The 288,358-nt window shown below is 38.9% G+C and overlaps 3 protein-coding genes and 1 long non-coding RNA gene across 4 annotated transcripts; 3 read left to right on the plus strand and 1 right to left on the minus strand.

Moving 5' to 3' along the window:
- Positions 1-16,459: 16,459 nt before the first annotated feature.
- LOC124170935 lies at positions 16,460-80,714 on the minus strand. Its single transcript, XM_046550046.1, has 6 exons — positions 80,378-80,714; positions 18,450-18,586; positions 18,051-18,330; positions 17,848-17,969; positions 16,663-16,855; positions 16,460-16,577 (listed from the first exon to the last, which is right to left on the minus strand). Exons 1-6 carry the CDS (start codon positions 80,712-80,714, stop codon positions 16,534-16,536), a joined length of 1,113 nt encoding a protein of 370 aa, XP_046406002.1. The 3' UTR covers positions 16,460-16,533.
- Positions 80,715-84,074: 3,360 nt separating this feature from the next.
- LOC124171006 lies at positions 84,075-126,790 on the plus strand. Its single transcript, XM_046550170.1, has 2 exons — positions 84,075-84,198; positions 123,987-126,790. Exons 1-2 carry the CDS (start codon positions 84,075-84,077, stop codon positions 126,788-126,790), a joined length of 2,928 nt encoding a protein of 975 aa, XP_046406126.1.
- A 45,739-nt stretch (positions 126,791-172,529) lies between these two features.
- Positions 172,530-176,712, plus strand: LOC124153866. The gene is made up of 2 exons (XM_046527249.1): positions 172,530-173,670; positions 175,863-176,712. The coding sequence occupies exons 1-2, from the start codon at positions 172,720-172,722 to the stop codon at positions 176,322-176,324; spliced, it is 1,413 nt and encodes a 470-aa protein (XP_046383205.1). The 5' UTR covers positions 172,530-172,719; the 3' UTR covers positions 176,325-176,712.
- A 69,059-nt stretch (positions 176,713-245,771) lies between these two features.
- Positions 245,772-251,081, plus strand: LOC124153875. Its single transcript, XR_006863778.1, has 3 exons — positions 245,772-245,897; positions 246,321-246,495; positions 250,597-251,081. It is a non-coding gene; the product is annotated as an uncharacterized LOC124153875 (long non-coding RNA).
- Positions 251,082-288,358: the final 37,277 nt, after the last annotated feature.

A 288,358-nucleotide genomic window follows, 5' to 3' on the forward strand; every position in this document is an offset into this window, starting at 1 on the left:
TTGTAAACTGGATACGCGACTTTCTCAGAGATCGTAAACAAAAAGTAGTTCTTGACGGAATTCGCTCTGATGTTGTAAAAGTTACATCAGGTGTTCCACAAGGAAGCGTAATCGGCCCCCTGTTGTTCATTATATACATTAACGATCTCTGCTCCCGCATTAGCAGTAAAATACGTTTATTTGCTGACGATGCTGTCATCTATCGCGAAATTAGTGATCACTCTGACTATGGAAATCTATCATCGGACTTAAACAACGTTCATTTGTGGAGTCAAGAGTGGGGACTCGAACTTAATCTGAGAAAATGCATGGCGGTACATTTTTTGCGGAATTCGTCCAACACTAACAATTTTTATGCAGTGGATGGCATTAACATAAAGGCAACAGACGAAGTGAAGTACCTGGGAGTTACGATAACCTCGAACCTCACGTGGGGAACACATATTAAGAATATTTGCGGCATAGCCCTGAAGAAATTAGGATTCGTCAAGCGTATTGTGGGAAGATTTTCGGATGAGAAAGTAAAAGAAAGGTGCTATTTCGCTCTCGTCCGACCGCACCTTGAATATGCTGCGAGTGTATGGGATCCAGTGCAGAAAGACTTAATCCGCGAACTGAATAAGATACAAAGGAAGGCTGCGCGTTTCGTCAAAAACGGCTACGGGCGTACAGACAGTGTTACCCAGATGTTAAGCGAATTAGGCTGGGAGCCGTTGGAGACTCAGAGGCTGCGCGCTAGGCTTAGATTGCTTGAACAATTAAAAATCGATATCTTTAAGAGCGACACAGAGAACATAATCTTAGAGCCACACTATATTTCCATGTCCGACAGAAGCGATAAATTAAGAGAGATTTTTTGCCGAACGGATAGATATGGGAATTCGTTTTTCCCCCGAACAATAAAGGACTTTAATAAACGCTTGTCCCAACCTCGTTAGAGCACTTCTTTTTTTTAATAGCTGTAAACGGCTGGTGTCCTTACACCCCCTGCCACACGCCTTTTAGGCGGCTTGCGGGGTATTATGTAGATGAACATAAGGTACATGGAAGAGTAAAAGTTGCCTTGAGGATTGCTATGGAACCACTTCAAATTTTGAGCATAAGATATAATATTGCAGGTGACGAAAAAGGAGAACTAATGACTGAAAACTAATGGAAAGTGAAGAGATGGATTGAATACCTAGAAGAATTGTGCAAAGCAGGGCGACTTAGTTCGAAAGCAATCGAAATGGATATCGAGTCATACTTTGACGTAGCAGTAGCGTGCATTGGAATTCAATGCTTAGAATCCTGAGAGAAGTCGGGTTCTTAACAATGGCAGGTGAATCATCCATAATTCGTTTAAAAAAACCAAGTAGGGGTGGTAAATTTAGTACCAAGCTATGAAGTATCAAGCATTAATAACGGACTGAGCCCAGGTAGTGATATTTCTCCCCTAAATTCGAAACTAAACAACTAAAATGGCGCCGTTTAAATCAAAAGGAAGCCGTCAGGTGTCTTCGTGGCATAAACATCCTTGCAGTGGCGCCGACTCCATGGGGTCTGAGACCCCTCAAAAATTCGTTATGGGTGTGAAGAAAAAATGTGTCGGACTTGCCGATTTTCCCCGGAGTGTCCAGATATCGAGATTCGAGTTATCAGGGTTCTAATATTGATCTTATGACTCCTCTAAAATGCTTAAAAAACTTAAAACTCACTACTCATAAAATTTCGCAGGGCAAGATCCCCGGTTTGGACCCCCCAATATTTTTTGCAAGTCGGCGTCCCTGCATCCATGAGCACATTGGCAGAAGCTTACAAATATTAAAAAGATTTTGGCAAAGTTAGGTAGGACAATCATTATTGCCATCTGAGAATCATCATCTAATATTAGAGTGTAGCAAACGACAGGTAAAAATAGCATATTTGGCATTCAACTAGGAAAACAGACATTGGAAGAGGTTGACCAGTTATAATAAATGGGAAGCTGAATAACCAGCGATGAAAGAAACAAGAAATTAATCATCAGTAGAATAGCCCAGGCGTAGAGAACTTATAAGATAAATGAAGGATATGCTCACTTGAAGAAGCAGATAATTTGAGCATAAAGTAAGGAAAAAATGCATTACAATTCACAATTTGAGCATACTAATCCATGGCAGTGATACATGGACAATTACAGAAGAGTAGAAACAGATGGTTATTCGGCCGTGTGGAAATTAAATGGATCGTCCGGTTGAGAAATGCTGAATTCCTCGGAAGAGTGGGAGAAGAATAGAAGCCTAGTGATAACTTGGTAGAGGACAGATTATTGTAACCGGACGTGTATTGAAGCATTTATCTTGGTGGTCTGATGAAGGCAATCCTCGACGGACAAGTGTATGACAAGAGCGGGAAAGTAAGGCCTCGGATATCGCATATACGGAACCAACAAATGAAGGCTATGAAAGAGAATTCGAGAGATTCCATTTGCCTCCGCCTGGCATAATTCAATATTAAAATGTAATCAGTCAACATATACACAAGCTGAGTAACCTAGTAAATTATTTATTTCCTCTTAGTTGCCTTCTTAAGTATCACAGTCACAAAGTATCACTCTAATTCACTCTAATAAAATAACAACTGGTATTGGTGGCTTAAATAACTATTGGAATATTAAAAAATGATGAAATACCGTATAAGAAGTTAATTTTTGCAAACTGTACAGCATTTAGTTCAGACGTAGCAAGTAAGAGACGAAAAGAGAAACAGAAGACATATGCACAGGAATATTTAAAGATCTATAAAATAATTTTCATAAGGTGAATGATGTTGACTCACCATACATCTCCAGTCTTCTTCTTCCTTGAAACTTCATCGCAATTCCCCCATTAAACCCCACCCGTTCCATGGAATTCACCCGCTATCCCTATATTATTCGTTCACCTAAAAAGAAAAATTTTCGCATTAAAGGCTGGCAATATTCGCGCACTAGAAGTTTACAGTTAACATAACTACAGCAAACTATCTTACTAACAACCTCCGCAATGGCGAAATGTGTAGAAAAAATAAAATGCCAAACCAATTTTGATCGCCAATATTCCCTTACTTTAGCTCCTCATAAAATGTAGATAACCAATAATTGCAGAGCGGTTTCGGAAAGGCAGTCAATTACCTTAACTCAATTAGTTGACTGCAATTTCGTGGACATGAATATCTAAATTCTTCAAAATACCTATTATAAGCTGTACAATAACTCACTATCCATGAGCAAATAAGAGAAAATTATAAAAAGGCGAATTAGGAGGAATATCTGGCAACTGAATTAATCACGGAGAGAAGCTCCATTTTGATATTTTAAGCTGTACGGCTGGCATGAAACACACAGTTCGACGTCTTCTGTTAATACCTCAGATTTACAGTCACAGCGATAAGATTCGTAAATTTGACATTCGTTAAAAAATAAAAGCCTTCGGAGTACTGGAAGTAAGCTACCGGATTTCTGTAAATTGACACGGTTATATTTTATGTTCTAAGAAACACAATGAATGTAAAGATAAAGTTTATCACTGGTTACTTGTTCATTTCATTTGTCGACACTCCAAACCGTAACTCGATTTTCATAAGTTTGGGATATTCCACACGTGAGCGACTACACGAACTTAAAGGGGGATCTAAAAAGTTGAACAATTCAGTATCTGTCTCATACAGATGCTTTGGCAGCGAATCAAGCATGGCGTTTCGTCCATTGCCGCAATGCTTTCCACCAAAAGAATTATTTCCAATTAAAAAACCACACGGTTGCACGTACGATTTAAATCGGAGAGGATGTTTCATTATCACTCGCGTTCCATAAAAAAATACTCTGAAACTCATTTTAACTTCACAACAAATTCCTCGGATGGCGTTAAAAGTTGGAACGTGAAGAAATTTGCGAAAGAACTTGGCGAAATAAAAATTGTTCACTCAAAATAATAGTCACAATGATCACGATTACTTAATAAATAAATGTGAATAAATATTATTTACGAATTATTCCTTCACTTGAGAGAATTGAAACTGCATTGAAGATAATACAAAGAAATTTTCACCTAAGGGATAGTTGATGTACTCACCTCTTAACCCCATGAGAGCTCGCCGCGAAGTGATGTCCAGGAGCAGAGGGAGGGAACTTCTGTCGGCCATGTGACGTATGCATGTGACGTCACGATAAAATTCTAACCGATTTCTTTTTAAAGATACGAATTAACAAACAAACTAATGAAGATCGTAGATGTTAGGTTATATGAAATTAATATGGTAAAATACATTAATAAAGACGTCGATATTCTACAATATTCATAATAAAATATATCGCGCGGAAAACCAATACAACGCTTAACCAATAAGATTTGTTCACAAGTTAGCACAAAAATAGCGCGGGATTTCCTTAAAAGGCAACGGTCGCTACACACGTGATTAATTTTCCAGAACGTTCTAGACTTCTACGAAGGTCAGTGGGTGCGTTTGCAGAACACGTAATCGCTCTACAAAAAACAATACATTAGACTGTCAACGATCTGCATTCAACTGTCGCTTCTAATCCAGCACTTCCCCTTCCCCCTATTCACGAAGAAAGAACAACACACCCCATTTCGTCACCAACCGTCCATGCAGAAGAATCATGTTTTTGCGAAATTAAAATTTATAAAGTTAATTTTCTAAACTATTTCAGCCGTTACTTCGTTCGTTGAAGTCACCGTCTCACTCCGGGGAAACGAAAATGGGGAGCGGTAACTATCAACAGAAATGAAAAGAAGAAATGCAGCGGTATTGATAAAGGTAAGTGAGAACAATTAATATTTTTGGTATGAGTTAACGGATATTGTATTTGTAATTTTAGTGTAATCAGGATAATAGTCACGCATAAGCATGTCACTCACATAGTTCATCATGTAAAATAATTGCATACGAAAGTGAGTGGCAGATATAAGCACTGTATTGACATTGCGGAGTTCATGAGCGAAAAAACATTTCTAATCCCACTTTGCGATATATTGCGGTATATTCCATCGATTTCCCAGATGCGAATGTACTATTCGATATTCTTAAAATTGGTGCCCTACGTTCAATCGCAGATAAAATTTCAAATGACATCCACAAATTATTTGTTGCCTCGTTAATTAATCAAGCATTAACAGTGAAATATATGCAGTGCCAAAACAGAACTTTTAATAGCAAACATGGCCTCCAATCTTCTAAAGACTGTATGCTATTACATTAAGTCAGAAATTTTCTTCCACCAAGTCACAGATTTCGCTAAATCTTTCTCAGCCTTTTTGCATTTGTTCATTTATAATACCGTTAGTTAGTACCTGGCACACTTTTCTTGCCCGCAAAGTAGTGTCGTTAAGACTGAATAATTATACCATAATTCTTTCATTCGATGCACATGTCGATAAAATGAAAAGCTCTGGATTGTAAGGTATGAATAACATAATAGCATTTATTTTTTCTTGTAATTCGCAGATTCCTTTCCCAGATAGTCATGCCCAACTCAAGCACTGCCTTGGTGGAATAACCTGATGCCGTCATCATTCCAAAAAAAGTATTGCTGAATGATTCATTGGGAGCAACACCGGAGTCTCTACAACTAACTAAAGATATAATATACTCGCGAAAGCTGCTGCTAAGGAAAATTTAAAGAGCTGATGGAATTGATTTCTTTCCATGAATACAGTCTAAAATCTTGGTCTTCGTCGTCGAAAATCACTGCTGGTAAGTCATATCGTTATCATTTTCATTATTAAGTTTGTCACCACAAAAATTAATTTTCGTTGATATAATCGACGTTTATATCAATTAATAGTATAAAAACTGGCATCTTGAGTATGTTTAAACATGTTTTAAATTATTAGAAAGTTTTGTTAATTTTTCTCCAAAGTATAACCTTTCTAATTTACAATTAATTGTTCACTTTAGGTGCCACTCAGAAGCATGGCTATTGGATATTTTAAGGTTATAGCTTCTAAGCGTAGGAGAGTCTATTGGCCATCAACAAAGCCCCATTTTTACAATAAAATGTTGCATACCGCAAGAATAAGCAATATGAAAATAATTCAGTACATGTCAGCTCACCAAGTTCATACTTCGCTAACCCCCACGATAGCGATTTTCAATTACCTACTACCTGCTGACTTAACGAGTAGATGGATTTTAATAAACACTTTTTGCGTGAGTAATTTTCAAGAATATTTCACCAGTAATTCGGACTGGACCTGTGAGGTTTGCTTATCAGTATAGTGTAAATCTATAATAAAGGTCGTAGTCAACTAAAATTGAAGAGACAGCCTTCGTCTGCCTGTGGACGTGAGTGAAGCTGACAAAACTTTCGTGAAATCAACGTGAATTTTTCAAGAATTCAACGTGAAAATCACGATGAATTTTAGGAATACTCTAGGAAAGTTGTCTCTGGTTTAACTTCTGCTCCCAAACTGTTTAAAAACTTCAAATTTCCATGGACTACGCGAAGAAGCACAAAAATGGTGAGGGGTTTAACTTTGATAAACACAGAAATGAAGCAAATATTTGGGCCGAGTCAGCAATAATGGCTTGTTTTGCGTTGAAGAATTGGACGGTATGAAAAGAATCTAGTGAAGGTATGTACCATCAAAATTGCAAAGGAATGTGTCAAGAAAAAGAGAACAAATATAACCAAAATTTATAAGGTGCATTCGGTCGAGCGGTTGTGGTAAGACCTTTGAAGTAATGTCATTCACGAGAGGGAAAAATCATCTTAAGCCAGAGAACATTATCCTGCCATCACCATAGGGGGTGAAATGGGAGAAAGACGCGGTCAAATACGGTCGTGCCCGCCGCGATCACTGCTTGACGTTGGTTTGCACGTTCATGGGTCAGGAGCGCAGTGGGAAGAGGGGAAGAATACTTCCCCCGACCAAAAACGACTCTCACTCTAACCCATGCGGTGATTCAGATGTTATTTTCTATCTTACCCTATTTTTGCTCGAATCGTTCTTCCTTGAGAATTTTGCATGCACGTAACTTCCACTTTAAGACACTTTAATGCAGTTTAAACTACTAGGACTGACACACGAGTGCAGTTAAATTTAAGTACTATAATATGAAGAAGTTTATTGTTCTTCCAATGAATTCGTAATTCAAGTAAGTCGAGGCTGTGAAATTCGATGGCCGGATTATACGATCATACAGCTATAATAATTGCATTTAACACCCATTGAATTTATCTGAAAATAATTTTTTTAGTGTACCCGTTACATTACAAAAACATTAGACCCAGAATTCAAAGAAAATTTTGCATTTTCAAAAAGACCCCCATTGTGTCAAAGAATTTTCATTTTCGTCAGAAAAAGTGGCTGCTAAAATGTTTGTTTTAATTAAATTTCTGCTAAAATTTTGAAGCTTCACATTGATTACGAGAGGAGAAGGCTCCCTACCTTTCAACCGATGAATAATCCATCGGCGGCAAAGCTCAGCTGTACATCGATGATTCCCAAAAATACACTTATTCACCAACACTTCACATTTAACAGACAACTGATGATGAATTTTTTAATGCACCCTTGGCACTTTCACTTCACTGAATAGCTAGATAATCACTCGTTCCTGCCCTTCAGTAACACTGCTGGTAGATTCACATCATTTCCATGAGATACGCACAGTGCTTACAGTATGACCAATGAGAATACTCCGAAGGGTTGAGCCTAAGGCTGCACAGGAATCGCTGAAAGCTTAATTCTAGGCTGGTACTCTCACTCAATGTATTCATTGAATAATTCACTCTACCTTTCGTAAAATCTGAAAAGAAGCATTAATTAGGCCATAAGCTATAACACAAAACATTTGTATTGATTGCACTATACCTCTAATCATATGGCAAGAAGAAATTGACAGCACAACTTGTAAGTGGTAATACATCGCTTAACTAGGCCTGGCTGTTGGAGCCAGATTTTGATAATAGTTTAAAAAAATATGAAAAGCCAAACCAAGAATGCGGGCGCAAAAAACACCATTAATTTTGACCAAATCGTATTGCCAAAGAATGTTAGCTTCTTGCACAAAAATTATGATACAATACGTAGAAACAGCATGGAATAATAGGTTTTTCACGAGCATGTGACTTACCAGTACTCTTCAGGGGCAGATCATCCACCTCTCGGCACTAACTGATCTGCTTTGAGACTCAAACTTCACTATGACAGAGTGAGGAGTAGGGAAAAACCAAGAGTGACGCGCACTGGTTCTAACTTACAGCCATGAGAGGTAACGGAGGTCGCGGAATTAGTAAGGATATCAAGGGAGGTTGCCTGGCGCAAATATCCCAGGGCTGAGTCAAAATTGTTGACCTTGATTTTGAGTGCATCACGAAGGCGGTGGGGAGAGGTTCTGTTTGCACGTCGTTGGGGGATTTGGTAGTTAGGGGGAGGCACCGAAGGAACGTAGGAAGAGTGGGGAGGGTGCATTTAGCGCGCCACCCTCAACGCAAAAAGACCCTCTCTCGTTATGTCACGTACGGTCACTTTCAAAATTTTAGGACAAAGTTGAGGCGCCTCTTCTGCTTCTCGAGAAATTTTAGCTTCCATTACATCTTGTTTTTCCTTGGTTAGTCAAATTGATCATTATTTTTCGATTTATGTCGGATTTAATGATTATTTCGTGTGCATTAATGTATTTGCACCGGTTTTCACTGATGGTTGGTATTGTACGTATATAAGACTTCCTCTGCTATCAGTTGCCTAGTATAGTTAACGTGCGATGGAGATGGCGGTGATTGCAAGTCGAATCCCCGACGTGGAAAATATTATTCAAAGTGTTTTTCAGGTCGATCGCCCCTTTTGTATTTCTTTATAGATTTTAAATTACCTTAAAACCGTTGCAACACTTTCACATACTTTTTTAGCGATAATGAATCACATAAAAGTTTGGAATTGGCTAGGATTAGGAGTGTAATTTCTATGAATAGTTAGTATATTTTGAAGGTTATGGCTTTCCAAAACAGGGTAACCTTAACCTGGTGGCAAAGAGCGCATAACAACCCTGCATAAGTGCTAACAAAATTGTTTAATACTGGCGAAAAAGGGTCATTATGTGAGCTGATTATTGAAAATTCATCAATTGGTTTTAATTGTTATTGGTTTTTAAGGTTTTCTGTAATGAACCACATGCTGATCACATTGGAGCGCATTGGTCTAGCCCGTATTAAAGATTGGATAATAACCTAACCTCGGCATTAACGTATTCTTGAAAGACCGGGGAGAAAGATTCAGTGTTTTCCTTTCATTATTAACCGCACTATGTTCTGGGTAACTTAAAAATAAGGCTTACTCTAATTTGTTTAAATTTCGTTGTTCCTCGTACATGAAGTTCAGTGAGTAATAATTTAACAATTAATGTGATAAAATGGTTTGATAATCTAAAATATGAAATATAATTCAATTTCCCTATCTATTCACCGTTCACCGGCTGTCAATCTCAAATATATCCCATGCGCTCTAATGCACCTCGTATCATAATTGATAAAAAAATTGACAAAATTATTATCAATTTACGAGATGAAGGAATTTGTATCATACAGTGTATTCCTCATATTCCACAATTATATTCTTCCTAGTTATATGCTGTGAAATTTTATCTCGTAAGCTAAAATGGTGAAGTCCAAATATGCGTATTGGTTAACTAAATTATCTCCATTGAGTAAAAGCGTTAAATGTTTTTGTCGGTCTGTTGAGAATGGCTTGAGGGCAGGTTTGTTATGTTGAACACCATGCTCCATCACCCGCCTTCTAGCTGTTGCGTAAATCCAAATAGCGCCTCCTTGGATAAGGCAACTACTCTATCGAGATAGAGAATTATTATTCACGATCAAATGGCGAATCCTGATGTCCTCGAATTGTGGGAGGCTTCAAGTCTGTCGCTCCTTCGCCTGTCTATCAGTGACTAGTCGCCTTCATTGATACGCCTTAACCAGTGATAAACAGTAATCCGGGACGAATTCACCAGCCCAGCTAGCAAATTTTATGCCGCACTCCACCATACCCATTATCTATTCGCATAAGTCTGGACTCAACCGCGTGCTCCTTTGCTCTTCCGTAGCTCATGAGTTCAAGACTGGTTCTGAAATATCGATGAAGTTGTTTGCAACACACATGCCTTTCTTTAGGTCGCTATTCCATTGTTTATGGTTTCCATGTCCTTTTCCCGTGATTACCACATCCAAACAATGGCAATCTTTAATTTTCACATTCTGGTAATTCGTGACATGGAGAAGTGGTAAGAGCGTTACATTTGTCTGATGAAGAATTAAGTTTTTTACTAATTTTTTTTCTCAAAAAATCTATGACTTCTATTTATTGAATATCATAATTATTATTCAGTACTTCCTCATAGTTTACAGAGATTTTAATTTCTTTTTAAACCAATATATGAATACAAGTTAAAACGAAAATTAAAATGAATATTATTATGTGCGTTTTAATACGCTTATCTTTAGCTCGCTTTGCTACAGTTTACGGTTCCACGATACACGTTTCCATAATTATCATAAGATAAATATTGTCTGATCATGCATAAGCGTTCACTTGAATTGACGTGGTGACATTGCATGCGCGTTGATTTACTGCCTATGGACTCCGGTCCTAATCCCAGGGTGCACAACATTTTTCATGAAACATTTCCCTAGGCGAGGAAAAGTTTTGGTTGCTAATGAGAATATTAAGAACTTTGCTTATTAATTTGCTTGTCGAAAAGAATAATTAGGATTATTTTACAAAGTGCATGCTAGCAACTTTGTCTAAAAACAATTTAGTACTCCTATAGGATTGAAATACTCAAAAATGCGCTCGACATAACGCAATGACGATGTAATGGTGAGTCACTACAATAAAAGGTGCCCCCTTCAGGCATTAACGCTGGACCTATCCGTTCTGAGAGATGAGCTGGATAGTTGCATTAATTGAGAAATAGAGAACAACGTGAAACCTTAAAGAAGTGGCATGTGAAGGCAATAATTTCTCAAATCTCACAGAACATCCGAGAAAGCCGAGGAGAGTTCGAAGTAAATGAATTCTAGCGAATAATTATGAGCAATAAAATCGGAAAAAATAATAAGTTTCTAGTAATGGAACAAAATGTGTTACTACTTGCACCAGTCTTTGAACAGTGGAATAACGCTAACGCCGGGTTTTTATTCGTCCTGTATCACCGGCTGGCCCTCATGCCCGAATCTCTTGTCTTTTAAATGTAGCCATTCTTAAAAAGGATAAGACCACACTTGCCTTATTCCTAACTATTGTGTGGCTCATTATAGTTTTTAAAAAACAGTATATGATTCTGTTGCTGCGAATTTAAAATTAATTGAACTGTGTAAAGAGATAAAAAACGAGTGAATGACCTAAAAAAAATCCAAGCAATTTTTCCACGTTGGGGATTCGATCTCATAATCACCACCATCTCCATAGCACCTTTACTTTCTTAGGCTACCGGAACTGCTTGATGAGAAAGTTTTATAATACGTACAATGCAAACCAACAGTGAAAACCGGGGCAAGTTCACAGCAAATGCACACGAAATTATGATTAAATCGAAACAATAATCAATTTGCAGGTAACATCTCCCTCCGAGTGCCACCACCCGCAAACCTAATATTTCCGGTGAGTAATCAAGGAAAACGAAAAGAGTGAGGGGAACTAAAATTTTTGGAGAAGCAGAAGTGGCACCAGAAATTTAGTCCTAAAACTTTTGGAAGTGACTGTACCTAGCATATTGGGTCTGTTTTACTGCTTACAGAAAATAGGGTGGTTTCCTATTATTTTTTTATTGCCTAAATCGAAAGAGTATTACTCCTGGAGTATGTATTTCGCGCTTTTAGATTTTTAAATGACGATATCTGTTTTTCGCGATTAAATGAAAAGTGAAAATTTTCAAGCGCGCGAAAGCGAGGCGGCTAAGTATGAATGATGGGAAAAGTCCGTGTCACGTATTTCTGGTTCCCCCTCCCGCCCTGCGAGGTGACCTTGAGGCGAGGCTTAGCGCTGATACGACGCAGGCTGCTAGCGGCTAGCCTAGTACCCTGCTGGCTGGTAGCGCTTGGCTTAAATAAGGATTATTAATAACTTATCAAACGAGGAAAACTTTCCGACCTTAGCCAGTTTTAATATGTGATTGTTAAGACATGTTTCCCTGAGCTCTGCGCCTCATGCATGCAATGGTAACCTCAGACGACGTATAACTCCTATCTTCTCGTATAGAAACTAGGTCCCTGTGACGTCACGTGGAGTGGCATCGCATGGGCGCCAATCTGGCCCTTTTCAAATGAGGATAAAAATGGACCATTGCCATTCGTCTAACCCGGTATTTCTAAAACAAAATAATTTTTATATTATGAATACACTAATGGTGGGTAACGAATCGCAATCAATGCCTTTCGTTTTCTTTGATGAAGGAAACCACCCTATTGGAGTGAGGGGATGATTATAGGTACGAACGTGCGTGCGGAGAAGAAATCCACGAGAGTGACTTTGATTACTGCGTGAATTTTAAAGCATAAGAACTATGAATGAAGTGTCAACATCTACATTAATCAGCAATCCGTAGATTGGCTCGATGCAGCTTTGTATTACGCGCTCTTATCAGCTATTCTGCCCATATTTACGTCCATCCAACTGATCTCCTGATGTAGGCATTGAGTGAGCAATGGCGTGGGTTATTATATTTTCGTTAACACCCTCAAACACATCGTTGCTAACGGCTTCCGGGTGCAGCTGCGTGTTGCGCTTTGTCGTGCAAGCTTTCGCGACCGTTGCAGGACGCATCATCAGGCGATGAATGAAATTACGGAAATTACTGAGTTTAACGCCGTCCACTCTGTTGAAATTTTGGGGGCATTTTTCAATTTCAATAGCCTCCCGAATTAGTCGTCGATGATAGAATTTGTGACGCGCCACAGAGCATTACAGAAGATGAGCGACTTGTTTCCATCTGCCAAGGACCGACTACATCCCCTCAACGTGGAAGGCGTTTATAGAATCCCGTGCTCATGTGGGAAATCTTACGTTGGGCAGACAGGGCGCTCCGTGACTTCTCGTCTCAAAGAACACAGCCGAGCGATATTACATCGTGACACGGAGAAGTCGGCGATAGCGGAGCATGCTTACTCGGAAGATGGACATCGAATTTTAATCGACGAGACGCAGGTGTTAGCCCAAGAAAAATTCTATCATCGACGACTAATTCGGGAGGCTATTGAAATTGAAAAATGGCCCAGAAAATTTCAACAGAGTGGACGGCGTTAAACTCAGTCAGACGTGGAAAACGATTTTCCGAAAGAGAAGACGACGAATATGTTACCAACAAGGTTATTCGCTAGATAAGAAGAGTCCGCTCGTCGCTCAAGGACAGGGGTGAGAGTTCTGCTGACGTCAACTCCGCCCTCCTCCCCCACTACTCCGGTGGATGGGGGAGGTGGACGAGTATATTAATTGACCACCAATTTCCGTAATTTCATTCATCGCCTGATGATGCGTCCTGCAACGGTCGCGAAAGCTTGCACGACAAAGCGCAACACGCAGCTGCACCCGGAAGCCGTTTTCAACGATGCCCCTCGCTGCGAAAACCTACGTTCAAAGCTACCCTCAAATATAGTTCTATGCAGGGGTGCAGCTGAGAATTAAGGCTAGGGGGTGGGGGGTTTAGGCACATGGAATACAGGGGGGTCTGAGGGATAATTGCGGGGGCTCTCCCCCAGAAAGTTTTTTAGGTAAATGGTTCAAAATGGTGAGTTTTACAGCTTTCCGAGAGATATTTTACTAATGCTTACACTATTCTACAAGAATTATTACTCCAATCAGGTAAAATGGATTTATCTTTTACAACATTTCAGAGCTCTGGTGGTGGGAAGTTTTACCCCCCCAACCTCCCCTCGCTGCGCCGTTGTTTTTATGCTCACGTCCCTGGTGAAAATAAAGTGTGCAAAAACCGTGCAGAAAGTGTTCATAGAAATGTGAAAAAAGTGTGCAAAAAGTGCGTATAATGCGCTTAAAGTGTGAAAAGAATGTGAGGAAAGCGTGCAAAAAGTGTGAGAAAAGAGTGCAGAAAGTGTGCATAGTATCCCAAAAGTGTGAGTAAAGCGTGAATTGGGACTACTGAAAATGCAAATAACGTGAAAAGAATGTGAAAAAAGTGTGCCAACAGTTTGAGGAAAGCGAGAATACTGTAGAAGCATGCAGAGGATATCTGAAATGAATGTGCTACAAATATGAGGGAACTCAGAATGCATGCAAAAGTGCTAGAAAAGCATACTGATCAATAACCATTGTCAGACTGAAAGAGAGAACATGTAAATTTTCACCTGGAATTTGACGAAACTTGGTGTCTCAAAACTAATTTCAATATGAAAAAGATTCATACCTTCACATTCCAATTTCTTGGACGGCTCCTAAAGGAAATGCACCATCATACTTGAAAATAAAACAAGTGTACTAACAGAATGTAGCCAGTGAAAAATAAAGAGGCTGATAGGAAATAGGTGCTTTAACCTGGATCCGCCCAAAATATTTTTTTTGAGATTAATAGTGCATATTCTAAGGGAATGGTTAGGGTCTCATTTTTACTACATTCTGAAAATATTACATTGATCGGTTGTGTAGTTTCCGAGATACATTAGCATCATAACATATTTCACTGTCTGCCTCTGTTGAAAATGAAGTAGTACGGCCGCTATAATTGGCTTTGCATCAATGTATGGTCAGTTATGTTTGCATTATTACACGCCTATCTCTAATTGTGACATGCAATGACCAGATTTCGCTCGTGAACAGATTGTGAACAGCTTAAGATTGTGAACAGCTACATCCAAAAGCCAAGGAAAAATATTCCACCACCACCACCAAAACTGATTGTCTTCCGCCGAATGAATTGCATGCAAGAATGGATACCAAAATACGCAATCATTCTCCAGCCTAAAGAGAATTTTCTCAGTGGGAAAAATTCCCCTGAAACGTTCTTTCAATGTAGTGATCTACAGCGAAGGTCCCAAAATTTGTCTATTATGTCGGGCATCGTATTGTCTGCACAGTGAAGGTATCTACTCATCACAAAGAAGCTATTCCTTCGCTAGGCTACGGTAACCATTGAGTAGTGAGCACCCCCAGAATCTTCCCAGGAGCATCGCTTGGATGGAAACCAGTTACAACCTCATAACAGTAAAATTCCAATGAAAATTTTCATCTCCTCTTTATTGATGCTAGAAGATGAAAAAACAGTAGAAGTAGTATAATAATCTAATTCTGCCATGAGAAAAAAGAATATCATCCGAAAAAACAATTTAAAAAATTTCTACACTTAATTTTTCCCTCTATTCAGGAAGATCTGTTTCGGGGAATAACCTATTTCTTACAAAATGACCTTCTTGTCGCAAATTGGCAGCTTCTCTTTTTACTTTTTTCTATTGGAGAAGTGATGTAAGCTTCGTTGACTTCGAATCCTTTTCCTTACATGTAACTGGTACCGAAATTCTTCCAGACTTCTCTTGAAATTCATTAGTATTATCATTATCAAGCTGCAAAACAAGCTCCACTCTTGCCCGAAGTTGTCTTCCCGTTAAATTTTCCACAAGTCCATCAGCCTGGTCATCTGCAATGTCCTAATCAGTGACGATTGCTGCTTCTGCTGGCTCATGGTATATTGTACTTCGTCAAAGTCTTCCTTTTCCAGAAGCTATTTGGCTTCACACAGTGCTGAGCTATCGATATCCCTAATATTAAAAATTTTAATTCAAAAGTAATTACCGGAATAAAAGTAAATAAATGCAAATTTATCTATTTATTAAAAAATAATAAATCTTTTGGCGGGAATACGAAGGAAAAAACGTTGAAAATGCAAAAAATTCTAACTAGAGCAAAAAATTCGAAACTTTGAAGATTCGCATAGGGATCCGCCCAATGTGACATTTATGTCACAGTAACATTTATCAGAGTATATTACAGAAATGGAAAGCAATACCAAACATATTAATGTATTATTAATAATTTTGTATCATTATGTTGATACATGCCAAAAATTGTCGCTGTAGCGCATTTAGTTAATGAAAAAATTAAATATTTACACAAAGCGAACGTCCATTTTTAGTGTCTAGCGAAGGCAGCTAAGTACCAGGGGTACTTAAAGGATAGGTTTTCACTCTTACTTGACAATTCTTACCTTGAATTGAAGCACTTAGCTTCCTCTTTCTTATAAGGTATAGAACACAACAATATACCGTGCCCGAACGATGCAAGAGCCATTGCAGTGGAGTGATACAGGGTGTGACATTTTTGTTACATTGGGCGGATCCAGGTTAAGAAATAACGACAAATATAGAGATATGAAATATATGTAGATATATATATTTCTAATAACCATTAAAAAATATTACACAAGTGAACAATGCAAAGAAATTAATATCATACATACAAATAATGGAAATTAATAATTTTCAATTAGTTAGCATTCCTTCTTCACCCTCCTGCCGTTCATGTGTCGCTCGGTCGGCCAACACCCCTGGTAATTTCTGAAGAGCCTTCTCTATGGTTGGTAGTTAATGTTCACCAGAAAACTCTTGAAATGTACTGAAAAATTAAAATATAATCTGGAAACTGCACCGTAAACTAGTACCAACATTCCAGAAACGCAAGAGAATCATGCAGTTCTTACCTTTCGCAACTTCTAGGAAAGCCTTTGGAAAAGGTCTTAAATTCTGGCTAGTTTTTCGTGGTTGCTCACGGTATAATTTGGCCTCCTCCCCAAAGACGCCATGCAAAATGGCCACACACCAGTCTGCTACACACTTTGACTCCATCGCTTTCCACGATGAGAGGAGGCATAAAATTCCTTCCCCTAATGAGACCTACAGAAATGTTAACAAAATTCAATTAAATGACCAAACAATTATTTTCTCTTGTTCAGATGCAAAACATTTATTTTATTTCCATTCCACCGAAAACAGCACAAATTGGCCTTTTACATCAGGGTGTGATAAACATTTCAACAATTGCCAGTGCACAAACAACCATGCCCTGGGTAAGGGAAACTTACCCATTCGGGACTCGAACCCGTGACCTCTTGTTTGGCAGGCGAGGACTTTACCCTGCTCCCACCACATACCAGAACATACTAGATAAACAACTCATCATAATGACTGAAGTCACTTCCTAAAGTTTTAGAGCAACATGGATGAATGTGTGATTCTCACCAGGTGAGCTGTTCTATAGGAGCCACGTATAATGGCTAAACCTGCCATCTTCCTCAGGACCTGGGTGGGAATCCTGCGAAACATTCATCCACATGGTTCGCCAAGAAAGCAGCAAGTTTTACTTTAGAACAGTTTATGGTGGCACTTCTGCTTCAAAAAATTGTGGATTTCCTTAATTCTTTTGTTGTGTTTGGCTATGCACCGTAAATATTTGGCTTGTCTATATAAATATTTGAGCTCAAAGGGAGAAGTTACTTTATTATGGCCAATTTCTTATTCTTTTTCAGTTTCAATTGGATTAAATTGTTATTCCATGTGAGGTCAAAATGTACAGTTGCCCCGGTTTTCACTGAGAATCATAAGTGCCATAGGCATAATTCAGCTTATTCCTAAAGGCCTGGTTACACAGTACATTAACACGTAAAAGTATACGTACGTTTGCATGCATTCGCTCAAGTTGGGTGCTTACACAGTGCATTTTGGCATTCGTTCTCGCGTTCATACATTTACTCATTAACTCGTACGTGTTAATGTATTCATTAATGTTATGTACTCATTCAATAGTTTATGTACTCATGATAACATTCGTATTCCCTTGTCTAAAAAGACAAAGATACCAATTCTCACTCCCATTCTCAGTGTCTTACCTTATCTTCAGTCACTCCCTGCGTTGAACTTTCAGTCACAACTTTCTGCACCGTTCCTGATGCAACCCCTTCTAAGTTGGGATCTGATCTCACAGGGGAGGCATTGTTTCTCCATTTTTCGTCTAAAAGAAAAATAAATAAATACAGGTGAACGAATTGAATTTATATTACCAAAAAATTGTATTCCGTAGCGTCGGACTCACCGGAAATGTTCCTTAATTTCTCCTCCACCAACTCCAACCTCATCGTCACCTCCGACAAAGCGGCTTGTGCCTTCAAGCACCCTTCCGCGGAAATCTGATGCCTCTTCTCTACCACCAATTCCCTCTCTAGCTTTAAAATCTTCTCTCTTAGCTCCTCCGTGGAACTACCACTATCAGGATGGGAAATATCACCATTGGTGCCCACTTTCAGCCTCCGATTGAAATTAAATGAGGCCCACTCCACATCAGCCTCTCTCCTCCTCCTTTCCTGACTATTTTTCTGCATCAAAGAGAAACGTGTTGTGCGTTACTGAGAAAATCCACCATTGACTACTACATTTTCACTCCAATTGATGCTAAGAATTAGCAGCTAACTCGGGACATTGATTCTACACTTACCGACTCCCTTTCTGCAGAGATGAAATCAACCCTGTCGGAGTCAGTGCTGCTGACTGGGCCATCCGTCAGATCGAATCTTGTCCTCGGCCTACAGGGCCTCTTCGATTCCAATGAAGCTATATGAGCCTCTTCACTTTCTATAAATATTCAAAATCATTACAAATTATACCGTACATAATCACATCGGTGCAAATAACACGCCACCTCTAATAAGCATTCTGTTAATAACACAGCTATCGTTTCAATAATATTCAACTTACCTGCCAAACGTTGTATAGAACCTAGATATTGGAGATTTTCCCCTTCACTCCACTTCAACGATTGGGTACCCCAAGTGTTCAATATCGCACTCTTCCACAGTCTTCTCAATCGGCACCACTCATTAATATTCCCTGACCTTATACGGGTGGCATTGGATGGATTACCGGAATTGTTTTTCCCCGTCCAGTCCATAACACTTTTATAAGTCTTTCTTCAACTTCTCGGATTACCTCCCTGTGTCTCAGCAAGATATTACCAACGTAAAAAATGTGATCAGTGTTGACATTTTATGGTACCATCATGTGGATAACGATAATACTGTAATACTTATACAGACTATCGCATTCATGCAATGAAAATCCTGTAATCCTACTCCTAAATACCTTTTTTTAATGTCTTTATCTTTTGTGTCATTTGTCAATAACACTGACCGGCAATTCATCGTGGTGTTCACCGGGGCCAGTGGCGCAGCGACAAGGAGGTCTTGGGGGATAAAACCCCCCCCCACAGCTCAGAGAAATCTTTAAGTTAAATCTATTTTACTTAATTGAATTAATATTGCTTATAGAATAGTGTGAGGATTAACAAATTATCCCTCAGAAGGCTGTAAAACTGAACATTTTGAACCATTTATCTTATTTTTTTCTGGAAGAGGGCACCCTCACCTACCGCTTACCCTGGTGGGTATACCACACCCCCAGGCACCCCAGTACTAGTTGCGCCTGAAACCCCCCCTAGCCTTAATTCCTAGCTGCCCCCCTGACCAGGGCTGCTGTCATGAATATGAGCATGAAGTGTGAAGTAATGTGGGGGTGGGCACCTGAAATGAATATGTCTGCGGAGCAGAAATACACCGGATACATCATTCACATTGTGACTATGTGAGTGAAGAAAATAGTTTTCATGTAAATTCAAGTAAAATTGTAAACTATATAGGAAGGTAATCCCTTCCATGGCTCTACAATGTCTCACCCTCCGTAAGCTGACAAAAATATCCTGCGAAAACAGATGAGACTAACATGGGGTTGTTAAGACATAATGACCCCCAAAATTCTATCAAAAAATTCAATTTTTATCAGTTGAATAGTTTTTGTAACCATTTAAAGAAGTAAAGGGAGTGTATATGCTAATGCGTGCCCTACTTTGAGGGAATTCCACACTCCCCGGACTTAGGTTATGACCCCCCCAACCCTAATTTGACACTAAATCCACCCCTGCCACTCAACTAAACCCCCACCCCTGTTAGTCCAGGGGCATAGCCAGGACGATATGTTGGGGGGGACACGGACCAAAGGGTCAGAGGGGTTGAACCACTGTCTGAGAGAAAATACAAATAATTTTATCCCAAGATATCACATTTTATTCTATTGTGGCACTTAAAATTAATCAATTGATGGGACACCGGAAAGCTTTTATGCTGGAACATATTTGTGGAGTAGAATAAATTTGATTCATAGGTTTATATTTTCTTGCTAAAATTAATCGATTTAGGGAGGAAGGGTACGTGCACCTTATGACCCCCTGGTTACTCCACAGCAAGTAACTTTGGATGCCTATTTCATGCGGCCTGCTATTTCTTACAGGCTTTCCACTCTGCACTCATCCTAAGTGGTATTTTTTGGTAGCATTTCACATTGTTGGGTGATTATCCTTTAACTTGTCAGATCTGCTAAATAGCTCAGGGGATGCGAGGAGGACAAGATGGTGAGAGAGTAGTAACAATATATGCACTATTTTGCCTGCAGAGGAAATCTCTCTTTACGTAAATTCACTATTTATGGCATTTTGCCTTGCTAGCTTTCACCGTTTCTCACATTAACACTGGGCCTGGGGTTGCAATATCGGCCTCTGGCCATGCTAATTGCGCATCTCTAGTGTGTGATGGAACGAAAAGACCAAAATTTTAATTATATTCATTTTGATGTACGTCCCCCGACAATTCAACCCATGGAAGTAAAAAGCAACTATCGGACTGATTATCTTCCCACAATTTTTGTTTATCCCTATGACGCAACACTGTATCTTCCTCAATTGTTAAAATATTACAAATCTAGAAGTGGAAGTAAACGATTTGGCCTAAATTAAAAGAGCTCGGATCGGACTCCCTACTTATTGATTACTCCTCGTACCATGTGTTCTGGGGGATTTCATCTCAAATCAGGCAGAGGGGTGTCAGATGACCATCACCGATTTCTATGAAAGTTATATATATGAAAGCAGTATCCTTATGATGAATAATGATCACTTATCTCAGCTCACAACTGAACTGTTACAAAGTTACCATTCTTTGAACATTGCCAAGTCAAACCTCATAGTAAAAATTTAAATATTCAAATAAATGCTGATTACTAAGGAACCATGACCAATAAAATACACATTCTCACATAACTTGAAAGTCATTTGAAGCAATAATAAGCAATTTGGACTTGTCAAAACAATAAAAATTAGTCATTATTTAAAATTTATCACAAAAAAAGACCACCTTTTATTTTATTTAAAATTTCTCAGAGGGTCTTTAAAATGTTCTGCGATCAATAAAAAAAAATAATAGTATGTTTATTCTTTTTATTTTAAGGCCTGTCAAAGTTAGGCATGTTTTCACCTCTTGTACTTCAAGATTGCATACATTCAATTCAATTTCATACATTCTACTTAGCATGCACAACGGATAAAAAGATCATATCTGAATGAATGGTTACAGCCATTGACTGGAAGCTAGTTCAATCCGTTTACTTCCGTGGCATCCAATGTGTGCAAACACCCACTGCTACTGACTGGAAATGGTGAATGAGTCACACTTTGTTGCAAAGAGAATTTTCCAATGGCAATTCACATAAGTGTTCTACTTTGGGCCATGTGGAATAATTCGATGGACCATGTGGATGCATAAACAAGACACTAATGTCATTCTCATTTTACACACTGCAGTGAGTTAGAAATCCACCAGGTTTTTCTGAAACACACAATGAAGACATTCATGGTGAGATCTTGAGTACCTACTACATGTATGTCTTTATATCTGAATTTTTAGTGTCGCAGCCTATTTGCATGTGTGGTTTGCAGAGCAAGCAACAGTTGTTCCATGTCTGTTAACGACTCAGACATGAAAATGTTGATGCCATTTACAGGTGCTCCTTTCACCCAATCATTTTTTTGTCTAAATTGTGCTTTCATTTTACTTGGATGATAACAAAGATTGTTGTTGTGTGTGTCCAAAACCAGGGGAATTTTGTTTAAAAACAGAGTGCCTATTGGTTCCAAGGTTCTTTAGGGGAACCCTGAGACAGGGTATCCCGGAGACATTTGGTGACCCAGAACTGTTTACTATTAGCCCGCCCTGCCTTAAGAATACTGACAATGAGAGCCTTTTTTTGGGCCCACCTATAATAATTGGAGGCCCCGGGTAAACTTCCCCCGTCATACCTTCACAGATCCCCAACAACATTCTCAGTATTATTAATAATATGGGGGAGGCATGGACAGAATTTAGGGGGGGAAGAAGCTTGCCCCCTCCAACTTAAATGGTAATTTTTCCAAAAAAAAGTACAGAACCTGTACATTCAAGTAAAATGAAAAAAAATAACATCCCCCCAAACATTAAACTCCAAACTCCGCCCATGGGATGGGAATGAATGTTGGGGATATAGTCCCAAGGAGAGCGAACGTCTCCGAGTGGCCCTACATGCGATTAATAGGAGTCCATGGCTATATAATTGGCAATCCCCAAACAAGACCATGAGAATCTTTCATGAATAAAGCCATATTTATTGCATGTCACCAGGCCTCATATCGTTTTTACATCCTCTATTTTGCTGCTCCACTGATATCATTTTTACATCAGACAAATATATGTATTCAATATCACTTTCAGATACTTGAAACGATATCACTTTTACATCAGGAAAAGATATCTAACATATGGCGTTTTTGCTTCGGCAAACTGATGTAAAAGTGATGTTGGTGGTATCAAAACGATATCAGAGTGATGTAAAACTGACTCTTGATGCTGCCTGGGAAGATAAGAAAATGGTTTTGTAACTAGTTTCAACCCTTTTATTATCTAAAAAACTTCATTTTTCAAAATGATCTTTTGCAAATTTAGGATTTTTCAAATAATTTTGTTTTCTTTCATGAAGCAAGAAATACATTCCAAGTAAATATGTTTTCATATTTTTGGGAGGGTGGTCCGGAGCCCCCTAGACCTCCCCCCCTTCCCTACGCCACTGCCATTAGATTACTTACCTGTAGTTTTTCTCTATTGTAGAGATTCAAAATTATGCTGCCCCTAGAATCGACACAGCAGTATAATAAGGTTAATCTTTTAGCAATCATTAATATTGAGAAGTGCTTGCACCTTAAAGATTTAAATTAATTTTTATTGGAATGTATTTCTTAGGACACTCGACATTTAGGATTCTAAAAATGCATAGGGAGAGGGTTACTGGTGTGTTTAAGCCATGGTATTACGCCCCTCCATTTCCGCTGCTGATCAGAGAGTTTTTCTCCATGTTACTCATCTAAAGTGAGGGACCTCTTTTTCAGGTTATTTGCAGTATTTTGTTGTCCGTGCTAGCTCCAGTCCATCAGGTGAATGATATAGAGTACATGTAATACATATTTTTAATTTAATTCAGAGTGTGTGACTATTTGCTTTGAGTTTGTGCATTGGAATGTCCATCAGCGAGCAAGCTTATAATTAATAGAGTGTCAAGTTTTCTTGTAATTGACTCATCATCATGCCCATAGCAAAGACCTTCATGACCAAAACTAAGTGCTATTTAAGTATATTACTTTTTATAGCGTATTTTTCAATTATTATTAATTCTTAGAGAAAATAGGTCATTAATAAATTTCACTTATATTATTGGCCAACTTTCATCATTTTAGTTTCTTGTACATTATGACAACGATGTTAAAATGGTATTTCAACCCAAGGTATGGATGCCACACTCTTCCTATTTATTAATCTTAAAAATGTGGCTGTAGCAATAATATTTCAAGGTACCAGGTAATGTCATTTCAAGGCTTATGTAATTGCACTTCTGAAACTTAAATTGTGAATACCTAATGGACTCTCCGATCCCCTTGGTGAATTTCATGCAAAGCACACGAAAATTGATTGCCAAAACACAGCTCCCCTCACCTCACAGAAAAATACTACTATGTATTGATGTTAACTACAATCTATGAAGATACATTACTATGTCAGCTTAATAATTTAAAGTTTTATATGTTTAATTAAGATATAATTTTAATCCCTTGAAAAAGTGACCAGCAGTTGGTCGCGAAACGTCGGGGCTATCTCCTTTACGACACGCGGCATACACCCGTATGTGACTTATTTTTAATCATCATGAGCCGCGAAAGCTTCAATCTAGGTATCTTTAATTCAGACATGCACAATTAATCATGGAATTCCTTAAATTTTCAATTTGAGAGCTTTCCATAAAAATATTTCCCTCAAATAAGGGGGCTAAATAAATGTTCAAGTATTGCTTAAGCCCTTAGAAATGCAATATGTACTAGCAGTGTGTGATTTTAACTATTGGGACAGCCTTTGTGTGTTTCAAGAGGGGAATGAATTGTATGGGGGTTTGACTTTGAGATTGAAAGATTATGTCATAAGAACTGCCATTTCAGGGGAAATCACGACACTTTAAACTCAAATTAACTTTGCATAGAACTAAAAAAATGAAATAACCAATTTAGATAATACAGTATGAAATATATTTTTTGTCAAGCTTCATTCTTCTATGAAAACATTTTTCCTTTATCTTTGTTTAGAGATGAAAAAAATAGATGTAAACTTATGTTCCCAAACAGAAAAATAAGCTTTGGCTCCTCAGGTGTGTAAGCTGCAGCCCAAAGTTGATATTCTAATGCATTTCAGACTAATGCAAGTTTATATTCAATTACCAGAATCATCCCAACTAGCACAGATTTTGCCTTATCCCTAAATACGAGGATATTATACATATATGCCGCGACGAAACCTATCTGAAAGCAGAGATAAAGTATGAATAATCCACGCCGTTTTTTGGGATAAATCGGAGATGCACTTCCGCATTTTTGGAGATATGCCTATCCTTACGCCGTATAATTGCCGCTAGGTGGCAGCTGTTTCGCGTACGATCGCTGCGCTGCCACGCGAGATTCATGAGAACTACGTGAAAATAATGTAATAACCGTAATAACATAAATTGGCTTTCGATGAGGAAAGATACAATGCATTATTTTTCATCATTGTATTTTATTATATTACGGTATCCCATATAGCATCAAATATACCAGAGACATCTCACGAGGCATATATGACCACTCTGTCTATGAGGTCTGTATGCCTATGAGATCATATCTCGTGAGATTCCTCTGAGATATTTGATGCTACATGGGATACTGCAATACAATACTGTATAATAACATACATGATGAAATATAATGCACTGAATCATTCACCATCGAAAGCCAATACCGCACTAGTCTCCACAATGAGGTTTTTTTCACTATGTTACACATTCACGCAAGTTTAGGAACATCCCAAAAAATCCGTTAGAAGAAGGTGGAAAATAAACAAAATTATTGCTCTAAAAACGATATATTTAATGAATGATTCATCTTGAAACGATATACAATACACTAGAACGCGGAGCAGTCTTTATACCTTCATCGGTAAACCATAAATCTTACTGTTCAATTCCGTACATCACATTATAGAGGAGACTGGTGAATTACCTTACGTATGGTTTCTAAAAGCACAAATTCGAAATCCATTACCGTTATACCCAAGAATTTGGCAATTACGATCACTAATACCTCGCATTTGTTAACAAATCACAGCACTGTCGATGATTCCTTCATTAATATCCACGGCAATCCGGGATGTTTTGATGTGTCGCCACAACTGTACGTACCGGCGTAGCCCACATCGAACTCAGGCACACAAAAACGATGCTTAGGTCGCATTATCACTTTAACTATTATTGTATACACAAAATAATCAACGATTTTTACTCACAAACACCACTATACACAACACCAAAAATGTAAACACGACGCCACTATAATGGCTTTAACGGTAATGGAGGACTTCAGCGCTACTCTGCGGCCAATTTTGGCAATATGGTACCATGACATCCCCTCCCCAAACGCTTGAAATCGTGGAAAAAAGGGATATTACATATGGAGGATAAGCTTATCCCCACAATATCTGATTTCTCCAAGGATAAGTTCAAATCTGTGCTGGCTGGGATGGAATATTTTTCAAAGCAAGCTATTATTACAGATTCCCTATTATTGTATTATATTGTTGTATTTTGACATTTGGAATGTTACGCAGACGGGGTGCCGACTTACAAAAAATATTGGGGGGGCCCAAACCGGGTACTTTGCCCCAGTAAATTTTATAAGCAGTGAATTTTGAGTTTTTTATTATTTTAGAAGAGTCACATGATCAACATTAGGACCCTAATCACTCGAATCTCGATACCTGGACACTCCGGGGAAAATCGACATGCCTGACATATTTTTTCCTCACATCTGTAACGAATTTTTGGGGGGGCCCGGGCCCCCTCAGGCCCCATGGAGTCGGTCCCACTGTATACAGAGGTAAGGCAGAAAGCTGTATACTATGGCTCATTAGAAAATATTTTGGGCAGATGCTTTGAAAGTAATTAAAATTGCAGGATACATACGTCCAGCAAGATTCTGGTCAACTAATTTTAATTTAGTGTTCATAATTTCTTTTATGCCTGCGCATAGTAAATTAATTGAATTAATGTTAATTATTAACTTCAAAAAACAATGACCAATGTCTTACAATTTCTATTAAAACTATTGGTGGTATGGTATTTGGAGGAGGCGACCGACAGCTGCAGCTCGATTCTGTAAATGTGATATGGCCGTCACAAGCGGATTTCGTCAATGTATTCACGGCTTTGACGCTGGAGCGATTCTGAAACTTTTTAGTGACGTCACTCTCACAGCCGCGTCCGTGAAAGTATTCACGCCCAAGAGGGCCCGTGGTAGCTTCGTCGCGGCAATGCGCTCTAATTTTTCATTATGAATTTACGCTGTGATTGATAATTAAAAGCACATTATTCATTAATTACGATGGTGGCTATTTCATATTGTCACTTCGCATAAGTAATATGTATTAAAAACAAATAAAGGAAATGCATAAAGTTAAATTTACATTCGCGTCCTATTTATATTGATTGGCGTTCATTGCGATTGAAGTTGGTGGGAAGTTAAACCTTGCGCTGAGGGTTTGACAATTATCTTATATTTGTGCATCTTCTAGAATGTACAATTAAAATACTGACAACTTAATTTTCATAATAATTTGGAGTAGAACCAACGGTAAAAGTATTGTGCGGTATTGAATGTTAACAGATTTATTTAATATTTATTTCGTAAGTTCAAGCCTTCGATTTGTTTTTATTAATGAGAATGGAGGCTCTTTACATACCTCCGCTACTTTTGCATGAGCATCAATGTCGACGGAGGCAATAGATGCACATACTTCGACGGCAGATACGCGATATCAACATTCCCTTCGAGACGCGAGATTGGCGATGGATCACTGAGTTCACACCACGATTAATTCGTATACGTTTAGATGGCTTGCCGGGGCATACTTTAGTACGTTAAGATAAACATTGATCATCTATTCCATGCATTATTGCTGCCGTTCAGTAACACGACCAACATGTTTCGTTTTTCTGTTGACATTATAGAAATACTAAGACATGTAAACATCTCGTCCTCTAGCAGAAACTGTTGATAATCTACTCGTATTCGCGCCAGAAACATTTTCATCAGTATAAATCGTGAATAGTGGCATGTGCTTGCATAATCAGACATATATGTATACGCACCACAGCGCATTTAAAATTATGTACTGAAATGATGAGAACAGCTCAAACACATACGAGAGTGAACCATTATTAAATAATAAAATAACACTTGTTCTCATTCCGCGTAAGCATTAGCTCCATATCATGAGGAAATTAGAGCTAATTGTGCAATTACTAGCCCGCTACGTGATAACTGACTTTGATACGCAGCACTTGACAACATATAAAAGAGGTAATATACAGTTTATAGCTATTAACTAATTAAGCAACCGTAACTTATCATTAATAGGCACTTTTAAAAGAAAAGACCTCACTCAAAATTGAGTAAAGAAGTATTATTTACTTTGGGAGTGAATATTCCACGGCATTGTATATGTTTCTCTATGGTAACTGAAGTTGCAGTTGGCCGCTGAAGTAAGTTTGTGTCGGAGATTCTGATTCGTTCCTTGCATCCACACAGCTACCAACATAAGAAACTGAAGTGATCGTTCGCAATCCGTCAAACATCTCACGACACAGGCTTACAGGATCGCTTGAACGTCTTTCACGGTGAGAGGCGTGAGAACTCCACTGTGGTTCGAAGCACGCGAAGCACAGATATCACATTTACAGAATCGAGCTGCTGAGGTCATTTGCACCATGAGGGAAGGAAGGGTGGAGAGAAACCCGGCGTCGGCGTTAGCCTGCTCTTAATGAAAGGCGCCAAAGAAGGAACCACGGCTTAACGTCCCATCCGACGGACGGAGTGTTGCACTTGAAACGTCCTCCACACAACATTCAAGCAGGAATCGGGCAGTCTATGAAAATTCTCTGCCACTGCCGGGATTTGAACCCGGGCCCACCGGGTGGGAAGCCAACACTCTAGCAACCACTTAAAACTATTGAAATTGCTGTTTTCTTTTCTATTGGAAATAATGTCATTAGTTCATTATTTGTCAATTTTTTGCAGCTAAGGATGTAGATACCTTGTACACAGTCTTTTTCCTGTTTTATGAAATAGGTTTTGCAAGTTAAATTTTTACAGAGGTAAGTAGAGATGATTATGATGAATAACAGAGTAAGTGATTGATATTTGGTATATGCTCTTCTCAGGAAAACCTAAAACACCATATCTTAGAGAAAGTTAACTTATGAATGGCACAATGTAAATGCCTTACTATATTTATTCACCATTAAAGTGATAATACCGATGTGTGCCGATTACTTACCCATACTATTACCCCCCCCACTCCATAAAAGGATAACATGGCAATCACCACAAATGAATTTCAGAGTGGATTTCAGAATGTGATGGTCTGAATACAATCACACAATTATTGGAATTGTTGAGTTAGACTTATTGTAATTGGTTCCCAGACCATAAGTAATTGGAATACAGGCACAGTTAGCGGAAGTATCAAAATAACATTTCCACAAATTGAACACGTGACCGATACACTGGAGACTATACTTACCAAAGTCATTCCCTACTGTAACTATGGTTATAGTAACAGTGATTTTCCCTGATGCGAACAGAATAACTATTCTTATTACTACCACATGGGATGTGTCTTCAGCCATTAAAAATGCAGGTGAGCCAGAGTAGAATGTTCTTTGACTACTGCACTTGCCAAACACAGCTGACGACCCTTCATTTGCTCTCAGGGATAGCCATCTCCCTCAATAAAAATGACATACTCCTCTTAGGAAGCCATGACCACCCAACTTGCACCGGACTATTGCATCTATTTGAAAAATGATTCTTGATACTTTATTTCCCTAAAAAATTATGCATACCTCAAAAATAAATTTAAAAAATAAAATAAAAAATAAAGAAAAGTGGTAAATCAAAATATCAATTTTTCACTACCTATACATATATTTTACATGAACTGTCGTCAAATAGAAGGCTTGAGAAGGTAAAGCTGATGAGAAATATCTACACTATGGGTCCCCTGGAGGGTGGGTGGTACCGTGGCTGTTATAGATTGGTAACTGTAAGGTTGGTACCCCTGACCGGAAGGCGGTCAGAGTGTGGTGTGAAAAACCAGTGTAATGATCTTGTGAGTTCCTTAGTTAATAAATGGAGTTTAATACAGTAGTAAATTATTTATTACTTGTGTGTATACTTACAAAGTATTAAGTATTACAAGAAGATAAAACAGTGGCACCCCCTTCCAAATACCCTGAGCAAGTTACGCCCACATGTGTTGGCGGCCCTGTACCACACTTGCTATGCTGTTATGGTATCACTCTAATGGATTCAACGGGATGATTGCGAGGGCCAAGTGGGCACCACAGTCTGACGTTATCTCCCAAGTTATATAGGAACTGGCTGTGGGTAAGTTAAGTGTATTGCTTAAGTACATTATTTAAAAAAATTAATGACTATGTAAATGAAAGACTAATGTCGACGAAGAATAGATTTTAAGTCTCACCAATCCCCTTCGTGAAAGACAACCCAAAAATTTTTATTTAACATCTCACGAATCCCCTCTAAATTAACTCTTTTCAGTGAAAAGGAAAATCACGAAAGTTACCGCCTGTTCCACACGAGATGACAACGTCAATGTACTTCCAAATCCTATTCTTGCGCGGGGAGAAATTCTCATTAGGGTAGAGAATTGCGCACATTAGTAAATCAGAACGAACCAAAGGACACCCATGCATAATACCTACCCGAAGGAGCAGCTGAGAAGCAGCATGTGATCGTGAGGTCACCAACTTACCTGCGAAAGGTTCTTGGTGTCGCCACGTATTCCTCGAGAAGAATGAGATGAATTGAAAATCTGGAAACAACAGATCTGTCACATTTTCGTCCTGAATGTCAATTGTAATTGAAGAAAAATTTTAACGAGCCCATGGCATTCCTCGAAGATATTAAGAATATTAACTATTTTTAACGAGAACAAAATGACGTACGTATAGCATATCGGAGCCCAGTTGCGAATCCAGAGATGGCAGAGGGGGCCACAGCCCACCTCCCTTGAGTATACAGTGAGTCCTCGTTCTACGTCACCCCGTTTAACGTCATTTCGCGATAAAGTCACGAAAATTTTGAGACCGTCATTCGTTTATCGCACCTTCGCTTCGCGATAACGTCAAGGCTTTTAAATTTCGCGCGAGAAAGAAACGCGAAGCGGCGGGCGTTGAAGGTTGTTCGTTTTGTGGGCGGTAATACAGTCAGTCTAAACGAAGTGTAAAACGGTGCGTTTACTGTTAATTGCGATTACGGTTTTAGCAAATTTTCTGCAAAATGAATTCTTAGGTAGGTGCACAAGGTTTTACTTGACATAATGGTTTTCAGGAACCTAAAAAGTTATTTCAAGGAATTTTTCCGTGTAGAACTATGAGTTTTAGTCGTCAATTTTTTCGCCGTGTTCACAATAATTTTGGTTCCTGTAACTGCGACGATGTTTCAGCAATGATGATGCCCAGGCGACGCTCGCTCGGGCGACCACCATAGCAAAGCCGAAGAGCAAATGCGGGAAGATACAAAAAATGGAGAAGTATTTACGTCAGTGCTGCTATTGTCGTCGGTGAAGACAGGAACTCGTATTTATGCCATAGTTTGGCATTCCCATCGTAAAAAATGCCCCAGATATGATACGCTAAAATTTTTTCGCGTAGGAATTGTGAGGTCTAGGAGCCGATATTCACTTTTTACATTGTTTCTTATGGGATATTATGTTTCTATTAACGTCATTTCGTTTATCGTCACATTTTTCAGGAACGGTAAGTGACGTTAAACGAGGACTCACTGTACAATAATAATAATAATATAATTTTATTTCTGTTGGTTACATTATGCAACATAGAAATCGTCAGGTATACATACATGCATAAATATATACAAGGCATAAAATAGAGGGCATAAAATAGAGGGTCACATCCCTGTCGATTTCTGAAACAACAATGCCTGTTCGCTGTCCGTTTGAAGTCTGTTGATAGCCTGTTGGAGATTAGTGAACAGAGTATAAACAGCCAACGAACAATCTCGGGTCACTCACAAGTAGGAACAACTTACGAACAGCCTACCAACAGTTTGTACTCTGTTTGCAGCTTGTTCCTTAACAGGCAGGCAACAAGCATTTCGGGAACAATAGTGAACAAGCTTTTAACAGGCAGGGGCCGGTTGGTAGTATGTTTCACCGAACAGGGAATGAACAGACAACAGTGAACAAACACTAAACACCCTATCGATTTACGTAAAAATGATGCCTGTTCGCTGTCAGTTTGGAACCTTTTGGAGATTTTGAGAACAAATTATGAACAGCGTACGAACAATTGTTTTAAGTTTCGGAATTTGGACAACAATTTGGATTAATCCAAATTTAATTGAGTACAAGGAAGTTTGTTTGAATCCAAAGAAAATATCATCTACTTAAACAGTAATTATATACGGTTGAATTCATTATCACGATTACCATCAACCACGGATGACGGTTATTGAAGTGAGCACGCAAATTATATTAGCTATCTGCTCGGCTTACGCACGTTAAATACTTTACTTCGCCAATTACAGGCAGGGGCCGTATGTTTCAGCCAAAGAGTATGTACTCTGTGGTTTCAGCGGACTGGGAACGAACAGACAACAGTGAACGGACAGTCAACAGGCAAGGGCCGGTTCATAGTCCGTTTCACGGTACAGGGTACGAACAGAAAATAGTGAACAGCTACTGAACAGGTTCTGAACAAGGACGGAAAGATAGCGTGGTGCTGCTACCTACCTATAGAAGATAGCAAACGCAAACAATGACGCTAATAACCGATACCGTTATCCGGACAGTTTACGAGCACATGGTCGACTGTGTTGTGCTGAAGTTGTTGGTTGCGGAGAAAACAGTTATTTATTTGATTATTATTTAACCTGTGCTAAATGCCCGCAGTGACGAATTAAGTAATTCGTGAATCCATTCAGTGATAGTGAAAGTCGTGAAGTGATATTTGTTCTTGAGTGTGTTTATTTAATACTATATTGTCTCTTAAGTTTTTGAGCAAGTACTGAGATTTGTATTGTATTTGTATTATACGTATGTGCGTTACGTCGCCAATAAGAACCAACAAACATTGTCAGAGGACTGTCTTTCTTGTAGGTTTGTTTGTGAGAAGTGAAATCATCGTGTTCATAAATATTCTTTAAAGGCGTGTTTCTCTTTTAAAATCATACGTATGATATTGACATAGTGCAGAATCCGAGTTGTATTAATTTAAGGAAGTACATATTTCTTTGATGAAGGCATGTGAAATATTTGTTGATGTAGTGGTTGTTCTGTTAATGATGACAAAGCTTGCTTTTCTGCAACTATTCAAGATTTTTATAACTAATGGAATATGTGGAAAAGCACAATAAAATTTTTTCTTACAATCATTCAAATGAATTTCAACTTTTAATTCTATTTTAACATAAATTATCTCTTGTCTATTATGTCCAACTTAGCAACAGCGAACAGTTAAGGAACAAAGTATGCGCATAGGGAGAGAACAGACAAATAACCATCTTCCCACATTGTCACAGACAAGGAACAGACAAGGCGTTCCAATTTACATTCTACGAACAGTCGCCTGCCTGTTCTCTCTTGGTCAAGGAACAGGGAACAAACAACCTAAGAAAACAGGCAATGAACTGACAGCGCACAGTCCCCTGCCTGTTCATTGTCTGTGGTCCAACAGGTAAGGAACAGAGAATGCCGCTTTCTTAACAGGGAGGGAACAGACAAGTAACCCTTTTCTCACAGACAAGGAACAGACAAGGCGTTCCAATTTACATTCTACGAACAGTCGCCTGCCTGTTCTCTCTTGGTCAGGGAACAGGGAACGAACAGCCAACTGACCGACAATGAACAGACTTTATTGTTACAGAAATCGACAGGGATTTTACAACAATCACAGTCAATATCAAAATATTCTGCTAAGGCGTAGTATGCTTTCTTAATTAGGAGCTCCTTTAGACATTTTTTAAAGTTGGATATGGATGTAATGGATTTTATGTTCGGTGGTAAGCTATTGTAGATGACTGAAGCTGAGTGAAGTGGACCGTGCTGAGATGAGGACAGAGAATAATGGGGCAGGTGAATGTTATTATGATTACGAGTGTGGTAGGAGTGTAATTTGTGGTGAGCTGGGAAATCTTCTGGGTTTTGCTTTACAAATAGGGCACAGTTTAGAATGTAGAGGGATGGAACAGTAAGAATTGACAGTTTTTTGAATAGGGGTCTGCCAGGGGTACGTGAGGGAAGGCGAAGCATAGCTTTTAGGGCTTGCTTTTGGAGAGAGAAGATCTTTCTGGATAGAGAGTCATTTCCCCAGAATAATATCCCATAAGTGATGTGGGATTGGATTTTACCATGAAAAAGTAATTTCAAGGTGCCTGAGGTGACGATTGGAGCTAATCTTCTAATGAGGAAGATGCCAACTGTTATTTTTTTGTAACATTATTTACATGGTGAGACCAATCCAGGTTTTCATTGATTGTTAACCCAAGAAACTTAATGGCTTGGGAACGAAGGATGGAGTTATCACTTACTCGGAGTAGGAGGCTGGAAGAGGGAGGACTTCTTTTGTGATGGAACTGAAGATGAAAGGATTTCAGGGAATTTATGGTGAGACCATTGGATCTGCACCACTCGTTCATATCAGAGACAGCGGTTCTGCAGAGGTATCCAAGTTCATTGGAGTTTTTTGATTGTAGCAGACATGACGTATCATCAGCATATTGGAGGAGTTTCCCAAGAGTAATTGAATTGGGAAGGTCATTTACAAATATTAGGAAGAACAGGGGTCCAAGTATTGAGCCTTGAGGCACACCTTGATGAACTTCTAGTGGCTCTGACAGGGTAATTTTGGGACCTTTCGCAGTTTGATAGTTATATTTGACTTGCTGCTGCCGGTTAGTAAGGAAGGATTTTATCCAGAGTAAGGCATTAACATTGATACCCAGCCTCGAGAGTTTAAAGTACAAAATTTCATGATCAATACTGTCAAAGGCTTTGCTAAGATCATAAAATATGCCAACAGTGGAATTTCTATTATCTAGAGCCTTGTGGATATAGTTTAGTAGTTGGAATATGGCAGTGATTGTTGATTTTTTGTTTCGGAAGCCATGTTGACTTTCATGAAGCAATTTTTGTTGTTCCAGAAAACCTACAAGACGATTATAGAAGATTTTTTCAAAAATTTTTGAGAAGCATGAGAGAATGGATATAGGCCGATAGTTGTATGGATCTGACCGGGAGCACTTTTATAATAAATAACAGTATTCGGTTCGGACCCCTTACCCCCTCTCTTTGTACCTATCCTGGATTTGATAGCTTAGGGGAGGGATGGAGGAAAGGAAAGGGGTCAGAGAAAGGGTATTTGCGAGGGTGTGGTTTAATAATAATTTTTTCTCGGTTTTGTCCCCTTACAAAATGCTTGAAATTATTACTCTCCACTGACGACTAGCAACTATGAATCCAATCATTTTAATATTAAAATATGGGCTTATAAGGCTCATGAAAATTAGCAGATATTAAAACTCAATCAATGACAATGCAATTCAAAGCACGTACAAGACGTAACAACAAATTACATTAAAGTCCCATATACCCCACCTTTCCTTCGAATGTTCAATGGTTCGCGAATTTAAATAGAACTCATGCGTGTGACTAATATCCGGGGAGGAGCAAATCAAGTCATTAAATAACCATTTGTGTTGTAATTCACTAATTGATAAGCTAGGCAATGACGTGATTTTGTCGTGCCATTTTTTAAAGCAGTTTCCCATAATGAAGGAAATTAACATGCATGCGAAATTCCCATCTAGTCCTAACAGCTACATACAACGAAGCTGAACAGGATTCAATATCATAGGCGGATCTAGGGGGAACACTAGGGGTGGGGGAGTACGTGGACACGCGCCCCCCAGGCCCTTTTACATGCAAGGTTTTCACTTCAGTCCCAATATCATTGCATTCGTTTTGTGTTACGAAGTATCCTTGCGCCCCCCACCCCAGAACAAATACTGGATACGGCCTTGCTTGTTCCCTCCCCGCCAGAACGAAATCCTGGATCCGCCCGTATTCAACATAAACCTAGATGAAAATGTTACAAGTTGAAAGAGATTTAAAAATTAACATTTACTTAAAAAATAAAAGCCCGCCATCATTACCCGTAGATATAAGTATGAAATATTAACGTAACATCCATGAAATTAACGAAATGAAATTTATCGAGGATAACATAAACATGCTTTCAAGTGAGACTGAAATGTATGCTTTGAAAAAATCTAAATGTTATGCAAGAAATGTAGTAGGCGAGTAGTCGAACGGTATAATTATGATTAGGAAGTATCAACAAAGAGCAAATGAAGGCATCAAAAACATATAGTTTATTTCATGAAAACAATGTTACGTCATTAACTAATGTTAAATGAACATTAGATAAAGGAGGCCAGACACAGACAGTATTTAAAGGTGGAGATGTTCTCCGTTACCAAGAGATGTTTCGTCCTCCAAAACACCCATAATTCTGCGAGTTTATTTGAAGAACAAAATCGTATACGTCTACATAAACTGTAGTTTTCCACCAAAAGTATGAGCCCGTGGCTACCAAGGAAAAAAATTCATGACGATGATCACCCAAATTCTCTGCCCCAACGGTAAGTAGTAACCAAGGGGACTTCATTATTGTAATATTCGTGGTTGTAACGGTTAAATGGTAAGTTACCAAATGGGGGAAGAAGGTAGGAAAATGGGATAGGTTGCATGGGTTTCCTGTTGCCACCCAAAGAGATACAGTCGCATTCAAAAGTATTGCAACAAATGGAGCGGCGCCACTTTCGCCGCAGTTTTGAAATCGAGTTTCGGTATTTCCTATTGCACCAGTGGGAGGGAAATTTGAACAACATTCCCACTTCCCGCAATATTTTTATAGCAACATCATTGAAGGGAAATGTATGCGGGATGTGTGCAGTGTTTAATACCACATAAATTGTGCAGCTCGTGCTAGATAATAAATCTACGTCCAGAACGTCACTTTACTTCCTCTCGTAAGTTGGCCGATTCGTCGAAGTATATTGTCTTACAAAACGCTGAAGCTTTTCGATCAGCGATAGCGAACAAAACATACACATGAAATATCACAGCAAATAATGTCACTGAGTGTTAAAATTCAGTTTGATTTAGTGACACTAGAAGACTGGTTCATTCGCTTTCCTGACAAAGCTTGTAATGAATCCCCTCCGGAGTCAACGAGTGAGATGGACTAGTGATTAAGGAGAAGACTTACTACGGTAGTATTCCGAAGTCGGTGTTACGAACCTCTCCGCAATAATTTTTTTTCAGTTACATGGTATGGCAGTAACAATTTTTAAAATCCACTTTAACGCATATTAACTCAATTAAACACTGCTGTCGTTATACAATTTTTAATGACGAATATTCTCTTTTTTGCTCTCCGCAGATATCATTTCCTATCTTTGGATTCATATTTGGACTCACCGTTTACCTCTTCCCTAAACGTGGCTCCGTAGCCGGGTGGGTCTATACTGTGCGCTGTAACTTCATGGGAATCTTGCGAGGGATCAAGTCCGAAGTGATCAATTTTTTAAATTTTTTAAACATAATATATGCAAGAGAATGCAATTGATTTTATCAACATAATAATGGTGGTGACTAAGAAAAATTCAATACTGAATTGTTTTGAGGAGTAAAGTTTTCTAAACTCCGAGGTAATCCACACATGCGTAAATCCTCACATCACATGAAGTAAATTTAGGAGCAGTAACACAGGGAAAAAACAAATATCCAAGACGCTTACTCCAGCGAAAGCTATTATATCTAAATTAATTAGCACATCATGGAGATACACTCATCTACCCATATGCCCAGCGAGGAAAAGAACCGACCGAAAGGTAATCTAAAAAATATGACGAAATAATATTATTTTCCAATTAGAAAATCAAATATCTGCATTTACTTTTTCAATCTTCCATCTATAAGTTTTGATTCTTACACTCTAAAACCTAAATCAAGGAATATATGAATCACCGACATCTTAGTAAACGCACTAGCAAATCACTGACTTGCACAAATAGTTGACAAGCTCGCAAGAGGGAATAAAAATTCCACCATTAATCAGTAAGCCATCCTAAGTTGATAAAACAAATTGATGTCATAGACGGTATATGTGATCACAAAGTAATTTTTGCGGCCTTAAAAATTGGAATAGAGCCATCTGTAAAACCAAAACGGAATATTTCATTTCGGGTAATTTTTGGGGTAAACATAAAGATAACAGATGAAGTGAAGTATCTAGGAGTTACGATGGCTTCGAACCTATTGCTGGGAACACACAAGAGCCCTGAAAAAGTTAGTATTCGTCAAGCGTATTGTGTATTTCGCAATTGTCCGACCATATCTTAGATATGCAACGAGGATATCGGATGCGGTGTAGAAAGACTTACTTGCTGAACTCAATAAAACACAAAGGAAAGCTGTGAAATTAGTCAAAAACTGCCACGGGTGTGCAGGAAGCTTAACATAAATGTTTAGCGCATTACGTTAGGAGCCGCTAGAAACCGAAGACTACGAGCCAAGCTTATATTGCTTGAGCAATTGAGAATGGATATCTTTAACAGTGACACGGAGAACATGATATTAGAACGCCACTACATTTCCGGGTGCGACAGAAACGACAAATTAAGAGAGATACTTTGCCGAACGGATAGGTGTGGAAACTCGTTTTTCAAGGACTCAAAAACAATATAAATATTGCTGTTTTATTTATTGAGGCCATCTTTCTTGTTTTAAAGCATCTCTTTTAAAGGCTTAAGGGGAGCCCCCCCCCCCCCCATGGCTACCAAACTGACAGGAGAGTTACAACATGCCAATTCCAAGACCGATTGGTGAAGACAATTAAATAAACATAACAAATTTATCATTACTTCCCTTTACCTTGAGGAAGGTCCAAAAAGATAATTTCAATCAACAATTTGGAATAAAAATAACGAGAGAGTTAATTTAATTTTATTTAAGAATTTTTGTAAAGTTTATTAAAGAATATTCATTAATTAAATTTAAGAAATTAATTAAACTTTCCATATTGGTTTTTCACCATGATAAAAATAAACTTCCTCATTGTGAGTAAAAAGAAAGGTAAATGAAGGGTAGTAGCCATCATGGTGGGTAGTTACCCTTGTTCAATCCACGCTCTACACTCCGTGGAGGGTAAGGGAAGGGAAGGACAAACCTTCTTCTACCCTTCCTTGGAACTCCTTTGCTTTCCATCCATCTACCCTGCATTAAGGGAAGGGTAGGCCTATACTTCTTGTATCCTTCCTGGGAACTACTTCGCTTACCATTCATCTATCCTTCATCCAACATCTGCAGAGTGTAAGGGAAGGGTATACACTTCCTTGGGACTCCTTCCCCTGCCATCCGACTGCCCTTCCTCTACACTCAATTAACGGTAAGGCAAGTGTAGGACTATCCTTCGTCCATCCTTCCTTCGAACCTCTTCTCTGTAAAATAACATAAGCAGCCTTTGATAGCAAAGCTAGACGGGATGCACAACAAATATTTAAAAGTCCTCTAAGGAAAATTAGTTGCTATAATTGTGTGAAAAGGACCTAATATTTCTACGTGGCTGTCAAGGAGACATCGCGAGAGTGATGTTCGGGATTTGAATCCCGATGTTATTTTCTGAAACAAATAAATATATAGGCAAGGCTACCTTGGCAGCCGTAGGTGTTAAGGTCTCACGGGGTGTGGGTCCCGGATTCAAGTCCACACGAAGGGTAATTTTTTTCTGTCTTCTAATTTTAGAAATCAGTGTTACAACTCATCCCCATTCGTTTAATTTAGTTGCGATTGTAAAAGATTAGCTGCGATAATTATGTTGCGACTTTTTTTTATTTTCATATTAGTTTATGGATTTTTAGTTTTCATATTAGTCCTACCCTTCCTTTACCCTTCATTGAGAATGGCCCAACCCTTCTTCTACCTTTAGCCTACACTCCAGGAAGGATAGGGCCTACCCGCCTATGTTCTAAAATATGCTCCGTCTATCCTTGCTAAAGGGTGTAGGAAGGGTAGTCCAAGGAAGGGTAGTTTAAAGAATCAGAAATAAAAAGATAACAGAGAGATTTATACGTATCTAGTGAGCCAGATATAATTGCAACAATAAAAAGCAATTTTTTAAGATGGATATCATCATCATCTGGAGTTTTGCCTGTTAGCAGGTCCCTTGCGCCCACGCTGTCTCCATTATTTCCTGTTTCTGGCCATTTCTTTTTAGTCGCTATATTTTCCCATCTTTAAATTGTCAACTAACAGCCGGTATGATAAAACAGCCTGTTAACTGTAGGCCAATTGATAAGACAAATGACTGACCAACACTGCGTTTGTGAGACCAAGCGCCGAAGGATATAAAGAGATGTTGACTGGAAATAGAAATGATAGAAGAGTGAATGCGGTTCGTTTGCGAGGCCAAAAACCATCATGGGTTCACATGGTCACACGAGTGAGTAAGTTATGTGGGAATCCAGAAGCTCCTCAGGCCAGCAATGGGAGGGAGAGATGGAAAAAGAAAGAGAAAATAACAGTTACATAAATACTTGTCAAAAGTAAGAAAAGCTTACTTTTTTGTTTTGTCTATTTAATGCATCTTACACTCCCAACAGGTACGAGGCCAGCAATTTTCTCCTGGGGAGCTTAGCAATTCCTACACGAGAAAATCGTACACATCATTAAACCAGCTACACATATTTTTCATTGGAATCTTGCTGAAAGTTAAATTCTAAATTTTTTTGCAGACATTAGATATGGAATATAACTAATGAGGCGATGGCATAACTACACATAGGCCTAGAGTCTACCGATACTGTGACAAACGGCAATGACTGAGTTTATGCCTAATAGCAAGTAGGCCAAAGTGTCAGAATTCTATATAGAGTTTAATTTCACCCATTTAATTTTATTTATCTCGCTTGTTATAAATTAATGACTTTCAACACTGTACAGTTATTGACTTTAAATAAAATATTGAATATTGTATGGATTTTGTTGTTTGTATTGTGTACTATACTTTAAAATGTGCACATGAAAGAATTATTATACTGTGCTTAGCACCTAAATATTAAAGAAAATAACTATACTGTAAATAAAGAAGTCATTTTCTTTGAAAATATTTTGTCTTAGAGCTGTTTGCATTAAGCAGATGTTTGGGTTGCATGTGTTTGTATAAGCTGGACTCCAATGTATTTGGAAATATGGAGTATTCGAGGATGGATTGCCCTGGGCTAGTGGTCTCCTCAACAGATGTATCAACAGCAGTTGCCGTAAAGGAAAAATTTTGGTGGAGAGTGAAACCCCCAATGCTCTTCCCTCGCCTGACATTCAGTTGCAAGAGTTAAGGCTACTCCATCTTCATCGCAAACTTCTCCAAAAAAAATCAGCTCATGTTCGATAGCTCGTGTTCATTTCCTATGGGGTCTTTCAGTCAGACCCAATATTGCAATTCTACCAGGTAATTCTGTAAGTGGATGGAAAAGATAAGTTCTGACAAAAAGGTATTTCTCATGCAATCATTTTCTCATAACTTTTAAGTGAAAAAATGCAAAATTTACCTCCTATTTTTCATGAGTTAGTGATGTTGTTAAGTTCTGGTTCATTAATTCATTTATATAAAGAGGTAGATTTAACTGTTCATTTTCATCCTTTTCAATAAAAAGAGCAATTCTTGATGAACCTTCCCAGCATATTACAGTTGAGGACCTCAAATCCGGAATCCAGAAATCCAGAACATTTGAAAATTCCTCTGCGTAGTGTTTTGACTTGCCACTCCAAGTGGCTTCACTTTAAGACCATCAAATGATTCTAATATTAATGACGTGGGTTTCAATTCCACCTTCATCAAATTATCACTTTTACAATTGTCCAGTATTCTGTAAGGCAGAACACTCAATCGAGCTCCGGTATCTAGTTTAAATTTGACGTTTACACCATTAGCATTAATAATCTCAGACCAGACATTCGAATCATCTGTATACTTAAACTGCTCACAACACTTTCAATTACAAAATCATTAAGATCGTGTTCAACACTTACGTCTTGGGCAGATAAGTCAACTGATTTTACTTTAGTATTATTATACAATTTTCTAACTTTACATGCGATTTCAAATAATTTTGCTTTCCACAATTATTGAAAATTTTACCAAATGCTCGACATTCTCCTTTTTTATGCTTATAATTGCACGTTTTACGCAAATTCACTACTGTCTTAGGTAGGTACTTATCAGTATGCCTCACTTAATCCTTCAGTGCTTTAGCTCTCGTTCTTTTCCTGCTGACTGCATCCACGGTTTTGGTTCCTTGCAGGGTCTCAGCCTGATGTTTACCCATCTCAGCTGCCTTTCAGATCTCTTTTATGCACCCTGAAAGTTCCAAATTGGTGCATGAGTTTAAAGCTAGTAATCCGTCACAAAAAAGACCGATTGAGCTCGAGGTATGCGTCCTCTTAAAAACTAACACTAAATATCAGCGCTGATGTTGGGCACAAAGTGATAGTTTTTGTATGAGCACATTTTTTTCGCATAATAAATCGAAGCGGTTAACTAGGGCTGGCTACTAATAAACAACGGAGCTGTGACAAGGCGACGTCACTGAAAATGAGTTCTAAGAGGTGTGTAAGGAGTTGTAGAAGACCGTAGCTGCTTTGCAAGAGTTAGGCAATGAAAACTATCCTATCTTGAGACAAAAGAAAAACCAAAGTTAAAAATATAGGATTTATTCAAAGATAAGATCCTAGCTTAGGCCGAGAAGTTCATTCCTTGTCTTGGTTTGTTTGTGCAGGCCGAAGCAAGGACAAAAGGTGGGAGCTTAAAGGTTAGGAGGTAGAATGGTAGGTATAGGGGGACTTTACTCGAGCAGAGAGGTTCAGATCCAGTTGAGTCTACCTGACTCGCCCCAAAAAGAAGTAATGCGAAGTTGGGTCTAACCGGTCATATAAACGTGTGGAAAATAGCTGGAGACTGATTGCGAATGGTAGATAGGTCTAACGCCTCAACAGATGAAAGTTAATAGGAAAAAAGTAACATTTATGCAAACCGGAGGTTTTTATTGAAGAAAATTGGCCACACCATTCCCCTGCAGTTAATTTTATGCCCTAGAGAAGCATTTCCGCCCCTCAGCATTTACAGAAATGGCAATTAATATGCCATGAATATTTCTCGGACTTCCGACATACTGTTAGTGAGACGCGTCCATCGAAACGTCGGCAGAAATTGGGGAACCTAACCCGGACGGAAACCCAGAGAGAAAAAGCCATCGCTGCAGCTCAACGGGAAAGCAGCAGCAGAAAAAAATACTTCTCAGGCACTATAAATTTCATCGTTTAGCCCAACTTGTTGAAATCGTTGCGGTCTCGAAAATATTCACACATGTGGCAGAAAATAATCATCAAGATGGACAGAGAATTTTGAATTATTTTTGGAATGTTATGTGACTTGGCACAGAAAATAGAGTCATTCGACACTTGAATAAACACTTGAAGAGGCATCGCATTGGTATTAGCCATGTGTGAGAGTGTTACTATATTACCTTTACCGTTATTCAAATCAAGGCCGCAGTCGTAACGTAGTGGGGATAGAACCACCCATGTAATTTCTGGGAAAATTGAAAATATTGCAATTGCTTTTAGGTGGCTTACCAATGAAAATTCTCGCTTGAACAGATTAATGAACAATGTTTTAAAATAATTTATGAAAACCACAAAGTCACTCGTCAACGTATATCAGGCTTCATACGTAATATCACTGACAGGTATTGCACACGACTAAGTCGGTATGGAAGTTAATGAACCCCCTAAACAACGATGTACAACGACTGCTACTGCCATACACATAAAATGTCCGGGTATGACGGGTTCATTATGAGGGATTTCGCATATGATCATTCTCTCTAGAATTTCGATGGGAAGAGGAATTGAGACCTCACTGACATTCCCACCGCTACCACGCCAATGACCTCAAGCTATTACCATTATTTCATTCAAAAAACATTACGAAAATACATGCTCGCAAATGCGGATGAGTTGATCTTTACCATTAAGTTCTTAATGTAGGTAATATGTGGAACTTTCGAAACCGTAAATATATGAAAAGTGATAAGCAACACAAAAACAACAATCCGATTGAATATTAACGAACAACACAACCACCCACTTAAAAGTGCAGCAAATTATCTCATGTAAATAATAATTTTGATGCTTTCAACACTGTCATGGAGATTAGTTAGCGACCGATGTTTGCGTCCTTTAATTGCACTGCCGTTTTGATGAAAAAAATCACATCTCAAATAGCGAGATTTTACAAATGCCTATTACTTTTTTTCGATTCTTCCCACCCTACAGATACAACCAGTAAAAAAAGTACGAACATCATCGTAAAAAGCCCACATGACTTTTACAAAGTAAGTTTATCCTATTAATTGTTCTACCGCCAATAAAACATTTTCGTACTCACGTAAATGGCCATCCGAAGAGTTTTTATGTTTCTTTCGTATTCTCCTTCGCACAGTCTTCTTACACCAACTCCGTAACTGCTGAGGAAGAAGGTGATCTTGACGAAGAGGGTTGGCTGGTTTATCAGCTGTCTAATCAAGAAACAAGTTGCTTGAAATGGCACCAAGGTTCGTGACGAGTAGACTAGAGGGGGGTTAGACATGATAGGAGGCGGGGTAGGGCAGTTACTGAGGCCGTCGAATTAAGGCAGGCTCGACATCAAATAGCCATGACTACTGCCCAATTTTACGTCGCGGAGCAGACTGTTACGAGAGGCAATGGAATAATGCAATACTCGCGTGAAATGATGATAATCTTGTGGATGACGTCTTAGAATGACCTTTGAAGCAGATTTTTCCCCTCCCACAATGGGATGATTTTTCTAGAAGGTCTACGCGCGAAAAAGGTTGAAAAATTGCATCGAGACCCTCGCGTAAGGATACTGTTTTCCGCTAAAGTTATTCCGCGAAGACTTAAAATTAAAATTCGTTCTTCCGCGTAACAAATCAATTTTCTAATCGCACCTAAACGTATTATTAAATTAATAAGGAACATCAAATATTAAAATTAATATTTTTAAATCTTTTATATATTATTTATTTTATGCTATCGCTTGCTTTGTACTGTTTTTTTTTAATTTATCGGAACTATATACCGTGGCGGTCAGTTGTCACGTGACCCTCGAAGAGGCCAACGATGCGTCTCCCGTAAATCTTTCATCAGTCTGGCGGCAACTTGCATTGAGCTAAGAGGTGAGTACGGGAGTGTTCCCAAAAAGATAACAGCTTGCATATTCTACATTCCTTTCCGGTGTATATGGTGTGTGATTTCGACTTTAGGCATGTGAAAATAATTGTTGTAGCGAGTGACTACGGAACCCGTAAAGTACATTAATTTTGCGGGAAATCGTGTTCAACGAAGTGCTGAGAACCAGTGACCCCGTATCTCCCCCAAGACCGTATACCCCGTGACCAAGCTTATCAAGTATTTCTCATATTTTAATCGATGTTTGAGGCTACGTAATGTAATCGTTATCGATGTGATGATCGTGAATATATTTTTCGGAGGGAAGTTTCCATCGTTCGTTTACATGAACCGTTCTCGTTTGGTAATGTTTTGGGACTTTCAAAATACTTGCAACGTATGAAATATCCATTTTTGTGTGTAGTGAATTTCTCTCGCCTCTCAAATTTTAAATTCACTATTTCTCGGCCAGCGTGAACCAAGGTCGTAAGACGTCCTCCAGAAATTTTTTGACCGGGGTTTCAATGTAAGCTTTTGAATCGGCGATTCTCGGGACTGTACATTGCTCTATACCGTCATAATCTGTTGGTACTTTCGTTGTCTTTTCAAGTGTTCACCGGTGTATTATATTGGTTGCGTCAAAAATTGTTAATCAAAGTATTCGTATATTCAAAACTGTGTAGTGATGTGAATCAGAATCTGTAACATCATATCTTTTGTCAATCTTCATTGGTATATTCCACCTTGCAGCCACTTATTCCACGGATTGGTCTAGGAAATGAGTACATCGATACATAATATGGAACGCTTCTTTGAAACTAAGGTTGGGCCATAATTCTGAGGGAGTTGGAAATAAGAATTAGAAATTAGACAACAAGAAGTTAGAAATTCTTTCCCTGCATGATTGGTTCCACCTGAACGGTTAAATTTACCGGAGATGTAATGGCGTCATCAACTCGTGAAATGTGGTCGTTACCTTCGCGTGTTTTTCATTTTAAACTGAGAATGGCAGAATGAAGATTATTTTTCCTCGTAACTAATACAATGTCCCCACTTCCATCTACCGGTTTCGGGTCTGAAAAATCTACCCTACTGTAGCATTTTGCCTCCTAAACACTGCAGCGATATACATGTTAGTGTGGGTGACTACTGGTGACTACTATTAGCGCTTGGTTCACTATTAGGTACGGAATTTTTAAAAATTCTCAGTCGGTAGGGATCGAATTCCAATAACTTTCTTTAATTTCGTTTATTTCTACTTGAAAAATGTATCAATATGGCTCACTCAGATATTCTCGCATATTTTGATTCTCTTTCCAGTGATAATACTTATAGTGTGACTAGAGGTTTACAAAGGATAGTAATCGTTTTAATCGAGCACTAAGTCGAGGCGAAATTAAATTTGTTATTTTTCTTTCTTTACAGCAATGCAAATCCGTTGTCGCTGTCGATTGCGTGAAGTGAAATCAGATTTTGCGGGAAATCCTTATAAGGTCACATGGGCGAGGTGTGCTGATTAAGATATGGTAAGTCAGTTAAATTTTCTTTCATTTTTATTTTATATATCCTTGGTGGTTCATTCTCTTCCTTTAGAAATTGATTAATGTATATTCTGCTTTTACTTCACATTGTCTCAATGCACTCGCAAAGTAGAACTATTTAATGACGTAGTGACCATTCATTTGGTGATTCACGGGCATTGTAAACTTTTTCTCGACGTAGATTTCTCTGTCTGCTTTGTTCCTCCGTGAGGGAGTCTCCCAGGAAAAAATATCCAAAATATACTCAACAATTTAATGCAATGAGGTGGCATTAGGCAGGGTCTTGTATCATGAGAACATTCAAGAAACCTTTTTAGAATTATGTTTCAATCATCAACGAATGAAACGTATGTTTCAGCTTCACAGTGATAAGTTAATAGTCGTCATGTTAATCCATTGCGAGGATTTACAGTTTTGTTCAGCTTCTTTCAGATATTAGGTTTACCTATAACCATGAATAATCATCATTATAACTTAATGTGAATTACTCGCGTACTACGATTTGCCCAGCTTACTTGTCCCCTTTGCCTCCTATGCACCATTCTTCCTTCGATCTATTTATTATCTCGAGTGATACGTCTTTATTAGAGCTCATACTTGTTTTTGACAAAATAGACCAGTTCAGGACTTTCTTTTATCGTCGATTATGATTATAGCACTGACACATTTTTCCGTTTACAACCCGTCGTCCACTTATCGAGCAATTCTCGGTGAAAAATCGAAGTTGTCAAGACTTTGGCAGAAAATTTGATACCGTCACAAATTAATGCGGAGCGAGTCACCGCCCCTAGTTACTCCCACGCGTAACAAGCGAAGTTAAATGCCGCTTGTTTTATTTATTTGTTCCGACGATAACACTTTTATTACTAGAATGAAAACAGTAGAAATATAGTGAGATGCGGATCAGCAGAGGCGGATCCAGAATATGGAAAAGAGGGGAGGCAAAGTGGGGCTTTGCCGACCAGCAGTAGTGGGGGTTCGAAAAAAATTACTATTCTATCTAGTGTGAATTGGACACCCAAGGAGTGGGCTATGGGGGGGCTCCCTTAGCCCCCCATAGATTCGCCACTGTGCGTACAATGAACAAATAACTGCTTACAAAATAAATACAACAATTATTAGCCTAAGAAGGTTAGGCTATTATTATAAGAGAGCAACTAGACGGCTCTCCAGTTAGAAATGCTTTCCCTCTCTCATCGGTTCTGATTTATCAGAGATGTAATGGCATCACCAACTCATGATATGTGGGCGGTACCTTCTCATATCCTTTCATTTTAAACAGAGAATGGCAGAATGAAGAAGGTCATTTTTCCTCGTAAGTAATCTTCCCACTCATCAATCTTCTCACTAATCAACCGAATTCTCATAATGAACTGCGGTTTTTTGTCTGTGTAATCGACCCTATTGTGAATTTTTGCCTTCTAAGGGCCGCAGCGAAATACTTAAAATAGCGGCGTGGGTGTCTAGTGCTTGGCTCACTGTTGGGCAGCCCAGGCTCTCATTTCACTTCGTGATAAATTTTTTTCAATTTCTCAGTCGGTAGGCATTAAAGTCAAATAACTGTCTTAAGAGCCGTTTATTTTTACTTGCCCAATGCATGATTTTAGCTTGCTTCGACTGACTTGCGCACTACGACCCGGTCTGTTCTCGTATTTCTCATCATGGCTAAAACTTACTTCCTTGTTATCATACACACGAGTAGGGTTCCTTTCCCCCAAATTAGGCGTGAAAATGCTTAAGAATTCTTATCTCTGCTGCCTAAGGGAATAGGAGTCAATCTATAAGTATATTTGTAAGAAAAGGAAATTCTTCATACTGATATAAATTCATTGATCTAGGACACGTCACAAAATACCAAGTGCACTTCTTCCACATTTATGCAAGGATGCACAATAGTTTCCACTCATTATTAGCATGTTTCAATCAATTACAGGTCAACATTGACTAATGATAATGACTCGTCATTTTAATTTGTTACAAAATATGATTTTGTTTAATTTTTGATTTCTCTTCTCTCGAATGTCTGAAATTATAACTACGCCGAACCAACCGCAACTCAAATTTCGTTCTTTCAATAAATGCTCGCATAACTTTAGTTTTGAAAGACAAATCAAATGAATGTCGTTTCAAAATCCTGAAGGGGAAGTTCCATGACTTATGGGATGTTATATGGAATGTGAGCTGAGGGTTGGTGGTGTGATGACAAGGGAGACCTAAGAGGTCAGGATTTGATCTTGTGAAACCAATCAGGAGTTTTCCGGTGAAAACATTTGTGGTGGTAAATCGGTAAATTTGCGATTTTTTTCTATTGACCTCCCACATAGGGTCTAGACTACGAGCAGACTTTTATGCACAATATATTGGGCGCAGCTTCCCCCTTTTACTTCTTCTCAGTACCTACTCTTCTACATCTGTATACTATGCAGCAAGCCGCGTCAATAATCGTGTGGCAGGAGGTGTTAGGACACCAACCGTTAACGAATAAAAAGAAAGGGTTGTAACGAAGTTCTACAAAGAATTTTTTAAATTCTTTTATCGTGCGAGAGGAAAAGATATTGAATTATTCATCCATTCGAAAAAATATCTATTATTATCGTTTCTGAGGGTTGGCTATTGTTATCTTTCCTCTTCTTGCCCTGCCTGTTTTCCAAAGCGGAAAAATGTCAAGCAAATTATGCCTACTATCTGTGGCCTTCGCAACTACACATTTACTTTTGAAGCCCATTGTACAGTAGTGAGTCGATTATTCAGTCATCTTTTTCTCCTACGGTTTTATTCATAGATGTAGCCATATTAATGCAAGCGTATAAAACCCAAATTTAAGTTTAAGTTTAAACTTAAGTTTCCCGTTGATTTTAACCATTGGCTTTGACTTGCAATGTTGAAATTCCTACCCTTTATTTTTATCATAAGTCCTCCATAAAAGTTGCATGCATTTCTCCTTAAACAATTTAAAAAGTTAAATATCATACATGAATAAATAATTTTGGAGCTATTGTTGACCTCAGAGTCTATTGTCTGTTGGAGGGATCACCTTCCGAAATACAATCGTAATTCTGTGCAAATTGCTGCGAAACAAGAAATGCCTTCCAGATGAACTTTTGATACATTAGAAACACACAATAAATATGAACTAAAAAGACTTAACAATAAAAAAGGAATATGGTTTGAAAATACTTCTATTAGATATTCCCTTTATTATTTTTTTAGTATACAGCCAGGTTCACTTCCTTAAGGATGGTATTTATGTTGTTACTCTCGTATTCGTATACATGTTGTTACTCTCTTTGATTGTTTTTCGCAAACTAGTGCAAATGTTTGATCCCAAGAGAAGAAAACTACCTTTAAAAAATAACATTTGGTTTAGGAAATATATATGAATTATTTGTTCGTAGATAGTATTATTGGGGCTTATGTAAGACTTTTGGACTACCTCCTGCACCACGAAGGTAGATAACCTTAGCACCGAATAGATTTATCAGTGTCTAAAGGGTAGTAGGTACCTGCAGTTTAAGAATATTAGGAAAAGATAGTGATAGGATAGATAGCTCCAGCAGCAGGAGCAATTGTGATTGCTCTTAGAGCTGTATAAGTACGTTTGAGCGAATTTTTAAATGCACTAGCCCAGCTCAACATACCATAATTTATCCCAGAATATACGATAGCATAATAAATATTGTAAATTACAGTTAAAGAACACTTATTGCGAATCAAGTAGTGTTTCATTCTACAATTTTTCAAACAATTTGCAATATTATTTGTATAATGCTTCCATTTGAGATGCTCATCATTTGCTAAACCATGGTATTTGTATTCCTCAACTCGAACCAGTGTGAAACTGTCAGCATGTCATTTTAGTACGCTTGGAAGAACGTTACACAAGATTAGTCAATGGGGAAGCTGATGTATAAATTTAAACATTATTTGTATTTACTCGCTTAATTTAAGTTTGTTCGATGCAAACCATTGGTTGATATCGTTTATATCACATTTTATGTTTTATTCTGCATCGATCCAGTTCACGCTTTTGTAAGACAGGACTAGGTTATCCGCAAAGGCGGTTAGTTTACCACTGAAATTTAGATTACTCAGATGATTGATTTAAAATAAAATCATATTGAACCTAACGCTGATCCTTGAGCCACTCCAGAACAAATATTTTCGCAACTTCTATGGCTATTGTAGTACCTTAAAACCTTTAAGCGCGCAGTTAGGAAACTTTCGGAATGACTTTTTAGAAATGCTACGAATTTCTGCCAGATGTGGTTTCTCCAAAAACATCTTGTATTTTTTGTATCAAAGGCTTTTTTATGACTATGCATACAGCAGCGGTTTATTTATTACATTTAATGGACTGGAAAATCGGGTTGATAAAGTTTTTCAAGCGTCCTGTGTACTTTTACCTATCCTAATACGAGGTTCGTCCTATAAGTCCTTAGAATTTCCGAAAAATTGCTCTCTTAGTTTCCAAAATCAATGTTAATCAGAAATTAGCACTTGTGACTCGTCAGCAGTTGAAGTTTGAGCTGTATCCATCCCATAGTTCTTTGTTGTTACCGATTGTAGAGAACAACTTTTGCTTGCAAACAAGTATAGAGCTGAAAGGAGATTAAAATCAACCATATATAATAATTGGTCCGATGCAATTTGTTTTTATACCTTTTTTTAAAGACATATGAACGACCCTCGTACTATTTTGACTGTGACAAAACTACTTCCTTTTCCGGAAAATTTGCCAGTATTCTTTTTACAAGATTTTCAAGTACGTTAGAATAAATTAAGAGCAAAGAAATCGGACGGTAAATGTGAATACCACGTAGTTCGAATTTTCGTGAACGGGAACAATAATTTCTTGCTTTAAGGATGCAGGGAACCTTAAATTTGGCTAGCTTTGATTGAAGAAATGGCAGAGTACATCTGCAATGTCTTATATGATAATTTTATCACACCAGCATTTATTTGATCCGGACGGGCAACTTTTTTAAAGATTGGCTGTTGGCAATTTTTAATTCATCAGGCGTGGTGACTGGTTCCAGAAAGGAGTTTAGGCTGTTAGATGATTTTTACGATTTGATGAATTATCAATCATTGAATTATTTTTTACAAATGGATACAATTTAGGAGACTCAAATGTGCTAGAGAACTCCTTCTTGAAGTCAATATCAATAATAACTGGATCATTTAAGGTCCGATTTCCTTGTATTAGTTTATGCATCCGAAGTTTGTTTCGCTCCCGTTAATTCCTCGAAGATACTCCACTGTTTCTTTTTATTTCGATTTACCTTGTCCAATTGTTCCATGTAATAGGAGTTAGCCGCATTACGGACACATATACACAGTTTTTTCTTATCTTTAAGTACTCTTTTCTCAAGCCGTTATTGTGCGGGTGATGCCGTAGATTTAAAAAAGATTTTTTTACGCGCAACTTTGCTCATCGAGGAGTCAGTGATCCAGGCCTTTAGTTTTACGGCACATTCATTCCTGACCATACTTAAGACTCATTTACACATGTTAACAGTATGTTTGAAAATGTAATAAAAGTTAGGGAAATTTCATGTTCTTCATACAATACTTCCCATGAATACAGTCGAACATTTTCATTTAATGATTTACGGCAGCAATACCATAGCAAAGTGACATTAGATGGTGTACTTTCGTTTTCTTCGCGAGCAGAAAGATTGGAGATTGGGTTGGACTCGAGAGTAATGCTTTATACCTAAATGCATAACCTTGGCTTGTAGGTCTACATTAAATGTGTTGAAGAACCGAGTGATTACCTGATCTGAACTGGTAGCTCATTGTATAGTAATTCTGGTTGCTTCATTGATTAAGGTAGTAAAGCCACATGATCTCATGAGATTTGTAAACTGCTTGAAATTGAAGCTGGGCATTACTAACTGAACATTCATATCACTGACCATTACTAATTTTTGAGATATGCCCCTTGATTAGGGTTCAAAATCTAAAACAAATTGATCAATAGAAATTTTTTGTCCCTGTAGGCGACAAAGAGTTCAAACATACAAAACTTGCATGAAACATTGATCAACAAGCAATCAGTAGGGCTTATATGACAAGGCCTCAGTACTGTTGTTATGTCATGTCTTATAAAAGCTACCACACCTCTTGCTCTTTCAGAAGTATTACAATTTCCTTAAGAATAGCACCTACCCACTCACAGTATATAAATTAATTTAATCAGATTGTATTCACATTTCATTCAAAGCTATAATATCGAATAATTGAACCATGCTATTTAAATGTGAAAGTAATAAATTAAAGTTGCGTCTAGCACTTCGGATATTTTGATGGACGATCAATAGGGAATTCATTCCATTAAAGGCATTTACAGTAATATTTATATCCATATCATTGGCCTATATTCTAGGTACTCGCTTTGCTCGCTGGGGGGGCTCTACCCCCCCTAGGCCCCCCCGAAAAAGGCCTGCGGCCTGTTATGCTCACTGTGGGAGGTCTTACACTTTTTGTTTGCTACTTATTACTTAAGGATCGTTTACTTTTATGCTGGCTAGCTTAGGTATAAGCAATATTTCCACTTTCACGTAAAACGAGCGCATGGTACGTAGGCTATAATATGAATGCAAATATTTATGAAGAGAAACGTTTTTCTGAGGTGCTAAAAAAGTAAAATAAATTTCTTCGAGTTTCTCTAACTTATTCAATTCAAATACAAAAAACTTTGAGACCACGTTCCACTGTAACACCCAATGCATACGTAATATCATAACATAACGACTTTACGTATTACAATGAAAAACACGTTTATTAATTATTTTCCACAAAACTCAACCAAATTCTTGATATACCAATAAGGTGTAACAGCTGTTCCCCTTCGTAAGAGAATTACGTAGGGACTGAATACCAATATCTAGAACAAATGCGCCTTAGCATGAATTGGGGCTAGTATGACGAATTACATCGAAATATAATTTATCCTGATCCCGAATGATTTCACTTCAGAAATACCTCTATTTAAAGTTTTAATGAATCGGGATACACAAATATCTCAGCTTTAATATCCAAAGCAATGCGCAATAAATCTGGTGAGTAACGGATCACAGCCTTTGGTGTACAAGACATTGTGAATGTCAAGATTTCGATAATTTTCACAGTTGAATAACTTAGTCACTCAAGGAAACGTGCTTTTCGCAAGACAAATAATTGAATAAGAAATACCTTTATTTGCACTTATCTTCCATATTATATTATTCACTGCCTATTCATTCCTGCAGCTCACCGATAACATTGTACATTAAAAAGGACATTAACGGAAAAAAGATCTTAAACAAAAATAAAAAGTTATCACTACTATCACAAAAAATGAAAATAAAATCATTTTTACCTACCTATATTATGTAAGACTTGTTTAAAAGTCTTTCTACTACAATCGTGTATCGCCAACAAGATACGAACTATAGTCAACAGCACGAATCATATTTCTAAATTGGCATTTAGTGCACTTGTTAACTTTGAAATTAATAACCACCACTTTTTCGATGTAATATATTAAAAACAACAACTGTTTCCTACCTTATATTTCTCCGCTTTTGATTTGAATGCGCTTTGATTTAAACAGATGTTTGTTCTTGCGGAAAGAAGACGCAAAGAAATAGACACTTCAAATGTTACTTTCTTAATTTCCTTCCTTATATTTATCAGTTTTTCGTTTTAATTCCTTTATCTTCTTTCCCAATTTAGCTCCTCTTGTTTGCATAAACAAATATGTTGCTATGATTGTTTGCTTGTATGACTGACTCGCCGCCACTGGAATTTGGTGGCCATTTTTTGAACTAATCCCAATGCTCATTTTCATATGAAAAGACAGAGAAATAATTGGAAATTTGTAGTTTTCATAATTTTTCCTGGGGTTTCAGACAATTTTAGAGGGGGTCTTCATAAGACTTTTTGTCGTATCTCGTCCCGTTCACCCCAAACATTTGTATGAGTGAGTGAGTGAATGAATGAATGAATGAATGAGTGGTCGTTAGGGGACTTTATAGAATATAGATACCTTCTATATCATTGAAGTATGAATCACAAAAGCAATTATCAAAGATTTTTTACATCATACATGATGCTAACTACAATTGCTGGCTCCTTTTCTACTTTTCTCAAATAAATGTTACCTCCACGAATCAAAAGATACTTATTCTTATGTGATATACTAAATTGATTATCATTCTGCGCCACCCCACCTTTCTACCAGCACCAAGGGTCTCATTAATGCAAACAAATATGATCGTTTTGTACAGTATGCAGACACTCATTAGTCCCATTTTATTGATGGGACCGTGTCGGTGACCACTTACAGGGTTGGCACTCAATGCAAGCTGCTTCATTTGCCTTTACGTCGCCGACGAGGTCGGACGCGGATGCAGCCTGGCTAGGGACATACTGTGATGTGACTCACTTGAGGGGGTGTATATCGGTCACACTGGGAGGAACTTCTTAACTCGTGTGTCCGAACGCAAAAAGGTGCTTGGAGAACCGTGACCCAACTTTTCAAAGCGCCCAATGGCACAAAAACATACATCAAATTTTCGATATTAAAATTATTCGGTTCCAAGTAAAAGGGCTTATTTTAAATGCGGCCGAAAAGTGGGAAATATTGAAAAAGAAAAGGAAGAAACTTGAATTACTGAACGGAAATGAGTGTTGTAGTCACTCCCCCATCTTATATGTACTCCCCTGACTGCTACCTAACCCCACTCCCTTCCCCAAAACCCTTTTTACCTCGTGACATAACGCAAGTCCGGAATTTAGGTTGACTGTATGATGAACTCTTCTTGACTTATCGTCTATGCCTCCTCCTACAACCCCTCCACCTACTTCCTCCTGATCTTCCCCCCTCACTATTTTTCAGTAACGGATATAGAAAAAATTCAAGGGGGAGCGCAACAGATATTTTGAGCTACCTATACTTTAATCGTAATGAAGAATAATCAAGTCACATGCAAAGATTAAGATAGTTTTATGCAAAATGATTATACGCATATACAACAAAATGCTATCTTATGATATAAAAAAGTTACAATTTAGGTTCTGAAATTAGGCGATGCGGGCGGTCCCGAAAGGGGGGGATGGCGCATAAGCATTCGTTACCGCTACTTTTGAAGATGTACATTTCTGTCCGAAATAGTAATTTGTTTGTACCCGATTATGACTGTAAAGGAATCGAAACTCGTGCTGTGAGGAGTGAAATGAAACTAGTGGGCAGAACGATATCTTTGCATCAATTCGATATTTTGTTCCGCGATATCTCCCCGGAAAAAGGTTGACTTCGCGGCATGGTATATCCTCTTTTCATATTCATACGTGACTCACCGTTTCTGACTTACGAATTTGTGGCTCTATAGCTCAGTAGGTTCATTACATGTGCGGTTGTTGCGGTGAAATGTGGGAGGGTTTAAAATCGAATTAATTATTCTCTTTTTCATTTTATGAAATAATACAGTATACAAGAGTCAATACTACATTTATAAAAATTATGGCTCAATCTACCTTAACAAATTTCTCTCTAAACAGATTAAATCACTGCGGTGAAATAATTCGGGGAAATGGCAGTGGTTGTATCATAATTTACTTGCAGCTAATTACTGTCAAATATCCGTTGAGTAAAATCCCAAATTATAGTATCGACATTACTCAATAACTAACCAGATACATTCGTAGTTGAAATCATTTTATAGCCCTAGGTTATGGAAATTATTTTAACTCACTAAAATGGGACACGTGGATGTCTACATATTATTGAAAAGGATTGTACATCACCAGGAGGTACGGATTACAAGGTCAAGAGTCGAATAGCAAAAAATTATTTTTACTTGGCACTTAGCTAACAGCTTATCATTTACGTGCTGATGCAGAAGTCGGAGTTGAATTTCTCCATTTTCCCAACTAGATTTCGTCTTAACCGGGAAGTAGTAGACAATTTGGCTATTATTTATTTCTACATCTTATGCAGCACAGATTTATTCACTACTACTTCCATATTTTCATCACATTGCCTGGGGATGCCATGAACTTCCGTATTAATACCTAACATGCGTTTCGTAAGGCCATCAGAACGGTTTAGTGCGTCAGAAAGTTGCGTCTCAAGCACCACATTTTCACTTTGCAATTTGGATATTTGATCTAAATATTTCTCTAATATTTTACCGTGGGATTCAATTAACTTTAACCTGTCTCCCAATTTATCGTATGGCTTATGAATAGTGTTCCTTAGTGTTTTTGATCCGATATCAATAGTTATTTTATAACCTCTATGAACAAATAAAATATTTCCTGAAGAGATTTACCTTCCGATATTCTTCTGTCCATCCGGGATGTCTTTCGAAAATGTTTGCAGTCCACACATTTCCAGGATTGTCCTCTTCATACAAGCCCTTCGATGTCAGCGACTCCTGTAAAGAAAATCCATGGAAGGTTTCACGGCAGGTGCTATTGATGGAAGTTGTATTCTGTGTAGATGTGTTACATTTTGCACATGAATTAACTCCAGAAAGATGTTGTAGGCCCGGCGGATATAACTCGATTTATATATATATAAGCTCGATTTAGCACACTTTTCTTTACACAAATAAGGCCTCCACTCAATGAAGGCAACTATTTTCACACATTTAGCCGGAAACTAAATGACTCGCAACCGGCGATGCGTCAAGCGTTGAGTCAACCATACAGAGTGAGACCACATCCATACCCGACGGGAGCGGAACACGAACTGAATGTAGCCAATCTTAGCACCGGACCTCGTTGCACTCACTGCCCTTTAGTTTACATCTACATACTACCCCGCAAGCCGCCTAAAAAGGCGTGCGGCAGGAGGTGTTAGAACACCAGCCGTTTACATATGAAAGAAAATGTTCTAGCGAAATAACGACTAGCATTTTTTAGTCCTTTATGGTTCGGGAGAAAAACGAATTCACACATCTATCCGTTCGGCAAAATATCTACCTTAATTTATTGCTTCTATCGGACCTGGAAATAAAGAGGGGCTCTAGTATTATGTTCTCAATGTCACTCTTAAAGATATCTATTGTCAATTGTTCAAACAATCTTAGCCTAGCGCGCAGCCACCGAGTCTCCGGTGGCTAATTCGCTGGGTAACGCTGTCTGTACGCCCGTAGCAGTTCTATTACGAATCTCGCAGCTTTTATTTGCACTTCGTTCAGCTCGCGGATTATGTCTTTCTGCACCGCATCCCATATGCTTGCTGCTTATTCAAGGTGTGGACAGGAAGAGCGTAAAAAAGCACCTCTCTTTCAGTTTTTTATCCGAAAATCTTCCCACAATACGCTTCACGAATCTTAACTTCTTTAGGGCTCTGCCAGAAATATTCCTTATATGTGTTCCCCACGATTGATTGTAAGTTATCATAACTCCCAGGTACTTCACTTCGCCCGTTGCTTTCATGTTAATACCACAGTTTAATCAAGCGAAGGGGCACCGCGAAGTTTTCAGACACGGAAATGAACCTTTGATTACCGGAGTAACTTAAACAGTCGAGCGTAATTAATTCCGTTACGCAGAATGAAGGGAGTCATATCAATATTAATTCGAGACTGTAGAATCTCACCTGGTTAAGAAGCTCGGCTGCACAAATGTAGTGGTACCAAAATGACAATCAGCGAAATGGAAAATGAAGGCAGGTCTCACCAGATGTCAAATATTTCATATTGCTCTTTGGTAATCAATCACCACCTCGGATGTCAGTGAAATTAACCCTCCACCACTTGCCCGTTATCGTATATATCCAATGGGCAGTGTTAGTAAAAGTGCTGAGAAAAAGAAACTGGGCTCAATTGCAGTTACTTTTTAAAAGGTAATTATTTACGGGTATAAATTACTGATTTTAAAAGTAATCAGTAAAATTAGATTTAATTCTTCTAAATTGTCCACTCTAAAGACCACTTGGCAATTAATGTCGAATATTGGAGTAAAAATATGGAAAACATGGATAATATTTTTAAAAAAATATGGAGTCAGAAATAGCTAAAATTGCACTTCAACTCGCGATACATACAATGATAACTATTGTTATTGATTACTATAACCACTAGTGTCGTATTTTGTACCCATTTGTGTTGTTGGCTACAACATAAGAGTGGCTGAACCTAAGCAAGGAAATTATGGCACTCAAGGATTAGAAGTTATACGTAGGTCTAGGCAAATCAGTAAAATCTATAATGTTAGCGTCGATTAGGAGCAATAAATGATTACATCGATAGTACCGATTCCTCTTCCAACGTAAGTAGTAAGTTACAAATAAAACTTGCATTTCGTAAAAAGTTATTGTTATTGTTACAAATACAAATTACTGCAAAAGTAATCGTTTCAAGAAATCCGATGAGTTTTACTCGATTACCAACCAAAAACTTCGATGAGGTTAACTTTGGTTATTATTCCATATTGGGTTATTCACTACCCAGGTGAGGCATCAAATGAGATATGACACGTTATGCTATGCCGCTCCAAGCACTCCAATACACAAAATTTTAGCGGTGAAACACAACAAAGTGCTCTGTTAACATTAAATAGATTAGCTTAGAGCCAGAGGTAGCACGCTGAATTATTTTTGAAGGCGTACGTGGAAATTCGCACACGACACACTCTCCTCTCGCACGCAACGGGCTGATAATGATTTTTCGGATGACGAGACATTCACACTGCGAATAGTCAAGTAGAAGAATGCTTGTGCCTCCATCCGTAATGGCCCACAAATATTTACAGAATATTAAATGCAATCTATAGAAATGCTGATATTTTTCAGAAATCCACCTTTTTTTAACAAAGTTCCATGGCAGACTATAAAAAAATGATTTTTTTAACGATAAAGGTATTTTAATTTTCTCTATTTCAATGGAAATAATTCTTTATGTAAAAACATTATTCCGTTATCCGAAATGTCACATTCGGGGACTTTCCTTGCCCTTCTTTCCTTCCACCTGTCCTTCTAAGATCGTTTTCATCAGATTATCATGGCTCATATTATTGCCAACTCAATTTTTCCGTCTTATGGTAAGGATTTTAGAATATTTCTCTTTTCTCTCACTTTTCTCGGCACCTCCTCATTATACTTACTCAGTCGATCCATTTCATGTTCATCATTAGTCTATAGCACCTATTCGCTTCATCAACTTTACCTTTATCATTCTCCGGTAGCACCACATTTCGAATGCTTCCACTCTTGACTTCTCTGCTGCTGTCAACGCCCAAGTCTCACAACACGCCATAACGACACGAATTTGAAATATTTCACGATTATTATCCATCAGCGATTGATAAATAGAATAGGTATTTACATCAGCGTCTACATGTGTGTAGATAAGCTGGATATATAAAATAGATATCACAACTATCATCACATATTAATAGATATATTTTTAATAAAATGAATTCTACAGTGAGAGTAATTAACGATTTTATTGATAATAGGAAGTTCTATCAACGCCGTCATATACGTAGCCAAGCCACAAAATTTCCAATACACTCGCGAAAAATCGTAAGATGGCCCTATACATTGCACAGAAAATGTAAGAGGTGGCTTACATTAGGACTCATTTGGTTATCGCGCGATTACTTCTCGGAAAGTTTTCCATTCTTCCCTCATACATAGAATGTAATTACTATCGTTTTCCAAAGTATGTAGACACTAAGTAGTCGTACTTAACTGATGGGGCCGGGTCAGTGGGAGGTTGGTACATAGGGCGACCTGCATCCCTCACGCGTAGGCAGCCAAGAGCCGACGAGGACGGAGGTGGATGCGACCTAGCCACCGAATCTGGAGTCAAACTCCATTGGCATAAGCCCAATCAGAAGTAAGAGTAGCGGATGGAATGTACTGAGGTAACCCACGTCCACACTCACGTTGGGCCGTCGCAGTGTTTTCTTTCGGGCTCCGTGGCGAGGTTTTGCCTATCTTTAGATTCACATTTGGACTCACCGTTTGTCTCTTACTACTACGTGGCTCCGTCGCCGAGTACGTCTATACTGTGCGCGGTTGTTGCGGAAAAGTTCTGGGAGTATAACTGAGCTCATCAGAGGCTCCGAAGTCTTGTACTGCAAAAGGTTTTCGGACTGGTTATTCTTCTGTTAACTTGAGTCGCGTTGAGAACTCGCAGCTGACAGCTGTTGTTGAGTTATAGTTTATAACCGATTATTTATACGGATATCAGTAATCCTTTTTAAAACCTTAGTTATGATTTACATGACAGTTGTTACGGTTTTTATAAGGTGTACAAGTGGGCGTGGAATGCTGATACACTGTTGTGAATATATTGTTGATGACTTAGTTTAATGCGAGTAATACTATCGTAATATTGACGGGCTGTAGGAACCCTATAACTATAAATGAAATACGGGAAGGACAGACAGGGGTATACGTCATAAGAAAACATATGAAGCGAAAATAAAATGTTTGTGGGAAATATTATAATTGTCGTAACTCTCGTTCAGGAAGCTTGAATAAACTTGAGGAGCCACCGTCAAAAAAATTGTCCTGAATCCCTTCAAGCAGGGATTTCGATTTAATCTATCCTTTTACCTTATTACTGAGAAAATGTTTTAAATATATACACGGCTACTGGAAACACAGCTCGCTCTCTTTCTTCACGATGTCCTTCAATCTGTCGAATCGATTAGACATGATTACAATTTATTCTTAGATTTTAAGAAAGCATTTGACACGGTACCTCACAATTTACTCATATACTATTTACAATCATACGGATTAGATGAAACAGTGGTAAACTGGATACGCGACTTTCTGAGCAATGTTAAGTAATAATTAGTTCAATACGGAATTAGCTCTGATGAAGTTGAAATGACATATGGTGCCCAACAAGGATGCGTAATGGGCCCACTTTTGTTCATTAGGCAATATACATAAATGACCTAGCATTAGCAGTAAAATACGCTTATTTGCTAACGACGCCGTCATCTATCGCGAAATTAGTGATTACTCTGACAATGAAATTCTCTAATCGAATTTAAACAACGTTCATTTGTGAAGCCAAGAGTGGGGACTCGAACTTAATTTGAGCAAATTCATGTCGTTGCATTTTTTGCAGATTTCGTCCAACTATAACCATGCTAATGCTGTGGGTGGTATTAACGTAAAGGCTACAGAGGAAGTGAAGATGGCAACGTCGCGACGTTGCCATTCATCCCGCCATATTAGTGATCACTCTGGCTTTTAAATTCCATCAAAGAATTTAAACAACGTCCATGTGTGGAGCCAAGAGTGGGGACCCGAACTTAATCTGATCAAATGCACGACGGTGAATTTTTCGCTAGGGTCGCCCTAATAACTCCGTGTATTTTCTGTGGATGTTTTCAACATTATGGCGACAGATGAAGTAAGGTGTCTGGGAGTTACCATAATCTCGACCTTATCTTGGGGAACGCATATAATGGCCTGTTTACGCGATACATTAACACGTACAAGTCAATGTCTGTTTCCACGAATGATTTTTGTGGATCGGAACGGAACACGTATGAATGCATGAACCAAATTAGAACAGGCTCTATTTTCTGTGCATGCATTCGCACAAGTTGGGTAGTTAAACGATGCATTTTGGCGTTTATTTTTCGCGTTCATACATTTAGACCCGTGCGTGTTAATGAACCGTGTAAACAGACCTTAAGAAATATTTTTATCAGAGCCCTGAAGAAGCTGAGATTCGTCAAGCGTTTAGTGGGTGGATTTTCGGATGAGAAAGGTGCTATTTCGCACTCGCCAGGCCACACCTTGAATGCACAGCGAGCGTATGGGATCCGGTGCAGGAAGACTTAATTCGTGAAATTAATACAATACAAAGGAAAGCTGCACCATTCGTAATAAACCCGCTTCGGGCGCACAGATGTTAAACAAATTAGGTTGGGAACCGCAGTAGATTCGGAGGCTGCGCGTTAGACTTGGAATGCTTGAGCAATTGACAATGGATATCTTTCGAAGCGAAAATGGAGAGCATCATATCAGAGCCCCACCACATTTCCAGGTCTGACCGAAACGATACATTGAGAGAGATATTTTGCTGAACGGATAGGTATGGGAATTAGTTTTTCCCCCGTCGACAATAAAGAACTTTACTAAATGCTGGGCGTTATTTCGTTAGAGCATATCCTTTTTATATGTAAACGGCAGGTGACCTAACACCCCCTGCCACACGCCTATTGAGGCGGCTTGTTGGTTAGTATGTAGATGTAGATTAGGTGATCAAAACAATTTTTAAATAATTTGAATTATGTTGTGGCTTAGTTCTGCAAAAGGTTAACGCACCGTCTAAATAACGCCCAGATGACGAGTAACGATTAGTTAATGATAAAATGCGTTAGTGTATAAGTTTTTACAAATGCGCTCATAAATATATTTTGTGCTTTCGAATTACTACTTTTCTTTACGCTGACAAGAACGCATGTAATCTTCCTTTTTCATTCCGTTAGAATTTTTCACCTGCCCTCTTGTCGAGAGTCAGAAATATTGAAACTTTTACTTTGCGGTGTCCGAAGTAGATGATATTAGTTCTAAAGAATTTCACAATACAGAGGAGAGTAATGGTTGCCGAAGAGAAGAAAGTTGGGTAAAATAACGTCATATGTTATGCACTGAGAACAATGATAGGAAAACTACATAGTAGTAGTGATTCTGTTTGATTAAAATTAGCTCTTCAATCATTATTTGTCCGTAGAAAACTGAAATATTAGTTTGTGCTGGTTGCTATGGAAAAAATGAAAAGGGCCTCCTTAGTTTAAAGCTGATACAACAACATAAATCTCTATCATTCGAATAATTTCATTGGGAATCGGGAAGTACTAATCATTGCCCATGAAAAATTGCTGGAATATTTGTTGGAACATTGCCACATGACAAAATTGATTTTAGTTCTTTGTATACCGCCAATGAATAAATTCAGATTAATTTTATAGTGTCCGTGAGGGATAAATCTTGCAAAGAAAGGAAGTTAGGACCCAAGGAACGCAGTAAATTATATGTTCGACGATAGTTTCATTTTAAATCACGGACCAAGCTCCTCTTCCATTAATATTATGTTTCGTAAACATTTATGGAAGGTAGCTTACATGCTTGTGATAAGCCAACCCTGCCAAACACCTTTCCAGTTTGCTGGCTGGAGAAGTGTTTCTTTTTTTATAAGTATACCGGGACTAGCCACGGTGGTAACTTTACGAGAGTCACCCACAATGCACAAATTGTGCTGAAGTCCACTGAGAAAAAAAATCATTTGGGGGGATCCGGGTTCGAATCCTGGCGAATGATTTGTTTCCCGTAGATTTTTCGAACAATGCTGGCTGGATATTATGCTGAGTTAGCATTTGACATCGGGATGCATGTCTCACTCTCGTTGGCGCTAATTTAATTAAACCTTCAAAAGGCCTCGGAATAAATGTCACATGAAGCATAAATAAGCTAAGAAGCTGATTAAGTGTAGAAATAGTCGCTCGCGTACAGACAGCTAGTACGTGATTAGATTCAGCGAACGAGGCTAATCATTTATGACTGAGTTACAGGATAAGACCGTGCTTTTTATTATTTTTCATTCATATACTTCACCACTGAAGTGAAAAGTTTGAAAAATAATAATGTATTTATTCAATATTTAGCATTTCATACTTTCAATTTCATATTTTTTTCGCAGATGGAGTTTTCACGCTTATCTTTTACGTGTCCGTACTAGACACTAAAGCCTTTATACAGGTGAAAAATAAGAGAGCCGAATATTGATTTCATATTTTTCTCAAAGTTCCTCGCATTATGAATTGATAGACCCTTTACTTTCCCCTTGACTTGTAGGCGCAATAGAGCCTTATTTTTCGGACGTTAATGTAAGATAATGCTTCGGTGGTTTACTACTCCACCTTCCTTATTTCCTGAAAGGATTTTATTTCCTTATTTTTTTCAACATTCAAGCAAAATATACCTCTTTCGTCTGTCAACTATTTATTCACTCTGTATCATACCAGCCAATTCTTACGAATATTACATCTTTGGGGGCATCCATTAACCCTTTCGACACAGTGGTGTTGTTTCCTTACCATGACTGAGCCCCAAGGGTCTCTTCCGTCCCCTCTGTACGGACCATTTTTGCAGGACATTGGTTAAGAAGGGTCTCACGGATAATCACACTCTCTCAGCGCCTTTCAACCCTTTTCGACTTTTCCTAGCAGGGACTACGCCTTAACTCGGACTCAAAGCATAGTTGGTCTTCCTCCTTTCCGGGTTGATAGCGCTAACTGCGGAATTGGTTCCGGGTCAGCTCATGATTAGTTCTTGTGAATTAGCTACATGGATAATTGTTGTTTGCCCGTATGTTGCAGACTTCGAATTCAATTCCTCGGTTTTTTTCTGTGCATTGCCAACTTTTGAACGGAGCTATACCGTCCTAATTAACGGATTTAATGCATCAACAATTTCTATGTTGACATTTATATTTAAATCGAGATGTAAGTTAATATTTATGTTAAAACTTCATTCAAAAATTGTAAACGCTCCTTAAAAGACAAAGAATTCAATTATTAGTTCATATTTTTTGAGAAAGAAAGAAATGCTTATTTCAAAAACTGACTGAATGACCACTATCCCTTACCACAAAAAGGGGTAATAGAAGACGAGGTGTCCGGGTACCTGCTCCCGGATCTCGAGGGTACGGCCTATGTCCCCGCTCTGTTGGGTCCCGATAAGACTTCGCGTAGCTTCGACCGGCATGAAAGGGCAACGAAACGGATATATAACGGATAACGGCATTCGTTCGCCTGCGTAGGAAAATATGAGACGGAAATTTGCTGCTTTCGTCTTCCGTGTCAAAAACCGTCCGGGCGAAATTTACTTTGTTAGTAGCGAAAGGGTTAATTAGATGTGGCGTTTAGGAGGGGGGTGGGGTTCAAGCCAATTCTCACCCAATCTCACGTGGGGGACCAGGTGGTCCTTGCAAGTATCACGTAATTTTTTACATAAGCAATGATAAAACATTGTTTTTTAGTAAATCTAACGAATGAAGGTTAGACCAACGTATTTACACTGAAAATACGCACTCAATTCTGTCGCGATAATAACGCATGGTTATGGGTCATTGTTTTAAGTTATTGATTTTTCATTTTACAACTAAGATAACCCGTGAAATTTAGAAATAAGGTTCACTTGACTGCCTCCTTTGTTTCCAGTATCAATTTCAACGATTTATGTGAAGAGAAAAGGAAGTTTTTACATAAATATGGGCTCTGATTATTGATTAACAATGATCCTCTGTACTAATTTATCCAAAATAAACGTATCCAAAATAAACTAGATAAAGTTAAATCGTGATCTCGGTGGAACAAAGGAACTTTGAATGCCAATTTGTACATATCCAATATAGTTAAATAATGATGCTCAACTTGTAATATACTAACATCGTGTGGTCAATAACTTCAATTTTTTGAGTTATATATTTAAATTTTGTTGCTTGCCTATTTTTTTAAACAAAATAGTTGATACGATGTAATTTCCCAAAACGCTTGTTTGCTATGTATTTCTTTGGTACTGCTTATTCTTCGATTTCCCTAGTGTTGCTATTATAATAATTAAAGTTTTATATTTCTAAGTCATTTTACATATTTATACAAATCATTCACTGCTAAATTCAAGTGAATATAAAGAATTCCACATTAGGTTACAATATTTTAACCTGTTTACGAGAGATTGTTATATACTTACCCTATTCAATATCATTTAAGCAAGCTCCCTAAAAGATAGCCTGTTGTTTAAAGGTCATTGAACAAATATGTGAATTTCTAGAGAATTTTTTGGGTGTCCTTTTTAAATAAACAGCCTTTCTTTTAGCATCCATTTACACGATTTTTAAAGACAGATGGGTATAATACTAATGATAGTAATATAATAATAATGAGTCATTCCACCTCAATCCAAAAAAAGCTTGTCCCGTAGGGTCTCAGATCTTTCTAAATATTTTACTCAGAGTGACTTTCGAAAGGAATTAGCTGTAAAAAAAAAAGCAGTAAATAATGGCACGACGACGATTTGATAGTAAAATTGTGGGATTTATATGATTTGTATGACCCAAATAATATAATTAATACTCTAACCCCCGAATTTAATTTAATTTTTTTCTCTCTCCCTAGGTGCAAGCCATCCCCGGATATGAGGGAAAGAATGAAGGATGGAGCTGGAAGAATGAAGAAGACGATGGCCTCGCGGGACATCCAATGCTAATTCCTTTTATGTTAATTGGAGAGATTTGGCTCGAATTTTAATCCACATTTTTGCTTTTTCAATTTCAGAGTGAATATTGAAGAATTAGAACACAATTCATCGACTTGAGTTGAATGCTGGGAAGAATGCAGTTTTCCTCGGACGCTATGCATTGCCGTATCAGGTTTTCATCAGGTTTACGTCAGGTTATCTTGAACGTGAAATGGTAAATTAGGGCTGACCTGAACCACACAACAGGAGTTATGAGAGACTCCTGGTGGAAAGTGAATTCACACTCTATTATCAAAGCACGATCTCTAGGTAACAACAGTACACGAAAGGTAACGGCTCGAAGGAGCGAGTTTAAAAAGGTTTCCAAACAGCGCTGAAACAAAGGTACCAAGTGCACTTTAAAGGTATTTACTACGAATGAGACCGGTCCTAGGAAACAAAAAATGCATTCTTAGGCAGGCAATCCATGTGGGTATTTTTGTGTTTGTAGTTTTTTAAAAAGTATTTGGGTGGGTTTTGTACTAACACCATTTATTGCAGGAGTGAAGAATGAAGAAAGAAGTCGTAGCTGAGGCCCCGAAGATTGAAGACATCGCAGGGGGCCTCGAAGAATGAAGAGTGAAGATAATGTATGTGTGTATGGGGAATGAGTGGGCATTGATAAGCCCTCGCCTGAACTGAGAGTGTTTTTTTGTACTTAATTGTAACATGTCTGTAACTCTTTCCCTTCCAGCCATGAAGATTGAAGACATCCAATTGATCTCGAAGAACGGCAAGAATCCGATTGCGTGTGTTTTTTTAATCTATCGTGTGATTTCGTGTGATATTTTTCCGCGTGTGATTATTTATATTTGCGTGTGCTGCGATTATTTTTCCGTTGCGTTGCGTTAGGGCTTGCATGTTAGCGTTATTTATTTATTTGTTTGTGCATGCACTAATCTTACCTCTTCACAGATTCAAGCCATCGCTGGACTTCAAGGAAGGAAGAGTGAAGACTGCACGAAGAAGAGGTGATTGAAGACGCAAGTATTCACAGAAGAAAGAAGAGGAGCATCGTAAGAAGACGTGTGCGATATTTGCGGCTTAGCTTTGGGCCCATCTGGCCAATGAACCAAAATTTGCGTAAGGCTAGGCGGTTTTTCCGTGCGTTAGTTTTAGTTGTTTTTTTTGTGCCGTGGTTTTGCATTACGGATTCCATTGCGTCATGCAGGAATGTGGCTGTGGCTAGGTAGGAAATGTGTGGTTTCCTATTGATGCCATTGTCACGTTCTTGCGTGCTGCTTTGGAGTGGTGCAAATCCTCGGAAGGGTTATTTATTTGTGTATGCACTAACCCGCTCTCTCCCTAGGTCCGCAAGCCATCGCTGGATGTGAAGAGAAGAATGAATATTCATCGGAGGAAGAGAAGACAGAAGAGGATGGCATCGCGGGACCAGAAGAAGACGACATCTTAGCTTTGGGCCCATCTGGCCGATGAACATAAATTTGCGTAAGGCTAGGCGTTTCTTCCGTGCGTTAGTTTTAGTTGTTTTTTTGTGCCGTGGTTTTGCATTACGGATTCCATCGCGTCATGCAGGAATGTGGCTGTGGCTAGGTAGGAAATGTGTGGTTTCCTATTGATGCCATTGTCACGTTCTTGCGTGCTGCTTTGGAGTGGTGCAAATCCTCGGAAGGGTTATTTATTTGTGTATGCACTAACCCGCTCTCTCCCTAGGTCCGCAAGCCATCGCTGGATGCAAAGAGAAGAATGAATATTCATCGGAAGAAGAGAAGACAGAAGAGGATGAGAAGACGACATCTTAGCTTTGGGCCCATCTGGCCGATGAACATAAATTTGCGTAAGGCTAGGCGTTTTTTTCGCGCGTTAGTTGTAGTTCTTTTTGTGCCGTGGTTTTGCATTACGGATTCCATTGCTTCATGCAGGAATGTGGCTGTTGCTAGGTAGGAAATTTATGATTTCCAATCGATGCCATTGTCACGTTCTTGTGTGCTGCTTTGGAGTGGTGCAAATCCTCGGAAGGGTTATTTATTTGTGTATGCACTAACCCGCTCTCTCCTTAGGTGCGATTCATCGCTGGACATGATGATAAGGAGAAAGAAGACACTTGGAAGAAGGTTGGATGGTGCACATTACCGAGCCGCATTCTTGCGGCTCTCCATGAGTTGCAGCAGATAAGGAGCGGTATGATCTCATAATATTCATTCAAATTTGGTTCATTTTTCCCATGCAAATTTTTAACGTAACGACTTGCTTGAGAATGTTCAATTTTGCATTCATTAACGGAACTCAAATGTGCTCATGCTTGTACTGAACTTCTAATTTACCCATAATGCTATCTAAATTAACAAATAAACTTAATATCCTCCTCAATTCAGTCATTGACTACTTAGTTTGAAAATTGTACTTGGTACTTAGCAACTGGAAGAGATATTTCATTGGCCTATTAACTTTGAATTGAATTGAAAAGTTATTAAAAAATATTGCAATGGGCAAAATATTTTTTAGTGCCAACATTTTCCTGGATGACTCATAATCACACATCAACGCATTTTCTTTACAAATGTTTTCGAGTCAAAACATCACTTCCCTTCACAGTCTCCGTTAAATATTTTCACATTATAAAGCAGTCCGAATAACTTACATTTGTAATTAGTTTCTAATTATTTGTTTATTCATTACAAATTTATTTTGATTTTTCATTCTGAATCAGAATTATTTAACAATTTTTTGTCCTGTGAAAGGTTACCCACTTCAAAATCAATCCTTAATTTTTTCCTATTTAAACAAAGATATAGTCCCATTTAATTGGAATTATTTTATTATAATAAGTATTGTTAATTAATTGAATATTATTTTAATTTCCTCTACAATACGGGAAATCATATTTTTCACTTTAAGTTTCTTAAATTTAATTAAAAGGTGAGCCTATTCACTCTGTAACGTCCATGCTCCATAAGAAAATTTATTGATATATTCGGTCATGAAGCCGATTTTCTAGGATATTGATTTGTCTCATTATGAGTGTTCGTTTTTTTTTAATTGCAGAGTTCGTTGGATCGTCTTGTGTGATTTGACTACTCGAGGCCTCGATAAAAGCAAGTGCAAAGAGATCGTAAGAATGCAGCTCGTTCCCGCAAGCAGACGGTAAGATTTCGTTTATTCGTCTTCCAAGTTTCAGTTCAAAAGCATTATTTAGTGATCACATAGGTACACTATAATTTTTTTCATTTAGGAACCTAAGTAATGATTTCGTGAGAAAATAAATATTTTCACTTTTCCAACGCGAAAATATTTGATTAAACCGCACTCAAAATTAAAATCTCGCACTTTTTTTGCAACACTCACAAAACTTAAGTCCCGCGGTGAATATCAAGGCATTGATTGATTGACGACGACGATAGCGTTTGCTTTCATATATTTCGGTTTGATACCTCATTTCCATTAAATTTAATAATTCGAATGAAGTAAAATTATGGGGATTTTCGTGAATCTATCATAAGTATTTACTTTTCTCTTTAATTTTTTCATTGTAATGTGGAGGTCGAGGTTTCCATATTGGCCTTGCTTTTGGTAACTCAGCAACCGTCATGCGCGCTCAAGTAATTACTTCCTCGGAGACCCTTCCCGAGGGAAACATGAGATTCCGGTAATATTTTCTACCTTTCTGAATTTTTCCGTCAATTTAATGAGCATAAGTGACATATTTCAAAAAAAGTCACAAAAATAATGTTACAATGACTGATACTCTTTTCTGTTTAATTTTGGGTACTTAATTTCCGGTGACGCGTTTTTCCTTGCTATTAAATATTTATTAAGCCAATGGTGTCGGAAAAATCAGTTTATATTTTTCATTTTTTTCGGCTGCTTTGTTTCTGAAGTGATACTTTGACCTCTGGTTCTTTGCATGATCTTGAGAATTAACTTATATTATTTCTTTCGTATCAGAAGACTTCATTATTAAATTACAACCTACAAGAAATTATTAAAATACATCCTCCTGGATAGGTGTGGTGTCCTTAATATGGATGCTATATTTGTAACTTCTGTTTGTTTTTAAATAATTGAATTTTATAATTTCATTACTGTTTTCCAATTCATATAATGGTACATATATTAAACGCAGATTGGTATATATTTGCTATCAATTTTTAGTAATGTCCATGAAGTCCAAGTAAGTCGTAAAAAAAAGTTATATAAATAACACACTCATCTCATGTAATGATTTCCGAGAAAATTTTAAATATTGCCCGATCATATCTTTGAAATGTTTAAAGAACAATGAAAATACATTGAAATATCGCCGATTGGATAAGCGTCAAATAATTTTGAATTACCCATTCTTGCATTTTTTTTAATGTTAAAAACTTCTTGACACTTAAAAAGTTAATATTTTCTCAACGTCTTCCTCAAAATGATATTTCTGAGCTGAGAGTTAACTTTTTAGGTCTCCCCTTCGTTGGATTATGAGAATTTTTTGTTATATTACCACAGGTCATGCTTGTGGACAACGACAGCGATTGCCTTTGGAGACAACTGTGGAGGTCCATGAAATGGACACCTGCAGGTTACTGCGCCGACAACTAGAGACTCGAGGATTTTATCGTGAAGAAAGAAAGAATGAAGATAGGAAGAAAGAAGACACCAAGCCTGAAGATATTTGTTTTTTTGCCTTTTTTGTTGCAATTATTGTACAGGGTGTTTGTATATTTTTTATTGATGCATGTATTTTTTCCACCTATAGTTAGGATTTGCGGCAGGAGAGTAGGGATTTTATATTGCGTCCTACCGTCGAGTAGAAATAACTCAGTTTAGGCAGGTCTTTGTATATCGTGGCCACGATTCCGTATTTAGGCGTTTCATTAATTTAGGCGTATAAAGCAGTATATAGGTAGGCAGGGCTGTATGAATGGATGAATGTGATTTTATGAATGAGTGAATCGAATGTGATTTTATGAATGAGTGAATCGAATGTGATTTGATGAATGAGTGAATGGAATGTGGTTTATGAATGAATGAATGATATTAGTAGTAGTAGTGCTTGATTGTTATGAATTGCTAATTTTTTTGTGTAGTTTTTTTATTCTTATTAATTTTGGTCGTAGTGTAGTGCATGCCCCCCTCAAATCCAAACTGTTCCCTCATCGTGGGGAGGGGGTGTAACAGGGATAAGTCATTAATTTGCACCAAATGCTTACAAAGTTGCACCCTTATTGGGAATGTGATGGAATATTTTTTCTTCCAAAGTTTGTGGTTTTTCCGCATGAGTTGCAAATTGTAAAGGTTATTGATAACATGCAAATATGACTTATCCCTGGCTAAAACAGTTGGTGCATTTGTGATTTGTATTTAAATATGTGAAACCATTGCATATAATATATTATATGTTGCTGTGATCTTTATTCCAGTACTTAGTACTATTTGCATTTCTGTGTTTGTGATGTTTTTCGATAATATTGTACAGAGCCTTTTTTATTTTTGTAACTTATACATGTATTTTTTCCAGCTATAGTTTAGACTTGGGGCAGGAGAGTAGGAATTTTATATTGCATCTTACAGTTGATAAGAAATGACTCAGAATAGGCAGGTCTTCGTATATTGCGACCATGAAAATATAATTAAGTAACACCCTGACCAGAATAAATTGTACCCATTGCTATGGTCGATTTGTATTATTGTTTTTGATATTTTGTCTCGATTTTTTAATGATATAATTTAATATAATTTGTAATTACTAATTTAATAATTTTAAATGCTATTAAATGGTGTGCATGTAATTTCTCCCGATTACTTTGTACAAGGCAATAAAACTATTTTCTATATACTTTTGACTATGTTACTACGGAGATGTTGTAAAAATAAAATATTTTAATATCTTTGTGATTGATGATATAAAATAAAACATTTTACATGTAATTTTTGTGAAAATTAAAGTGCTGGTACAAATCCAGTAAAATGGAATGTCGTTAAGGTATTGACAACCATTTATATTCGTCAGTTGACAATTTTACTAAATAAAGTGAACATATTCAGAAAGCATCCATTAAGGTGCAATTATATTGGGTATATATTGTGTGCATAACTATATTTTAATTCATCCAATTGTATGCAAATAGGCAATTTGTTAACATTGTTAATCCGTTTTTTGTAATGATAATAGGACATTGTTGCACAAAAAGATTAGGACAATATATTTTTCCGGCTACAGTTTAGATTTGGAACAGGAGAATATGGGTTATAAATTAATTATATAATGCTGTCGATTATAAATAACTCAGACTCGGCAGGCCTTCGGACATCGTGATAATGAGTCCATGTTATGGCGTTAGATATAGAGGCGTCTCATATTATTGCAGTTAGGTATACGAAAGATAAAATATATCCAGTATGGCGCAAGGAAATGTTATTTTTGATTCAGAAAATTGAATCCTCAGTCAGAACTTTTATATGTCGAACGCTGTAGAAAGAAAAATTTATATTAAATTTTTCTTTCGACTGCGTTGATTTTTGTATGCCATAAGAAACTGTAACTTTTATTCATTGAGCATTAAATTCTTTGGTTATTATGCAAAATGAGCTTAGTAAATAAGGAAGGAATGTTGCCTGACATAAATAATACGAACTTAAAAACATTGAGTGGGTGAGATCTACAGCATTAAGGTAGAAGATTACGAAGCAAAATAAAAATCTATGGAGGTTTTTTAGCTTTACAATAGATTTCTTTCACAAATTCCATTTCAGAATTTCTCGAAAGAAAATGGCTTAGAAAACGATTGAGATTTAATACCTAATGGAAGATATGTGGCAAAGACTGCCCAAAAAATATGACATGTTAAATATATATCTCAGAAAGAAATCATACCAAACAATGTCAAGTTCTTCTAATGGACATTACTGAATTAACTGCGATATAAGCTATATTCCCGCCAGTGAAGTGAAACTACGGTGAATTGCCCTGAATTAGCAATTCTATGGAAACGTGTGATTTTTCATGGATGTAATGAAATGGAAGAATGGAGGTAGTCCAGAAAATGTTTTTAACAGAAAATCAAGTGGCAATATACCCCATCAACTTATTTTTCAAGAACATTTGTTGACAACAAGCATAAAGAATGAGAAGTTATTCATTACTCCGAATATTTTATCGATTTTTCATAATTAGTAAAAATAAATTAAAAATAACCTATTATTAAAAAATTAAGTACTCTTAAATTTTTGGCAGGAATTCAATGTAGTATATAGTAGAAGTATATGTAGTATACAATATATATAGTAGAGTCTAGTCGATATAAAATGTGAAAAATGGATCAAATAATTATCGATCAACATTATTAACGTTATAACAATACAGAGAACTTTAAGTAAGCATTGGATAGGTTGACAATGAAGAGTCGCTACAATGCCCCGCAGTTGCTTTCCTGAAAATAGAAATCCGACCAGGCCGTGGTCTTTACGGGAGGGAGGGACTCACCCTGCCATGCTACACAAGTCTAAAAGGGGCTGCACGGGCATCGCCAATTACCGCTGCTGATGACACGAGGTGCGGGGCCGTATTGCTGCCTGCGGGCGGCGTCAGTGTTTAGCGGTCCCACTTTCCACGCACTCGGGTATCACATCCCCAGTGCAACGGTCCGTAGAGTGCCGATATCAGCCGTTGGAAGTCCCGGCGAAGTAAATTCGATGTTCGCCACACTCCCAAACCACACTCTCTGATTATCAGGCAGGTTTGGCTGTACGTCGAGTCATTAGGGAGGGTTGCGCCGGCAAGTATTTTGTGTTGTGTGTTCGTTAAGGTAGGTGGTATATGCTACCTATGGATGGATAGACATGGTAAAAAAACTTCTGATATCACTATGGTTCATCAATGAGCATTTCGAATCACTAGTAATTACGAATTTGAAGTCATCACTTTTAATTCAACATACCAAAAATATAGGGTGTGTATTTAGAAAATGTAATCATAAAATCGTAGTGTCGTTTGAGATGTTGGTTTTTGCTGGTAGATAGCGAGCATATAAAAGATCAATTAAATTTTGCTCAAAAACATTGGATGAGAGCGATAAACCAATCGTAAAGAACTTTAAGATGGCCATTAAAGTTAATACGAAAATGCAAGGTTGAATACATTTGCGGAATCTCTCTCAAATATGCTCAGAGTTAAAGGTGCATGGATGAAAGACTTAGCATTTTCTAAGAGATTTCCGTCATGCCACCATCACGTGCGCAGCGTTTGGTACAGCAATGCAATTCTTTTAAGCTTGAGGTATTTAGTGAAAGTAACTCAATTTTTATGCACTAATCAATAATTGCTGGGATAAATATTTTGTTCATATCGTGAAAATCATACGCGGGTGAAATTCTAGTAACGCCAGCCTCCCTCTGTCAGTTCTCTTTTCCCCTTCCCTCATCCCACACATTCTCCACGCATCCTCCCCTCCAAACGTCGAACCACTAATCCCTATAGCAACGGCGCGGCGGCTGTTCTCCGTCGCGGTTTCGAAGCCAACGATCCGGGGTGCGTCATTTCCACTGGCTGCGTTCCCGTTTCTAAAAACCCATTTTTTTGACGGCTAATTACAGATTCGATATCTAATGCCAGTGTGATACATTGGTAAATATGGCCATTAGGTACATGATTATACTTGTGCTCTTTCGCTTGGCCGTAATGTCATCCATGTTTGTGAGAAGTATTTAAGAGGTTTGAATAGCCACTGTCACTCCTTGCATTTTTCCAATGCATGTCATAAGCAGTGATAAGCCTTGATATCCTCAGGGAATTTATCAAAGCACTGCGATTTCGAAGATTATCAATAGCCTCGCCTCAAACAGCGAGCACAAAAGGTTTCCTATGCCGTGCCTCAAAAATTGGTATCAATGCAACTGGCACGGGAAATTAATTCGAACTTGTAATTTTGTAGAGTTAAATATAAGGAATATTTTATAAATTTAATGATGCGATTGCTAAATCTAAGAATATGTTTCGAAATCCTTTATCGCGTTGCATTTTCCACATTTATTGATGCGAATCACGTGATAAAACGTGCATCAATGTCACATTGGAATAAATGTAGTCACATATCATAACTATGTGCATGATTTTTTTTATTCATTTGAATAGAGAGCTATGGTATTTGTTTAATGTGGCTACTTATCGTACAAATGAGGTATTCTACTTAATAAAAGAAAGTGGTGAAGTGAGTTTTGAATGAAATCCATCGTCAAAAAATGTTTCCGGTTCCAAAAAATGAAACACCTAAAATTTTTTTCACCCCCTATTATATGTGTTTTATATTGGAAATTTAATGCACCATATAAAAATTATCAAACGCATTACTTCTTATATGATATTTGATATTTTAGGGTTGCTCATCCGTTATGCTTTCACATTTTTAAAAAAATCGTAAAATATTTTGAATACTTTGTCAAGAGGATAGAGTTTAATTATATATATCGAAGGAAAGTTGTGTTATTGCCTCTGGATGTTTGCCATTCCCCTTGCTTCCAGTAGAGTGAGCGTTGGTGCTTTCGGTGGTAACATCCATTTCATGAATACAATTTTCAGGGTCATAGTTTAATCAGTGCTCCTGATTACCCGAATGAAAAGAGATGCCTCGTACTCCCTCTGAAAGTAGCGTAGTTCCTATATCCTGTCGCTCCACCTTCATTCCATCAGAGCAGATGCGATGCAGTCACAAATTGGGGTGACCTGATTAAAGAGAGTCATCTGATTGGATCGAAGCGAATGCCATAAAAAAATTTTAGCGAATGGTGTTCCCGAAACCCGACGTGTTTCCACCCTCATTGGTAAACTACGCAGCTGCCCTTATTAAAGAGTGTGTACATGTTTATAGTTTATGAAAATGAAATTTTGACAAAATCTATGGTTCAAACAATGCCTATGAGTTAACAACAAAATTATAGTATAGACCACCCGCGTAACACTCCTCATTTTTGCCTATGTTTCTAAAATTTCATCGCAGTTAAAATAATATTTATTTCGATTGAATTTTAGTTTTTAGCAAATAAGTCATTATATGATAGTAAATAATCCCACAAAAAGTAATATTAAGGTAAATTATTTTAAATTCACAACAATCATATTGACGAATAACGTACCTGTGAAGCTATTTTCATAAGAAATTCAGCCAAGGCTGAGAAAGAACGGAACCTGAACACCAAACTTTTCACTAAGTAGATCTCTGCTACTTTCGTGAATAAACTACCCAGAAATTCCTTTCTGGGTAGTTTTCTTTCCGCTTTCCCACACAGGGCAAATTTGATCAAGAAAAAAAACTTTTTTCGGCCCACCCTAGTAGACGGGGCGAACAAGAGGAATCGGCGGTGAAAGGGTGTTCCGCGTAATAAGCCCACTGAAAGATTGAGGTCGAATTCAATTTTATTTTTACACGATTTTGTGGACATTATGGACGGAGAAAATGATGCAGGCTTAAGCAGCCTCTCCAGCGCACAACGACTTAAACTGACAAATGACGAGAGCGGGCGTCGTGCGAAATCACATCCTCCTCACTTCCGAGGTGCCGTATAGGTAAAAGGTAGGTATATATTACTTAACTTTCATATTTTTTTGGTATCTCTGGTTTCATACAGCCTGTGGTGAAAATAAAATTTCAGGAAACACAGAAAATTTATACATGAGCCGAGATACTTAGCCTATGTAATTTGCAACATAACTTTGCAAACATACACAAAAAGTTGACTATTATTTTGATAATAATTTTCCAGCAATCTCATAGGAGCCCTGAGTTAGTATCGGTCGTGTCATGCCCACGTAGCTCCATTTAGAGTAACTCATTTATTTTACTTCAACCAACCAGCTCTTTGACCCTCAGTTTTTGCTAAAAACGGTTTTTTGTTGTTCCCAGTCACTGTGCGATCCCACTGTTGTAGCCACTCTACGATCAAAATCTGTATTTTAGCGTTTTACATCTTCCTCCGAAAAAATAACCAGGCTGTGCTTTTCATGCTGGATTCAAATCGCCCCCAATCGAAGTATATTTGTAATTAACCTCCTTATGTAATTAACCTGCTGACTCAGTTCGGTAACGGATAGTCGTAATTCTTTCTATAAATATTAAAAATTTAAGGATGGCAGAATCCACACTTTGCCACAGTACCTTTGCTAAAGCCAGCCGCTGCGTAATTTGTCCACGTTAGGCCACTAACGGATGAAATGTACGGAAAATGACGGAGCTTTGTAATATTTTAACTGCCAACAGGAAATAAATAAGGTGAGCGAAGGCGTAAAATTATGGCTGGGTAAGATGGAAAATTATGTTAATTGCACGTGAGTAAAAATGCGTTATGCTCACATTGACTGGTAATAACCAATTAATTTCACATCAGATCGAATATTATTGTAAAATTGTTATTATATTCCAAAATAAATGAAATTCAAACAATGGATACATTGACATATCACAAACAAAGATAATGTGTTATGATGCGGTAGGCATTGAATACAACGAGGTATTTACATTGATCTCAAACTAGTTTGTAGCCTTCACTCCGGGAAGTGTGACCTATTTATTTGCAGCCTCATAGCTCGTTTGGGAAGTTGCGTCAAAAAAACTTTCCCTAACGCGTGAGGGTGGATTGTTGCCCCAAACTGAGGCGAACCCATGTGCATCGGACGCAATCACACGTTCTGCACGTAACTGCCATCCGCATTTTCCGCCATCATCCTTCCTATCACACTCCGTCCACCTTTAATGCCTGCATATCCCTGCATTCAATCGCAATTCCATTTCTCACCCGTCTCCCCCAAATAATCCCTTTCTCGTCGCCTCTCCTCTTATCTTTGAATTTATTCTCCCCACCGTCCTCCTCCTGACCGAATCATCTCCCCCATCGGTCCACCCACTGCCCTCCACCCCTTCCCTATCCACCCCCAACCACCCCCTCCCTTAAAGCCCTCCCACTCCTACCATCGTCATCCCCTCATACGCGTGCCTCGATTCCTCGCGAGCCTATCTCTCTCATCTTGCACCGCACTTGCTCTCCCCAAAATTAAACCCACTCCCAGAATTTCCCCCCACTCTACTGGTCTGACGACAGAAAGTAATGAATTGAACTAATACATTTACTGAAGGTGTTAACAAATTTTTAAACTGCAATGTAGATTCATTTCTTTCGAATTCATTGGATTAGCTTTCATTTCACAGGTATCCACAAGCATGGGATAAAGAATAGGTACCATCAAATTCTTTTAATTTATGTAGTAACTTGAATACTTGACCTTGACCTTGGATAGCCCTTTATCTAACGTTCTATCTTAAATATTCATCATACCTATGTTTACCTTGGGTAGCCATTTATCTAACGTTCCAACTATCTTAACTATTCATCATTAATTTTCACCCTGCATGTGCTTCCAAAAAATGATGTGTGAATAATTTGAAGAGCTTAACTTTGGTAGAAGAGTATTCTCTAGAAAGCGACTTATGGGATTGATAATAATGGAAGTAGAAGCATAGCCTAATTTGTTCATTACATCCTGGGTACTGAAAAAACAAAATCGTGCTTCATAAATCCAAAAATAATAATATTACACTGGTAATTTTTAAAATCAAGGGAGCGGGGGAAAATGGTTTTACTAACTGTGTAAGTACTTAGAATTTCAATTCACATGTATGCTTACGCGGTCGGTCGTTTGCTACTGGTATCCCTGGGAAATTATCATACATAATAATGATAATTCAAGCCTTCATATTGCATAAATATTATAAAAACATTGACTTTCCTTACTGCTTCAATAGCCATCAATCAAAATCTACCGATGAATCCTGATATATAGAGCACATATGTAGACACAATATGTAGAGAATTTTGGGAATATATTTAATAGATTTTCCCAGGTAGACCAGACCCGTTCTTAATTTTATTTTGATAACCACTCCCCATTTTTAGATTAAACACAGCTTGACAGAAGATTCCTACTACCATCCCTCGAGACGCGTTCATATTTGTATAATCTATCGCGGCTAGTGAAGTTAAACTGAAACGGGAGTAAAGCTAATGTAAGTCATTGCTATTTAATTAACTTCAAAGTATACTGCACGGCCTAAAACCGGCCTCATCAATGACACATAATAATTTCACCCGCCTTGAACGAGTCGTATTCTTGGAGAGGGATGATGCGCTTACCGGAAAGGAGAAATATCCATTTTCTCCATCCACTACTCCGTCGTCGCAAAGATGATTTACTCTAGCCTGAAGCCGTACTGTAATAAAAGCGATATCATAAAATGCTAACGAAATTAACGAATTCATAATACCTACAAATATTTCCGCGCTTTTTAACGAACAAAAAAATATTCGCGGCATATCCATTCAACTCAATCAATCACATTTCTTTCTCCTTTATTTCAATTTATCCTTTGAGGGCAATGATTTTCGTCTGGAAAATAAAATTCGCTAATTCAGTTGAATTTATTTCTCAAAACGATAATCGGACTTATTTCTTTCTAATATTTCCTTCAATTTTCCTGTCATCTCAAACAGTTTTCGCCCAAATCTAGCGAACTATTCTTTTCTATTTCCGAAAATAAACAACATTCGTTTGGCCATTTCCAGCGGTTAAGCTATAAACAATGGAACGGCGAAAAAACAAATCTCTATCCTATCATTGGCAACGTTGCCAGAAGTCTTCCAAAAGAGGTTTGTAGATACCGATGTCGAGAAGTCGTCAGGAAGCCTTCCGGATGGAAGACTTGTGGAAGCCTCCCATGGAAACGGCTATAAATACAGCCCTTACTCTCGCCTGAGGCCGCCAATCTACGAATCACATCTGAGCACGTGGTCTTGCCTTTCCGAGTCGTCTCTGGACGGGGAGGCGACACAGTCCCCAGGGGGAGACACCACGGGGTTGCATTTTCAATTAGGAGTGGCAAGTATCTCCGATCGCAATGGGAGGTAGCAGCAACGAACGTGGTTTGTCCTGACCTCTGGTGGTGGTGGGAGAAGGGATATTGCTCCCCCTGTGGACGACAAAGAGGGGACAAAAGGTAGGGCCTGAGGAAGGAATGGGTCATGTGAAGGTGGGGAGAAGAGGGGATGGAACGCATCTCCCATGCCAGCACCAAAATCTCCATTCTTGCGGAACGTTTTCAATTCCACATCGCCGTGTTTTAATTGTCATTTCGACCTGTTCAGCTCAAAATACGTTCCCGATAAGGGCTCTGGGAGCAGGACGTAACGTCTCTTAGGGTAGCACAAAGGGAAATTGTGTTACGTTTATCTCCGCTAAACTCTCTCCTCTAAATTCAATCGCCTCCTCTTGTCCCCGCCAGGTGCCTTTCTGTGCTTTCCCCATTAGCAAATACTGCTGCTACAAACCCAGATATGTATCTTCTTCCATATGTGCGAGTGATATGAAATTGTACGTAGTAGCGCATAATGGGTATGTTTGGGAGAGTATGAAAGGAAGTGAGTGGCCTTCGGAAGAGCCATACTGCTACTTGGGGCCCTAATGGCGGCCCTCTCGTGTATCCCTCGTCGCACTCCATTACACCATTTTCATTTAGGGAGTAAGGATAATCGATGACATGAATGGTTAGGATTCTTGGCTTCATGCGTGATTGGCACGCCAATAATCTATAAGGCATGGATTTGGTGGGCTATATTTTGGATAGCCAACCAAAAAGGGAATTATAATTGGAACATCCTAACGCAGACGTCCCCTGGGCACGAAACCAATGAGGAAAAGAGAAATTTGGAATGAATTGCTCAAATGATGCATAAAACCGTAATTGTATGCTTTCCGAAGCTTTTTTGAGTTTCGAACGTCGGAGAGAAGCATTCTGTCATCCTTTACGTTAATTAATCAAGGTTTTTGTTTTAATAAAGGAGAAAATATATAGACTTAAAATTTTTATGTGTCCTTAATGTTCAATATTTAGTTTTTTTACAGCTAGCTCCCCAATTGGCTGCCTGGGGCCTCCCTCTTTGCGATTGTGAGGGATCAAACACGTTGTTCGGAATCCTCTCTAATCTTCCTAGTCAGCACCCGCTACATACTCTTACTTGCATTATTTACTAGTAAACACTTTTAAATAAAATCCATCCCTATTTATTCCAAAATTTTTTTGCGAATGAATGATTCCCTTCTATTTAACGTCGAGTAGTTACCCGGAGACATTGTAACGATTGTTAAAGAATATAGGAAGGATATTCTAGAGAAACCAGAACGGTGACATGAATGGTTAGGATTCATGGCTTCATGCGTGATTGGCACGCCACAGGTTAGCTAATTTGTGTTAGTATGAATGTAGCTGTTGATTGTTCCTAAAATTCAATGGTTTTAAAACAGTTGCTTTATATAGCCGTAAAATACAAACACTGGGTTGGAGATGGTTTAATAATTATGATAGTAATGAAGATGGATGGCAGAATTAGTTACTTGATAGCTCTATTTGTGTCGAGGTTTAGATTTCCGCAGTGGTTAATATATTATGTACATAATTATATAGTTTTTACATGTATATCATATGTTTATAGGTAAACTTTTATAAAGCTGCAGCTACATTCGATTTCTCAAGTTCATTCATTCTTGTCTTGATGCAGTTTTGCCATGACTTCTGCTTCGGAGTGAAAAAAAAATATTTTTTTTAATCAAACACCTGCGCTAATGTAAATAAGGTATCAAATAATCAATTTATAGATGCTCAATTATGTATAAAGGCCTGGTTACAAGGTACATTAGAATTTACAAGAAAATATCTCGTAAAACTCAACATTTGTTGAATTATTTATCTTAAAATTCCGCAATTTATTAACCCGTCAGCGCCCAAAGTTATTTTAAATCACACTTATTTCACTTTTATAAAATATGATACATATGTGCTCAACATAATGAACACAATTCACACAAACTGAGTGAATAGTAGAGGAAGCCTTCTACTAAGTATGTGCATAGAAATGTACGCTAAAATTCATATATTAAATGCATTGCAGGAGTATTGGCTCGGCACTGCACTGGGTGCCATATGGCACTCGTGGGCGTTGACGAGTCTCGCACCTACCGCTTATCCTGGTGGGTATTCCATTCCCCCACACACCTTGGTATTAGTTGCACCTAATCCCCCCAGCCTTAATTCCTAGCTGCGCCCCTGCCCCAAGGACCATCTCATTCCACGCACACATCGTTGACACTGTGCATATATATGATGCCACTGTTTTGAGTTTTGGGCGCGTGCGCCGGGATGAAGGGGCGGGAGAGGAAGGGGAGAGAGGGGAAATGGACCGTCGGATGCCTTCTTCCCCCCTTCTCTTCGACTGCTCACTCGTTCAGTGTCGGCCGAGACGAGCGGCGGTTGTAAATGTGATTTAACGTGCATTTATCGAAGTCTTCCCGCGGCGCGGTACTCACGCGACTTAAGGCATGAAGAGACGACCCTCCCGCAAGCTGTGAAACACATACGCGTTGGGAATGGGGTTGGTTACCGCGGGGGACGATCAGTGCGACGGCAAGAGATCATCCCTGCCCCATCGCTTCGGATTATATTCACGCGATTATTGGTGTTTAAGTGCCACCGTGGCGAAAACAAAATTGCGACCGGTGTGGTGTCGAACTCTTAGGAGGCATACGGAAATCGCAACGTCCTTATTCTCATCTTCTTCCCGTTATTTTGTGGGAGATATTTTATCAGAGAGTGATTATTCTCTTTTTTGGAACAACTTCATCTCTCTACAGTTTCCTTCCATCCTTCATTCTTCAAGACACCACTACACCAGTCTGATGAAAGATGAGAATGCTCGATGTGCACTGGCTGCCAAGCATGAAAGGGAACAACGAATTTGTGCCAACGATGTAAAAATAAGAGTGAATGCGAGAGAAAAAAGTAATTTTGGACGACAGGCGGGTGACGGGAAATTGTATGCGTTGTATCACCATGACATACAATGAAATTGATCGCGGCTTTTTGTTTTAAACGAGGTTTCGCGAGAACAATGCAAGAGTAAACAGGCGAAAACTGGGGAGAGGAGGACCAATACTTTAGTGAGGCACTCTTTCGCACCCAACCTGTCAAGCACCCGTGACCTTTATCTGTCGCCATCGCGTTTGCAATCGTGTGAAAGGGTTTTCTCCAGCATCGCCAGTTAAGTGTGCAGATATCTCGCCAGTTTCGCGTCGTCCTCCGCCAAATGAGTATCAGTATTGAAGAAGAGGATGAGAAGGAGAAAGAGATGGCGGGGGATGGAAGGAAGGAACGGGGAAGCGAGTAATTTGGGATCTGTCAAGCGACAATGATAACAGAAGCACGCCGTGGTGGATAGAAGATATAGTGCTGGATATACCGTGTGTTTTCCTGCCATGCAGGCAGCGTTGAATCGGAGTCTTATGTGGGAGGTCTCATCGATCCTCGGCGAGGGATAATCTAGGCGGTCGGTGAAGTTGGCCACTGGCCGTAGTGGTCGCCTGTCCAGCTGCTCTTCCGTTGCGGCGAGGGTGAATGGTGGCCGGCTTCTGCCATAGCTGCGACTCGACCGCTACTGCTATGGCTCGCCTAGATTACGTGGACCTGTTGCTTCTAATGCTGCTCCTCATCTTTGGAGTGCGGCCCTCCACGGGAAGAGGTGAGTTGTGAATCCAGTTGTCGATAGATCTCGTACTGGGGGTAGACTTAGGCCACAGATAAATGTTGGGCGTATACAGGCAACGGACATCTTAGGAAGGTTATAGTTAACTTGGAAACCTAGCTTAGGACAAAAGCACACCGAGGTAAGAACTAAACTTCATTGTGAATGCTGGAAGAACACATTGCTACTTCAATAGGTATATTGGTTTGTCCAACCTTAGCCCTTAGATTTGCTTTGCACAATCTAATTGAGATCGGAATTTGTCGAATCTATGCGTTTCATGCAGGTATGAATGGAAACAATAGATAATCCCGGCCTGGTATCATTTGACATCAAAATTGTCAAAAAAGTTTACACAATCCACCCGGCGATTACTTCTTGGATGCTCTAACATTTTGCAGATAATGTTTAAGATACATTATGTCAGTTGACAAATATGCATTTACAACCCCCATCAAATAAATTTTTGGGGAAAATAGATTTTTTAATGCCATAAATCTGCAACATGTGATTTTTCACGACTTTTCAAACGTCAGAAATGCATTAGGTAGTTCAAAAGGCTTATTGACTTATTGATGTAGGCCGATTCTAACAAGATTTTTAAACCTATATACGTCACAATTAATTTTTGGTTACAGCTTTCCGTTGTCAAATTTTTAATCCATTCCTGCGTCTGGATCTGGACTGCTTGAACAAACAAAAGGCGATCAGAATACAGAACGAGTTGACTACCGTTCAGCGTTCCTACCAAAACCAATTAACTGATACCTGTTCCAAATTTTACTGACAACCATGTCTATTTTCGCTGTTGTATATCGCATCTTACCAATTATAATTTCTAAATGGATTGAAATAGTGAAAAAATATAAAATGCGACGATATTTTAAAGGCGATAGCCACATAGACACTATTGAACCCAGGAACATGAGTAAAATTCCATTAAAAGAAGGTTAAAACTTTTATTTAATGGAAGTGCTTATTCTGCCAAATGAAGACGAAGGAGAAATAGACAATATAACAGCGTGACATAGTTATCATTGGTAATATTGACGCTTTCTGAATGCTTTACATTATTTAATGAAGTTATCATACAGAAAAAAAAACAAAAACTGTTTTTGCAATCCGAAAATGGCTTTTAATTCAATACTAATATTAACGATAATGTTTAAAAATTTGGATGAGGCAATATTTCCAGAAAAATAAACGTTTTGGGTGAATAAATATGGTATATTCCACATAGATGAAGGTAACGATATCCTATATTTAAATTCCTTGGAAGAAGTGATGCACGATATCCCTTTTTACTTTCAGCGAAATACACCGAAAATTATCCTTTTTGCTTAAGTACGAACCAAAGACACCAAGCTTTTTCCATTTCACTCAAGCAATGGTAATAGAAATTCTTTATAAGGCATATGCAAAATCTGAAAGGGAAAAAATTGAAGCTTTCACGGGTGTCTGCTGTTCTTTTTTGAGCGAAAATTACTGAAAACTAAAAAAGGTCAATGCATCGCATCAATGTTTGGGACTTTTTGCCTAAAACATAAATTACCGTTCTACCGAATATTGCCGTTGTCCCCTATCAGATTCCCCGAAAAAGTTCTCCTTTACTCGTATGATGGAATTACTATTCCCAAAGTGCGAACTCGTGCAACTAAAATCTTCTCTAGGCGAAAGATCTCATTCCTTTCAGAATCATAATTTCAGCTTCTGAAAACAGGATCTTTGAAAGAGGTTACGATCCATCGGTATTCCTTAAATTCGAAGCCTTAATCTGCATTTTTTCAGTGAACGTGAATGAGCGCAGATAATATTTCAATCACTGTTACCATTCCTACCAGTAAAAGTAAAAGTACAAGTTAAGCAAAATAAAAATCAGCCCACATCCCCACATGCCACAACCCCACATCCAACCATTCACATCCCGTCGGCGACCCTCCTGTCTCCTGAACTACCGCTGATCCTGTTCCCACCGGGACATCCACCCACGAGGTCCCTTTTCTCCCGTCGTACATTTCCCTCCTACCTGCTTCTAGCCTCGCCCCTGCGCTCCTCCTCCCCCTCCCCCTTTTCTCCCCTTGCCTCTTTTTATGCACGAACACCCGACCACCCTCCAACCCATTTCCAATTGTTCCCCCCTCGTCCCCCAATTTCCCACTCAAAAGACTTCATCCCCCTTCCCTTAATATAATATAATGCGTTTTCCTCCCGCCTCGGACCCCCACCCCCTCCGAAACTAAATAAATAATACTGTACAAGGAGCGCAAACGTACCCGACCCCTGAAGTCGCCGATGGAACCATCCCTGAATTTCATCTCCACCCCGAACTCCCCGTTGAGATCGGTCGGTCGGCCCTTCCTGCTAACCCTCCACAAAAAAACCCTTCTTTTACCAAAAAGAGGAAAGAAACTCCCCCTCGACCCCAACTGGGACAGAAAAACCAAATTTAAAAAATATTTTTGCGGGGTTGGGCGGTGGTTTCACTCGCGGGGGTGAAGACAAGTTCAAATTCTCGGCACGTAAAAACAAAAGCGTGCTTTGATTATGAAAAATATGGGGAGGGGAATTGTCGGGGATGAAAGCGGCGGGGGAGTGTGGGAAGAGAGGGGGAATTTGGAGAAGGGATGACTCTGGGGTGTTCTTTTTATGTTTTTAGGGTTGGTCCGCGGATTTCAGCTCGCATGGTGGGGAAACAGTGGAGTGGATAGGGGGTGGGGGAGACTGTTTTACGTTGGTGGGAAAGAAGAATGTGGGAAGGAAAGGGAATGAAAGGTAAACATGATGACTGATGGATTCCCTGGCCACGAGAGCGAGGCTTGATCTTGGGTCGGCTGAGTGGAGCGGCAAAATCGGTGACAATATGTTGTCGAGGATTGTGCGGCTGGCTGACCACTTGTTAGGGTCGGAAATGTGGAAACGAGGCCGTGAGCGTATTGTCACTGGTATTGGTGGTGGCCACTGAGCCATGTTGTTAGGTCTCTATTTATGGGAATGAATACATTTCTCAAAAAATCAAATCAAATTCAAAACCGTGATAATGGCGTGTGATTTTTGTGGTAGTCATGAGACATTTTATTTAAACCTATATCTCTGCAAGATACACACGTCTTTATACCCTTTTGCAATTCTTTGTTCCCAAAGCCAACTTCTTTCCGGGAAAACAAAGGACTCTTAGTAGGAAAAAAACCTCACTGATAGTGATTTATTAAGGAATAACATTGAATAAAATCACTTCCTGTGATGCTTTTTTTAAGAGCAATAAACTATCCAACTATAAAAGTTCGTGAAGAGAATGTATAAAGGAAAATCTGTTCAGAAATTTAACGAAGTAACTTACTCGCGTAAAATGATTTACAGCGTGCATGTAGCAGCAGGAAAATAAAATTATGCATAAAATAATTTATCAAAGTCTCAATTTCATGATATGAGGAAGATGATAAGGAGTTGTTGGGCAAATGTGATCTCGTAGCTTAAAGTAACACCGTTGGAGCTTTCGAAAATAAGAAAAAGAATCCGAAAGCCAATTTAAAACCGTTAAAAGAATGCGAGAACAGATAGTGAGGTATATCCAGGAAGAATTAATTCAGAAAAAAATCATTTACGTAAGCAGGAAATCAAGAATTTGGTTTCGATGAAAAATCTACATTTGAAAGAAACTACGTGATTGGATACGTATAATATGTACCTTAAACCAACTCCCAGTGAGGCTCAGATTTTTACATGAATACTACTGTTGCGTCGGCGAGATTGCCCTGGGCGAATGGAATTGGTATTTATAACGTTGGTTTGGGTGTAGATTGTGCACATTGATTTGATTGCGTAAAAACATTCAACTTCAGTGTGCTTATCCCAGAGGTGAACAAGCGAATTGCATAATGTGTGATTCCTACCCTTATCCCCCGAAACAATCGTTTTGCCATTGCCCACTCCCCCTCCCCTTTCATCCCCTTCCCACGTACACCTCCGCCCACATCTCATGAAAATTGCTTTCCCTTATCCACGGATCGCTCTTTATTATATCCACGGATCATTTTTCGACGACGTATTACGGATGGATTTCCGATATAGTTTGACGTCTTAATCTACTGCGCCCACTCACGCAATAGGAATCTTTGCGGAAACTAGAGGTAGGAAGATCTGATTGGTATGGTCTTCATTTTTAAGCGCATGAGACGCCCAAATTTCATATTTGACAACACCGAAACGGAAAAAGTCCTTAAACGAATGGAAAAAAGTAAAATTTAGGGAAATTCTTAGGACAAAATAAAAAATAGATGTCGGAGTAGAGGGAACGGGAAAACTGTTACTACAAAAATTGGCTCCACCTGCTCTCATGTATGGCTTATTCTTCCTCTCTTTCTCTCTTTGCTGGATATTTATCAAATAATATGTTAAGGGGGAAAGTGGAGGATTTACAAAATTTTTTTCTATATTCCGGCCTTTATCCCCTTCTTGCTCAGAGCTGCTTCCGGAAGAAATTAAATTTCAAGACTTGTCACCTTAAAAAATGTGAATATTTTCTATTCAATCATAATTATTGCGCCAGCTACATATTTCGCAGTTAAACTTTACAGTACACAGGACACGCAGTTTAAATCTTTAAGGAACTGAAAATGTATACCTACATTATTGATGTTAATAGGAAGCAATATTGGGTTATAATGGTTTAGATACTTAGCCGATATCACTATGCAATAAATCACTATGAACATATATTCCCGTTTACGTCCTTGCTTTCCTAGTTCCCTCATTTTCAAAAATGTTCCTGTTTACAAAAAAGTGAGGAAAATTGTCACGTGATATTTACGGCTGAAAGGTTTCTTTTTAGTGATCCATCTTTAGAGAATTTGGCAAGTGGAAATGTTTCACCTTTCTCGCGATCTACTTAGAATGACATGACTGGATGCATGCCAATAAAAATACATATACAGCCATCTTCAAGGAAATAAAAGCTAGTAATATACATATATATTCTCACCAAGAACTCATTACGACTCCATGTTAGCATTGAGCAATTCATTTTAGGGTTCGTAGTAATTTTATGAGCATCAATAATTTCTACTATCGTTAAAATTGCAAGTAATTTAAGGTAAACGAGCTGAGCAGAATACCATTTGCACTGAATGAAAATAATGAAAAAGCTCAAAAACTAATACAGTAGAACTTGGTTATAACGTCATCAAAGGGACCAGAAGTTTTTTAACGTTATTTAAGAGTGACGTTATAAGAAAGCAGCCTTAAATCTTAGTGAAAGGACAAAGTAAAAACCCAAATGTTCTGCTATATACAACACTGTTGATTGAAATCCACTCGTACATTGGAATATGTATAGTAAAAAAAGCGTCAATAAAAAAATGATATTCACAATTAAATATTGCAAATATAAACAAAAGAGTTGCATCCCGTCACCAGCTCAAAGTCCAGCTTGTGACCTGTTTTTGCTTTTGATGTTTCTACACATGGTTTCTATGAACTTTGGGACATAATACAATCACACTTCCACTTTTGCAACCTAAGAATCGCAAAATATTTGCCGCTATACCCGAGCGTCGCAATATTTGTTGACGATATAAACGGGTTTTCGTACAACATAAAATGTTCAATTTTGGCTGGTCTGTATAAAATGTGACGTTAAAACCGAGTTGACGTTACAGCCGATGCCGTTGTAACCAAGTTCCACTGTAAATTCATTTTAATGTCCATAAATTTGAGACCTTCTAAATGCTCTTAAAATATCTTTAGTTGGGGCTTATATTTTTCAGCAGATAGAAGGAATAAACTGTACGAATCAACAATTTATGAGAATATGTCCCAAATTGTACTTTGGACCAAAACGTTTTTCCACCCTTCAGGTTTCAATTCGCTGCTAACTTTATCGTAGTGCTAAATCCGCTTATGTTTCACCAATATGGACGAAGGGAACTTAATCTGCAATCTGGGAGCATACTTTGATCTATTTTTAACGTACAGAAGAACCGATAACTTACTACCGTACCCGAAAATCGGCCTTGTGTCATGTATCGATAATATTTGCGATAATATTCGGGAAAATGAGAATTTTGTAGTTCAGTACTGATTTTTTTCCCTACTTAATATTCTAAATTTTAAAAATCATTATTTATTCTTCTGCGTTGAAATATATTTACTGAAGTTGTGGCATACTTCTTGAAGAGGAATAACAGGACAAAGAGCGTTTTTCCAGATAAATGGCTATTAATTCGCCATTTAAAGGGATGGTGACTTGTAAAAAAAAAACTATATTCTATGCTGAGAACGCCACTTCCCCTTTGGCCTTTGACAAGAAAGAATTGCTGTATAAATTTCTTTTTTTACCGCATGGGAACCTTGAATCAATTCTCAACTAACGTTTCACCAATGTAACCAATCAACGACTAAACAGTGTATTCTATACAAAATACGTAAGGTGCGAACTGGAACACCCCCACTACGAAACCTATCGTGAGTTTATGGGTGATAACAACCATATACAGAAATAAAATCAACCTGTATGTTTATCCTATAGTAATCAAAAGTTAGAAATTACTCATCACATTACAATAAAAGCCAGCAAACCTCATTGAGACGCGTCGTTGCTTTGAAAAATCTCCACACCAAACTTCCACAGAGCCCAAAATCACAAAATGGCTTCAAATGAGGTAAGGCATGTGGTTCAAGGAGCAAAAGGAGAAGTAGGTGTCCCTCGCAGCTAACTTAAATTGCATATCCCATAAATATGCAAATGATCTACCCATGCCCCAGTTACCCCATGGTCAATGGTGCCAGGTACCCCCGAGAACCTAATACTAAATCTATAGGTTTAAATCCATTTTCCGGCTTTAAACCTGCTAAATATTAGAATCTTGGACTTCAGAAAGAGAAAAATTGTAATTCCATTTGCCGCTAAAACATACTTCGTTTACAGAAAGCTAGCAGCATATATTTTTTCCAATTAAATTCCTATGATTACTAAATTTTTATTTTATTGGCACTTTCACTCCGTCCCTCTCTTTCCTTTTTCTATTTTTTTCTCTATAAATCCCAGACCTCTCTAAATATGTAGGAAAGATAAATTCCCTGCAAAAAGGAAATGTAAACGCAATATGAAGTATGGAACTTTTGGTCGGACTAATTATTTTTCGGTTTAAGGGGAAGAAGAAATGGTTGGTGGAGGAGGTATAATGGAGAGGGATCAGGGTTTTTGCTGGGAACGCGGTAGAGTCAATGGAGTAAGAGAGGGATCGTAGATAAATGTTCGAGCGAGGGGAGAGGTGAGGGGAGGGCAGGTGCGTTGGAGGGGAAGCGACGGCGGAGATTGACCGGAAGACATGCATGGGATGGTGGATAAACCCACGGAAGGTCAAGATGCGGGGGAACAGAGCAGAGTAGAGGGATAGAGGACGCAGGTGGACGACGCCACTGCAATTGCGCGGGGGAGGTTGAGTCGCCGATTTGGAACACCCCTGGGACATGTTCCAGTCGTGTCCAGCGACCAGGTCAGTCTCCTTTATAACCGACTTAAACGTAGAAACAATCCTTTTTTTACACTTCAGTGCCGTGTTGATGAGTTTTCATGAGTTAGAGTTGCCAGCATAGGAGAGTGGTTTTTCATCCTTTTACATGCAAGGTTATAGCAATGAAAACTTAATTCACAATTCAGTGAATGAGCATATCAATACCGAATCAACGCGCATGAGCGTATTTTGGTAATAACAAATTTTCTTAAACGACAAAGAACTATTCAGTAGGTACAGATGAACTCTTAGAACAACTTTAAAATTATGAAAATAATTTATTGATTTCACCGGTCTTTTTAGTGGCCAAAATAGAATTTCTATGCCTAGTATCTCGTGCGACATAATTTTCCTTAACGAATGCCTGTAGAATACGAAAAATCTTGTTATATTTTGGATTTTTCCGTTGAAGTTGCAACAAATATTAATAACCCTGACTTTTCAGATAAAAATTAAATGAATATGCATCTATGAGGTACATGAATAAACCCAGATGAGGCAGCTCGTCTTATGAGAATTCGAGTAGCGTAGAACCAAGTCAGCGCAATTAAAGCTTCAAATGGTGGAATCCTTAAGAGGAGGTGCAAATTTTTTATTATTTTCAAGTACCACCAGCGCATGTCAACGAAGGAAAAGAAACCCTTTTTATGTCGTCGCTGACTGGTGAAGGTCTACCGCCACCCCCAGTATTGAGTGTTATATGAAGGATAGGAAGGCTAAGATTGTTTCTTGACCATAATAAAAAAGGGTATGGGTTAGCACGAGAGGAATGATAGTATGTAAGGGAGATAAGGGGGACAGGGGTTCTCGCAATGAATCGATGGGATGCGGAGAAATATCGACGAAGAGTATTTTATTGGGGCGAGGGTGTGTGGTGGTGAGTGTTGAATTTGGGCGGAGGATAGGACTGCGCGTTCGTAATCTTTGATTAAGCCCCAAGTGCGACAGGGGCGACGTCCGAGGGATTCTCCCGAATTATCCTTTAAGATTGGACGGTGAACGGAAAAGCGCGCTGAGTCACCTGATTTTCTGGCCTTAGGGATTTCGGGAGTGAAGGGGACGCGAGGTTACTCATTGTTGAATTCGCTCTCACAACTCAATCGTGTCCCAGGAGAACTCTTCTGCTTTAACCTCAGTGATATTTATCCGAAGTAATTATTCCCGGATCAACTCCTGATTGCCTCCACTTAGCAATGAAAAAGATTGAGAGGATGGGATGACTGAACTCGAAGAACTGAAATTAAAAAATCACGTCGGTGGAAGTGGGGAAGGGAAAAATAGCATATGCAATTAATTCAAATATAATGAACTTTCATGCATGCTTTAGTTAGTAGGAAATATAATTGAAGTCTATAAAAGTGTTTATCAACCAATTGGAAAATATTGGATGGTTAAAGAATAGAATTCTAAAAAAACCCCTCAGCTAGAGAAAATAGTTTTTCGACCCAAACTGAAGTAAACTTTGTTATATTTTCAGCAAATATATTCAGTTCCTAAGGAGACATTCGGTGATTATGAACTAATTTTACATTCCTAGTGTTCGTTATATTCTCTAGTGGGCCTTAACAAAAAAATGGAAAACCGAATGCTGTTAAAATCTTAATATTGTTTCTTCCATACCACATAGGCATAAAAGTGGCTAACTGCCCCTTATTATAATGGCTCTCTTCCAATTTTTTACGATGAAGTTATTAAAAATTCTACATGTTAACTTCCTTCTGCAATCATTAGTTAGTACTGGTGACAACAATTAATGATATGGTGTCAATCGTAAGATTAGTGCAAAAGATCAGCGGAAAAAGTATGAATTTGGAAAATAAAAAAATACCAAAACGTCTAGTAGACCTATTAGAACAGGCGATAAATTAACTTCTCAAAGAAAATGTAAAGAAGGGTAATAAAACTGATCATTATGAAAAGCGTTAAAATATACGAAACAATTAAAAAATGCTTTTTGTAAAAATTTGGAAAACTGATAAAAGGGAAAGGAAACATGGGATGAGTAAGAAAATGGTAGTCTCTTGCAGAAGATGGAATACAAATTAATTCGATGTGTTGGGAGTGCGATATAGGGATAAAATGTGGGGAGTCGAACCTGAAAGTGCTCTGAAACATGTTCAGCTCCGACAATTTTATTCCGTTCGCCGCTTTAAAGGAGGTATTTGTGAGCGAGGAGAAATGATTTCAACCGGGTATTTTATAGGGTCAATTATCATGTCCTATCATATTTTAAATTAACGAAGTGTGCCGAAACGGCATGATAAAGCCCTTTCCAACGTCGAAAGAATGCGAGGATGGTGAATGATAATTTTATTCTTACACACCAATGGCATGGAAAATTGCAAAATATAATCCTCAGCAAGACTCATACGCCCATAATTGTTATTATACTTAGCGCAAGCGTAACTTTCTTTCGATCACCACCCAAACATTTCTTAAATTTACGACTAAGTTAATTTTTCAATTTCAATAGTTTCTAACATGGGCTGAAGGTGTGCAAAAACTGGAAGCGTCGTGGAATTTCTCGTTCTGAGAAGATCGCATGCAGATATGTGCCCTGGTAATACGGACGGATTGACATTCGATTACGACACTTGGGACTCGTTCGTGGGATTTTTTCTGCCGCGAAATATCGTTTTTCTTCAGGTGTTTTACGAGAATTCTCGCGTTTGCTCAGGATTTGCTCATTTTCAAGGTATCCTCTAGTGTTTGATTTCCTCTTTCGTCCCATTTTCCTTCAAAATACTGAAAACTTTCTTCTTTCTTGGAAAATTTCTACCCACTTAACCAACAAAGTTTCTTGAACTCTCATCAGAGGGTTTTTCTGTGATATCTTTCGATCGGAGCTAAGAATGCGCAAGCAGAGTAGAGATCGGGTTTTGGTTAACATATCTCGTCCCACGTTCTGTGCGCGGCTTCGCTTCCGGCTGGGTGAGTATTCAACTCATCATACTCCTCGAGATATCTCTTGGTGTATACGCCTATCCAAGTTAACATCCTCGAAGAAGGATGATCGAATCGTAGACATCTGCAATCATGTTTGTGAGTTAGCTTTATTTACGGCGCGGTTTCTTCTTTTCATTTTTTAAGACACTGTTTCTCTCAGATTTAATGCCCCACTTTCATCACCTCATGCGAAAGATTCGTGGAAGCATAATTTAAATATACTTCCTTTTGCAACATCACCTCGTAAGAATATTCCCCAACAACACTGCTTTTATGATTTACAGGTGCTGTTAAAAGTAATATTGCAATACGAAATATAATAAAACGATTTATTTTCTTGCACTCTACTCAAACCATTAAAATAGATACCTTTGCCGTTTAAAGTCAGCCAATCACTGAAGACCTTAGACGAATTGGTTGAAGTTGAATGAAGTACCGGAGGGAAATTATAGAACTGAAATAGCGTAAGCGTTTACACCAGTTTATCATGTCAAATTTGTTTATTTTTCTTTGATTAATATAGGGTACGATAAGATTTCAACGATGATTTTACGTATGTTTCCTTAAAAATACCGAAGTTCTTAAAGCAGTAAGACTAAGAATAACAATAACTGAGGTTAAATTACATGGAGGCGTTGAAAGAGCTGAATTAGTTGTTACTATAAATCTTTGGGTGCCTGTTGGATTAAATTTATTAAGACATAGGTTTTCTATGAATGAAATTTATCTCAGTTTGAATGTAACCAAAGTTTTTGTCAGTCTAACTTCATCATTTGGACCGTTCAAAATTGGACCGTGAAAAAATTTGGACCGTGCTTGAAAGATAAATGTACCCTGTATTGCGTGAAAGATCCTTCAAGCAAATGTTCCCTGTATGTGACAATTTTGAGTTTACTATAATCATTTTGTTAGAATACAGCTACTACTATGAGACGCAAGGCTCGGCGAAATTGAAGGCTTGATTATCTCATTTGTTGTCTGTATTTTCTTATTCTCTTTTTCTCCCATTCCCGTGTTATTGTCCTCCCGTATTTTGTGCCCACATTGAATATTTGTAATAAAAATTGTATTTTTTTTACAAAAAAGCAAGAATATATATTACTGGTTAAGCGTTTTACAGCCGGATTCCTCATCAACTCAATTCTGCCTGGTAGAAAAAAGAGAATTATATAGCTATAAGGGAATTATATAATTATAAGGGAGGGGAGCATGTCAGTGGCGCCAAATAAAAACTCGGCGTCGGGACTGTCGATCGTTCTCGCTTACAATTCCCATGTCCACATCCCGTGATTGGTGTACCTGGCATCATCCGACCCGTTCCTGACCCTGGCCCGTTTTATACGACGATATCCCTCAAACACCGTTCCATCCCAACTTTGTTTTTTCCGCTGCGCGCTACAACCTTGTCTCCGATTGTGATCACTCGTTTATCACTGGATTCCATACACGGCTCATGCCGCGAACTTCATTTATTTCTCTTTTGCCCTTCGTTAGACCCACGAAATACTTTCTCCCACACCCCTTTTATCCACTAACTGCGACCGCGCATTCGTCGTGTCGGCCGAAAAATATAAAAACTCGAGGGAGAATTATTATCGCCCGCGGCTTCCTTACCCATCGAACACGCTTGGATCCCCAAATTCACCACTTCACCAAACGCCCTATCGCACTGCTCTACATCACGCTCTAGTTGTGGAAATTTACTCGGGATTTCCACCGGGTCAGGTTCTCAAACTGCTTCTCGGCCGACGTTTCGATGAACGAGTTGTCCATAGTCATTAGGGCATGAAAATGGGCAGGGCTTGGGCAACTTTTCATGAGAGCAAAAAAACGAGTTGTGCATCTCCATCAGGGCATGAAAATGGGCAGGGCTCATGCCCTGATGACGATGGACAACTCGTTGATCTAAACGCCTGCCGAGATGGAGTTGGAGAACCTGACCCGGTGGAATGCCCGAATATCCTTCCACGATTCTATACGCCGGGAAAGCCTGCGAACATTCTTTATCACGCTCTAATGATAACGAAAACAGTTCCCACTAATTTCGAAACCGGTCTCCAGGAGCTCGTAGCGGCGGCCTCAGGAGAGACTAAAGCCTTTTGAAGTATCCTGCAATATATTGTTTGATGAACCTGCAGCGCATAAAAGCAATGCGGGTGTCTGAATATATACGAGGAAACTATAATTATTTTCATCTCGCGCCTTTCTAAACTAATTGACCCTAACGCGCTAAGTTTTTTTTTTTTTTTTGAAAGGCAACACAAATAATTTCTTTCCAAACACAATATCGATGTCTACGTTCTAACAACACGTATCTCGAAAATTGCAATTTTTCAGGAGACCAAAAAAACGATTATTTTATTCTAATAGTACGCTAAAATTAAGAACCTAAAATTCATAAAACTGAAAAAGAAGCATACACTTGCCAACAACGAGTTGTTTTTTGCTTGAATTCTTTTTTTTAATGTTATTACACTTTGTTTAAGACACCTGTCTCAAACCGGCCAAATTTTGAGACACGTGTTGTTAGAACTTAGCCATCGGTATCCTGTTAGACGCCTTTTTGGGAAAATTAAAAATACGGAGATTTTCGCGTTTATGGATTTTTCGTCGTTGCATTCTACGGGATGACAAAAACGTTTGAAGACTGTTCATTCCGAGGTTCTACCAAAAATAATGCAATATTTTCCGTGAATGAACGTTGTCGCCGGGGCATAACCTTCAACAAGCTCCTCATATTCCACCCCTAATACTCGCTCTTCAACGAATCACAACACCACTTGAGACCTCCTCCTCCTCCTAAGCCCGAGCCTATCCCTTCTCCTATCAAGCCTTCAACGATCAGCTCATCTTCCTTTCCTAAATAGGGTAGTTCCCTTCCTCAAAGAAAACGAAAGACATTGATTGCGATTCGTTACCCAGCATTAGTGTATTCATAATATATACATTATTTGGTTTTAGAAATCCCAGTTTAGACGAATATTAATGGTAAATTTTTAACTTCATTTGAAAAAGGCCAGATTGGTGGCCACGCGATGCCACTCCACGTGACGTCACAGGGGCCCAGATGCATTAGATGGTAATGTCAAACGATGTAAAACTCCAATTAAAATTGCCTATGGTCGGAAAGTTTCCTTCGTTTGATAGGGCATTAATTATCCTTATTTGAGCCAAGCTCTACCTGCTACCTGCTAGCAGCCTGCATATTGGCGGCGCTCATAGCCTCGCACCAAGGTGGCCTCACACAGCGGCAGCCGGAAGCAGAATTACGTCACACTGGCTTTTCCAAGCATTCATTCTTAGCCGTCGCGTTTTCGCCCACTTTAAAATGTTCACTTTTAATTTAATCGCAATAAATAGATATCGTCATTTAAAAATCTAAAAGCGTGAAATACGTACTCCAGAAGTAATAATCTTTCTATTTAGGCAATTAAAAAATAGTAAACCACCCTATTCCCTCTCCAAAGATCTGCCTCCTTCCTGCTCTTCCTCCGTTAGTACTCAGTACTTTCGACTATCCTCGCTCTCATCCCGTGTCCACTCATGTTATTTTCATCACGTCCTTCAGTTGCCATTTTCATCACGTCCTTCAAAAGTTTTTCTTCGTCTTTGGTTTTACCTTGTTACTGGAACGACGCGGTTTACTCCAATTAGCCTGTACCGGCTACTTTCAATTCCCTTCATCTTTTATTCGGGGTGAGACATGGGAAGGTGGGATTATGAGACTCACGATGAGGAGGATTGCAAGATAGACATTCTAGCGAGGGTTCTCAGAGGGGAGGAAAGAGAAAATAAGGACACGATATGAGACACGGGCGTGATCGAATCAGCGAAAATAGATGCGGTGGCTCGAGCACAGAATTCTCTTTAAGGAGTCGGATTTTTTAAATGTTCTTCTTTGGATTTGTTGGTGCGAGTATTGATGCATAGATGTGCAGTAAAACTTCCGCTATTAATTCCCAAATGAGATTTGCAGAACCCCTGTAAGACAAATTGATTTTACACACTTAAATCATTAAAAAGCACTGCAAGAACAAGTGACTTTGCACGCAGTCACGCGCACAGGTGCAAAGTTAAATACACCAACGGATGAAGTTCGCAACGAAAAAATCGGGAGATCCGGGTTCGAATCCAGGCTAATTCAAATATTTTTCCATGGCAAACTTCATTCGTTGGTGTTGGTGTATTTAACTTTGAACTCGTGCGCGTGACTGCACACAAAGTCACTTGTTCCTGCAGTGCTTTGAAATTCGTCGTCGCAGACAAGCGCCAAAATAAGGGTTTTTCACCCCGACAGTGGCTTAGTAAGCACGACCCTCGCCACATATGCCACAGTGTGGACTTGTGACGTCCACATCTTGGTCGGTAAAACCCATCCCGAAGTTCGCTCTGAGAAAATGTCTTGGTGGTGGCTGGTATAGTATACTCGTTAACACACCTGACCGACGATCGGGAGATCCAAGTTGAATCCCGGCTAAGTCAAATATTTTTTCATGGCGAACTTCATCCGTTGGTGTATTTATCTTAAATAATTAATTTAACTACCGTTTACTGAAAAATGATGCGCACAGATTTGAGTTTATATTTTGCTTAGACAACGCTTATCACATACCTCCTCCCGTTATGGTGATAAGATCTGAAATCCATTAATACTTCCCAAGGAAAATTATACCATTAAGTTTCAGCTTACAGGTTATTTCCGCATTTTGAAAGTAATCCTGATTTTAAGTTTAAGACGTATTTACGCATAGTAAGTTATAAATTGGAAAGCCACAAGAGATTTAATCTTCATATGGAGATTGGAGGAAGCCGTAGTTCAACAATAGTAAAGAATATGGACAAAGAGAACGAATTTTGGGAATTGTCACAGCGTAATTTTTATTTCAACCCCAGTTTTTTTTTTAAATTCATGTTGTCTACATAACCTATAAATGGAGCAAAGTCACATTGTAACCAATTTGGTTTAATAATTTTTCACAGTTTGAATCACCAGGTTTGTATGCTTTTTCCACAATTGAAAATCATTCGGTTTCTCTTGAGACCGTATTTCCATGATATCTTACCAAAGTAACAAGTAAGCGTAACAAGTCATCAAAACTCTTGGTTACATAATCAGCTCACACTTGTAACTTGTAATCGGCCTGGTAAAACTTCATCCGCCGGAAAATAATTTTCCCCTCTAGAACAATAAGAACTTTAAGCAATGAACAAGCTGAGGACGTGTTCAAAACCATTTTGTTTTGAAAACAATACATTTTTATATCTCGTGGATATTTCAAGTTAACGGTTGAGAGATTCATAAAACGCGCCATTGTGAGAGCGCCGAATAAGAAGAGCATCCCATGTTTACAATCTTCCTCGGCCGTTAACTTCGGAAGCCAAGGAGAGTACGGCGGCGTCTGGACCCTTTATTTTCCCAGGGCCACTCCTCGCCACGCCCCTTCTACGCTCCCCTATGAACCCACATCACAGACACAAAGAAAGAGGCCACTCCTATCGAATTCTTCCCTTCTCCAAATCTTAAACCTTATGTGAAAAATACCGATCAAGGAATAAACACATAAGTGATGATGCGGTGGAGACGTGCGACTGTGGCGACCCCATCCACGGACGGCGGAGGGGGAAGTTTTCCGCGGGCAGAGCAAAGAGGGATGCGCTCATGTATCATATTTCACTTTAAGCTGCTCCCTGCAAGTGGGGTTTTGCCTCTTGCCTTTCGCATGGGATATTAAGCGGATGGGGTAGTACGTGTACCTACGACTGAAGGGGAACTTATTCATGTAGTTGAGAGGGAGCAGAGGGAGATATGCGCCTTTTTTATGTAACTCTCATCAGCGTGGCGATAATATTGTCCCCACGTGCACTAAAGGAAAACATCTGCATCATCCCCTGAGTAATTCTTAGGCGCATTTCCATTCATGGTTTGTAGGAAGGAGATTGCACTGAATTTGATTTTTTCTATTCTATTCCATGAAACGTGGATCAACTTTTTAAGGTCTTTATTACGTTGGAATCATTCATTCAAATCATCATTATTTTACCGCTTACCTTGTTGCTTACAATAAATAGCTAAAAGTTTTGCAAAATGATCGGTCCAAAAAGCTGGATTCAACCTTAGGTTTACTTGAAATTAATAGTGAAACGACTTTAAATGGTGGATGATGATTTTTTGTCTTTACGTTCAAGACAAACTCTTTGCTAGGAATTATCATTAATTAAAATCATTTACAAATTCATCATTATTGTTACTATTTGAATCATTAAAAACTATATGTCACCCTTTGACTATATGGATTATGTTGTTTACCTTGTGATTACAATAAATAACTAAAAATATTGCAAAATAATCGGTCCAAAAAGCTGGATTCAGCCGTAGGTTAACTTCAAATTGATAGTTAAACGGCTTTAAAAGGTGCATGGTGCTTTTATGTTTTTGCGTTCCAGACGAAGTATTTGCTAGAAGTCCCTGGAGAGTTTACGAGGAAAAGACATTCATTTCGGAGGGGTCGTTTTGGAGTGGTTGTACCTAGCACTGGATCTAAAAAACATGAGGGGGTCTTAACTTCGTCCTTCGCTACGGTCTTCATTCGGAGAGTAATCTATGCCTTCCAGTTCATTTCCTAAGAGTGGAAATCTAAGCCTTTGTGGCTACTAAATTTTTTAAAGAAACAAAATTTAAGGAATGCTTATCTCATACTGTCAGTCCACGTAATTTTCCCCCTATTTGTAACTTCTGCTGTAAAAACTATCAAATGACGTTAAATAATTATCAAAACCGATGTAAAATTTTCAAATTGGAAGATGGGAAATGAAATTTTCATGCTATTGACGGCATTATAGGGTATTATCATTTTCACTCAGCTTTATCCATTTATATAATAACTTATTTTTTCTGAAGCATATGATCTTAATGAGCCAAAGAAAACTTAGGTAATGCACGTACAGTATTTTAACTAGTTATTTCGCTGAATAAAATGTAAATTCTGCTGAATAGAATGCAGTATCGTCAGTAAATATTAAGCCTGAATAACACGATCATTTTTTTCGTCATTTCCGAGTGATCACTCCAGCGAAGCCAATCAGAACGCATGCCCGTTTGGAGCGATTGCAGCGCAACGTTTGACAATCGTGGGAACGACATAGGTGAACATAAATATGATATATATTTTCGTGATCGGGCACTTTAACAACGAGCTGTGTAATTAATTCGAAAAGCGACGGCGGGAGCGACCGTGTGATTAAAAAAAATTATCACTCTAGCGATCACTTTTCCGGTCGCGAAAAGCGATCGCTCTAATGATCACTTTTCGCGACGAAACAAATGATCGTGTGGTTCATGCTTTAACTTTCAACCAGATTATACGTTAAAAAAAGATACGGTTATTCTTTATGGAGAGTGTTCCATCCACAAAGTCTCCTATTCGGAACCTTCCTGTAACGGCTTGATGGATTTCAAGCAATGTTAATTATGGCAAAAAAAATCCTCCACCCTCGCTTTAGGACTGGGGAGAGCGGAGGGAATTTGTTTACAGAGCAAAGTTAGAAAACGTTGCCCATTCGAAAGTCCGCAAAGAAAGCGACCATTCACATAAAATAATTCTGTGTAAGTATCAAAGCTCCGGACGCCATCACCTTGATTACGACTCCCGGCCAAACGTGGATTGCTCGCTATATTCTCCTCACAACGCGTGTTTCATTTGACGGAATTGAGAGAGAGAGCGGCGAACGATCACTTTCGGTCCCTTCATACAGCGAAAACGGAGAAATGGGGAGAAGTGCGGCTGATAAGGGGAGAAGTCTGAAGCGTATTTGTGTGCGTGGTTGGATGAAGAGATGTAATGGTTGGTTGCTGGCGAATGGATGTTGAAGAGGAAAGCAGCGATGATGGAGAGAGAGAAGGGGGAATAGAAGAGGAGAGGCCAAGTAAGATATTCAGGAGGAAGGGGTGAAAAGGAGCGGTTTCTTGAAGAGGACCGACCCTTGGATGGTTGGCCCTTGTTTGCTTGAATGGCGATTGGGACGGATAAGGCGTAGTGAAGGGTTTGAGGGTTGCGGTGAAAAAAATTATTACTTTAGGAATTAAGTAGATACAGTCTTAGGATTTGTACATTTATTTCCAATTTTACGGAAAAAAAATTGTAATTACACTAGTTTTACAAACACTGTTGTGTTAATTCCTTTTTTAAGTTTAAAGAAGTGCTTGAAGAGTGGCCTTAGGCCGGATTAACATTGTTTTAGCTATTCCTGTAAGCGATGAATAGCATTAAAAGAGGTTGTGGGAAGTGAGGTATAAATCTATCACAGTAATTACATCTACCTAAGGGGAATGTTTCGGCTTTTCCTGGGATACGTACCTCAAAAAGGCTTAATTGCTAGCAATTTGAATGGCCCATTTAAAACCTGTGCACCGTTAAATTAAAATATGGGCAACATTCATTACTGATGAAAAAAGGTTTAGAGTTATAAACAAAAGGATCGAACTTCATATTCTAGATATAGATTCACAGTCTGAAAAGCAATGACTTCTAGAAAATTTATTTCTCTTTCTTCCCTTCTGCGGGAAATAAAATATTCTGTCGCGTGGTATAAGACATCGTTTAGAATTTTAACGCACATTTGAAAATCTAATCACTTTCTCGATTTCGGCAGTTTCATCCTCATCTTCCTTCTTACATCTCATTATTGTGCTCAATGGCTGATTGGATGCTTCGTTTACTTTGCCATGATAAGCTTGAGGGAAGTCTTAAGATTAAAGAATGATATTTTACGATGATTGCACTAGTAGACAGTTTCATTCAAGTCAAAAGATCTTCTCCGCCCCGGGTATTAGCCTATTCCAGGTATTGCAACTAATACTTAGGGGTATGAGGGTATTGCATACCCGCCAGGGCAGACAGGAGTTACGGGGGCCCTCCCCTAGAAATTTTTTAAGAATAATGGTTCAAAATGGCGAGTTTCACGGCTTTCTGAGGGATATTTGATTAATCATAACACTCTGTTATACTGATCCAATTAAGTAAAATGGATTAAGCTTAAGAATTTCTCTGAGCTCTGGGGGGGGGGGGTTAATCCCCCAACCCCCCCCCCCCTCGCTGCGCCACTCTCACAATTCATAGCTTGAAATGCAAATGTCTCCCAAAATACATTCCCTATGGCTCCCTTACGAAAGAAGTTTCTTTTACAATAATACGTCACGTGAATTTAAGTGAATATTTAGCATTCTTTCCAGTTTCTCATTTTCAACAGGATTATTCTCGTCTTCCTTCATGCAACTCGACTTAATTAATTACGGAGAATAATGGCCGTTGGGATGCTTCGATTAACAAGCCAAAATATAAAAATGAGTGAAGTTTTAAGATCGTCTAAGGATAGTTCATTCCAATAGCATTCAGTTTAAATGGAGCCAAGATATTTTCTGTCCCTTCGCCGTTAATCGATTCCTGAAAGTTAGGGACGCGAAAGAGAGGAGCGTTGAATGATGGAGAGACAGGGGAGGAATAAAAAAGAATGAAAGGAACCGATTCGAAGAGGAATTGAAACAGAAAGAGAGAGGATGGGATGGAAAATGGTGGAAAGAGGCTGGTGGAGAAAGGCGAGGGGGATGTGGCGGCGCATGGAGACCCAGGGCGGGCCCTTTAAAGGTTATAACTCACCAGGGCCGGGACCCAGTGCTTCAACTGATACGCCCGATCACCCAGGGAATGGATGGGAGGGAAGGAAAAGGAAGGAGGCGCCGCCACGATTAGGAGGCCATGGACGCCTCCGGGTTGATGATAGGGATGGGTGGGAGAGGATAGGAAAAAACCCGCGCCGCCATTGGGACGGCGGAGTCCACTGCTAGCGAAACCATACTCTAATGTATCGAAGTAAATGAAATATGTTCCTATCGAGAAGAAAAATCGTACGGTTTTCCGTATATTAAGATAGGGTGATGTTCAAATGGTATTAATTGCTACCGAATTCCTTTCTAGTAAATGGTGACGCATGGTAAAATAAAAAGAGAGAATTAATCAAATATTCTTTGTGGAGTTTGTTCAGTTATATGAGCTAGAGGAGGAAAGATAATATTGGCAAAGCGAAGAAAGGGGAATATTTCATGAGTGAAAAGGCACTTTGAAAGCTCTCTTGACCTCGAATCTTTTTCTCCGCTTTATTTCAAGCTGACGGTCCTGGAGAAAAGTGAGTTATGGCGTAGTCATTCAAATAGGAACTTAATTAAAATTATCTCAGAAAGGTACTCAATGATATTGCGCCAACCAATACTATGTATCCATATTAATTCATGATCAGTGAGGAAGGAAGCGTTGTTCCACGAAGTTTAGATAAAACTCATTACCTATATTATACAGTGGAAATAAGATTTTTTGCATGCCATTTTATTAAGATTAATGTTTTTATAGAATTTTGTACAATGAACAATATATAATGAAGACTACTGCAGTCACAAGGCTGGCAGAATTTACATAGATAAATACTAAAATCAAAAAAGGGAAATTAAAGATTTCATGAAAATCCTCTCTCCACGGTGTGTCAGTTATTAGAGGAATGTATATATTCTTCAAATATATAAGGGTTCTATTGCCAATTGTTTGGGTGTTGCGCTTATGAATCAGTCAGTCGGCAAGTCAAATTTCTTTAAAAGCTACGGCAGAAAATAGTTCGCAGCACTGTAAAATTGTCGCTTGGATGAATTTAAATCAATAATAATTTTATAGTGGTATTTATGGGTATGCCACCTCATAGTTACTTTAGCGAAACTAACTTTTTTTTATTTGGGAAGGCATATGAATCATTATGATTTTTCTGCGCATCGGAAGTTCACTTTTATTTCATCACATGGTGCTCTAGGTCCCTGGGGAAGTTGTACTAAAAAGTTTTGTAATAATTCAACTTTAACTTTTTATATCAACTTATATATTTAAATCAACTTTAGCTTTCACATACAAACGTACAGTTACAGTTTCTGCACGGTTTTACTGCAAATTGGTTGCTCGTAAATAAGGAGAATTCATCATTGGATAGAAAAATCCTTAAATTAATTTTAGTGGAATTCAGGGTTTCCCTGCGTATGGAGTCATTATTCTTGCCGATCAAGAAAACTGGTACCCTAACATACTTTTCTGTTTTTTATCACAAGATAGCCACATGAAGTGTAGTTCTCTGGAGCAAATGAAATTCTGTTAAATATTATAGCTTTTTCCCGCTTTTTATGGATTGAATTATTCCTAATAACCTATCGAGTTAATTCATAGTAATCTGCAACTGAGAAATCTACGAAAAAGAACTGAGGCAAACTCTAACATCTTGGTGTAACGTAATTACATCCATGCTGTGCTGTATAAAAAATGTTAAGTCTAATATCTAAACAAAACTATCATCTCTTTAGTTCAATTGTCTTGAGAGGCCTGCGCTTTCATAAGGGAAGGGTTTATGAGGAAAGTTTCTTGTAATTTTCTCACGTCTTTGACACCGCTAGCATACATTGGGAGTAGAAGGCAGGATGGGAAGTAGGACGGACGAGATCACTTCGACTCGGGAAGGCCGATAGACCTGCTTCCAATGGACGACGTGAATCCTTGATCATAAAATATATATTAGCCACTTGGAAAGGATGAAACCGTAAGGCCTCCTCTTGCTTCGGATTCGCTGCTCTTTCGCTGCGATACTAACACTCCCTCACAGCTATTCATGATGTGAAAGACCTCTTAAATTCCTCATCGTGCGTCGACTGCGGCGAACTAACTCAAGCCACTCAATGTAATGGATCGAGGGAGGAGGATCTGCACCACTACGGCTCTGTCAATTTTCATCAATGAGTTACACATTGCTGCGAAACACCCTACGACAGACTTAGCAATAAAGCATCTGCTCATCGTGAAGACGAAACAGGCATAGCATATGAATCGGAATTGCTCTTAATTATTTAGAGCTTTTCATCAAGCCAGACCCACGTTTTTATTTTAAAATTAATGTCCTAAAAATGACTGTTTACATTAGTCTGCTGGGCTGGTTCATCCCTGGTTTAAACGAATTACACTGGGAGCCGCTAGATACTCGGAGTCTTCGTGCTGGGTTTAAATTGCTTCAGCAAATAAATAAATAATTATATATTTTTTTTCCGGTACGACATGGAGAACACAAACTTGAAACATCACTACAGGGTGTTTTAAGAGTAATCTACAATTTTTTAAGAAGGTGGCAGGAGAGAGAATTTTAAACATTTTATGCTCTTAAACATGGGGTTGCAACTCCTTAGTTACTGAGCCATGGCAACGACAAGTTAGAACTATATAAAAACTTCAGGATTTTCACGAAAAGACCATTTAATGCTTATGCTTATAGAAACATGTTTATAAACATAATATATTCACTAGGAAGGTCGAAAAAAGAGCAAATTTCCCGTTAAAATGTTAGGCTTATTATTGTTGATGAATGGAAGATATAAGTAGTTGCCATTAGTTGTGAGAAATTTTCATGAGTTTAATGTATTTGACGGTGATCGCAGGGGCACTCTAGGGGCACACCCGGACTATGATGTTTCCGGGACTTGAAGGAGAGAGTAGTTTACATTGGATTTGGAAAGCTGCAGGATCAAAACGATTCCCGTTGGGCTGTATTCGGAAGTTAATGCAGAATGTGAAGGCCCTGCCAGAAAAGTAAGGCCCAGTTGTTGTTGCTGAGGAACGTGGGAATCATAGGGAATGCTAGGGAATCACACGAATAGGAAGGTGCGAAAGATGACCAATCTGACTAAGGTTGTACCTATATTCAGCCATTGAATGTAACTCAGGATAGAAGAATTTTGCAAAATCATTTTGCATTCCAAAAATAATGTTCACACAAGATGTCATCATTTTGGAAAAATCACGGATATTTAAAATTGATAATATAAAGTTTTTAACAAAAACGATTTATGCAAGGAAACTTGTCCTGGTAAGACAAAAACTTAAAGTGTAAAATTTGGTGAAACCAATATTCCCCGGGTGTAGAGCAGATCATTCAATGGAAGACATTCACTAATTTTTTGCCATCGATTTTTTTTTTTCAATAGAATGTACAACATTATTGCTTTGTTTTCCACGTATTTTCAAGCATTAATCGTTATCAAAAGCTCTCCCACACCACTATCGAGCAGATTATCTAACGCTGGGAAAAATTGAAACAATTAACATTAAAGATGACTAAAATCTGCTCTCCTTAATTGTCTTATTCTATCCCAATAAATATTAATTTTCAGGCCGCCAAGAACGTGTTATAAACAGACAGGTTTTCGACTGCCATCTTGATATTTAATATTTGCGCCCGAACGGAAGGACTCGGCTGCGGTGCTTCTATTCGTCTCACACAAATGTCCGCAACCCTTTAACTTATCCGTCGACCGACACGATGAAGAGTGGACACTTGATCGGCTGCTGACCCCACCAAAATCGCTCCATCCCACACTCCACGACGACTCCTTTCCCCGCCTTACCTTCCGCCCCATCCTACGCGTCATCTTCCCTCCCATCATCCATCCCCTGTTCCCATCCCATGAACAATCAATCGCCCTACTGCGGTGAACCTATCAGCACTTCAAGTAGTCCGTTCACCTCCTCATCAGTTCCTTCTCACTCACATTCTCTCCAGTGCTCCAATGCTAATGCATTTCTATTTCTTCTCATCCCACGAAATCTCCGCACTACTGATTTTCCTGCTCTTTGGTATTTTAAACCGTGGGTGAACGCTTCGATACTGCGAATGCCTGTTTGAGAAAATGGGACCTAATTAACTCTTTATTTTCTGTAATTAGGCAGATTTTAAATTCATTTTACTGCAGCTTTCTTACGAAGATCATATGGTTGTTCGTTCCAAATTTTACCTTTATGACGCATATAATAATGAACTGAAAATTTTTTATTGGCACAAAATGGTTAATTTTTTTACAAATCATCACTTTCTAGTTTCATATCATTTTCATTATTAACGACATTTATACGGATCCAATACATAATTTTGATATCATAATATATCCATGTATTATATCAAAACAGTACTTTTCTCCCTGGTTTCCTACTTTTTTAAGAGTTCTTTTCAATAATTTATCAGAATATCGCGGTTGACTCAAATTGTTTGATGGTTTTTCGAATTGACTTTAAATATAAACTTACGAAAAAAGGGAAAATTAAGTTTGGAGTCACGAGGATTTCTATCAATCTACGGGAAAGAATTATACGATAAAAGTTAATATAATCAAAACTTACTCTTAGAAATGTTATAGATGTATTGGGTGAATTGCTAATAGTTGCTTTAAGATTTATAGCAATTTTATGAACAAAATCAGAACAACTGAGGTTGCGTGAATTGCTTCGGCTAAGTATCATTATGCATGTCATTAGCGAGAACATATTCAACACTGACTGCAAAAAATACTTCCAATATTAGTGAAAATTTTTTATTATTATTTTTCAATATCAATAGTAGAAATCTAAGTAACATACTGAATTTATTATTTCCCACTCGTGTAGGAATTTGCTCAAAACGAATTTCATTTTATTATTATAAAATTGCAGTGAGATACGCTCCATTATCTTCCCGTGTAGAACACTCGCTTACTCACACAACTCATTCTTTATAATGGAGCGGACGGCAATTGATTTTCTCTCAATTGCATTCATTCACTACTTTCACTCAATACCCACCGCTTTGAGGGTTCTTATATCATCCATTATAGTAGTCCCTCGTTAGCATCCCGCAGATTAGAGATAGATTTGAGACAGAGCTTGCTTCAATAAATAATTCCTGGATTCCTCTCTGGAGTGGATGCCCAAGGAAGAAGCTTTCTCCGCGCTCCTTATGGGTCTTGTGAACGCCATTCACCGGCTTATGCCTCTCGGTCAATTAACCCGTTCCACGGACTCCACAACCAATTCTGCGTCTCCTTCACGGGCATCATTCCTCCCTCATAAAAACCCTTACTACGCCTGAATGCTTACTCTTCTCCACTCCACGGGACTTTATTCTCCTCACGCCCCCTCCCCTTCCTCTCATACTTCTTCCGTTTATTCCCCAATGTCACCCCTATCCCCCACCTTTTTCTCAACCTCTCTCTTCAACTCTTTATCCTCACAATATCTCCCAGAACCTTTCAAGGATAGCTTAATTTTGCTATTCACCGTGGTAGAATGGAAATGAATTTCGACCCTCTGAGTACGGCTTTTTGCGTCGTCGTCTCCGCCAATTGAAACTCCTTCCGTCCACATCTTCTAGCTACGCAGAACAAAGACGATCCCCATATCCATTCACGGTGTCCTCGTACTCAGGGGGTATTTTGAGAGCATGAGTAGTCTGATGGCTGGCTCCTCCTGTATCAGAGAGAGAATGTCTCCGTACTCGGTAAGAATTTTTAAGATTCCTATTCTGTGCCCGGAGAAAACCACGTCGTGAAGGACACATCGCGTCATAATCCCTTCGATTCGGGATTTTTTTGCGACCGGGGAGTGTGACTACCAAAGTGGCCACCTGAAAGTACCTACCGACAGTTCGTTCTCTACTTTCCGTTTTTCCTATTTTTTTTAGTTAAGAGAAACTCTGAGTGACCATAAGCTACAATGATATCATTCTGCAAAGAAATTCATGTTTTAGGAGTTACTAAAACTATCAGAAATTGACATGATATTGCACAGTGAATTTAGGAACTACCTCTCCTCCCTGTTACACTATTTAAAAGGAATTTAGGGTTACCCACGATGGTTTTAATTTTTTAAATTGAGTTGTTGATGTATTTTACTTGGTAGGAACAAGTAATCAATGAATGAAAATGAAATTCCAGCTTCAAAGCAGTTATAATATATTGACCGCAAACATCTAAATCGTCGTTCGGTCACAATAATTAATACGGAAACTTTACGGGAATAATTCTAAATAATCGCAGAAATTTATAAGAATCATTATAAATTACATAATGAATGTATAAAACCATCTCCAAGTTGTGCTCTGCAATCATTATTATATCTAATTTCTAGATAAAATCCAGATCCATGCGGATTAATAGTTATGGGAGCCGTGCGGCCTCGTAAGGAAAGGATTGATAAGGAAATTTTCTTATAGCAATATCACGTGCGACCATTAAAACTGATTCACAAAGTATTTAACGGCAATATTCTATGAGGAGTAAGAAGGCAGGATGCGAAAAGCCCTTACGGAGGAGACCGAGACACTCCCTCACAGTTATTCATGATTTTAAAAACCTCTTTCATTCCGCATCGTCCCAAAGCTGCACCATTCCTACTCAAGTCACCCAACGCAACAATTATCTGCACTTTTATTATTATTATATCCAGTCTCCGTTGCTACGTCTTCGTCAATGATCATCAGTCACTTAACGCGCAAATAGGTACTCCCAACTCTTAGCAAAAGAGACAGTCGCATATCAATGTCATAGAAATATGAATAGCAAGTAGTTATCAAAGTTTTTCGATAAGGCAGCCTTACGTTTTTATTTACAAATAAATGACTTTGAAATGCCTCGTAGAGTGATTAAATGGGTTCATTTCAACGAATGTGAAAACTATACTAAAATTTCAGATTGATTAAGATTGACTGATTCGGACACCATGTAATACTTATGTTCAAAAAAACTTGTTCATAAACGCATATTCAAAGGGAAAGACGAAAAAAATAAATTCATCTTAAATGTTCTGGGTATATTGTTAACGATTAACGGGAGATGTAGGAAGTTTCCACTGCTTGTGTTTGTTCGTATGTGTTTCACATTAATTGACAAAGGCCACAGGTGCACGAAACATAGATGCCATGAGTGATGATATTTCCGGGACTAGAAGGCGAAAGTAGTTTACACTGGCATTGGAAAGCGGCGAGAGCTGCAGGGTAACATCGATGGATTAACAGATGGATTATATGTGGGAAGCTAGCGTCGAGTGCTAAAATGAAGCCATCGCAGAAAAGTTGGGGTCGGGTTGTAAATTCAGAACTAAGACAAGATTAATTCATCTGCTTGACTTGGCCTCCTGAGGGTATCCGAGTAAATTGAGTGGAAACCATAGGGATCACACGGATAGGAGATTATGAGAGATGGTCTATCGGACGAAGAATATTCACATTTAAACTTTTGGAATTAAATCAGGTTAAATATATTTTTCAAAACAATTTTGTTCTCCAAATATTATGTAAACACGATTAAATCACTTTGAAAATATTAAAGACAATGATTAAAGACGGAGAAAATAAAATTGTTGACAAATACTACTTATCTAAGATAATTTATCCTGGTAAGATAAAAGTTAGGTGTCTAATTAAGAGTTAGGTCTTTTCCCCTGATTTTGGGAAGATGACTCAATTGAAACCATTCAAATAGTTAAAAAATTTTGCCACTGATTTTCAAAATAAAATGTACAAGTTTATCTTGTTTTACATTTATTTTCAAGTATGAGGCAGTATAAAAAGTGCTAATAGCTAATTCGCTAACCATCTCCCAGAATCTTGGACAGCAGAATAAACAAAACAAAATAATCAATTCCAAACGTGATGAAACTGTTAAGAATCCATTCTCCACCAAGAGAAAATTAAACTTCAAAGAAAACTCCGTGTAAAGATTTTCGACCGCCATCTTTGCATTGAACCTTGAAGCCATGAAGGAGTATTGCAGCCACGTCCCAAGTTGCTTCCCTGCATCTCCATTAAAAAAATTTGCCAAAAAATTAATTGCATTAATGTTTTCGCGAAAAATATTTACTTTTGAGAGCACCGGATGTAATCGGCAGATGGCAAAATGATAGTCACTTAATTTGAAAGAGTAGCCAATGCTCTCGACAAATGAAATTTATAAATTTTCTTGCGTTAGTTATGATTTTTAATTTATATTTATTTTTCTTCTGCCGATCTGTTCCCCAGTTAAAACGTGTTAATGCTCCCCATGTGTTTCCAGCTGAGAAATATCATTACGATTTTTCTCCTTTTTTATCCTTGTCCCACGAACGAGTTCTCCCCTTTATTTGCGTTAAATACGTTCACCCGTGTATGTGCGTGCGCGTGAAATTGCGTGTGCGTGCGCTCTCGTGCGTGTCATTCATTGATGAAATATGGATTCCACGGTCGAAAAAAAATGCGAAACGCTCTTCGCAGGCGTTGAAAACGGATGAGGCAGGCGAATGCGTGGGGCATTTCATATTCATTACTTATGCGTTTTCGTCATTTGTTTTGTTTCCCCAACACACAGAGGTTTGAGCTAATAGCGCATTAAATCACTCCTCGCAATTTCAAATCTTGGCTGAACAAAAGAGAATATTGGCCGTCCCTTTTAGCCATTTAGCCGGTTGATTCGCGAAAATGTGGTCATTTCTGTCCTCGCACCCACCGATAAAACTGTGCAACATTACCTCCGACGGCTCTCTTCTGGAGTTTGAGAAACAAAGAAATTATCATGTATAATCTTAAATGTACTTTGATCTAAAAAAAATCATCTCCCTATGCGAAATGGCAACAAAGTATAAAAATTTTAACTGCCAAGGTCATTATTACATTAAACCGCAATATATGAATAATTACACTGATCTCTCAATAAAGGAGTCGATAAAAAGGGCATGCATTCAGGGAGTGAATATTCCCAGAAGAGCGTCAGAATGAAATTTTGCGTCCATAGTACTAGCAGAAAATGAACGCTTACATATATTCTATTCAAATTAAAGTTTCAATTTATTTCCTAATACTTTATTTGCCTATCCCTTTCTTTAGCCTTCAATATCATTCCCATTTATGTAACTCTTCTTTTGGAAATTTCCCCATTACCTCCGCGGGCACGGTTAGTGAAGATTCTGTGAGATTCGGGAATTAGCAAATTTGGCTTTAAAGGAAGGTCATATTAGTCATAAACTTAAGTTAAACCAAACAAGTATCTCAGAATAGTGCAGATATCGTAAATCCCTCCTTAGCTATCGTACGACTATCATTAAAAAAACATTTCATAGTTCGCTGTCTAAGATAATATTCGTGATTTGTTTACTAATAATTCAATTTCTAGTGAATTTAATTTTCAGCATATATGCGACGATTTAAGCAATTTCTACTGATCTAAAGCAACTCTTTTTAATGGACCCCGTATCACTTCCTCTTATGCCTCGCTAATTTCTCGCCGCATATTCTCACGTCTCTCCTTAAGGCACGCCCCTTCTCGTCCTCAATCTCAACTTTCACCTTTGCATGAACTCTTGTACCAATAACTTCACATCTACACTCCATTTACACCTAATTTTCCTCGGCAGACTTGATTAGTCGTGCAATTAGTGGCGCGATCACCTATGCCCCTGCAACCATAGCCCTGAGAACGCAAAATTCCCTACTGTCACTTTCCTCCCCATCTAGTCTCAGGAAGGAGACGGAGCGGGATGAAAATGAACGCGGGGGGCAATGGGCCGAAACTGCGCGTGTGTCGACGTCCTGCGTGTCTCTTGTTGCTTGCTATAAACCCTTGAAAAACATCGATACATTCTGTACCACGGAAAAGATCGCGAGAGCCCTGTAGAAACAACATCTAGACCAGGTTCAAATGCGTCACCAAAATGGCGAATATCCTCGTCAATACGAAAGACCACCACCCCAAAGACATCTGTGGAGGAGTATACCAGATTAAATGCGGCTGCGGTGATTCCTACATCGGCCAGACTTCAAGAGCACTGAAATGCCATGTCCAAGAAGAGGGGCCGTAAAAGATAGACTAATCAGCCAGTCAGCGGTGGCAAAACACCAATGGAGTGGATCAAGCCACAATATTGACTTCAACAACGCCTCTCTATTGAATAAAGAAGGCCCCTATTACCCAAGGATCGTCAGGGATACAATTGAAATAGCCAAAACACCCCAGAACTTCCACCGTGAAGACGGCTACACTCTCTCCTGCGTGTGGAAATGGGCCTTCAAAGATCTCGACCAATCAGCGCACACCTCCACAGAATAAACGCCAAACAGGATGTAAATAAAGACAACCAAATTTCTGCATCAACAAGTCAGTGGACCAGAGGAAGCTAACTGGAGCATTGGCGAAATATTGTACAGTAAAATCGATAAACACGGAAGGAAACCCGGAAGAATCGCTGCCAACCGTCATAATCTTCGCGGAAGCCTACTTGGGAAGACATGTCTCCACGGCTTCTGGCCGATGCAACGCCCGCCATTAAACTTTCCACCCACTGCACCCTCTTTCCACCCACTGCACCCACCCACCCTCTCCCATCTTCCTATCACCTCCCACGCCGCCGCCTGCCTCCAGCCAGATGGCCCTTGTGTCCATCCTTCAAGAGAAGGGAGCCACCCTCTCACTGCCACGCAGACCTCATCTCCTTGCCGCAAGAAAACACAACTCCCCCAGACGGTCCTCCTCGAACGGATACTCTTCTCTCTCGCTCACAGTTTTTCCCTCCCTTCCCGTTTCCCCTCTTATCCCTCAAGTGGTCTGGATCCCTTTTCTCATTGCAACTCACTCTCCCAGACTCAAAGTTCTCTCTCTCTCTCTCACAGTGGTGTGGCCAACTTTTCCCTATTGCTCACAAGCAGTAGCAGGCGGGGGTCGAAATATTCGGGTGAGCGGTTGGGAAAGTGAGAAGCCAAATTAATTATTCTTTGAAGGAATAAATGGCATCTTGTCACGGAATTCTAAGGTTCTGCACATAATTAATATATTTTCGATACCTTCTTTACTTAATAGCCGACAAATAATTCAAATGACAAAGAAAAAGACAAATTCCTGAACTGAGAAAGTGAATAAATACAAATATTATTTCAAAACATTAAGAAAGTCACTGCTATTTTCTCAGCAACGTAGGAATAAGATTTTCCTCGGCTTACAATTAGCCTGATTCGATTTAGGATACATGAATATGCAAGCAAAAAATGTATTTATTGAGAAATATTAGCAAAATTTTAAATAAATTTTTATAAAGAACAAGACCATCTCAAATAGTATGTATGTATAAAATCCGTTAAAACTTTTTTCTTTATTCCCATAAATAATAGTAATGTAAACTTTTTATGCAAAGTTATATATTTGGAAAATCGAAATCAAAAAATTGAAATGGCTAAGTAAGCATGAATCAAATAAACATTTCGCTGCAGAAAACAATAAATTTGAATTGAGAGATTAAAATGAGCATACGCATCTTCAAAGTAAGATTTTGGGCGGCAAAATGAAATTCTCTGCAGGAGAGGCGTGGAGAGAATGCTGGACAACGTGGGCTCGAAAATTCTCTCTGAGCTGCGAGCAGCGCGCTTTTCTCTTGGATGCAGAAAGCACTCAAGGTCTACACAGACGACATACGAAAAGTAAAGTCTGGAGCGATAGTCTCTCTCACATTCAAATGGCATGCACGACAGGAAAAAGGAGGAAGTGAATTGGAATCGTGCTCTTTCGAAACATTTTACGAGGTATCTGTTCAGGAACAAGCAGAAAGTGAATAAATCACCATCAAAGAAAAACTCTTTTATTTAGGTAATAAATATGGACAGCCATTGATAAAATAAACTGATATAACCATTGCCTTTTTTCCCAAAATCAGCTCAAGCGTTTCATTTTTATTGAAAGTTATCGGTGAATAATATTAAGCCAAATAAGTCGGTGAAAATACTTCCGACCAAAAAAATACGAAAACAATGTAGTAAATATGAGATGCAACATTCTAGTCAATATTATAAGAATTTAAAGCCCTCCCTATCTACTATGAATTGGTCAGTTCCTTAACACGGAAGAGTGACATGCATCGTGACAACACTCGCATGAACTTATAGGTCTTTTGGTCATTTACTTATTGTTCTCTCCCCTTTCTGCTTAAATCATATCGATCTGAATCTACCCCTGGACCTCATTCCTGCCTCTTCCTCTATCCCTCTGTCCCTTCCCCTCCATCTTCATAATTCTCTGAGCGTTTATAATGCACAAATATTAACAACTTTTAGGATTTATTGGCAAAAAATCTCTCGGTAGGTGGCATTCCATCCAAGTACCTCTCCTGCTGCCATTCAATCCCAGTCATCGGACACCCATTTGGTTTCCGTCTCCATTGCACTCGGAATTACTCCGCCTTTACTTGGGCATTGCTCGTCACGAGCACAGGGAACATCTTTCTACGACATAATGCCATGTAAAGAGGGGAAATATTCCATCCTTGCCATTGCGTCGGATGAATGACAAAATATCTTCATCATTCCAATAAGAAAGTCTGAAAAATCATGAATAGGAGGCAATAGAGAAAAAAATACAAACATCAAATAATGATCTATGATTCATCATTTACTCAGATAGGAATAGCCCTAACTCAAGCCCTTTTCCACTGAAGTAAAGAAAACAGTGAAATTAATTTAAAAAAACGATATTCTAGTTATATATTAGTGGGGAAATAACATATACATTTTATCCTAATCAAATTTGATTTTTTATTTTAAATAAATAATGCAAATGGCATTTTTGGGAAAGTATTCCAACATCAACATCTAATTTTTGGAAAAATACCCTTCGAAGCCTCAAAGAGTGAACCACATTCAAAGCTAAAATTCTGAATAAAAGCATAAAAAATATTATGAATAATGATAACTATGTCAAATGATTTACAATCTGAAACGATTTCTGGCTATAATTTTTAGGTAGAGGTACAATGCTGACGGTGAGCATAGAAATATCGCATATTACAAATTTCTAGAGTAAAAAACTCAATTAATATCACGTTCATGTGAAAATTAGTCGTCAATATGATTTTCTTGAATTTTATTGTAACATGTGAACACCAAGTTGTAGCCAAGCAGCTATTTTCCAGCGATGAATATGATTTCTTATAAGATTACAATTCATTCTCTTCTATTGTAACACTCATCTATTTCAGCGAAATCTCTTTCCTTCCAATTTTTCGGCTTGACTTCATCTGATTCCACCTGATTTATCTTCTCTCCAACTATGTTTCTTCAAGTAGAATAAAAGCTTTTGGGCTATGTCGCCGCGTCAATTTTTTGGTGGTTCCAACGTTCCCGACCGATACTGGTTGCTTTCTAAAGGGATTCTCTGGGATGCTGGGTCGGTCGCATCGGTCGGGAAACGTTTGGATCACCCAAACATTGACCCGGTGACGTAGCCCAAGAGCTTTTATTCAACATGACGAGTACCCGCGAAAGTTTTAACGAAGAATTACATGTTTCTTCAAGTAGATTCACTATTTATTCATCGCTACTTCCCCAGTGTCGACTCCTCCAATAGGATCTCTCTCCTCTCGTTTAGCATTCATTATTCATCTTCTTCTATTCTCTCCAGAAATCCCAATCCTCCCGTCTCCCACCATCTCTCCGCTGCTTTCTTTCTCCAGATCTATCCTTCACTTCCTTTTGTGCCTCCAAATCGAATACTTGAACAAGAAACTCATATTTACGTTTCCACCATTCTTTCCATCCCTATGTCTCTCTTTCGTTAAACGGATTATTAAAAAGAATCGATTACTTACTATTCCCCGTGAGTAGGTAATATTAATGCTTAATTGTTAAACAACTAAAAATTAATTTTAAAAAATTTTAAAAAATAATTAAAAAACCTTAATTATTGATTAATTATACACGATGTTGTTGTCTATTTATAACTTATTTATTCATCTGCTCTGGTAACTTATCAACAACCTTTTTACCCTAGACAACCATTTGCTTATTTATAAACTTCAACACTTTCCCTTGCTGATTTAAATTGACATTTCGTTAAAACAATTACTATTAAATTCAACAAATATATTCTATTGCTGTTCTCCGCTTCTACGAGAGAATTGATGCGTTGTTTTTGCTTTCCGTTCGGTGTTTGCCATTCTCTCAAACAACTTCTACGGTGTTCACTGCAAGGAAATCACGAAGATAGAGAAAGAGAGAATGCAAATATCCGGAAACCGTTCGAAAAGCGGAGCAACATTCATTCGCACGTCAATCCTCAAATCTCCGCGATGCGTCCGATTACCGATTCAACGACGGAATGAAACGATGTTTACCGAAGCAAAACGATCCCGCAATCTGATTACCGCACCGACTGGATTACGTCATGCGCCAAAACGGTGGCGTAAAACTCAAACATTCCTACTTTTTCGAGTGTAAAATATGTTGTAATTTTTATTAAGTTTGCCATGATCCTCTAAATTAAAATTATACCTTATATGGAAGGGTGTTTTAAATAAAAGAATATGAGAATTATATCATGCAATAGAAATATTCTTTAACCTCTCTCTTCTCTTCACGTGTGACCTCCCCGAGACTCTTGCAAGGCTCGTGGTTGTACCGGGAAATTTAGACACGCAGACATTTAGGTTGCCGTGACATTTTATTAATTTTATTTCTTCGAGTTTATTGCTCGATAAGAGGAGCTGCAAGGGAACAATGAATTTTATACAATTGGCATATAGTTGGTCGCGTCTCCCGTTTTAATGTCCTCGAAATGGCGGTGGCTACATATATCAAATTCCACTCCCTTCGGCATAGAGGGTGGATTGATACCACTCTCTTCTTACTCCGTTGCTTATTACTTATTCTATCATGGCTGGGTTGAGACTATCCGCACGTCTTCATGCTATGGTGGTTACCGAAATAATTCAGAAATTGCTCTCCCGTCGAAGGGGCGGAACGATCGCTTTTTCCCGACGAAACACAGGGCGTCGTGCATGACCTTAACGTTGCTACGAAGGGGTGGGTGGAGGAAGAAGATGAGGGGTCATCATGGAGATGGAGTGATGATTTGTGAGAAGGCAGAAGAACTAATTCGATACTCGGGCATGCAGCCTAGATATTTAAAAGGGTCTAATGATTTGATCAATCGGAAACATCGTGTCATTAAATAGCTCTCTGTGCTTTTTTGAAAACTTTTAACTATCATGAATGCGGCTTTTTTCTACTGGTCAACAGTGGGCCCATAAAACTTTCTTAATTATTAAATTAAAGCATAATATTAGGAAAATATGATCTTTGGAACTAGCAAAACTTCTGCGAGAGTTGAAAATACCGCTGTACTGGCACAGATGTTCTTACGCGTGACTGCTTAAACTCGTTCCATCGATCTCCCGTCAGTATTTCTGTCCCAACGCTCAGACTTACACGTTTCCACATGCAAATTTAGGATCCGCGAATGTATGAAGCAGCACCGCATGCACTCTTTCGGCGAAAATGTTCAGCAAAGCCTCGTTCGTCTGATTGCATTCTTCTCCTATATAGCGGCACGAATGATTTATTTGGTTTCTTCGTGTTTACATTCATTATTCTCGTTGCCCACGGTGATCGCTGTAATCTCTCAGCGAGACACGATCGACAAGTGGGCAGGTGATCCATTTCTTGATTCCCTGCATCGCTACGTCCTCTTCTTCTTCTTCTCTTTCCCATCCTTTTCCTCCTTAAACCCGTCTCTCTTCCTTGGAGTCCCCACTTCTGTTCCCTGCGCGTGCGTTTCGGGGAAGTGTCACAAAAAGCATGCGGGTTCTCTGGTACATTGCAAAACGCAAGCACACTTCAAGTACGCATTATGCCTTTTAAACGTCTCTTGCATGGTTGGCATCGTGACCGCCATCTCTTGTAAACATTTTGTACTGCAGCTTACCCCAGCGAGTGCGTTGTGGTTACAGCAGATGGCAGTAAGGATGCAGACCATGCAAATTATTTCTATTTTTAAATATATTTTCATTATAAATGTTATTTTAAATGTAATTTTATTAGTTTAAACAGAATTAATTGTTACAGTATTAATTTAATCAATCCCCGCGTGCTAACTTGCACTGCACGAGCCCTTGTTTGCACTGCAGGAGCATGTAAAGTGGTTGCATTTTCATTGAAATTCACTGCTCCACTACTTTTAATGTAGTGGAGTCTCAGTCATAATTTTTTGTGAGATATTTATATGTGTATTAAGAACATTCTGTAAAATTTTCACTTGTTTTCATTCCGTCCCTTTTTAGATATTGACCTGCGAAAATCGACCTTAAAAGGCTATCGGCATTGTTTGGCAAGCTCTAGAAAAAAAGGAGTGCATAATCAGTACTTACACTTATACTACAAGTAGTGTTTTAAGTATTCAACTCAGAATTAGCATTTTATTAGTGAGTCTCATTTCCTTCATAAAGATTTATGGGGTAAAAATTTAGTATTGACAAATTTTTTCCGAGTTTTTACGGAAAGATTTTGACTATCTGTCTTTGATGATGAAAAAATTAAAGAAATGTTTTCCAGAAGTTCTTTTCACGATGGACACACCGGTTTATAAATTTTTCTGATATATTTTAAAATAGCTTCGAAATTAAACCAACCTCGTTTTTCATCATAATTTGCCCATCCGCCCTTTTAAAATGGCCGCCAAAAAAAGTATGGCTTGTAAATTATTTAAAATGGTGTTTTTTGATTGTATACTCGTAGGGAACCACTGATAAAATAATCAGGACAGTTAAAAATGTTAAGAGCAATATGGCCTGGGTGAGTTGAAATGGATTGACTTAAACGCAAAGAAAAGGGAAAGAGGCTGGAATGCCAGACGACGATTATTAACCACTTCCACTTCGATTTATTTTCCGAATAAAGTACTCCTATCCTCTATTTACTTTCTCTGTTCTTCTTTTTCAAATGGTAGGTAATGAAATGATAATTTTGTAATTTGTAATCAACGTAGAAACGTGAAATAAAATGTGATTATTAAACATGGAGAACACAGCTATCGCTACTCGAATAAAATCATTTTAATACTTCCAATTCATCATGTTTCATGAAATATGAGTTATTCAAATATGCTATGAATAAACTTGATTGTTTCTGGCTTTACTTTGTGAAAATCCATTCTTAATAATAAAACGTTATTGTTCTTTTCCACACGAAACCGGTCGTATTAATTAAATCGTGTGGAAAGGTACAATAACGTTTTATTATTAATAAATAAATTATAATAATTATAATTAAATTAATAACTGTTATTATAACGGATTCTGTACCTGATGATGTCGCCTCTGCGACGAAACCGGTCGTATTAATAAAATCGTGTGGAAAAGTACAATAACGTTTTATTATTATGCTATGAATGTTTTAACATTGCTAAGCTTTCCAAATAATTATATTATTCCTCCAAATAGTGATAAAATTATGTACATCCGATGACGAGATACACTCGTCATTGCTCGGTTTTGCGTCGATAGTTCATGACGAGCTAGACTCGTCACGAACTTTCGCGCATGCGGTTAATGTTAATAAATGAGGGGAGAGTCAAATCAGCGAAATGAAATTGCGATAAAGAAAGGAGATGGGTGTGCGAGGAAGAGCTTCTTCTATTAAACCAACCACTTTAAACCCCACCTCTTCTCTTTCCTCCTCCTTTACGCCTCCACTGCCCCACCTCTTCCATTCCTTGAGTTCTTTCCATTCCGAATAAGCGATCCCGAGGGTGTCTCTGATCCACAATCTCTTCCGCCTCATGAGATTGAGAAAGATATGCGAAGCTGCAGCGTTGTATATCTCCTCATCTTTCCCTTTCCACAATTCTTAAACCTCTCTCCCACTCCCCTATCCTTTGTCATTTTCTCATCCTCCCCCATTTCCTCATCCTAACCCTTTTCATTCCCATCTATTCCTTCCCGTCTCGCAGCGCTCTTCCTATTTATATGGATGAGATTGCAATCAAACCCTTGCAGAAAGTACCTGTTTGTAAAGAATCTGCTAAAATCTCGCCATCATTTTCTATTTTTTAACTTGTTTCTTGAAGCTAAGATTTAGTTACTTGAAACTGCGATTTTCCCCTCTCCGAGTCTTTCGCTCCGTCGCGACGGGTCTATCTTTCCACCCATTTCGAATACGCATCGAGGTGGACCTATCTCCCCTTTGTCTGGATGTCTCCCCTCGCCCTAACTGCCATACACCACCTACGAGGTGGCGGGTCAACTTCCCTGTGGGCGCCTAACATAAGCCCTTGTCTCACTCCTGCCTACTCATCATCTCTTCCCCTTACACCCCCCTCTCTTGCACTCCCCTCTGACATACATGAAACCACAAATAAACTATTCCAAAGCACAACCCACTCCACTAAATTCTCACTTCCCCCCCTCAACAATGCCCCTATGTACACTGTCCCTCTTTGCCTACCGCCATATAGCACCCCCCCCCACCAGTCTCCACAGATAGCAGTCATCCCCTCCCTTCTTCCTTCGGCCGTATTTCATCCCTTTATCTTTGACCTTCTCTTGCGACCCTCCGTGCACTCCTCTACTTATCCACGGACTGGGGTCTCCTTCACACTCCCCCTCCAAACTCAATCCCTCTTTAAGCCCTGACCCTTTCTTCACCAGTACTACTAGCTCCTTCCCAAGCCCCCACCACCCTTTCTCTAGTCCCAGCCTTTAGTCCCTAAATCCTCTGCACCCCTAGCTGGGCAATCCTGGGTCTCTCCCATTTATTCTTCTCACCCCAACCACATTTAACCCCCAACCTGTTTAACTATTCCGTCTAATTACAAAAAAAATTATTTTCCTTAAAGTAACTCGTCCAGATTGACCATGTACCACCGTTAAGATGGAATTCAGGAATTATAACTTTAATAAAATTGTTTAAGGGACTCGATATACGGGGTTGAGTTTCTTAATTTAGGACATCTAATGACCGTTAAATGAAGTATTTCTAAACTTTGGTCATTACCAAATATAAGGAAAACTATTGGACTGTATTGTAAATGCAAATTAAATGTACGAGTTGACTAGACTTTGGCACATGAGCGTCTGCAGCAATAGAAAAACTTAACAAAACAAAAAAGAAATGTTCGCTACATTCAATGTATATTTAAATTGCAGTCATACGCCGTGGTATTTCAAATGAAATTTATCCGGCATAAAAGCATTTCGAAAGAAATTTCGTAATTCGTTATTTGCTCCTCGTCTTTCGTGGGATAAAGCATGGCTTAGGAGGAGAGGGGTTCAGGACATAATCATGAGGTAGTGGGCCCGATAAGCCCCAATTTTTTTATAGTAATACGAATATCAATTTCCCCGATTGACGGTTTATTTTCGATAGACTAACATGACAACCAGATCAAAAATTCCGCGTAGTTAATAAAATATTTGGAAAATATGCGGTGAAATAATGAAATGCATATCCAATGAGTTCACCGGTAGCACCAAGGAATGACAATAAAAATAACAAGGAATTTATGGAATACAATATGCATGTACATGCTATCATCATTACGTCAACTATGTTCTAACTTACTGTCAAATATTGGTTGTTTGAAATTACTAGTGGATAAGACCCACACCAAAAAGAAATTTAAGACTTTCAAATGACATTTATTTATGAATATTATCATTTTCTTTTCTTTCGCAGGCTGTAATAAGACTATTCGGACCTCTAAGATAATCGGCAGCCCTCGTCTCACAATAAGCAACAAGGGAAAGCTGATCCACTGCGTATACCGCCTGGCGCCTTCCACAATCGACACACAAGACATCTTCGAGATCGCCTTCCGCCACTTCAACATTCCCACCGTCTCGTCCGAGGCCCCCTTCGACACCTGCTCACCCGCCGCATACCTGCGCATCGCCGACGCCGGACGACCGCCCGACCAAGTGGGCTCCTACTGCGGCAACCTGCTCTCTTCCTTCACCACTCGCGCATCGCACAATCCCAGTCCACGGCGCTTCTTCCTCTCGCCAGCGAGTTTCGGCCCCCTCGTCATCGAGTTCCACGCAGATGGGTTCGGCCCGGAGACCCGCTTCGAAGCCGCTATCTCGGTCTTACCGCGTCGTCTTGCCATCGAACGGCACAAAGAGCTCGCCCTCCCGCAACCAGGATCACCGGTGTCCAATGACAAAGGCTACTGCGACCGGATTTTCTTGAACTGCCGCGGGCCCTGCGACATAGCATCTCCGGGATACCCAGGGTTCTACCCGAGGAATGTGACCTGTCGCCACATGGTCATTTATAACGAGACGTCCGAGATGGGTGGGAGGATAGTGGTGGGTGGGCAGTATTTTGATGTGTTCGACGTCGGGACTCCTGAAGTCCGTCGTTTACAGAGGGGATGGCGGCGTAGGCGGAGCGGGGAACACTCAGATGAAGTCGCGGTGGATGCGTGCCCTGGTGATTACGTGGCAGTCAGGGATTGGCTGGAGGGCACTTCCACTTCGGTGGAGATCGCTAGGTTCTGTGGGAAGGGCCTTTTCCCGTCCGTGGTCGCTAGGGCCAGATCCGTCATTGTTGAGTTCCACTCGTCGCCGCATGGATCAATGGACCATGACGGATTTTACTTGACAGTGGACATCGTCAGGCCGAGTCCCCGACCTCGGATCGGCGAGGTCATGCCGGAATCCGAATGTTTCTGGAAGTTCACGGCGATGAAGGAAGGTTTCCAGGGCGAATTTCACTCTCCCGGCCACTGGTATCCTCCGGGTACTGAGTGCACTTACCTCATTGAGGGCAAGCTGGGGCAGAAAGTGCGCATATACTTGTCTTTCTTCCAAGCGAAAGGAAACACTTGTGATTTTGATCGCCTCACGCTTTACGACGGCGGCGATCTCGTGGGTTCGTATTGTACTGGTGAACGGACATCTAAGAAGAGACTGAAGGGGATGGTCAGGGATTCTTCGAACAATTCAAAGGGGAAAAAAGCGAAACATCTTCCCTCGTATGGAAATTCCCTCTCACCGTCAGAACCTTACATGTCCCAAAGTGATGTAGTGCGATTAGTGTTCCATAGTGAGGGTGGTTCTTTCGACGGGCGTCAGTTCGTTTTCACCGTGTCTTACGCGTTCTTGGAGGAGAAGAGCATAGGAAACCAAATGCTTGTAGATGCTAGTGGTTGCCAAATGTTGGTGCGAAGCGAGGACGGTAGTTCGGGTCCTTTCTCACTCTTGGCAGATAGGCTTCCGCTGCTTCTGGCGACCACAACCACCTCTTTCAACTTTGATAAAAACGAGAACGAAAGCGATAGAGATAAAAACGGCCCGATGATGGCAGATACGCGTGGCTCTGTCGACTGTTACGCCCGTTTTGTCGGTAGAGCGAGTGAGAGGGTTAAGCTTGAATTTCACAAAGTGACATTTGGTAGCAACAGGTCCGCCACCATCACTTCCTGCGACAGCGAGGACTTTCCTATCACGGATGACGTGATATATATAATGGACGGTGGTCATCACCATTCATCGAGGCCACTGGGATGCATAAGGGCATCCACATTCTTCGACACGCACGACCACCCGTTCGTGTTCTACTCCAGTGTGAACGAGATGCGACTCCGACTGCAGCTTCACCGGATCTCGTCTTCCGCACACGCAGATCTTTCTATCTACAGATTCGAGGGTCTTTATCACTTCCAAAGGGCCGATTCCGGCTGCGGAGACTCCTCCGAGATGTCTCAATCTGGACATCACGGAGTGATCAGATTCCCTCCGTTTTTGGATGCTACCGATTCCGACGACGCCGAAGCGGACGGACCCTTGCACTGTTCCTGGTCGATACAGGTCACTCCGGGAAGGCAAGCGATACTGAAGCTCCAGTACTTTTTCCTCCCATCGGACTGCCATCTGAACAAGGTAACGATCAGGTTCTTCGGCGACAACTCGGTGGCCGAGGGCGAAGTCGTACTCTGCAGGGAGAACGCCACTTCGCTGATGGAGATACTGCCGCCGGACTGGGGTCGGCCCTGGCCGGCGGGTGTGGAAAGGCGCTACGCCTCGATTGAGCTCTGGTCGCAGTATTCAAAGGCCGGAATCCGTTTCGCTTTGAGATGGAGCGAGATCTTTCCTAAGAAGTTGATCGTGGCGAGGCGGATGAAGAAAGGGGGCGTGGTCCGGGAGGAAGAGGAGATGCGTGACAACCCTGACTGTGATTTCGAGTGCCCAGACGGCATCTCTTGCCTCTCCTCGACGGCGATATGTGATGGGTCCATCGACTGCCCCCAGACGAACTTCACTGGACTCCCGCTGGACGAGCGTTGCGAAGGAAGGTCGAACCCTGCCAACGGAGAGGTGGATGTTGGAGCCACCCAGTGGGTTCTCTTCGTTGCCCCTTCTATCGGAGTGGCGTTCGTGGTCCTCTTGCTTGCGCTCTCTGTTTTCATGGTGATACCTAAAAAACAAGGATCACAAAGTTCGCTTCTGAGGTCCTCTCTCAAAGGTCCATTGAAGTGACGATGGCTAATAAAGTTCGACCTGCCGATTTTGGTGCTGTTGAAATTTACGCAAGACTTTTTTTTACGTTTTTTTACATTTTACGCATTACTTCATTTCTGAGTAAAACGATACATTGGTCTATACGGGTGGCAATGGCAATGCCGGCCGAAACTCAACATCTGACGCTTATAATATTATCTTCTGGTTCGCATGTCTGAAAAATGCCAGCGTTGAAGTACTCTTCCGAAGTGACTGCCAATGCTCGTTAGAGAAAAAAAAATGTCATACGTCCAGGGAAGTAGTTTATTTCTCGAATGGTTTCCCAGCCATAGGTTAAAGTATTTAATACTTGAAATATCAATACCCGTAACTTCTAAAATATAGCTCTGGCCCTCTTCTTTGATTTTGTTTTTTTTAAAGCAGCATTACGTTTATTGAAATGGAATGGAAAATGGTGATGCGGATATCCATCATGTTCGAAGCTGACAATATGATAGAGCTGAATACTTGAAGCAGCATGCTGACAATATGATATAGCTGAAAATTCAATGAAATTATAAGCGGAAGATAAGGTTTTTTAATATTTAAATTACTTCTTTGTATAAAAAATATTTGAATTGGATGTAATTGGTAATGCAAAGCAGTATTATTAGCAAAATGTGCATCCATCATGAATATACCCTCCAGAAAGTCACAGAGAGACTTTTGGGAGTCTAATTTTAGAATTTTTACTTTTCAGCACTGAATTATTAAGCAAAACGTTGTATTTTTAGTACGAATACGAATAGTATTACTGTGTAGTAAAAGTATTCAGGATGAATTGCCTGTAAAACCACAATAAGTCTCCAGATAAACATCATTTCATCTCGCATCATTTCCAGCTCACTATCCTGCAGAATTTTTTAAGCAGTGGTAATCCATATTTCACCGATCCCAATATTTTCGGATTTTCAAGCAGTTTCAAGTATTCATGAGACGCCTGCTCCGTTAGAAGTACATGCAGGAATTTCCCGCTGCAAGACTGTCATTTCATTGAAACTTGTTACACATTCAAGAAACAAACAAAGCATCACTTGTAATGTTATGAGAAAATTCATTTTCTCTGGATGACTTTTCGTCATGTATCCCCTTGGCCTGATTGAATCACTCTGATTGTTTCCACGGGAAACTATTCTTATTTATGATTTGTAAAACCTAATCATATTTTTTTAAGCCATTTGAAAGGTGAGCGATAAGAATTAAAAATATCTGTGAAAGAATTGGTTAACGGAGCCCAATTGAAATGAAGAGATTCAATCTGGCCAAGACATACATAACGCAAAGTCATTGCGTCAGCGAAAATGAATTCTCATAACCCCGTCAATGAAAGTGTCAATTTAACGCATTTTCTCATATTAATGAACAAAAAAGAATTTCTATTAGAATGAACGTAAATAACCCCATTTAAATGCTCAAAATTGAGCGCACAAGCCCGATAATAACACTTAGACGTGAAATGATACTCTACGCGATAGAGTTAAAAAAAAAAGGAAGCAATACACTAGATTCAAGCGAGCTGAGGACTCTATGATGAGGTAAAGTTGAAATGGAATGAAAATCGTATAAAAAACATAATTTTGAGGTGTAAAATACAGCAGAAAACGTCTAAGCTAGTCAAATCTACTATCATGGAACTAATCATGCGGTAACACGACGAAAATAATGTTCATCTCATATTGCACATCTTGATTTCATGGGCTGACATTCGACAATTAATTATTGTGTAAATAAGACGTAAGAGTTTAAATGAAGTATATTTCTAAGTGCCAAATAAGTGAAGTGTGCCTCAAAATATTCGAAATCAGTGAGTGGACTGAAATGTGTGTGTGGACTTGTTACTGGAAGTATAGAAAACATATGTGAATCGCTCACCCACGTTAGTGATATGAAAAATATGTGGTGCTTCAATGTGATGGGAGATATTATTTTATGTGATATCTGCTCCTTACTTGTACATGAAAATCTTGCGTGACATTTGTAATAATGAGAAATATAATATCGATGACACTTTGTTTCATGTCTTTTTTGAATAAAGAACAACTCATCGCCACGGACGTATATTTGAGTGGGAAATTAATGAATCGTTGACTCCAATTCCTGTGCTTAAAAATATTTAATGTTATTACAACGAAATTGATTCAGGTATTTATTGAGTCATCAAATTAGAGAAAAACATTTACGAAAGAGTTATGTCAATTTAGCAATATAATACTTGAATCTGATTCGTGGAAAACGGGAAGAAAATTGATGGTTTTCTTGTGTAAATATCGTAATGAAGCTGCTTATACCCTATCAATTGAAACACAGCTCTTGGATATGTTTCTTTAACCTCATAAAGAGACACGAGCAATAACATTATATATCTGTTTAGATTAAAGCTGTCGTTATTTAAGAAAGCAATGTTAATACTAATAGGGGAAAATATTTGCGCGAAAACTTATTCACCAGTACTTATCGCTACTAATCCGCCTAGCCATTCACTTGATTGTTCAAAGTTATACGTAAATAAGTTATTTCGAACAAGAATAACAATGATTCGAGGGTTTAAATGAAATAAATGCCGCACAATTTAAGACTGAGGACTTCCTCCAAAAGTGTATTGAATTGAACTTCCTCCTGCACAGATTGACACATCTGCTGTTTGGCATTCATCTAACATTGATTTGCCCCACCCATAAAAAGCAGTTAGTTCTTACCTGCCATAGAAGTAACGGATGATATTTCTAAATCTGGTTCTAATTGAAGGAATGTTTGCTGCGTATAGAGACAAATGTTTTCAAGAAATACTCTTCTTGCTGGAAATCTTATAATTTCCTTCGATTCAAATGTATATTTTTTCTAATCTCCCCTGTTCTTCAAATGGTAATATTGAAGAAAGTCCTACGATTTTTTTACTTCCATGACCTTTATATCGAACGAAAATTTCTTCAGTGCAAATCGACTTTATCTATAAAAATTAGGATATTTTTAAAAAGCTGTAAAAAACAATGGAATTGTATTCAAGAAGAGCTATATCATCTATATAATCACAATAATAAATTTCAGAGCGACCTCCAATGATTGTTTTCTATAATCGCGGATAATCTAGTATAATTTTTTAACAGTAGTAAAAAAACATTGCAAGGTTATTCCAGCGGAGTTTTAATGATCCCAGTAATAAATTTCAGGGCACCCGATAGGAAATAAAAACTCCAATTCGAATCGAAGACCGAATAAGATGCACCAGGGATACCGATTGAGTTCCTGTCTTTCAGATATTGGATAACATAAATGTGAATACCCTTAAACCCCCTCTTGCACCCTCCAAACGTACCCTCGCGTGTGGCTTGGTGTGGAGAGGGTGTGGGAAATGACCCCGAGGAAATGCGGCACCCGAAAGGAGATGGGAAAAGTTATTCCAAAAATTAGCTTATTTATCAGTTAGATTTATGTGCAAATTGCTGAATTTATTAAATCTATTTAGTAATGAGCATGGAAATCATAAGGCAAGTTTTTATTGCCTGGAAAGATTTTGTTTCATCAAAAAATCAAAGCAGCTATTTAATTAAAAAAAATGAGGAAAGCAATTTATTACTCAATATTATCTTCACTTTCGCAAATGCACCTATCATCATTTTTCTATTTACGAAAATCTTTGCCGCCTTCCATTGCATTGCGTTCCATAATCGCAGATAATCCAAATATTCAATTTCTAAATTTGGAGCTCGGCAAAGAGCACTACAAAGTGGAACACAAAAGAGAATTAGGAATTTTACATATACTCTTCTCACCATATCGATATCATAGTTTCTTGTAGAAATATCAAACAATGCTTTAAGGTTTCAGTGTTATTTAATTAATAATTTATTCATTTCAATCGCAAATTATAGTTGCTTTACAGAGGCCTCTTGGCCGTCTAGAAGTAGGAAGTCATTGGCCGTCTCAAAAATTCTCTTTGCTACAATTTAATGCAAAGGTTTATCCATACCACTGAAATTATATTTTATGGAAAACTGTAAACAGCCTACCACATGGAAAAATCTTAAAAACTTAATGAATCCAAAAAGTTAGTAGGTAAAACATCAGTCAATAATTTCCTATAAACATGAAATTCCATATCATATAATAACAAATAATATTCATAAAATAAATTATGTCATATAATGATAATATCACATAATAGGTGGTGCAGTAAATTTCAGTTTTGAAATATTTTTTAAATTATTTTAATTCAATACCCCCAATTCATTGTCAATTTTTATTCAATTTCGATTTTTAATAAGGACTAAATATATATGATTATTTCTCTGTGAATTGTCCTTGGCCAGGCATAAAATTGTAAAAATAGACATAAAATTGATCAATTCTCCCTGGAAAAAGTTTCCTATTTTAAGTCGAATGAATGGCATGGCTGTTCAAGTCACTCACAACTTTATCCTGCACTGGTTTTTCTCTCACAATTCTGAGAAGTTTATACTTTGGATACGGCGCGGATATCCCGCGGAGATGATAGGAAATAAAAACATCGCCTCGAGTCTACTTCGAGTCGAAGGCCGGACTTAAAAAAAATTAGGATAGTGTATCGTGCGGGAAAGCCAACGTGACTTTTCATAAGTAGGATATCAAGCAGGAGGTGAATCGCTTGCGACAGATTATGTGACGGCTGGATTTGGTTGGAGGGGTAGTGATCCAGTGAAGAGGGAATGAGGAACTTGCATGGGTCGTAGATTGCTCTAAAAACTATTTTGAATAAGTCAAATGGATACATTAGCTCGCAAAAATACCTTCAGTTTCTCCATTCAACATCAAAAGAAATAAAAAAATTGCATTTAAAATCGAGAAAAATTTCTCTGAGCCGACCACTGCGCGAAGACACCCGAGCGTTGCCGAGGCCAGGCGTGACGTCATAGGTGCCTAAACAACCGTAGGGAGTAGGGAAATACGCTGAGCGCATGGTGTAAAATTTGTTTTGAGGGAGTATTTAGCCGCTCATCGTCACTTTATTTTGTTCTGTTATTCTTGGGCAAGTTCTCCTATTGCTATTGTGCCTAGATTATTACTTGGGATATTAATAATGCGGCATCGGGATTATGAAATACAAGCGTTTCACTTCGTGTGTTTTGGTTATCAGAAAAATGGATGATAACGTTGCCACTCGTTCGAATAGTACACCTGAAATTCATCTACGTCTACATAATACCCCGCAAGCCGCCTAAAAGGCGTGTGGCATGGGGTGTTAGGACACCAGCCTTTTTTTAGGACACCAAAAATTGATGCCACGACCCTCATGGAATTTGTTAAGACAAATTATTGCTATACGCCGGCGGCAAATCTAGTTCTAAAAGAAACTTGTAATACTGGAGGATAACGATCGTAAGCTGTGCTGTTGACATTAGAGTAAGCTGTGCTGTTGAATTTGGCAACGCCGGATTAACGGAGAAGGTAGTCCCATCCGTCCTACGGTACGAATTCACAGCAAAACAGTCTGCACACAATCCACATGTGAGATCGCGAATCGGTTCCGCTGCCAACACACACACAAGCTACAACCTATTTAAATAATATAGGTAAATCCATAAACAATATACTAGCATATACCATAAAAATATAATGGGAAATAGGCAAATACTCTTATCAAAAACTGGATGTCACTATCACATTCTTATATTCATCACGTACAACTTACAATAACAGAACTCGTTATGATGAATACAACTATTTATTCACTGATTTAAACCCTTAAATTAGCCCACACAGGTGACATTTCTCTCTACTATTCGTTGAAATAATGGAATAACAAACTTCACACACAGTTTTTATTTCAATAGCGTGATCGTGAAATGTCATATCTACGGTGAACAACGGAGATTAGCACGCCACTGACAATTTTTACACTACTGTTAGACATTTATCGATAGCGTAATAGCACTTTTTACAATTCAATCACGATGGAACACTGATAACTCCTGGCCGATATTTTTCAACCTTGTCAAACTTTGTGCATTACAACCACTGGCACTGTGATTATTAGCAGTAGCTTAACGGGAGATGTCACGTTGAAAATAACACTATTTTGGCACAAAAATGTTACTCGATGTCTCCAATCAGCGAGCAAAAGTTACATTGACTGGAATTCACCCCATAATACAAGCACAGACAGTCCTAAACGACGAATTCTCCGGTACCTACGAATAAACGGATGAAGTTATTGTATATAAAAGCTAAGCGGACATTAGTAAACATCAAAATCGTTCTAATTACATACTTAAATGAATGATATGCCGTCGATAACATCAACTTACAATTAACGTATCCCCCTTCCAATGGCCGTGGCTCAGACTCCTACAACGATGTTATTTAGGTATTATCAAATTTTTAGTTTAACTGCTCCAGTTTTATATTTGATGTCCTTACTCAGATATTAATATTATAAATAATGCAAAATACGAGGGCTTCCAAGCCTCTATCGTCGGATATTTATCTTTAAATATAAAATAATCAACACGTCTAACAAACGAAGCTCTCACAACTGCTGGAAACTATTACAAACAATCACAACAATAGCTTCGCGTGATATTTAGGCACCTTTGACGTCATCGAGGCTTCGTCGGCAGTGGCTTGGGGGGTGAGGGAGTTTTTCCCGCGCTTTAAAACTCGTTATATTTATCATTAAATATCTCGCGAAGGAAAACTCAGATTTACATGCGGTTTTCTTTGTTGTATTCAGAAAATAATTTTCTGTCCGCCTATGAAATAAAAAAAATTCATGCAAGTTCCCCATTATGAGAGGGAGGAGCACAGGGTATGCATTTCTGGTGTGGGAAGAGTGAGGCCTAAAGGTTCTGAAAAAAATGTGAGGGTTCGGATAGGTCGACAGCAGTAATACATTTTCATTTTCTTACAGTCGATAAAAACATCTCATTTTATCACTCTCGATCAAAAAATCAAAATTTTTGGATCAAAAAATAATATAAAAAGGCAGTGGCCAAGCGGAATGACTATAAGAGTCAAATTTTAACGGTATAAATTTTAAATCAATTACAAACTTCGTCTTTTATACTTCATCTGAATGTACATGGGTCCCTCAACCCAAACACGTCGAGGTTTGCGTCACATGGGTCACCAATTTTGACCGTACTTGGCATATCGCCTTGACGATATAGATACCCCTTTGATATTTTTTTTATGTTTTATTATACCCTTCTCTGCAAGTTAAAAAAAATTGTAGGCGTAATGTTCCAGGTAAGAGAAAATCTTGAAAGAAAAATATTTTTAAGCGAAGGCCTACCGAAGCGGCGCGGCGTCCAGCTCTTCGCATAAAACGCTATATCATCATAAATAAGGAAAATGTAAAAGCATTAAATGTCTTATTTTAAAGATCTTGAAGCAAGAAAATCAAATTTGTGTATTATTTTACAACAGTAAAAGAAACTGTTTAGTTTACTACAAATTCAAATTATTAAATCGAATTTTTATGGAATAGAACCTTTTTTTGTAAGCACGACCTCCACCACATATGCTACAGTGTGGACTTGTGACGTCAACACATTGTTCGGTAAAACTCATCCCGAAAATGTCTTGGTGGTGAAACTAGTTAACACGCCCGATCGGTAATTGGGTCCGAGTCCCGGCTAATTCAAATATTTTTCAATGGCGAACTTCATCCTTTGGCAAATTTAACTTTGCACCCGTTCGCGTAATTACGTACCTACTTGTTTGATTCAGTGATTTAATTAATGGATTAGTAAAAAACATTTTTATGACGCCTCTTTTGGCCAATCGTTACTCTGTTAAACGTCTTACGGAAACCATAGTTTTGTTCACAAGGATTATGAGACTTACAAGTACTTCATGGGAAAATAACACAATGCCTATTTTTTGCATAAAAAGTCTATTTGTAAAAAAAGCACCAAGAGAAAATAAATCTGTTAAATTCCACCCTACTCAGTGTCATACTGATGCTCCTGGTTACACCGGAATCTACCATAATTGACAGATTAACTTATACGAGAGGTGTATCCAGACTCGATGAGTTGCAATAACAAAGTATTTTCTTCTATACTCCCAAAGAACTAGAATAAAAACATATAAGTATACATAACTGAAATCGTTATTCAGAAGAAGAATTTGGCATGGCCATGAATAGAAAATCCGTTTCTTACCGTGATCAAAGCAAAAACAATGAAATTTGAGCAAAATTCTTGAGGAGGTGCCAATCGCATGGACATTAAACACTTTAGCGTAACAATAAACTATTGTCGGCGTCAAAATGATGTGCCGCTGTTTTTTGCAAATGCACATCTGGACTTCAGTGCATGCCTTAGTAATGAATGATACGTCATTTTAAAGGAAATTTTATTCTTAATTCTGTCTTATCTTTTGTTTTACGAAAAATTCGAAAATTTAGACACGCGAGTGCAATAAATGACTCCGCGTACCATAAAATTTTGTCAACTTCATGAAGTTTGTAACTCAACCTAAAGAAAATTACTGCGTCTACAACATTCATCTTCCACAATAAATTGCAAACATTAATTTAGATTAATAAAATGGCTTTTTCGTATTATAATAATGCATTTTTGTTGTAAAATAACGATAATGTTTAAACACTATCTAGTCCTCCAGTTTACATCGAGAGAAAAAATTAAATTGAAAGATACACTCCTTACTTTATGCTGCCGCTGCCTCCAATGGGCCCCTGGTTCTCTTGCTCGGCTACTTCACCGTGTTCCCTTTCCTCCCCCATAGGCGTCTGTTGGTCTCACATAACTCCTTTGCGGCGACCTCTCAATAAACTTTGCCATTGCCTTCTCCCCGTTTTCCCACGCACACTCTCATTTTCCTTCACATTCAACCCTTCTCCTCCAAACGCACCCCCTTGGAGCGCGTTGGCTGGGTGACAAAAGGATACGGCAGATGAGCCGGAGGACCGGCGACAACCAAGCAGAGACAGGAAAAGATATCCCAAACATTAAAATTGTTTATCGCTTACATTTATACGCAAATCGCTGACCCATTTCATTCTAGTTACTTTTAGATATGGAAAACATAAGGAAAGTATTATTTTTGCGTTTACAAAGAGATCAAAAAAAATAATAGGATATATTTTTTATAGGAAATGTGGAATACAATTTATTATTCAATATTTTATCCTCTATAATTTTAGGCATCTGTCATCTTTTTCTTATTTACGAAACACTTTACCGTCTTCCACTCCATAACGCGATGTTTTTGTCGTTCTATATCGCTCCATGTGTATTGAAGCTATTATCAGATAATAATTGGCCGTGATGACTCCCGTCGACTTATTCCTCTTTTCAATTGATTCCATTTGCGCGTAGCTTAAGTGCATTCGCGCAGTGCACAGCAATTTCAATATAGATTTCTTTTATTCACATGGGTGATTAGAGAATGAGGTTGCGATCCATTATTTGCTTTAGTTATAATTAATCTAATTGGATCAGGGGCATTATTAGATTTCGCGTTAATGAACAACACACAAAAACTAGGAAGAAATTATTCCATAAACAAATAATGATTAATAACTCATCCTATTACATCCTAAATTAATCTGGTATCGCGGAAATTCCAGCTCATTAACTTTTAGGCATTAATTATGCTTCAAACATGTGGAATGTTTCTAATGTTTTAGTGGGAAAATTAACTATAAAAAACACGTTTACTCCTAAAATTTCTATCAGTCCAAGTTAAAAACTTTTATTTGGACAAAATTATCCGATTTTACGAACTATTAGCATCTGCAGACTAATTTATAATCTAATTCAACCGCATTTTATAAGCCCAAGTATTCCAATTTTAAATGGCTTAGTGAAGAAAATGAACATGTCTTTTTGTTGGACACAATCAAGTCAAATTATTATTCCTATTACTGGCAATAATTCCTCTGATTTTAAGCAATTTAACCAAAGAAACTGCAATTTAAAGCAATCAATATCCTTCTTCCTAATTCCTTTAGGAAGTAACTAATTCATCATCTATCAATACAAAAATTCCGTCATTTTTTTCTGATGTTTTTTGTCAGATGTTGTTAGATTATTACACGGAGATGAAATTGTTCCCGAAGTCATTGGTGTTATGATTGCTCACTGTAGCAACATTACAAGAATTTTGAGGTTAAAATCTATACCTACATAAAAACAAAGGTGCAAATCGTGTTAATTACACCATTTATAACTCGAGAACGGCTGCACCAATTTAACATATACTTTTACGGATTTATCTAAACCCCGAAGAGCAGAATAAACATTAAAAATCAGTAAAAGTTCTTGATCTTGATGATTAATCTTGATCTAAGGGGTATTTTTTAGGAGTTGGTAACACTGCTACAACTTTAAAGTCGGCTAAACTACTAGCTAAATGATTAGTTTTGTTTTTACCAATTTAATGACAGAGCTTCGTTACAATATCAAACACATTCAAATAGATTGAGATTTCAACTGGAGTAAAATGAAGCTAATCCCAGATTATGTTAACACGTCACCACCGGGTATTTAAACAAATCACAGAAAACAAACAATTATTTAGGTTTCCGGTCAATTTTTATGTTTTACATTACTGTCGACGAAGCACATCATGAATATTGATTTTATTTCCTTGGATTTTTTATAACATCGTCCCTTCGAAAAATGAACTCATCAACAAAGTGTTGTCGAACATTTTGATAACGACAAAAATCACTTATAGTCAAGATTAAATGCAGAAATAAATTCCTCGTCATCATATTGCTAACTTGGTAATGTGTTAACCCTATACACTGCACTGTACTCATTGGAAAAATTCTTGGGCGTGTTTTAAGGTTACTTTGCCTCAGCCTATACCCACATTTTCATAAACAGTGATTCCTTAAGAAAATAATTTAATAATTAAAACGATTAACTTTCTCTATGATTTGATTAAATTTGCGAAGTCTATTTCTTGGCATTTATTAATCCCTTTATTGTAACATAAATTTAATTTTATACATTATGTGTTGCTCTTTTGATTCCTGTAAAAAATATATCATTTTATTATCTGCTTTAATTGAAAGGTAAAAAATTATAAACGAGTGTTTTTGTTAGTGTACGTCAAGAAAGGCATTCAATTGCATATCGAGTGATCAAGGCAAATCATTAATGAAGGAAATAATAACGAACTATTGATATGATGCACTGTATAAACGGAACTAAATGAATCACATTGAGATAAAAAAATTAATAGTCAGTTATTTAAAAAAAAACAATGAACGTACAAATAGCTGTTTAAGAGCGAAAAAAACAATTACAATTGTGTTTGCAGATAATCTTTTATCTATGAGATGTAACAGCTGCTCATAAAACCCAGCAATTAATTAATTACAGTAAACTAAGTGTATTGAATTTCACAGGTGCATTCATTCAAAAATGTTTTGTTTTAATTTAGTTAGGGAAAAGTTGACTTTAGATTTAATCTTTAAAAATCGCTGGATTAAAGGTTGAAAGGTGATTATAAACCCAATCAGATATTAATTATCATTCATCCAGTTATCGGCGCACCGTAATCAATTTGAAATAATTCCTCACTTAAATTAATGACGGGTTATTTGCGCTGCAAATATTAATTGGGAAATGCACTACCAATACGCGGATGCATGACTCCCCCCCAGGTCAAAAAACATATTTACTCTCTGGATAACTGCGAAAGCCAAACGTGTATGCATCAAAGCACATGTTTGAGTGTCATTATCATCGCATGGCTGCGGCAGAATTTAATCAACTAGATTTTTTTAATCATTTGGATTCGGCTGATCAACAAGAGCGCATTTTTTTAGCCGTCATGCAAATACTAGAGTTCAACTCAATAGCCATCCGGGCTTCTCCCATTGATAAAACTTCATGATATTGAAATATATTTTTTCTAATTAATATGCATCATTTGATCCCAATTCCAATTGAAAATCTCTAATCATGAGTGAAATGAGTAATAACTGTTTTTCCATACATTAAATATTCCCTGTCTTTTTGGGCCAAGGCAATCATTTAAAATAATATCATACATTATCTATACTATTTCCTCTCTCTTACCTTGCTGCGCGACAGTTACTACCCAAGCATGTCTATATGAATTGAAATAATGAAAAAGAACCAATCCAATTTCACATAAAGGAAGTCTTTTCACTGGAGTAGTTGGGTTTTTTAAGTTGTGAACAATTGAATTAAAGAGAGCGAGGCAGTGAAATATTGTAGATAGACTTACTGTTGGATAAGCTCTCCCAATGTGCAAATAAAAATAGAGGTTATATTGGGGAGATGCGGAATCAAATTACGTAAATGTTAGAGATGATAATTATGATGTGTAATTTTGAGCTGCACTTGATGCCTAATTACTAAAATATTTGATTTTTCCTGTCTCAATATGGCGGGTGATGGATTTACCTCCACCACAGGAACTTAGTTCAGTGCATAGAGTACTAAAAAATATCTCTACTCTGGTTTTCATCTCATATTCCTATTATACGTATTCAATATTACTTTTCAGGAACATTTTTGACACTAGTATGCACATGAATGCATTATTTACTTTAGAGTTCACACACTACACGAAAGATCAAATAATCCTACCGTATCACCACTTCCTTGATAATTAATTCCCTTTAGACGAAAATGATGAAAAAAAACTTAAAATAAGACATATTATTATAATATATGCCTCCATAAAAATGCTTGGATCATACTAGTCCAAAATTAAGAATTTTATGGCGTCAAATATCGTTTTTTATCTAGGGTTCTAGCTGAGTTTAAGCATATTCTAATACCCACTTTTTTTTACTTTTATGGACAACTGAATAGATAGACATCGGGGAAATTACTGCATTGAAAGTGTCAAATACTTAATAGGTAACCATTAGTAATCAACTACTGATGACATCAAATTAGTTACCTTTGCTAGCGGATTTAAATCTAATAAAGAATTTAACGTGATGATTTTCATTGTAATGATTTGAACATGAAGGTGTTGGTAACTTCCCATTTTAGGCAGCTTCATGGGAACGAATTATACAGCCTCAAAATAGTAACGAAATTTCTCTAGTTTATGCAGAGGCGGAAGCAATATATGGCGAAGTCAACCTAAAATATTTCTTGGAAACGCTTTTGCCTCTAGCATGATTCGAGAAAGAATATTTGCTCGGAAAATATTTCACATGAGGGTGTTATATTTTTTGCCGCGGTGGCGCTACCTGCGCTCAACCGCCCACTATAGCTTCCGCCGATCCATAACTCTTCCCTAACGACTTTAAAAGAAGACAAATGTCGGCGACCTCCCGTGTGCCAAGAGCATGTGTTACCATCCTCGGGATTATATGGGCCTCCGTCCTTTTCAAGTGCGCAGAAAACGCGATTCCAGAGACACTAAACTCGAGTTGGCCAGAAGCAGAGAAGTGAAAGTGAAAACCAATGCCAAGCAGTTCAAGATGTGGCGTGACATTTCGATATCCTATTGAGGTTGAAATTGTTTCAAACGCGATTTGGAGGAACAGCATAGGATAGTGGTGCACACTTCTGAAATAAGACGTTATGATGGCACGATAGAATAATTATACCGTCACGAATAACGACGTTAATAGAATAGTTTGAAGAAATTGAAGTATTTCGAAGAAACCTTTGAAGGCGGGATAACGAAATCGTCCACATTATGAGACATGATGACCAATGAATGAAAGCAATCGTCAAATAAATACTAGGCGGAAGTAAAAGTGTTGAGATGCATAGAATTAGTAGTATATGAAAAAAGTGATAAAGAATGTAAAAGAGAAAATACGCGGATATGATGAAATAATGATATGATGTTGATGAAGGAAAAGAGTGGAACCGTGTGTCGAACCAATCTAATAATTGATGATTGATTGATTTATTACTGACGATGATACTGAATGAGCTTACTTTGATATACTTATGATCAGTTGATCAGTGGCGTAACTAAGGGGGGGATGTGGGAGATAAATCTCCCCCCCCCCCCCCCAAAGCCTCAGATAAATTAAAACAATATTAAAACTCTTGTCTAGTTTTGCAATATGATAACTGCATCTGTTCAAAGTTAAATTTTAAGCGCCAAAATGATGTAGAATGTATTTCCAGGAATGTAATTTTTCAAAAATATTCCTGCACTCCCCGTTGCTCGGGGGATCGCCTCCTAGGCCCTCTCATCCCCCCAAAGCATATTCATAGTTACGCCAATGCTTTTGATAGAGATATCGGTTCTGAGGACGCAAATTAACTGGTTGGAGAGTGTAATGCTCGGAAAGTTATCATAGCGATTGATTATCTTAAAAGATTAAGCAATACTGATTTTTTAATATGAACCTGTACTGTGTAATATGTAATATATGTACGAATGTTTTTCACAAAAACAGACCATAGTTAATTAAAGTAATGAACAATAATAGGTTCAATGAATCTATAATTTAGTTTTCTCCTCGAAGAAGACGTCATATTGCCATATTGTTATGCATGCTGTGTGTTACAATTATTAATGGACTAACCTTGGCAGATTTGACTTGATATCTGTTATTTTGGGGTGAAAAATGCAAAATGGTATGTATAAAATGGAGAAAAACTATTTTATTTGCTCGAAATTAACTTAAAATATAGCTTCGTGACATAATTATTCCACAGAGCATTGATTTTTTTCCTATACTTGTCGAAATATTTAAATTCACGAGCGATAGTGTTAACTTACGAAAAATTAAGTTGCCAGAGACGATTTACCAACAGTTGGTGTACCACTTTAATAATTGATATACGTGCGTAGTCTACTTTTGTATCGCTTTTCTAGTATTGCATATTTTAGGCATTAGTTAGAAACCAAAAGAAATAAGAATTTTTGGTGTTACCCAACCATAATTTAAATGATTCGACACTCAAAAATGTCTTTTATAAACCTCATACAATATCACTCACAAATTGCCTATGCTGGAAACGTATATTGAAATTGTAATGAGAAAATAAAAAACATGAAATCATAACAGCCATTGTTCAGCAAGAATATTTTCATAACAGTCACTGTCCTGCATGAACAACTTCATGGGCACACATGCAGTAAAATTCTTACTTTTTTCCTTCGAATGTCGCTGGAGCTAAAATTTCAGACTGAACAACCTCCAGAGACATGCCGCCCGACATCTTACCGGGCGAAAATTAGTTCAGCTGTAAGTTGGAGTGAACATTCTCAAAGAGCGAAATAATTGGAACAGGGAAATTAGATCCAAACAAGTTATCCGTTGATAACGGCGAGAGACGGGAAATGGTCAAAGGAAGAAAGAAAACGGGAGAACAGCGGGAAACGAGCGAAGCCGAAACGTTTGGAAAAGTGTAAACAGAGGTTATGACGGGATGAGGATGCCAACTTCAAAGTGAGAATAATATCTTGGGGGGCGGGGAATAAAACACGTCATGGAGAGTGCTCGGGAGATCCATGCTCAGAAGACTCTCATGTTGGACCGATGAGGGTAGACGCAATACTTCACTCTCGCTAAAAGGAGCTCCAGTATCTTCGTATAAAAACTATACGTATTGATAATCGCAAATATTCCGAATACTCAGGCGAATAAAAACGTAGCATCAACACAACTAAAAAATAGAACCTTTCCAACTCCAATCAATTAAAAAAAACGCCAAGACCCCAATTTCTCGTACTTTATTCCGAGGAATAGACATGCTATTTATCAGTTTATGACGGCGAATTGGCATAGACTTAAAAATTAAGCTTCATTCATATAAAAATATTCCTGCAATACCTATATAACTTGATACTATACTGATACTTATATGAACATATTTGAGATCTCGAGAGAAAGTTGATTCAGAGCTGGTGTAATGCTAACGTATCGTACATTAAACCTTGCTAGAAAATTTCCAAAAGCACTTACATTCACAAGACAAGACGATTATACAAAAATCTATTGATCAAAGTATCTTAATCATGTGGTCTTAGCATCGTTACCTTGGTAGAGAGGACTTGCGCAGCGCAGATCACCAATCCATTCGCAGGCATGGATGAGAGCACAGCCATAGGAAGAATGAAGCACAGTCATAGAAGGAGGAAGTCATAGGAAGCACAGTCATAGAAGTCATGGATAGAATATCCTGAGCGATATCACGCCACTATTACAGGAATAAGCAGAGGCATATGAAATGTTATCATCCCATAAGCCAATGACCAATGTTCATTCAACACGTCACTGCTTATTGTAATTCACACGTGTGAAGTCCATCTTCTTTCTAATCCACTCCCCAAAACGTTTGCAATTATAATAGCACTCAGGTTCGCAGTATCCGATGCTGATAGCAACAAACGGAAATTTGTTTCAGTTGGAAAAAAATGCTATTTTGGAATGACTCGAGCACTTTCTAAAGAGGAAACCCGGTAATTGCACCAGCATTCACTGTAAATATTAAGCTAATTTTTTCCACCACCCTCATCGACCCACTTAAGCGTCTTTGGCCTCCATTTACTTTGCAATTTTTGGATTTTTATTCATTCAATTTTACTGACGAGTTCCAGTTGCCGGGCTTTCTCATTACGGGAGGTCGTTTCTCACCACGATGGGAACAAAGAACGGGAGCGAGGCGAAATGGCCCAGCTATCCTTAACGAGGGAGAGATACGATTTTCTTGTTTCATCAAGCAGTTGGCGTCGCTATTTGGGTTGATTGATGAGTGGCGAGTCCGGACGACTGCTGCAACCACCCCCTGGAGAGGCTGAAGCCACAGCGCGGACCTGCAATTCAAATAAAATTGGTGAGAAAGAAGTTTAAAACCAACAACCTCGGGGAGAAAAAAATACAGATATAATTAAGAGAAACGGAGCGAAAAAATATTTATAGCATATTCAAATTTTCTTCCGTATTATAGAATCACCATAATTTAAAAAATAGACCAATTATCATTACTAATGCATGGAAGAACTTCAGATGATGAAATAACAGTCAATACGTTTTTTCATGTACGAAAGAAATCGGAGAGAGATGTATTATGCGTTATTTTGAATACGTAGAAAACGACCGTTTTACTATTTTCTTTCGTTTAATTTCTCTAATACGATTCGACTTTTTTCTCCATCACACCAATGGGCCCATAAATTATTTATAAGTTTTTCCTAATGAAAATAAAAAATGAATGCATAATACTGATTGGTTACGGAACATTTTTTGTACAACATTTCCGTTTGGTCCATCGCTGTCTGAAATTTGTATTTCTGAGCGCCGTCTGAATAGATGTGAAGACAAACTAATGCTGGTAGTGACGTCATGAATATCGAATTTCACTGGCATGTCAAAGAAATAACATAAAAATGAATTACTTTCACTGATTTCAAGAATGCGGCCGTAATGGAAAATAAAGCCATTTGACAGGTTGGTACATCTCTGAACGCCATCAACAGTGAAAACCGCCTATTTATATACTCGATTTATACCATGCTTTACAAGTACCTTGAATATTAACTTCAGATCTTACATCGTAAGAATAATTTTGCATTAACATATGGCGCTATCCTAAAATCATTAAAAAAATTTACACTGAAGACTAATGCGATCTAGCTCAATTTTCTGAAACTAAGTGCTCTTGCTTCCAATCACCAGGTTTTCGCGGCAAAAGACGTCATGACCAAACATCTGCCATTTCAAAGCCGTCAGTTTTTCGTTCTCGTATTAAAAATGTATCACCTAGAGGATTTCCATAACTCCTCCTCCATTATGGTTTATTTACCTTTTCCCTGGGTCAGAACGCTGTTATAAATGCTTTTCGTCCTTGGTTCCTCAAAGTATTGATGTTTCGACAGCTATCAGGTGAGAACGTTCACTATTTCATGATTTCATTAGTTCGTGATTTAATTTGAGAGTAATATAACCATAACAACACCTAAACCAAAACACATTTAAGTTAGTTCAGACGGGACGGTGTTGCTGTTAGTATTAGTATCGCAGTAGAAACTTGCGGATGAATATCAATGTATGTATGAATACTATTAAGTTTAAAAGCTAATGTTATTTTATTGGCCCCTCATGCTATCAATGTGAAAGACACAATATACAAATATTTTTGACGAAGCCTCAACGAAAGCGTTAAAAGATTCGATAAAATTACACAAGTACATAAGCATGGTAACTTTTTGATCTTGGGCACCCAAAACCTCTACAACTCTCTACAAGTTTAGAGATCTAAAACTTTTTCGGATAGAGTACGACGCTATTGGTCAGCACTATTTTTTTCAACATTAAGCTTAAACTGAGAAGGCCATACCTTGCAACAATGAAGTATATTAATTAGTGATACCAGAAACCGATTATGAATCTTAATATATGACATTCTCATTCTATTTTTGAAAAGCTCAAATGTTCAGTACAAGCGTTACTGATGAATTATGAATAACTAGAGGCTGATGATGCTCGTTTGCTGCGTAACAAACCAATTAATACTACCTTATCGTAATACTACTTACCTAAGACGTAAATTTAAATTCTGTTCTGAAAAAAAAATCACGGTTAATTTTTTATTGAATTCCAATTAATTTAACAGAAAGCAATTTTTTATGCAAAGTTATTGATGGTTCTCCAAATTTTACTTCCCTAATTTAATTACTCGGACGATATTAGTTGTTATTTCATACGTCGAAAGCAATCACTTAGCTGCTTTTAGATTTTGATCAAATAATTTAATACCTAACGTCCATGTTTTTTGCGATTTCAACTTCCAAAAATTTATTGATACAAAATGGAAAAACTTAATGGAACCATCGGATTTTTAATGGAATAAAAAATGAAAGCATTACATTTCATGTGGATGCGTTCATTCAGCAAGTAATTCTCATCGCGCACTCAGTTGGGGTTCCAACTACTCCGTTCTCCATTGAATAAATAGGCGAGTGTTACGATGTCACTGCCCCGAAATGAATTTTCAATTTTAAAATGTGGACTCTTGGCTATTTTTGGGCCAAAAAAGGTGCAGAAGCGCGTTAAAAATTGAGCGGCATAATATCTCTCTCTCTCTCTGTTAGCGGAGGCACCTGAGCAGCCATTAGGGGACAATGGTCTACCATTGGAGCTCGTTGGAGGGAAGAGGTTGCTTGCTGTGAGAGAGGGAAAGGCGGTGGAAGCCTGTGAAATATTGAATCCGGCCGCGATCCTTAATTGCGAGCAAGGGCGGGAGAGAGGCCGTGTGTGTGTGTTTAATGCGAATGGACGGAAAGAGGGAAGCGGAGTGGAGGGTGTTGGGAGGGAGCAATTGAAAGCTCGAATCGAAATACTGCGATGAGATATGGATATCGTAACTAAACAGGATTCAAATAAGCAGGGAACATTTTCTAAACAGCAACACGAAAAAAAAAGATTGCATTGATTGCCGTCAAAAATAATCTGCGAAACATAAACGGTGAATTCAAATTACGCAAATTTTTATTAATTGTGGTGAGGCTGAGGGCAAATAATCGGAAAATAAAAAGTCTGGCGGGGAATTTCATGAAAAAATGGGTCCTTAGAAAGATTAAATAGCATTCATAAATGGTCATGATGATCTGGCCAAAGTATTAGCACGGATGATATGCTAGTCAAAATTCAAGGGAAATTCTCGAACAGAATTCATTCCATTCCGCTCCGGATGTAATTTGCTTATAATAGATTTGCAATCCCAAAAGAGCTAACAATCACTATAAACTACCCGTGGCCCAAGGTTTGATAAGAATCGACCCAAGCATTTGGAAAAAGTAATGAAAAATGAAAATCTTAAACAGAAAAGCATGAAAAATTAGGTCCCGTGGAAGATTGCGAAGTATCCGCAGGTTATCAAAATTGGATTAAATCAGGAGCAGATTTATGGTGGATCACGACCTCACCCAAAAACAATCAATGTTTCTATTTTTATTGATTAAATGGTTTTTTATCCTTGTAAAGGAGTAAAGAGACTGGATATGCTAATGCATGGCTACCAGTCGCAATCGCGAGAGATGTTAGAGTAGTATTTATCGTTAAGTTTGGCAATCCCTACAAAAAATTTTACCGTCTCTCTCGGGGGTATTCCATACTCCCATACACCCAGATCATAACCCCTCCCATCTGAAATTTTATACTGAAACCGTCCCTGGTTAAATAATTGCATATTGATGGCTATAAATTCGATATCATGCAAGCATGCATTCAAGACTCAAATTTATTTTCGGCTTCAATTACTGTTTTTTATAAGTAACTTTCTAACATTTTTTGCTCTAAGTAATGAAGAGAGCCGATTTTCATAGATATTTAAATCCTACAACCTTATTGCACGTACAAATTAGTATTTATCACTCAACTAAAAATAAATTTAAGAATTATCCTTCAGCACCTGAATATACTCAAATATTGTAAGTGTAGGTGAGGGATAAAGGTGTGATAGCGTGACTTACGATGGTACATAAAAAGGGAGATAATTGCAAATCTGGAACATGCCACCGTAAAATCACTAGCCCTGTATTGCAGTAAAAATCATAGAACAGTTTTGGTGGGCAGCCGTCAACAATAAAAGCATTTTTATGTAGGTGTACCAATAGCAAGAGGGATGAAGATCAATAATTCAGACCAAGGGATGAGGTATAAGTGACAAGGGCAACATTTTAAAAGCATAAAATTTTATTAAAAAAAAAGCCTGAACCACATTTATTTCCTTTTCATCATCAACCACCGTAAGTAAAATGGAATAAAAACACTGAAAGTAATGCTTGTTTTAATGAATGATAATTCACTGAAGATAAAATTTACTTCAGTAGCCATGGATATCGCACTAATGGATGCTGTGGAGTCCAAAATAATCTCATGCTATCGCAGGTTAATTAAATGATACGTAAACTGTGGTAGGAAGTGGAAAATCAAGTAGACGGCAAACGAGTCAATGCCAAATTTTCAGGAAGCGTGGTTGAAACTCGGCGTTTTGAAGTCAGCGAAATTTACTTAACTGTGGTTTTTATAAACAAATGAAAAATTAGGATTTTTTCAGGATCAGAAATAATAATGATAATTTCGTCTTTATTTTTCAAGCGAATTTAGGACAACATTGTCCTCTCTTACAATTAACTTGATTAACAATCACAAACATCCATGCCCTGGATGGTGATCAAACTACCCAGGCGGGATTCGAACCCGCGACCTCTAGGTTAGCAGTGGGGGACTTTACCCCGGCGCCACCGAGGCCAGCAGAAAGGCCCTCAAGAAGAGCATGGGAGAGTAGAGCAATGAAGGGCGTAAGTGGCATTGCGGACGAGGAAGGGAAAGTATGGGGGACAATTGAAATGCCTGGCCGGGATGGAAGGAGTTATCTCCAAGAGGACACAGGGAGAGAGAGACCCATTAGGGGATGAAGAGAGTGTCGGAAAGATGCGTTTCCGACAGAGTGTATTGTGGTGCGCAGAAATGGGGCCCAGGAGAAAGGAGGGCTATTGGGGCGGAAGGGGCTATAATAAGAATGAGGGCTAAGGGGAGCCCCTCGAGGGTACAACCCACCGGGGCCGGGGCCCAGCAATGTTGCTGATTCCACACCAGACTCTCAGTCGCTCACTCGCTCACCGTTATTGTACTTGCGTGCATAATAAATCTGTTAAGTAAGATTCTGTTTGTCATTATCGACCGACACGCCTCAAGTTTTTTATCAAGAGTCCTTATCAAAACAATGCCGGAATAAGACATACTTGTAACGCATAAAAGTCTCGTGGCAATCTCTAATAATCACCCGGGGAGGGGGAGGAGAGGAAGGAAAAAGGAAAGAGGCGCCGCCGCCATAGGAGCCCGACGACGCCTCTGGGGTAGGGAAAGGGTGGGAAGGGATGGGACGGGGAAAAACACGCGAAAAGGGCCCAACTAAATAGCGAAACCAGGCAAAGCCTGTTTTCTGTCACTGTTTTTTTGTAAAATTACTGTGCCAGTGATTTTAGAATATTATCTTATGAGGAAGAATAATTCAACGATCAAATCGCTAGATAAGAAAGGGGTGAGATTGGCCCTGCACGTATTATACGCCGGGATCATTCACGGATGTGCTGTGGCGACTGGGCCTTCAACCGTCCTCGCCAATGCTACCGCTGGAAACGAGAAAGGAAGAGAAGTGGGGTGGATGCACTGGGATTTTGGCGGACGTTTGTTGGGTCACGTACCGTGGAAGTGGAAAGCATGCGAATTAGGATTCCGTGCGCTTCCAAGTGTGTAGGGCACGTGACAGGGCGATGCGGAATGATTCATTCCATTGTTCTTTTATCCATTCGATATATAACGTCGCTTGGCCTTCACTTCGCTCCCGATCGCGGTCCATTGCAACGCTAATTTCGTCGCGGAACATTCCTGGGCGATTAGTCACGCAGTGGACTGTCACTGACAGGCATTGACTTTTGTCATTCGATGCGATGACAGCTATGTTACAGTCATTAACTACGTTGTTTGGGTAAACGGTACAAACGCGGTGACCGAAATACAGCCGGTACTTGTTTGTAAAGAATCCTTCAAACTCACTTCATTTTCGTTTTAAATTTCTCATTCTCTTTTAATCATTTACACACTTCGCAAATTTTCACCCACCAATTTTGTCCAACAAATGCACTTTTAGGATGGCGAATTCATTACAATTGTTACTCGGCATTACTGGGAGTTTCATATAAATTAGGATATTATATGTAGCATGGATGAAAATTCATAAAGAGGTTTTGAATAATTATTATATAAAATATACTCATTGTTGGTCAAACCCTCCGTGGTCGTCCGTTTCCCACTTACTGCCCATATTTAATCTCCCATTCACTATTTGGCCAATCTTTTTCCACTATCTGTGCCTTATAGGTCGTATAAGTGTCCGTCTTACCCTCGTACCCACGTTTATATATGAATATCCCCTTTTGGGATGGGGCCGGCCTCTAAAGCAGATCAGGTCGATGGTATTTTCATCACGAACACAACCGGAGGTCATCTAGCCGCATCTTTCTTTGCCGTCAAAAGGAATATATCAACTTTTCATTTCCCGACTATCACCACCACCCGCGTCCCCCTTTTTTCCCCTCCTGAAGACACCCTCCCTCCCGACCAACAAACCACACCCAAGCGTACCGATCATTTCTTTCTCAACTCTCATAATCCTTCTAGCATCATCGCTGCGCCGCTAGAAGTGGTCCAATCAGACTATCAACCCCTCCCACACCGTCAGCCCTTTGGTCTCCACCCTGCCCCTTTATACCACAATTCTGTTCTCTCCCTCGCTACGGTATGGAATTGCTTTCATTTTTCGTCGTCGCGTCCCTAACGAACGGAAAACGTGTTTGCCCTCCCTTCTGCTGTTGTGACCGGGATACGAAACAGAGCGAGTATGCCAATCACTTCAAAATTCATGTTTTTACGTCGAAATAATGTCGTTATGTCATTTACAAATATGGTTGTCACTTTCCAACGAGGGAGTTAAAAAATGGGAACTTCGATAGAAGCCATATGCTCTTGTACTAAATTCATTTTTGTTGAAATGTGTTGAAATTGCAAAATAAAAAAATCTATTAATTGAACCTCTGACTCATCGGCAGAAATTTTACTAAAAAGCCTACGTGATTGCATACTCAGAATACTGCAGATTCACACTCATTAAATCTTTTATACCTCACTCATGTACCACTGGTTTTATCGACTAGATGTCATATTATCGATCACAAATGAATAATTATAATTATGATACATTAATACTGAGTAAAAGCCGATATACGGTGTAAAAACTTAATTTTATAGCACCGAAAGCACTCAATAATAGATGCTATCATATTTTGAAAGATTAAAACAAGCATCGGGGGTCTAGATTCATAATTGAATGGAAATAGAAGTAGAAAGTACCTACCTTTTATCGCAAAGACTCAAATTACTTATTACGATAAAAAAGCTAGCTTAAATCAATTTCCCCTTCACAAAAGATGTTTCTTCGGCTTTTTGAATTCGTGAAATCAAAAACGCTTTATGAGTTGGCTGTTTAGACTTGAGGTATAAGATTTAATATCCTCTTCAGGAAAATATCAACGATAGATGCACAGTAAACGAGCTGCAAATACCATCGGTCAGGAAATAAATTTATTTATTTAGTCCAAAAACAGCACGAGGCCAATTACAGAGGACTACAATAACAGGAGAAATAATTACATAACATTAAGCAACGTAAACAACAAAAACAAAAAATATTCAACAGTATTTACAAATAATAACAAAGAATAGTCATCGGGTGGTGAGAGGAATAGGGGGAAATATTTCATTTACACGTATTCCACTTTGCTATTTCCTCCTTCGAAGCCCTTTCTATTGAATAAAAAGCACATAAGGTATTCCCATTAAGAGCTCCAAATAGATCACAGGTCTGCTACACATTTTTACTCCTAAAATATCACGACGCTCAACTTCCTGATGAACGGAATATCTTTTTATGTTGCAGAATTATTTTTAAAAAAAGAGAGAATTACCGCTCTCAAATCATAAAAGGAAAAGGCAAACAATTAGTGAGAGCGCAGTGCGTGAAAAAGCGTCGAGCCAGAGCTCCTCTTTAACTTGGTATGGAGGAAAATACGCTTCTTGGACGACGCAGGCGAATGTTTTCTTCCCTTTTGAACGAGTGTAACCCCCGCGTGCGAATGATTCCCGAAGGGAAGAGAGACAAAGGAACTGGGCCCCATCCCTTGGGTTCGCCAGTGCCATTGACGCACGATGACCCGATCTCATGCTGCGAGGAAAGGCGAATTGAGTCAGGGGAGTCGGGAGACAAGTGGAAGATAATTTTTCTTGTGTATTGGATAAAGATTAATAATATAAAATATAATTTTCACAAATATTTAATTTAATGTAAAACATAATAGAAAAAATTGATTCATACTACCAATATCAAAATGTTTTTTGTGTCCATTCAAAATATAACTGCCAACTATGTCAGATTTGAACCGAATTGCAGGATAAACTACTTAGACTTGGACATTGATTACATTCTGCCCGCAATTGCACACTTTCTCTGTTTCCCAGCAGCCGATGCACCGGCCAGTCAATGCCGCAGATCACTCGACACCTCCGAACCAATTGCCACAACTCCGCACGTCCTCCTCAAACAACCTCATCCCCATTCAATCCACTAATAATATATACTTAACTGCGTTATATGCGTACACCATCATACATAGATGAGGTCTTTTTTACCAGAATTTTAGATTAGATTTAGAGAAGATTACTACCAGAAGTGCAGAAGTCACCCATAAAATGGCTTCGTCGTGTCGAAAGGCGGGTGCATTGGGTAGAGTGCCGCTATTTCATATTTTATCGCGTTTGCCTTTATTAATGAAACTCAGTTTGGCTCTTAAAGCTCCAACAATGCGTCGTTCATTTCGAAAAGCTATTTGTGGCCAAATTAAGGCAATCGGCGATGATAATAAGAGCGGCGAGTGTTTTGTCATTAGCTTCGGATGTTTTAGAATTCGGGAAACTTGACCACGCAAGCAGCGATGGAACCACTCACTCATTCGGGTCGTCGTGAATCGCCCGAGCGAGAGAAAAAAAGGGACGCAAAAACGATTCCGCTTCGGCGTATCTTCCGATATTTCTGCTTTTCCACTTTCCCATAGCATTTTCCAACCGCACAGAGTTCCGCAAATTCACGGGTGGAACTCGAAGCCAACAAGTTAATGAACTGGATAAATACGAAACTTAGGGAAATGAATTTGAGTGTAACGATGTACAACGCTTTATAATTTGCTTTCAAGTTTTCATTTGAAAAAAAATGCTCAAAATAATGTTTAATCAAAGAGTTAACATAGCCGCTGACTCAGTCTTTTGTATAATGAACATTCTTTGCAATTCGTAAACCAAAGCTACTTAATATTTTCATCAGGAACAACAAGTAGGCAAAAAGGGACGACTTTTCAAGTACAAAAAAGATGGACTAATAAAGTCTAATATCACGTACCACAATCACGATTTGACATTCATAATTTGGTGGAATAAAAGAAAGGTTTTAATTTTATTAACGATGAAACTTCCACAACGTTGAGACAATAGAGATAACGATATTACAATAAAATATTTCTTAATTTATTGCTTCGAGATACACGAATTATCTAAATCTAGCCCTGAAGTGAACAAGAATGTGATTTATTTTTCCATTCCTAACATCGACATAGTTTTCTTATCGAGGTTGAAACTTCGTAAGTTTGAGGCTAGTTAATATTTTCAAAAATATTCCCACATCTAGAGACACTTTGCAGAATTGATTTTATTTTCTGCCACAATAAGTGACCACGAGAGCACTTGTGATACCAAAAACACGGTTCTATTTCAAGTTGAACTTTTTTCGAGCAATATCGATGCAAAATATTTCTCCCCTTTTGACTTCCCACCGAGTTTTTTTCTAATTCAACAAACCATTAACATTATCAATTTCAAAATGCCTCAATATTTGGATTCTTTCATCTTTGAGGGCAAGCTGACATCAATAGAATTTGCAATGTTGCATGTTTGACATCTCCGAGGAAATAAATAGAAACATAATCTAGCAGACACTCGAGTGAATATAAGCCTAATTACAGGCTATCTTCCTACTGTGCTGTGCATGGGAGCCAGCCTGACTTTCGTTGACGTACTCATTAATGAAAACTAAAGGTATGAAGAAGTAAAAGCAACGTTAAATCGCGTTAGCAAAATTCTCATTTCGCAATCAGTAAAGCGCTGCAGTAGGCCACTCTACCAGCAGAAAAACAATTGATTCCTCCTAATTTTCAGTGAATTACTTGAATCGCCGACGCAGTTTCAGTGAAATGGAAATTGTGTATACTTCCATGAGCACATACGCATCTCTGTTGAGCGAACGAGCGGCGAGTATCGGGTGGCAGGCAGCCACGACCCTCATCCCATGCAACGAACACTTATTGAGTGAGGATCCTTTCAGTGCTTTGGCGTTTTAACCGAGCATTCGTGGAGCGGAATAAAACATCCCTAATGAATTATGCATTAATTGAGGTACCCCCGCCTGCTTACTATAGAGTGGCGCCTTCAACAACCCTCTTCAACATAAAATTCGTGCTTTACACGGTATTTTAAACAACCCTAAAAGGGAAAATAACCCTTTCCTGTCATGGGGGCATGTCTAAACCTCAATGTAAGCTGAGAATAAGCTCTGGCTTTACAGAATTGCCATTCTAAGCCATTGTGGTCGATTGCGCTTTGCTTAGCTAAATGGGCTAATGGGAGCTGAGCTCTACGTACCCTTGTTCAAAGTAACTCCTTAAAGCAGATAGACTCCTGCCCAAAGTAGGAAACAAATAAATTAGTGCGGAGATTAAACCATGAATACTTAATCATGGAAATATTTTTTCTGTAGCAGGTATTTGTTACTCGAAGGCCTCGCTAATATTTTTAAGTTAAATTCGAATAAGTAATGCCTTGAATTATAAAATAGCATAAAGCTACTGGGCATACATTTGAGATGTACAGTTTTAACTTCCATGATTGGGGCTTCTGGAATAGGGAACTTGCATATATTTCAAATATAATCAATAGCCCCAAAAGTATATAAAAATATATGTTTGCATACCTCGGTGAAAGTTTTTTTATTATTTTATGACGTGGTTTGCGATATTTAATGCGTCAAAGTTCACGAGAATTTCCAAATGCAAGTGAGAAGCGAAAATGCCCGATGATTGGCTGGTAGAAAAGTGACGTCATTATTCAGTACGAGGAGGCACGGCGGCACGGCCATAGTAGAGGTTGCATACTTGAATACAAGCGACGGCGTGGTTATGATTCATTTATTGAAGTGCAGACGTATCGGAGTTGTTCATTGTGACTTCAGGGCTATTTTTTTATCTATTTCTCCTCCATTGAAAGCGATAGATAGCGTAAAGATGAAGGAATATGGTTATTCCTAGGCTGATCCTAGCAAGCTTCCTGGTACTGATTCCATCATGATAACAGCGTATTTTAGTGAAACTGTAGACTTCGTCGGCGCCGAAAGTCGATGCCGAGAAATGGAAAGGTAGCTGATGTACATCTGAAATGTTTTATAGTTCATAACAAAGTGAGACTTGCGTATAATATTGGCGAAAGCGTATACTCATGTGAAATGTGTATTCTTTTGGCAGTCCGGTAGAGTCTTATGCTGAACTTATTTCCACCTCGATGCTGTCGATGATACTTTCAACTTAAAAATACGTTGCCTGGATGGCGACAGAAAGCTCTGAGGAATGTAGACTATTAATTTTTCAATTTAGTAGCGACAATATGGACGAACTTCCAACACAATCTACCATCTTGTGACTCAAAAACCCCGAAGCCACTTCCTATTCTGCAGAAAGAATCGGTCAATCGCACTTCGATCAATATAATAAACACAACGTCTTCAGGTGTAAATACGTTACTTTTGTAATGAAATCCTTCCTAATTTGGCATTAAAATGTGAATGTTTTCCAAACAGAGTCTTTAGTGCATTTTGGGAGCTTTTCTCTCGATATATCTGAAACCTACTCTAAAGGCGAGCTCATCGTCATTGCGATCGGTTGTCACTTAAAAATTCCGTATCGGAAATCCTAGAGGGATGACCTTCGACGATGACCATGATCACCTGCACTCTCACTATCACTGGAACCCGTGGTGAAAATATCATCCAAATCCAATTTCTATTTGGTTTTAACTGGGGAAAGAGCAACATAGAACTGCACATTATTTGGGCAACTTTGGGTTTGACTTTCCCTCAAACACCCCATTTCCCCTGTGGTGCACATCAGTCCTATCTTTATACGATGGCCTGACAACCTTTGAATGGATCCTTGGTTTATCCTGACAACCAACTAAATGGAAATTGCTGATCCACACGTCTTCCTCTATCTCCACAGTTTCCAAATCAAAGGCCGCGGAACATTCCTCTTGTGACTCAACTTTTTCTGAAAAGCAAGCAACGACGTAGAATAAAATCAAAGAATGCTGCGATTCATTTATTGTGACCACCTATGGATTCCATTCTTTTTCCATCTGCAACTTCCTTTATCTTTCGGGGTAAACTATGGGACAAGATAATGTTTAAATATTTTCATTAATTTATAACAAAATATAAGTTCTAAAAATACCCAAAAGCCATTTTATTAATCCGCACTGATGAATGTAAATTAATGTGGAAGATGAATGCTGTAGACGTAGTAGTTTTCCTTAGGTTGAGTTGCGAAGTTCATGAAGTTGACAAAACGGCTAATTTTTCGGTGCGCGGAGTCATTTATTGCACTGGCCGTGTCCACATTTTTGAATATTTTTGTAATAAAATAAACCAGAATTTAGGATAAAATTTCCTTTAAAATGACGTATAGTTCATTATTATAGCCTGCAGTGAAGCCAGGATATAAATTTGCAAAGTACAGCGGCACATCATTTTGACGTCGACAGTAGAAGAAAACGCTGTCTTCTTGGCTGGCACATGAATGCATGACGATCAACGTTGCTCTATATTTTCATATTTCCGCCCTTTATTTTAAATATCATGGAATTTTCTATGTCCTTCCGTAACTGAAATTGAAAAAGTGCCATAAATAATTTGAGTCCATCGTAACCATCGAGAAACACCTATCTCGATTTTTGTTGAGAAGTACGGCGGCCGAATTATCGAAAAATCTCAGTTTCAAGTTATTCAGTCGATAAAATATGGAAATATTATTTATATTAAAGTTATCTTCGCTCACATAGCACACGGGTTTATCATTCCGTTTATTATACTCTTATTTTTCCGTAACGCTCATCCCGACAGACGGCATGCATCGAGGCTTTTCTTCTAATTTCCTCCGTGGGAATGCAGACGAAATTTTTTCTGGGGTGTTATTGCACAGAGGAACAATGCACCACTTGTAATTTTTCCTTAATTCAGCCATGTTCTCCTTTAAACGCAACATGGCTCGTCCAAACCTGCAGCTACGACGTTACTGGGCTTGGATCTTGGACTCCTACTGCATTATGACGTCTCGGCGTAAGATTAGTGGGGGCGATATTTTTAGCCCGCGAAACTCGGGAGACTTTTGGGAGTCATTTTCTAGTGCATAAACTGAATTTTAAGCGGAAAAAAGTATATTGCGGTACTAAGTGTTTACTGTAGTATATCAGCATACTGTATATAAAAAGTATGCAATTTCCCTATTGTACCTTGATTTTTGTTGCATGAATGGCCATAACCTAAGGTAATATTTACACTAAAGAGATAGCCTCGAAGTGATGACGACGGTAATGGTTATCGGTTACTCTATATCAATACAGAGCAATAACCTCACAGAATCCGTCATGAAATAAATATTTGCATCCTCTCATTCACCTAGTAGCCTATATCCGGGTTTTTCTAGTAAATCCTTACAAGCCACCAACTTTTCCAGCGCAACGAAAAATTACATTTTTTCCGTACAATCCAGGCTTAACGCCACAACAGGAAAGGATTAGTGGACAGACATAACTATTGACGAATGTTTTGCTGCAGCACAGTAACTAATGCATGTATTAATAACGGGTAATGAATCTCAAGTCGCAATGTTACCCTTTTTTGAGAGTTCAATTAAGTGTTTTTTACCAAATAATAAATAGATTTTTAATGCTAACTTAATTCCAGATATCGCTTAATAAAACTTCCGCCAATTTGGCTTTACTGCGTTCATTCAATATCATATTCCGAGCGCAAAGCCCGTAAACGTAACCACGCAACAAACATGCATGCTCGGGAAATCCAAATAAATATATTTGACGCATGGGGCGTTGAATATTTGGCATTCATTTTTTAGGACGTGAAGCACCTACGGTTCGGATAAAATGGACGTAGCAACTGGAAACGTTCGCAATTCGACGATATTTTGTGTTTCCCCTCTTACCCGAAAGGGGACCAGGAGGTAGATCCCATTGATCCTCCGGATAACTGGCCGCTAAGCCTCATATCCTGTGCGAGCGATTAGTCCATGCCACGTAGGAGCTTTCCGCCAGAATAAAATACGGCCTGGGTAATTACCGGAGTCAAATTGACGTGGATACTAATGGATACAGGAGGGAAAATACTGGAGGTCATAGACAAGTGCGGCAGCGCGATGCAACAATAGAATTACCCGCATGCTGCTTGTACCGCCGTGGACACAATGGCTGTGGAGAAATATAATCGACCATCCCGAGAGCTGAAGCTTACTTCCATTACTTGGTAAATACAAGCGAGTGTATGGCAGGCAGAGTGACCCAGAGCCACGACATGTAGCTAGCACGCCAATTTAAATTTACCCACTAATTAGATCAGAGGTGCAACAGGCCTAAGGAAGCCGCAGCAGCTGCTCTTGGCCCACTGCTACAGGAAAAATCAAAGCTATTCTTAAAAACAAAAGTCACCCCACATAAAACCATGCTCAAACTGCTACTATCTTACGCGTCACCAGTCTGGCTGATGGATTCCAAAACACATCTAACAAAAATCCAAAAGACCGAAAACATCCTCACATCCAGCAAAATTGCTGCTGACCCATGGTTTATTAGAAACAGAGATATCCGAAAGGACCTGCGCACCACACCGATCCTCTACGAATTAAAAGAAAATTTATCATAATTCAAGAAATCACTCAGTCAACCGGAAACGACAAAATAGTCGACCTCTGGAATTACACACCGAACTCAACCCAAAAACACAGAACTCCAAACTCAGCATTCCTCCCAAACTATATCCCCTCCCCCCAATTGGTCACGCCACCCGAAAAACTACAACAATATGCTGAAAAAACCTACCAGAAATTAAAACTATAGAAGCACACTGGAGACAGCCAGAAGGCTGGGACTAGTGAAGAACCAAAAATCAGAAATTCTGGCGAGGCGAGGCAGTGGTGCAACGATAAAAGTATTCTGTCCCACTGAGGATAAAATTGCAAAATAGAAACTATTACATCAAAGGGATAATTCTCGATTGAATACAAACTGTGCGACTCATTGTCAATAATTGCAACTCATGATTAAACTTCAGGCGTCATTTCAATTTTAAGTTTTCACAACACATTTTCTCTGATGCGCCAAAAATTATTACATTCAGAACAGAAATGAACTATTTATTGAACAAATATAGTCTTCTGCTTTTCTTCTGAGGAGAAATATAAATACATGTTTTTAATCAAAATTGGGCATCTTTGGACCTTGCTTACGGCGCTAATATGTTTTCCCAACAGGACATATCTTCGATAAGAATGTGAGAAGCTCATTATGATAACTTTCTTTATCAAACTGACATTTTGTGTTTGATATTCGCTTTTGGGTGTCCAACAAAATGGTTTTAAATTATGTTCTTCGTTCTGCCAATGCATTGGATAACGCGAATTAACTGAGGAAATCACTGCGCTATCGATAAAAAGAACATGAATGAATTTAAATAATGGGATGAACTGCTTGTTCCGAACCCGTAGAATCGTTTCCATGTCGCACAAGCCTCGTAAGGTAACAGATGACAGAGATTCATATGAATTTATGAGAGATGAAAAGGACGCAAAATGCAATTCTTTCCGTGAGAATAATTTGCGCCAAGTCTTCTCGGGATATCCACCAGTTTAAATCGTTAGATGTCGACAACGTTTCAACGGAAGACCATCCTAAGGCTAAACTAAAAAGCGTCGCGTCAACGAAGATCTCATCGGAGAGTGAGCGTAGAGTTGCTCAAGCGGCGGGGGAGGGCGATCGGAACGTCCAAGTATCGTTCAGCAGAACATGGGGGAGTGAACGAAGCGTCCACCAGGAGAGTTAATGGAACGTAGATATTGGCTGCGAATACAGAACATTCCACGCGAAAAAAATGCATTTTAAGGGCAAGTCAAAGAAATAATCGCAGTCTTCCACCTGCGAAAAATTACAAAAATTAAAGCAGTTTCCTCTGTTTGAGAATCATTGATATCATGAAAATACTGCTCCAACTGACGGTCGGCAAGGTTGTGTACTTGAAGAACATGGCTCATAATACTTCCCTTTTTTACCCCCCAGCACTTAAATGAGCAATGCATTTGGTTTCCCTAACCTACCAATAACAAACTTCTGCTACTAGGCTATCCTCACGGGAATACTGGCTCTCACATACACTTGGTGATAACTAAGTCTCTCCTTGTCAGTCAACAGAACCGGATAAAAGCATGGAAACATACTTTCTCATTCCTCACAAAATATACATAACTTTTACAACTCTTTATATGCTTTCTTGTGCTGTGGAAGTATTGCAAAACAGAGTGAGACTTTTACAGCATAAATTTTATTTCAGGTGGGAGAACTTCAGCATGTGTCCTCTTTCAAACACCTCGTGGAACAAAGTCCGTGTAACATGTTTGAGTTTTCCAGGAATGCATAAATTCTGCGCCCGGAGAAACGCTACGCTAAACTACACTTCGGGTTTCCATGCTCCGCTGTTGTATGTTATCACAAGTCACGGGAAGCTACATATGAATATTAGTCAGTCAACCTGCTTGTTTATTTTTAATTTGTGAACGGCATGCTTCCCATAAGCCTACTAGGCACGTGAAGTTATTATTTTTGCTTAGGGAAGCGTTCCGTCATAACAGCACCGAGCACAACTTTCCATGGAGTGTAGGGTATCCATCAGCAAGACGTTCAACTCTATGTAATTCCATGCATATGTATTAAAAGGCATTCAGTTACAAATGTAATATTTCTAGTCTCATCCCATCATTATTGCTGAAAATTTATCCTATGTTTACAGGCTAACATCTTATTCGTTATGAAACCAATCCATTAATGTAGCCTAATATTTTCTGCTGAATTTAATGGCTACGCCCACAACTTCCAGTTCTTGTGAACTCCCTGGGGAGAAAATTCATGTATTACTATCCACCTATCAACTAGCGTGCTAATCTTGGATAGATGAAGGTGAATAATGCTTCCCATAAGCATCTTAGGCATTTGAAGTTATTATTTATGCCTTGAGGAGCGTGCCATCCTAATGGCAACACCCACAACTTCCGATTGTTATCAGGGCATCTATCGAATAAGATTAATTGTCTTGTTTTGAAGACGTACCATGTTTAAAAAAACGTCTAATAACTAATTGAGTAACACCACCAATTGTATTGGACAAATTATGACTTTCTGTTTTCATTTTAAATAAAAAACATATGATTTTACAATTTTTTTGACAATCACGTGTGAAATTTACAATTTTATTTATTTAAAATAAAGCGATTTCACCAAGTCACGCCTCAGACCATCAATTTCATGACTTTCTCTGTCATTCTATATCACGTAAGGCTGTGAAGTTGAAGGTCGAAACGATTTGTAGTATATTCTTTCTAATATTTTTTAACCCGCACGGAATTTTCTGTAGAATTTCAGCAATTTCAAGGAAAACAGTAAAATGTAATTGCTTTAAGTTATTTAGGACAGGACATTGATGCATAGAATTTGAAAAGGCGTATTCCCCATAACACTATCATCAGATTGACAATTAAACATATGCATCTGTTCCAATGTTTCATTGCTTCATTTTCGTGGCCTTTGAACAACGTGCAAAGATAGACAAAGTAAAATTAGATCTAAGCGCATAAACATTCTACTTTTATGAAATTTTCCTAAATTTTAAATTATAATATTAGGTCAATTGAGGTTTCGTTTGCACCTCAACGTATCTGTAGTACCACACTAAAAAATAAACCCGAAGAACTGGTACCCCATGAAATGGGAGTGGCCAAATAAGGTGAGGTCAATCATATAACAGGTAAAATATGATGAAGAAGTAAGAAAAGAAAGCAATGAACAACGCCCTAGGTCTCTTGGCGTCATCTAAGATGAATTCACCGCGCCTCTTTCTCTTCGAATTGCCATTTATTCTAATCGAAAAACTTTCGTAAGGATTAAAGATAACCAAAAGTATCGCTGAGAGAGCAAACACAAGAGAGAGGTGGATAGAAAAAGTTGATGAGGGAATGGATGGCATAAAGTAATAGGGTAGTTTCCTTCATCAAAGAAAACGAAAGGCATTGATTGCGATTCGTCACCCACCAGTAGTGTATTCATTATATACAAATTATATCGCCTAAACTGGGTTTTATAAATCCCAGTTTAGACGAACGTTATTGGTCAATTTTAACCTCACTTGAAAAAGGCCAGATTGGCGCCCATGCGATGCCACTCCACGTGACGTCACAGGGACCTAGTATCTATACGAGTAGATAGGAGTTTTACATCGTCTAAGATTACCAATGCATGCGTGAGGCACAGAGCTCAGGGGAACATGTCTTAATAATGACCTATTAAAGCTACCTAAGGTCGGAAAGTTTCCTTCGTTTGATAAGGTATTTATAACACTGTTCTATAAAAAAATAGTTAAAAAAATGCCCGGCTACAATTTAGGGTGTTTCTGGCTAATTTTGGGTCACTAAATCCGAAAATGACCTCCGTTTTTTTCTATTAGGTACCCTCCATTTTTACGCAACCCCTAAATTGGGAAAAACAACCACTTATCTAAACTTATTGCTTTTCAAGGGAGTTTTACTATTGTTATCTACTTCTGATTGAAACAAACTGGCATTTTAAGGCTACCAGGGTCAAGAGAAAGACAAACTGCACTGGGGTTGAAATGATTGAGGGGGTGAAAATTGAAAAAAAAACTTAAAAAACATTAAAATAACCATTTTTCTTCGTTTTTATGACATATGATATGGTAGCTAATGGAAAAGTTTTTAAGGGATATATACACTGTTCACCCCCATTCCTAAGGTATATGTAAGCTGGCGAATTTGTGTACATTCACCTTAATAATGACATAGTGTACTATCGAAACCTGGGTCGGTAATTAAAACTCCTGTGGAACATACAAAGGTGTATCTTCATTATGTTTCTTATTTACAATAGGTAAAAAGCTTGCATTGGCTGTTTCATTCATTCACCCACAAGGCAGTATCCTCAAGTATTCCGTTATCTTTTGCTAACACAAGTCGCACTGCATCTAAATCTGCCTGTAAATTCATGAAACACCTTATATGAGACTCGAATGTTGATGTTAATACTTAGTTTTAAAGAGGTTGAATGGCATTTACATACGTCGAACGCCAAGTTCATGACTGTAATATCCGGGGCATAAGCGATTCCGTTACCTTGACTCCCGTACACCAAAGGGGGCGTACCCAGCGGGCTGTAAGAGGCTGCCCCCCCCCCCTCCCCTAGATGCGAAAATAAATTTGTTTCAAAACGAAAGTATTGAAGAAATTGTCTTTTGAAGATAAATGATATTAGTATAACACAAGTCCTGAGATAAAAATCATTATTTTTTTCAGTCAAATAATTAAAAAATAATAAATCGCTGTGATAATTTTCTTAAATTTTGGTTTCATAAACCTTTTATGTGATAAAATATTACAACTTGAACGACCACGGCTTGCCCCTCCCCCCATCGTTTTCATCCTGGGTACGTCCTTGCCGTGCACCGTATCTACTGGAGAGAGGAGTCTTTATTCACGACGACACTGTCAAAATATGCGGGGCCGCGCAAACAAAGCCTGCTCGCTGCTCCCCTCACGGCGACGCGGTGGGTTGCGAATGAAACGCCCGCGGCCGCCGCCACAGGAAAACTCTGCATCGACGCCTCCGGCGAGGAATATCCGATGAAACTCCGCCTCCCTTCCTTTGCACGTGGGTCGCAGCCACCGTGACGGTTGGGGAAAGGGAGGAGCAGAGTTTGCGTACGTACGCCACGAAGGGAAAATGAAGTCGCAAGATGAGGGAGACGCGAGGTCGCTGGAGGAGAAAATTGGGTGGGCTCACATTGGGGGGAGGGGATGAGTGTGGGGATGGTTAGAGGTTGGGGAAAGGGGTTCCCAAGAGGGGATGTTTCATCGCAAGATTAGGATAGCTCCTTAGTGTCGGAGGGATCCGGTGAAACGGGTTACGTGATGTAACGGCGCAAAGGTGTGTTATCAAAGAGTACCAGGAGGGGTTATTGTGGAAAGTAGACACGGTAAAGTGAAATTTAAATGGACAAAAATTATAATCCGATAATTTCAAATAATTTGTAAAGAAGCCGTTGTGTGCAGCGACGGATCCAGGACTGGGGCGAGGGGAGTTACATCCAAGCGGAAGTGGGGTTGGAACAAAATTACCATTTTTCTAGAACAAATAGGATACCCAAGGGGGGCCTCTTAGCCCCTTTCTCTCTAGCCACTGGTTGTACTATGGGGGAAAAAAGTATCCCAACAAATTTTGTGCCGATCGCTCCGCGGGATAGTGGGTTTCCTTTCCAGTGGGTTTTTATTCTTTGGTCAGTGAGGGAAATACAAACAAGGCAAACCATTTCCTATTTTCGTCGTCCAAATACGCGACCGACTACTGTGTCTCACGCAACCTAGAGCATGACTCGCAATGAACTCCGAAGAATAGAGACGCATTCGACGGCATCATGTACGCACATTGGGAACGCTCTTCTGAACTTTCCTTCGCCTATCTCAACGAAACGGTAAAAATCACTACGACCATAGCAAGCTCTCTCTTGAGGTAAACAAGACAGTCAACGAGGAGATTCGATGGGCCACGTACCGTATTTTCCGGCGTATAAGACGACTTTCTAGCACCTAAAATCTTTTTTAAAAAGTCGGGGTCGTCTTATACGCCGGGAATGTGGCAGCAAGGAGGAGGGGTGGCCGCACTGAACAAACACTTCACACATTTGCAGAACCCTAACCCTAACCCAGTGCTGAGATCTAATATACCAGGCTTTGTGAACTTCCATGTTAAAAGGAGGCCAAGGGAGAACCAAGCAAGACAATTAAACCAACGGTCGGAGGCACTTCAACACAATCAGCAGAGGACAGTTGTGAATGCAATGCATTAACAGGCGCGTGAGCACGGAATATAAATCAGACAACTGGCTTTAACACTGACATACGAAGCAAAAGGCAGTAGACTACCTCCCATTCGAAATATGGGCACCACACCCCGAAACACTACGATGGTGCTTCATTTTCACTTTATAAAATTAAAGACATCACACGGATCACGAGAGCTCCTGACTTGCCAAGACAACGAATTCAAAACGTGGTCACGTGGTAATAACGGCCGTGGGGCCACGTGAGCTCTACGGAAACCCTCCCCTACTTCCCCCTTCCACTCTCACCTCCCCTACACCTTTCAATATTTCTCTCAGATGGCGTTGGTGCAAGCTACCCGGAAGCCCCATAAGAGATCGCACTGGTTGTAATATACCGTATAAATGCCAAACAGTCAAGGCCCCAACATGGCTCCACTAACAAGAAGAAAGAAATATGAAGCCAGTTTCAAACTAAAAGTTGTAAACTTTGCCATGGAACATAATAACTGCGCTGCTGCAAGACATTATGGAGTAACAGAAAAGATGGTTCGTGACTGGAAAGCAAACGAAAAAGCACTGAAGAATATGCCAAGGGGTAAGTGTGCATTAAGAAGAGGCACCCCACATTGGCCAGAACTCGAAAAACATGTAGCAGACATGGTGAATGAGCATCGCCAAAATGGTTATGTTGTAACACGCAATAAAATACGCTTGTTTGCACTTCAGTGGGCAAAATCTAATCCAGATCACAGCAACAGATTTAAGGCCACTGTATCCTGGTGTACTAGATTCTTAGAAAGGCACAATTTGGTACTGAGGCAAAAGACAAAAATTGCACAGAAATTACCTGCAGATCTTGATGCCAAATTAAATAACTTCCATCGATACGTAATAAAACAGCGCAATAAACATGGCTATGCGTTAAATAGTATCGGAAATATGGATGAAACCTCAATGAATTTTGATATGGTTGGAAATAAGACTGTCCATCTAAAAGGTGAAAAAACTATTTTAATTAAAACAACAGGACATGAGAAGTCCAGTTTTACAGTGGTACTAGCTTGCACAGCTGATGGCGCCAAACTGAGACCAATGGTTATTTTTAAAAGAAAAACAATGCCGAAACTCAAGTTCCCTGTTGGTTGTTTTGTACATGTGAATGAAAAAGGCTGGATGGATGAAGAAGGGGTAAAGCTATGGCTTGATAACGTATGGAGCAGGCGACCAGGTGGACTTATTAAAAAACGTAGCCTACTGGTGTGGGATATGTTCAGGGCTCATTTAACTCCCAGCACCAAGGAAAGGCTTGCGAGACTAAATACAGATTCAGCAGTTATTCCTGCAGGATTGACATCATTGGTACAGCCACTGGATGTGTGCCTAAACAAGCCGTTTAAAGATCGCATTCGAGAACAGTGGAATGAGTGGATGGTTAGCGGTGAGAAGTCATTCACAAAAGGAGGAAACATGCGTGCTCCACAGTTGGATGTTTTGTGCAAATTTGTTATAAAAGCCTGGAATGACATTGATGCAAAAACAGTAATCAAGTCTTTCAAAAAGTGTGGCATATCAAATTCGTTAGATGGTATGGAGGACGACTACTTGTGGCAAAATGAAGAGGAAGTCGAAGCTGAGACCACACCATCTGATACGGAATTTGATCCATATGATGATTGCCTTACAAATGTAGAACAAGACGTTATTGATGTACTGATGATATCAAATGACGAACAGGAGGATTTTAAAGGTTTTTAAATGGAAACTGCGTTGCTGACTCGCAGTGACTTGCGAGCTCTCTCTATCGTTTGTTAACTTCCTTGTATCAGACTGCTTTAAGAAAAGTTTAATCCACTTGCACTGTTTTAGTTTTATATGTTTTATGAGGAACTGACTTATGTTTATTAGTGACCGTTTTCATGCTATCATGTCATGCCATGATGTCATAAGCATATTAATTAAAAATTTCTATATTGAAATCAAATCTGATGTTTTTTATTTACCGGTTGTGTGCGTTGGAAAAGGGGTAGTCTTATACGGAGAGTATAGCACAAATTATATATTTTAACAAAAAAGTTGGGGGTCGTCTTATACGCCCAGTCGTCTTATACGCCGGAAAATACGGTATTTGAATGCAGTTGACTTTGAAGAAGTTATAGCTTTTCCGGAAGGACTGACGAGCACATTGCCAGAACGCGTTTTTCTTTCGATCGAGAAGGATATGTTCCTATCTTGATTTAAGATGCGTTTGTCAGCAGGCGAAAGGGGAAAGTAGTCAGCTTGTTAGAGGCAGGCTTATCAGTAACGGAAACAGCAACGGATGAATACAAATTGAAGTACCGTATACTACCAGGAGAAACGCAACAGGGAGGGTAGTGAGGCATTGTAAAATCGGAGAATACCTCCACCTGAGAAGTGACTGATTAGGACCTAGGTAGAAACTGGAGATGTTGATGCTGACATATACTACATCGAAGTGCTGCTGATATTTCGAATTTAATAAAAAGAGAGATATTGTCCCAAGTGAAGTGCGAATTTTTCGTTCTCCATTTTTTTTGTCCACATTAATTTAGATATTTTATTTGACACTTAAATGTTGTCAAAAGTACTTTGACACCAAAATGCCATGCATTGTTTTAATTTAAAAAATTGGTTTTCAAATAAATTGATGCATCAAATTGCAGAAAATAAAAGTTTTTTGTCACTGGCTAGAAAATTTTAAATTTTAATTTTGTTTTACGATTTATGGAATTTAACTTTAAAAATCGTGTCGTCAATTAAATTTGTAGCAATCATGTGCATATCATTGAGAAAATTTTCAATCACAATTGACGCACTAAAACCTTTTAAAGTGATAATTTTTAGGTACCACTGGTCAACATAGATTTTGTTCTAGAGACTTTGCTGAGAGATAATAAACATATTTTTCGCGTTGATTCCGAATCTGTGATTAGATTCTTTCTATCACATCTAGTTTCTTTAGGACAGCTTAATGTATGTTTTTGCTTTTACGAAAGTAGTCATTTAATTCATTTTTATATCGTGATAGCATAAGCAAGTGAAAATAAAACTTTCCTGCCAAAACATGTTGTCCTACGATGTCATGCCTTCTTATCCTGTCAAAATAGATTTAAAATCGTACTATCCTATCGTTTTGTTCAAAGCAATGCTGACTCAGCTGCTACTTCACATCAGCATGTCACCAGCTGTCGGCGCGTGAAGATGTTTGTTTTCTCTGAAGATAGTCTGAGAATATTGTTGCTCGCAGGAAATTACAGCCTTTTACAATGTAATCGCTGATAAGTGGCTTAACTTTAATCAGGCCTAGTTAGTGCGTGGACCATCCTGATGAATTTTGTTATGTACACGGTGAAATAACTTTTAAGGCTGATAGGCGGAAAATTACTCCCTTTTTCAGACAGAGTTATTAGCTTTATTTTGACTGTCTGTTGGGTGGCCAAGATTAAGGATGGGCTCCCCAGGTGTTGTGTGACACCAGTGTAGGGCTTCTTATTTGTTGGACTAAGGGAAAAAGTCGTAAGGAATTTGCCATCCCCATGATTTAGCACATAATTTTTCAGACTATATTTGTTGAAAAAATGGAAGGAATTACACCGGAGTCAAAACACACAGTAAATTATCCAGACAACTTTGAATCAGCGATACTACTGTTCCCTCACTCCGAAAATTTACGAGTGCTGGAACCGATGGAGTATGTTAATCTTAGCGAAGATTCAGAAAGTAGGTAATCAAGAACGTGAGAAGGAAGGATTCGGAAACTCCTAGGACCAAAATTTTGGACCGAGTACATCTGATGGGCCTCATTTTATAACGCAAGAAGATTTAAATGAACTGGTGCACGATTTAAATTTTATCCAAAAAGTGGGGTGAAATCTTAGGAATACGATTAAAGGATTGGAAATTGCTGGATCCAAATACGAAACTTTTGATGTCCCGATCTCGCCGTGACGAATTTGATTTGATTTATTTCTCCAGAAAACCGTTCTATTTTGCATTGATGATCTCTCTGTTATGGATACTCTTAATTTTGAATTCAACGCAGATGATTAGCGTTTGTTCATTTATTCCTCCTGAGTTATTTAAAGGCTAATCTCTTACATAATGGCAATGAGCTCTCATTAATACTGTTAAACCATGAAACTCATGAAAAGGATTATTTACCGTTAGAAAGGGAATCCATTCTCCTGCGAAGCGATGGTGGCGGCACAAACTCTGTTGGGATACTTTTTTCCCCATAGTACATGCATCTAACAAAGTGAGCGCTGAATGCCCACAAGTCACGATTATCAAGTTATGGCACAGAAATATATAATTAATTTACAAGGTCGTATCCAAATAGATTAAATGGCTGAATCAACTTCCTAAACCCTTTGTTAAAAAATTGAGCAAAATCACTTTAGAAATCCCTTTTTCTTTATGCTGCAGTTATCACAAAAGCAAATTTTCGCAAACGCAGAGAAAGTTCGAAGAATAATATGAACTCACAAATATACAGGCTACACATTGGGGGGAAAAATTGCAGAGAAAATTCTTTACATAAAATTTTATTTATCACCCGAGTCTTGGTGAAGCAAAAGAGTAGGAGTAGGTACACATCACAGCCACGGTAACACTTAGTACTACCGTAGAGTAAGTATATATATACTCTATGCTACTACTCACTATAAAACACGTTAGACCTTGTCACCCGAATTTTTTCCTTCTGAATTCCTTCGGAATTCTATCGTTAAAGGCCTGTTTACACGATTCATTAACACGTACGAATTAATATTCTTTTTGCATGAATGATTTTTGTGGATCGGAACGGGACACGTATGAATGCATGAACCAAATTAGAACAGGTTCTATTTTCTGTGCATGCATTCGCACAAGTTGGGTGGTTACATGATGCATTTTGGCGTTCATTCTCGCGTTCATTCATTTAGATATTGACACGTACGTGTTAATGTACCATGTAAACAGGCCTTGTAATAACCGCCTTTACGTGGTCATTTGAGAGAAACGCACTTTGTTTCAAATGATTAAGACCCCTTCATTCCAGGACTAGCCATGAAATTCTCTGCACATATACCCCTAGCTCGTCCCTGCCTTATTTCCTTCGTTTCATCACTGCTAACATCTCCCAACACCTCGAAATTATTTGTATCCTCTTTCAACAAGACGTTTTTAAAAGAATCGCAGGACTTAAGAAACAAAATGGTAACGTTTTCTGAAGCAGAGTATGACAGAGTTCAAAGTCAGAATTTTTCATAAATTAAAAGTTGAGAGATACCTCACAAGAAAAAAATATCATATCAGAGAAGCATTTCCCATTGACTGTGAAATGAATGCATTTGAATAAATGCTATAAGTGGAGTAGACAGGAATTATGTTCGGGGGATGAGGGGTCCTGGGGAAAATGTTTGAAAAACAGTATACTGAGTAAAGGGTTTTAACTAATGTTATAACTTTTCATAATAGATTAAAAATTCATTTGTCACAGAAATCTTTTGTAAATTCATGATTTTTCAATATTTTGTTCCTCAAAGTTTAATTTGTTTTGTTTTATTAACGAAACAAAAGGATAAATCTTTTTTACAACGGTGTAATAATTTTTTATTTGCAGATTTTCCCCTGAGATTTCAGAGCTTAATTTATTTTTTCATGTCTTAATGTTTCGGGAGGGGGGGGGGGGGGTTGCGGGGTGGCGGTCCGGACCCCCTGGACCCCCCTCTCTACGCCACTGAATGCAATAACTACTACCTTATCTTCATGCAAGGAATGGAGTTTGATACATAACTCTGTAAGCGCTCTTCCCGCGTCTATTTCCGCGATAAACAAAACGACTGATCTGAAGATGCATGCGGGATTTCCGGTTACACTGTAGTCATCAAACATTAAAAGAACGCTGTGAAATATTTTAAAACACGATTGTACCAACTATTCATCGCGGCATCACCGCGGAAGCTTTATAGCAGGAAAACCGGTATTTTACTGATTTAATACATGTGGCTTCTGGCGAATCATCTAAAACCATTAGATTTTAAATAAAAGCATGGTGAAGTAAGCTATTGTTTTTAATGATAGTATTGTCATCGAGAGCGATTTTTCGCGGAATCGTAGTCACAGGAATGCATTTCAGCCCAATTCATTCCACCTTCATTAAAATTAAAATAATATTAAACATCGTGCATCATGCGTCAAAATCTGTATCCTACGTAAAAAGATGGTGAATCTATATGATATTTACCACTTGGAGAACGTGATGGTATTTAAAACACATAATTTTTTCTATCCGTCCTCTCCTACATTGAACAGAGTTCAGCTCAAAACAATGGAATCGCGCAAAAGGTGATTCTACCGCAGGCCAGCATATCTGGCGCCGCAACAATACTTTCGTTCACCTTAGCAACCAGTGAAGCGTAGCGGTACGGTGACATTTTATCAATTGGATTTTCCAAGCGATAGAGAGCGGATGCGATAGCATAAAGTGGTGTTCTAAACGAAGTTTAAACGCACTGGAAACAGTATAAAACAGCTACAGTGCAGAATACCTCAATCATTTGAGTAGCAGAGGAAGAAAATATTCTCGCACGCGTTTGCAGTGAGCTGCAGCCGGCGGAGTTCCTACTTCGGCCATCAGAGTTCGAAAATAACTCCTGCAAATAAGAGCTAGAACTTTTTTCCTGTAGTTGAATCTCAAAATCGATTCCAGTAAGTGGATTTGGAGTTGATCCTATAAAGCAGAGCTCGACGTCAACATTTTCCGGCTCGTACATGATGGAAACGATTTCAAGGAAAGTGGCATCGAGCGTCTCGGGAAGTGTGCTGGGCAACAACCTGGAGGAGAGGCTTGATAAAGAGTACGTGACCCACCTGAAGCACGTTCGACCCAACCTGATTAAAATTCCCTACGAGCTTCGCACCCAGGCAGAAAAATGGTTGATTTATCTTGTCGGATTGACTGTCGACACACTCGAAGAAAAGGAGAAGCGAAACATTCACCTATCAATTCTCCTCAATGATATGGCATCCGGAACTCTGACGGGTGTGCACAAGGACACAAATCCCCCAAAGCCAGGGGAGCCGATGCCTCCGTGTCCAGGAATGTACTTCGACGACGCCGAGGAGGAATTGGTGGACGCGGCAGCCATTGGAGAAGACTTGAGAGACGTTTGGGGTACAGAACTCAATGGACAGCGAGTTGACGACGCGAATTCAGTCAAAAAAGGACGTGTTCAAGACCATCCAGCGACGCAAACAGCTGTTCTCGCTAGTGACATCTCGCCTGGAGACAAAAACCGTCCTTCCATGCCGGCTGAAAAGAAAATAGAAGGGCACAACCACGGAGGGGGTAACACGAACGTTCGTCCGGATGCCCAAGGTGAGGAAATAAATTCAATACATTCCAAACCTTTAAACCGTGGCGCCTACAATCATTCTGTTGCGCCAACTAAACAGAAAACAGAAGGCTGGAATCAGGGAAAAGATCGCAAAAGTGCTCACGTCAAAGAAAAGGGTGGTTTAATGAGGGAAAAAGGCAGAAACGAACAGACACATTACACAAACACTCGTCTCTATCCCGAATGTCATATTGCAAATTCATCTCTGCGTTCCCCACGAGAATATCCTGGCGCCTCATATTATTCTTCTCTGCCAGCTGAACGGAAGACAGAATGCTTGGGAAAGGGTCACAAAAATGCGAACCCAAGCGCAAAAGGTCACTCAATAAATGCACGACTCATTGCACCTAAACAAGCTGATGGCTTGAAAATGCAATATGGGAAGAGAATAGCAGGCCAGAATGACAGAATGGGATACAAGCATACTCATTTTAATGGCGAAGGAGATGACATAAATCCATTCGACGTCTATTATTCCGGTAACTATCGAGTTCTTGCACCGGAGAGTAAAAGAATGGGAAGGAAATATGACACTGGTAGCGAGAATCCTTCCTTTCAAGCGAACGGTAACGTTATCAATTCACGTTACCTCCAACCAGTGCAAAATGACGACTTGCAATTGTCTGATTTGCTGCCAAGGAAGAAATTAGTTGCCTGTGATAAACAAAATGCATGCAATGACGCTTTCTGTCGTGGTGAAGGTGATTTTTCAAATCCAATGTATATCCCCTCCGAACGTGCTGATGCCTACAAATATCCTAACATTTCGTCTGAAGACAAGATGCAGGAATGGGGCACTAGAATTGGTTGCGAGAACCCTCATCTTCAAACCGCATGTGACGTTATAAATCCAAGCTGCATGCCAACACAACATTTGCAGAAGAAGAAAATAGTTGGTCGTAACAAACTGATGGGATGTGATCATGCTCACCACCCTTATGAAGGGGATTTTTCGAGGCCAATTTATATTCCATCAGAACGAGTTGACGCCAACAGCTATTCTAATATATTGGCTGAAGGTAATAGATATGAATGGGACACTAGAACGTACTGCAACAACCAATGCCATCATACCGAAGGGGACTATATAAACGAAAACTACATTCCATCACAACAAGCAAGTGCCTGCTGCCATCCTTTTGAGCCGGTTGAACAGATGGAACACTGCACCCATGGAATGTACGCAAAGAATACTCGCTTCCTAGGTGAATGTGGCTTCAAACATCCATGCCAACATGAGCCCTCGGGAGAATGGGAACTAGGGAATTGTGCGATGGCTGGCGAAAGGTTTGCAGCTGATCCGCAAGCATGGAGGCGGCCCGTGGAAAATATGGGAATCTCAGAAATGCCACTGGACTATCTCCTGGAGCTAGTGGATCGGGCTTGGAGAGGCGAGGCTATTGAGGAAGTTGAGATACTTCTGGATTGCGTGTACGAGGATATGAGGGAGGAGACTGGAAACGAATGGCTGTGTGAACAACCCGATCCCGTAGTGAGAGAAGAGCTACTACTTAGGCTGACGGACATAATTATCCAAGAAATGAGGCAACAGCAGCAAAGAGAGTACTACGCGCAGAAGACGACCCCGTCCCGCCAATACTTCGGTCCGACTTCACCTGGATGCAACTGCTCCTGCCACACTGGATTCCAAATGCATTCATCCGAAAACGTAAGTACATAATTACAATTAAATTAAAATTCGTTGCTAAGAGTGGAGGTGTTTTTTCTATGAGTCACATACGAAATATGTACAAGATCGGGCTTCGATTTCTGCGCAAGGAAATAAATTTAAATACACGGTGCACGTCACTGCGCAGGTTGTACTGAATAATTTGTTGAAATTGCGAGAATGCGAGCTCGGAATCAGGACAGGGGCTATTCTGCCATCTCGCCTACATGCATTCTCGCATGCGTTCTGGCAATTTACCACTTAACACCACCCAATTTTGACTGCGTCTTCGACCAAACTCCAGAATGCGCAATGAGGTGCCCCGTGTAAAACGGCCTTAAGAGTGTGCATGATGACTGCGTAGTAACCTTAAGGTAAAGAGAAAACTGAAGCCCCGAATCCCTTATTACTATGTGCAATGGAACAGCTAGCAAATTCAATACTCGTAAATAGATTTCGATTAAAAACTTTAAATTTCACCTTCTTCGAGAGTACTCACTTTAATGCTGATACAAATTGTGAGAAACCACATGAGCAATATCGAAAATTTGGAAGAATAATTAAATGGCAAAATGGAGGATCTGAGAGACTGATTAGGACGATAACGATTTCTCATGTTGTTTCTTTCGATTGGGATTGGCATTTAAGTGAGTAGGTACTCACGAAGAAGGAGTACTGTTAATATTTTAGTCAAAATATATTTATGAGTTTTTACTTCGCTATCTGCTTCCATTGCTGATCACAACATGGCATTCGGAGCTTCAATTTCCACCTCACCTTTTGGTATTTGCGCTCTATAACATGTTCATCCCCCTAGTTGGCTGGAAACCATGCACTTGGTAAATGACACACGGAACTGCACACTGGAAAAACTGGCACGTCGCCACTTAGTATTTCGAAATTGCACAATTTGATAAACCACCATCTCATACCGTAGATAAAGTAAGATACTGGTGGAAATATATCGATGGCTAAGTTCTTAAAGCATGTATCTCAAAATTTGGCCGGTCTGAGTTGATACTGCTAATAGTGTCAATTAATAGTTAAATTTAAGCAAAAAACAAATCGTTGTGTGCAACTGTATGCTTCTTTTTCAGTTTTATGTATTTGTGGTTTTTTGTTTCAATTAAAATTATATACAACTAAAAAATAAATCGTTTATATGCTCTTGTGAAAAGTTGCTATTGTTGAGATATATGATGTTAGAAATTAGCCATCGATATGAGAAATTTTCATTGCCAAATAGCGCAATAATTGAAGGAAGGAGATGAAATGCTTAACACCTGGATTGTACTAATAGATAGATAATATTTAAAATAGTTCGCATGTTCACATTGATGACTTAAACGTACAATAAATTATTAGGCTCTAATCTCTCTCCTTCACACAAATCAAAGATTATAGCATTCCAAATTTGAATACTAATAAAGCATAATATGGATGATTAGTTTCCGGGTTCATTCCGCGTCGACTAATTTTTGGCGGACGACAGTTTCTGGCGCGTTCCATCTCCCGTCTTCCAGTCGACTCAGAATAAACACGGAAACTAATCATCAATTTAATCACCGCGGAAGCCTCTGTAATAATTTTGAAGCATAATATGATTTTTCATTACCATAAAATTGTTCACGACGGTAAAATTTAAGAAGATAACGAAGTGTCAAATATCCATGATGTATTAGTCTGCCATTATTTCTACCGATGATTGTGATAAAACTTTAAAATGAAGTCATCCAAATTTTTACCGTTGTTCGATATGTGTCACCGCCTCCTAGAGTTAAAGGCGACGAAATACGATGGCCTTACTCCTTTCCCTCATAAGTTAATGAAGTCACGAGCTAAATCCAAGCCTGAAGCCGCTCCTCAGCCACTCCTTGTTCTTGTGTCTCCTGTGGTTCGTTATTGTTTACATTCCTGCGAAAGAATACTTCCGTCAACATATGACTCTCCTTGAACGAACGAATGAACCTGAAATCTATTGACATCACCTACTCATGAATCGCGTTTCCTCACATTGAAATAAAGAGAGAAAAATACATGGGAAAGGTTTTTTTATGTCGAACCTTATCTTAATTTTCCTTAAAAAATAATTTTTTCAATGAGTTGCGACTCCGTACGTGTGTGAACGACCCCATTCAAGACTTAATTCTCTAAGCACATCCTCCATAACGAGGGCTTTCTTTTTTTCACAGGTGAATCGCATGGATTACGGCGATGCATGGGATGGTGGAGATAGAACACATTATTGCCACACCCATTGCCGCAAAGGCAACATTTCTTCTATGGAGGAAATGAACCAGTACCAACGCAGAAATGGATACGTGGAAGGAAAGGTAGCTGGTGAAAGTCAGCCGCGAGGGAAAGAGAGGGGATGGACAGCAGAAATGGCTGCCGATCTCCATGAGTACGAGGCAATGGCACGCGAGTTACAAAGTCTCGAGAAGAAGAGGAAATCCTTGATAAGGTCGTACAATGAAGGGTCGAGATTGAATACACAAGCCCAGTTTGTAAAAATACCACATCGCAGAGAACTGGATGACATCACGCGCAAGATAAATATGATAAAAACACAACTTAATCAAATGCAGAAATATTATGAATTAGATTTCCAAAAGCCTGCTCCCTCTCGTCAACCTCTGAGGCAATATTATTAGTTTCAATTTTCTTATGTCAGAATATGTATCATCGAAATTGGTATCTATTATATCATATTTTTCCTTTACTCTTTGCAAAATCAAAAATTTCAGTTGCCACGTGTCCTGATCAAACAATGGCACGAAAAATTATGTGAGAGCAGTAGGTTGTTCATGATGAACTTTACTAGCTCAAAAAATGTTATTCGAACTCGTTCAATTTGGTGATTCTTTCAATTTGTTGCGTTATTTTGATTTTTTCTGCGTGGCCATATTGTTCTACCTATCATGATGCATGTCACCATATAGCATCTTCACAATATCACCATGACATGCCAAATTCCAAATTGTATTTCATACGATGTACCTATGGATGCATTAAAATTCGATGACGTGGTTGGCTATCTAATGGCATTGCGTTATAATTTTTTACTCTCATTCTCCCAGCTAAGCCCACCTCTCTAGGAAAATGAATCCTCGGAGGACCAGGAGGACTGCAATAAACTTAAATGTGAAGGAGAAATGGCGTTCATAAAGTTAGTAGAAAATATTTTCAGACTTTGAGACTCATGAGGAGAAGTAAATGTACCAGAGAGTGTTATTGTTCCTCGCTGTATTAGCTTACAAATCGGTGTATTACTGACAAATTGGGGCGCCGATAGAACAGTGTGATTAGAAACATCTACTGGTGTAATCTCTACTGCCTAAATGAATTTATCAAGTACAGCCTATCACTCGCTTCTGACGTGAAATTAAACCTCTGAAAACACAATGGCTTAAAGACTATGGACGCATGATTCGGATTAAGGAAATAGCAAGAAGATATCTTCATGCATTGAGACACATGAAAGAATCAACTTAATAACGTGGTGGATTCTGTGTTTATAACTCACTATTTGAGGATGTAAATACACCTGCGTGCATTTAACAGCTCTTGATAGCACTGTGTTGATCATTTGTACGAATTTTATCAGCAACTGAGACTTCTACTTCCCAAGTGATATAAAACCTTGCTGAACTGAAGGGAATGGGAAGGGAAGAATGTTAGGGAAGTGCGACCACAAAGTGAGAGAAATTAGCAACTTCTTCCTCGTTAGACCACATTTAGAATACGCTGCCAGTGTTTGGGACCCTCATGAAATAGGCTCAGAAACAGAGTGAGAACGCGTGCAAAGAAGAGCTGCCTCGTACGCTAAATATCGTTACGATTAGATAGTAAGTGACGTGTTAGTGTAAGTGACCTGTTAGATAAACTTGGATGGGAATCTATGTCGGACCGTAGATTGAAAAATAGACTAAACTTTTTGACATATTCAAGAGCAGTGTCTTCTCTGACGAAGTTAACAATATAATACGAACGCAAACATACTACGGTAGATCAGATCATGTAAATAAAATAAGAGAAATAGACTTTAGAACAGACAGATTCAGAATGCCTTTTTTCCACGATCAATAAGAGATTATAACGGCAGCGTTAGAGCTCACAAATAGGTTAGATGACTTTGTAGTGTGGCCTACTAACTTATGTATAACTTAATGCATGTTTCAGAATTTTATTATTACTTCTAACAGCATATGGTAGTATAATTTGTTAGTATGCGTAACGTTTTTTGGACCGTGTGGTGTGCATGTGAGAGTCCAATTGCATGCTGCATGCCGGTGATTGATCACCCCCTGCCAAACACCCTAGAGGTGGCTCGCAGGGTATTATGTAGATGTAGATGAAGGGACGACAGCAATAAACTTGTCTGCGAGAGGGACGGGAGAATCGTGTGCAGGAATGCGGGAGAAGAAATCTTTGTTGGACAGTGTCTGCTTCTTGTGTGCGTGGCTTGGAGACGGGGGTGGCGAGACGGGTCGTATGCATTGAAGTATGTGCAGGGGAGAGATGGTGGACAGAGAGGGGAAGGAGGGATTCCTGTACTGGAATCTTCATTGTAGGCAATCACGTTCCACGGTGATGCATGGGTTCCCAATACCATTCGTCGCATCTCTAACTACCCCTCCCCCATACCGTTGGAGACCCCCAAGGGGTCGTGCCTTTGCACCCGGAAAGGGATTACTTACGGCGCACGGGTCAAGTGAAAAGGGACCACCACCCCTTCCCCTCACGAGAGTGCAGACGTCGACCAGGGAATCGGAGGAAGCTGCCCACCTCCCTCCGAGCGAGACTTGTACGTGTCTCGGCAATTTCGAACCGCTAATCACCACTCTCCATCGCCTTTATTTCTTTCTTTCTTTCATACAGGTGGTGGGAGAAAGGTGAAAAGAGTGCACGCGGCCACAAAATATCCTGTGGTGCAATGGCGCAGCGAGGGGGGAGTTTTTGGAGGATAACCCCCTCCCCCCAGAGCAAAGACAAATTTTTAATTTTAACCTATTTTATTTAATTGGATTCATATTACTTAAAGAATAGAGTAAGGATTAATAAAATATCCCCCTAAAGGCCGTAAAACTCACCATTTTGAACCATTTGTCTTAATTTTTTCTGGCGGAGGGCCCTCGCACCTCCCGCTTACCCCGGCAGGTATGCCATACCCCCAGACTACCCAGTAATAGTTGCGCCTGAAATCCCTCACCCCTACACTTAATTCCTAGCTGCGTCCATGCTGTCTGTGGTGTTCCTCTTTAATGTATACTCAGAGCGTCAACAAACGTTAATCACAGCAAAATCGGGGTCTCCTCAAGTGAACCCGATGTAAATTTCGTAATAATTCGTAATAATTTTAAGAGCATTATGTGACAGCTTTAGGTTCAGATTGCTTGAAGTTTTTGTCAGTTTTTTTGGTACTTAATCGCTGTAAACAGCGCAGTGCGATGAATTGGTAAACTTGAGGTGCATTCGGGAGCAATTGATGATCAAAACATTTCGTAGTTCTTAATTAAAGATTCTTCTATCGTTTAAATTAATTACCCTGATACGTAAATCAGTCTTCATGATGGGAGCAGATGATTGAGAAAGTTCATAGGTCTTTAGATAGAGGTGTACAGGATCACTCTGAATAGAATTCTCAAATACCTGAACTTCGTCAGGATAGTTGCGACATTTATGCAAATATGAGTTGCAATGAACAGTTCAAAAAGTGCTATTATTCCCATGGTTAAATTACTCATCTTACTCACTACTTCTGGCACCTCTAAAATACAGACCCGTATTAAATATCCGTAAAATCCGTATTAAATCCGTAGAATTTTATTCCACATGGAAGATTCCGAAACTTGGGCGAACAACTCGGAGTCTATCTTTTCAAATTCCCTCGTTACGTCTCAAATTGTATGATTCAACCAAAACTTTGAGATTTTTTCCCAATGCAAGCTGTACAAAATGATGTTGACCAACCCCAACTTTGTCTCTCTAGATTTAGTCTCCTGCAAAATTAAAAAAATTATTAAATGGTGCGGAGTGAAAACTAATAAAGCCTTCCTTCCTCTCACGGGCATGGAAAATTTCTCTCTTAAGTGTGTGGAGGAGAGGAAACGACCGTATTACCATGGACCAACTAGCCACTGAGGGCGCGTCGCACAGTGGGCTAGAATCGAAAAAAGCTGGCCAAAACCTCAAAATCGATTTTTTTGAGCTAGGAAATTAAAACTTCGCATACACATTCTCAAATAAATTGTGCATAACTTCCCAGATTATTTTGGTCCTGTGTTTACACTTTAACAATATATGTGAGGTCAAAGTTGAGCAAATTTAGCGAAAAACGACCACCCTCGATTTTTTCTGAAAATTGCCGACTTTATCCTCGTGCAGTGGTTTTATAAATAGATTTATCGACAAAACTGTTATACCATCTTAATTGACACTTCTTATTCTTTCATTTGAAGGGTTTTTAAAGATTTTGTTTCATCAATAATCATAGATACATGACAAAATGGCGGAGCCTGTTTTCAACCCATTTTTTCACATAAACGTAGAAAAAAAGTAGACATTGTCACCGGCTTACACTAAGTAACTTATATCATGTCGTTCTTTGAAGCTTCTATATTGTGAATCTAAAGTCAAACCTTGCACCAATTTGCAACCCCGAATTTTAAATAGTTTTTTCGAACGCACGGACGACACCGGTTCTGGCCGGCGGCGGCGGAGAGTACGGCGACGCGGCAAGCGGGTGGATGCAATATGGTCTCATTCACTTTTATGTGTGGATAACAGATATACTAGTGACAGAAAATAATCACCAGAAAGTAAAATTTATAAATATTGCTACGAATGACTCTCATTATGCAATCGCTGGGCACTGCAAGAGGTGCACTGAAAGGTTTCCTTCTTTGAGTGCATTCCATGGGGAATGGACTTAAATCGCGTGCTTTACTAATTAATAAACTTTTTAACAATAACAGATAATATATTCCTTAAACGTGATGGAAAATGGCTCAATACAGTACTTGATTTTGCCGAAATTTGCCAAATCAAGTACTGTCTTGGTGCTTGAAGAGTTCATTATTCTTATCCAGTAAGGTTATATAATTTATATTCTTGATTTAAAGCAATTAATAACTATTCCTTATGCAGCACAATTTACATGTTGCTCTAGTTTAGCCAGTGCAGATGGACGTCAATTCATGTTTTAAGGGTTGTATGAAGAGAACGACTAGGAGGAAAACGAATGCAAAAGGAAGATACAGTGACCATCCTTGGAGGCAAGAACTCTTGCCAAGTGGATAAAATGCAACCCCGAGTATTATGTTATGTCAGATTAAGAGGCCCTCTCACTAAGTAATTGTGTCCATGCAGCTCACAAAATTTCGGTGCAAGGGTCTTCGAAAATCTGAAATGCCAGGGATATAATATTAACCTCAGCGATGAGAGAGTGACGCGAGTATATGATTTCATTTACCCGAGTGAAATTATTGTAGCAGAGGTTATATAAGAAGTTTCCAAAAATGGTTCTGCATCTTACTGCGACTCGAATCTTAACGTACATTTCCACAGTTCCAAGTTTCGCGTCGCATATAAAGTGCACTTAAATTTGCAAACACGGCTTTGACAGCAGTTAGGACATGCGCAATATAATCACACGTGGGAACGAGGGCCTATGTCTCATGAATTATTGCTCGTGAGCACCTTTGTGCCTTCTTGTTTAGGTAAAAAATGCTGTTCCTTAGGCCAAGCATGAAACAGGCACAAGTATTCAAAAGTCATCACAATTATTCTAGATTTCCTCTCCAAATAATTTAATTTTCTCTCTCTCACACTGACGCTTTAAATACAATTATGGTATGCCACCAACCGTACATAAGGTCTTCATTCAAGGAGCTGACATTGCAAAAGAGTCCATTCTTAATTGCGACAACTGACAGGGGAAGCGATATAGGCACGGTATAAGGACGTGAGAAAGTTCCGTGAACGGTTGACTAGAAAAATGGCACGAGTGGCCACAAATAGGGATTTATTCCGAAGACAACTACTAATATCATAACTGATAATGACAAAAATTACGCCAATTAAACTGGAGGAAACACACAGCTTGCCGAAAAATGTAATGGATCTGTTTTCGAAAAAGGAAAACAATGCTTTAGCTCAGACAGTGAAAGTGATAAAAACTCGTCAGATAGTGAATGAAAAACAGTAACCTTTTATTGCTGACAGTGATAATTGCAGTATGTTAGTTGGGAAAAGTGTAAATTTTGCTGCTTTTGTTTATGTTATGTTTGAATGGTAAAATATTTCTGAAAAATAACCATTTTGTCAGCAGCGCAGTTTAATAAGAATAATGACGTTGATATATAGGTAAGAGATTTAAATCAATACTTTATATTGAGCATAAGGCATACATTAAAATAAACTGTATTTCTTAGGAAGAATACATTATTTGATGTGAGTAATATGCCTTCCGAAACTTTTAAAGCTAACAGGAGTTCAAACTTCAAACCAAAAACAAGTTCGAAGGGCTCGGCACTACAACAATACTGTAAAACGACCGTGGTCAGAAGGCCTTTAAATATGTATGGAGGGTTAGGAAGTGGAGGCTATGGGTCATCGAAGGCTCTTGCCTAGAAATAGAGCTTGTTTGTTAATAAAAGAGTCCGTTTCCCCACTTTAAGCACGCGATTTAATTCCATTCCCCATGGAATGCACTCAAAGAAGGAAACCTTTCAGTGCACCTCTTGCAGTGCCCAGCGATTGCATAATGAGAGTCATTCGTAGCAATATTTATAAATTTTACTTTCTGGTGATTATTTTCTGTCACTAGTATATCTGTTATCCACACATAAAAGTGAATGAGACCATATTGCATCCACCCGCTTGCCGCGTCGCCGTACTCTCCGCCGCCGCCGGCCAGAACCGGTGTCGTCCGTGCGTTCGAAAAAACTATTTAAAATTCGGGGTTGCAAATTGGTGCAAGGTTTGACTTTAGATTCACAATATAGAAGCTTCAAAGAACGACATGATATAAGTTACTTAGTGTAAGCCGGTGACAATGTCTACTTTTTTTCTACGTTTATGTGAAAAAATGGGTTGAAAACAGGCTCCGCCATTTTGTCATGTATCTATGATTATTGATGAAACAAAATCTTTAAAAACCCTTCAAATGAAAGAATAAGAAGTGTCAATTAAGATGGTATAACAGTTTTGTCGATAAATCTATTTATAAAACCACTGCACGAGGATAAAGTCGGCAATTTTCAGAAAAAATCGAGGGTGGTCGTTTTTCGCTAAATTTGCTCAACTTTGACCTCACATATATTGTTAAAGTGTAAACACAGGACCAAAATAATCTGGGAAGTTATGCACAATTTATTTGAAAATGTGTATGCGAAGTTTTAATTTCCTAGCTCAAAAAAATCGATTTTGAGGTTTTGGCCAGCTTTTTTCGATTCTAGCCCACTGTGCGTCGTTTGAAAATAGCATCCGATCAAGAGATGTGGGGAAAAAAAGACTGAGATGGGATTTCACTCACTCATCTGAGGACTGGATCCTTGCTCCCTGGAACCCCGAGAATTTTCTTCTCTCACTTTTGACGGGCGAAATAATCCCTAAATCCCTCTTTCTTTTTAGTACTTCGCACTTTATACTCAACCATTCATTTCACCGAAGCCAGTCTATCTCTAATCCGGTTTAATCGGTTAGCTCAAGTAATTTCACCGCTCACGAATCTTTGATATCCATTTCCAAGTCCTGGGTCGCTGACTTTTGCGATAATTCTTTCTCGATCGCATGCAAGATAATCGCAAGTAAGATAGCATGATATGCAGAAACCCAGGTCGTACTATTTAAAATAAAGTGTGGAAAAGAACAAAGTATTTTTATTTTAGAATTTTATCGTACACAGTAGTGATCAGTCAATTTTCCTCGTTTATTGGCTCCTTTGCCCGCCTCTGTCCTCCCTTTAGTTCCCACATCCATCCTATGATTAGCCTGGCGCCACTGTTGTGCGTTTGTGGCGCGTGTGCCGCGATGAAGAGGATGACCGTGGACATCGCAACGGATGCCTTCTTCCCACTGACTGCTCACTCGCCCAGTGTAGGCCGATGCGGTCAGTAATTGCGTTCGTACAATTAAGATTCGCCTTCTTCAAAATCTTCCCTCTTCTCGTACTCCGGGAATCAATGAAAGAAGAGAGCGCCCAGCCGCAAGCAGCGAATAATTCTCGCGGTGGTATTTCGCATAGTTCTCTCGGAATGGCAACCGATGTGATGTCAAAGAACATCCCAGCCTTATAGATTTGGAATTCATTCACGTGATTATGTGAGCATAACCTCAACGCAGGTGAAATAAAAGCGCGATAGGTGTAGCGTCCAACTCTACTGCGGCTGAGTGTGATCGCAACCTCCTTTTCAACTACCTCCAGTTATTTTGAGAGAACCATTACCTCAAAGAGTAACAATTCGCCCTTTCTGAGGAACGTGTAGAAAGTGTGGGACCTGCCGTCGTATGATGTGATTGGCACGCGAGAAATTCGAAGGGACAGTGAACATGCGGAGATAGAAAGGGAAGCGTTAGTGGCGTAGACTTATCACGCTGACGAGAGGGAGTTAAACACACCCGTTCCTGGCGCCGGCGCGGCGATTCCCCACGTGGCCGCCGGGCAGTGGACACTAAAGAATCCCCGCTCCGCGTTCGCCACTCCCCCGCAACACAGACAACCAGTGGTGAGGGGAAAAGGCTTTGTTGTCTGGCGCCAGGGGAACCGCAACAAAAGGTTGGCAAAGGAATTTTTGTTTTGTGCCAACGAGGAAATAAATACGAGTGAATGCGAGAGAAAAAAGTAATTTCGGACGACAGACAGGCGGGCGACGGGAATGTGTGTTGGGTGTATCACCTGAATCATTCAATGAAATTGATCGCGGAATTTTGTTTTAAACGAGGTTTCACGAGAACAATGGATGAGTAAACAGGGGAAAACTGGGTAGAGGAGGGCGGCGGATTGATGAAGCACTCTTTCGCACTCAGTATAGTGTTTACCCGCCACTCTCGACAGTGGCCGCTGTGTTTTCAATAGTGTGGAGGGGTTTGCTCCGGCAACGCCAATCAAGTTTGAACTAACTCGCGTCTTAAACGACGTTCTACGCCACATTAATATCAGCATTGAAGAGGAAGATGAGAAGGAGGAAGTGATGGTGGAGGATGAAGGGAATGGACTAAAACTTGGCGATAAGTATGCAGAGGAAGCACTTTGACTTTGGGACTGTTGAAAGGACAACGATTGAAGAGCCACGTCGTTGATAAAAGGCAAATCTATTTCATCAACAAATAATCTCAAAATGCTTACGAAAATCATCCCCTAGCGAAAGCACGTATTCCTTCGGGCATCATATGTTCAGCATATGACTCACAGACTCTGATTTTCAAGACGTGCTTGATCACATTTTCTTGAATTCGTAGAATGCAGCTTTTATCTTCACTCTTTTTTTAATCATGTGTTACTTATATGGGGATAATCAAAAGTGACTTTTAGCTAAGATATTTTGAAATACCGGAACCTTCTATCAAATCTGTACTAAAGTTGGGTCACCTGGGGGTTGGGGCAGGATGGTGAATGGATTATAAAAATGTATCTCTTTATCAGTGAATAATGCATGATATTTGATATAATAAGATGTTGATGAAAACTTGATGCATTTACCTAACTCTGACCACTGGTGGAAGCTCTTACTAGCCACATAGCGATCAAAGAAAAGTCAGGTGCATCGATATTAACACTATTTTAATGAAAGAGCCCTGAACAATTGATATTTATATGCGGATAAAATTTTTGAAGCGTTAAAAATAAGTCGCCGTTAGTTTTATTCACAAATATGATGCATTTGGATAATTTTTCAATCAATAATGGTAAATAATTATATACCTAACTCTGTCAGGTATATGATTTTGATAAATTCTGTGTTTGAATAAACAAACTTATTGATCTGAATTCTTACATTGCTCCTCCAACTTTCCAAACAAATGATTTCATTCTTTCTACACCCTTTCCTACCTGTTTCTATTTTCCCAACAGTCCAATAATTGCAAACCGGCTTTCTTACATCATTGATTTCCTTTATGAATATCGTACCTGTTACGAAAGCCATTGCTTACCTGCATAGCTAGAGGAATAGAGGAGTGCGCTTTCCAAGAAACGCTACCCTCATCTTCATATGCCACTCCCACACACCTGACTATCATCGTCCCGTCGGCAAGCATCTCTTCTCAAATGTTGCCAATGATTTTGTTCCAACCAGAGAGCCCTTTTTCCCATCCATACATTTCCCTGCCGTCCTCTAACCCCGCTCCTCCGCCTTCTCTTTTCATGTACGAACACTACCACCACCCTCCAACCCATTTTCAATTATACGTCTCCCCCAAACACTACTCCCACCGGATTTTCATCCCCCCTCACGAAATACAATTTATGCATTTCCATTCCCGTACCCCCGCCCCCTTTGAAACTAAAGAAATTATATTCCAGGAGCAACAAACGCACCCGATCCCCGAAGACATCGATGCAACTATGTATCCCCGAATTCCATCTCCGCCCTAAACTCCCCGTGGAGATCGGTCGGACGCTTTCCTTTGACTTCTTGCCCACCCTCCACCCCTTCTTTTAACATTAAAAAAAACAGGATGAAACTCCCCCTCCTTCCCATCAGGGACAGGCGCACTAAATTTTTATATTTTTTGCGGGGTTGAGCGGTGGTTTCACTCGCAGGGGTAGAGACCCGTTCGAATTCTCGGCACGTAAAAACAAAAGCGTGCTTTGATGATGAAAAATTTGGGGAGAAGAGTTGTCGGGGATGTAATCGGCAGGGGAGTGAGGAAAAAGAGAAAGGGGAGTTGGTGCAGGGATGACTCTTTCCGTGTTTTTAGGGTTGGTCCGCGAACTTTTGTTCGGAAAGTAGGAAGAGAATGAGCGGAGCGCAGAGGGGTTGAGGGACACTGTTCTGTGTTGATGGGAGGGAAGAGTGTGGGAAGGAAAGGGAATGAAAGACATCTCCTGGCTGGGAGAGTGAAGCTTGGACTTTGGTTGGCCGAGGGGAGCGGTAAAAGCAGCGATCGCGAGGATTATGCGGTCGGAAATGTGGAAATGAGATCGTTAGCGCCTGGCCACTGGAATTGGTGGTGGCCATATATCGTCAATGCAAACATATATTCCAAAATTTCACGTTTCGCAAAAAAATGCGAATATCCTCCATATTCCGGTCGCTGTGAAAATAAATTATGCGAAACAATCACCTCTCCTCTCTCCCGCTGGATCCTATCTCTGACCCGCGGCAGTAAGTTCGGAGGCATTGCTCCACTCTCTGAATCATAGGAGTTAAATTGGAAAATACGAGTATATATGTACGAGGAAATATCGTAACATTTCAACAAGGTATGTTCACGATTCTGTACTCTGAATCGGGCTCCATGGAAACCTGTAGGCAGCCTCATATTGTGTTCTATATCAAATCGAGGAGGGAAAAGGCTCCAGCTTTTACTCGTTTCAAGAACTCACCATCTCGCTTTAGCTCGCTAAAACGTTCAAATAAAATAATTATATCTGAAAAACTTTATATCACGATATCGGTATCTTAAATTTTGCTAAAAAATCGTATTATGAAATTTCAGTAACCTATGCTTGAAATTGATGAGTTAGAAACATAAATAATAATCCGTTTTTCGCTCAAGAATATTGATTTCCTGCAGCCCTTAAAAATTGTCGCATATTTTCCTACATAGCTTTCCTCTCGCTAAAGTATTATCCTACAATTCATGTTCTTGAAACTTTACTTACTAACACTTACGGCCAAAGGCTGGTTCGGGAAGATCTTCACCTTGTGCGATCCATATTTAAGGAAATGAATAAATTCTCTATAAATCACATCAAATTCCAAACGATGACGTAGGCAGGAGTTTTCTAATGGAAGTTACTGAGGCACTGTATTTAAAGCTGTCTCCATGCGATTAGTTCATTATAACGAATTTCTTACTTTTTACGTCCACAGTGTAAATTGTTGTTGGGATAAAACAGAATTTTGGGAGTAAAAATAAATTCTTTTTCTAGACTAGGCTAGACTTTTTCTAGACTTTTTTTAGATTATTTTCCTAAACTATGATAAACTCTTTTTCATAGCGATTTCTGAGGTGATAACTTTTGAGTTAATATATAATATTTCGCGACATTTATAAAAAATGAATTCATCTATAAAATAGGAGTAGAACATATAAAGAAGAACATCTGTCCATAAATTAAAAGTAAATTTAGGCATTATCTTCGTTGCATAAAATGATTTAATTGGCGAAATTTGCAGAAGAAAAAAAATGAGGAAAATAAATTGTTCAAGACTGAATTTTATAATATAAAGGAGATGACGAGAATATATTCATCTAATTTGATCGAGTAACTTATTCTAAAAAAATTGAAGCTTTCGGATAAAATAAATCATCCGAAATCCAATTCGAAACCGCGGAAAATAAAATACGGAGAAAAAAGGTTATAGTGAGGTGGTAATTATTCAGAAATAGTAATTTAGATATGCTCAAAATTGAAAATTTAGTTTCTATAAAGATATATTTTTAATATCTTTTAAAGGATCAACGCAATTGGATGCTTATACTATGTACTTGATGTCAACACTCTGGGAAGCTTCTCAGGGGGAGCAAGCGATAATGGAATTTGTGTTTATAACGCAGGTTAGGGTGTGAATTAAAAATATTTAATCGCGTAAAAACATTCCATTTCGGTTCGTGCATCCCAGAGTAAAACGCATCAACCGCATATTTTATGATCACCAACCAAATCCCCAGAAGAATCGTTTTGCCAATAACCTCTCCTCCTTCATCCCCTTCCCACAATGCACCTCGTGCAAATTGCCTCCTCTTGTCGACGTATCGCGCTCTTTGTTATATCCACGGGTCATTTTTCGGCGTCGGATTTCCGATATAATTGGATTGGAATCGGTCCACAGTGCCCAGACTAAAAATAGGAATCGAAGCGAGAATTGGGGGGGGGGGGGGAGAGGCCACTCGCCTAATGCATTGGTCTCCATTTTAAGAGAAAAAAAACATCGGAATTACAATAAAATACTCCACCAATTTGAATCAGGACAGAAAAATTCTATGCATTAGCAAAAGCAATAATATTTTCACAAAAAATATAAGGAAGTCGATGTACATGAAACAGTATAACCCACCCAGTTGAAATTTGTGCTGCTGCTTTTTCTCGTGGCTCGTTTATTTTCTTTTTCTCGCGTTTTTAAATACGACTCTGAATGATATCCAAAAACATGCTGACATCACAGTTGGCGGAGGGTTAAACAAACTAACACCTTTGGTAGAGATCTTGAATTTCAGATGGTAAAGAATTAGCAGCTACTGTGTCCATGGAAAACTAGAGTAGTATAGAAGACTGGGACTGTGGAATAGAATAAATATCAAGCGATTACTATCTACGAATAAGAAATGCATTTTTTCCACAGTTTCATTAATTAATCTAAATTGCCAATACCCCTTGTCCGCAGGAACTGATGAGGTCCTAGTAAAATGCAAACTACATCACCGTCCCTTACGACATTATTGGTACAAACAGCTTTCCTTTGCACCTATCGATTTTTTCCGTTATTAATTCCGTCTTCTTTTTTTTCTTTGAAAACGACATATTGTTTGAAAAATAGGCATTGTTAACGCAACTTGACCTTAGGTGATTTTGGTTGGTCGATTAATTTTACCTTTTGGAGGGAAAGAAGGAAAGATTTCGAAGGAGTGGAGAGGGAGGGTAGTTTTTGCTGGAAACGAATTGGAGTGGAAGAGACTATAAGACCGTAAATGCCCAGAGTCTTCTTGACTGCCTTATTATAACTACGTAGTAGGGTCGTCGCAGCCCACCATTGTAAGCGTAAGGCGCATCGCTAATGTTGGACTTCGTTGAAGCATAGGCGTAGAGACGTGTTGAGTTTGTTAATGTACAATTTTCCAATTGAAAATGAAAAGAAATGGACAATTAGTCAGCAACCAATATTTGTTATTACACCATTACGAGTTTCAGGATTTTCATTTGATTACGACTTTCCCATAGTCGTCACGCTTTAATTTGTTTTAGCTTTGTACTTGCAGGCTCCTAACAACATTTCAACTGTTCTCGAATTCCCGACGACCTTTATGCGTTCGATGAATATTAAAAAATATGATATTCGTTTCCCCATAAGATTGTAGTGAGCATATAGCCTAAGAATGGCGGACACAGCCTTTCCTATTGTTCAACCGTATGCTACGATTCAACTTGGTGACGGAGTAGTGTTGAGAGTGCAATCTAGAGGACTCTGGTGGTAGCTTGAAGTGAAAATGACGGTGGAGATTGTCCGGAAGATTTTTAAGGGAATTTACATAACAATCCGGCAATTCAGGGTGCGAGAAAATATGGAAGATTAGAGGGAGACAGGGCGCAGGTGGACATGTGATTGGCAAGGGGGTTTGAATAACCGATCTGTTACACCGCTGGGACGTGCTCCGGCCGAGTCCAGCCACGACCACCGAGAGACAAGGCCTGAGCGCTCCACCGTGACGTCACGAGTCGTAGGCGGACGGAGGTAGTAGCGAAGGCTACCATTGATAGCGCCGATTGGTGGGGAATGCGTAAGAAAACCAAACGATATGTGAACAGACATTTCTCCGGCTACAATTTTCCTTGTATAATATTATATGTACTTACATTTAAATGATGTTAACAGTAAATCCCTACCTCGGGAAACATAATTGTTTCGAATTGACCAACGCCTTCGCCGAAAAATCTTCTTTGAAGAGAAATAGCTTTCTTCCAAATGCATTCGAAACCTCGAGAATATCATTAAAATTCTTATATTCAGTAAAACATTTTTTACGCATCAGTGGTACATATAACATAGAAGTCATAGGATTTTTACATCCTTCACGGGGCTTCTATTTTTTCAGTATCGCTGTATTAAACGATGATAAAATAAAAAAGTTATGTTCTTACATATGCGCAAGATTAGGATAAAACCAGATTGTGCTTCTGTTAAATTACATAGGGATTGTTTTGATTAGACCTATCAGCAAACTATAATTTCATGGCAATTTATGCACTTAATGGGGTGAATTGTAACCTCTTAAGAAACGGTGAACCAGGATTTGCTGCTTTAAAGTACCTGGGGAAATTGTTTTGAATGGAAAAATACCATATCCTACCCGATAACACAGAAATGTAGCATATAATGCATTCAGTTGGGAAAATAATAATTTTTCGTATTGATCCAGTTGTTTCGAATGCATTTAAACATATGGACAGAGTCAAGGCTTTAGAGTAATGGTCAAGAACGATGAGAAGGATGTGGATAAACTATACTCAGCCTTGGTGGATTGGTGAAGAGAGATAATGCCTTCCTGTTCATGGATTTGTTTTCACTTCTTACACAAACCACATCCAGACCAACTTTTTCGAGACCAATGATGACTTTCTTCAGAATATCTTTCAGAACACAGGCTGACAGAGTACTCACTGGCAAAATATGGACAACATCTTCATATGAATATAGTAAGTTCTCTACCGCGAACACATGAGCACTAGAAGCTAAACTGCTGGAGTTATATGCAGGTCCTACTATGCATCTGCCCTTGTAGTCAAGAAAGGGTTTCAAATGAACTTCATCCATCATAAGGGTGATATAACGCTCGTGGCTCTGTAATGAGATACTCGGTGCTTCACGTAAGATAGAAACCCATGCTCATTTTGCTCATTAATTGGACCAACTTTAAAAGAAGAGCAGAGCCGTTTGATAGTAACTGGATGTAGGAAAACCAAATTACCAGAGTTGCGAGCAAATTTATGAACTTCAGGAGATATTAACAAATTATTGCAGCAAATACAAATATGTCACATATAAACCTTAATTACCTTCTTTTCTTGAACCTACTAACCTTTTTTCTGGAACAAGAGACATTTGTGATTTAATAAAGTTATTCAAAGATTAATTTGCAGAGTCTTTAATTTTGCATTCTTCCAGTAGAGCTACAATGTCACTATAAATATTTATATTATTAGTGGAGTTTTTAAATTCTGTCCAACACATCATAGGTACTTTTCATACATGAAAGAGGCTTGAAAAAGTGGAGTGAATTTGCCTATTGCTTTTAATTCCCTTTTTCAGTGGTATACTTTGATATTATTATGAATGTATACTATTAATGAGTAAGTAGGTAATAAGAGGTGGTGCACAGTGCACACTCTTCCAAATGCTGTAATATTATAGCACACGGCTTCACGACCACATCCCAAAATGCTGAATGCTTATTCATCTTCACCAGAGAATTTACGTTTCCGAAAGAGTCTAGCTTTTTCTAAGCCCTATATGCTTCCTGAGTTTTCAAACTCTCAGCTAAAGCAGCTTCCACAGTAGCAATTTCAAGACGCTGTTCCCTCATTGATGGCGCATCCCTGGTCTGCTCTGAAGTGGTAAGGTGCCCAGGGCAATCAGGGAAGATCCTTGGCATGGCACCATCCCTCAGTTTTGGGCTGTTCAATGGTACAGCCAGCATTTTTCTTGACTTCTCATCGAAGTAGGAGCTTTAATGAAGCACATCTTCAACCAGAAAATGCCGGATACACACCTTAAAAATAAAGATAATTTTATTGGTAGACGGAAAATCAACTGTATTTCAAGTGAAGAATACCTTCGTCTGATAAGGGTGTAGTAAACAAGACTTAAATAATTCGCTGTGCACTCAATGGTAGTTAGATTAACAATATTTGATCTAAAATGCCAACTTAGACATGGACCATATTTATCTCACTTGTAGGTAGCCCATTAATTTATCCCGAGAGTTTCACATGTTTCCATAATTTATTAACTACTGAAAAATCATTCATTTAATACCCTCGACGACTTTAAGATCTCGCTCTCTACTCAATCGTTCTCAGATTAACACTACACATTACCTATGTAAGAACTACTTAATGCAAAAATCTTCTTTTCTAAAACAGTAATACTACCCTATGCATGCGTAAACATACAAATAATGTAAAATGCCATCGTACGCATGGGTCATATTTATTACACAAGTAGGTAGCCCATTTATACATCCCGTGTGTTTCACATGTTTCCACAATTTACTAATAACAAAAACTATTCATAACACCCTCAAAAATCAAGGTCTTCTAAATAACAACACCTTAGAACACGAGGATATGCGACGTTTCTATTTAGCGGTGATATGCGAGAATTTCAAAGACATTTAAGTACTAAGAAATAATTAAAACCATTAATTATTCAAGCGATAACGCAAATAATATTGAAATCGACCTGCAAATACACTCGAGAGTAGAAATGTTTCAAGAAACCAATAACAATTCGTCTACCGGTCAATGCTTATATCAAATATCTTTTTAATTCACTTTTAATGACGATCAAAATTTACATTATACTAACATTTCCCTGAATAATCACGCCGTCCAAATAGAAAGAAAAAGATAATAACTCACCTTGGAATATTTCGTCGGTTGGAAGTCTTTCCTTGGAATGGTAAGTATCCATTTCCTCCTCGTCTCTTCGTCCTTGGGAAATTTGAAAACGCACACTTTCGTTTCCTCCGTGTATTTTCCTCTGCACAGAGGCAGACAACACTAGTACACCATTTCTTGAACACTTATATTCAATACTGTTGCCCACAAAACCATCGCAAAAGCTTTAAAACTCCAAATAACTTAGCGTTCAACAACCCAATCACCATTTTCACCGCAATGGCTTATAAATATAAACAACTGCAAGCATTGTCGGGAGGCGTGGTTGATAACCTACGGCTCGTGACGTCAGGCAATTAGAAGACATCAGCGCTCAGGCCTTGTCTCTCGGTGGTCGTGGTCCAGCGAGCGAACACAGGCGATCAGGTCTTCCTCCTTTATAGCCGACTTACACTTGGAGACAATCTTTTGTTTCACTTCAGTGCCGCTGCAATGAATTTGCACGAGCCAGACTTGGCAACAAAGGGGAGTGATTGTCCATGATTTAGTGGAAAAGTAAGTGATAGATTTAAAACAGCAATTTGCAACTGATTGTGTGAGTATATTTTTACACTGAATGAGCGCGAAATACAATTCGTTTAAACTTTTTTAAGGAATAAAAACATTCTTGAACGATATCAAAAAATCATTTTTAATCGATGTAACTCTTAAAACTAGTTTAAATAAAAGCAAATGATTGATTTATTTCTCCGGTATTCTTAACACCTCATAATAGCGGTTCTACCTCTTTATTTCTTCGTACATATTTATTTCCTAAATGATTTTCAGCTGTACAGGAAAAACGTAATATAATTTGTAGTTTTCAACATGAGTTGCAATGACTGTTAATAATCTAAACCTTTTCCGTTGACAATAGAATGAATATGCATGAAAAAGGTTTATAGATATCTGATCCAGATCCATTAGTGAAAATTCAAGCAGCAGAATAGTAGGATGAACATCAATAAAGTATCAAACGATTAAAAAGATAAGGCCCAATGGTCGCATTTTAAGAGGAGTTGCGTTATTATTGTCAAAAACTGACAAATAATGTCGTCGATGGAAAAGAGCCACTTTTTAAACGTCGTCGTTAAATGCTGAAGGATTACCCTCACCCCATTTAGTTGGATTAATGATTGTTTTACGGGTTCCTTCCGCGTTGACGCGTATTTTGCGGACGACAGTTTCGGGCGCGTTACAGCAAATCCCGTCTTCGGGTCCAAATCATCTGCAGAGTTGCAATCCTTTATATATAAAAAAGAGTAAAAAATCATCGCCAGGGAAAATAAATATTTCCCTCGGCTGAAAAGGGAGGCGGTAGAAATAGCGAGTCATCAGAAGAACTTTAATAGGGAGGACGGCTATCCTTTATCCTCATCATTCAAACGGCTCTTCCAGCAATGGAATTCAAATCAACGTCCGCCTGACTAGCCTTATATATAAAGGATTACAGCTCTGCAGATCATTTAGACCCGAAGACGGGAGCTGGAACGCGCCCGAAACTGTCGTCCGCAAAATATGAGTCAACGCGGAATGAACCCGAAAAACAATCACCGATCAACTCACCGCGAAAGCCTCCGTAATAAAGAATGGGAAGGTTGAGGGTTGCATCTTGGCCATGAGAAAAAAGAACAGAGGTACGGTGAGGCTGGAGGAGGATACGTAAGGAGGTACAAGGAGCGCTGGTCCTTGCGATGACTCGATGGGGTGAAGAGAAAAGGCAACGAAGGGTGTTTTATCGGGGTGAGGGTGTGTGGGGGTGAGGGTTGAATCGGGGCGGAGGAAAGGACTGCGAGACCGGAATCTTTGATTTAGCTCCTGATGCGACAGTGGCGACGTCCGAGGGATTCTCCCGAGTTATTCTTTTGGGATTGGACGGTGAACGAAAAGTAGCGCTGAGTCACCTGATTTTCTGGGATTTCGGAATTGAAGAGGACGCGAGGTTACACACTATTGAGTCTATCATTAGATCTCAATTGTATCCCAGGGGATCTCTCCTGCTCAGGGATACCGACTTATTAAAAATATTGGGGGTTCTTTCCTCGGGAAATTTTATTTATATTGGGTTTGAAAGTTTTTTAAAGCATTTTAGAAGAGTCATATGATCAGCATTAGAACCGTGAAAACTCGACTCTCGATGACTGGACACTCCAGGGAAAATCAACAAATCGGGCACATTTTTTCCTCGCCCCGTAAGGAATTTTAGAGGGGGCTCGGGCCCCCTCAAGCCCCATGGAGTCGCCGCTACTGCTCCTGCTTCCTCTCGTGTGATCTTTACCTATAGGAGTTATTCTCAGACCAACTCTTTATTTCCTTTTCTTAACTCGGGGAACATAACTGCTCCAAAACATTAAAGCTGTTAAATTATAAGCTTTAAATTTTGAAAAATCTATACTTGATGAAGTAAAGGGAAGTAAGAGGGGAAAGGGGAAAAAGAGCTTGTCAATTGGGTTGAATCAAGTTATTTTTACAGCGGTAGGGCAATTATTTCTCTCTTAATAAGTTTAATAATTATTAAATGCTGCGATTTCGATGATTTCAATACGCAACACATAGCAAGTGAATCTTTGGTTGCGTCAAACCGCTTGACAAATTGCAAACTATGAACTTGGCATCTACAAAACTTAATTCAAGAACAAAGCATTTTCAACAATAGATACGTACATGATTAGTCAATAGTTTTTTAATTATTGTACACCAATGACCTAGAAAACTTGATGTAATGCATACAGAATCAATAACAATTCGACGAGATTTCATGATAAGATTTAGACAGTGAAATAGATACAAAAGGTAAGAAAATCGAATGTGATTTCACAGTTTATTTTTGGTATCATTGATTATTCCATCATAAATCAATAAAATATGTATTCATGAAAATGGTAAATGAATTAAGGCTCGTGAAATTTACGATCAAATATTCTCTCAAAGCTTGAACGACTTTCACGATTGATTTCCATGTGAACCATGGAAGGTATTAGAGGATGGCAAAAGGTGAACATGGAGTTCATGATCTGAAGGGATGCGACGGTTTTTAATCTTTTGCATTGAATACAAGAGATTGCTGCGCATTATAATTGGCTCATCTCTCTCGGGAAACAGAGAATAGAAACTTGTAGAGAAAAGAGCCCATAAAATTTTCCCCCAGTCATATCATACGTTCGCATAATATTTTCCGATTCCCCAAATTCCTTCTCGGTTACCTCGACCACATATCTCTCTTCCTCTTTCTGAACCTTTTTATTGTTTCCAATTTTTTCTCAACACATACAATTTTACAACGCCCATAATTAATTCCGACGATCCTCGGGCCAAAATCCTCTCCACTCCTTTCCTTGTCCCTCGGGAGACCAAATCCTATATTTCTAGAAAAAGTAAACTTTTTCCCAATTTGTGATACCTTGAATGTTTGAAATTCCAATTTCTCAAGTCACCACCCCGATCTTGCCAGTCCTCGTGACCCTCTTCAGCCAGAATGTCGCCTCCAAAATCCTTTGCCATTTTCCTATTCGCCAAAATTCTTTGAGAGAGCATTAAAGCATTTTGTTTTTGTTTCTCAAACATCGTTCGAAATGACTTTTGAGTCAAATTCTTATTTTTAGGTTTCCTTTACATGAAATATTATTGTCTATGCGAAACACAATATTTCATGGGGAACGCTAATAAAATTAACTGGTTAAGATTGACCTCATTGGAATAGTATTTCCACTGTCTTGGCAAAGGAAGAAAATACGAGTTCTTATCTCATCCTTGTCGAAAATAGATTATTGACGTTTTATATAACAATGGACATTTGTAAGTGCTAAACATTAAATTTGATTTCAAGGATTAAAATTTTTTAAAGGATCATATTAAACTTGCATCTAAATGTATTGGTATTTCAGTATTCATATCTATAAGTACTACATATATTAGCGCTTAAAATATATGCAGTGAAATATAAAATAAACGGAATCATTTTAACCTTTGGAAGTTGTCGATGTTATCATAATGAAGGGCAGAGATCGTCAAACATTTATTCGTTCGAATTACGGAAATAATTTGCAGCAGGTACAGAAATTTGGCTTATTGTGGATAAATTGTATGCACTAACGGTGCTCCTCTGAGGCAATGTGAGTATATTTCTTAACTGAATTGCACCTTTAGTACTGTTCGTCAATCTATTCTCGAGAATCCGTTTTCCATAGGAAGCGAGGTTTGAGGCTCAGATGGTACTCAATACAAGTCCCAGGTAGGAAGCCAGGTATTCCGGATAGGGCGTTGGGGTGTCAGGATAGGGTAAGAAGGGGGTGGCATTGGAGTGGGGAGCAAAGGCGGGTCAGACCACCACTACTCTACCCAGGGGATCATTGTTAATTCACGGCGGGGGCCAATCAGGGAGGAGGATAGTGTTACAAAGGGAAGGCAAGTACGCAAACAGAGACACTGCTGCGGAAAGCAAGGCTCGGAGTCGAAGGAAGAAGCTGCACTGTACTGAAGAAGGGAAGGAATTTGATGCATGATAGGGGCATGGCTTTCCTCGTTCTTTAGAGATCGGAAGGAGATATGTTCCCTGGTGGTACCAACGGAACGAAATGGGATTACGACTCGTGGGAGTCATTCGTAGATTTTTTCTGCCGCGGAATATCGCTTTTCTTCGCATGTTTTACGAGTTTCCCTGCACTTCCTCAGGATTTTTTTATTTTCAGAGAATCCTCCAGGGTTTCCTTCCGCCACATGTTTCTTTAACGTCCCTAAAATTTTTCCGTTCTTGAGGAAATGTTCTTCCTAACTGTCTGCATTCCAAAGATTATCCTATTTTCTTACCCTCTTTCTCGTTTCTAGAGTTATTTCTGTCCAACCTTTCGCTATTTCTATTATTAGCTATTTCCACGCAAGTAGAGAGAAGAGCGGTTTTTGGTGACTGTGGCTCCTCCTCCCTCGCTCTGTTAGCGGCCCAACTCCCGCCGGATGAGTGTTCAACTCGTTATAGCCCTCGGATTTGCTCGTTGTGTCCTACCGCCCACCCAAGTTAACATCCTTGAGGAAATATGCGCGCACTGTAGAGATCTGCGAACCTCTTGTTTCGAAATTACTATTGAGTATTCTCATTTTTAGGTTTATCTACGCATAGAATATTATTTTTTTAACAGATGCAATTCAATCGAAATTAAATTTACCTATTATTTCCCTGGAAAAACACAAATTTTGTTGTTGTGCGAGATCGGGAAACGGCAATTACTTCTCATACTTATAATCCCAATAAGTCGAACACTGTTGACAAATATTCTCAGTGGCACCATATGCTGGATATTCTTCGTATCGCATAAATTACACATCTTAAAAATATTTGTTTTCATTGTAATACATTTGCGGTTTACCGTTACCAGGGTCATTTTTCGAGCAAATTATATAATCAGAAATATAAACTGGCAATCAGGAATCACAGCTTCGATGTGCATGCCGGTACTATGCTATACGTCCCATTTCGATCAGCTGTAATATGAATCATAATTCAAAATTATAATTACAGATTTTTAGAGAAAGTTAAATGCGCCCTGCATTTCGTGTAAGGTTCTACAAGTATTCATACTCGTTAAGTATGCAGTAATTTTGAGTTTACAAAATGCGTTAACCTAGAATACAACTAACACTGTGAGACACATGGCTCAACAAAATTATGTACTTATCTCAAATGTTCCCCTTTCCTTCCATACCCATCTTTTTGTTCTCTCGTGTTTTGAGCCCACATTGAAATTAATGATCAAAAAAATAATGTGCTTTAAAAAAAACACAACCGGATATTACAGAGTACGACTTTTATAACCGAAATTCTTCAACAACGGAATTCTATCCGGTGAAAAAACGAGGAAAATATAGCCGGGAGGTGAGCTTGTCAATGGAATAAAAATTCATTCGGCCTGCCGATCGTTCCCGCCTGCAATTCCCGTGTCCACACCCAGTCTCGGTGTTCCCGCCATCATCTGATGGCCAGAGGTTAGATTATACGCCGACATCACCCAAACACCGCTCCAACCCAACTTTCCTTCCCTGCCGCGCCCTAAAACCTCGTCCCCGATTTTTATCACTCGTTAAACACTGGAATCCATATACGGTTCATGCCACGAACTTCACTTCTTTCCAACATCTAACTCGTTTCAAGGAACATTTCGAAGTATGAATAAAAATAATAATGAATAAAATGAAACTCGAGGGAGGAATATTATTTCCTGTGCCTTACATGTCGTCCGCGTCCTCTCCTCCGCTTGGCTCCCTCAATTCATCCCTCAACCAAACGCCCTCTCCCGCTGCTCTGCATAAAACTGTCGGGATTGCAAAAACAGTTCGCCGTTTCAAATCAGAGACCCAGGAGCGCATAGCGGCGGCCTCGGGCTTTCATTTGTTTTAGATTTGTACTTGCAGGCTCCTATCAACATTTCATCTGTTCACGAATGCCTGGCGATCTTTATGCGTTCGATGAATCTTGATACTTGAATTACTACTTCTATTGAATTATTACTATATTGAATACTTGATACTTGAATCTTGGCAAAAAAAATATGATATTCGTTTCCCCATAAGATTGTAGTGACCGTTTAGCCTAAGAATGGCTGACATAGCCTTTCCTATTGTTCAACCGTATGCTACGACTCAAATTGGCGATGGAGTAGTGTCGAGAGTGTAATCTAGAGGACTCTGGTGGTAGCTTGAAGTGGAAACGACGGTGGAGATTGTCCGGAAGATTTTTGAGGGAATTTACATAACAATCCGGCAATTCAGGGTGCGAGAAAATAGGGAAGATTGGAGGGAGACAGGGCGCAGGTGGACATGTGATTGGACGACGGGGGGGTTGAATCACCGATCTGTAACACCGCTGGAACGTGCTCCGGCCGAGTCCAGCGAGCAAACACAGGCAATCAGGTCTACCTCCTTTATAACCGACTTAAATTTGGAGACAAGCTTTTGTTTCACTTCAGTGCCGCTGCAATGAATTTGCACGAGCCAGACTTGGCAACACAGGAGAGTGATTTTCCATGATTCAGTGGAAAAGTAAGTAATATCATTAAAAACACAATTCGCAACTGATTGTGCGAATATATTTTTACACTGAACGATCGCGAATTAAAATTCGTTTTAACCATTTTCAGGAATAAAAACATTCTTGAACGACATCAAAAAATTTTTTTAATCGATGAAATTTTTGAAACTACTTAAAATGAAGGCAAATGATTGATTTATTTCTCCAATATTCTTAACATCTCATAAAATCGGTTCTACCTCATTATCTCTTCGTACCATAATTTTTCCTCGATGATTTTCGGTTGCATACGAAAAAAGCTATATAATTTGTAGTTTTCAACATGAGTTGCAATGACTGTTAATAGTCTAAAACTTTTCCATTGACAATAGAATAAATATGCCCGAAAAATGTTTCTAAATACATAATCCAGGTCCATTAGTGCAAATTCGCGCAGCAGAATAGTAGGATAAGCACCAATAAATTATATCAAAGGATTAGAGGACCCAATGGTCGCATTTTTAAGAGGAGTTGCGTTACTATTGTCAAAGACTGACAGAGAATGTCGTCGATTGTAAAGAGCCACTTTTCAAACGTCGTCGCTTAACGCTGAAGGATAACCCTGACCCATCTTAATTGGAGAAATAAAGAATGGGAAGTTGGTGATTGTTTTTCGGGTTCTTTCCGCGTTGACTCATATTTTGCGGACGACATTTTAGGGCGCGTTCCAGTTCCCGTCTTCGGGTCAGAATGATCTGCAGACCTGCAATCCTTTATATATAAAAAAGAATCAAAAATCATCGCAAGAGAGAATAAATATTTCCCTCGGCTGAAAAGAGAGGCGGTAGATATAGCGAGTCATCAGAAGAACTTTAATAGGGAGGACGGCTATCCTTTATCCTCATCATTCAAACGGCTCTTCCAGCAATGGAATTCAAATCAACGTCCGCCTGACTAGCCTTATTTATAAAGGATTGCAGCTCTGCAGATCATTTGGACCCGAAGACGGGAGCTGGAACGCGCCCGAAACTGTCGTCCGCAAAATATGAGTCAACGCGGAAAGAACCCGAAAAACAATCACCGATCAACTCACCGCGAAAGCCTCCGTAATAAAGAAAGGGAAGGTTGAGGGTTGCATCTTGGCCATGAGAAAAAAGAACAGAGGTACGGTGAGGCTGGAGGAGGATACGTAAGGAGGTACAAGGAGCGCTGGTCCTTGCGATGACTCGATGGGGTGAAGAGAAAAGGCAACGAAGGGTGTTTTATCGGGGTGAGGGTGTGTGGGGGTGAGGGTTGAATCGGGGCGGAGGAAAGGACTGCGAGACCGGAATCTTTGATTTAGCTCCTGATGCGACAGTGGCGACGTCCGAGGGATTCTCCCGAGTTATCCATTGGGATTGGACGGTGAACGGAAAAGCTCGCTGAGTCACTTGATTTTCTGGGATTTCGGAATTGAAGAGGACGCAGGGTTACACATTGTTGAGTCTATCATTAGAACTCATTTGTATCCCAGGAGATTTCTCCTGCTCAAGGGTGCCGACTTATTAAAAATATTGGGGGGTCTTGCCCCGGGAAATTTTATTAATATTGAGTTTTAAAGTTTTTAAATCATTTTAGAAGAGTCATATGATCATATTTAGAACCCTGATAACTCGACTCTCGATGTCTGGACACTCCGAGGAAAATCAATAAATCTGATACACTTTTTCCTCGCCCTTATAACGAATTTTTGTGGGGACTGGGGCCCCCTCAGGCCGCATGGAGTCGCCGCCTTTGCTCCTGCTTCCTCTCTTGCGATCTTTACGAATTGTTCTCAAATCAACTCTTTCTTCCCTTTTCATAACTCGGGGAACATACCTGCTCCAAAAAATCAAATCTGTTGAATTATGCGCCTTAAATTTTCAAAACTCTTTACTTGATGAAGTAAAGGGAAAAAAAGGTGGGAAAAGGGAAAAAAAGGGGGGAAAAGGGAAAAAAGAGCTTGTAGGTTGCGCTGAATCGTGGTATTTTTACAGCTTTAGGACAATTATTTTTTCTCTTAGTACGTTAAATAACCATTAAATGCTGCTATTTTGATGACTTCAACACGCAACACACTGCAAGTGAATCTTTGGTTGCGTCAAACTGCTTGACAAATTGCAAACTATGAACTTGGCATCTACAAAACTTAATTCAAGAGCAAAGCATTTTCAACAATATATACGTACATGTATAGACAATAGTTTTTTAATTATTGTACATCAATGACCTAGAAAACTTGATGTAATGCATACAGAATCAATAAAAATTCGTCGAGATTTCATGAAAATTTTAGACAGTAAAATAGATATAAAAGGTAAAAAAATCGTACTTTATTTCACAGTTTACTACTTGAATAATTGTTTATTCCACCATAAATCAAAAAAATATGTATTCAAGGAAATGGAAAATCGATTTAGGCTCGTGGCATTCACGATCAAATATTCTCTCAAAGCTTGACCGACTTTCGCCACTGATTTCCATATGAACCTAGGAAGATATTCGAGGATAGCGAAAGATGGACACGGAGTTCATTGTCTGAAAGCAAGCGACGATTTTTAATATTTTGGATTGAATTCAAGAGATTGCTGAGATTGCATTATAATTGGCTCATCTCTCTCGGGAAACAGAGAATAGGAACTTGTAGAGAAAAGAGCCCCGAATATCTTCCCCCACTCATATCATACGTTCGCATAATATTTTCCGATTCCCCAGATTCCTTTTCGGTTACCTCGACGACATCTCTCTCTTCCTCTTTCTGAACCTTTTTATCGTTTCCAATTTTTTCTCAACGTCTACAATTTTACAACGCCCGTAATTTCTTCCGACAATCCTCCGGCCAAAATCCTCTCCACTCCTTTCCTTGTCCCTCGGGAGACCAAATCCTATACTTCTATAAATAGTAAACATGTTCCCACTTTGTGATACCGCTTATGTTTGGAATTCAAATTTCTCAAGTCATCACACTTATCTTGCCAGGCCTCGTGACCCTCTTCAGCCAAAATGTCGCCTCCAAAATCCCGAGCCATTTTCCTATTCGATAAAATTCTTTGAGAGAGCATCAAAGCTTTTTGTTTCTATATCTCAATCATCGTTCGAAATGACTTTTGAGCTGAATTCTCATTTTTAGGTTTCCTTTGCATGAAATATTATTGTCGATGCGAAACACAGTACTTAATTCATAGGGAACGCTTATAAACTTAACTGGTAAATATTGACCCCTTTGGAATAGTATTTCCACTGTCTTGGCTAAGGAAGAAAATACGAGTTCTTAGCTCATTCTTGTCGAAAATAGATTATTGACGTTTGATGAAACAATAGGAATTTGTAAAGGCTAAACATTATAATTGCTTTCAAGGAGTAAGAAATTTTAAAAGGATTATATTTTAGCTTGTATCTACATGTATTAGTATTAAAGTATTCATCTACATTATAAATATTAGCGCTTAAGAACTATGCATTGAAATATAAAATAAACGGAATCATTTTAACCTTTGGAAGTCGTCTATGTTATTATAATGAAGGGCAGAGATCGTCAAACGTTTATTCGTTCGAATTACGGAAATAATTTACAGCAGGTACAGAAATTTGGCTTATTGTGGATAAATTGTATGCACTAACGGTGCTCCTCTGAGGCAATGTGAGTATATTTCTTAACTGAATTGCACCTTTAGTACTGTTCGTCAATCTATTCTCGAGAATCCGTTTTCCATAGGAAGCGAGGTTTGAGGCTCAGATGGTACTCAATACAAGTCCCAGGTAGGAAGCCAGGTATTCCGGATAGGGTATCGGGGTGTCAGGATAGGGTAAGAAGGGGGTGGCATAGGAGAGTGGAGCAAAGGCGGTTCATACGTTATGTAGCAAGTTTGAGTACAGCAAATGCATTTAGCTAGAATATAACTAACACTGTGAGACACATGGCTCAGCAAAATTAAGTACTTAGCTCATATGTTCCCCTTTCCTCCCATAGCCATCTTTTTTTTTCTCGTGTTTTGTGCCCACATTCAAATCAATGATCAAAAAAATAATGTGCTTTAAAGAAACACAACCGGATATTACAGAGTACGACTTTTATAACCGAAATTCTTCAACAACGGAATTCCACCCGCTGAAAAAACGAGGAAACTACAGTGTAGCCGGGACGTGAGCTTTTCCATGGAACCGAATAAAAAGTAATTCGGGACTGCCAAACATTCCCGCCTGCAATTCCCATGTCCACATCCAGTCTCGGTGTTCCCGCCATCATCTGACGTCCAGAGGCTCGATCGGTCGCGGACATCGCCCAAACACCGCTCCATCCCAATTTCCCTCTCCCGCCGCGCCCTAAAACCTCGTCTACGATTTTTATCACTCGTTAATCACTGGAATCCATACACGGTTCATGCCACGAACTTCACTTCTTTCCAGCATCTAAATCTTCAGCTCTATTCGCAACAACGATACATAGACAAGTATACGCACCCAGTATGTGACAATTTTGAGTTTACTAAAATCATTTTGTTAGAATACAACTACTACTGTGAAACGCAAGGCTCGGTGAAATCGAAGGTTTCATTAGCTCATATGTTGTCTGCATCTTCTTATTCTGTTTTTCTCCCATACCCGGTTTTTTCCCTCCCGTATTTTGTGCCAACATTGAATATTTGTCATCAAAAATGCATTTGCTTTACAAAAAAGCATGACTACATTTTACTGGTTAAGCGTTTTACAACCGGATTCCTCACCAACGGAATTCTGCGTGGTAGAAAACAGAGAATTATATAACCGGGATTCGTGGCGCCAAATAAAAAACTCGGCGTCGGGACTGCCAGCCATGCCCGCTTATGCTTCCCATGTCCACATCTCGTGACGGTGTACCTGGCATCATCTGACGGCCCGCCATACGACGATATCCCTCAAACACCGTTTTAACCCGACTTTGCTATCCTGCTGCGCGCTACAACCTCGTCGACGATTTTTATCGCTCGTTAATCACTGGAATCCATACACGGTTCATGCCACGAACTTCACTTATTTCCAAACTCTTCAGCCCTGTCCGCAACAACGATGTATCTCATCCTTTTTCCCACATCGCTTCATCCGCTCACCGCGACCGCGGATTCGTCGTGTCGGCTAATGAATAAAAGTAATAACATATGAATACCCCAGGTTCGGCAGATTCACGGGACACAAAAAAACGTTAAAAAAACCATCACAGTACTAAATTTTCGGTGGCGCATTACCACCTTCCACAGAGTTGGGTACCACCGAAAATTTAGTACTGTGAGCGTTTTTTATTTTTTTTTGTGTCCTGTGATTCTGCCCAACCTGGGGTATTTTTATGTTATTTTCCACGTCGAGGAACATTTCGAAGTATGAATAAAATGAAACTCGAGGGAAACATATTATTTCCTGCGCCCGGCATGTCGTCCGCGTGCTCGTCCGCGACCGCCTCCGCTTGGCTCCCTCAATTCATCCCTCAACCAAATGCCCTCTCCCGCTGCTCTGCATAAAACTGTCGGGGTTGCAAAAACAGTTCGCCGCTTCTAAGTAGAGGTCCAGGAGCGCATAGCGGCGGCCCCAAGAGAGACCAGCAGTTAGACGCATCCTGCAATGCGTTCGGCTGGGTGAACGCGCGGTGCACAATAGGGCGGATCGGAAAAATCGATTTTTTTCAAATCCATCTGGCCCAATGAAAAAAAGTTGTGGGACCGATCAAAAATAAGGCCTGAAAAATTTGAGACCTCTAGGTGAACCTTTGACCCTCGCTCAAATGCAATTTAGGGGGGGAAGGTCGAAATTCGAAAAATATATTATTTTATGGTCATTTTCTATAGATTTTGCCGAGTTACTGTCCATAAGTAAAAAATTTCATGCATTTTGACGTATCTGCCACCGTTTAGCCACAAAATGCCTAATTTGAGTCCGCGTCCGCGAATAAAATATTCCAACGCCCACGCAGCGTCGCGGATACAAGAGCCGCAGGCCGATCCTCTCCCCTCCCCGCTCGCTTCTACCCCTCCCACGCCTCCAATACAGCAAAATTCATCCCGCGTATGCTGCTAGGAGGTCGTTTATCTTTGATAATATAAATCGGAAGATGGTAGAAGGTAATAAAGATCGGCCTGCGGCTCTTGTATCCGCGACGCTGCGTGGGCGTTGGAATATTTTCTTCGCGGACGCGGACTCAAATTAGGCATTTTGTGGATAAACGGTGGCAGATACGTCAAAATGCATGAACTTTCTGCCCTTATGGACAGTAATTCGGCAAAATCTATAGGAAATGACCATAAAATACTATAGTTTTCGAATTTCGACCTTTCCCCTCCTAAATTGCATTTGAGCGAGGGTCAGGGGTTCACCAAGAGGTCTCAAATTTTTCAGGCCTTATTTTTGATCGGTCCCACAACTTTTTTTCATTGGGCCAGATGGATTTGAAAAAAATCGATTTTTCCGATCCGCCCTAGTGGACAACCGCTGAGCGGGTTTCCTTCATCTATGGGGAAACGAGAATCATTTACGTCGCACTGGGACTCATGCGGTTTTTTGAAAGAATAGAAAAATTGAATGGTGACTATAGACGTGGCTCACTTCCTTGCTCACAAATATTATAGCATCGGGCGCATTCGTTATCATTTTAAGACTGTCGATTTCTTAGGTTTACCTATGTACAAAATATTATTTTAACAGATGCAATTCACTGGAAATTCATTTTCCCTATTATTTCCTTGGCGAAAAAAAAATTTTGTTCTTGTGCGAGATCGGGAGAGAGAAATTAACTCTCATACTTAGAATCCCAATAAGTCGAATACTGTTGACAAATATTCTCAGTGGCATCATATGCTGGGTATTCTTCGAATAGCATAAATTTCCGTTTTCGACTATCTATTTAGAAGGGTGGTTTATTATTACTTTTTCATTGCCTAAATCAAAAGATTATTACTGCTGAAGTGCGTATTTCACGCTTTTAGATTTTTTAATGATGATATCTATTTTTCGCGATTAAATGAAAAGTGAACATTTTCAAGCGCGCGAAAACGCGACGGCTGAGTATGAATGCTGGGGAAAGCCCGTGTGACGACATTCTGGTTCCCGCTGCCGCCGTGTGAGATGACCTTGGGGAGAGGCTATGAGCGCCGCTACCATGGACGCTGCTAGCAAGTAGCAGAGTATCCAGCTGGCAGGTAGCGCTTGGCTTAAATACAGATTAATATTGTCCTATCAAACGAAGGAAACTTTCTGACCTTAGGCAATTTTAATGGGTGATTATTAAGAAATGTTTCCCTGGGCTCTGTGCCTCATGCATACATTGGTGATCTCAGACGATGTAAAACTCCTTATTACTCGTATAGCAACTATTTCCCTGTGACACCACGTGGAATGGCATCGCATGGGCGCCAATCTGGCTTTTTTCAAATGAGGTTAGAATTGACGATTACTATTCGTCTAAACTGGGATTTCTAAAACCAAATAATTTGTATATTATGAATACACTAATGGTGGGAAATGAATCGCAATCAATGCCTTTCGTTTTCTTTGATGAAGGAAACTACCCTTTTAACAGAGAAAAACTGTCATCTGAATTCTAAACCTAAGCAGTAGTCGATATCTGGGTTATTCCAAGCGACTTAAGGTTTTGATTGACCCTAAACGACTCGGATTATGTTTAAAAGAAATTATAATTATTTCTATCCAAATGAAATATTCGACTTCACGCCTTTTGCAAAATCAAAGGAGCATCACTCTTTTCAAAACGGTTGCTGTTGCATATAATTTCCGTCATTGCATATTAGAGGATGAAAAAGCTGAAGTACAGTAGATTCCGTTTAATGGGTCTACCGGTTACTCGGGGCAGCCGCTTAATTGGGGCATTTATTGAAGAACAGAACCCAATAGAGGAATATCCCAGAGTATTATCCGCTTTATTGGGACAGCATGCCGCTTTATTGGGCCATGAGTCGACGACATAGACTCTATACTCGCGACGAAATTAAAAAGTTTTTGTTTTCAGAATGCTATTTTTTTATTTTCCTCCTTTGATTTAATCTTTATTTTCACAAATGTTCTTATTCTTGCCCTATTTTGAAAGCTCTTGTTGTTATATTATCCGCAAGAGGATAGGGCTTTTCTTTAATAGGGCTTAGTAAAAGACATTCATTCAGCGTCGCCCGAGGCTGTGAAAAATTATTTTAACTAAATTGTTATAATTCTTAAAAATTATAATAAATTTCTAAAATCGCTGATTTTTAAATCAAACTAATAGTTTATTAAACTTATGCTGCAGTGTAAACATTATTTAGTCTTCTTTCTACAGTTTAAAGTTTTTATGCCCATCTACAGGATAGTTCGCCTAATTGGAGCAGCCGCTTGATTGGGGCAAAGTGCACAAGTTTCCGATATGTCCCAATTAACCGGAATCTAATGTGTATTGTTTTTAACTAATATTTATATTATAAACTCTTAATAGCTCATTATAGATGTCAATTGTAAGGCTTATAAAATTTGAAAATAATTAATAAATATCTCCATCATTTCCGAACCAATCTATGCTCAACCTATGCATGGTATACAGTCGCCGGAAATAAAATATATCATTGCATTTACGTTCCCTAAATTTTTTTTAAGTCAATGAATCTTTTTCAAACCATATTCAGCCAACTAACTAAAACGTTGGAAAGATTTGTGAGAATGTTATGCAATCTTGGGAGGAGTGCCATGCCAAACTGCTCCTATTCTAATTGATCGGCGAGGATACAATACAAGGCTGAAGCCTGCTCCAACTTTACTCCGAGGCAAGTAAAACGGGACCGCATAACGTGAAAAAAGCCTTTCCCTACCGTAGATCTACCCCTACCCTCCTTCCTCCACTTCGCACAGCACGTACTCGACCCAGTCAACCAATTCACTTTCCCTCTGTGCCCTTCGGCTGCTCTCTATCGCAGAAAGGGGATGGGGAATCTGTGATGAGGGTGGGTGGGAGAGATAGGGAGAATTTGATGAAATCCCGAGCCCACCCGCCGTTCTCCTGACCCAATCTCACAATCGACCAGAGCTGCCAGAGCCTCGTCTGCCCAGAATAGTCTTCCAGCACCTTGCTCACTTTTTTTCCATACCTCTATGTTCCAGAGGTATGGAAAAAAAGTGTCTTAATCTTTATTTTCACTGACTTTTGCATGTCACCACAAGATTCCGCGACCGTTATACACCTGCGACCCCCATTCCAACATTTTACATGGCTAATGGTTACATAATATGTAAATACTTGAATTTTCCCATTATATTTTGAAATTAAATCAAAAGACTCTCGAAAAAGTCATCTACTGCCTAATTCACCACTTTCACTCGCTAAATTATGAACTATAATTATATAAATACTCCAAAGAATGAAGCCCGCCGTGAAAAAATGTTTAACTTAGCCGAGATTCGAACCCAAATCTCCCTATTGCCGGTCAGGGGTGTCAGCCATTTACACCACCACCAAGCCATTTTCTCAGAGCGAACTTCGGGATGGGTTTTACTGAACAAGATGTTGACATCACAAGTCCACACTGTGGCACATGTGGCGAGGGTCATGCTTACTAAGCCACTGTCGGAGTGAAAAAACCCTATTTTGTCACTGGTCGGCAACGACGAATTTCAAAGCACTGCAGGATTGTTTCTGCAATGATTTATCATTATGTAGCTATCTGAAGGCCGCAAAGATTTATGGAGGACACATAAGTCTTACCACACCATGCATTGATAATTGAATGATAAATTTCGGTCCTCAAAATTCAATTGAAGTAGGTCAAGAATACACAATACGGCGTTTGTTATGATGTCATATTTCTTGTTAATTTCAATGGCTACATAGTCATTTATTTATCCCTAATTACTCTAACACAAAAGTACATCGTTACAAAATACGAAATTTCTGTAGTAAGGTAACGTTTATACATATTTATTTTATAAAGATGTAAATATGCACAGGAAGTATTGCTGCAATCACAAAGACCTTCAAAAAAAGGCTGGGTTTTTCTCGAATCTTTCCGTCATGTAGTCTAATCAGGAAGAGCTGACGCCCGAACCCCCTCTTCCTATGAACACCCCCCTACGACCTCAGCCTACTCATCCTGCTTTCATAATCCACCCCGCCTCAGCAAAATCTCCTTCATTTCCAGAGAGAACCCTTTTGCTTTCGTGCCAACCGCACCCTCATGAAACACCCACGCTTAATAGTCGTTCTTTATCTTACCCCAACACCCCTTGAGTACTCCATCTCTTAAGCCTCTCCGAAAAAATTGTACTTATTGGAAATCTAAATACGATTAATTGCATCGAAAAAATAAGTACCACTTAGTTCTGTCTCCTCTGAAACGTTGCAGTCGTTAGTTCCCCAATCTACTCCAGTATTCAAAACTAAAATTATTCGCCATTCAGGAATTTCTCTCATTTATTTACTTATGTTTTGCATTAAAATGTTTTAGACATTAAGTAATTAATGTTAATTGGATTGTGGAGAAACAACAATGGTGTTACAGTGGCGCTAAAACTATACTGTTTTTGCATTTCTGCTCTAATAGTTTTGGACTGTTAATGTTAAGCCTGAGCCTTTAAAGGAGTTTTCTTCCGTAATGGATGCACAATATGCCTACTCTAAGTTTCACCACACCTTCCGTTCTACTCGACATGTGCTACTCTACTTCCCATAACCTTCTCCTAACAGGGGCGCAGCTAGGATTTAAGGCTGGGGGGTGGGGGGTTTGTGTGCAACTAATACCGGGGTGTCTGGAGGTATGGAATACCCACCAGGATAAGCAGTAGGTGCGAGATTAATAAATTGCTGAATTTTAAGATAAATGGTTCAAAATGGTGAATTTTACGGCTTTCTAAGGTATATTTTATTAATCCTTACACTATTATATTAGTAATATCTAACAAATTAAGTAAAACGATTAAACTTAAAATTTTCTCTGAGCTCTGGAGGGGGGTTTTATCCCCCAAGACCCTCTCTCGCTGCGCCACTGTCTCCTGCCGCCATAACAGCACCAAACTCCTCACTCTTCATTCTTCACCTTATCCTGACGCTCCTCGAGTCCTCTAAGAATATACCTTACATTTTCTAATCACCGATTAACATTTGAAACGAATGAGTCTGATTTCCAATGCTGCAATTTTGATTAACTTTACGATGGACTTATAAAGTGGACCAAAAGATGATTTCATATTATTTTTGAAAACTTTTTTTGTCATAACTCAACAACGGTAAAGAATTTGAGGAAAAAGAATTAGTTGTTCACGCCCCGGGTTCCTAAAATTTTATTTATTTCATCTTCTATAATTGACATGACGCCATAGAGTAATAAATATTGTGAATAATATTTCTACAGTATGCTTGCTTCATTGGTTTTTTTTCTTTTTTTGCCATGGAGGACTTTTTCATGGTTTTCCCTGATACCGCACAATTTGAGCCGTGAATATGCTGGAATACATAGTTCATGAAATCACTTTCGATCCACACTCTCAAATCTACCTTAAATGATACAGATGATCTCCTCTATACGTCGCTAAGCCAGCAAAGTAACATATAAGTAATGAGGAGAATATGCGTATTGGGGGCTGTATCTTCTTCCCGCCCTTCTGCTGGAGTAAAGCTCGATAATAAGATAAAATAAGATAAAAAAAGAATTCGAGTAGAGGAAATAGAAATGTATCCTTTCCAAGGCAAATACTCCAAACAGCATCATCTCTTTCCCTTTCCAGGTTTCCATTGTAATAAAGTAAATTCGTTATTCCCTTGATTTAAATATTGCAAGTAATGCTGCAATAAAAAAAGGAAATACCAAACAATTTATTGTACACAGCAGCACTAACGTAAAACTGCGATCTCTTAAAGGTAACTAAAACCTGAAACGTAACTTTTTTATGATTTAAAAATTATTTAATACCACATACATGCGCCATTTTATCCCATTTTCAAACTTTATTTTTTGGATGTATTTTACAATTGCATTCTAGATAGCAAATAGATTCCTTGGGTTTTTGTTATAAACAGATCATTTTTTAACGCTTACTTTCTCTAAGAACGCTCCATATTTCCGTGTACCCTGTATTCACATTACCATATCACCTAAAAACAAGCAAACTAAAATTTAAACCGCTGATACATATTAAAAGATTTGCTTATTTTAAGATATAATTGTAATAGAAATTTAATTTCATCAACATCTCCATTTGGTATTAGAAGAGAAATATTTTTTAGAGAAAAAGAGCTGATTTTCTCATCGAACGAGAATTTGCTTGCGTATCTTACTAAATTTTCAAGAGTTGGATGATATGCCTTCAACCACTTCATATATTAGATGGCATTCGATCAGAAGTCTGTCGATATATTTATTATCTAGTAATTTTAAATTGGGTAATTTTATTTAATAGAATTAAGTCCGTGACACGTTCCGTTGAATATTTCTCTCAACATTTGAGGAATGACTTTATGTGAAGCAAAATTAGTAATAAACGTCTTATCAAAAAAATCAAGGCCTCATCAATGTAACTCGGGAATTAATTTAGGATTTTTTCACCTATGTAGTATCAGCCACATCATCTTTGCAGTCACCCCTGCTTATGCATTACATGAATTTTTACTCTTCGAATTGGGAACTTACAACATGGCACGAGATATTAAATTAGAAAATAGTGGGACGGTTATGGATAACTCCTACGGTCAAAAAGATATAGAGGTGATGTCTAAAATTCTAGGCTATAACCCAGGAGACAAGAGCACCCTCTGTCACATACTACCCTACGTGCAAAAAGCAATCAAATTAAACGTTCGTGTACAAGAGCAAACATTTGTGAGGCGCAACTCGGGAGAGAGGCTTAAAAATCCTTTTTCAGTCCGATGGAGATGGAAAAATTGGATGGCTGAAAAGAGTAAATAACATTACAAAGATGAATGAAATTCGATATATTGCATTGTGTACGAAACACAAAGAGCTCACGAATCATTGCATTCTTATGAACAAGAAATAAAGCCCATTTCGAAGAGATGAATGCGTTTTGAGAGAAAAGGAACTCTTCACGCTTCCATTTCTACAAACGGATTATTTTTTAACTTCACCGTCCCGAAAACAACGCATTAAAGCCTTTACAATTAAGGGTTATCTAACGATTAACAATGTTGGACGTTTGGCAAGGACCCATGCCTTGTGTCAGGGGCAATATACTCAGGCGGGACTAGAAGTCACAACTTTTGGTTTGGTAGGCGAGAACTTTAACCCACCGCCACCCACGGCCGTTTCATAATTTTCACAGGTTCTTGAGATTATTCACCGATAACTTAGGAGAGAAAAGCCTTAACGTGATCTTAATGATTTTTCTTGGTAAACGATCGATACATCGGCGTTACTCCGCAAGGAGAGATGAGTAAACATTATCTTGCTCATATTTCCCGCCTCCTCCAATGACGCGTTCGTCTCGCTTGTCTTCTTCCATCCCACCTCTTTCTGTCCGTCACCCTGAAACGACGAAGCGGGAGGAAAGGGGAAGAAAACGCCGATGGAAGATTGCAGGGCCATGGTGATGATGCGTGTTTCCTCTCTCCGCTCCACAGCAAACTCGCCTCTTCCAGCAGACAAGTCCCACGCATCTCCGGGATGACCCCTCGTCCACCCTCCCCCTGAACAAGCGAATGGACAAGCCCCTTCTGCGCTCCCCAAAGTAATCCTCCCGACGAACAGAACGAGTGCGGTCACAGAGTTAAGGCCACCCCTATCCTCTTCTTCCCTTCTCAAAGTACTAAACCTTGGTGAAAACCGATTCGAAGATGAAGATATAAGCGATGATGCGTAGAGGACGCGCGGCAGTGGCGACACTATCTACGGACGCCGGAGGAGGAAGTTTCGCGGTCAGAACAGAGAAGGATGCATCAGTGCATCTCCCTGATCAGAGGGGTTTTGCCTCTTGGCTTTCGCAGCGGATGCTGCTTGTGAAAATAGGGTAGTTTCCTTCATCAAAGAAAACAAAAGGCATTGATGGCGATTCGTTACCCACCATTAGTGTATTCATAATACACAAATTATTTGGTTTTTGAAATACCGGTTTAGACGAATGGCAAGGGTCAAATTTTATCCTCATTTGAAAAAGGCCAGATTGGCGCCCATGCGATTCCACTCCACGTGACGTCACAGGGATCTAGTTTCTACACGAGAGGATAGGAGTTATGCATCGTCAGAGGCTACCAATGCATGCATGAGTCACAGAACTCAGGGAAACATGTCTTAATAATCACCTATTAAAACTGGCTAAGGTCGGAAAGTTTTCTTCGATTGATAAGGTATTAATAAACCTTTTTTAAGCCATGCGCTACCAGACAGGAAGGTACTCAGCTACCCGTTAGCATCCTGCGTCCTATCAGCGCTCAGAGCCTCGATCAAGGTCACCTACCAGGCGGGAGGGGGAACCAGAAATGCGTCGTACGGACTTTTTCCCTTCATTCCTACTTACGCGTCGCGTTTTCGCGCGCTTGAAATTTTTCACTTTTCATTTGATCGCGAAAAATAGATATCGTCATTTAAAAATCTAAAAGCGTGAAATACGTACTCCAGGAGTAATAATCTTTCGATTTAGGCAATAAAAAAATAATAGGAAACCACCCTATTGGTGTTGGGGTTGGGAGGGCAATTTAAAGGGATAGCGACGATGCAAAGAGGGCGCAGTGAGAGAAATATGAGCCTCATTGTGCAACTCTGGTCTGAGTGGCAAAGCTGCTGTCTTCATAAACACTCCAAGAAATGTAATATCCCCTGAATTGTCCTAGGCGCAGTCAATTCCAGTGAAGACAATTATAATGGTGGTGACGACGAAATGAAATTCATTCATTCATTGGTAAGCTGGCTACATGGATGGTATTTTTCAGCCAAAGCTTATAATTAATAATTGTAATCGTAGTGAAATAAGGGTCCAAGTACTTCGGATTTAGCCGTAGGTGAGTATTTTAAATTATCGTTACATCCCTCAAATGCTGAGTGCTGAAGTTAATTTATTGCATTCGGAACAAAGCCGCAGCCAGGTAATATTTTCTGGAGGAGTTAACGACGAAGAGGACTTTCGGGGGATTTATTTGAAGACGAGTCAACTTGTACTGAATCACCCAAAAATTTCAGGGGGGGGTGGGAATTGAACCGCAAGGGTTCAACTTTCTGACTTCAATTTCAATCCTTGTCGCTTCAACTTAATCTTGATTCAAGAGGCCATCCAAGTCTGAATATCTTGCATGGTCTATGAAAGAAAATCAAAATCCTAGAGGCTACCAAAAGCAGGGAGAGAAAATAACTTAATTATTCATGACCAGCATTAACTATCCAAGATGTTTTTCCGCCACTGTCTGTGCTGCTTTCTGACTTCAATTTCAATCCTTGTCGGGTCAACTTAATCTTGATTCAAGAGGCCACCCAAGTAACTACTTTAGAAAATACCAACAAATGTATGTATAACTAATAATCATACCATATTAAATTTTTTAATGCGGAGAAGTGAGTGAATGAATTACTGTAGGTATTATTGATGGCATTATTATGTTATTTTCATTTTCAGACTGTCGCATTTCATAATCGTTCTTTTTTTAACCATGCGATCCTAATGATCCAAAATTTAAATAATGAATGTGAAATTTTCAACTATATAACTTTTGCTTTGAATAGTGTTAAAAACGGGACAGAAAATAATGTTTCCCGTAAATACTGGCTTTCAATATAAATACAGGATAAAGAGCTAAGATGGAAAAAAGAGATACTTCCATTTATTATAGGGACCAGTGGGGATGAGGGGATGTATCCCCCCCCAAAGAGTCAGAGAAATGAAAAAATTATTTCAAAATCTTGTCTGGATTTGATATATAATAACTGCATCTGCTGAAAGTTACTTTTTAAGTGCCAAAATGATATAAAATGCATTTTTAGGCACGTTATTTTTCAAACTTTTTCCTGAACTCACCGTTTCCTGGGGGAGGGGGTAGCCCCCGCTAACCCCTCTAGTCCCACCCTAAAGACCCTCGCCCCCCCCCCCCACCCAAAGCTGCCTCATCCCCCCAAAGCATATTCCTAGTTACGCCACTGACAGGACAGTAACATGGAAAGGATATGTGTCCGATGAGCACATACGTCAATCATTTCTTGCGTCTAGTTAGCCTCTTTTCGGGTACGTATCGCCTTTATGGGACTTTGCCAATAGGGTGGTTTCCTATTATTTTTTTATTGCCTAAATCGAAAGATTATTACTCTTGGAGTACGTATTTCACGCTTGCAGATTTTTAAATGACGATATCTATTTTTCGCGATCAAATGAAAAGTGAATGTTTTCAAGCGCGCGAAAAGGCGACGGCTAAGTACGAATGCCTTATCAGACGAAGAAAACTTTCCGACCTTAGCCAGTTTTAATAGGTGATTATTAAGACATGTTTACCTGAGCTCTGTGCCTCATGCCAATCTGGCCTTTTTCAAATGAGGTCAAAATTGACCATTAAAGTTCGTTTATACTGGTATTTCTAAAATCAAATAATTTGTAAGTCATGACTACACTAATGGTGGGTAACGAATCGCAATCAATGGCTTTCGTTTTCTTTGATGAAGGAAACTACCCTATTTAGGCAAAAAACTGCACTAATCTTAGTCGACTGAGGAAGGCGTAGTAAATTTGTGTGAAAAGGAACGTAACCCAATGGAAACCCAACCAACCCTTTGGAGAAACCGTAGAGAAAGAGATCATTCATATAGAATAACTCCGTGGAAGTATCAAAGCTCCGGGAACCATCGGCCTGATTACGACTCCAAACGGTGGCCATCATTCCGGGCCAAATGTGGATTGCACGCGCTATCCTCCAACAACACGCATTCCATTCTACGCAGTGCGAGCGGTGAACGATCACGTTTGGGCCCCTTAAGAGCGAAAACCTTAACACCGGAGAAAAACGGGGAAATGAGGAAATGTGCGGTGATAGAGGAAGTTGTGTTTAGTGCACGTGTGTGGAAGAAGTGATCCGTTGGCTGGTGGTTGGCAAATGGGTGTAAAATGGGATAGGGACGACGGTGGACAGTAAAAACGGGAATGAAAGAGGAACAAGCAAAGAACAAGATGCGGGATGAAGGAAGACGAAGAATGGGAAAACAGAAGCATTCTATCGAAAAGAAGCATTTGAGAGAGGTTGGTCGTTCTTTGCGTGAATGGAGATGGGGAGGGATGAGGCGAAGAGGAGAGGGAAGAGAAAAGGAAAATATGAAGGCGTAGGAATAGGTCGTGGTTTCGTAGGGAGTGAGGGAGAGGGATGCAATGGGGTGGGGCAGAGCGTGAGGGTGAGAAGAGGACAGTGGAGGGGGCAAGGGGAGGGGTAGTGGAGGCAGCTCTCATATCCCCGGACGACATGAAGGTTGAAGGGTCCCGTCGTCTGGCATCCAGCGGGGCAGCGATGGTGAAGAGGGGATTGCGGGCAAGGTTCAAGAGAATCCTTGTCGAGGAGAATGCCAATGACGTCACCTGTTCCAATGACGGAGTTAGATGCACCAAAATAAATATTAAAATCAGAAATTCAGTGAGTTACAGTCCCAGTACAGACTATATAACGCCGCTGGCTTTATGCTCAACGAATTGGGGTCGAACGAGGGTGATAATTGGTTTGGCGCCAGCACAAGTAAAAGGGATAAGTTTCCACCATTACTCGGAAATGAAGGAATGTGGTTTCTTTTTTGGTAGTAATGAATCCCTTAAGGAATTAGGAGTTCCCTCAAGTTGGCCCGGGATCGAGCTCACGGTCTCCTGACGGATATCCTTAACATCAAGAAGTAGATGGAGGAAATTAGAGATTGGGAAACAAAAAATTACCCAAAATCGGACGCTTCCTTCCTAACCTAAGAACGAGCTGGCCACGAACAAAAGACAAACAGCGGTCGCTTCTGCGTAATGACAAATGCCACAGGACAACTAATTGTATGCTTGCTTACTGTTATACGAATAGATAATTGCAAATCCACAATTGTAATATTTACTAATATTTTTTCTTTATAAATAATTCTACCCAATGCATACTTAGGTCGTTTCCTCTATATTAATTGTAATCTTTTTCCTGGGGAAGTTCTCAAAAAGTACCCCGGATACCAGGAGAACGAAGTTTCTGATAACAATAGTTACCTTTATTACGAGGGAAAGGTTAATGAGAAAAACATCTGATGCCAACGTTTAACTTTGCCTTTTGTAAGAGTATTTTTACTAAACTGATGTGTTACTCCACTATCATATTAACCATAAACTCAACAATTTATTAAAGCCAAATTCAAACATTTTGAATATAACCTCAATCTGTTTTGAGTTGAAAATGAGTAACATTTGGACAGTAAAATCTTTTCGTAACTATATCTCACGCTGAATCATATCATATTTTTAAAAAATTTATGTAATAATCGGAAGTTTATCTCGATTCCAATGCCCAAGCGCCGCTGTAAGGAAATGACGATACCGAGCCGTTAAAATCTTAGTCACGTTTTCTGTTGCTTAGGCAGGTCTTGTTAATTATAATTTTTTTGGGATTATGGTTATGAATCATGTAATAACTGTCATTTTGGCTCCTAGTCTATTTCTTCGCTAAAGTTACTGTGTAAATAAAGACTTAAAAATGAGGAAAACGTCCCATTATGTTCTTACTCCCTCTTCTTCCCGTAGTAATCGTATAATGAAACCTTTCACACAGTGAATGCTAGTCATTGCATTAATAGCTGATATTTATATTTGTTCTACTAAAACTCCCCCTCGGTTAAAAACCTATCAATGTCGCCTCTAAATCAGCGTCTTTCCATCCTTTCAAATTTCAATCTCCAAAGCGGTTCCGCCGTCACTTCGAATGCCATTGTGTGAGGCACGAAACAGCGCGGCGGAAAGTACTGCATTTGTTCCATTGGGAACAGCACCATTACACGCCAGGAGGAAAGAGATGGAGGGATGACACTTGTTATTTCGATTGAGTGGAAATCAGAGGAAGAGACGGTTTTCAAAGTCGCCTGCCATAAAGACTCTTATTCCCACGCACTACTACATTCAACATCCAACAACTCGGTGCGCTCCCGGAAAATTAAACAGCCTGACTACGATGAATTTAGAAGCTAAGGTCCACCTCCTACTCCATGACGAATTCCACTAGCTCCACTTTTTCCAGCTGACATCTGATAATGAATCGACTGTGTTGTACTCAATGGGGGCGTTTACTGCCACACCGAAAAAGAAAATGAGAGCAAGCCTGTAGAAGTCGGGCACAAAATTAAAGACACCAGGGAGAAAGGTGATGGGGAGAGCAAAAATTATAACGGGAGTGAAGTTGGAGGACGAGGCTTTAGACGCTTACCTTGCTTCCGTTGCGATGGCGACGCGCGATCTTCCGAGGCCGACGGCTGACTCTCCGAAGGTGTATCGCACACTGAGCTACCTCTCCTTCACCTTAGACGGATATGTCCCGAGCCGACGAAAAATCTCGAGACATTCGAACGCGAATATTACAAATAGGGATCCTCAAGTCGGCCTCTAAATGTGCCGTCACCCACCGCGCACTTAAATGGGTTTCCAAAAGTCGCCACTCGCGTCGCTGACGGACAAAATGATCCGAGTTTCAAGAGGAAATATGGTTAACTTAGGGGTGTTAACCCAAGTTTACATTCATAATGATTTGATCTTTCAAATGCATAACTTTTCAATGCCATTCCCCGCAACTACAAACATTATACTGCAAAAATATTGGAAAAAAGTGGATCGCATTGCTCTCATCACCGCGCCGCGGACATTTTTGAAAACCAGCTAAAATGCGATCGAATGTGACAACAGAAATCAGCCTTCTTTGGGATGGAATTGGACCTCCTCTACTCAGTCCCCTTGCTTGAGAATGTCAAAATAACCAAATGACGATCGGATTGCACCCAAGGAAGGAGAGAGGGAATTTCAAAATAGGTAAATTGAAAGCCTACCTCCCGAGCCGACCATCCACGTTTACTACAGAAAAACGTCCAGCTAAATGTGGAAGCATTTTGTGGCAGAAGTAGTCTTAACCTATATACGAAAGATAAATAGGTAAGAACGTGGGTTTTAAGATTGCATTCGAGTGTATGATTATGCTATTGCTCTCAGAACTTCTGAATAAATCGATACTTGGGATATATTATACCCATTCTTTAATATTATACTTCTCTGAAATCCTAAAGATTCGGTTTTAAGGAGATTTGAAAATTAATGCGTTTATTCTATTCATGCAGAAATATTGAGATAGAAATGTCAGTATTTATTTGAAGCTGATAATCTCATTTAAATCACTTATTTCATCATAGAATTCCCATCTTTACTCAGTCGTCTGAGTAGTTAGCTGCGCTACATCACATACTCTCAAGCGCCAACCAACATTAAGTTTATGCATCATTCAAAAATAGTGATGAGTTGTTATTTTACTTCATAATTATTTAGTTTGAGGAGCAAGGGGAAAGAAAACACCATGCCATGATCATAGTGAGGACGACTCCCAGCTCCACAAAGTCGTGCCTATCTCTTGCAAGCGTGTCAACATTCCCGATTGGCTTCTTGCCAATGGCTCATCTATTTTTATATATTTTTTTTTTTTTTAATCACGAGATGTGGGTCAAATGTAAATATTGTTTATTTTGTCAAACTTTGCCTACGTTTCGGACATTATATTTGTCCATCCTCAGGGCTATAAAAATGATAATATATGATACAAAATTAGTTAAATACAGGCAATTTTACAGTAGTTATACATTAAAATACATGGAAATACATATTCAAAGTTTACCTTTAAGTCTGATGGTGTTTTATTTATTTATTTACAATTTGGTTGCTTGGATTTCTTTCTTTGTTGGTTATGTCATTTATTAAATTATGATAAATTTTGCTAAGGTAAGTAATGTCTGTTCTTTTATTGCAGCTTTTTTTATTTCTGGATATGTGGTACATTTCTTTGAATAATCTTTTTGATAAAACTGGTTCTGTATCTAAAATTTTGGCCTCTTCGAGTTTAAAGTTTGAATCATCTATTTTTCTCCTCAATCCTCCCTTCACTAAGCCCCTGACGCTGATCTTCAGTCGTCGACCGTGTCAATATTCTTGACCCTCACGTCCCATCGCTCCATTTTCTCATCGCTAACCGGCATTCATGCGTGAAACTAACCTCAAAAAAATCATCATTATGAAAATAAAAACATGGTCAAATTAAATAAAAAAAAAGCTTCTGAGATAAGTAAATGCCTACATTAGTACTACCTACCATATAAGAACTACCTTCTTATTTTATGTATACTCTCTTATAAATCTACTGTCTGTAAAAAAAAGCAAGATACCCGAGTTTGAGGAGCTCTAGCGTCTAAACCAAGCAATCAATTTCAATGCAACAAAAATCATACGAAAGAGTATTTGTTTCTACTTTGTATCATGTACTTTAAAAAATCTTCGGCTCAATAATTCCTGTACTTTATTTTTTCGCAAAAAGTAGCCGTTTTTTGCGTGTAAAATCAAGTTACCCAACTTTGAGCGCTTGGCATTCCCGTAGTTTTCGTTCCTATAACTTGCAATTTTGATACAAAGAGCCACATCTATTATTGGCAGTTTGCCGAAAACAAATTATTTTTACCACAAAAATTAACGGAGTGGATGTAAACAACTCAAACCTCTGCTAACTTCGAAACCCAGTGGGTCAATTGGAAATTGATTGGTACTGTAGCTTTCCGTAGATATTATATTCCGTGGATAGTATATTGTATAGGCACAGTGAAAAGTTGTTTGTCGGCAATTTTGCCTCCTTGTCATTCCGCCCCATCTCATGACGTTATCTTTTCGTCCGCCCTCCTCATTTAAACTCCGCCCACTCATAATGCCTCTCCCGCTTCCTCTGAATCCCCACGAGGAATCGTTCGAAAGACAACGTGCAATTAATCAGGAAATGGCTTATCGCAATTCGGACCCGCTTCTTGGGAAGTCAGCTTCTCCTGGCCGTGATATTACCATCTCTCCCCTTACCTCCTGCAAAAAGAAACCAATCCAGCCAAGCACCAAGGTGACAAGGGAACCGACCATCTCTCAACCACAGCGGCCCGACGACATAGACTTTAAATAACGAGGGAGAAACACGAAGACTGAGGGGGGAGATTTTCAGCATTTCCGTCGGCTACTTCCCGAGGTCTGTATTTCTGCAACAAAAATCATATTATACCCCCCCCCCCCTTTCATTTCTGTCCGATCGAGGACCCGTCGAGAGATGGAAACAACTCATCCTACAGTTACCAGGAATTGTGCGGGCAAAAGTGACGCCATTGAGGCTTATGCATGTATGGGCAATTAAGAAAGTGGGCCCAAAATTAAATGCCCAAAACGTCTTCATGAGCCTTTCCCGTAGGAAATCAACATGACGAAGTAAATTGTTGGGTTCTATATGATGTTCCTTCGGAATTATATTGGTGAAATTATTTATTTTGCTATTTCCATCAACACGGTGTCCTATTATTAACCCAGTATTGGCCAATGTATCTCGTGCGATTGAACTTAGCAAGCATAATATACATCCTTGTATTTCTTTGCATAACGGGTGATATATATAGGAAGAAACATGTGTTACAAATTTAAGTTTTCTTCTATATTACACAATTACTTACAGCACTTATTTTTTACATATTACTCGGGTTTCGATGAATTATCATCATCTTCAGGCGCAAATTATGATTTGTTTATCTTATTATTGTTACCTTGTTACTTGATGAATATTCAAACGGTCGCCAGAATAGGGGAAAAGGATGGGTAAAGATATTCAATTATAAGAGTACTGTCCTGACTTTCAATAATTTTTAAAATTTCTAACTGTTCCCTAGAGTCCAACTCATGGGGGTCATTGCAAAATTTTAAAATCTTCATTTTGAAATCGCTCCTACGGCAGTTGCATATTTAGTGCTTAGCAAAATTACATTATTCATTTTTGTTATTTCTGTAAGCGCTTAATATTAATGTGTTAATTTCATGTTAATATGTTTTACAAATAAGTATGCGTAACATTTGATCAGTATTTTTATTATAAATATAATGTTTCACAGCAAATAATTGGAAGTATCCATATAATTATTAAAACGCCGTTTTAAAGAGGAATCGCCACTCTAATCTTAAATAATGATTATGGAATAGAAAAAGCGTAAGCAAAATCTTAAAACCTATATTGAGATGTATTGAAATAAAATTCCCTTTTAAATATTTATCGAGAGCTGTGGTGGATTGTCCATGTGATTCCACTATGAACGCACTGGAGCACTATTGAGAACCATTGAAAATATTCACTGCAGTTCACCCGCGAGGTTACACTATTTATCTTGCTCCAATAATCACGTTAAGTTTACTCTCTTACGCAGTATACATTGTAATGCAGTGCCGATTCAATCTTGGAAATAAAAGGTATCCACCAGACGATGAAAGGAAATCTATTATATTTACTGAATACCATTGCAGACTTCGATATCTTTCCGCCAGACACTTTTACCTCTTTCATGAAGGCGTCAAAGACTTTTAATCCATTCATGCCGTCTCTGTGACAGCAAGACATTACTTTGCCACCGCGTACCCCCCAGATGCAAAATTCCAGACCATTGGAAAACGGTAGGAGAGTTGTTATTTCTCACTCTTGGGCTTCGACATCGTGTGAATGGTATGCAGTTGACAATGGAGAGGAGGGGAGCAAAGCCTTTAAAATGTATCAATCTTCGGCGGGTGACGAACCCTCCCGGAAATTCCACGATACCTACCCCCCAGCGCACACCCTAAAATGGCATGGAAACACCCTGTGCTACGAAGGGGGGGAATTTTCCCTCCCAAATCCCCTCTCCAGCTACCTTCAACCCCATCTACGAACTCTTAATGCATCGGGCCTTTCTGCCTTTGTCCCTCAAAACCCTCCTTCGGTTTCCTCTGCACTCCATCCGCTCTTCCATCGCAATCCACCATCTCTACATACCCCACCCACACTTCCTACATTGTCCTCTCTTTCTCTCGCTTGCTTCTCTCTTCCTCTTCAGCCTCCGTTACACCCGTATCACCCCTCTTTTCACACAAGTACTACATACGATCACACCTCCACTGCCCGAAAACCCTGATTGCGCCTTCGCATTACTTAGGCATGCCACCAACAGAGTGTCCGTTTCAAATCCTCAAGCGATCGAGGAAGGCTTTCCCCCGAAGGGACAACTTGCTTCTCGTGTGTTATGTGTGTGGGCGTCGATGTGGTGCTGGCGTTTGCAACTGACGTATAGAGTCGGATTTTTGTCATTGGATTGTGGAAGGGATAGAAGAAAGACATGAATGGAGATTAATGCGGGACTCATCGGGAAAATTACTGCGGCGGCGACGCGTGAAATAAATGGGACTTATTTCAGAGGGAAATTATTAAATCGCAATCGCGAGTGAATCCCTAATTTCCTGTCCAGGCTTCACCGACTTCACCGAGCGATTTCCATGCTTCCTCCCTCAATACTCCGTTAGCACTTCACCTTCAACTTCGTTTAACCCATAGAGTGCCGGGGAGCACTATCGCGCTCCTATCTCTCGCGAAAAGTGCCATCGCGCTCCTGGCACTTTTCGCTGTGATTCAATTATAAAGAGATGTGCGCAATTTTGTATTTGTGATTTTTACCATACCTACTTGACTTAATTTCGCAGTCGTTCATTTGCCTCGGGTTTTCTGCTCCTAGCGTGGTCACCACATTTATTAAACTTGCCAGAAATCTCTGGATGTACGAACGTCCAAAATGGGTTCGATCGTTGATGCATAAGCAGCAGAAAAATTTTGAGGGTGTCGTGTGGATTACGTCTGCACCCTCACCGAGTTCCTTGAATTATTTTTTCCCATCGCTTGCTTGTTCCGCTGCTTTATTTGAGGAAAAGGCTGAAGGCTGACGAGCTGTTCCCAACGGAGAATGAGTCAAACATTGAACTAAGAGACCGTTGCGTTGCCACAGATAGCGTTGCGTTGGCGAACTCCGAAAGAGACGCATCCGCTTTTCACTTGCTTTGAGTCGATATCCTCCACCTCCTCTGTTTCATAACAGCTGATTTTGAGGGAAGGCAAAAGTTAAAAAAATCTCAAAGTAAATCAAAGAACGCCTTAATGAACCAGCATTTTTTCTTATGTCAGTACATTTTTTCACATTTGAGTGAAACAAAAAATCGTGCGTTGTGCTCGCTCTGAGGACGAAAATTACGTATGTTTGCTCATGGCATTGTATCAGTAGCGGGAGAGGGTTTTAAAGTGCTTCGATGGTACAAGCAATTCAAAATGAGATTGTATTAATGACCTTAGTGTGAAGAATGTTATGACCTGTAGTGTAGCCTACTAACCTATGTAAAACTTAAAGCATGTTTCTTAATTTTATTATTATTTCTAACAGCATATGGTAGTATAATTTGTTAGTATGTGTGACGTTTTTTAAACCATGTGGTGTGCATGTGGGATTGCATGCTGGTGATTGATCACCCCCTGCCAAACACCCTAGAGGTGGCTCGTAGGGTATTATGTAGATGTAGGTGAATGTGTTTCTACTACTATTTGAAAAGCACTTCACCTTATATATTTCTACAAGCAGGAAAAGCCTATTAAAGTAAACTTTTATAGAAGTTTTTCACTGTGGATAAAGTAAACCTACGAGACTGCCATAGAATTTTTATGATTGACATAACTTTGGATTAAATAGGTCAATATTAATGTAAAATCAAAATACTAATGTGACCATATACAATGAATATTCTTCCTCTCAAATCTTTTTCCGTCAAATCCTGTCACCACTTCCCCACTCCGTACTTATTCGCCTCTTCCCCTAACCCCTCCACGATATTGAATAGATACGGAATATCATGCATGGTTGTATCTCGCTTGAAGTTATGAATTCTTTTCAAAACCGAAGTCATCTAATCATTATTTACTACGGAGTACACGAAATTATTTACATTAAGATTGCGAGTTTCATTTTTTGTGTACCCAAACTAGTCGCTACGCAACGGAAAAGTAAAAGATAAACCTGAACAAAATAAAGACTTACCTAAAAATAAAGGCCATCACTCAAAAATCCATTCCGAAAAGGTAATCATTGGTATTTTCGGTTATGACAATGGTAATAGTAATGTCTGTTATTGGTAATGTCTGGAGAATATAGAGGCTGGAGCATCATTACAGTTTTGTTTTTGGCCAAACATTCACGAACAAGCGATGAAGTGTGAGTCGAAAATCACCGGGCTCATAAAAACACGTCTAACCTCAGCCGCCGCCACTGACAAAGTAAAGGATGAATACGGCTTGAAAATTTTTCATACTTAGAGGTATGTATGCCAAATTATATTCGATGGATGCTACAAGAGGGAGAGGTCATTCACGGAGTTTCTTGAGCAAAGCAGGATGAAACAAACTACTGCCCTTAAAAAATACTATCAAGACTGGCATTTCAAAAAAACAATCAGGCCCTTTTGAGAAAAAAATATTTTCTTTCATGATCAGAAATACAGAATTTTCTCACAAAAATTTGAAATATTATCGGAGGTTAATCAGCCTCATTCTGTAAATTTAAAAGAGAAAAATCGTCCTTATTGCGAAAACGTTCCAGTATTTAGCGAACCATTTTATCAGTGACTGATTGAAAGCAATACAATTATTATCAAGACTGTGAAATGCAACTGCATCTGCCAATCTACCTCTTTGTATTTTCTTTGTAAATGTCCTTTCTTACTACTCTACGTTGACGACTATCCTATAATCAAAATATATATCTTACGAAACAACATGCGTTTTACCTCAAAGAGCACTGGCCAATGAAAATGGTTCATCGTAAGTATAGGTTAAATCAATTGATAAGTTCCTGTTGTTTTCTATGAATAGAAGTATAAAATTCTCTAATACCTTGATATTCCATCTGAAAGAAATGAAAATGATTTAATATTTGAAGGGTAGGTTTTTATATATATTTTAAAAATTTCGTTTCTGCAAAACAGAATTCGTATTTGGGGAATATAAATAAAGACAGGATAAAATCTCATGCGAGAGACAACATACACCTTTTCAAAGCAAGAGTTTGTGACGCGGAGAAATACTTCTCTGCAGGAGAGGCAACGAGATATTGCCTGACATGGGATCAAAATTTATTTCTAAGCTGCGGGCAGCGCACCTTGAATTTGGACGCACAAAGTACACAAACTGAAAAAAATAAATGCAGACGAAAAATGGAGTCTGGTGCAATTTTTTCTCTCATATGAAAATAGTATGCACTCCAACAAATAGAAAAAAAATCTCAAATTCTCATCGCTCTATTCTGCGCTCCGCTAACATTGGATGAAACAGGCATCTCTAAAATCATTTTAAGGTAGACATTTTCCGAAAATCGGATACAATCAACGTTAACGAAAGGAATAAGTAGCTGGTACAAAGTAGTTTCCATGTTCATGAAATAAAACATGGCTACAAAATTTACAATGAATATCTTTCCACTCAAAGTCTCCTACAAAAAATAATGATACTCATATCTATAAACCTACGGCAAAATGTTAATTTTAGGAACCCGAACAGCCTGTGGCTACTTAGCATTCGTGTTTTGACGAAGGGAACTTTCACGTGTTAGCGGCGCGTGAATTTTCCTCGTTCAAATTTCCATTCAAAATTCTCGCATCCTCCATGGCCTTCAACAATTCCAGCCAGAGGAGAAATTAGGCGAGATGGGTGGGGGTGGAGGGAGATTCGGGGAGCAAGGAACACGGAAAACCAGACTATGATCTTACGTGCCCCGATTAATCGATCGAGACTTCTCGTGAACAACGAGAAAAGTAATTAAAGAGAGACATACGGGTGTATGCCGTATGATGTATCGGAATTGCTCCGACATTTCGTGTCCGACTGCTGGTCACTTCTTCAAGGGAATAATCCTGTTTGGTTCTGCTGCCTTTTTATTTCAGGTGGGCGGAGGGGGTGAGGATTGAGGACCTGAGGGGGAAGATGCTGTGGATGACTGGATTCCATGTATTGCTAATTCTCAATCCGGTCGACTCATTCGCGAGGCAATAGAGATAAAGAAAAACAAAAATAACTGCATCAGAGATACCGGATTGAGAATTAGTAATACATGGAACCCAGTCATCCACAACATTTCTTCATCTTCCCCTTCCAGTCCTCAATCCTCACCCCCTCCGCCCACCTGAAATAAAAAAGCAGCAGAACCAAACTCCAACAGGATTATTCCCTTGACGAGGTGACGAGCAGTCGGTCACGAAACGTCGGGGCATTTTCCGATACATCACGCGGCATACACCCGTAGGTATGTCTCTCTTAAATCACCACGAGCCGCGAAGGCTTCAATCAAGAAAAAACGAGAAAAGTAATTCAAGCGCGTTCTTTAATGGTCCAATCATTCCCTTGCCTTTCCCTTTTTAAATCAGCCTGCCTAGCGTCCTATCAGGCTCATAATACAATTTGAGACCGCCCATTCGACTTCTGTCTCCATTGGTACTCGCAATTACACCACTTCCACCCGAGCCGTAACCGTTACGAGCGGAAAGACAATCTGACAACGACGAAATTCCACGTTTAGACGGGAATCATGCCATCCTTGTCTACATGTTGGGTAAATGAGGAAACATCTTCTTCCCTGCATCACTGACACAAAAATGCAAATGTGAAAAACTAAGAAAAAGTAGCTATGAAGAAAATAGAATAACCAACTCCTACATAATTCGAGGGAGCAGTTTCCCAAAGATAAATCATTTCACTAATTCTAAGTGACCCGTTCACTTCCCTATAAGCTACTCCCCCTCTCACCTCCGCATCCTTCATCCCCTCCTCCCCACTCATTTGACGCTGACCCCCCACAACCACAAAGTAACGATTCTCAAGCACAACCCACTCCACTAAACTCCCACTTCACCCCAACAATGCCCGCGTGTACTCTGTGCTGCTTTGCCCAACACTATTTAGTACCTATGTCCTCACAGTCTCCACTGATAGCAGCCATCCCCGCCCTTCTTCCTTTGGCCGTATTTCATTCGTTTATCTTCGACTTTCCTTGGCAACCCCTACACTATTTATCCCCAGACTTGGGTGTCCTTCAGACACCCCCGCCCTCTCAAACTCAATCCCTCTTAAACCCTGACCACTTCCACAGCCGTGCCCTAGCCTCCCCAATGCCCCTACGCTTCCCCTATCCTTTCTCCCTTGAACCCCTCCACCCTCTTTTGGGAAATCCCGTGTCTCTCCTATTTATCCTTCTCGCCTGACCCACTCACTACCACTCACCCCTTTTACTCCACCATCCCATTACATAAACTCACCTTCCCCCGTCTGCATAACCCGTCCACTTTTCTCCCTCTCTATCGTATACTTCCTCCGACTCTTATCCATCTTTCGCACGTTTCTCTTTCCCTTTTGATTCAATTTTTTTCTATTTTAGCCATCCCTACTGATCCAAGAGAGTAAACTTTCTTTTGCATAAAGGCAGGATAGAAATTCCAGCCCACCAGAATATTTCTCTCACACAGCTCAGCTCTAACCGCCACTGTGGTTCCAAATCCCTGACTTCCGCTTTTATCTGCCTCGCGAAAAATAATGAGGATGCGGGAAAAAATATCGGAGCAATGGCTCCGCGGGCTAAACGATAACAAAAGGGCTCTTCTTGCGATATAGGTAGAAATCCTCTCCGACTAATATATTTTTAGTTTACTCTTTGCTTTCACTCTCAGCCGATGGTGTGAACAATAAAACATTATTGAGTAACATCTATGATCATCAATGCATCTAATAAATTCAAAGAGTTAAAAAAAATACTAACTATCCCTTCAGTGCGCTTTGTCGAGAATCCAAAGTAATGCATGTTCTTTTATCTGTGGGGTGGTTAGATTTATTTGTGGGGGGTCAGTGATCGGGCCATTGCCCACCTATCCCGTTTACTGAGTCCCACGTCCTAGTTTCGATTGCTTACTTTCACAGGTTGAAATGAAAGGGAAAAGGGACGGGTGTTGGAAGGAGGCGGTGGGTGAGTGGAGTCGCCTTGGGGATAGAGCGAGAGGCGAAGGTGAGGAAGTGTCTCCCTCCACTCGGTTTGACTCCCTCGGCGTGTTTTCCATTCTCCTGCACTCACCCTTACAACGCGCCATACAACAGGCACACTCTCCAGTCGACCGCTATAACTGCTGGAAGAACCAGGGGCGCAGCTAGGAATTAAGGCTAGGGGGGGCTTTAGACGCAAAATACTGGGGTGTATGAGGGTGTGGACTACCCGCAAGTGTACGCGGAAGGTGCGGAGGCCCTCCCCTAGAAAGTGTTCCATAAATTAGGTGCAAAATAGTGAGTTTTTCGGCCTTCCTAGAGATATTTTATTAATATTTAAAGTATTCTGTAAGTAATATTGATCCAAGTAAGTGAAATGGATTAAACTTCAAAATTTCTCTGAGCTCTGGGGGGGGAGGGTTTATCGCTCAAAACCCCCCTCGCTGCGCCACTGGGGAGGACCACCCAGATAAGAATATTTTGCCTCACAAGTTCCCGTCCCTTTCATCTGAAAGTGGGTACCGAAAGCAGGGGTAAGAGTATAAATGAAGTTCAAGTTAAATAATATGAGGGATAACTAAATAATCCCATTAAAATCCATTACGTCTACGATTCCATGATGGCTGCCTCGAAATGGTCATGATTTTTATGGAAATTTTCCATATTATTTTATTGATGCTTAGTCGGTATTCCTGCCGTCGTTTAAGTTACTAATATTTTTCAGGGGTGATTTATGTCGACCGAAAAATATTGCCTACATGTTAATATTATTAATATTACAATTATATTTTTAACGTACTATCATTGATTGCGGAAGAGACAATAATGAATTTTATAAAAATAAAATTGCGGAACAGAATTCAATGCGTAAAATCGCTATATCAATCAACTTGTCGCATCTGCCGCAATATTTAATTCCAAACAAGCTATCGATGATTAGATGCACGTTTTAGTTGATCTAAGTATTGCACCCCGACATTAAATGGAATACTTTTCGTCATCTTCTATAAATTGGATGCCATCTTTTCTTCCTTCGCAGACTGTAGCAAGACCATCTGCACCTCCCAGTTAACCGGAAGCCCTCGCATCACGGTAAGCAACAATGGAAAGCCAATGCACTGCGTCTACCGCCTGGAGCCTCCCATGATCGACCCCCGGAACGTGTAAGAAATCGCCTTCCGCCACTTCAACATTCCCACCGTCTCGTCCGAGGCCCCCGTCGACCCCTGCTCACCCGCCGCATACCTGCGCATCGCCGACGCCGGACGACCACCCGACCAAGTGGGCTCCTACTGCGGCAACCTGCTCTCTTCCTTCACGACCCGCGGGTCGCATCATCCCGGCCGAAGGCGCTTCCACCAAAACGTTTTCCTTAAACAGTATATACCCGTGGAATACAAGGGTGGTTTGAGGAATTTGGAATATTTCCGGGAAAATATTCTAAATTAATAACGCTGCGAAAGTGTAACAGTTGCAAGTTACTCGGAAATAATTAGGAATAACAACGTAGGCGTGGAGACACACAAAATTTCAAGTGGCGTAGCCGGAGGGGGGGGGGGAGTTCCAGGAGGGGGAATTCTTGTCAGTTGACGATTTTAATATAAAATATTCTTTTTCTCTAAATTTTGGATACCAATATGATCAAAATTTTCACTGTAGACAATACATCATTACAGGACTATTGCCAGGTTACAGAAATGGATAAAGCGCAGTAATTCCAATTTTTAATGATAATGTGTCCATGTATCTAAATATCCATGTATTTACAAGAATAATACATACTGTTAAATCTTAATTACCTATTGATTATAATATACAACATAGAGAAATTAGTATTAAAAAATAATCCGAAGTACAAATAAAAAATCTAAAATGACCAAGTAAGTATATAAACGCATACTTAGAAATAAATGCACATCACAAGCATTAAAAAAACTATCAGCGTATTTAAAACATAACGTTAAATATCACAATCACTGAATATTGCGCCTTTTTTAGTACAATTGAAAGAAAATTTGAACCAAAATTATCGGAATCAAAATCTTTAATGGTGAAATAAATGTTACAGACACGTCTAAAATCTTTAATAAATAAAAAGTAGTATTCATCATAAGAAAATACTAATGAAAAACACATAACCAACCAATTTAAATGGCAAAAACTGATGTGAATTTACATATATTATTATAATATAGAATATAAATGAAATTCTGTCTCTATACATTATCTCAGTACATAGAACATACCAAAATTCGAGATGACACAATAGATTACCACACTGCTTTAGCCAGAGGAAAGCCACTTATCACAAATAAAATCAAGAATTAAAAACTAATTTATTATCGTGAAATATCCATAGAATTGACTTTCCTCTGTTACTCCCCCTCCCCACGTAGAGGGAGCAGTATGGATTTGAGGGGGGGGGAGGGTGGGGAGGTAATGTCAGTGAAGGAATGGACAGTTAGTGTTAGTAAATACTACTACTACTACCACAAGCATACAAATGTTAGTCACTCAATCACTCACTCAAATCAAGCAACATTCATCATTCACACCCCACGTTACCCTTCCCAGCAGCCCCCAGAGACCTAAAAAGTCCGGATCCCTAAAAGTCTAACGAATAATTGTCGAAGCTAAGATACGCAACCAGGGGACCTAAGTAATAAGGCGGAACTACGTAATTTCCTAGTAGATATACTACGCATTTTGACGACCTAAGAATCTCATGTTATTGCAGACGTATTCCTACTCTCCTGCCTAAATCTACCGCAATGCTGAAAAAAACAACACAATACAATAAACAAATTACAATAGCACATAACAATAAAAAGAAAAATCAAATAGTTCACAGTCCACTGCTGAATACAACGCGACTCCATGCCATCTTCTTCAATCTTCAGCTCTTGACTTTCATGCTCCTCTTCTCCATGACAACACAGCATTCAACGGTGTCACCTGTGGCAATAAAAGGAACAAATTGTACTCATGATAAAGCCATCAAATGTATCGATGTTTGCTCCTCCGTTTGAAAATATTTCAAATAGTAATATCTCACGGAGTACAGGATTATTCCGTACAATTCAAGTTACTAATATACACAAAAATGTATTTATTTTTAGGTGCCGTTAATAAATATATGCCTTTGAATGAATAATATGAGCTTATGATTACACTATGAGAATTTAATCAAGTTGTAGTACAATGGCTGACTGCAAAAATTATTGCAATTACTTCCGTACTCCGATATGCTAGTTTTTAAACACATAAGAGTATGTAGCTGAGAATTGGAGTATTGCTGGAACATTTGCATCATGATTGCATGAACATTATAACTGGGGGTAGAAATTTTCTTGTATTTAAGTTTCACAAAAAAAATTAATATCACAAGTCATTCAGATACGACAAAAATGTTAAATATTTAATTTAAAAAAATAAAATTTGCCTGGTATTTTAAGAAATAATACTTTCTTCTAATAATGTTTTCTTAAATTCATTCACGAAAAAATAGATTCTGATAAATATGTCTAAAGGGGAACCAACTGCCTCATGAGTGAAAGAATACATTTTGAAGCTAATTGATACTATTAAAAAGAAAACTTCACGAAAACAAACATGAAATTTTTGATAGGTACCATATTGGAAAGGCATAACTCATTGAAGGAATAATATAAAGGCAAAATTTTATTATGAGATGTCATTCCTTTTCTTAAACAGAATAATACTTTTTAATGTAATACTAATGGTCAAAACATTTATCAGTGAAATCGAAAGAAACAATTCTTACCATGATGTAATTTCGCCCAAATCGTTGTGTTCATTATCCACTATCGTTGTGTTCACTATCCACGACTGTCTTGTTACCCAGATTTTACGTCCGTTCCGGGGGTGAGGTTCTGCTATGAAGATAGAAAAAAGAGTATTTTAAAAGACACTGGGCATTTCAACAATAAAAACGCTTAAAAAATAGAACTTGCAAATCAAATCAATGCGGCAGCTCAGATGAAAAACCATAATGGGTATTAATTTACTATAAACTGATTCTGCCATGAAAGACAAATCCTCAAATAATCTCAAAATGATACAAAAATTTATTTAATTAATTGATAACACAGGAAAATGCAATGTTAACATGGAAAATATGTTACTTATATTGACTCTTTAACATTACGTTTACTCTGGAACTGTATATTATGACAGCAAAAATGAAATATAAATATTTTTCTAACAAAATTGCGATATTCTACCAGAAACCTTTCATAAAAACATTTGATTTATCCAATTGAATTAATCAATTAACTAACAGGTAGCCAAACATATGAATGTAAATTTAATATATTACATAATCTTACTGTAAGGTTATGGCGCCAAATTCGTAATTCCTAAGGATGCGGAGAAGCATGCTTAATCATTTCCAACTTATTCTTCAAATCCGATGTCTTGAGCCTGGGAAGAGGTAGGATTAGTAGGCACATGTAAAAAAATCCCCAAAGCTTCGCATACACTCCACCACAACATACAGGGGATACTTTGCACTAAACACAGTGACAAAGTCCCATTCCTGTACGCTGCAATGGATTAGGGTGGATACAAAACCTTGGTTCAAAAGGCTAAAATTAACGCACGCGTAAAATCACCTAGCCTTACGTTACGCTAATTATACGACCCTATGGGCCCAAATAAAAGCTAACGCTTCCACGGTCTTCTTGTTGCGGTCCTCTTCGATCGTGGTCTTCTATCTTCTTTTCTTCAAATCCAGGGATCACATCGCTATCTTCTTTGCGTTGTCCTCTTCGACCATTGTCTTCTGCTCTTCAAATCCGATGTCTTGAGCCTGGGGAGAGGTAGGATTAGTAGGCACATACATAAAATAAAAAAATCCCCATAGCTTCGCATACACTCCACCACAACATACAGGGGGATACTCTGCACTACCACAGTAACAAAGTCCCATTCCTGTACGCTGCAATGGATTTGCGTGCATACGAAACCATGGTTCCAAAGGCTAAAATTAACGCACGCGTAAAATCACCTAGCCTTACGTTACGCAAATTATACGGCCCTAAGGGCCCAAATCAAAGCTAATACTTTCGCGGTCTTCTTGTTGCTGTCCTCTTCGACAGTTGTCTTCTTTTCTTCAAATCCAGCGATGACTTGATTCTGAGGAGAGGTAGGATTAGTAGGCACATACAAAAATATACATCACACTTCCCTCCCAACCCCATTCCAAAATAAAACCAAAACACAAGATAAAATTACCATAACACACACACACCCCTACCTACGTTCATTGAGCTCATAATCTAAATAAACCATATTTAGGTTTATAAGGCCTTTTGCTTTAGCATTCATTGGGGAACCATTTCTTAAGCGCTTTTTTCATCATTTTGTCAACCTTGTTGGAGGCCACTGCCTTTTTGATGTTTCACGTGATTTGGCGCCAGTTATAACCTTCAATTGTTGCAACATTTTACCTTGGGTATTCATTTTGGACCCTTTGAGTCATTTTCACTCTTAGCATGTGTTCATTTTATTGACCTCTTCACTTATGGAGGTCATGTATACCTTCATACCTTGGTTCATACCATGTGTAATCAGTGTGAAAATGTGAATGTATGTGTACATTTTACATGTATATGCGCATAAACGTAAACCTAGGGCATTGCACAAAATATCACACTTATTAGCCGAAGACCCCCAGTGAAGAAAAGGCTGTCCTTCAGAGAGATGGGGGTGATATCTTCACTACTTTCGAAGACTTTCTTCATTTGGCCATTTCACATTTCTATGTCTCGAATACTCGTTTAACGCAACTTTGCATTCTGCAAAGAAGAGAAAAGAGAATTCATGTTACTTTAAGCGTCATATTAACCATGATAACATGCCAACAGTACAATCAAACTGTGCTAACATTTTTTCGCCTTTTTTATTTTTTTTCTTTCCCACCTGCTAAATTTATAACACAGAAGCCAAACAACTGCTACAAATAAAAAAAGAAAAATCGAATAATACAACCAGCGTTTTGTTGGCATAATTTTATAACAATACCCGAAGGCTTTCGTTTAAATCTAAAGCTACAAAACGTACTCGTGTTAAGAAAATTACCCTTCTGTTGTTTTGCTTTTCTGTTTTTGGCTATTTCCTTAAAATAAACAATAATGATTACATGCCTTTCTTTAAAGGCAAGGAAAAGTATTGATAGGTCAAAAGCAGAATTTATGGACCCATGCAAATAAATTCTCATAATTTCATCCAGAAGAATAGAACAATTATCATGATATTTCCATTTCAAAACATTATTCAGTCTACACAGTTAACACAATAAACGAAAGCAAAATTGTGGAATAAGTCAAATTAGTATTATTCCATTTTCCTTAAATATTCCCATCCATTGATATTTTTTCTTTCTGACCAGCTAAAGTAACAACATACAAGCAAAATAACTGCCACACTTAAAAAAAAACAGTCGAAAAATAGCTAGCCTTATGTAAGCGTAATATGATTACTAAACTCCTTGCACTTGGTTAACATCCAAAGCTAATAAGGTACTCATGTTATAGAAATTGCACCGTTGTGGTCTTTCAATGGCAACCATTTCCATCCAAAAAGGAATGAACTTAACATGCTTTTCATTTATTTTGGGAGTAATCAAAATGAAAAATGAGCTATATTCGTCTTAAAATTTACTTTAACGGCGACAGTACAACGACTTCTTGCCTAGGAGAAACTTGCACATTATTATCCCAATAAGTTTCTTCTTCATTTTAAATATCCTAATGATGCGTATGTGCCTCATCGGTCGAATGAAAGATAGGAGCATGAAACGTGAGATCGCTTCAATCTTTTGGAAGAATGAAAACATTAGAACAATGAGAACAATGATTACGAATGGTTACATTTGTATTGACACCGACAGTGGATGTAAGTGAGTGGTGATCACCAAAAATTATGAAGTGGATTAAGTGATAAAAAGTATCAAGGTATTCGTTAAACTTATAACTCATCAACAACTGAAACTCCATTTGGTGGAGGTGAACAAAATAGGAAAGTATCACTAGTCAATAAGTGACCGATAAACTAGAGGAAGGGAGTTGGAGAAACTTCGGAATTGTGCTAGAGCAAGCAAGAAAAGAAAATGCAGGGAGGAGAACGATCGTCAACAAAGACCATCATTCATACAGGAAGTCTCAGTTTGCACTGAAAACGAAAAAGTAAAAAACCCGAAAATTAATGTAAACTAATTGATAAAAAGGGACGAGATTTGTCGTCATGAGGGGAAGGACACGAGAAAGATGCGTATGATTCAGAATTATTCGTTCGCATAGAAAATAATCGCGAACACGATGAGCAGAAGCAGCTTATATGATATAGAAATAAGGATAAGAAACACTTCTATAAAATAGCGTAAGATACATTACCATTAGAGATAAAATTGAGAAATTATGACTGAAATCGAAGAGAAGATATGCGCGTAGTATGTGGAAGAGTTCTGCATAGTATCGTTCTAACATGAAATAAATTTTATAGGAAACTGAAGTGGATATAATGGGAACAGAAATATTACGACCAGGATGTGAGTAAGCACTACTGCACCTGCGGCAGAATAAAACTTGTGGAATTCACTATAATCTCGCATTCAACGCCTATTTTAAATTTAGTTGAAAAAACTATCAAATTTCTGAGCGAAATGCAATTTAAATTTGATATATAAAGGGATTTTGAGAGGAAATTATCATTCCGGATCCATAGGAATGAGTGCAGAACTGTAAAAAATTTAAGATGCCTGTATTGCACACATGGCGTATCGACAAAGTTCAACAAAAAATATCAGAAGTTCCATGATATAAAAACCGAATCAGTTCATAGAGGAAAATTGAGAAGAACAAATGTATTTATGTTTCCTTTATTGGTCTCAGAAAAAATTTTTATCGACGTTGATTGGGAATAATACTTTTAATCTAACTAGCGGTGATAAAATTAGGAGCAATCAGCAATGAAAAACAAAGAATCAGGATAGAATCGGGACAAGGCTGTGCACTGTCGCCCATTGGCTCAACGATAACTTCGAGGAATCTATTAATGAGATAAAAGAAAAGGCTATTATATTCGTTGCATCTTGAAATTTGTGAAGAATAAAAATTAACTGGAAATTAGGAAAATCTTGGGGAATATCAGACTCAAAAATAGGGGTAATCTTGTGTTACTATTTCAAAAATTGAGTCGCTTAAGAATTTATCTCAAGGAATACTAGCAATCGAGTCAAGTATGGTAAAATTAAAGTTACTGGAAATTTTCCATGAGGCAACATTAGGATATTAAAAACTGTTTGAGTATGTGTGTGAAAATTCCGGTAAAACATAATGAGTTGAAACTATGACGTCAAACCCCCAGTAATTTTCAACAACTGAAATCTCTATGCCTTGACGTGGCGGGTGGGCTTGTGTGATCCAGCGACTCTAGAGATATAGCGGCGCGCCAATCGCATAGACGGCATATTTTGGGAAAACCCAATTTGTAGAATGGAAGCACTTGCACGTGTTCATAGTAAAAGAACAAATCTGGGTGCATAGGAGTAGCCGCCGAGGACAAAGTGCTTGGAAAACGCTCGAAACGTTAGTTCTTTTGCCATCCGCACGCGGCCCCCGCGGAAAGACCCAGGGGTATAATCGTCAGTAGAGGGTACAAATCATAAATAAAAGCAAATAACAAGTAGTTGAGTACTATGCACACACTAGGGAAAGTCCAGTCTCTCAAACGGACTACGACGCATGCCTTCCTAAGTTCCCGAGAGCATACGCCGTGTATTGCGGGTCATGGGGCGTGACAACCACCCGACATCATTTTGCTTTACCACGAAAAAATCGGAGGGGAGCAAGTTGGAGCAAGGTTTATCTTTTCCGTCTAATAATATAGACTTCAGTCTAACTATTGGTGCAAATATCTTAGGAGTGGCAAGCATCGGTAACTACTTTTATCCTAGCATAAGGTAAAAATTTAACGAAAAAAGGTAATATTTTAAACAATTCATAAAGTTAATAAATAGCAATTTACCAAAATAAAAGTTTGCTTTTAATTAGCTAAAAAAGGTGGTACTATCAATAAATATCCTCAAAAATTCCGAATTATTAACTGTATTCCATTGCATGGGGAACAAACGTTGAACATTTACGTATAAATAGCGCACTCACGATTTCATAGATTTTTGGCGAGCTATAAAAATTAAACAAAGAATTTTGACAGAAAATTAAATACGGTTTTACATGCCCTGGACCTTCTAAAATTATAATATAGCATTCCCGGTTCGAAATGTAAAATTCGATATTTTGATTTTTGGCCAGCTTTTTCCGATTTCAGCCCACTGCGCGGCGTTACCATAGCTACTGGCAGGGCTTCCCTTGACGGACTGATCTTCGAGGTAGCAGTCAGACAAAAACAGATACCTTGGCCCCTCAGGTTGGATATTGAGCGCTGGGCTGACAAACCCCCTCTCGAAAACCAATTTGTTACGAATCACAAAGAGAAAGACTCGAAAACAAAAGGAAATAAGGATAACGACTCGGCTTCGATCAAAAGGACTACGATTTGGTTCATGGAACACAAGGACACCAGCGGTACCTGGAAGTATAGACGTACTAGCAGAATACCTAGATAAAAACCACATGAACGTGGTGTCCCTAAAAGATACTTGATGGTCATATACCAGGGGGATTAATACCAATAAATATTTAATTAACTAGTGTTCGTAGGAAGAAAAAGAATTGCAGAATTTGTGATACTTATTGAAGGCATACGAAACAATATGCAATATTAGAACAAGAAGAAGGTTTTAAAGTATATCCTTAGTCACTTTCTACGCACCAAGTAAGAGGTGAACGATGAATAAAAAGACCTATGAACTTCTTGTAGACCAGGTGGAAAAATAGGGTGGTTTCCTATTATATTTTATTGCCTAAATTGAAAGATTATTACTCCTGGAGTACGTATTTCACGCTTTTAGATTCGATTAATTGAAAAGTGAAAATGTTCAAGCGCGCGAAAACGCGACGGCTGAGTAGGAATGCCGGGAAAACTCCGTGTGACGTATTTCTGGTTCCCGCTGCCGCAAGTGAGGTGACCTTGGGGCGAAGCTTTGAGCGCTGATACAACGCAGGATGCTAACAGGTAGCAGAGTACCATGCTAGCTGGTAGCACTTTGCTTAAATAAGGATTATTAATTCCTTATCAAACGAAGAAAACTTTCCGACCTTAGCCAGTTTTAATAGGTGATTATTGAGACATGTTTCCCTGAGCTCTGTGCTTCATGCGTGCACTGGTAATCTCAGACGATGTAAAACTCCTATCTACTCGTATATAAACTAGGTCCCTGTGACGTCAAGTGGAGTGGCATCGCATGGGCGCCAATCTGGCCTTTTTCAAATGAGGATAAAAATTGACCATTAAAGCTCGTCTAAACCGGTATTTCTAAAACCAAATAATTTGTATATTATGAATGCACTAACGGTGGGTAACGAATCGCAATCAATGTCTTTCGTTTTCTTTGATGAAGGTAACTACCCTATTGCCTATCTATGGCATAAAAATCATCATTGGTGAGGGAAATGCAGAAGTCGGTAGGGAAGAAACGTTGAAACCGGCCGTGAGGAAGGGAAGCCTACATATTGACTTAACAACGAATCATCCTGCAATTCTTCGCACTGGAAAAGGACTCAAATGCATCCAACCTTCACTTCCTAAACGTACTTGTATCAACGAAAAGACATCAGAAAACATACTTGGATAACCCCAATTAGTGTCACAATACCCCAAATTGATCACGAACTTGTAGACCAAAGGCACAATTTTTTTAAAAGTTAAACATTGGCACAAGTAATGTTAGATGCATAAAGGGAGCAGAATATGGGACTGACCACGCACTATTTTGGTTAATGTGACCCAAATAATAGTCATTCAGAAACGTATGAAAGAAGAAAAATGCAATAGGAAAATAGATATGGTGAATCTCGCTGCAACATGTGCAGCAGAGGAATTCAAAATGAAACTTGAAAACAGTTCCGTGGATCTACATGAGAAAGATAAAAATGACAAAAATATAAAATAAAAACTGGTAACCATTCAAAAGGGCAATCTAAGACACACACTAGGAATTTTGTCCCAGGAAAAAAGGAACAGTAAAACATAGTTTTGTGAAGAATAAACAGCCATAAATAGAACATAGAAGCTAACAGAAAAATGGGCTGAATTAGCTTAAGTCAGCAACAGCACAAAAGACAGGCAGTCTTATCTTACGATACAAATAATAAATAAAAAAATGCGAAGTAAGAAAAAAACTAATGTAGATAAATATCCAACTAAACATAGAAAAAGAAGAAAACACTGAGGAAAATGCATGAAATTTTTATAGTAAACTAAGCTTCTAAAAGGTACATTCCAAATTCATATGGAGGAAATAATGGAGAAGGACATGAAGTAATACAAAACCAGAAAGTATAGGAGAGATGCATAGTGTACTTCGATGAACTACTGGATGTCGAAGAAGAAATCGCCATACCAAATAAAGACAGCGAGACCAACTATTTTTAAGTCCACCCTAACATAGGACATCAAACCAGGGAGAAGTTAGGGATGAGGTAAATAACTTGTAAAACAACAAACCTACACGAACAGATGAAATAACTGCTGAATTGCTGAAGAAAGGGTGGTAGGATGATGATAGATAGATTATGGATACCTGATGATAGCATGATATGCAGAAACCCGGGTCGTACCATTTAAAATAAAGTGTGAAATAGAACAAAGTATTTTCATTTTATGATGAAGCAGTTCCGCAAAGTAATGCCGGAGACCGTGCCTTATATTAAGAGGACAAATCATTGATAGTCGTTGAAAATCTATATAAGATTTATCGACCGACCATGAACATAGGGGGTGTAAAATAAAATTGAATAAGGAGGTCAGAGAATTCTACAGGAGTAATGATATTATTGCCGAAATGAGGGGCAGAGGAATAATACGGTTTGGGCCTGTACTGAGAAAAGAAAACGGAAATAAGATGAAGGAAATTATAAAAGCAAACCCAGACGGACGAAAACCGAGAGCAAGGCCAAGAAGGAGACAATGGAGCAACTGAAATCTGATGAACTACTCCAGCTATGAATTATAATACGAAGTACAACGGATGATATTTCTGAAAAAATTCTTAAAAAATACTCATCTAGCGCTAAATGTGCAGACTTTCAGACACTTATCACTTTGATACCATCAATTTCAGATCTCACTAACGCCAAGATAAAACGAATTTGGCTTGTGTAGAAAGGTAAAATAATTAGCGAGAATCCATCGCTCTCCACGCGACATCGTTACGTATCCACTATGGATTTGTTCCAGCAACATTCACTCGCATTAACCTTCATTCATCCCTCGTGAGCTTTATGGTATTATTATAGCAGAGGAGTAGTAATTTATTTCAAGGAAATCATCTCAAAGAACACTTTATTATTCCGAACTAAACAGGTTTTAGGTCACCTATAGCTAGTAAGAGACACAAAAAGAGAAACTGAAGATCAATATTTGGGAATATTTAAGATTTATTAAATAATTAATATAAATTTCATGACATTGACTCACCATATTTCCCTCGAAATTCTTCTTTCCTTCACAATTCCCCAGAAAAATTCCTCATCGCAATTCCCCAGAAAACCCAACCCATTTCACGGAATTGATTGGCTACCCAAATATTGAACGTGCATCTGAAAAGAATGAAAACAAAATTAGCAATTTTAAAGGCTGGGGACACTAGCGCACAAACCGTTGTCATTGGTGTCGTTAGTTTGAAATACTGTGAATAGATAGAGATAGCCACTCACACAACACATTCACTTTTCAAATGTCGACACCCAAGAGCGAAATGCATACAATTTTCACACATTGATTTCCGAAACGAATTCACGGATTAAAAAAGAATTCTGAGAATCCACGCACATTGCATTCCGAAACGAATGCATACACAATCCAAATCTAACAAAGCATTTGAAAAATTGAGGGATAATCAAATTGAATAGTTTCGGCATTAAACCAAGTATGAAATTTCGTCCATTGCCAATATCCTTTGCAAAAAAAGAAATTATTTTAGTTCGAAATTCACAAGGTTGAAAAGTAAAAGCGATTTTTTTTTATTTTAAACCGATGTCTCTATCACTGGCGTTCCTTAAAAATACTGAACGGATGCTAAGTTCAGCTTTCAGTAATATCACCCACGTGGCACCAAAACTTAGAACGTGCAGATGGAAGGAGTAATAAAATATTTTAACGAAAATGATAGAACTACGATCTAAATTACTTAATAAATTTGAATATACAGCATTCGTGAATGATCAACCACTACAGGACATTGCAAGTGAATAAAAATTAATAGGAAAACGATACACTAACAGTACATCTAAGTTACTCACCTCTTAACCCCAAGAGAGCTTGCCGCGAAATGAAATCTTGAAACACACGAGGGACGTACGACACTACGCCAGTCACATGACGAATAGCTATGACGTCACGATAATTAAAAAAAAATCTTTTCAAGCCAATTAAAACCCTTAAAACTTACGAATATATTAAATTTTAGGTAATTCGAAATTTTATCAAATAAATACGGTAATAAATTCTGTGTTACTCGGTATTATAAAATACAAATCCAATTCTTCGCTGTAATAAATAATTTGTCTTTAAGGTGGCGCTGTTTTACAAAATTGGCAAGAAATTTCATAGGCGGCAAACGGTCACAATCCACGTGCACAAGTTTTCTAGAATATTCCAGTCATCTGAGAAAGTCAGTATTGTAGCAGAAGATCAATTGTTATTCCGAAATCAGCACTTCTCCTCCTACCCCTCGAAACGCATTCCCATTCCCACACCAACCGTCCTGTAGAAATAATGTTGCAGTCGCCTTATTTTGGTAATAGGGTTGTTCACCATATTTTTTTTATTTAAGAAATCGAAAGATCGTGCTTCAGAAGGAGCAATGACAATAATATTATGCTATTTTCTTAATTGTACATGTATAGAGAAGGCTTTAAACAGTGACAAATTTTACGTTACGCCAAAAAGCCCTACTTCCATCTTGAATTGATGTGTGACGTCACAAGCCTGTAGATGCCCTACTGCAGTGTTGTTGTGGCTCAGCAGGGTTATTCCACTTTTTTTCAAGATCTCCAGCGTCTGCCGCCAGATCAGTGTTTAAAGAAAATCCAAATTTATCCTTTAATAAGAGTAATAATAAGCAAAATTACCCTTACTTTTACATATTTATTGCTCATCATATCATAAATAGCACCACAACGTACACATTTCACGAGTTGTCTTTTTGATACGAATTATTCGAATATATTCCGAATCAACTGATTCAATGAAAAACTTGACTCACAATAAATATAAAACACTAATAAAACATGATAATCGGTTTTCCAATCACTATGCACACGCTAAAAGAATTTGCACTCCTTGAAGTTCGAAAGATTCTCCACACCTCACTTCTCACTCATCACTAACGACTTAGAATCAGTTTACGTTATTTCACATTGACATTTCGAGGACAATGAAATGAATAGGCTGAAACAAATAGCTAAACCGGTTATTGTAACATCAAAAAACTTCGAATTTCACTATTACTCTTACCCGTACTCTTACCGTAACCAAAATATGACCAAAACAAAAACAAACAACAGCGCAACGAAATTCGTGAAATGTAAACACTCGTGAATGCTCAAAATGAATAGGTAATAAAATCAAACGGAACTTAGAAGCGAACAAACGATTGAAAATTAATATGCGTTCGATGTATCCCTAAAGCACAACTAGCTCAAATATGAAAAATATCCCCTAGGCAATAGTTAGATACCTTAGATCGAAATGTATAGGGTTGATTGAACTAGCATGGAAGAAATAAATAATTTCGTCGAAGCAGTTACATTCACAACTCACTTCACTCTTTATTTCATCGTCTATATGAAATCATTCACTTAGGGGTACATTAAGGGCACAAATTGTGTTCACTTGCACTAGAAGCACAATGAAAGTTCACTGCACGTAGTTTCCTAGCAAATGCAGCAATACAAAACTTTCAATTCCTGTCAACGCTACATACATTGCCTGCCTAACTTGAAGAATGGATTTCATGTCGCCTTGATCCATCCGTAAGCTTCATGCACAACATAGGCCATTTCAAAATAAGGAATAACCTTGGCAAATGTCCAGTCGACATGCAGAGTACTCAGCTTGGCATCGAGCGATCGAGGGTACAGGCCAGCCGTACAGGCTTGTGTCGTCATCACCTCTATTTCAAGATGGCCGACCGTTTTTGGCGGCGTTTAAAATTGTTCGAATTTTGATTGCTAATAATTCCATCATTACTTTTTCAACGCATCTGTCATTCATCCCAATCAAAATGAAATTACATCAGAAGTGATAAACATTCGTTTTTATAGACCGTTTTGATAGGCTTGAACAACCCTATTTATTCGTTTGTTCCAGCCGCTAATTCGGTCGTTGCAGTCACCGTCTCATTCCGTGGCAACGGAGATGGACAGCGATGTCTAAAATCTATTATCAGAAATATGAATAATGGAAGTGCCGTATTGGCTTAGGTAAGTGAGAATATACAATTGATAAATCAATGATATAGCTCAATGTAGGTTATTTTAACAGTAATTCCAATGTAGCTAATTATACACAGCCAAATCTCAACCGTGCAAATACAGAAACTTCAGTACCAGTAAAGATCTTCTGTCTCCGGCAGGATATTTAAAAAGACATTGAATTAATTTTGCCACCCACCCACCCTCTTTCACTATGCCACTAATATCGCTAAATCGTTCTAACCGTTTTGCATTTCCTCATTTAAAGCAGCAATTGTTGGTAGCTAGCACACTTTTTTACCTTGAAAATAACATTATAATTTTGTATAATTATGCCGTTATTACCTCATGTAGTTTTAATAAAATGAAAACTCTGTGTGAATGACGTGTACAAATATCTCACAGTATTATATTCTCTATGGTTTTTTGCAGATTTGATTCCGAACAGCCATGTCCCAGTGTAATGCGATCAACATTGGAGCCTATTTAATTAACTAAACATATAATTTACACGCGATGTTACAACTAATGGGAAAATGGAGGGAAGTACTGATGGCAACGGAATACAAGATAAATGGTACCTGTTGAACGTGTTGTGTTTCTCAAGGTACCTAAGTCTTCTCTTAATCATTTGTATTATTCAGTTATTCATGTGTAAAATCAATAGCCTTCATTGAGTTTCATTTGGAATTAGTATCCATTAATCGCATAAATACTGGCATCTTGAGTAGGTTTTAACATATTTTCTTTAGATGTGTTAATTTGTCATTCTTAACTGCATAAGTAAAGTGTTCATGGACGCATGTTAATGCACGAGTATGATGATGAATTTTAATCGGTAACACAAGAGCGGCTGACATGTGATGTTTGTTCGTCAAATTTGTATTTTCCAATCACATTGGTTATCGGAAATTAAGCAGAAGATAGAACTTTTTTTCGGTCAGTCTCTAAACCTTAAATAGCAATCAAGCTGATAAATATTTTTACTTTAACCATAATGAGTTATAAAGTACTCCTGGAAATTTTTCACATATTTTTCTTTCGTTTTAAAACGCTTACGAAATTTCCAGTTTCTGTTAAGTGCGTCCTGAAACAAGAAAAGGGGGCGGGATTTCTCTTTGAAAAACAAATCGAAGTAAACAAAGCAAATATCTTGAGGTAGGGTGTATGACTTGCGTTGCCTCGCTATCTCCTAACACCAGCGTCGGTGATCTCTAATAAAGGTCCGGTCAAATGGGGCTCCATCTCCGTGTAATATGGGTTTGCACGTTCATGTTTCAACGGCGCATTCTGAATGAGGGAGAAACTAATCTAATTCCCTGAAATAAATATGTTCTTCGCGTTTGATCACTCCTCTCAATTGTTGAGTAAGTTAATCTTTTCACTCGCTTTATTTTCACTGAACTCATACCAACTTGAGAATTCGCGCAACACGTAATTAAAACTTACGCCACATTCACGGAGTTTCGACAGCTGAGAATGACGTCTGAGTCTTGAACCTTATAAAATGTAAAATAAATGCATTATAATATTACCAATTATATAACTTATTCAATGGAATCGTAATCCAACTAACAAGACCCACTTAAAATTAGTGGTAATGTCACCAAAAATTACGGGGTCCCACCCAGAAAATTCTACATTTTAAAAATGCACCACATAGCTTTAAAGAACGTAAGTTATAATAAGAAAAATGAGGGTGTTACTTTAAATTTGCTTTTAAAAAACTTAATGCATAAATATGTCAGCTTCACTCTGAACAAAACTGCAAGAGGAGAAGCCTCCCTACCTTTTGTTCACTGCCACGTCCACCAGCGGCAGAGCTCAGCTGTCCATATTCGATACCCCGAAATGCTTAAATTCACCAACACTCATACTTCACATTCACAACACATCGAACATGGATTTTTTCACAAACACTTGACACTTTCACTTCACTGTATGGCTGGATTTGCAGTCGCTCATGCCATTGACGAGCACATTGGGTACCATCGTATTCCTTCGGTCACACATGCAATCTATTAATAATTACCGATGACAATACTCCCAAGGGATGAGCCGAAAGCTTGAAAGAAAGCGATAAACGATACATTTTAGCGTGTACTTTCATTCTATTGGTTAATTGAATCATTCAATTCACTTTTCCTAGATATAGATAAAAAGAAATACCCCTAACCAATAAAACTAAAAATAAATTCCACGTACGGCACTAAATTTTTATTTATACTACAAAAAGTAATTGTAACAGCGGAAATTCATGATATGTATGCCAACTTAAAACATTCTTAAAAGTCTTTATTCATGATACAGTAGCTAATTCAAGTTCATTTCTTCAACGTTTTCATGACACCAAGCATATGTGAATTTTGAGCAATTTGAATATCCTGTTCATACGATCGAAAAAGCGTGGGAGTTGGAAGATGTATTTTCGCGTACATTATCGGATTCATACATTCATAATTTACCCTCTATGTGGTAAAATAACGCGTTTTCAGATGAACGTATTCTTACTGCTAAAGGATATGTAGTCTTTTCACACAAAAATTAACTACAACTACGAATAAATATGGAGAAATTACATGGAATAACACATCAATCACGTCCGTAAGATTTACCTGCACTCCTCAGCGACAAGCCATCCACCTCTCAACACTAACCGAACAGCTGAGAGAATCGAACTTGACAATGACAGAATGAAGACTAAGAGGAAAACCATAAGAGGGACTCTGCTTCTTACCCTCTACTTACCTAATCACTCCTGAGACTCAATGGAGGGTGGAGACTTGCGAAGGAATGCACGGTGCCTGCGACGAATAGCCGGAGGCAGAGTCAAAAATGTTGGGTTTTTTATTTCGAACCCAGTTCATCAAAAAAGCGGACGGGAGATACGGTTGGCTTTGCGTCGTTGGGTGAGCAAGCGAGGGAGTTAGTGCTTTCTAGTCAGGGGATTTGTGGAGGGCCTCGGCGAAGGCGAAGGGGACTCAGCGCGACACCCCATGCACAAGATGGCCCTCCGTGACCTCTCACACTAAAGCAGACTGGGAAGTCAAAAGTTGGAAAAAGATAATCACCTAAAGATAACTTTTGAGGGGTTTATCTTGCTTGGTTCTACCTCCTACTATGTTCATGGTAATCGCAGTGGTAATCAATATTCTCTGAAAATCCATATCATTAATTGCGTCCATGGAATCCTCGCATCGTTTTACATTATAAAGATGATTATTATAAGGTAGGCCTCTTTAATATCTCGGTGGAACTTAAGAATATTTTATATTTCATATTTTAATAAACAATTAATCATAAGTAGGGCAGCTCTGACAGGAATAATGAATTTGAAACACAATTAGCATTTAATATTTTTCATTGGTGAATTTATATACTATTTTAGTATACACTTATTTGTGACTTCAATTTATTAAATGAAATTAGCAAGTAATTTTTTATCCTAAATTCTTTATCCAACCGAAATGTGTGTTAAAGTTATTGAAACTATTCCTATTAAAATAAATATTTTCTAATGAATATTGCTGAATATATAGGACAGAAAAACATATTTTTAATGTTAAGATGTAAATTAGTACCTACAAAGTAAAATATCTCCAACGTGTACTTTTTTAATATTTTTTTATAAACAGCTGGAGTCCCAACTACCTTATCTCATAATACCTTATTATAGTCAGGATCAGGGGCGGCGGGGTACAATCCTTGTCCACCAGACCAAAGGCCGTGGGTTTGAGTCCCGCCTTGGTATCTCTCACCAATCAGTTGGCTTGGCTGTTTATGATAGTCCATTTTTGAAGATCCCCGATATAAAGGCCTAATAGTGCTGTTTTCAGGATGATGAATAAAAATAATTGACCCCCACAACACACCCTGAAATGCGAATTGCTGGGTAGTATGCGGGTGGTTGCATCATTATATCTTTCCGAATGACAGGGATCTCCTAATTCTCGGCATTAGAAAGGACCGGCTCCGAATCCCAGCGGGGTCCGCTTATGCGTTCGAGACTACTCAGCAGAAAAAAAAACTTCACCGCCGCAGCGGACCGCGCGCCGACTTGGATGGGTTACGGCGTCGTTGGGTGAGTAAGGGAGGGATTATCTGGTTAGGAGGAGGAAACGAAACAGCGTCGGCTAAGACGAGGTAATGGATGCAGATAACATTCTCTAATTGTGAGAACCTCACCACTTTTCTACGTCCAACGGCAATGATAATATAGGATGGATATGTTGCACAATGATATGCCATATAATTTTTATTCTTCCATTAAGTATAGGAATGGAATTAATCCTAGGTTGAATTCAGTAGTTAAATATCTCCTACGCGCAGCCAATTTCTTTATATTCAAAAATACTTCGTTTTTTCTCTAACGGCTTTATTCGTAACAACCCACCTACTGAAGAAGGTTGCGGTATTATATGTTGATACGACTAACGAGGTTTCCAAGGTATTTAGATACTAATTTCTCCATCTTTCGGTTACTTAATTGTTCCGGTTGTAAATTTTGGAGTCTTCCCTCAACTCTCATCGCCTGAGGTTCTGTATTCTCGCATATAGAAAGAAAGGCTCGGTCATGCGGTAGCAAGTAGCTCGAACATCGGAGATGAGGAAACTTGCCCACCAGTAAAGCCGGTCTTCCACCGCAGTCGTGAGAGTGGTATTGCACAGTTGTCATCTCATAATAAACTTTCTGTTCCTTGATTTTCAGTTGTCTTGAGGGCAGTTGACCACGGAACCGCCGAAGAGGACATCCAGCCAGGCGAGGACTTTGCGGGGTTAGAAGTACATCTATGTGGCGAGGATCATCTCTCGTAGGACAAGCTAACCCTTGGAGGTTCCGAGCCAGCCCACCGCAAATGTCGCATGCGCCAGGGGTTTGACCTCTCTGCATGGAGTTGCAGGCAATATCCCCGTCATTCAGTATGCGGAGAGAACCATAGCAGCAGCAACCTGTTTTCCGAGATTCTATCCTTCAGAAAAATGGGCAACATGGCAGAGAAGAAGACTACGTTGAGGAAGCTCCATTCCATCCCATATAAAGTTGATTTTTTGTCACTCCGGTCACTTTTTATTCGCTCTTTAAAAATGTCTCCAGCAGATGGGTGCAGACCGATCAATTTGTTTCAATGTGTTTCAGTCTAGTATGTAATTGCAATCACCAGATGGTATTTTAATAAATTTCATCATGAGGAATGTCATTGTTGGTAAACAACCCTGATTACAGCTTCTTTTCCGTGATATTCCGATCGCTTTTCCCGCTAACACGATTGGAGGCTTTTATAAACTCATCTTAATGCGCGACGGGTGGTTGCCTACTTGAGGATCGTCTTTTCCAATATTCGCGAGACCAAACTTAAAACCAGGTGAGAGAACATCGAGTCTTCTTTCGACGAAACTTGATTCAGTAAAATTCCCTTTATTAGAGTGGTATACGAGGGATACAGTAAATAAGAGTACGGATTTTTTTTATTTAAAATAAACCTGTTTTTTTTAAATTACATGCTATTGAAGGTATATGCGCTAATAAATTTTTCCAAGCTGTCACCTTCTCACGATCTATTCAGATATGAAGCCGTGGCACTAGAGTTTTGATTCCCTCCTCATATCTCCTTCGCCCACTTACTTCCTCTTAGCCCATCTTTTCAGGTTATTATCTCAAATGGTGTCTCTTTCTTGTTGCGTGGTGTATTTTCACAAAAATTTGTATAACTGAATGCTTTTTAATTTCATTGATGGTAGTCTCAACACAGCTTACCTAAAATTCCACATAATTTTATTTGAAATATTCTGTCTATTCAAATTGTATCAGAGAAATAAACATTATTTTATTGTTTTTATTGTAATTATTTCATCGATTTCATAATTCAATCGCACTGAGATTACTAATATTTCCTGGTAAGCAGGATCAAACTCACCAAACATTGGCAAATCAAAACCAAGAGCTCTAGGGATAGGGTTAGTGTGGTTGTTTGAGTGCTGGCTTCCCTCTCTGTGGGTTCGGGTTCATATCCCATCGGAGGTAGATAAAAGAAGAACTTTCTCAGAGACCGCCCGATGCCTGCTTGAATGCATAGTGGAGGTTAATCCGTCCATCGAAAAGAATGTTAATCCGATGTCCCTTTGACGCCTTGCGTCAAGGTGGAGGATTACACCGACGCCGGGTTTCTCTCCACCCTTCCTTCCTCATCCTTTCTCCATGGTGTAAACAACCTTAGCTGTCGATCATCTCCTCCGAATACCATGCGATTAAGAGCTAGAAAAAATACATCAAGAGCTGCATATTTTCTTGAAAAAAATTTTTTAACAACTCCACAAAGGAGTAAATAAGTTTTCTAATCTAACAGCCTAACCGGTAAACTGACAAGAGTGTGAAGTAAATGAATTTTAGCAAATAATTAAGGTCAATATTAATAGAAAAATAATAATAAGTCTCTCGTAATAAAACGAAATGTGTGACTCTGTGCACCAGTCTTTGAACTATTCAATAACGCTAACGCGAGGTTGTCATCCGCCCTTTACCGACCCTCTGGCTGACCCTCGTTGACCTCTAATTGAAGCCATTCTTAAAAAAACGGAAGACCACACTTTACCTATTTCTAGCTTTTGTGTGGCTTATTAAAAGTGAACGATGATGTTTTGACAAATGCATACTGATTTGAAATATTTAAAGAAATAAAAAAGCGAGTGAACGACCTGAAAAAAATACACGAAAAATAATTTAATCGCCGAGGATTCGATCTCACATTCACTACCGTCTCAGTCGCATATTTACTCCACTACGCCACCGCAACTGCTTCTTATGTGAGGTGTTACAATGCCTAAAATACAAACAATGAAAACCAGGGCAAGTACGCAGGAAATGCACACGAAATAATCATTAAATCCGGCATAAATCGAAACAAAATTATCAATTTTTACGTAACATATCCCTTAGAGTGCATATATCTTCACCCACAAACGAAATATTTTCGGTGAGTAACCAAGGAAAACAAAAAGAGTAAGGGAAACTAAAATTTCTCCAGAAGCAGAAGTGGCGCCGCAAACTTTGTCCTTAAACTTTTGAAAGTGACTGTAGCAATACACTCTTTTCCCTCAACACTCAACTTTCACTCGGAGAATTTCGCTTGTCGTCTGCAATCACTCTTTTCGAGACATATTTCTCCCCCTCCCTTTCTCCATGATCGCCTCTATACCTTCCGTATCAGGAGCACCGCACCGTTCCACTGCTCCCCTTTCAATGTCACATCATTGGCCGTGCAATGACTCCATGTCTCTTTATGCATATCTCTCTTCGGAGTCATCCTAATTGACCCTGAGCAAAAGAGAAGAGACCACTGCGCCCCTTGCTCACTTCCCCTTCCTCCCCACCCCTTCTTCTTCCTCCCCATACCCACCCTCGACCCTTCAACTTCATCCCCTTTTGACCCTCACTCACATATCCACCCCCCTCTCCTCCCAACCCTCAAAAACTGTTCAACTACCAATCCGCCGTTTACTTCAACGATGGACTTTTCTCCTAACGCACGACCAATTGATAGTCTTTCCTTTTTTCGGTGAACGAGGTGACCATTTTATTTTTCCCTATTTCAGAAGTTTCGCAATCATTTTCCGTTTTTGCCGTTCAGAGATCCAACTGTTCTCCGATGACCCACTGGCATAGGAATCGATAAAAGGAAGAGAAGAGAGACGTTTGGTAAATGCCAATACTCTTACGGCCGTATTCATAGATTTCCGCTAAAACACGCTAGTAGGGCGACTAACTTAGTCGGCTACTAAGACCTTTTAGTCGCCTACTAAGATATGGTATTCATGGATTGTATTACGTGAGCTACTAAGAGCTACTAACTTAGTATGCTACTAGCCAGCTCGGCAGCCGATACTCGGTAGCGATTTGGGTTCAACCCGCTAGGCTACGCTTGACAACACTGCATCTGACTCCTCCGCGGCGCGGAAAATTCGTATCACTATCAAACAAAAGAAATTGATTCAGCAAAGTGCATTGAAATTTTTACTTCATAATGGATAATTCGATGTGATATCGCATCTCAGACATATTTTTTTATTGCTGTACACAAAAATTATGCAATACCTTTGGGAAAGGGTAGATTTATGAGTAATACCGAAGCATTTGTATGTTTCAGATGCAGTTATTGCTTTACAAACGGCCGTATATTTATTGATCATATAAATTGCGTATTGCTTGCACTTCCGATATTTGTTTCCATTAGTGAATGCGTGATTAGTATGGAAATACATAACTAGCAACGTCAGTATTATACATATCTGTATTCGGAAAGCAAAAATACACCTCAATGTCGGAGTAGAAACGAAAACTTTTGCAATGCAGAAATGAAACGTTAAGAAAATAACGTTGAGATAAATGTGTGAATGACACACATTTATTACGTTACAAACACCTACGTGCGAGCAATTAGTAACATATGTTTGCAACTCCTAAAGTGTTAGTCAAGGAAACAACAATCTGCTTCGCTACATTTAAATATTTCAAATATTGACAGCGTGTGGAAATATACGGCATATAGTTTACTAGAGGTGGTTAATGTAAAAAACAAAGCATAATTAACGTAACTTGTTTTACTTATTTATTGCTGATCATATCACAAATAGGACTACAACGCACACAACATTTCACTTCACATTTCACGAGCTGTCTTTATGACACTTATAATCCGTACATTCTGAATCAACTGGTTCAATGAAAAGCTTGACTCACACTTAATTTAAAACACTTTAACGTGACTCTAGTAAACAATGATAATCAGTTTTCCAATCACTCTGCACACACCAAAAGAATTTGCACTCGTTGACTTTCGAAAGAATTCTTCACATCTCACTTCCCACTCATCACTAATGATTTAGAATCAGTTGATGTTATTTCACATTAACATTACGTGGACAATGAAATAAATATGCTGAAACAAATTTTTAAACCAGAAATTGTAACATCAACATACTTCCAATCTCACTCTCCACTATCACTCGTACCGTAACCAAAACAAAAACAACAGCGCAACGAAATACGCGAAATGTAAATACTGCCGAAAGCTCACGATAAAGTGACTAGAATAAGTAATATAATCAAACACAAATTATAAGCGTACAAACGAATGAAAATTTATAAGCGTTTCCTGATTCCCTAAAGAACAACTGCTTCAAATATAAAACATATCCCCTTCGCAACAGCTAGTAGATACCTTTGATCGAAATGGTTAAACCAGTATGAAAGAAATAAATCATTTTGTCGAAGCTCATACACTCACAAATCACTTCACTTGTCGCTTCACTCTTTACTTCATCGTCTATATGCAATCAATTCACTTAGGGGCGCACTGAATGTACAAATTGTGTTCACTTACACTAGAGGCACAAGTTCACTGCAAGTCGTAGCTTCCTCGCAGCTACGAAAAACTTTCAATTCCTGTCAACAATTACACTACATACGTTGCCTGCCTTGCTTAAAGAATGGATTCTCGTATTCCATTTTGGCACAAATGCATAAAAACTCTATAACAGTATACAAATAAAACCGGAGTTCGATCATCCACAACGGTCCGCCATATTTAGTAGCTCCCTTAAACAAGGCCGGAGGGCGACTAAGAACCAGCTACTAAGATAGTAGCATACTAGGCTTAGTAGCCCTTACTAACGATCTATGAATACCATTTTGCTAGTATGCTACTACTTAGAACGCTACTTAGGCGTTAGTAGCTTACTAAGGAAACTATGAATACGGCCGTTATACTTTAAAGCATGACGAAGTTTGTGACTCCCTGGCCAAGTCACATTAGCTAATGTCACTTGCATTGGACAACTATCCATCCGCAAACTTCATCTTCCTCTCCTGCCCACTTCTTTTTTTAAACTTATTTCCATAAAAACGTCCTGATTTATGAGCTTGCTACTAAATAAAATTATTGTTTGAGTGATTTTATTCTCACTGCCAGAGCAACCAAAAATGTAGTTTAAGAAAATATTTATAGCTCTAAATGTTAGGGCGCAGCCTTATAATGGAGAGAGAGAGCGGGATTTACCTAACCTTATTTTCAAGCCCAGTATTAGTAAATACGATTTTTTCGTGTAACTAACTCGTGTACTAATTTCGTGTACTAATGAAAACCCCAAAAAACAATTGGTAAAAAGTGTTTTAATTCTCTAAAAGTGTAAGAAAAAATTAACTTAAAAGAAGCAGTGCAGGCCATTAGTATGATCCCTGAAAGGTTGTGTCTTGCTAAATTTTAGCTAGAAACAAGAGCTGCCCGAATGCTTTCTGCAATTCCTATAAAGCGTTACTTCATGCAGGTACGCACACAGGTAAATTTAGTCTCTTCAGCATGAGTCTGTGAGTGACCTAACCGGCCTAGTCAGATAAGCGAATTTCATATAAATTAGTAATGCATTTGAAAATATCTAAGTTATTATTGAGAAACCATAAAATATCTGTCATTCTAAATTATCCAGTTGGTGCAAACTCTAAATAAACTACCCATTTTCCAAAATTTTAAATTAGTGACTTCTAATTTTCCGCTACAATTATGCTTCGGTGTCATTAAATATGCACAAAAATCATCACCAAGGTAATTCCTTTTTATTGAGATGACCAGCAGCAATCTTTGAATTAATTTTGATCAATTCATCTTTGAAAAACAAAACTGAATTTGATATTTCTCATCGGGCCATAAGACACGATCTGTAATGCATCTCCAGTATCAATTACTGAAATGAGTTCCGCTCAATTTAATCCTAATGAAAGGTATCTATAGACACCGCGGCGATTTTAAAATATTCCAACCAAATTAGATATACGTCATTTTGTTAAAAAAACTGGAGGAATTGAGTTTTCAGCGTATAGTGGTAAGCCATTGGCATGTGAATATCTCGCATTTGGGAAATAAGACAGTTCATTGCTCAATACTCATACGGCCGTATTAATAGATTTCCGCTAAAACACGCTAGTAAGGCGACTAACTTAGTCGCCTACTAAGACCTTTTAGTCGCCTACTAAGACCTTTTAGTCGCCTACTAAGATATGGTATTCTTGGATTGTATTACGTGAGCTACTAAGAGCTACTAACTTAGTATGCTACTAGCCAGCTCGGCAGCCGATACTCGGTAGCGATTTGGGTTCAACCCGCTAGGCTACGCTTGACAACACTGCATCTGACTCCTCCGCGGCGCGGAAAATTCGTAATACTATCAAACAAAAGAAATTGATTCAGCAAAATGCATTGAAATTTTTACTTCATAATGGATAATTCGATGTGATATTGCATCTCAGACATATTTTTTGATTGCTGTACACAAAAATTATGCAATACCTTTGGGAAAGGGTAGATTAATGAGTAATACCAAAGCATTTGTATGTTTGAGATGCAGTTATTGCTTTACAAACGGCCGTATATTTATTTATCATATACATTGCGTATTGTTTGCACTTCCGATATTTGTTTCCATTAGTGTATGCGTGATTAGTATGGATAAACATAACTAGCAAAGTCAGTATTATACATATCTGTATTCGGAAAGCAGAAATACACCTCAATGTCGGAGTAGAAACGAAAACTTTTGCGATGCAGAAATGAATCGTTAAGAAAATAACGTAGAGATAAATGTGTGAATGATACACATTTAATACGTCACAAACACCTACGTGCGAGCAATTAGTAACATATGTTTGCAACTCCTAAAATGTTAGTCAAGGAAACAACAATCTGCTTCGCTACATTTAAATATTTCAAATATTGACAGTGTGCGGAAATATACGGCATATAGTTTACTAGAAGTGGTTAATGTAAAAAACAAAGCATAATTAACGTAACTTGTTTTACTTATTTATTGCTGATCATATCACAAATAGCACTACAACGCACACAACATTTCACTTCACATTTCACGAGCTGTCTTTATGACACTTATAATCCGTACATTCTGAATCAACTGGTTCAATGAAAAGCTTGACTCACACTTAATTTAAAACACTATAACGTAACTCTAGTAAACAATGATAATCAGTTTTCCAATCACTCTGCACACACCAAAAGAATTTGCACTCGTTGACGTTCGAAAGAATTCTTCACATCTCACTTCCCACTCATCACTAATGATTTAGAATCAGTTGATGTTATTTCACATTACCATTACGTAGACAATGAAATAAATAGGCTGACACAAATTTTTAAACCAGAATTTGTAACATCCACAAACTTCCAATCTCACTCTCCACTATTACTCGTACCGTAACCAAAACAAAAACAACAGCGCAACGAAATACGCGAAATGTAAACACTGCCGAAAGCTCACGATAAAGTGACTAGAATAAGTAATATAATCAAACAAAAATTATAAGCGTACAAACGAATGAAAATTTATAAGCGTTTGCTGTATCCCTAAAGAACAACTGCTTCAAATATGAAACATATCCCCTTCGAAACAGCTAGTAGATACCTTTGATCGAAATGGTTAAACCAGTATGAAAGAAATAAATAATTTTGTCGAAGATCATACACTCACAAATCACTTCACTTGTCGCTTCACTCTTTACTTCATCGTCTATATGCAATCAATTCACTTGGGGCGCATTGAATGTACAAATTGTGTTCACTTACACTAGAGGCACAAGTTCACTGCATGTCGTAGCTTCCTCGCAGCTACGAAAAACTTTCAATTCCTGTCAACAATTACACTACATACGCTGCCTGCCTTACTTGAAGAATGGATTCTGGTATTCCATTTTGGCACAAATGCATAAAAGCTCTATAACAGTATACAAATAAAACCGGAGTTCGATCATCCACAACGGTCCGCCATATTTAGTAGCTCCCTTAGACAAGGCCGGAGGGCGACTAAGAACCGGCTACTAAGATAGTAGCATACTAAGCTTAGTAGCCCTTACTAACGAACTATGAATACCATTTTCCTAGTATGCTACTACTTAAAACGCTACTTAGGCGTTAGTACCTTACTAAGGAAACTATGAATACGGCCGACAGTCTTCTCGCGTCATCTAAACTTTGGTTTGGCAGTCTTAGATGGCTTGAACGGTAAAGGCTTTGAACCCTAGACCCTTCAATTAGAAGACTATGGCTCACAATGCACACAATGCCTCCTCCACAAATTTGAAATCCATTGAATATTTACAATAAATCTCGACAGGTTTCATAAAGAGGATTTAATTTTTTTTCCGTCGATAATTAAATTATCCCGCAATAAATTCCACTTCGCCTCACTTTTACGTTTTAACGAATCAACAATGGCTATCCTTTCCATTCAACTATCATCTTCAATATAGGAATTTTATATCGCCTTCTCAGAAAATAATGCGTAAACTTAAGCAGATAAAGTTATTTTTGAACTACTCCAAAAAATTATCCATGGACAAACAATAACTTCTCGAAGTAGGTAATCGATTTCAGACCTCGAGTGATCGGCATTTGCGCAAAGAAAATTTTTCGCCATTTAAGCACGTTTCCTTCCTCTGAAATTTTGTGCAGCCCGAGACTCAACAGGGATTGAAGCAGTAGGGAAGCGGTAGGCAGGGCCCTGTTGGAAGGGTGGTGGATCGTCAGAGGCAGCCAGCACTATGCGGGTGGACGACTAACGGGAGGTCTGGGGGTGTGAAATATAATTAATAAATTTAGAAATTTTAATCCTTACCCTCTCGAAATTGAATTGAATCTCAGCAGATTGAATTGTATTATTCTTAATTATTTTCTTCACGCAATGCAGTGTTTATTATGCTTTTAAATGAGACATATTTGAAATCGAGTTAACTGCTCAATGTTGGTATTCTGATTGTAAAATATGCCAGTTTCGGAACTGGAGGACGCCTTAGATTTCGTGGCTGGAGGGCGTACCGGATTACGGCCCGTTGCCCCAGCACGGGCCTGGCGGGAGGTTCCAACACGAACTGGAGTGCAGGCCAGTTGCTGTGTCAACTGAGTGATTCACACACGTCATCGATAAACCGACGGTCTCATGACGAATTCAGTGCATGCCTCACGTGTGACACCGCAGCATAACTCATGTGCCATTCATGAGGAAACAGCCTCGGGCACGGAGGAACCCTAAGGGACCGATACCGTAAGAGGGTAAGTATGATTTGCCTTGCTTCGACTGAAGTGTACGTCACACTGGACTAGAAGAGATAGAGAGAGGAATTACTACATATAAACGAAATGATTACGTCAACGAAAATGAAGAGGAGACGGGGGCCCATTACTAAGTAATCATCACCACATTTTGTCGTGTCCCTGGATTTGAGGATTCCTCATCACCCAAATGCAGCTAGTGAAAACGTGTACATTTAAAACAAACCAAGCTCATGGAATATCGCGGAGTAATATTTTTGCTAATCACCCCTGTATCGACAATATACCGGAGCATGGGCGCAGCTAGGAATCAAGGCTGGGAGGGTTTAGGTGCAACTCATACCGCGGAGTGTTGGGATATGGAATACCTACCAGGATAAGCGGTAGGTGCGAGATTAATAAATTGCGGAATTTTAAGATAAACGGTTCAAAATGGTGAGTTTTACGGCTTTCTGAAGGATGATTTATTAATCCTTACACTCTTCTTTAAGTAATATCAATCCAATTAAGTAAAATGCATTAAACTTAAAAATTTCTCTGAGCTCTGGGGGGGGGGGTTTATCCCCCAAAACTTGCTGCGCCACTGTACCGAAGGACTCGAAACGACGAAGCTCGCTTGCTGAATAAAAATTTCTCGAACTGGACTTCGCAAAACGTTTTTTCCTCTTCGGTTACGGAGAGAATTTAGTTTATGAGTAGCTTGACGTTGCATGGAAACGTAGCCGAAATACTGCTATAATATTCTATTTAGGCAAAAAAATGTTAATTACTCATTTTGCAAAAAAACGTTTTTATATTTAATTATCTCTTGATAGAGCTTGAATATGTTAGGCAACCATTACTGAAGTGATATCGTATTAGAAGAAATTATTTATTTATAAAGTTTTGTATTCTTACTTGGTATATAATAATCGAATTGACATCCTTTCACTGTATTTTATGTATGTCACATATCAATCGATAACACGTATAAATTTATGATTTCGTTACTGAAATACTCCAGTTAAATCGAATTTACAGCATTCACATAAACGTATCTCAGTCACAGAGGTCTGTTTTTTTGGTTTTCATATGGTGAGGAATTGTATCTATTCAATGTTGACTTAAGGAAATTATGTTCATTAGCAGTCACTCGTTTTTCAGACGTAGGCTGAATTCAAAAGTTTTTAAATTTATGAATTCTTTCCGTAAATTTATTTACATGACATCTCTTTCACAAAATCACAGAAACTAATGAAGACTCTACCATTCGGGTCCTAAAGATTGGGCGCCATCTTCTGGCGATAAAATGAAATAGCTGTCCATAAATACAGCTCCTTATTTTGTTGTAATTTCTAATTTTCAGATATTCGTTGGTTGGCTACCAAATATTTTTATTTATATTTACTCTGCGCAACAATACTTTTCTGTAATACTGAGGACTCTGAACTTCAGGTTTGACTTTGTGAAACCTCTCCATATTGGAAATAAATATCAGGTTCACTATTATACTCGACAAAGTTTTACTCCTTTATTTTTCCAATACTTTTCTGATCTGATGTTAATTACATGAAGTGTCCTGAGTTGAAGTCATATTTTTCACTTACACCAAACAAGTGTCCTCTGCAACTTTGCGTTAAGAATCTAATATATTTAGCCCAAGGATGGAGTGAAAAATATCTCAATCGAAGCAACCTCAGCGAGGCCCCTTCAACCCTCGCAAAGTTTCCTTTGAGTCGAGTGCGTGCTTGTGAAGTGTTTCCGCTTGCGGGGCTTGGGATGATCACTGCTGCGAATACTTCCGTTCTAACGAAGCGTCACAGTCTTTTATTCCGTACCTGCGACGTGATCCCTGCGTTGCGGCCATTGTAAAGGATATTCTGCTTTACGTTAAATTTATTATTGTCATTTAAGGCATGACTTCACCATCACAATGGATTCGCACTAGCAGTCATGATCATGGTTTTGAGGGATACCCCCCCCCCCCAGATCTCACAGAAACTTTGAATCCATTTTACTTCATTTGATTAATACACTTACAGAAGAGGGTAAGGATTAATAAAATATCCCTCAGAAAGCCATAAAACTCGCCATTTTCAACCATTTATCTTAAATATTTTGTGGGTGAGGGCCCCCGCACCTCCCGCTTATCCTGGCGGGTATATCACACACTCCAGGTCCAGTTGCGCCTAAAACCCCCCCTAGCCTTAATTCCTAGCTGCGCCCCTGGTCATGATGATTCGTGCTAGCAGTCAGTTGCCTGTTCCTCAGCCACGTTGATTCTGCTGCACTACCAGTCGATGCCTTGTCGCCTATCGTTGAGGTGTTGTTGCCTGTCTTATGTTAGTGTTACACCTCTTGCTGGTTGCTATAGTTTTGCAATGGAGAACCCCTCCAGTGGGGAGACAGGGATTAATTGTGGCTTGCCACTGCATGTTTTGTTTGGCAGGCGGTTTTTGGTCCGTTTTTGCAAGTTTTTTGTCCGCAACTTCACGCAATTTCGAGTTACTGCGTTGGGACCAAGTCTAAAAAGAGCTTGCAGGCTAACAGCGTCGAACGCAAAGTTCGCGTTTTTATATACTCAGTTATAGAATTCTCATCTCATTTCAAGGGATACAATGAAATTATCTAGAATGAAAATAAATTATGGCTGTCTAAGCCATTCAAATGTTATGCGGACCTCGGCATAATGGAAAGGAATGATGGCACGGACAAGTTTTCTCTATTTTCAACGATCATGTATTCTTCTGGCAGAATTTTAATCCCTATTCAAAATGTTGAGAAAAAAAATTAATAAAATTGTAGAGACCCATAATTCTGGAATTTAATGCGAGAATGAGGAGAATTGGATGTTTTTTTCGCCAATGAATAAAAGAAAATTTTTCACACATTATAGGTACCTATTCACCTACGAGAGTACCTATTGGAATGTGCAAGAGAGCTATGGAGTTGACAGACGATGCTAATGATACAATTTTCTGACCACATCTCCAACACCCTTAACTACCAGCATTCTTCTCTTTATTAAAGTATTGCCTCGTCAATTTTTCGGCGTTCCTCCAAAATTCTGAAGACAGGGACTTTGACCAACGCACAGTGGGGCCTAATGGTGAAAAGGTTGTCATAATAAGTAAATATCGTATAATCTGTTTGAAATCTGGAATATATCAGTTTTCCAGGTCGCTAATACCGAATATGATATTGAAATATAAATAAAAATTATGATTTTACCTAAAACATTAGACTTCTTGATAGAAAAGGGTAATTGTTAATTACGAGTTATGTTATGGTGAAACAACAATTCAAATCTACTGATACTGCTGCATCGATTCTATTTTTTAAATTTCTAATTGAGCCAATTGGGTAGCTTCAGAGCAGTCTTGAAGATCGGAATATTTCGAAGCGAAATGGAGGCTATGCATCCCAGGAGCGCACCTGTCAATTAGCAAGTGATTTTTTCGAAGAGGTGCATTATTACTCGCTTTTCAAACTTCAGCGGCTAAAATAAGTGTCCTCCAAACAGTAGAATGAGAAGTCATAAATCTGAACTTAAATTTTTCTAATTATTGCTACCTTTTTCAGATTTGGCCGCACTGTCTAACGCCCGCAGGAATGTGCAAAATGCTCTCTCTCTCTGCGCCCTGCGAAATGAGGAATTTAGAGGGGATGAAAGAGTAAGGGTTGCGCTGATGTGATGCTGCGGACAAAAGAATCTTGGGGTGGGGATTTGAAAAATGCGTAGATAACTCCTAAGGGATATTCTCTTTAGCGGCCTCACCCCTTCGAAGGCAAAAACAAAAGGAAATCTAAGCAATAATATTTCCTCCAATCATTAACCCTCCCCTCCTCCACCTCTCACCCCCTCTCAGTTGCGGAAATAACGGGTTGCAATACCCGGCAACGACTCGGCCTCCCTCAAGATTCCTATTTTAGAAATAAACACATAGAGTCGGTACATATACGACATGGTTTAGGTGACTAACGCCATGGATGGGGTGGAATACATTGGTGGTCAGTGTAACTCGGATTTTGATTCAAATCGGTGCAGTTCTTTCTGCATCTTTATTTAATTCTTCGATGAGTTCGTGAGCATTGAGAAGTTACCCTCCGCACCAACGCATTCTTCTAATTTACTCATCTTATGCCTCTTCGAATAAATCGTGAACCCTCTTAAGGTTTATTCTCCTTGGGAAAGGAGGGAATTTTTTGGATCGCCCATGAATGAATTATTGATTGCATTCTAGAAAAAATATATTAAGGAATCCGATAAATATATCACCCATAGGCTCTTCAACTATTTTTCATTATACAACATTTACTATACGCTATTATTTCCGCATCCATACCACCTTTCGTTCCGATGGATTTTTTTTCTCTCTCTTTTTCTTTCCCTCTCCCTCGCACTCATCTGGGGTCCCTTCCCTCAAATTCCCTTTCCCACCCTTTCCCACCCCTCCTCACCAAAATCTACTCATTATTCTTTCCTCCTAAATGTTTTTAGCCTGTAAAAGTCACCAAGAACGTTACAAGGGAGGATTCATCAGACGAAGTCTTTTTGAGTTGTCACCCACCGCGCACTCGAATGGGAAAATCACCTCTCGCTACTTTCGTAAACCCATTCACGACTTTCGCCTTTATTCACTCACTTGGCAGAAAGCAGTATCGAATATCCCAAAAATAAGCCAGTGAAACAATTCTTTAACCACGTTTTATAAGACTTTCCCCTGAGGAGGATACAAATCAGGCATCCTGTGAGGTGCGTGCGTCCGGAGTTATATTTTTACCTGGCCGGCGTTTCATTAGATTTATTAAATAATTAAAGATTAATTTCTCTGCCTGAGAAACCACCGAAACAAGTATATATATATATTTCCCGAATAAAGTAGTAATGCGCTGCGTTGACACAGCCACAATACAATTCTAGGAATGACCGACAAAAAAATCAATATAATAATAGTAATTTTAAGGATACAACCAGGAAACGTTCTGGATAAATATTTTTAAATTTTTCGGTAATTCTCTCAAGAAGACTTTTATATGGTTTCATTTTCAATAATAGATTATATTTGCACAAAGATATTTACACGAATTACCAATATATGAGTTTGATCGTATCCCGTATTTTATTCAAATTAATCATACTTATCACATCAAAATTGCTCACTCAACGTACCATAATCCAAGCAGTAGTTCTTCAAATAAACCCAAATATATTTACAGATTTCGGTTACACAAAGTGTATTACTGACTTAGTCTCCTATAATGGCAATTTTGTATGATCTAAACTTTTCATTGCAATGATTTTATTCGCTCAAATTTCATCTAGAATGGAATGAAATTTATTTTCCCACTAAACCGCCGATTATGGGCACAATAATAGTTATTGATTTCAAGATAGGGAATCACCAAATTTATTTTGTAGAGAAAGCTATTTATAATATCGAAACCCATCAATAAATTTATTTCTCAAAAGCGTGAGTCTATTTCTTTGCACCAATTAACCCAAGTTAATAACCGCATTGGCATACCCTACACTAGCTTTAGTTTAGTTAAGCTTACTAACTTAACTTAAGTTACACTAGCTTAAGTTAAGTTAGTAAGGAGGTTAGCTTTAATAAATGGAGTTCAATGAAAATCAAATGAAAATTAAGTGGAAGCTCTGCATGCCAACTCCGGTATCGATTGATTTTCTCTCCTCTTGATGTAAATTCCAAATAACCAAAATTCATTCCAACAATAGGCGCGGCCCTTCCTTCTTTCTCGTGGCTTACTTGACACAGGAGTGCTCCGCTGCCACGAGAAATATCCAAGGAGGGAAACGACGTGAAGAGGAGCAACCCTAAAAATGGAACGGTTGACTTTCAGAGGGGGGCAGTCGAGTCTCAAGGCCTGGTTACACGACGTTACAAGACCTGGTTACATTAACACGTAAGGGTTAATGTCAACGTTTTTCCGACCCAATAAATGTATAAGTTACAATCAGAGTTCTGGTAGTTACATCTCGTAATCAGACCCAAGTAATAAAATTGTTAGAATCGAATACATAAATATTTTATACTACGGCTATTCAGATCTCTCACCACATCAAGCCAGAGATAACCTATTCATAAAATATTTGGAATATCGATTACAATCATAAAGTATATTATGAGCTTCTTATTTTCCAAAAATCCAAATACATTAAACTTGGTATTTTAAATTGAATTATGGAAAAAAATTAACTTTCTTGTATTCCACCCAGTATTTTAATACAACAAATGTTCAAGAGGTTACGTTATACCCTATTAACAACATTTTGTAGGCTGAAAATTTCGTAATATAAAGACAAGGTGGCTAGGGTACGCATTAGCGACATGTAATTGAAGATACATAACCTTATGCAAAGTTTCTCCCAAACCGGATATAAAAGATCCTACTTCTAGCTTATGTATGGAAGTGCATACGAAAGCCGATTACGACTTGCTACTGCATCGCTCCGCACTGAGATTTGTTTCCGCTTCAATTTCATTACATTTGTATCTCTAGTTTTACGTGAATGATATTTATAACAACAATGTAAGGAAGAATGAATGTAATAAGGAAGGTCAGGAGAAGAAACTTTATTCATTGATATTTATAACGATGCAATGTTTTTTGCGGCATAGTCCAGACTATATATGTCACGACAGGAAAGGATTCGTAAATGGGCATTATTTCAAGCACCGAATGTTTGCTTCTGAAAAAAACAACGCATGCGTGGACTGAAAAATTAAATCCTCAATGTCTTTCGTAAGAGTTCAACGAAGTGTTTTTTCCTTCCAAGAATCGAGTTTTGATGTTAACTTAATCCCCACTTCGATTAGTTTTCTGAATATCGTACTCCTATTCTCCATTTATTTATTCTGTGGTTCTCTTTTAAATGGCAGGTAGTGAAATGATATTTTGTAATTTGTAATCAATGTAGAACCGTGAAATATAATGTGAATATTAAACATGGAGAACACGGCCATCGCTTTTTTAATAAAATCATTTTAATCATTCCAATGCATCATGTTTCATGAAACATTAATTATTTATTTATACTATGTATGTTTTGATATTTTTGAGCTTTCAAAATATTTACATTGTTCCTCTAAATAGTGCTAAACCAATGAAAATCCGATGACGAGATACACTCGTCATTGCGCGGTTTGAAATCGCAAGTTCATGACGAGATATAATCGTCATTACAGCGCAAGCGGTTAATTCCAGATAACGCTTTATGACGAGAATCTCCTTTATTTATCCAATGTTGTATTCCTAGCGCAAATCCAGTAAACGTGAGCAGACAGCACACATGTATGTTCGGAATCCTAAAAAATATATTCGACTCAAGGGGGATAATTGCGCCGACTCCATGGGGCCTGGGGGGGCCCTCAACAATTCGTTATGGGTGTGAGGAAAAAATGTGTCAGGCATGTCGATTTTCCCCGGATTGTTCAGATATCGATATTCTATTTATCAGGGTTTTAATTTTGATCAAATGACTCTTCTAAAATGCTTAAAAAACTTAAAACTCACTACTTATAAAATTTCCCTGGGCAAGATCCCCGGTTTGCCCCCCCCCCCCCCCCCCAATACTCTTTGTGAGTCGGCATCCCTGTAAATATTAATGGTCTAGGATGAAAAGTACCATCGGTTCGGAAAAATAATGGACGCAGCAACTCGAAACGGTCGCAATTCGACGTTACTTTGTTTTTCTCCTCTCTCCCGAACGGCGACCACGAGGAAGATCCCATTGATCCTCCGGGTAACTGGCCGCTAAGCCTCATATTCTGGGCGAGTGATTAGTCCACGAAGAGTAGGTATCGAACCGTGCGCGTTCCGTCTGAAAAAACCACGGCCAGGGTAATTACCGGAGTCAAATTGACGAGGACACTAAGGGATACAGGAGGAGAACTGCCGGAGGCCATAGACAGAGGAGGCAGTGCGATGCAACAACAGAATTGCCGGCATATTGTTTGGGCCACTGTAGACACAATGGCCGTGGAGAACTATAATCATGACGATCCTGTTAGCTGATGCTTATCCATTACTTGGTAAATACAGCCGAGTAGCTGTGGGAGACTAACCTAGAGCCCAGATATGGAACTACTATGCCAAGCAAAATTCACTCTCTGATTAGATAAGAGAAACAACTGCAGAAGAATTCTGGTCGACAAAGGATAAAACAACGCAAAAGAAAATATAATATCCCGGGGAAAAATACTCACATGAACAGAAACTGTGTGCCTCAAAATTGAAGTGGTTATATTTGCAACTCATTTTTCTTAGCATATTAAAACTAGAACATGTTATCCTAATTTATTTTTGAGCATGCTATAAAACTATTTTTCCTTTCCAAATATAATGCAAAAACTTTGAATATTGCATTAAAAAACATTAGAATACATTTAATATGCAAAAGATAGTTTCCAGCTATTCTCTACACTAAACTTATGCTTTCAAGAAATTTACTCATGATGCTGATAACATCTCCAAGTAGCGCTTATAAGAGATAAAAAATGTATTCCTTGATAACCATTATAATTAAAAATCAACATTAGCCGACAAGAGAATTAAGAGGGGCTGCGCTGTTGCGTCAAAGCAATCTAATGATTGTTAACCAGTGATGATGCATTGACTGAATATTGCCCAACTCCTTTTTTAAAAACTTGAGTAGCGTATTATAACAATTCCGAAACTTGAAAATAAAAATGACATATTTCTGTCTGAAATTCTTATGAGAATTCCCAGAAACAGTCGTTGAACATCATGATTTATATAAAGTCATTGCATATCACAAATTCGACAGGCAAACCGACCAATAAAAAAGCGACTAAACTTTCAAAAATATGATGAGCTGATCGTTCTAAGCCCGTTTAATTACTTAATATCTCACATGTGTTTTAAGGCAACAGAGAACAGAGCTGTATCACTAGATAGGGAATGAAAGCCATAATTTGTTTACCTGCCAAATGCCAAAATGCCCTAAATATGTCTTTGAATGCAGTCAATATAAAACCTCACAATGTATCGATGACTTAATGCTCATAATCAGAATATATAGCTTAAACAATAAACTTTAAGTTTAAAATGGTACCATTGTATTTTTCTTGTGCCATTAAATTAATTATTGAGAATATCCAGCGAGGTATTCGAAGGAGCAAGTGTGTGTAGTGTAAAAACTTTCCTCGGAGGAAAAATTACTTTCCTTGTTCGAAACTCGATCCCGAATCGAAATACTATCTCCTAAATCCGCACCTGATGCTCCACCTAAGTCGTGGGATTCCAGTTTGAATTCCGGTGAAGAAAAACCCTCTCTGGAACTATCTATGCAAAGATTATGCAAATTAATAATTTTGACAAATAATTTTCAATGGAGAATTTGAATATTTAGCGGTTGGAATTTCGTAGCAGTAGTTAATAGCACTCAATCTAGCTGGGATGGGTAGTGTTAGAACGCTTACATTAGTATCAATATTCACGGAGAGGATATCAATTAATCAACCTTATATTCTTCGTTAAAACTTTCGCGGGTACTCGTCATGTCGAATAAAAACTTTTGGGCTATGTCGCCGCGTCAATTCTTGGGTGGCCCCAACGTTCCCCCACCGATGAGTTCGCAGTTTCTGCGGTTGTCCACGCTACCATCGCTACCATCCACAAATGACCTCTGCGACCAGAAGAAAGCCTTCCTGCTATACATATAGGGGATGACTGACATAAGTTCTTGGTTGGCGGGTTTTGCCTTTGCATGAATGTGGTAGTTTAATTTGTTAGTATGCGTAACGTTTTTTGGAGCGTGTGGTGTGCATGTGGGAATCCCATTGCATGCTGTTGATTGATCACCCCCTGCCAAACACCTTAGAGGTGGCTCGCAGGGTAATATGTAGATGTGATTAAGATTATGCCAAGCCCTCATCTTCCTCCTCAACTCCGACTACCACTCACCGCTAATATTCGCATTGTATTTCTGAGGTCGCTCTCCTGATATTTCCTCTTAGGGATCGCTCACCCTCCTTTTCATGTCCGAATCTGCTCCGGCGCAGTCCGAAGGATAACTTCCCCGTTGCCCCATCAAGAGTGAGCTCAGCAATTGAAAGGGGCTTGTAAGGCACGGCTTCCCCTTCTCCCCCACCCCGCGCCCCTAGGAACTTCTTTTGGTTTGCGAGGGATGAAATCGCGGTCACCGGCTGAAAGCGGGCCGAGTAGGTATTATGCCGCAGTTGATAAGAGACCACCGCGGACGCGCTGTTATTCATTAGGCCTACAATGGCCTGCGTCCCTCGCCGAAGTAGCAAGGGCAGATTGGGAGAAATGGGAGGATAGAACGGCAGGATTTGAGGAAAAGGCGCGGTGTGTTAACTGATGAGAAAAAAATAAAAAGTAACAGGACGCGAACTTATAAACGAAAGAGCGCGGATAGTACCACAGGCAAACAATGAAAAAACTTTTTTACTGAAAATACCTTATTCTTATGTTTTTTAAGTTGCTGAATTCAAATGTGATGCTTAAAAAGTTGCATCACCCACCATTTATTCACAATTTACAGTTAAATTTATGAAATTAAGCAATATATACAGAATTTAACAGCTTCTTTATAGTTAAAATAAAATTGAAAAAGTAGATCTAATGAACGAAGATAATGGGGGATTACTGTTGGTACTTCACCGAGAAGTTCAGCAAGCGATTCATCGCAGAAAAAGCTACACAAGAGCCTTCAAGGAAAAAAGGGGGAAAAATTCCTATTCCTAATAAAGACCTATTCCAGTTGACAAGTGAACCCTGTATTATCACGCTACATTACTATTGTAAGTAATGTAACAGTAAATACAAACAATTTCATGATGTTCAAACTGGAACCTGATGTTCTGTACAAACAGTGTTTCATTGATTTACCAACATACCATACAATGATATTAGACTAAAATTAGAAATTAGTTTTTAAATATTAAAATACATATTGCTTGGAAACTATGGGTAATACAAAAAAACTAAGGCCAGGTTTGGATTCGGCACTTAAAAATCTATAAAGATCAGCTATTAAAATAAAAAAAGTTTTCAAACAAAATTATTTTGTTGGCCTGTGTAATCCGACGTCAGTTCTTTTTCTCTCTCACGTTCCGTAGGGTTTCCCCTTTAAACACATTTCTTTGCCGTACAGATCATCCTCTCATCAGCGGCTGTCCCAAAATCCGATTCGGGTGACAATAAGAGAGAGAGAGAGAGATAGGGCTCAGCATTGAGCGAGTTTCGATATCCAACCGCAAAGAAATTGGGCGGCGGACTAAGGCGAAATTCTTCTCCGACAAGACCAATGAGTAATTCATCGCATGAGCTTATTCAGCTAAAGTTTTACTTGCCGCAACTTCATTCATCGCATTTGAGATTAGTCCACTTAATATCTCAATTCTCTGAAGGTTTCTTTTTTATCTCCTCCAATATAGATACGAGAGTGATTCTATAGAACAAGAACAAGTTTCTAGTAGAACAAGTATCTCAAGTATCTCAAGTCAACCTGAAATTTTCGGCCATCAGAAAGAAAAAATGAAAAAGAATAATTGGTTGTCGTACTCATCGCGAAACGCCAAGAGATCGTAATTCAAGGTGAGGCCCCGATTGGTAATTTATCCTCGGTGGAATTTGTACGTTTAGTAATCACCGATTTCATATTTAAGGGGCGTAAGTATAATTTCTTTCCTTTCATGATCCCCATAGCTTCATCTCTCTAAGTCAGCTACCACATTAGAGTGTAGTTTGTCTCCCTTTTAGAGGGTTCAAGTTGGACTTCTTTCCTCCTCCTTGACGAGATAAATATTGGCACAATATTCCCTCACTCAGCCAATGCAGAGGATTTATCCTTACCATCAACGCCATCACTAAACCACATTGTCGCTGCATTACGGCCATTATCTCTTCTTACGCGTTTAATCCCATGGACGCAAGTTCCCTCCGTAGTTATAAGCCACGGTACCATACATAAAATATTTGATCGAGAAAAACTAGGCGCCCGAGAGATTTCGGCCCGTTGTTCAACCCCTCCATACACACGAGACCTCCTCTCCCTTGGGGGTCAGGGGCTCTGGACCAATCGGGGTTAGGGGCTTCTCCGCTGCCTGAAGCAGGCGTTTATGCCCTTGCGGTTAAAACTGCGGCTTTGCTGGGCGTATGGATTCACCGAGCTGAAGTCAACTCAGTCTTCTGCTGCAGTTGCAGATGCAAGATGGTGAGAAAGAAAAAGTGGCTCAAGAATGAGGATGCGAGGTGGTTAACGGGAGGTTGAGGATTATGAAAAAGTGGCGAACGACTGAGGGCCTTCTGAAATGGAATCAAAAATTCTTCCGAGAAGGAGCAATATTGATGGGCTAATACGGAACTTACGTGCTAGAGAAGCAAGAAAAAGGGATTTGATGTAGGGTGAGAGGGAATTTATTCATTTTGGGCTTTTGCATAAATGTGTTTAGGGAAATAAACTTTGAGTACCTCAGAGATTTGTTGGTTCGGTAGGCCATATGATTACATTAAAGGGACTCTATAGAAAAAGCATAGGCACTTCTCGTTAGGGCTTGAATTTAATTGCCACTCAGAATGCATTCTAATCGGTTTACAGAAATGCCCGCATCACGGCTTTGAGTGATTAATTTATTCTCCATATTTTATGAACATATTATTCGCAACTGTGAGGAGTGACGTAGAAAAATTATAATTTTTGACAGATCGCATCACTCTGAATATAAATTTCGGTTAAGAGTCGCCTAATTATTCCCCGTGAAAGTCGGATCGCCGTCCCCGTTGGCGACGCGAGCGATCAACTTTTCTTAAAAACCTATTAGCCCATTTTCGCCCACCGTAGCCGCATTGCTATATCCTACCATTCTGAGAATATTAGGCTCTTGAAGTAAATTAAAACTCCATTTTGCTGTTGAATTGTCACAAATATGTTGTTTAAGCTTGCAATAACGAAATCCACTTATTAGTTTATTTTTTAAACTGGTCGAAATAATCCCAATAACGCGTAGAGATGGGTTCGGAAATAGAAAAAGGAAATGGGAAACGGAAATTACATATGGGCTACTAATGTCTGTAAAATAAATGCAAATATCATAGAAACAAGCTGGAAATCTCATTGTAAAGATTATTTTAAATTTCCTTCATCCGAAAATATGGTTGCCCTGAAGACTCATCCTTTATATCTAGGTCACTCGTAGTATTTTCATGCAACCTGTAGGCAACAAATTTCTAGGCAACAAATGTCTGAAAAACATGGCATAGAGACCCCAAATTTGTGTCAAATGACAGCAGGTGCAATTCGTTAAGTAAGGAATATTTGGACATAATCACATAAATGAAATAATCTTCACTTCTTGGCGGATCCTTGGCACACTATACTCTTGCAACATGGTTATTTTTTATGAGAAAAAAATGGAAGTTCTCAAGACGGTTTCTCCTCTGTTTGTAAACTGGCATTCCAGGAAGATCGAACTGTGCAGGAGAAGAGAAGGGGTCAAGTGTCACCAGTGGCGCCGACTCCATGGGGCCTGAGGGGGCCCAAGCCCCCTCAAAAATTCGATATGGGTGTGAGGAAAAAATGTGCCAGGCTAGTCGATTTTTCCCGGTGAGTCCAGATATCAAGATTCGAGTAATCAGGGTTCTAATGTTGATCATATGACTCTTCTAAAATCCTCTCTACTCACTACTTATAGAATTTCCCGGGGCAAGATCCCCGGTTTGGCCCCCCCAATATTCTTTGTAAGTCGGCATCCCTGAGTGTCACCGAGTCTCTAGGTGTACAAAATTTGAACCCACTCTTTCATTTTAGATTCGCCGCGGGGTTTCGATGCGTACGCAATGATGCAATGGGATCGGAAGGGATTGTTGCGTGGCTCCGCGATGGGGGCTGGATGGTGTAGTCATGGGTGAGGTAGGTCATCCCACGCGCCCTCACTGTGAACTCCGCGAAAGTACAAGAGAGGGAATTCAGATGCTGCAGACAATCACACACCCCTTCCACGGCTTCAACCCCCACTCACGAGAGACACGGGGTAAAGGACCCGAATGTGACACTTCGGGTGCTGGGTAGTTTTCACCAGGTCTATCTCTCAGTGCTAGCGTTATTTTAGTACTTTTTATAGCGGTGTCATGAAATTAATTTTTAAGGTTAAGAGGTATTATTAACATCAATTCAAAGATTATATATTTATCTTTCAAATGGTCTTTTATTTTATTAACATTGTTCCAGTCATATTAAAATAGAATGCTTTTAAAAAATGCAATATTTTGAATTTTCGAAAGGTATAAAAAATATATTTTTTGCGTAATATATATTTAAAATCGGAAAAATACATATTTTGCACATGATCTAGTTTTTTAAATATGAAATTAGATAATGAAATTTTATTGCAAAAGTACACTAAACATAATAAAGTTATGTAATTCAAATTATTCCAAATTCATGCACAAACAGTATCATTTTACGAAATGCCTCTCTTCCTCCCACCGCCACCCTTTGGCCCTTCTGCGCTCCAAATTGATAACTGCCTCCTATATCCCCACATCTGCAAAATGCGCGTGCATCTTCATGAAGAGTAGGTACAAGTCGTTATTGCTTGCATGTACGCTCAGAATGCAGGACGATCGAAACGCGGTTGGGATACGTGTGGATCTTGTTTTAAAGGCACAAACATTGTGATTGCAAGCGATTTACCCAGCAGTCATAAGATGACTGCATAAAAAAAAACTCGAGACATTTTGACCCACAGGTTAAAAATAAAATATTTCAAACGCATTAATTTTCGAAAGGAAAGTATACATATTTATGAAAAATTAGCTGACCATAGATTGGAAGAAATATAAAACTGTAATGCGTAAACAAATTGAATAAATGCTCTGAGATTTAAGTAATAAATAAAGGTAACCTTCTGCACAATTTTGCATTGGATATTTCGATGCAACTGTGACAAAATGCCCGCTCCCACAACTCTACAAAGATAAAATACAAAGTGTGGAGTTCTTGGTAGAAATATGCGGAATTTAGTTTTTCCTAAGGCAGACATGCACATGTTTGATGACAGGAATTCTGTTCGACGGTGTTTCTTTAGAAATCACGTTCCTTTGACTTCCAATCTAGTCTCCATACCCTCCAAAAAAAATTTCTTCCAGGCTCGTGCTGTTTCATTTACTCGCTGCCATTGCAATAAAACAATGATTTGCAAACCCTTTCGTATCTCTGTCTGCATTCCATCGGTTAGCGTTTGCTATCATGTTTCATCTGGAAATGATTCTCCTCCCCGAATTTGCAATGTCAAAAAAGTCATATTAAAACCTCTCTTGCTTCTCAAAATGATAATCTATATCCTCGGGTTTAGGGTCATAGAGCATAAGAATATCCCACGTTAATTATTTTATGAGCTCAATATTTATTCTGCTCATATAATAATAATAATAATGTAGCATTATACACGAATGAGAAATCATGAAGAACATATTGTTATCACTATTTAATAGAATAATAAATACTGCGATAGGATGGACAGAATGTGTTAGGTACAGCCGATATTTTATAGAGCAATAGAAAACGGATATGATGAATTAATATAACTGCAGAACAAAGTATATGAAATTCATTCAAAATCACGATTATAGAACTTCCAGAAAGGTAATCTTATGGAAGATCAGTCAGTGTTGGGAGAATTGCTATTCGTTCACCCGTGAGAACCGATCAAGCGGATGGCACATGGTGCTATTTGTTCGCGATTAAATTTAGCCCTCTCGCCCATTGTATTCACCCCAAATAAACTCATGCATTACTTACAATGATATAATTCTTTCCGATTCGACCCGAGAGCACAGGTGATATCAATTATCAGCGAATAACTATCCCCGCCACTAAACCCCGTCCACTCTTTTGACCAACCCGCGCGATGTTACAGAGGAATGCGTGCGCCATTGTGGAAAATCCGAAGAGAATTTCAACCACACGTGTGAGTACGTGGTCAAAGAGGGATGAGAATTTCAACCACACGTGTGAGTACGTGGTCAAAGAGGGATGAGAACGGGAGAGAAATTGTTAAAGGGATGAAAGAGGGGTTGAGGGTGGGATGGGAGCGAGTGTTGCAGAGGAATGAGATAACACGCATATCAGGAAGGCAGGGCACACGCACGGATGACGCACAAACCCACGGGGGATGATAGTGCAAGGGGTGGATATCTTATATTATGGATCGGAGGGGTGGAGGAATGCAAGAGTGTGTGTGGAGAATATTCGCGTCGGAGTCAGCGAGGAGGGAACGCGGTGAGAGGGAAAAAGAGATAGAAACAGGCTATAAGTAGGATAGGAGGGGAATATGGGGCGTAGAGAGGGAGAAAGAGTGGGAAGGCGAGAATTTGACGCGGCAAGAGACCAAATGATGATATCAGTAAATTACGTAATATCATTAAAATCCTTTCTTGGTATCTCAGTATAATGTTCATGATAATTTTTAAGATGTAATAATTTAGATAAGCAAAGTAAATCTTCGGAAAACCTATTGCTCCTAAAATTATTTTTTTAACTGACTAAATTGTAATAAAAGTGGCAACTTGATGACAACTCTAATCATAAATTATTTTTTTCAGTGTTATCAGGAAAAATGTAAGATATGTCATCAAATATATTCAAATCCGCTGCAGGAAGCGGAATTATTTGCATAAAGAGTGAACTCACTTGTGTCTTTTTAACTTTCCTTGTTGTTGATGGTTCGTATTTTTTTATTTTAACTCTGGTAACATGGACCATAATACTGGAAAAAGTTGTCAAATATTCTCAGATTTAATTATTATTGTATAAATGTTATGAGATGGAAATAAACTCATTGACTCATAAAGGATGAGCATAGAAAATGGTTAGCCGAGGGAAGGCGACGGAGGCAGAGGAAGATAGGGTGTGGGATGGTCGGAAGCAAAGTTGAAAGACAAGGGGGTATGAGGTGAGCACGGTGGCAGCCAGTCAACGCGCTCATCTCAAAAAGTAGTGGGAGGGATGTTCTGGAGTAAGGGACACCCGGCTGATGGACACGGAAAGGGGGATGGGATGATCCGAGTTGTTACAATGGAGAGGGTGGTTTTTGCCACGGGATGCGGGTATTGAAATGTTTGTGGAGAGAGAGGTGCAAAGGGGTTGGGATGACCACAGTAGAGAGAGGGGGGTGTGCGAGATTGGATTTAATCTTTGTTTGTGCTCGCTCGCATCAGCGTAAGAGTGTCACAGCGCACCGCCCATCCCCTCCTCTCATCTCGTCGTCTCTTGCGGGATCTCTTCTCGATTTTATTTACCGCTTTCCATGTATGTTATTTGAAAAATTCAGTTTCCCCTTTCGATGCAAAAAATCATCGGTGTGGTGAAACGGTACGTCCAAACGATAGCAATTATCCAAAAAGCCAGACCAGTATGTCAAAACCTTTGAGTGCAGTCAACATTTATTTATTCGCATTGAACAAAAAAAATAGTGCAAAAGACCCTTTACAACATCAGTCACATCGTCATACAGACAACATTTATCGACGATTTTTTCCATAAACTGCACGCGGTAGCAACAACTTGACTATGTAAAAGAATAATTTCTATAAGTAAGAACGCAAGGGATGGGAGAGGTGTATTAAAGAGGTGTAAAAAGATTAATACTGTGTAGTCCAAACCATAGAATACTCTGCAAATAAGGGATAGGAAGTATTTTGCGCCGACTAAATCTTAGACAAATTTTCACAATTTTTGAGCCTCGGAACCCCTCAATCCCAAGGTTTCGTTCGGTTTATTTTTCTTGAAGAAGAAATGGCACAAAAATTCATCCTATCATTCGTTTTCTCTTTCTTGGACGGACAAGGAACAGTGGGTAAGTTCCAAAAATTGTAAAATAATCAATACTCGCGTGGCATTGATTAAAGGAACGAAAGGAAAGAAGATTTTCTCTCTCTCGGAGAAAAGGGTTTGAGGGAGAGAAGGTTGCCGCCCGCGCTCATCAAGTCGAAAAGGAAGTAAGGTTAGGACAGTGGGAAAGTAGGCATTACAAGGTTGGGAGGGGGAAGAAGAATTTTTACGGGCGCGAGGTGATATATTGCGAGGCGGCTACATGAGATTGGGGAGGGGAGGAGGGGGGATGAAGGAGAATGGGAATAAGAATGAGATTTGTGGGCAGGGTGAGGGGGTGGAAGTTAGGGAAAGGGTATAAGTGGCAGGGTACAAGTGGTCGGAGGAAGGTGCTGCAAGGGTCTGGGGTGAAATCTAATAAGAAACTCGAAAGGGGGGAAGGGAGATGTATTAGAGAGGGTGATATTGAAGGGTAAGAGAGAAAACGATAGATAAGAGATTCGTGGAAGTGTAGCTGTAGAAGGAATGAAAAGAGAAGAGGGGGACTGATTTGAATGAAGTGTAATGCGACTGCTTGAACTGGTCTGACCGGAGGGAGCGGAGATTTCCAAAATGAAGGAGAGGACGGCAGAGCGAGGGAATTGGAGGACCGGAGCGGATTACCTTTTGAAACCTTGAAACAGGAATATATTTCGGGGAAAGTAATGATTTTGCTATTATTGAAAATTCATAGTAGGAAGTCGTGCATTCACCCATTACCACAAAATCGATTCTTCGGGTAGAGGTCTACATCTACATCTACATCTACATAATACCCCGCAAGCCGCCTAAAAGGCGTGTGGCAGGGGGTGTTAGGACACCAGCCGCTTACAGCAAAAAATAAAATAAAATAAAGTGCTCAAACGAAGTTGGGACTAGCGTTTATTAAAGTCCTTTATGGTTCGGGGGAAAAACGATTTCGCGTATCTATCCGTTCGGCAAAACATCTCTCTTAATTTATCACTTCTATCGGACCTGGAAATATAGTGTGGCTCTAATATTATGTTCTCTGTGTCGCTCTTAAAGATATCCATTCTCAATTGTTCAAGCAATCTAAGCCTAGCGCGCAGCCTCCGAGTCTCCAACGGCTCCCAGCCTAATTCGCTTAACATCTGGGTAACACTGTCTGTACGCCCGTAGCAGTTTTTGACGAAACGCGCAGCCTTCCTTTGAATTTTATTCAGTTCGCGGATTAAGTCTTTCTGCACCGGATCCCATATGCTCGCTGCATATTCAAGGTGCGGTCGGACGAGAGCGAAATAGCACCTTTCCTTTACTTTCTCATCCGAAAATCTTCCCACAATACGTTTGACGAAACCTAATTTCTTCAGTGCTGTGCCGCAAATATTCTTTATATGTGTTCCCCACGTGAGGTTCGAGGTTATCGTAACTCCCAGGTACTTCACTTCGTCTGTTGCCTTTACATTAATGCCATCCACTGCATAAACATGGTTAGTACGTGAGGTTGGGCGGCAAAAAATTATGACTGCCATCTGTCTGCGTGAGAGAAACGATTTGAACATTTTAAAAACAGTACAAAAAGATGAGAATGAAATTGTCTTTAACGTGATAAAATGGATAAAATGTTTCTCCGCTGATGACTGATTATAATCCAATCAATGATTTAGGAAAAAAGAGCACATTTGATTCTTTGCTTAAAGAGAGGAAGGGAGTGCATATGAATCTTCGTGAAAGCAATTGCATTTCAATTTTTAGCATATAAGCATAGCACAAATCATAGGTTGCATTATAATATTATATGGTTGATTATATTAATAAATAAGTTTGAAAGACAACCAGGGAACAAGTTTCGCCCGTGATTTATAGTGCCTTGATGGGATTTTACAAGAAAAAGTGCAAAGTAATATAGATGCATATCTCCGACGGAAAAAGGTTTTATGCATTAAAAAATAGGTTTTCTGCTGAAAACTACAGCATTTTCGAGAGTAGCTAATGATTACTTCAATTAATGACACTAGTGCACAAAATGTAACAATATTTTAGAATTTCTGTTCCGCTATTTTAAAAATTTTATCGGTTAACTACAGCAATATACTGCATTGACTTTCAAAATTATCTATTTTATGGCCGTTGCTTAATTCATAGGTACTTATGGAACTTGATAACTGAATTTCAAGTATTACCAGAACAAAGTATAAAGAGGTATGGCATAATCAAGGGAGGACAGCATTTTTTAAGGGGCTCCCTAAGGGTATTTGCGATATTTTTGTCCTGAGTACGTATGATTTTCCTTCACCTGGCGCATGTATCAGTTACTACTTTGAACAGCACATGATATTTTTAATTGTGATTTTATGGCTTTCCAATTTTTATCGAATCGCATAGGCACTTGCACGCAACTGAAATCTAAATTGGTTCCAGAATAAAAAAATAGGGACAATAATAGATTTAATTTTCCGTTTAAGCATCAGAAATGCGTTAATCTAAAAAATAACTAACACAGCAGATCGCATCGACTAAATAATATAAAATGGCCATAGAAGCATCATACTAAGATTATAGAGATGTTACCTAAGTTAGCATTAAATTATTCACTTTCACAGAAAACTACTGTTTGTCTATTTCAAAAACACTTTATCCAAGTTTATGATTTTTACCTAACAGGTAACAGTACGTCATCCCATTGTATATTGAAATAGTAAACAAATAAATATACAAAATAATAAAATATATACATTTGCGTATATACTCAAAGAGAATGGAACAATTTTTCCGATGAACATAAGGAACACGATGAAAACGATTGTAATTACATGGTATGGTTTAGATATGCATGATAATAAGAACAACTGCACACGAAGTGTTTTAGCAAAAATTTCTGTACGCAATATTTTCCTTGGAGTTGTGTCAGAGTGAGCATGGTTTTACAGGCCAGATTATACAGAAGGATTGATTATTTTATGACGGTGATAATTGGAAATTGGGGAAAGGGGGAGAGAGAAAGGGATAGGGGAAGGGTTGCTATGGACAGATGAAGGAGAGTCTGAGAAACACGGAGACTAAGCGAGAAATACGGAGAAGAAGCGACGTGTGGATATGACTGAAGGCGGGAGTTGGGAAGAGTGGACGGGCGAGGCCTTGAAATTGGAATTAATGCAGTCGAATGAAAGGAAATGGTATTTTCCGAAGTCGGAAAGGAACTGAATGAAATATTTGGAGAAAAAAGTTCGGCTCATGCTCGCCCGCTAACCGTCTGCATTGATGTAATCGTTTCCTCTCCTGAAATTTTTCCCAAGTTATTTCACGGATTTGCAAAACATAAATGGTCTCAGGTACTATGGAATGGCAGCTTAGATCCAATTAATCACATTGACAAAAAAATCTCAGGTCATTTTATTTAAGTTGAGTCATCTGTACTTTTTGCTGCCATGTATATTTTTTTCATGTTTGTGTTTTCAATTTGATAAAGACCATTTATATCTACTGAAACCACAACGAGATTTAATCTATTTGCATCGTTGTTCTTCGGCCTCTGTTTTGAAAAGAATACTTCAAAGACATAGAGAAAAGAGATACGGACATGAAGGTATGTATTAATGAAAATTATGAACGAACATATTCCTTTGTTACTTCCGCTTTAAATATAGTATGATTTGAACATAACTAGATAATGATCAATTATCATATACTAAAGCCAGTTAACCTTGACAGGCATAGTCAAAAAAGAATACTACTAACTCTTAGCACGGTTCAGTGGTACACTTTTAAACTTTAAAGCGCCATTATAAGTGTAGTCTAACACATATTTCATGCTATGCATATTCCCCTTTAAACATCCTGCCCCGAACAGATCCAGCGAGGTGCGATTTAACTGGCTCTTAAGGATATTAATTATTATTATGTGTAACCTTTTTTAGCATGCGAATTCTAAATGATCAGTGTTTTATATTTTACTTATGTAGCTAATAACGCTTTTATTTTTCTTAATTTCGCTTCTTAATCCGCCACTGGTCTGTCGCCATAAATGCGGAAAGCAAAATACTGCATAGAGCGTGCCAAAACAAACAAATACTACGAGTATAAAGGGCCTATTCCGTCTATTGGCGCGGAGAAATGAAAACGAAAAACTCGCGCTGAGCCTGTCAGATCCATTGCGCTAAACGAAAGGTTAAAACAATAAAAAAGACTATGTACAATGATAAACGATTTAAGTTTTTCCTGGTGAATACTTCTGACAAATGTTTCTCGGGTTTGCATCCAGGTTAAAGCTTTTATGTAAGCCGACGTTTCGGAAGACGACTTGTCTTCCATCCTCAAGGCTGTGTTACTTGAATGAAGTTCAATTTCACACTGAACAGGATCGACCGTTTACGGAGACAACAATACGGCTCAGGTGTCGTCCGATTGGCTGTAGGTCTTTTGAAATTCTTCACGTTTAACCCTTATGTTTTTCATACAGCTGAATACAGGTCTCCATGTAGTGCTTAGATGAAAGCCGGTGTCCCGATTGAAATTTTTGGGATTGAGGCGGATCTCTATTGCTTCCTTAACTACGCGGTCCCAGTAACGTTGAGCATGGCAAAGGATTTTGGTGTCGTCCCATTTAATAGCATGGTCTTCATTAATGCTGTGTTCCGCCACGGCCGACTTTTCTGGTTGCGCTAATCTGAAAAATCTCCTGTGTTCTTTCAGCCTCGTCTCAATCGTTCGGCCTGTCTCCCCCACATACATTTTACCACATTCACAAGGTATTCCATAAACCCCTGGTGTCTTCAACCCAATCGGATCTTTCACCCTAACCAAGCGGTGCCTTAATTTAGGTGGTGGCAGATGGACAGTTTTGATATTATACCGTCGTAGAATGCGGTGGATCTTACCAGATATGGTTGACACATATGGGATTAAGGCTGTTGATAGCGGTTTTTCAGGCGGCTCATCCGGGCAACTCTTTTGTTTTATGTTGAGTCTGCTTAGGGCCTTAAAAATCTCTTGTTTTCCATAGCCATTCCGTAAAAATGTTTTCTTAAGGTGGTCTAACTCGGCTGAGATGCTTGTATTATCTGATATTAACTTGGCTCTATGGACCAAGGTAGATAATACAGCGGCCTTCTGCGATGGATGGTGGTGGCTCTGTCCGTTGAGATACAGGTCAGTATGCGTTGGCTTCCTATAAACGGAATGACCTAGGCTCCCATCTTCTTTCCTATGTATTAGGATGTCCAGGAAAGGAAGTCGCCCATTCTCTTCTACCTCCATGGTAAATGTGATACTCTGGTGTTGGTTGTTCATATGAGTCAAAAATTCGTGCAATGCAGCTGTGCCATGTGGCCAAACTAAAAAAGAATCGTCCACATATCTGAAAAAACATTTTGGACGGCAGGGAGCGGTATCGAGGGCTTTTCTCTCAAAATCTTCCATGAAGAAATTAGCGATAGCCGGTGATATTGGTGAACCCATTGCGACACCATCCATTTGCTCATAAAAAATATCCTCAAAAGAAAAATAGGAGGAAGTGAGCACATGATGAAAAAGTTTGACCGTCTTCTTATCGAATTTACTCTCTAGCAGACTCAAGGTGTCAACAAGAGGGACCCGCGTGAAGAGAGACACCACATCCAAACTAACCATCAAATCGGTAGGATCTAAACGAATACCCTTAAGAGTGTTCACAAATTCTAGTGAGTTTTTCACATGGTGTTCACTGAGACCCAAGAATGGTGTTAGGATACCCGTAAGATATTTGGCAACGTAATATGTGGGAGAGTTAATTGCGCTGACAATCGGCCTCAACGGTGTTCCTTCCTTATGAATCTTGGGCAATCCATAAAACCTAGGAGGCACTGGTGCTTGAGGTAGCAGGTTCTTTGCTGTCTCTGGTGGCAAATTCATTTCTTTAATTAACTTTGAGGTCCTTCTGGCGATGATATCCGTAGGATCTCGGGGTATTCTCCTGTACGTACTGCCACTGAGTAATTCCAGAACCTTTTCACGGTAATCATCACTTTTCATTAGAACGGTAGCATTTCCCTTGTCCGCAGGAAGAACAACGATTGAAGTTTTTCTTCTCAAAGAATTCAGAGCATTCCTCTCATTCTTAGAAAAGTTGGCTTTGGGCAGAACTGCATTTTTAAGTACATGAGAGATATCACTTCTTACCTCCTCGGCTGCATCACTGGGAAGTTTCCGAATTGCTTCCTCTACCCCTCCAATTATATCTCCAAATGGAATATTTCTTGGAGCGGGGGCGAAATTTAGTCCCTTAGAAAGAACTGAAAATGTACCTTCATCAATCCTCTCATCAGTTAAGTTAACAACTGTCCGGTGGTGATCAGTCGTGGGAAGCCGTTTCTCGGAAGATAATCTATTTATCAACTTCTTATTCAGCCTTTCCGTGTCTTGCTTGTGAACTGATTCTCCCAAAGCACTAGTTGCACGATCAACAAACTCCCAATCGAGTGGTGATAAAATGGTAGAGAGGCGTAGGTGGAGGTCCATCAGTCTTCTTGCGTTGCAATCCAGACTTCGTCTCTTGTCCTGAATTCGTTCTCTAAGCAAGGCAAAACTCGTCCGTCGAAGGATACGATCCACTTTCTTCGATTTCAGTGGTGACTTGATCTTGGCAAAGGTTGGGATGACTTCCTCGTCACGGCACTTCACGAGAAAATTAAGACTGCAAAGAAGTCTTGCCTTCTCCTTCCGCAACGCACCAAGTTCACAAACATAGCGATGTATCTCCTCCCCGTAGAGGTGAATAATAAACGATTTAAGTTTTTCCTGGTGAATACTTCTGACAAATGTTTCTCGGGTTTGCATCCAGGTTAAAGCTTTTATGTAAGCCGACGTTTCGGAAGACGACTTGTCTTCCATCCTCAAGGCTGTGTTACTTGAATGAAGTTCAATTTCACACTGAACAGGATCGACCGTTTACGGAGACAACAATACGGCTCAGGTGTCGTCCGATTGGCTGTAGGTCTTTTGAAATTCTTCACGTTTAACCCTTATGTTTTTCATACAGCTGAATACAGGTCTCCATGTAGTGCTTAGATGAAAGCCGGTGTCCCGATTGAAATTTTTGGGATTGAGGCGGATCTCTATTGCTTCCTTAACTACGCGGTCCCAGTAACGTTGAGCATGGCAAAGGATTTTGGTGTCGTCCCATTTAATAGCATGGTCTTCATTAATGCTGTGTTCCGCCACGGCCGACTTTTCTGGTTGCGCTAATCTGAAAAATCTCCGGTGTTCTTTCAGCCTCGTCTCAATCGTTCGGCCTGTCTCCCCCACATACATTTTACCACATTCACAAGGTATTCCATAAACCCCTGGTGTCTTCAACCCAATCGGATCTTTCACCCTAACCAAGCGGTGCCTTAATTTAGGTGGTGGCAGATGGACAGTTTTGATATTATACCGTCGTAGAATGCGGTGGATCTTACCAGATATGGTTGACACATATGGGATTAAGGCTGTTGATAGCGGTTTTTCAGGCGGCTCATCCGGGCAACTCTTTTGTTTTATGTTGAGTCTGCTTAGGGCCTTAAAAATCTCTTGTTTTCCATAGCCATTCCGTAAAAATGTTTTCTTAAGGTGGTCTAACTCGGCTGAGATGCTTGTATTATCTGATATTAACTTGGCTCTATGGACCAAGGTAGATAATACAGCGGCCTTCTGCGATGGATGGTGGTGGCTCTGTCCGTTGAGATACAGGTCAGTATGCGTTGGCTTCCTATAAACGGAATGACCTAGGCTCCCATCTTCTTTCCTATGTATTAGGATGTCCAGGAAAGGAAGTCGCCCATTCTCTTCTACCTCCATGGTAAATGTGATACTCTGGTGTTGGTTGTTCATATGAGTCAAAAATTCGTGCAATGCAGCTGTGCCATGTGGCCAAACTAAAAAAGAATCGTCCACATATCTGAAAAAACATTTTGGACGGCAGGGAGCGGTATCGAGGGCTTTTCTCTCAAAATCTTCCATGAAGAAATTAGCGATAGCCGGTGATATTGGTGAACCCATTGCGACACCATCCATTTGCTCATAAAAAATATCCTCAAAAGAAAAATAGGAGGAAGTGAGCACATGATGAAAAAGTTTGACCGTCTTCTTATCGAATTTACTCTCTAGCAGACTCAAGGTGTCAACAAGAGGGACCCGCGTGAAGAGAGACACCACATCCAAACTAACCATCAAATCGGTAGGATCTAAACGAATACCCTTAAGAGTGTTCACAAATTCTAGTGAGTTTTTCACATGGTGTTCACTGAGACCCAAGAATGGTGTTAGGATACCCGTAAGATATTTGGCAACGTAATATGTGGGAGAGTTAATTGCGCTGACAATCGGCCTCAACGGTGTTCCTTCCTTATGAATCTTGGGCAATCCATAAAACCTAGGAGGCACTGGTGCTTGAGGTAGCAGGTTCTTTGCTGTCTCTGGTGGCAAATTCATTTCTTTAATTAACTTTGAGGTCCTTCTGGCGATGATATCCGTAGGATCTCGGGGTATTCTCCTGTACGTACTGCCACTGAGTAATTCCAGAACCTTTTCACGGTAATCATCACTTTTCATTAGAACGGTAGCATTTCCCTTGTCCGCAGGAAGAACAACGATTGAAGTTTTTCTTCTCAAAGAATTCAGAGCATTCCTCTCATTCTTAGAAAAGTTGGCTTTGGGCAGAACTGCATTTTTAAGTACATGAGAGATATCACTTCTTACCTCCTCGGCTGCATCACTGGGAAGTTTCCGAATTGCTTCCTCTACCCCTCCAATTATATCTCCAAATGGAATATTTCTTGGAGCGGGGGCGAAATTTAGTCCCTTAGAAAGAACTGAAAATGTACCTTCATCAATCCTCTCATCAGTTAAGTTAACAACTGTCCGGTGGTGATCAGTCGTGGGAAGCCGTTTCTCGGAAGATAATCTATTTATCAACTTCTTATTCAGCCTTTCCGTGTCTTGCTTGTGAACTGATTCTCCCAAAGCACTAGTTGCACGATCAACAAACTCCCAATCGAGTGGTGATAAAATGGTAGAGAGGCGTAGGTGGAGGTCCATCAGTCTTCTTGCGTTGCAATCCAGACTTCGTCTCTTGTCCTGAATTCGTTCTCTAAGCAAGGCAAAACTCGTCCGTCGAAGGATACGATCCACTTTCTTCGATTTCAGTGGTGACTTGATCTTGGCAAAGGTTGGGATGACTTCCTCGTCACGGCACTTCACGAGAAAATTAAGACTGCAAAGAAGTCTTGCCTTCTCCTTCCGCAACGCACCAAGTTCACAAACATAGCGATGTATCTCCTCCCCGTAGAGGTGAATAATAAACGATTTAAGTTTTTCCTGGTGAATACTTCTGACAAATGTTTCTCGGGTTTGCATCCAGGTTAAAGCTTTTATGTAAGCCGACGTTTCGGAAGACGACTTGTCTTCCATCCTCAAGGCTGTGTTACTTGAATGAAGTTCAATTTCACACTGAACAGGATCGACCGTTTACGGAGACAACAATACGGCTCAGGTGTCGTCCGATTGGCTGTAGGTCTTTTGAAATTCTTCACGTTTAACCCTTATGTTTTTCATACAGCTGAATACAGGTCTCCATGTAGTGCTTAGATGAAAGCCGGTGTCCCGATTGAAATTTTTGGGATTGAGGCGGATCTCTATTGCTTCCTTAACTACGCGGTCCCAGTAACGTTGAGCATGGCAAAGGATTTTGGTGTCGTCCCATTTAATAGCATGGTCTTCATTAATGCTGTGTTCCGCCACGGCCGACTTTTCTGGTTGCGCTAATCTGAAAAATCTCCGGTGTTCTTTCAGCCTCGTCTCAATCGTTCGGCCTGTCAATGTTACAATGAAGTTACACTCCCCAGATTGAATCTCTAACATATCCATCGATCGGTTGAAATGAGATTCCTGTCTACCTCTGCCGCCTGGGAAGGTGGCCGTTTTACTGCATAAGAATTTCATCGCGTGGAATGTAAGATGTGTAAGATTTCGCCAGCTAGTATTACTACCGCTAATATTTATCTGCTTATAAACCAAGTCCCATTATTTACCTCCAGTGCTGTTGTTGGGCCGGTACGGCGTACCCCCTAAAATCCAAACTCGATATAAGCGTACCGGTTATAATACTTTCGCGGCCGGATGTACATGTTACATGTATAATACATGTTCAGCTGTTGGAATTTTGGTGAGTACCGCCTAAATTTTTTTCCAACTACAGCACTGTTTACCTCTCTCGCGAAATGAATTCTGGGAAGAGGACGGATGCAATGAAATCAGAAGAGATGCTGAAGAGATGTTGGCTCCAACCGGAGGAGATGCTGGAGGAGACGACGTTTGAAGGAACCTATAGTAGGAGAGTTGCAGATGTCGACAGGGCGCTCGTTCCATAAATAATCCGTAGAGACTTGGAAAGATTGCCGAAAGGTCTCAGTGCGAAACTGAGGGATGTTGAGGCGTCGTGTCACAATATGGTATATTCCCTCCTCAAAGAAAACGAAAGGCATTGATTGCGATTCGTTACCCACCAGTAGGGTATTCATAATATACAAACT

Source organism: Ischnura elegans, chromosome 1 (genome assembly GCF_921293095.1).
Source record: "Ischnura elegans chromosome 1, ioIscEleg1.1, whole genome shotgun sequence".
In the NCBI taxonomy this organism is placed as follows: domain Eukaryota; kingdom Metazoa; phylum Arthropoda; class Insecta; order Odonata; family Coenagrionidae; genus Ischnura; species Ischnura elegans.

What these genes read in the sequence shown, in the direction of transcription:
- LOC124170935 (XM_046550046.1), bottom strand. Translation starts at nt 80,714, where the DNA reads ATGGAGATTTTGGTGCTGGCATGGGAGATGCGTTCCATCCCCTCTTCT. An exon ending in TCTCTGCAGAAAGGGAGTCG is followed by an intron (nt 18,331 to 18,449) that starts GTAAGTGTAGAA and finishes TCTTTGATGCAG; the next exon opens with AAAAATAGTCAGGAAAGGAG. An exon ending in GAAATTAAGGAACATTTCCG is followed by an intron (nt 17,970 to 18,050) that starts GTGAGTCCGACG and finishes TTTTTCTTTTAG; the next exon opens with ACGAAAAATGGAGAAACAAT.
- LOC124171006 (XM_046550170.1), top strand. Translation starts at nt 84,075, where the DNA reads ATGGTGGCCGGCTTCTGCCATAGCTGCGACTCGACCGCTACTGCTATG. An exon ending in GCGGCCCTCCACGGGAAGAG is followed by an intron (nt 84,199 to 123,986) that starts GTGAGTTGTGAA and finishes TTTCTTTCGCAG; the next exon opens with GCTGTAATAAGACTATTCGG.
- LOC124153866 (XM_046527249.1), top strand. Translation starts at nt 172,720, where the DNA reads ATGTATATCCCCTCCGAACGTGCTGATGCCTACAAATATCCTAACATT. An exon ending in AAATGCATTCATCCGAAAAC is followed by an intron (nt 173,671 to 175,862) that starts GTAAGTACATAA and finishes TTTTTTTCACAG; the next exon opens with GTGAATCGCATGGATTACGG.